The 288,358-nt window shown below is 47.5% G+C and overlaps 1 pseudogene; it reads right to left on the bottom strand.

Annotated features, from left to right (window-relative positions):
• Positions 1-66,870: 66,870 nt before the first annotated feature.
• Positions 66,871-193,400, bottom strand: LOC138278884 (zinc finger protein 850-like; annotated as a pseudogene).
• Positions 193,401-288,358: the final 94,958 nt, after the last annotated feature.

Below are 288,358 nucleotides of genomic sequence, written 5' to 3'. Positions count from 1 at the left end.
AGTACTACCTTATGTTTGTGTACTCGGAAAAAAGGTTCCTCCAGAGTGAATGCTTGTATTTCACTAACTCTTCTTAATGAAGTAATTGCTTCTAAGAAAGCAAATTTCCAAGTTAGAAATTGAATATCACATGACTGGATGGGCTCGAATGGTGGTGCCATTAATCTTGTGAGTACAATATTCAGATTCCAAGCAGGAACTGGTGGGGTTCTTGGTGGAATAATACGCTTAAGCCCTTCCATAAAGGCCTTAATAACAGGAACTCTAAAGAGAGAAGTATGTTGTATGTTTTGTAAGTATGCTGATATAGCAGTAAGATGAATTTTAATAGAGGAGGAAGCTAAATTAGATTTTTGTAAATGAAGCAGATAGCATACAATATCCTGTTTTGATGCTTTAAGTGGGTCTATATTTGTGGGCTGACAGTAGTAAACAAAACGTTCTACTTGTTAGCATAGCATTGTCTAGTAGAAGGTTCGTGTGCCTGTTTTAGAGCTTCCATACATTCTAATGGAAGGTGTAAGTATCCAAATTCTATGACTTCAGGAGCCAAAATGCTAAGTTGAGATCACTGGGATTGGGATGTCTGATTTGTCCTTTGTTCTATGTTAACAAATCTGGTCTGTTTGGAAGTTTGCGATGAGGTACTACTGACAGATTTAGGAGTGTTGTGTACCAATGTTGTCGTGCCCACATGGGGGCTACGAGTATCATGGTGAGAGAGGTGTGACGCAGTTTGTTAACCAGAAATGGAATTAGCGGGAGAGGGGGAAAAGCATAAGCAAATATCACTGACCAGTTGATCCATAGAGCATTGCCTTTGGACAGAGGGTGTGGGTGTCTGGATGCAAAGTTTTGGCATTTTGCGTTTTCGCTTGTTGCGAAAAGGTCTATGTCTGGTGTTCCCCACATTTGCAAGTACTGATAAAATACCTGAGAGTGAATTTCCCATTTGTGTATCTGTTGTTGCGTCCTGCTTAGTAGGTTCGCTAGCTAATTGTGTATCCCTGGGATGTATTCTGCTAGCAAGTAAATGTGATTGTAAATTGCCCATTTCCATTTTGTTTGGGCTAGAAGGGACAGTTGAGATGAATGTGTTCCTCTTTGTTTCTTCAGATAATACATTGTTGTCATATTGTCTGTCTTTATCACGAATGTTTTGTGCCTGAGAAGGGGTTGAAAAGCTTTTAGGGCGAGAAACAAGCTTGTGAATTGGCAATACGCCACTGGTTAGCTGCTCGTGTAGCTACCCTTTTACCAGCTGCATCAAACTTTCTGTTTTCTTTGTCAGGGGGAGGGGTATCCCCTGAAGATTGGCTACTGGCCCTTTTCCTTGCAGCGCTGACTACAACAGAGTCTGGTGGTACCTGTTGTGTAATATAAACTGGGTCTGTTGGCACAGGCTTGAAATTCTTGTCTATTCTGCGACTTAAAATTCTAGCCTTAACAGGTTCTTTAAATATGTCGTCTACATGTCTAAGCATACCAGGCAGCATAGGCAAGCACTGGTATTGTGAGTGGGTGGAGGATAATGTATTGAAAAGAAAATCCTCCTCCAATGGCTCAGCATGCATTTGAACCCCATGGTATGCAGCTGCTCTGGAAATTACCTGTGTATAAGCTGTGCTATCCTCTGGTGGTGAAGGTTTGGACGGATAGAGGTCTGGGTCATTTAGAGGTATGGGATCTGGATCATACAAGTCCCATGGATCAACTGTATCTCCATGTGAATATGTACGGGAATGTGTTGGTGAGGGCAATGGTGGTGGGGTTGTAGGTGGTGGAGAGAAAGAAAGTTGTGGCAAATGCGGTGGAGAAAACTGTAAAGGTGATGGCATCTCCTTCCTTTTAAATATCTTTGCTGGTGGTGGCACAGTGTCAAGGGTTTCTTGAAACACCAGCTTTCTCTTGGTTTGTGTAGGAGGTGAAGCACTGATCTTCCCAGTCTCCTTTTGGATATGTATCCTTCTTTGTTTGGTGTCCATGATTTCAAGGATAGGTTTAATATTTGAGTCTTCAGAAAGATATTCTGATGTTCTAGCTGTTTTAGAGGATTGTTCATCAATTGTCTTTGAGCTGTGTTTTAATCAGCTCGAAAGTCCTTGTTCCTGTGTATAAAATGAGTTTTTTGGCTCCGAAGTGGTGGATAACTTTTTCGGTCCCGAAGATACAGCCTGTGATTTCGGCTCCAAAGCCTGATGTCGAATTTTCAACTCCGAAGAGTGTGGACGTCAACTCGGCTCGGATGTGGAGCTTTTAATAGATTTGCTCGACTCCGACATCGAAACAGGTGTGGCCTTTTTCGGCGCCGAACCTGAAGGTCGGTCACCGACGATTTTCTTTCAGGTGGAACAATGGCTGTCTGGCAGTGGTGCACCCAAGGCCTTAATAGGTCTCTGTGAAGTGAGCATAGGGGCAGGTGTACTCACATGCTGAGCAGCAGTGATCGGTTGGCTGTCTTCATCCGAGTCTGCTTCGGAGTCGGAGTTCTGGATCGAAACAGCCGTCTGTGCCTGCTCTTCTTCTATGATGTCTATGTACTCTGTATGCTTCGATGCCATTTCGAGTCTCCTCACTCTCCGGTCACGCAGTGTCTTTTTCGACCGGAACAATCGACAAGCTTCACAATCTTCTTCTCAATGTTCAGGAGAGAGACAGAGATTACATACCACGTGTTGATCTGTGTAGGGGAATTTTGCGTGGCATCGAGGACAGAATCGGAATGCAGTCTGATCCATCAGGCTCCGGCATGGAAGGCCTGAACAGGCCCGAGTAGGGGGCGAGCATCCAAAAGGAAGTTTTCTGGTTTCCGACAGTACTATTGGCTCGATTACAGATGGAAACACGATCGAAACAATACTGACGGTAGAATAAAGTTATTATAAAGTTTCCGATTTGAAAGTCTCGGGGTGAGAGGAAACACATCCGAACCCGACAGCAGAAAGAAAACAATCTAACAAAGGAGTCGATGCCCATGTTCACTATCACCGAAAGGAGGATTTATTCAATCCTGAGACTCGAAAAAAAGACTTCTTCGAACAAAAACAACTTGTAACACTCCGAGCCCAACACTAGATGGCGGGACCTATGTATAGCATGTCTATCTGCAGCTACACATGCCATCGAACACACACACACATATATATATATATATATATATATATCTTCACCTGCTCTGAAGCTACCTTCACAAGTACTACTGAAATATACACTGCTTTGTAAACCTATTTATCAGCTTCACATTTCACTTGACTGTGTTCCTTTGCAAACTAATTCTCTGTGAATTTAAATTAGATTAATTTAAACCACGCTGGAGTCCTAGTGGATTAAATCCAGCATAATAATGCTATCTGGATAGATCAGGATACATATTATTTCTGCTATTAATGGTGGGAGAAACATCCTTACTAGTTTTAACAGGTCTGGGAAGCCAAACCATTTTCTAGGAGAAGGTCTGTCTGTCATACTCCAGCATCCTTCTATGAGCCACAAATTTCTCAATGTTCACGGACAGCATTATTAGATTATCACTACTAGGAAAATGTTGATAATACCTAGACTGCTTTAAAGTTTTTACTTTCTCCTGAGCCTCACACTACTGAGAAAGAAAGTAAGGAAATGTTAACTAAAGATTTTTCCAGCAGATTCTAAAAGCACAAATTAGTGACCCCTTTTATGCACCAAGACCATGAAGTATCTTGTGTGGGTGTGAAGAGATACTATCAACTGTAAAAGGACATGCAGACTCTCAGTTGGACCATCTTATAACAGAAGGTCTGTCTGTCAACCATTTCCAAGGCATGGATTGATTCCTACTATAGCATCCCTCTATAACCCAAAAATATCTGAAAGTTCATGGACAGCATTATTAAATTATCACTGCCAGGAACATGTGGATAACATTGGACCGCTTGAAAGTCATTTGTTTCCTCCTAAGCCCTACTAAGAGAGAAACTAAAGTCATGTTCACTAAAAAGATCTTCAGTAGAATCTACAAGTGCAAATTAGTGGTCCCTTTTGTATGCCACAAGACCAGAACACCTCCTTGCTCACTTTATGTTGAGTGAGCTGTCTGGTTCCCTTGGAAAGGACTGTTCTTTGAGAGGCACCAGATTTAAACTTTCTTTGACTTTGCAGGAAAGTGTTTCCGGTACAATCAAATGCATCACTTTCTGTTCTTCTTGCAAAAACCTATTTAATACAGCAGCAGGGGAACAGGTGGGGAAGGTGGAGTAAAGTGGTCAAGTTCTAGCTTTATACCTCTGAGAGGAAGTCTAAAACTTGCTTGGTTGCTTCCATATTGTGTTCAGATTGATCCGCCTATTCAACTGTTCTCCACACACATTTTGCCAGGAGAGTGAACTGAGGTAGATGTTTGATCCTGTGCTGCATTTCTTAACCCACACTGGGCATCAACCTGACATAGCACTTGATAAGCCCGGATCAGAACACTCACTCTGTAAAGGCTGATGCTTCTCGCTGAAGCTTTTTCCACATTCTGTACACTGAAAGGGCTTCTCACCAGTATGGTTTCTCTGATATATGATTAGTGTGCTTGTCTGAGTGAAGCTTTTCTCGCATTCTGTGCACCAATAGCGTTTCTCAGTAATGTGGTTTCTTTGGTGACTTAACATATCTGTCTCATGAGTGAAGCCTTTCCCACATTCTGCAAACTGAAAGTGTTTCTCACCAGTATGGACTCTCAGGTGTCTCAACAAATTGTATGCTGCAATGAAGCTTTTCTCACACTGTACGTTGATAGGATTTCTCACCAGAATGGACTCTCTGATGTATGAGAAGATTTCTTTTCCGAGTGAACACTTTTCCACATTCAGTACACTGGTAGGGTTTCTCACCAGTATGGTCTCTTTGATGTAAGAAAAGATTTGTTTTGCGAGTGAAGATTTGCCCACATTCTGCACACTGATAGGGTTTCTCACCAATATGGACTCTCTGGTGTATCAACAAATTGTGTCTATCTATGAAGCTTTTACCACATTCTGTGCAGTTACAGGGTTTCTCACCCATATTGATTCTCTGGTGTTTCAGCAGCTTCTTTGGCTCAGTGAAGTTTTTTTTCCACATCCAATAACTGGGAGAGTTCCTTTCCAGAAAGTATTCTCTGATAATTTAATAGAAGGCTCCACAAGTCCAGCTTTCTCACACTGGTACGGTTCCCCCTAAGGATATTTTGATACAGAACACATTTTTGATTAGAAGGAAAATGAGGTCACGTTCTGTACACTTACGTGGGTTTGCCTCCTTAGAAATTATAGATCATCTGATACAACTATAGATGTGAGCTTTGAGTGAAGTTTCTCTCAGACTTTACACTAGTACAGTTTCTCGCTAGAGTAGAACATTTGAGGTACATATAGGAAACTGAGCAAAACCTTTTTCACTTTCTATAATGATACAAGTTATCACTGGGTTGGATGTTCAAAGTGCCCATAAAGATAAGCTCTGTCTGAAGCTTTATCTCACATTAGGTCAGTGTTGCTCCCCAGAATTAATTTTACAATGTGTATAGAGTTCCAACGTTCGACTGGAGGTTTACTCAAACTTTGCACAATGATACAATTTTTCTTCTGGTTACGCAGTGTAGAACCTTTCTGGTGCCAGGGTGCTGCAGGTCTCTTCACAAGGTTCTTTGAATCTGTGAATGAGAAACAAATGTCTGTAATGGTGCAAATGAAATCATGCACCTGCTTTCAGCTAAGAGGCTAAAACACAAAGAAGTTGGAGGAGGAACACAGACTTTGAAAAGGAGAGGCACAGAAGGAGAAAAGCATCAGTGGCTGCACTAGAGATACTAAAGTCAGACAGTTAAAACATAAATGTTTTGTACAGTATCCTGGTTGTATCTGGTGAACTAGTGGGTCCACTGGGCACAGCTGGCAATAGTAAATGTTGATCACACCAGCCTAGTTTTGAGATACAGCCTCTTAAAGTTTGGGGCCCTTTGACTGTGACACCTGGTTGCTAGCCCAGCACTAATAACGTCTCAAACCTGACCACTGACTATTAGGACCAGTTAAGCCTGTGAATCATCCCTCCATTGGCTTGGACCCAGACTACCAGATGCAAGGAAGCACCATTCAAAGGTTGGTAGGACCTTGTACACTTTGGGAAGAAGCTTTTTTTAATGCACTGAATATTGGATTACTTCTGTGAGCAAATTAGAGATGCTCCAAATCTATGAAAGGAGCTTTTTCACACCGTTTCTGACCTATGATACTGTAAGGCAAGTCAGTACTCTCCTACACCACCAAAGCATCTATCTGAGGATATTTATATTTTAGAGAAACATCTTTCTTCTCTTTAACTTGTTAATGATTATGCAACTGCTTCACCTACAAACACACTGTTGAAATATGAGCCAATGGGAGTCGTGCAGCTCAGTGCAACGTTTTTAGGCATTCAGACTTCTGGCTCCCCCAATCAGATCTTCCCGGCATTGACGATGAACAAAAAAAAAAGCAGAATACTTTTGTTCACTAGAGCTATTTCGACTACTGAATAGTTGCAGCATGGAACTCTACCATGGGGATGTTCAGGTTAATAAAGTTACTAAGGACAGACAATCTGAATAATTACCACCTTGTCTCACAACAGCCTCAAATTCTAGAGAGAAACTGGTCTTAGTCCTATTACAGAGGTTCATTGACAGAAATACCTTATTGCATCCTCTACAAGTGGAACTTTTCTTGGAAACACTGGGCAACGTTGGGATGTAGGGAACCTTGTGAGGATTTAAAATGTTAGGATGGGACATCATTTTAGAGCTCTTAAAAGGAAGAGGGCTGTGTCCTGCTACAGTGGTCAATGAATGGAGTAAGACTTGCAACAAGAAACAAACTTCCCTAGTATGTTACTATCTCCTATCTCCTATTTCGGGTCACTGATAACGGCTTTCTGTTGAGTTAGCAGCCTGGTTCCTCTAGAGAGAGGCACCGGATTTACACTTTCTTTTACTATGCTGGAAATTATTTCTAGCATCATCAAATGTGCTACTTTCTGTTCTTCTACCAATGCCCTTTTTAATACAGCGATTGGAGGTAAAGATGGTCCAGTTCTAGCTGTATTCTTTTGGGGGGAAGTTTGCAATTTGCTTTTTTTACTTCCTTATTGTGTTCAACTATGATGCCTATTCAATTTCCCCCTACACACATTTTGCTAAAGGAGGTTCCAGACTCTACTGAGGTAATTAAGGGAGAACAGATGTTTCATCCTGTGCTGCATTTCATCAGCCACAATGGCCATCAACCTGATTTAGCACTTGATAAGCCCAGATCAGACCACTCGCTTAATAAAGGCTGATGCAAATTCTTCCTAGTGAGCAGTCACCTCACCACCCACGGCATTCACCTCCATCCACAACCACTTACCTCATGCCACTTCCTCAGTACTAACAGTTCTTCCCTTCCTCCTGGCCCGCATGGATCAGACTATTGTTGGAAATTCTCATGGACACCAAAAGATACTAGCACCACTCCATCATGGGGGTTCTGTTGTTCAGAGGTAGTGCTATCTAGGAGCAGCTGGGTTTCTCTTAGAGGTCTGTTGAAAAGAAATGCACTTTGCAGAAGCTCTTGCCACAGCTTGGATAGGGGCAGCTGTAGGATATATTTGACTACCCAATAAGTTTTGATCCCTTTGACCACAGTTTTCCAACAGTCTCTAACTGGATTGAGGCTACTATAATTGTTTTGCAGATTGGTATGTGATTAAACCTAATCTTGCTTGCACAATGTACAGAAAGAAAGAATTTCAACTCCATAATATTTGTCGAAAAACTTAAAATGCCCAGATTTAAATGGAAAGCTACGCTGACTAGGTATAATGAAAGTCAAGAGAGGTAGGTGTTGGTGCTGAAGTCCATTTGTCCCAGGGCTTTGGAGGACAAATGGAGTGGGCCGTACGTAGTAGTCAAGATGATTTCTTTTAACTACTTGGTGGACAAAGGTACCACAAGGGAGCCAATTCGGGTGTTGTATGTGAACCAGCTGAAGCCTTACTTCTGGAAAGATTACACACCGAATGTCCTTGCTATAGCAGAGGAGGTTGAGGATGACAGAGAGCCTCTTAATCTACTGCATAGTGACATGAAGGATGACACTGTGGAAGGGGTTCTGTTGGCCTTCAACTTAACGCCTGAGTAACTGAGAGTATGCAGGAAGGTGTTGGAATAGTTTTCCAACCTGTTCTTACTGACTCCATGAATGACTCAGACATAGGAGACAGTCTGCCAGTGAAGGGCAGAAAGTAAAGAATGGCTGGCCGGGTTCTGGCATACATCAAGGAGGAAGTTGCAAATAAATTGGAGAGAGATCTTGTAGTCCATGTTCTAGTCTTGTGGAGTACCAGAGCAAGGGTCTACCCACCTGCTGTTGTGTGTCATCATTCGAGCTCTCAATGAGGTAACCAAGAGCGATGCCCATCCAATCCCGAGAGCGGATGAGCTTGTGGATCGGTTAGGTGCTGCAAAGTGCTTCAGCACCTTTGATTTGACCAGTGGGTACTGGTAGATTACCTTAGCACTAGATGCCAAGGAGAAACTGCATGTTCTATGCCTTAGGGTTTTATGGGTTCAAGGTGATGCACGTTTGGCTGAAGAGTGCTCCTGCCACTTTTTAGCACTCGGTCAACCATGCTCTGGCAGGGCTGGAGGAGTTCTCTGGGCTCTACCTGGATGATGATGCAGCCTTTAGCAATTCTTGGTAGGAGCACCTGAGATACCTAGGACAGGTGCTGGCGAAGATACAAGAGGCAAATTTGACCATCAAGACAATCAAGTGCCAGGTGGGGCAGTCCTCTGTAGTCTACCATGGACATGAGGTGGGGAACAGAAAGATTCACTCACTGGATGCCAAGATTCAGCGTGTGCTGGAGTAGGAGGTGTATACTACACAGGGACATCTTAAGGATTTTGGGGGCCCTGGGCCGAACATAGGCCCATATTTATACTTTTTAGCGCTGCATTTGCGCTGCTTTTTGACGCAAAAGCAGCGCACTTAGAAAATACAACTGTATTTTGTAAGTTTGCGCTGCTTTTGCATAAAAAAAATGACGCAAATGCGGCGCTAAAGAAGTATAAATATGGGCCATATTTTTTGCCCAGGGTTCAAAACAGCTTTAAATTTAGAATCCAGTTTCAGCTCTTTCATGCGTCTTTGGCCAGGACACCACCAGTGCACAGACACACTGGTCCAATTTTTAAGTGCTTTTCCATCTAATATTCAGGGATAGTGACGTGTATTTTCAATATTGTAACACAACAACAGCTCAATAACAATACTGCAAATAATCTCTGTGACTCCCTCCCATTTCTCATATGTGTAGTCCTGTTTTGAACTGAAATAAACTTTTTTAATGGATGTTGCATGAACATAAACTCATAATTTCTCTGCAAAATGCCTGTGATAGACTCTCACACATTAAAAATAAATTAAGGGAAAATAGCATTTAAAACAATTTACTTAAGAATCACTCAGGGTCATCAGGGCTAGACTCTGCAGAACAGAGCTGGCTTTATCATGGGGCCTGGAAGCCTGGAGCTCTGTCTCTGCTACAACCCAGAATGAAGTAAGGGCCTTTCTAGAACTCACTGAGTATTACGGGAACTTAGTGGCAAACTATGGAAGTATAGTTGCCCCATTACCTGTTTTGACCTTTCTTGGAAGCAGCCCAGACAAGTGACATGGACTGAAAAGAATCAAAAGGCATCTGAGGAACTAAAGAAGGCACTATGCAACAAATCAATACTGAAGGCTCCAGACTAAAGTCAACCTTTAATGCCTCTCATAAGGGAGGTTGAGCTGTGTTAGCTCAACTGGATGATAGAGGGAGAGGGCATCTGGTAGCCTTTATTAATCAGTAGTTACTACTCAGGGAACAGAACTCAGTGGCTACTGAAAAAGAGTGCATTACCATAGTATGGGGCTTAAGTAAGTTCTGATCTTACTTGTTTGGCACCAGGTTTGTAGCGCAAATGGATCATACGTCAGTCAAGTGGTTGATGGCTAAGAATGGAGAGAATCCCAAGATGCTGAAATAGTCTATTTTTCTGTCAGAATTAGATTTTGTAAAGGAGCACCGAGCTAGATTGAACCACGGGAATGCAGATGGACAATCCTGCCATTTTGGCTGAGTCAATGATCTAACCTCTCCAGGTTCAGGGCAGTGTGATCTAGGAGGGGCATCTGTTGGGACAGAAAAATCCCCTGCATGGTGATGGACCTGCACCTCTACCCTGAGTGCTCCAGGCGCAACTACATCTGTATCCTTGGTATCGATTTTGGTCATGGGCAAACACCATCATGTGTGTGCGCCATGGGTCTAATCGGTTGTGGATTTGTGAGTCGAAGAGTTGCGCACAAAGCATAGTGGTAAAGGGCAACTACCCTTACCAAGAGTTAAGTAGCACGGGCACAGTAGTGGCAGCATACAGTTTTTGAAATGAACCAACTGTGTAACTGGAGTGGGGCCTACTGGCCCACTCATGGAAAGTTCAGCTTTTCTTTAGCCAGCTCACTCATATCCTTCATCATGTAATATATTGCACTGTGCATCACATGTGTTTCTGTGTTGGAATATATGGGTTTCTGCCTGTGGTACAGTACATGGCGGCCTCTGGTTTCCATGTTGGAAGCCCAGGGTATGTGGATGAGCCATCCCAGACAGATGTGTGGATTTCCTGCATTCCTGAGAGCTGGGAGGGACCCACACAAGAGGAAGGGAGAGTCATGCGAAGCTGTGCAATTCAAAAGGGCCCTTTGACTCTGAAAAGGTCACTGGTCAATGGGGCCTGGGCACATCATCAGGAAGAGGATAGGGCTGATAAGGGAAACACGGCGGAGACAGGGAATCAGGATGATCAGGGCTGGGGGTCTTTGTAACCTTGTTTTGGCATATATCAGTGAGGCTGACATCCAGGTGTGATCCTCTAGTCACTTCCATGACCTGTGTTCTGGAGCTAATAAGGCTGGAGTGGCTCCTGCTGTCACAGACTGCACCCTGGACAGAGGACAGGACAGATTGGTGGGCACTTAAATGGAAGCAAAACCCCCTGGCCAAACTTCAAAGACATATGCCCTGATGTAGAACTTGGTGGACGGGTTACTCTGTCATGACAGTGACGGATATCCCGTCCGCTGAAATCTAAATCCCCTTATATTCAATAGGATTTCGATTTCGGCGGACGAGATATCCGTCACCGTTGTGATGAAGTAACCTGTCCGCTGAGTTCTAAATCAGGCCCTAAGACACTTAAAAAGATCTGTGTCTCAAACAGATTATAAAAAGGGAAGCTTGAGCCTTCCAAATGCTCAAACTTTAGCTGCACATGAGAGTGCAAAGCTCAGCAAGACTTTGGCTCACTGTGATCAGGACTGGAGACTAAGGTCTGTTAGTCTCCCTGATGGGCGAGGGGACATCACCCAGGAGAATCACGACCACTTGTCCCAAAGCTTGAAGCACCAGCATCTGCGGGCAGAGACCAGAGGATCCTGTGAGGAGGAGGAGAGCGCCTGGAGTGAGCAAGGTCCAGTGGGAATCCTGTGAAGTGGACAACAGAAGAAAAGTGTGCGATTCGTGGTCCAGTTGAGACCGCAACACCGATTGGGCCATTCGCCTATCTGCTGTGACAGTCGGCGACAACATATGTCAGGAACGGCCACCGTGAAAAGTAAGCACGGCTGTAACCAAAGAGAGCCAGTGTGCTGTGCAGCGCTGTGACCAGAGAGGACCGTGTCCTGGGTAGTGCTGCTCGCAACCCCCATACGCCAGGTGAGGCCGCAGGGGAGAGACAGGGCCGTTACCCTTCTGCAGCATGCAAAAGTGAAGCCCAGCCTGTTGTGATGCGTGTAACCAGAGCAGCTCATTTGCCATTTAAAACCAGAAGCTGGTCAAGGCCTGCCACTAGAATCAGGAGGATTTACTACAAAGCCAGAGAAGCGCTGTGGATGTCCAGACGGCTAATCATCGCCCAGCTCCCGCTCGAGTTCACTGCTGAGCCAAATTGCCGAATGCCTTCAGGCCGGTGCTACACTTACCGGCCTTACGTACGTAACACTAGTAGAAGCTGGTAAGGCTGATCACCAAGTCACAGGGCTACTCGGGTACCTGCTCTGGAGATAGTTGCTCAGTTCTGAAGCGCTTTGACTCTAAAACCATTGTGGAACATCTAAGACTTGTACTTACTAGCGAACTTCATCTACTTGTTGCTTCACGTAAGTGGGCAAAAGCCCCAGTCAGTATGAAGGGAAACAGGTCTCAGGATCTTGCATGGACACCCCAGAGTGCCAAACCTATGAAGACTCAGTATATTATTTATTGTGTGCTGTATTTCACTATTTTCAAAACAGCAAGTATCTGGCTGTGCATTACTTTATTGGGGTTACTGTGTGTATTTCAAGTCTTGTGTCTATCTAAACCTTGGCTCTAACTCCCCTTGAGAAGCCCTGGAATGTTTATCTTGTGCTACGAAAGAGTCAAACATTGAAGGGTAGTACTTGCAGAGGTAGTCAGGATCTAGGCTGGGCACCGGGACAGCAGGAGTAAAGCCCACAACACCCTCAGTTGGGCCCTGCCTGTCCAGTAGCCCTCTGAAAGGCGTTCTAACAAACACACACATATACAAAAAAACTAAATACATTTATGAACGGCTGAAGGATCTGCCAAAGATCCTTTACATATAGATGTGGGTCTTTTTATGTGAAAACTCCACCTATCTGAAGACTCCTTACCGCTCAACTCTCACCAGGTGAGGGGATCCGGAAAGGTTCTCCTTTGCCAATAGGGAGCACCAGAGCTCTGAATTGACTCTGGTACCTTCTCGGACATGAGGATAAAGAGCCACGTGGCACCGCCCTCGCGCTCTGACGTCAGTTTCCGTCCTTTTCCCCACACGCACTACAGGCAAAAAGAATCAACTTCAGATCTCACTTTTTAAACATTTTACCATTAATAGAGTCAGTACTACTGAAAGAACGAAACCCAATGTATGTTACACCCCCCCCTCCGATATCTCAAAACATTACTTAGTTTGCCCATAAAAACATGATATGATCACATCTCCATACAAGTCAATATATATGTAAGAATCAACCACCTATGCTCCTACGTTCCCTTCTGCAGATTTCATATCTTTCTTCAGCAGATCCGCAATAAATGCAGCTCATGTATCTGTAGGATGCACTTATCTCCAATGTCCTTCGAGGTCACACCACTTCGCCAAATCAAGGCTCCAGTCTGTGGAAGGAAGGGGCCAATGAACCTATAGTGGCTGCATTCAACAGAGCATCCACACGCAGAGGTAAAGAGTCGCAGCTGGAGCAGAATGCATCTTAGAATTTATAATACATTCAAAGAACATCATAAGAGGACCAATCAGACCAGAGGTAAGTACTTTTGCTAACACGGCAAACTGGATAGGCTGTTACTAATATTGTAGGTGTACTAGAACCTTAGCACACACCTCCCTTCTTCACAAAAATAAAATGTAAAACAAAAAAATAAATAACAACAAACACATATATATATTTGCATTACCACAATATTTAAAAAAGGTATGGATCATGTATATCAGTACATAATAAAATCTTTAAATCTCTTGGGTAACTTTATATTCCTTCTTAACCTTTCAGATATGCTAGAAGATACAGAAATGATGGAATTCAATAAACTGCAGCCATCAGTATTGGAACACACAGGTGACAACCTGGCGTTGATATTACACAAATCACCAGCAAAATCAGGTTCAGATACATCAACTGAATCATGACTAACCTCATTTTTGACTCTGGTCAACCTGGAACAATCCCACCAAGTACCATTACTAAGAAGAGCTAAAGTTTAACCTACTCTCACAATTTTCTAAATCTTAGAAAACTTGGAACTCCCCTTAGTGACATACCCAGTGTTAGACCTGGCAGCTCTTTGGCTGGTTTCCCTGTACGTTTTTGCTTCTGACCCCCTGTTTTTGGACCCTGTGCTCTAATTCGTTTTTGCTGGTTTTGATACCCTGGGCACTTTACCACTGCTACCCAGTGCTAAAGTGTAAGTGTTCTCCGCCAAAAAGATATTGGTAATTGATTTTCCATGATTGGCACATTTGATTTACTGGTAAGTCCCTAGTAAAGTTCTCTATGTGTGCCCAGGGCCTGTACATCAAATGCTACTAGTGGGCCTGCAGCACTGATTGTGCCACCTACATTAGTAGCCCTGTAAACATGTCTCAGTCCTGCCACTGCAGTGTCTGTGTGTGCAGTTTTAAACTGCCAATTCGACCTGTGCAGTGTATTTAAAAGATAGGACATGCACTGGTGTGCTTTACATGTTCTGATAGTGGACTACTGCCAAATTTGATTTTCACCATTACAAGGCCTAGATCCCCCATAGGTTAACATGGGATAGCCTTTAACCGCTTTGCTGCCAGGCCTTTTCCCCCTCCTGTACCGAGCCTTTTTTTGGCTATTTGGAGCAGTTCGCGCTTTCGCCCTCATAACGTTTTGTTCACATAAGCAACCCACGCCAAATTTGGGTCCTTTTTTTCCAACATCCTAGGGATTCTAGAGGTACCCAGACTTTGTGGGTTCCCCTGAAGGAGACCAAGAAATTAGCCAAAATACAGTGAACAGTTTGTTTTTTTCAAATAAATGGGGAAAAAAGGGCTGCAGAAGGCAGCTCGTGGTTTTTTCCCTGAAAACGGCATCAACAAAGGGTTTGCAGTGGCAAGATCACCATCTTCCCAGCTTTCAGGAACAGGCTGACTTGAATTCGAAAACCCAATTTTTCAATACAATTTTGACGTTTTACTGGGACATACCCCATTTTTACTATTTTTTGTGCTTTCAGCCTCCTTCCAGTTAGTGACCAAAATGGGTGAGAAACCAATGCTGGATCCCAGAAAGCTAAACATGTCTGAAAAGTAGACAAAATTCTGAATTCAGCAAGGGGTCATTTGTGTAGATCCTACAAGTGTTTCCTACAGAAAATAACTGCTGAAATAAAAAAACATTGAAATTGAGGTGAAAAAAAACAGCCATTTTCCTCCACGTTTTACTCTGTAACTTTTTCCTGCGATGTCAGAATTTTGAAAGCAATATACCGTAACGTCAGCTGGACTCTTCTGGTTGCGGGGATATATAGGGCTTGTAGGTTCATCAAGAACTCTAGGTACCCAGAGCCAAAATGAGCTGCACCTTACAATGGGTTTTTATTCTATACCGGGTATACAGCAATTCATTTGCTGAAATATAAAAAGTGAGAAATAGGTATCAAGAAAACCTTTGTATTTCCAAAATGGCCACAAGATAAGGTGTTGAGAAGCAGTAGTTATTTGCACATCTCTGAATTCTGGGGTGCCCATACTAGCATGTGAATTACAGGGCATTTCTCAAATAGACGTCTTTTTTACACTCTGCCTCACATTTGGAAGGAAAAAATGTAGAGAAAGACAAGGGGCAATAACACTTGTTTTGCTATTCTGTGTTCCCCCAAGTCTCTCGATAAAAATGGTACCTCACTTGTGTGGGTAGACCTAGCACCCACAAAAGGAAATGGCTCAAAACACAACATGGACACATCACATTTTTTCACAGAAAACAGAGGTGTTTTTTACAAGGTGCCTACCTGTGGATTTTGGCCTCTAGCTCAGCCGGCACCTGGGGAAACCTAGCAAACCAGCCAGTTTTGAAAACTAGACACCTAGGGAAATCCAAGATGGGGTGACTTGTGGGGCTCTGACCAGGTTCTGTTACCCAGAATCCTTTGCAAACCTCAAAATTTGACCAAAAAAACACTTTTTCCTCTCATTTCGGTGACAGAAAGTTCTGGAATCTGAGAGGAGCCACAAATGTCCTTCCACCCAGCCTTCCCCTAAGTCACCCGATAAAAACGGTACCTCACTTGTGTGGGTAGGCCTAGCGCCCACAAAAGGAAATGGCCCACAACACAACGTAGACACATCAAATGTTTTCACAGAAAACAGAGGTGTTTTTTACAAAGTGCCTACCTGTGGATTTTGGCCTCTAGCTCTGGGGAAACCTAGCAAACCAGTGCATTTTTGAAAACTAGACACCTAGGGGAATCCAAGATGGGGTGACTTGTGGGGCTCTGACCAAGTTCTGTTACCCAGAATCCTTTGCATACCTAAAAACGTGGCCAAAAAAACACTTTTTCCTCTCATTTCGGTGACAGAAAGTTCTGGAATCTGAGAGGAGCCACAAATTTCCATCCACCCAGCGTCCCCCCAAGTCTCCCGATACAAATGGTACCTCACTTGTGTGGGTAGGCCTAGGGCCCACGAAAGGAAATGCCCCAAAACACTATCTGGACACATCAAAATTACCAAATACAAAACTACCTGTTTTTGCAGGGGGGCACTTTTGGTGCTGGGCTCATCAGCCTTCTAGGGAAACCTACCAAACCCAGACATTTCTGAAAACTAGACACCTGAGGGAGTCTAGTGAGGTGTGACTTGCATGGATCCCCCAATGTTTTCTTACCCAGAATCCTCAGCAAACCTCAAATTTAGCTAAAAAAATCACATTTTTCCCACATTTCTGTGTGGGATCACCGCACTGGGACACATTTCATACCACCCAATGTTCCCCTCAGTCTCCCGGTAAAAATGATACCTCATTTGTGTAGGTGGGCCAAGTGCTTGTGAAAGGGAAGAGCCAAAAACATGTCGATATTGAGGGGGAACAAAGGGGGACAAAAAGGGCCGTTTGCAAAAAAAAAATTTTAGGCTGACAAGTGCAGCAGAATTTTTATCGGTATAGATGAGACAATGTTGGGTGGTGGGAATTTTGTGGATTCCTGCAGATTCCGGAAGGTTCCATCACAAAAATGTGGGAAAAATGTGTGATTTCTAGCAAAGTTGGAGGTTTGCAGGGGATTGTGGGTAGAAAAATGGTGCGGTTGCATGTGAAACACACCACCCTGGAATCACCCAGATGTTTAGTTTTCAGATGTTTCTAGGTCTTGTGGATTTTTCTACATGGCAGCGTCCCAAAGTCAATAAAGTACAGCCCTCACCATTCCAAGTGGGACGATTTTGAGAGTAAGCCAATGTAAAACTAAAACCCAAAATAATCAAATGTCTTCTTGCTTGCTGTGGGATAAGATGTTTTAGAGAGCAGGGGAGGGCTGAAAGACTGTTACCCCCTTCAGTTGAAGTGGGGGTGTAACCAGGCCCATACTGGTTGGTAGCCACCACCCCAATATATATATATACTGTATATTTTAATTCCCTGGCATCTAGTAGACTTTCTGCCCCCGGGGTAATTGCCCCACCTGCCCACTAGTGGGCAGAACAACTTTGGCCCCATTGATTTGGGGTGGGGCTATGGCCATACCCCCACCTTCTTATTTATTTATTTATTTTTTAAACTTCCCTGGCCTCTGGTGGGCTTTCTGCCCCCCCCTTGGGGGCAGATGGGACTTCCAAAAATAGGCCCATCTGCCTCCAATGGGGGGCAGATATGGCCAACAGTAATGTGACCCCATGGAGCACTGTGCCTCAGGACTTGACCATTACGTCCTGGGCACAGAAGGGGTTAAATGTCTTTGAGGTATAGTTTCCCAATGGGAGCAGATAGAGATATGGAGTTTGGGGTCTCTGAACTCGCAATTCAAAATGGCATCTTGTGATAGAGTTAGTTTTTAAATTGTCTGTTTGAGAATGCCACTTTTAGAAAAGTGGCCATTTTCTTGCTTAACGATTCTGTGCCTCTGCCTACCTGTGGAATCCACGTCTGGGTCAGACTGACAGTTGGGCTGTTTGTGAATTCCCTCTAGACAGTGACACAAAGGGAGCTGAGGTGTGTCCTGCATATCTTAATGAGTCTTTCTGGGCAAAAGTGTGGAGGGAGGAGCAGACACTTGCACCTGAAAGGGCTCTGCATGTCCTCACACAAATCAGTCTCCAACCCCCTGGATTATGTCTGGGGCCAGGCTTGGGCAAGGCAGGAGCTTAAAACAACAGACACTTCCCTTTGAAGTTTGCCTACTTCAAAGGCAGAAATGAGTATAAGTAGTGGACTCAAAACCCCAGACTTTCCGATTACTTCTCGATCAAGAGGAACCTCTGCCAAGGAGAAGAGCCTGATGCTTGAGGATGACCAGCCACTCTGCCTGCTGCTTTGCTGTACCGGCCTGCTGCTTTTGTCTTAAGAGGGAAAGGACTGGACTTTGCTTTCAGAAATCCTGCTTGTGAACTTTCTCCATGGGCTTGGACTGACCTTGCCTCCTGTTAAGAAGTCTCAGGGACATCAAAGACTTAACCTGCCAGCACCTGGGTACTCCTGCTGTGGGTCATGACTTGCCAAGTGGTGCCAATCCAGTTCCTGGGCCCTTGGAAGTGAGTTCTGGTGAGCAAACAAGAAGATACAGGCACCCCGACTCTGGACGACTTCAGAGATGGCGCGCTGCATGACCCCGTGCTGCTGCCTGCAACCCGAGGCCGTGGTCCCCGCTGGAGTGCGATGACTCCGACCAACACCGCAGGCTTGAAGTCGCTGCAGCCTCACAGAAGTTCCATGACCCTGTGAGTCCCGAGGTGCAGTGTCACAGATGTCCAGGACATCCGACTCCCCCACGGCTCCTTCAGCGCTGTGGCGTGACCACGCCCTGTGAGGTTGCCCATCCCAACTTGACCCACCGGATTCATTGACCCTGCTAGATTGTCAGGAACCAACGCCTTGCACCAACGCCTTATCAACTCCCTTGCCCGGCAGTAGGGAACTGACGCCACACCGGATCCAGCGACGCCTCACCTCCCCAACTCCGTGCACCAGCTTGTTTCATCATTTACCAAAGGTACTTTACCTGGGGGTCTGTGCGACTCCAAGTCCGATGCTGCCCTCCTCGAGAGTGACGTTGGATTATTGGGAATGACTCCATAAACAACGTCATAATACACAATGGAGCTATTGTGTTCCTAAACACTGTTTTGAAGTTTGTATCTTTGCTTGTGCATGTTGGATTTTTATTGTTTTGGCCTTGTTTTACTCAGATAAATATTGGCTATTTTTCCAAACTGGTGATGAGTGCTTTTGTGGTATTTTCACAGTGTTCCTGTGTGTGTTTGTACAAATACTTTACACATTTTCTCTGAGATAAGCCTGATTGCTCGTGCCAAGCTACCAAGAGGGTGAGCAGGGGTTATCCTAGGTGTGTATATCCCTTACCCTGACTAGAGTGAGGGACCCTACTTGGACAGAGTGTAAACTGACTGCCAACTAGACACCCCATTTCTAACACCCGGGCAAACTGATTTCAAACAATTCACCAGCACATAGCATTCTCCTCCCTGAATCCATTAGTTTTTGATATGTTGATTTACCACGATTAACATTTTTTTCTGACTGTGTCATAAATTTTCTCCATATCACAAACCTTATTATCTAAAAACAACAAATTAGTATTTAATTCCTTTCTATGTCTACTTCCTGCGAGCAATAAAAATGGAGAACATTTTGTAGTACAATGTGGTGCACAATGTAAGAACCACAATAACTTTGCCGCATGTTTTTTCACATCAAAGTGCTCCTTAATTGCTAACTGAATACCTCCCACAAGGGTCCTATTGAATATTTCCACCAAACCATTCAGGTTTGGTGAATACAATGTATTCCTCATGGGTTTAATACCTACATTCCATAAGTAATCTTGCAATTTTCAGGAAATAAATTGTACTCTATTGCCTGCAGTGAAAGAATCAGGGAAATCATCTCTTCTAAAACATTCTTGAAGAAAAATAATAACATCCTCTGTGTTGGGTTGAGAAATCTACTCAAGTTCCACCTGTTTGGACTGGTGATGATTACTTTTCTAAACACTTTACCACATTCAATACCTCCATAAGGTCCTAACAGATCAATGGCTACATTTTCCATGGTTTCCCTGGTAAACTTTTTTTCACTTAAACAGTTTGTTTAGTTTTCAACTTTTTATCAGAAATGAGACACAAAGGACAATCTTCCACACACATTTAACAAAACCTTTTATTGATTTGCAAAAGTTATAGCAATATATAGGACTCACAAGTGTCCATGCAAAACAAATCCACAGCCATTATGGAACAACCAAAGTCCGGTTACCCCCTACCCTATTCCCTTCTTACCGGCATATAATTGGCACACCCCTACGTCCAACCCCCCCCAACCTATGTCCTGAGCTCCTCCTGCGCCTCAGTCTACCCCCAGCCAATCCATGCCCAGTCCTGCACCAAACTTCATCCCCTCCCAGGCTCCCCGGGTTTTCTCATATTTGAATATACAACCCTGACCCTCATATACCATCCTTTCCTTCAACCTGCACAGTTACGTCCCCTCCTGCCACTCCGCCAACCTTGGCCAGTGCGGGCTGCCCCAGTGTCTTGCAATGTCCCTCTTAGCCACGATGTAGCCCAAATTAATCAGGAGCCTAGTGTACGATAATCTTCCACAGACTTGACAATATCAATATCCAAATATGGCCACAATTTCTCTAACTTTCTTGGTGGTACCTGAATGTCCAATGTGGCCAAGATTAGCAATAGAAATTAGTTTCTTCCTGGCACCAAGTGGAGTAGCATACTATTCACCCTTCACAACTAAATCATAAATGCTTTTCCAAGGCCATCCATTAACAATATACTCTTTCAGAGATTTGAAAGCATCATCTTCCTTTGCTAGAACATGACCAACAGAAAGCACCACATCCTCTAAACTTCCTACCACTTAGTCTTCATGGATATCAACATCCTTTGAACACTCTACTTCACCAGAGACGTTAGACAAACAGACCGTCCTGCATTTTGCACACCAGGAGTGTAAGTAACCTTATCAATGTGGAACCATGCCAGGTTTGGAAAACTAAGAAATCAAAGGTTTACGATCTGTTTTCAAGTGAAAAGAGTTTCCCTATATATACATTTCAAAACGCTCCACAGACCAAGCACGAGCTAGAGCTTTCCGTTCAATGATGGAGTATCCGCATTAGATAAATCAGGAAAAGGTCTGGGTGCAAAAGCAATAGTAAGTTGAATACCACCTTTGGCTTGAATCAGTAGAGCTCCTAAACCAATAGCACTGGCATCAACCGTGACCACATTCAACGCATTACGAGAAAAAGAAGACAAGGGTTGAGGCTTAATAACTGACTCCTTTAAAAAATTGAAAGCCAGTGTACACCAAGGGAACTCCACAAACTACTAGATAGGTTCAATGAATATTGCATGGCAAAGGGGCTAGAAATTAATACCAGTAAGACCATGTATATGAGCATTAACCCCCACTGGACTTTCAAGAAAACGCTTTTCAGTCCAAGAGCAAAAACTTGAGCATGTATCTAATTTCAGCGACGTGAGAATAATGCTCAACGCTTGGCTGTCATGGTCCCCCCACATGACCAAAGTAAATGCGAAAATGCGTCCGTCATGCGTGGCTTAATGGCTATTGGTACCAAACATCAAGGATCGATCTCCAAAATGATCAACCCTGCACTTGAGATCTACAGATACAAGGCTCAAGCTGCAGCTCTCTATGAGGCCAAGCTATGGGTCATAGGAGACTCAAAACAGCTTGCATTCAGCAAAAATGAGTTTATGAGGGAGTGCTGAGGCTTCCCGTGTCACCACCATTGATACCCATATACCAGGACCTAAACCTTAAACAAATAGAGCATGCAGTAGTTCTGAGACCTATGCTCTACAGGGTAAGATTGTGGACAACCCAAGAATTGGCACACTATAAAGAAGTTCTTAGAGAATTGTTGGAGCTTGATTGATTTGTAACTCTGACTTGGCTCTGACATGTCCAGACTTGGTTTGTTGAACTCGGCCAACCCGTGTATTGGAACGAGCCGCAAACATTAATATCACACTCAATGGAGCACCTGAAACAAATGTTTTGGGATTATGTTTTGAATACTCTTCACCAAAATTCCAGTCAAGGGAGGCTGACAGTATAATTTCTCATCCTTAAGCGAAACCCTTGCTTTGAGTAGTTTTTAAATACTATACAACCCTGTTTAGCTAAAACACCATACATGAAATTTCGCTTTGAGACCCTACAAAACAAAGCCTTCACCCCAAAACGGCAGTTGCACAACAGTCCTGGTGAAGACCCCACCTGCACTTTACACACTTTGGGCATAACTGGAAACATTGCACATATGTTGTTTATTTGCACGGCTTACACAAAGCCCAGGTGGAAATGGATTCACCAGATCTGCAGAAACATGGGGTTTAGAAAACATCTAAAAGCTTTAAGAGTCTTAAAATATGACACAACCACTCATGTAGTCTGGTTTAAGCAGATATCTACTTGAGGTTGGACTCGCACGAGGGAAGCAGGGGTTTGAAATTTTAATCTCTTACGATTTCAAATGAATTGTTTATTTTTGTTTTTGTTCTGTTTTGTATAAGCTTTATTATCATGTGGATAGAATTATGTACAAAACTGTTAGCATGTATCTATCTTCTAGCTGATCTTTGTGCATTGTATATATGATTTTAATGTTTTATAGCTGAAATAAAAGTAGCTGTAAAACGGAGAGCCAATGTGTGTTCCTCTGACCAGTGGAATCGAACACCCTTTTTAAGTAATGACCTCAAAGGCAGTTCAACGTCACAATACATTTGCATGAATCTGGAGTAACATTCACAAATACCTTGGAATTATCTTAGTTGGTCTTTATTAAAGGGGTTCTGTATGTTATGGATAGATCCTTACAAATCCTTCTTAGGAGATATTGAAATCTCTGAAATAGTATGTTTCTTCCCTTGGCTTTTTCCTCTTTGATGGTTTCCTTAAAAGGCATTGTTCTAGCGCTGTGTTTCACATTACTGGCTGGCTGGCAAGGTAGCTTGTGCACAAGATCACCCCATCCTTCAAGCCGAGAAGGATAGCATGATGCCCAGCTCTTGAAACGGTCATGAAAGTAAAATCTCCTGTAATGATGGGCAGGCCTCTGTTTTTGTAATGGAGAACCGTACCCAATCTCTGACATTAACAGTTCACCCAGCATATGAGTAACTGTTCCTTTGGTAAGTGTACAGTCATCTCCTTGTTGATGCCTGGTGTCAGAACCCTGTTCACAGGGCCACAGAGAACGCAGGGGCTACTGGGCCCAACTGCATGGTTTAAGGCCTTTAACTCCTGATGGCCGGCACCCAGCCTACTATGGATCTTGAGCAATTAGGCCAAGTACCCCTTCAGCTTTTGACTCTCAGTGGTAGCACAGGTCGAGCAGTACAAGTAGTGCTTAATTTGAGCCTGTGGTTTCTGGTGCTGGGCACCAGCACTTATATTTGAGGACTGGCAATTATTTTTCTGCATCAGGCATTTACTGTGAACAAAAGGCATATATAGGAAAGATGGAGGAAGAGAAAAACGAAAAAGCGTCACAAAAGGAGAAAGCAGAAAGCTGCAAGAGTGAGCTGAGGTGGTAGGGAGTGGTTGAAAATGGATTAAACAGGCCCAAGATGGCTTTAGCATTACGCCACCTCAGTATTCCGTGCTCGCACATTTAATTGCAGCAGCTGCATATTTCGGAGAAGAGCTTTGGGCACCTGCATGTTTTTATATACAAATTGACCAGTGAGTACAAGGCTTCTCAGGAGAGGGGTGTGGAGTTAGACACAGGGGTGTTGACACAGGCTCACAACCCAAAATATGTTTAGTAGCAGCAATAAATTATTGTCCAATCAAATAGTTGCTTTTATAAAAAAAAAAATATATATATATATATATATATATATATATATAAATATATATATATATATATATATATATATATATATATATATATATATATATATATATATATCAAAACAAATTATAATACTACATTCACAAACAATAAGCTCAGAGCCCTGAGGTCAGGGCTCTTATGTTTCTACAGGTGGATTTCCACTCCCCTGTCGCTAGCAGTAGAAATGATTCCTTATTTACTATAGGTGACATTCAGGTTATGCTCCACAAGTAGTCTGAGTCTCAGGAGTCCCACTCCTACTCTAAAAGTCAAAGGTGTTTCAGCACTGAAGTGCTGTACAGCAGGCAAGCTCTCCCAGGGCCTTCTGGCCAATAAATCAATCTTACTGCCACCAGCAGGACCTGCATGGCCGGAGTCACCAAATGCGCCTGAAAATTCTCTGGCGCTGAAACTGCAGCAGCTGTCTCCCAAGAGTTTCTCACACACAGCTGTGCAGGGATAGTGGTCAGGTGTCCTTGAGTTCCTCAAACGCGGTCCTTTGGGGGCAGAGGTCATGTGTCCTAGACATTCCACCAATGCTGGTAATCTTCCTTGGGTCCTCCCCACAGTTGGGTGGAGGGGTGGCAGGTGGAGAGAGGCTATGCAGTCAGGCACTCCTGGTGCTGATCCTCAGCAGGGACTTTGGCCCGTATGGCTTACCATATAGGCCTTTTCATGTCATGTTCCTGGTGGCCCCACCTGGCCCCAGGGTCACCATCCTCACTCTGCACACTGGCTACAGCCCGATCAGCATGGTAGTCATTCTCATGGCTCTTCCACCTGGCATACAGGGTCACCAACTTCCGTTTGCACACGGGCCATGACCAGATCAGTGCAGAAGTTGTTCTCACACTTTACATTAGAGATCTCCAAGCCAAGATCTTCCATTCAACCTCGCTCCTTCCAGCGCTCTCTTTTTTCTCACAGGGCACACTGGTTTTGGAAAGCAGGCAGGTACTGGTACTCCAGGATCTAGGGGCAGGTGGTTTTAAATTCCCTGGGTGATGTTCCCTCACCCAGCTGGGAGACTGGCAGGCATTAGACCCAAGCCCAGGTCAAAGGCAGAAGACTTGCAGAGTTTCTCTTCCTCGCACAGCCCACCTGGCTGGTTGACATTTGACATTTTAGGTGGGGGGCTCGAGCACCCCTTCTTATAGTCCATTCTAGACACCAACTGTGATGTAGAGTTTAAGTCTTTGAAGGTTATGTTGGGGGTCTGCTTCCTTTCGAAGTGCCCTGTCCTCTGCCCTGTCCTTCCTTCAGGCAGCAGCCTGTCACAGCAGGAGCCCCTCCACATCTGATAGTCCCACAACACAGGCCATGGCAGTGACTAGAGGGCAGGGGCTCACCAACCCCCTGCTTCAGCAGCTACAACAGGGATAGATTTCTTCATGGGCTTCCTTTGTCAGCAACTCAGCAGACAAGGACTCATAACTAACATGAAAGGGTTGAATGAGTGAAAGGATGGATGGATGGGTGTGTGAGTAAAAATGTGGGTGGGTGAGTGAAATGGTGGATGGGTAGATGGAGGGATGGATGAATGAGTGAAAGGATGGTTGAGTGAAAGAATGAACAGATTATTGCAAGGAAAGGTGGATGGAATAAAAGGGTGGATAGTGGATAAGGATGGATGAATGAAAGGGAGGGTGGGTGGATGAAAGGGTGAATGGATGGACGAGTTAAAGGGTGGATGGCTGGATGGAATAAAAGGGTGGGTAGATGGATGAATAAAAGGATGGAGCTGGGGCATCGTGAACCACCAACTTTGGCAGCTACAGCTGGGCTGGAGTTTGTGAAAGGCCTGTTCTGTCTACATCTTGGCAGATAAAGGTGAATGAGTGAATGAAAGGACTGATGGATGGCTGTGTGAGTGAAAGGATGAATGGGTGAGGCAAAAGATGGATGATGAGTGGATGGATGAATGAGTTAAAGAGTGGATGTCAGGATGGATCAGTGAAAGAATGGATAAATAAGTGGGAGGAGTGGTGGATGGATGGATGAGTGAAAGAATGAATGGTTGAGTGAAGGGAAGCATGTGGATGGAGGGATGAAAGAATGGACGGATGAGTAAAAGGGTGGATGGATGATGGGAGGATGAGTGAATCAAAGGATGGCTTGCTGAGTGAAAGGGAGGGAGGATCGATGGATTGATTAGTGAAAGGGAGGATGGACGGAATGGATGAAGTGAGAGGATGGTTGAGTGAAAGAGTAAATGGATGGATGAGTGAAAGATGGATAAATGAGTGAAAGAAGGGATGAGCAAAAGAATGGATGAATGAAAAGATAGATGGCTCGATGAATGAGTAGAAGGATGGATGTGTGGAAGGATGGATGAGTGAAAGGGAGGGTGGATGGACAGATGGACGAAAGGGTGTATGGATGGATGAGTGAAAGAATGGATGCATGAGTAAAAGAGAGGGTGAATGGATAGACAGATGAGTGAAAGCGCGGATGGATGATTGAGTGGATGGATGAATGAAAGGGTAGTTGGATGATTGGCTGGGTGGAAGAGTGGATGGATGAATGAGTGAAAGGGAGGATGGATGAAAGGGTAGAGGGAAGGATGACAGAAAGGATGAACAGATGAATGACAGGGTGGATGGAGAGCTGACCCCAAATGAAAAGGGGCCATCCACCTCACGACAGCCTCCAGCCCATGCACCTTCACCCAAAGTCAGCAAACGTTCACCTCCTACAACCACTACCTCTTCCTCCACTCCCAAACCCCCTCCATCTACCCGTCCCAGTGTGTCTAAAAAACTTTTCCTGTCCAACCTTGACCTCTTCCCCTTACCTCCCCCACCCCTTCAGTCCCCTAGGGCCCGCCTTTCCAGGCCCCAACCCAGCACCTCAGCCACAACATCAGCGGGAACAGTGGTGCCAGCAGTAACCGGCTTCTGGAGTGCGCCAAGCAGCAGGGCAGCCAGTGTGCCAAGGAGCCAGACCACGGACAGTCCCCCACCTCAAAAGCATAAAAAGTTGGCCAGTGCCCGGCGGGAGAAAGGCAAAACATCTACCATCAAAGCCTCTCCCAGGAGTACAGTTGGGAGTCGGAAGACAGCTGCGCCACCATCCAAGGTGGGGAAGGGGCACAGAAAGACAGGCAAGTCGCTGAAAACCTGCACGGCGGACAAGACCGCCACCAGCACCGCTGCCAAGAACACCGCCGCCACAAGCACCACTGCCAAGGACACCGCCGCCACAAGCACCGCTGGCAAGGACACCGCCGCCACCAGCACCGCTGCCAAGGACACCGCCGCCACAAGCACCGCTGGCAAGGACATCGCCGCCACCAGCACTGCTGGCAAAGACACCGCTGCCTCAAGCACCACTTCACAGGACACCGCCGCCACCAGCACCGCAGGCCATCAAAAGCTCTGATGCTACTGGGGCCGCCACGAGCAGGATGAAGCACTCTGGGCACCAAGCCCCCTCCAGAACCAGTGGAGTATCCCATCCACTACCTCAGTCCTTGGCAGGATGAAGCACTCTGGGCACCAACCCCCTCCAGAACCAGTGGAGTATCCCATCCACTACCTCGGTCCTTGGCAGGATGAAGCACTCTGGGCACCAGGCCCCCTCCAGAACCAGTGGAGAAAGGCATCCACTACCTCAGACCTTGGCAGGATGAAGCACTCTGGGCACCAAGCCCCTTCCAGAACCAGTGGAGTATCCCATCCACTACCTCAGTCCTTGGCAGGATGAAGCACTCTGGGCACCAAGCCCCCTCCAGAACCAGGGGAGAAAGGCATCCACTACCTCAGTCCTTGGCAGGATTAAGCACTCTTTGCACCAAGCCCCCTCCAGAACCAGTGGATAAAGGCATCCACTACCTCAGTCCTTGGCAGGATGAAGCACTCTGGGCACCAAGCCCCCTCTAGAACCAGTGGAGAAAGGCATCCACTACCTCAGTCCTTGGCAGGATGAAGCACTCTGGGCACCAATGTAGGAGGCTGGACTGGCTTGTAGTGGGTAACAAGAGGTACTTACACCTTGCACCAGGCCCAGGTATCCCTTATTAGTGTAGAGGGGTGTCTAGCAGCTTAGGCTGATAGAAAAGGTAGCTTAGCAGAGCAGCTTAGGCTGAACTAGGAGACGAGTGAAGCTCCTACAGTACCACTAGTGTCACATGCACAATATCATAAGAAAACACAATACACAGATATACTAAAAATAAAGGTGCTTTATTTTTATGACAATATGCCAAAAGTATCTCAGTGACTACCCTCAGTATGAGGATAGCAAATATACACAAGATATATGTACACAATACCAAAATATGCAGTAATAGCAATAGAAAACAGTGCAAACAATGTATAGTCACAATAGAATGCAATGGGAACACATAGGTACAGGGGCAACACAAACCATATACTCTAGAAGTGGAATGCGAACCACGAATGGACCCCAAACCTATGTGACCTTGTAGAGGGTCGCTGGGACTGTAAGAAAACAGTGAGGGTTAGAAAAATAGCCCACCCCAAGACCCTGAAAAGTGGGTGCAAAGTGCACCTAGGTTCCCCAAAGAGCACAGAAGTCGTGATAGGGGAATTCTGCAAGGAAGACCAACACCAGCAATGCCACAACAATGGATTTCCTGACGAGAGTACCAGTGGAACAAGGGGACCAAGTCCAAGAGTCACGAACAAGTCAGGAGTGGGCAGATGCCCAGGAAATGCCAGCTGTGGGTGCAAAGAAGCTGCCACCGGATGGTAGAAGCTGTGGATTCTGCAAGGACGACAAGGGCTAGAAACTTCCCCTTTGGAGGATGGATGTCCCACGTCGTGAAGAGTCATGCAGAGGTGTTTCCGTGCAGAAAGACCGCAAACAAGCCTTGCTAGCTGCAAGGGTCGCGGTTAGGGTTTTTGGATGCTGCTGTGGCCCAGGAGGGACCAGGATGTCGCCAATTGCGTGAGGGGACAGAGGGGGCGCCCAGCAAGACAAGGAGCTCTCTCAGAAGCAAGCAGCACCCGCAGAAGTGCCGGAACAGGCACTACGAAGTGGAGTGAACCGGAGCTCACCCGAAGTCACAAAAGAGGGTCCCACGACGCCGGAGGACAACTCAGGAGGTCGTGCACTGCAGGTTAGAGTGCCAGGGACCCAGGCTTGGCTGTGCACAAAGGAAATCCTGGAAGAGTGCACAGGAGCCGGAGTAGCTGCAAAACACACGGTTCCCAGCAATGCAGTCTAGCGTGGGGAGGCAAGGACTTACCTCCACCAAACTTGGACTGAAGAGTCACTGGACTGTGGGAGTCACTTGGACAGAGTTGCTGAGTTCAAGGGACCTCGCTTGTCGTGCTGAAAGGAGACCCAGAGGACCGGTGATGCAGTTCTTTGGTGCCTTCGGTTGCAGGGGGAAGATTCAGTCGACCCACAGGAGATTTCGTCAGAGCTTCTAGTGCAGAGAGGAGGCAGACTACCCCCGCAGCATGCACCACCAGGAAAACAGTCGAGAATCCGGCAGGATCAGCGTTACAAGGTCGCAGTAGTCGTCTTTGCTACTTTGTTGCAGTTTTTCAGGCTTCCAGCGCAGTCAGCAGTCGATTCCTTGGCAGAAGGTGAAGAGAGAGATGCAGAGGAACTCTGATGAGCTCTTGCATTCGTTATCTAAAGAATTCCCCAAAGCAGAGACCCTAAATAGCCAGAAAAGGAGGTTTGGCTACCTAGGAGAGAGTATAGGCTAGCAACACCTGAAGGAGCCTATCAGAAGGAGTCTCTGACGTCACCTGCTGGCACTGGCCACTCAGAGCAGTCCAGTGTGCCAGCAGCACCTCTGTTTCCAAGATGGCAGAGGTCTGGAGCACACTGGAGGAGCTCTGGGCACCTCCCAGGGGAGGTGCAGGTCAGGGGAGTGGTCACTTCCCTTTCCTTTGTCCAGTTTGGCGCCAGAGCAGGGCTGGGGGATCCCTGAACCGGTGCAGACTGGCTTATGCAGAAATGGGCACCATTTGTGCCCATCAAAGCATTTCCAGATGCTTGGGGAGGCTACTCCTCCCCTGCCCTGACACCTTTTTCCAAAGGGAGAAGGTGTAACACCCTCTCTCTAAAGGAAGTCCTTTGTTCTGCCTTCCTGGGCCAAGCCTGGCTGGACCCCAGGGGGGCAGAAACCTGTCTGAGGGGTTGGCAGCAGCAGCAGCTGCAGTGAAACCCCGGGAAAGGTAGTTTGGCAGTACCCGGGTCTGAGCTAGAGACTCGGGGGATCATGGAATTGTCTCCCCAATGCCAGAATGGCATTGGGGTGACAATTCCATGATCTTAGACATGTTACATGGCCATGTTCGGAGTTACCATTGTGATGCTATACATATGTCGTGACACATGTATAGTGCACGCGTGTAATGGTGTCTCCGCACTCACAAAGTCCGGGGAATTTGCCCTGAACAATGTGGGAGCACCTTGGCTAGTGCCAGGGTGCCCACACACTAAGTAACTTAGCACCCAACCGTTACCAGGTAAAGGTTAGACATATAGGTGACTTATAAGTTACTTAAGTGCAGTGGTAAATGGCTGTGAAATAATGTGGACGTTATTTCACTCAGGCTGCACTGGCAGACCTGTGTAAGAATTGTCAGATCTCCCTATGGGTGGCACTAGAAATGCTGCAGCCCACAGGGGTCTCCTGGAACCCCAATACCCTGGGTACCTCAGTACCATATACTAGGGAGTTATAAGGGTGTTCCAGTATGCCACTGTAAATTGGTGAAATTGGTCACTAGCCTGTTAGTGACAATTTGGAAAGAAAATGAGAGAGCATAACCACTGAGGTTCTGGATAGCAGAGCCTCAGTGAGACGGTTAGTCATAACACAGGTAACACATACAGGGCACACTTATGAGCACTGGGGTCCTGGCTAGCAGGGTCCCAGTGACATATACAACAAAAACAACATATATACAGTGAAATATGGGGGTAATATGCCAGGCAAGATGGTACTTTCCTACACCCCCCCCCCCCCCAAACGAAGGACAATAAGACTAGCCATGACCTGATGAGTCTTCATTGTCTAAGTGGAAATATCTGGAGAGTCCATCTGCATTGGAGTGGGTACTCCCAGGTCTATGTTCCACTGTATAGTCCATTCCCTGTAGGGATATGGACCACCTCAACAATTTAGGATTTTCACCTTTCATTTGTTATAGCCAAAGTAGAGGTTTGTGGTCTGTCTGAACAATGAAGTGAGTGCCAAACAGGTATGGCCTCAACTTCTTCAGTGCCCAGACCACAGCAAAGGCCTCCCTCTCTATGGCAGACCAACGCTTTTCTCTAGGGGTCAACCTCCTGCTGATAAAAGCAACAGGTTGATCCTGGCCCTCAGAATTAAGTTGTGATAAGACTGCCCCTACCCCTAATTCAGATGCATCAGTTTGGACAATTAATTTTGTGGAGTAACAGGGGCCTTTCAGGACAGGTGCAGAGCACATGGCCTGCTTCAGCTCCTCAAAAGCTTTCTGACAGTTTGCTGTCCGTAATACCATTTTAGGCATTTTCTTAGATGTGAGGTCATTAAGAGGGGCTGCAATGGAGCCATAGTTCTTTATCAACCTCCTGTAGTACCCAGTGAGGCCTAGGAAGGCTCTCACCTGAGTCTGAGTTGTAGGGGGAACCCAATCTATAATAGTTTGGATTTTCCCCTGAAGTGGTGCAATCTGTTCTCCACCTACCAGGTGTCCCAGATAAACCACTTTGCCCTGCCCTATCTGGCACTTTGAAGCCTTGATAGTGAGGCCTGCCTTTTGCAGGGCCTCCAAAACTTTCCATAAGTGGACCAGGTGATCATCCCACCTGGAGCTAAAGACAGCTATTTCATCTAGATATGCTGCACTAAAAGCTTCCAGCCCTTGCAGGACTGTATTCACCAACCTCTGAAAAGTGGCAGGTGCATTCTTCAGCCCAAAAGGCATTACTGTGAATTGGTAGTGCCCTCCAATGGTTGAAAATGCAGTTTTTGCTTTTGCATCATCTGATAACTTGATCTGCCAATACCCTGCAGTCAAATCAATGGTGCTTAGATACTTGCCAGATGCCAGTGTATCTATTAGCTCATCTGCCCTGGGTATAGGGTGAGCATCAGTTTTGGTTACTTGGTTGAGACCTCTATAGTCTACACAAAATCTCATTTCCTTCTTTCCATCATTGGAATGAGGTTTTGGTACAAGTACCACAGGAGAGGCCCATGTACTTTCAGAGTGCTCAACCACTCCCAGTTCAAGCATTTTCTGAACCTCTTGTTTTATGCAGTCCCTGACATGGTCAGGTTGCCTATAGATCTTACTTTTGACAGGCAAGCTGTCTCCAGTATCTATAGTGTGCTCACACCAAGAGGTGGTGCCTGGCACAGTAGAAAAGAGTTCAGAAAACTGACCCAGGAGATTTATGCAGTGGTCTTTCTGCTCAGCAGTAAGACAATCTGCCAGAACCACACCTTCCACTAGAGCATCTTGTTCTGTGGAAGAGAAGAGATCAGGGAGAGGGTCACTCTCTTCTTCCTGTCCCTCATCTGTTGCCATGAGCAGGGTGAGATCAGCCCTGTCATAGTAGGGTTTCAGGCGATTGACATGGAGCACCCTAAGGAGACTCCTGGCAGTGCCTAAGTCAACTAAGTAGGTGACTTCACCCTTTTTCTCAACAATAATGTGGGGTCTACTCCATTTGTCTTGGAGTGCCCTTGGGGCCACAGGCTCCAAGACCCACACTTTCTGCCCTGGTTGGTACTGAACCAGCACAGCCTTCTGGTCATGCCATTGCTTTTGGAGCTCTTGGCTGGCCTGAAGGTTTTTACTGGCCTTTTTCATGTACTCAGCCATCCTAGATCTTAGGCCAAGTACATAGTCCACTATGTCTTGCTTAGGAGCTTTTAAAGGTTGTTCCCAACCCTCCTTTACAAGTGCTAGAGGACCTCTTACAGGGTGTCCAAATAGGAGTTCAAAGGGGCTGAAGCCCACTCCTTTTTGGGGTACCTCCCGGTAAGCAAAAAGGAGGCAAGGTAACAGGATATCCCATCTCCTGCGGAGTTTTTCAGGGAGTCCCATTATCATTCCTTTGAGAGTTTTATTAAACCTCTCAACCAGTCCATTTGTTTGTGGATGATAGGGTGTAGTGAACTTGTATGTCACACCACATTCCTTCCACATGGCCTTTAAGTAAGCAGACATGAAATTGCTTCCCCTGTCTGATACCACCTCTTTTGGGAAGCCCACTGTAAGGAAATGCCTCCTTGGCATGGTTGCCCCCTGACTTTTTGCCTTTGCTGATGCTATGTTTACAATTGAAAGTGTGCTGAGGCCTGCTAACCAGGCCCCAGCACCAGTGTTCTTTCCCTAACCTGTACTTTTGTATCCACAATTGGCAGACCCTGGCATCCAGATAAGTCCCTTGTAACTGGTACTTCTAGTACCAAGGGCCCTGATGCCAAGGAAGGTCTCTAAGGGCTGCAGCATGTCTTATGCCACCCTGGAGACCTCTCACTCAGCACAGACACACTGCTTGCCAGCTTGTGTGTGCTAGTGAGGACAAAACGAGTAAGTCGACATGGCACTCCCCTCAGGGTGCCATGCCAGCCTCTCACTGCCTATGCAGTATAGGTAAGACACCCCTCTAGCAGGCCTTACAGCCCTAAGGCAGGGTGCACTATACCATAGGTGAGGGTACCAGTGCATGAGCATGGTACCCCTACAGTGTCTAAACAAAACCTTAGACATTGTAAGTGCAGGGTAGCCATAAGAGTATATGGTCTGGGAGTCTGTCAAACACGAACTCCACAGCACCATAATGGCTACACTGAAAACTGGGAAGTTTGGTATCAAACTTCTCAGCACAATAAATGCACACTGATGCCAGTGTACATTTTATTGTAAAATACACCACAGAGGGCACCTTAGAGGTGCCCCCTGAAACTTAACCGACTGTCTGTGTAGGCTGACTAGTTCCAGCAGCCTGCCACACCAGAGACATGTTGCTGGCCCCATGGGGAGAGTGCCTTTGTCACTCTGAGGCCAGTAACAAAGCCTGCACTGGGTGGAGATGCTAACACCTCCCCCAGGCAGGAACTGTAACACCTGGTGGTGAGCCTCAAAGGCTCACCCCTTTGTCACAGCCCAGCAGGGCACTCCAGCTTAGTGGAGTTGCCCGCCCCCTCCGGCCACGGCCCCCACTTTTGGCGGCAAGGCTGGAGGGAACAAAGAAAGCAACAAGGAGGAGTCACTGGCCAGTCAGGACAGCCCCTAAGGTGTCCTGAGCTGAGGTGACTCTGACTTTTAGAAATCCTCCATCTTGCAGATGGAGGATTCCCCCAATAGGGTTAGGATTGTGACCCCCTCCCCTTGGGAGGAGGCACAAAGAGGGTGTACCCACCCTCAGGGCTAGTAGCCATTGGCTACTAACCCCCCAGACCTAAACACGCCCTTAAATTTAGTATTTAAGGGCTACCCTGAACCCTAGAAAATTAGATTCCTGCAACTACAAGAAGAAGGACTGCCTAGCTGAAAAACCCCTGCAGAGGAAGACCAGAAGACGACAACTGCCTTGGCTCCAGAAACTCACCGGCCTGTCTCCTGCCTTCCAAAGATCCTGCTCCAGCGACGCCTTCCAAAGGGACCAGCGACCTCGACATCCTCTGAGGACTGCCCCTGCTTCGAAAAGACAAGAAACTCCCGAGGACAGCGGACCTGCTCCAAGAAAAGCTGCAACTTTGTTTCCAGCAGCTTTAAAGAACCCTGCAAGCTCCCCGCAAGAAGCGTGAGACTTACAACACTGCACCCGGCGACCCCGACTCGGCTGGTGGCGATCCAACACCTCAGGAGGGACCCCAGGACTACTCTAAGACTGTGAGTACAAAAACCTGTCCCCCCTGAGCCCCCACAGCGCCGCCTGCAGAGGGAATCCCGAGGCTTCCCCTGACCGCGACCCTTTGAATCCTAAGTCCCGACACCTGGGAGAGACCCTGCACCCGCAGCCCCCAGGACCTGAAGGACCGGACTTTCACTGGAGGAGTGACCCCCAGGAGTCCCTCTCCCTTGACCAAGTGGAGGTTTCCCCGAGGAACCCCCCCCTTGCCTGCCTGCAGCGCTGAAGAGATCCCTAGATCTCCCATTGACTTCCATTACAAACCCGACGCTTGTTTCTACACTGCACCCGGCCGCCCCCGCGCTGCTGAGGGTGAAATTTCTGTGTGGGCTTGTGTCCCCCCCGGTGCCCTACAAAACCCCCCTGGTCTGCCCTCCGAAGACGCGGGTACTTACCTGCAAGCAGACCGGAACCGGGGCACCCCCTTCTCTCCATTCTAGCCGATGTGTTTTGGGCACCACTTTGAACTCTGCACCTGACCGGCCCTGAGCTGCTGGTGTGGTGACTTTGGGGTTGCTCTGAACCCCCAACGGTGGGCTACCTTGGACCAAGAACTAAGCCCTGTAAGTGTCTTACTTACCTGGTTAACCTAACAAATACTTACCTCCCCTAGGAACTGTGAAAATTGCACTGTGTCCACTTTTAAAACAGCTATTTGTGAATAACTTGAAAAGTATACATGCAATTTTGATGATTTGAAGTTCCTAAAGTACTTACCTGCAATACCTTTCGAATGACATATTACATGTAGAATTTGAACCTGTGGTTCTTAAAATAAACTAAGAAAAGATATTTTTCTATACAAAAACCTATTGGCTGGATTTGTCTCTGAGTGTGTGTACCTCATTTATTGTCTATGTGTATGTACAACAAATGCTTAACACTACTCCTTGGATAAGCCTACTGCTCGACCACACTACCACAAAATAGAGCATTAGTATTATCTATTTTTACCACTATTTTACCTCTAAGGGGAACCCTTGGACTCTGTGCATGCTATTCCTTACTTTGAAATAGCACATACAGAGCCAACTTCCTACATTGGTGGATCAGCGGTGGGGTACAAGACTTTGCATTTGCTGGACTACTCAGCCAATACCTGATCACACGACAAATTCCAAAATTGTCATTAGAAATTGATTTTTGCAATTTGAAAAGTTTTCTAAATTCTTAAAAGACCTGCTAGGGCCTTGTGTTAGATCCTGTTTAGCATTTCTTTTAGAGTTTAAAAGTTTGTAAAAGTTTGAATTAGATTCTAGAACCAGTTGTAGATTCTTAAAAAGTATTCCAACTTTTAGAAGCAAAATGTCTAGCACAGATGTGACTGTGGTGGAACTCGACACCACACCTTACCTCCATCTTAAGATGAGGGAGCTAAGGTCACTCTGTAAACTGAAGAAAATAACAATGGGCCCCAAACCCACCAAAATACAGCTCCAGGAGCTTTTGGCAGAGTTTGAAAAGGCCAACCCCTCTGAGGGTGGCAACTCAGAGGAAGAGGATAGTGACTTGGAGGAAAATTCCCCCCTACCAATCCTATCTAGGGAGAACAGGGTCCCTCAAACCCTGACTCCAAAAATAATAGTCAGAGATGCTGGTTCCCTCACAGGAGAGACCAACACCTCTGAAATCACTGAGGATAGCCCCAGTGAAGAGGACATCCAGTTAGCCAGGATGGCCAAAAGATTGGCTTTGGAAAGACAGATCCTAGCCATAGAGAGGGAAAGACAAGAGATGGGCCTAGGACCCATCAATGGTGGCAGCAACATAAATAGGGTCAGAGATTCTCCTGACATGTTGAAAATCCCTAAAGGGATTGTAACTAAATATGAAGATGGTGATGACATCACCAAATGGTTCACAGCTTTTGAGAGGGCTTGTGTAACCAGAAAAGTGAACAGATCTCACTGGGGTGCTCTCCTTTGGGAAATGTTCACAGGAAAGTGTAGGGATAGACTCCTCACACTCTCTGGACAAGATGCAGAATCTTATGACCTCATGAAGGGTACCCTGATTGAGGGCTTTGGATTCTCCACTGAGGAGTATAGGATTAGATTCAGGGGGGCTCAAAAATCCTCGAGCCAGACCTGGGTTGACTTTGTAGACTACTCAGTGAAAACACTAGATGGTTGGATTCAAGGCAGTGGTGTAAGTAATTATGATGGGCTGTACAATTTATTTGTGAAAGAACACCTGTTAAGTAATTGTTTCAATGATAAACTGCATCAGCATCTGGTAGACCTAGGACCAATTTCTCCCCAAGAATTGGGAAAGAAGGCGGACCATTGGGTCAAGACAAGGGTGTCCAAGACTTCAACAGGGGGTGACCAAAAGAAAGGGGTCACAAAGACTCCCCAGGGGAAGAGTGATGAGACAACCAAAACTAAAAATAGTAAAGAGTCTTCTACAGGCCCCCAAAAACCTGCACAGGAGGGTGGGCCCAGAGCCTCTTCACAAAACAATGGGTACAAGGGTAAAAACTTTGATCCCAAAAAGGCCTGGTGTCATAGCTGTAAACAGCATGGACACCAAACTGGAGACAAGGCCTGTCCCAAGAAAGGTTCCACTCCAAACTCCCATCCAGGTAACACTGGTATGGCTAGTCTCCAAGTGGGATCAACAGTGTGCCCAGAGCAAATCAGGGTCCACACTGAAGCTACTCTAGTTTCTGAGGGTGGGGTGGATTTAGCCACACTAGCTGTCTGGCCGCCTAACATGCAAAAATACAGACAGCAACTCTTAATTAATGGGACTAGAATAGAGGGCCTGAGGGATACAGGTGCCAGTGTCACCATGGTGACAGAGAAACTGGTTTCCCCTGGCCAATACCTGACTGGAAAAACTTACACAGTCACCAACGCTGACAATCAGAGAAAAGTACATCCCATGGCAATGGTTACTTTAGAATGGGGAGGGGTCAATGGCCTGAAACAGGTGGTGGTCTCCTCAAATATCCCAGTGGACTGTCTGCTTGGAAATGACCTGGAGTCCTCAGCATGGGCTGAGGTAGAACTAAAAACCCATGCAGCAATGCTGGGTATCCCTGAACTGGTGTGTGTGAAAACAAGAGCACAATGCAAGGCACAGGGTGAAAAAGTAGAGCTGGAGTCTGGAAAAATGGCCCAGCCTACCAAGAGAACAGGAAAGTCAGTTGGGAAACCAACTGCAACACAGCAAAAGAAAGGGAACCTCTCTTCTCAGGAAGAAGTTCTGCCCTCTGAGGGAACTGAGCCTTTGGAGCTTGAACCTTATCAGGTTGAGCTCTTAGGCCCAGGGGGACCCTCAAGGGAGGAGCTGTGTAAGGGACAAGAAACCTGTCCCTCTCTTGAAGGCCTTAGGCAGCAAGCTGCTGAAGAGTCCAAAGGCAAGAAAAATGGAACACATAGGGTCTATTGGGAGGATGGACTCCTGTACACTGAGGCCAGAGACCCCAAACCTGGTGCCACTAGGAGAGTGGTAGTGCCTCAGCTGTTCAGAGAGTTCATCCTAACATTGGCCCATGACATTCCCCTTGCTGGACATTTGGGACAAACCAAGACGTGGGAGAGGTTAGTCAACCACTTCTACTGGCCCAATATGTCCAACATGGTTAAGGAGTTTTGCCTCTCCTGCCCCACCTGTCAAGCCAGTGGTAAGACAGGTGGGCATCCAAAGGCCCCCCTCATTCCACTTCCAGTGGTGGGGGTTCCCTTTGAAAGAGTGGGTGTGGACATAGTTGGTCCACTAGAACCTCCCACAGCCTCAGGAAATATGTATATCCTGGTAGTAGTGGATCATGCTACCAGGTATCCTGAAGCTATTCCCCTTAGGTCGACTACTGCCCCTGCAGTAGCCAAGGCCCTCATTGGTATCTTTACCAGAGTGGGTTTCCCTAAGGAGGTGGTGTCTGACAGAGGTACCAACTTCATGTCAGCATACCTGAAACATATGTGGAATGAGTGTGGAGTGACTTATAAATTCACTACACCTTACCATCCACAAACTAATGGCTTGGTTGAGAGATTCAACAAGACATTAAAAGGCATGATCATGGGGCTCCCAGAAAAACTCAAAAGGAGATGGGATGTCCTCTTGCCATGTCTGCTTTTCGCTTACAGAGAGGTGCCACAGAAGGGAGTAGGATTCTCACCCTTTGAACTTCTGTTTGGTCATCCTGTAAGGGGACCACTTGCTCTTGTTAAAGAAGGCTGGGAGAGACCTCTCCATGAGCCTAAACAAGACATAGTGGACTATGTACTTGGCCTTCGCTCTAGAATGGCAGAGTACATGGAAAAGGCAACCAAAAACCTTGAGGCCAGCCAACAGCTCCAGAAGTTTTGGTATGACCAAAAGGCTGCACTGGTTGAGTTCCAACCAGGGCAGAAAGTCTGGGTTCTGGAGCCTGTGGCTCCCAGGGCACTCCAGGACAAATGGAGTGGCCCTTACCCAGTGCTAGAAAGGAAGAGTCAGGTCACCTACCTGGTGGACCTGGGCACAAGCAGGAGCCCCAAGAGGGTGATCCATGTGAACCGCCTTAAGCTCTTCCATGACAGGGCTGATGTGAATCTGTTGATGGTAACAGATGAGGATCAGGAGGCAGAGAGTGAACCTCTCCCTGATCTTCTGTCATCAGACCCAAAAGATGGCACAGTAGATGGAGTGATCTACTCAGACACCCTCTCTGGCCAACAGCAAGCTGATTGTAGGAGAGTCCTACAACAGTTTCCTGAACTCTTCTCCTTAACCCCTGGTCAGACACACCTGTGTACCCATGATGTGGACACAGGAGACAGCATGCCTGTCAAAAACAAAATCTTTAGACAGTCTGACCATGTTAAGGAAAGCATCAAGGTGGAAGTCCACAAGATGCTGGAATTGGGAGTAATTGAGCGCTCTGACAGCCCCTGGGCTAGCCCAGTGGTCTTAGTCCCCAAACCTCACACCAAAGATGGAAAGAAAGAGATGAGGTTTTGTGTGGACTACAGAGGGCTCAATTCTGTCACCAAGACAGATGCTCATCCAATTCCAAGAGCTGATGAGCTCATAGACAAATTAGGTGCTGCCAAATTCTTAAGTACCTTTGACTTGACAGCAGGGTACTGGCAAATAAAAATGGCACCTGGAGCAAAAGAGAAAACAGCATTCTCCACACCTGATGGGCATTATCAGTTTACTGTTATGCCCTTTGGTTTAAAGAATGCCCCTGCCACCTTCCAAAGGTTGGTGAATCAAGTCCTTGCTGGCTTGGAGTCCTTTAGCACAGCTTATCTTGATGATATTGCTGTCTTTAGCTCCACCTGGCAGGATCACCTGGTCCACCTGAAGAAGGTTTTGAAGGCTCTGCAATCTGCAGGCCTCTCTATCAAGGCATCCAAATGCCAGATAGGGCAGGGAACTGTGGTTTACTTGGGCCACCTTGTAGGTGGAGGCCAAGTTCAGCCACTCCAACCCAAGATCCAGACTATTCTGGACTGGGTAGCTCCAAAAACCCAGACTCAAGTCAGGGCATTCCTTGGCTTGACTGGGTATTACAGGAGGTTTGTGAAGGGATATGGATCCATTGTGACAGCCCTCACTGAACTCACCTCCAAGAAAATGCCCAAGAAAGTGAACTGGACTGTGGAATGCCAACAGGCCTTTGACACCCTGAAACAAGCAATGTGCTCAGCACCAGTTCTAAAAGCTCCAGATTATTCTAAGCAGTTCATTGTGCAGACTGATGCCTCTGAACATGGGATAGGGGCAGTTTTGTCCCAAACAAATGATGATGGCCTTGACCAGCCTGTTGCTTTCATTAGCAGGAGGTTACTCCCCAGGGAGCAGCGTTGGAGTGCCATTGAGAGGGAGGCCTTTGCTGTGGTTTGGTCCCTGAAGAAGCTGAGACCATACCTCTTTGGGACTCACTTCCTAGTTCAAACTGACCACAGACCTCTCAAATGGCTGATGCAAATGAAAGGTGAAAATCCTAAACTGTTGAGGTGGTCCATCTCCCTACAGGGAATGGACTTTATAGTGGAACACAGACCTGGGACTGCCCATGCCAATGCAGATGGCCTTTCCAGGTTCTTCCACTTAGAAAATGAAGACTCTCTTGGGAAAGGTTAGTCTCATCCTCTTTCGTTTGGGGGGGGGTTGTGTAAGGAAATGCCTCCTTGGCATGGTTGCCCCCTGACTTTTTGCCTTTGCTGATGCTATGTTTACAATTGAAAGTGTGCTGAGGCCTGCTAACCAGGCCCCAGCACCAGTGTTCTTTCCCTAACCTGTACTTTTGTATCCACAATTGGCAGACCCTGGCATCCAGATAAGTCCCTTGTAACTGGTACTTCTAGTACCAAGGGCCCTGATGCCAAGGAAGGTCTCTAAGGGCTGCAGCATGTCTTATGCCACCCTGGAGACCTCTCACTCAGCACAGACACACTGCTTGCCAGCTTGTGTGTGCTAGTGAGGACAAAACGAGTAAGTCGACATGGCACTCCCCTCAGGGTGCCATGCCAGCCTCTCACTGCCTATGCAGTATAGGTAAGACACCCCTCTAGCAGGCCTTACAGCCCTAAGGCAGGGTGCACTATACCATAGGTGAGGGTACCAGTGCATGAGCATGGTACCCCTACAGTGTCTAAACAAAACCTTAGACATTGTAAGTGCAGGGTAGCCATAAGAGTATATGGTCTGGGAGTCTGTCAAACACGAACTCCACAGCACCATAATGGCTACACTGAAAACTGGGAAGTTTGGTATCAAACTTCTCAGCACAATAAATGCACACTGATGCCAGTGTACATTTTATTGTAAAATACACCACAGAGGGCACCTTAGAGGTGCCCCCTGAAACTTAACCGACTGTCTGTGTAGGCTGACTAGTTCCAGCAGCCTGCCACACCAGAGACATGTTGCTGGCCCCATGGGGAGAGTGCCTTTGTCACTCTGAGGCCAGTAACAAAGCCTGCACTGGGTGGAGATGCTAACACCTCCCCCAGGCAGGAACTGTAACACCTGGCGGTGAGCCTCAAAGGCTCACCCCTTTGTCACAGCCCAGCAGGGCACTCCAGCTTAGTGGAGTTGCCCGCCCCCTCCGGCCACGGCCCCCACTTTTGGCGGCAAGGCTGGAGGGAACAAAGAAAGCAACAAGGAGGAGTCACTGGCCAGTCAGGACAGCCCCTAAGGTGTCCTGAGCTGAGGTGACTCTGACTTTTAGAAATCCTCCATCTTGCAGATGGAGGATTCCCCCAATAGGGTTAGGATTGTGGCCCCCTCCCCTTGGGAGGAGGCACAAAGAGGGTGTACCCACCCTCAGGGCTAGTAGCCATTGGCTACTAACCCCCCAGACCTAAACACGCCCTTAAATTTAGTATTTAAGGGCTACCCTGAACCCTAGAAAATTAGATTCCTGCAACTACAAGAAGAAGGACTGCCTAGCTGAAAAACCCCTGCAGAGGAAGACCAGAAGACGACAACTGCCTTGGCTCCAGAAACTCACCGGCCTGTCTCCTGCCTTCCAAAGATCCTGCTCCAGCGACGCCTTCCAAAGGGACCAGCGACCTCGACATCCTCTGAGGACTGCCCCTGCTTCGAAAAGACAAGAAACTCCCGAGGACAGCGGACCTGCTCCAAGAAAAGCTGCAACTTTGTTTCCAGCAGCTTTAAAGAACCCTGCAAGCTCCCGCAAGAAGCGTGAGACTTACAACACTGCACCCGGCGACCCCGACTCGGCTGGTGGCGATCCAACACCTCAGGAGGGACCCCAGGACTACTCTAAGACTGTGAGTACAAAAACCTGTCCTCCCTGAGCCCCCACAGCGCCGCCTGCAGAGGGAATCCCGAGGCTTCCCCTGACCGCGACCCTTTGAATCCTAAGTCCCGACACCTGGGAGAGACCCTGCACCCGCAGCCCCCAGGACCTGAAGGACCGGACTTTCACTGGAGGAGTGACCCCCAGGAGTCCCTCTCCCTTGACCAAGTGGAGGTTTCCCCGAGGAACCCCCCCCTTGCCTGCCTGCAGCGCTGAAGAGATCCCTAGATCTCCCATTGACTTCCATTACAAACCCGACGCTTGTTTCTACACTGCACCCGGCCGCCCCCGCGCTGCTGAGGGTGAAATTTCTGTGTGGGCTTGTGTCCCCCCCGGTGCCCTACAAAACCCCCCTGGTCTGCCCTCCGAAGACGCGGGTACTTACCTGCAAGCAGACCGGAACCGGGGCACCCCCTTCTCTCCATTCTAGCCGATGTGTTTTGGGCACCACTTTGAACTCTGCACCTGACCGGCCCTGAGCTGCTGGTGTGGTGACTTTGGGGTTGCTCTGAACCCCCAACGGTGGGCTACCTTGGACCAAGAACTAAGCCCTGTAAGTGTCTTACTTACCTGGTTAACCTAACAAATACTTACCTCCCCTAGGAACTGTGAAAATTGCACTAAGTGTCCACTTTTAAAACAGCTATTTGTGAATAACTTGAAAAGTATACATGCAATTTTGATGATTTGAAGTTCCTAAAGTACTTACCTGCAATACCTTTCGAATGAGATATTACATGTAGAATTTGAACCTGTGGTTCTTAAAATAAACTAAGAAAAGATATTTTTCTATACAAAAACCTATTGGCTGGATTTGTCTCTGAGTGTGTGTACCTCATTTATTGTCTATGTGTATGTACAACAAATGCTTAACACTACTCCTTGGATAAGCCTACTGCTCGACCACACTACCACAAAATAGAGCATTAGTATTATCTATTTTTACCACTATTTTACCTCTAAGGGGAACCCTTGGACTCTGTGCATGCTATTCCTTACTTTGAAATAGCACATACAGAGCCAACTTCCTACACCCACCCTGGAAAAGATTCCCAGGAGGGCCTTTGCCACTGCAGGAGCTGTAGTTGTCCTTAGAGGAATTGCTTCAGGCTATGTGTAGGAAAGTACCATCTTGCCTGGCATGTTACCCCCATTTTTCACTGTATATATGTTGTTTTAGTTGTATGTGTCACTGGGACCCTGGTAACCAGGGCCCCAGTGCTCATAAGTGTGCCTGAATGTGTTACCTGTGTAGTGACTAACTGTCTCACTGAGGCTCTGCTAATCAGAACCTCAGTGGTTATGCTCTCTCATTTCTTTCCAAATTGTCACTAACAGGCTAGTGACCAATTTTACCAATTTACATTGGCTTACTGGAACACCCTTATAATTCCCTAGTATATGGTACTGAGGTACCCAGGGTATTGGGGTTCCAGGAGATCCCTATGGGCTGCAGCATTTCTTTTGCCACCCATAGGGAGCTCTGACAATTCTTACACAGGCCTGCCACTGCAGCCTGAGTGAAATAACGTCCACGTTATTTCACAGCCATTTTACACTGCACTTAAGTAACTTATAAGTCACCTATATGTCTAACCTTTACCTGGTAAGGGTTAGGTGCAAAGTTACTTAGTGTGAGGGCACCCTGGCACTAGCCAAGGTGCCCCCACATTGTTCAGAGCCAATTCACTGAACTTTGTGAGTGCGGGGACACCATTACACGCGTGCACTACATATAGGTCACTACCTATATGTAGCTTCACCATGGTAACTCCGAATATGGCCATGTAACATGTCTATGATCATGGAATTGCCCCCTCTATGCCATCCTGGCATTGTTGGTACAATTCCATGATCCCAGTGGTCTGTAGCACAGACCCTGGTACTGCCAGACTGCCCTTCCTGGGGTTTCACTGCAGCTGCTGCTGCTGCCAACCCCTCAGACAGGCAGCTGCCCTCCTGGGGTCCAGCCAGGCCTGGCCCAGGATGGCAGAACAAAGAACTTTCTCTGAGAGAGGGTGTGACACCCTCTCCCTTTGGAAAATGGTGTGAAGGCAGGGGAGGAGTAGCCTCCCCCAGCCTCTGGAAATGCTTTGTTGGGCACAGATGTGCCCAATTCTGCATAAGCCAGTCTACACCGGTTCAGGGACCCCTTAGCCCCTGCTCTGGCGCGAAACTGGACAAAGGAAAGGGGAGTGACCACTCCCCTGACCTGCACCTCCCCTGGGAGGTGTCCAGAGCTCCTCCAGTGTGCTCCAGACCTCTGCCATCTTGGAAACAGAGGTGCTGCTGGCACACTGGACTGCTCTGAGTGGCCAGTGCCACCAGGTGACGTCAGAGACTCCTGCTGATAGGCTCCTTCAGGTGTTAGTAGCCTTTCCTCTCTCCTAGGTAGCCAAACCCTCTTTTCTGGCTATTTAGGGTCTCTGTCTCTGGGGAAACTTTAGATAACGAATGCATGAGCTCAGCCGATTTCCTCTGCATCTCCCTCTTCACCTTCTGATAAGGAATCGACCGCTGACCGCGCTGGAAGCCTGCAAACCTGCAACATAGTAGCAAAGACGACTACTGCAACTCTGTAACGCTGATCCTGCCGCCTTCTCGACTGTTTTCCTGCTTGTGCATGCTGTGGGGGTAGTCTGCCTCCTCTCTGCACCAGAAGCTCCGAAGAAATCTCCCGTGGGTCGACGGAATCTTCCCCCTGCAACCGCAGGCACCAAAAAGCTGCATTACCGGTCCCTTGGGTCTCCTCTCAGCACGACAAGCGAGGTCCCTCGAATCCAGCGACGCTGTCCAAGTGACCCCCACAGTCCAGTGACTCTTCAGCCCAAGTTTGGTGGAGGTAAGTCCTTGCCTCACCTCGCTGGGCTGCATTGCTGGGAACCGCGACTTTGCAGCTACTCCGGCCCCTGTGCACTTCCGGCGGAAATCCTTTGTGCACAGCCAAGCCTGGGTCCACGGCCCTCTAACCTGCATTGCACGACTTTCTAAGTTGGTCTCCGGCGACGTGGGACTCCTTTGTGCAACTTCGGCGAGCACCGTTTCACGCATCCTCGTAGTGCCTGTTTCTGGCACTTCTCCGGGTGCTACCTGCTTCAGTGAGGGCTCTTTGTCTTGCTCGACATCCCCTCTCTCTGCAGGTCCAATTTGCGACCTCCTGGTCCCTCCTGGGCCCCAGCAGCGTCCAAAAACGCCAAACGTACGATTTGCGTGTAGCAAGGCTTGTTGGCGTCCTTCCGGCGGGAAAACACTTCTGCACGACTCTCCAAGGCGAGAGGGATCCGTCCACCAAAGGGGAAGTCTCTAGCCCTTTTCTTTCCTGCAGAAACCTCAGCTTCTTCTGTCCAGTCGAAGCTTCTTTGCACCCGCAGCTGGCATTTCCTGGGCATCTGCCCATCTCCGACTTGCTTGTGACTTTTGGACTTGGTCCCCTTGTTCCACAGGTACCCTAGATTGGAAATCCACAGTTGTTGCATTGCTGGTTTGTGTCTTTCCTGCATTATTCCTCTAACACGACTCTTTTGTCCTTAGGGGAACTTTAGTGCACTTTGCACTCACTTTTCAGGGTCTTGGGGAGGGTTATTTTTCTAACTCTCACTATTTTCTAATAGTCCCAGCGACCCTCTACAAGGTCACATAGGTTTGGGGTCCATTCGTGGTTCGCATTCCACTTTTGGAGTATATGGTTTGTGTTGCCCCTATCCCTATGTTTCCCCATTGCATCCTATTGTAACTATACATTGTTTGCACTGTTTTCTAAGACTATACTGCATATTTTTGCTATTGTGTATATATATCTTGTGTATATTTCCTATCCTCTCACTGAGGGTACACTCTAAGATACTTTGGCATATTGTCATAAAAATAAAGTACCTTTATTTTTAGTATAACTGTGTATTGTGTTTTCTTATGATATTGTGCATATGACACTGAGTGGTACTGTAGTAGCTTCACACGTCTCCTAGTTCAGCCTAAGCTGCTCTGCTAAGCTACCATTATCTATCAGCCTAAGCTGCTAGACACCCTATACACTAATAAGGGATAACTGGGCCTGGTGCAAGGTGCAAGTACCCCTTGGTACTCACTACAAACCAGTCCAGCCTCCTACATTGGTTGTGCAGTGGTGGGATAAGTGCTTGAGACTACTTACCACTCTTGTCATTGTACTTTTCATAAGAGAAAAATATACAAAACAAGGTCAGTGTATATACACATAGCCAAAAAGTTTTGCATTTCCTCTTTTCACTCTTTTCTAAGTGCTGAAAAGTACTTCTAAACTTTCAAAAAGTTCTTAAAAGTTTTTTAAAAAAAATTCTGTCTTTCCAAAAAGTTCTGAAAACTTTTTTCTCTTTTTCTATCACTTTAACTCTCTCTAAAAAATGTCTGGCACAGGAAAAAATGTTGAACTGTCCAAACTTGCATATGATCACCTTAGCTGGAAAGGAGCAAGGAGTCTCTGCATAGAGAGAGGTTTGAGTGTAGGGAAGAATCCTTCTTTAGAACTGTTAATTAATATGCTTAGAGTACAGGATAAGGCCATAAGTGCCCAATCTGTAGAAAAAGTAGCTAATGGTTCTCAATCTGATACAGGGACTCCCCCAGGAAAAGGTTCAGGAAAGAAACTTCTCAGCCTGCCCATTACTAGACAGTCTAGCATAGTTGGTACAGAGGTTGAATCACACCATACTAATGGTGTGCTCTCACATTATACTGGTAGCCAAGCTGTTAGGGTGCCCTCTGTAAGGGACAGGTCTCCTTCTGTTCATTCCCATCATACCTCTGTATCTAGAAATGTCCCTCCCACCCACCCTGATGACAGATTGTTAGAAAGGGAGCTCAATAGATTGAGAGTGGAACAAACCAGACTGAAGCTCAAGAAGCAACAGCTGGATTTGGATAGACAGTCTTTAGAAGTAGAGAGGGAAAGACAGAAGTTGGGTTTAGAAACCCATGGTGGCAGCAGCAGTATTCCCCATAGTCATCCTGCAAAAGAGCATGATTCCAGGAATCTGCACAAGATAGTTCCCCCTTATAAGGAGGGGGATGACATTAACAAGTGGTTTGCTGCACTTGAGAGGGCCTGTGCTGTACAGGATGTCCCTCAAAAGCAGTGGGCTGCTATCCTATGGCTATCATTTACTGGAAAAGGTAGGGATAGGCTCCTTACTGTAAAAGAAAATGATGCTAATAATTTCCAAGTTCTTAAGAATGCACTCCTGGATGGTTATGGCTTAACCACTGAACAGTACAGGATAAAGTTCAGAGAGACCAAAAAGGAGTCTTCACAAGACTGGGTTGATTTCATTGACCAGGCAGTGAAGGCCTTGGAGGGGTGGTTACATGGCAGTAAAGTTACTGATTATGACAGCCTGTATAACTTAATCCTGAGAGAGCATATTCTTAATAATTGTGTGTCTGATTTGTTGCACCAGTACTTGGTGGACTCTGATCTGACCTCTCCCCAAGAATTGGGAAAGAAGGCAGACAAATGGGTCAGAACAAGAGTGAACAGAAAAGTTCATACAGGGGGTGACAAAGATGGCAACAAAAAGAAGGATGGTAAGTCTTCTGACAAGGGTGGGGACAAATCTAAAAATGAGTCTTCATCAGGCCCACAAAAACACTCTGGTGGGGGTGGTGGGTCCAAATCCTCCTTTAATCAGAACAAGGAAAAGAAACCATGGTGCTATTTATGTAAAATAAAAGGCCATTGGACAACAGATCCCAGTTGTCCAAAGAAAGGCACCACAGCTCCTACCACTACAACCCCTACTGCTACACCTAGTGTCCCTACTAATAGCAGTGGTGGTGGGAGCAAACCTACTAATAGCCAATCCAAGGGAGTAGCTGGGCTCACTTTTGGTAATTTAGTTGGGGTTGGTCTGATTAGGGAGACCACAGAGGCTACTTTAGTCTCTGAAGGGGCTATTGATTTAGCCACTCTGGTTGCTTGCCCCCATAACTTGGAGAAGTACAAGCAACTAACCCTAATAAATGGTGTTGAGGTCCAGGCCTACAGGGACACAGGTGCCAGTGTCACAATGGTGATTGAGAAACTGGTGCACCCTGAACAACACATACTTGGACACCAGTACCAAGTAACCGATGCTCACAACATAACACAAAGCCACCCCATGGCTGTTGTAAATCTCAACTGGGGGGGGGTAACTGGTCCAAAGAAAGTTGTGGTAGCTTCAGATTTACCTGTAGACTGTCTATTAGGGAATGATTTGGAGACATCAGCTTGGTCAGATGTGGAGTTGGAGGCCCATGCAGCAATGCTGGGCATCCCAGGGCATTTTTTTGCTTTGACAAGGGCTCAGGCCAAAAAGCAAAAAGGACAGGGAAGCTTGGATCCTGGAACAATGGACCAAGTGCTCCCTAAAGCAAGGGCTAGTAGAAGCAAACCACTTCCTACTATCCCTCCCTCTACAGTGGATTCTACTTCTGAGGAAGAAGAATTCCCTCCCTGTGCAGAACCTACACCAGAGGAGCTGGAAGCAGACACTGCTGAGCTTTTGGGTGAAGGGGGGCCTGCCAGGGAGGAGCTGAGTGTGGCACAGCAAACCTGTCCCACATTAGAGGGTCTCAGACAGCAAGCTGTCAAACAGGCTAATGGGGATGTCAGTGACTCTCACAGAGTTTACTGGGAGGACAACCTCTTGTACACTGAGCATAGGGATCCTAAACCTGGAGCTGCCAGGAGATTAGTGATTCCTCAGGAGTACAGAAAGTTCCTCCTAACACTGGCACATGACATTCCCTTAGCTGGGCACCTGGGTCAAATGAAAACTTGGGACAGATTGGTACCATTGTTTCATTGGCCTAGGATGTCTGAGGACACAAAAGAATTTTGTAAGTCCTGTGAAACCTGTCAAGCCAGTGGCAAGACAGGTGGCACTCCAAAGGCACCCCTTATCCCACTGCCTGTAGTTGGGGTTCCCTTTGAAAGGGTAGGGGTTGACATAGTTGGCCCCCTTGACCCTCCTACTGCTTCAGGCAATAGGTTTATCTTGGTGGTAGTGGACCATGCCACAAGATATCCTGAAGCTATTCCTTTAAGGACCACTACAGCACCTGCAGTGGCAAAGGCCCTCCTGGGAATATTTTCCAGGGTGGGCTTCCCAAAGGAAGTAGTATCAGACAGGGGAAGCAATTTCATGTCTGCATACTTAAAGGCCATGTGGAAGGAGTGTGGTGTAACTTACAAGTTCACAACACCCTATCATCCACAAACAAATGGACTGGTGGAGAGATTTAATAAAACTCTCAAAGGCATGATTATGGGTCTCCCTGAAAAACTCCGCAGGAGATGGGATATCCTTCTACCATGCCTCCTTTTTGCCTACAGGGAGGTACCCCAGAAAGGAGTGGGCTTCAGCCCCTTTGAACTTCTTTTTGGACACCCTGTTAGGGGTCCACTCACACTTGTAAAGGAGGGTTGGGAACAACCTTTAAAAGCTCCTAAGCAGGATATTGTGGACTATGTACTTGGCCTCAGATCAAGGATGGCTGAGTACATGAAAAAGGCCAGTAAAAACCTTTAGGCCAGCCAAGAGCTCCAGAAGCAATGGCATGATCAGAAGGCTGTTTTGGTTCAGTACCAACCAGGGCAGAAAGTGTGGGTCTTGGAGCCTGTGGCCCCAAGAGCACTCCAAGATAAATGGAGTGGATCCCACACAATTGTTGAAAAGAAGGGTGAAGTCACCTACTTGGTTGACTTAGGCACTGCCAGGAGTCCCCTTAGGGTGCTCCATGTCAACCGCCTGAAACCCTACTATGACAGGGCTGATCTCAACCTGCTCATGGCAACAGATGAGGGACAGGAAGAAGACAGTGATCCTCTACCTGATCTCTTCTCTTCCACAGAACAAGATGCTCTTGTGGAAGGTGTAGTTTTGGCTGATTGTCTTACTGCTGAGCAGAAAGATAATTGCATAAATCTCCTAGGACAATTTTCAGAACTCTTCTCTACTGTGCCAGGCACCACTTCTTGGTGTGAGCACACTATAGATACTGGAGACAGTTTACCTGTCAAAAGTAAGATCTATAGGCAGCCTGACCATGTCAGGGACTGCATAAAGCAAGAAGTTCAGAAAATGTTGGAACTAGGAGTGGTTGAGCACTCTGACAGTCCATGGGCTTCTCCTGTGGTACTGGTACCAAAACCCAATTCTAAAGAAGGAAAGAAGGAAATGCGGTTTTGTGTAGACTATAGAGGTCTCAACTTGGTAACCAAAACTGATGCTCACCCTATACCCAGGGCAGATGAGCTCATAGATACACTGGCATCTGCCAAGTATCTAAGCACTTTTGATTTGACTGCAGGGTATTGGCAGATCAAATTGTCAGAAGATGCTAAACCTAAGACTGCATTTTCTACCATTGGAGGACATTACCAGTTTACTGTAATGCCTTTTGGTTTGAAAAATGCACCTGCCACTTTTCAGAGGTTGGTGAACACAGTCCTGCAAGGGCTGGAAGCTTTCAGTGCAGCATATTTGGATGATATAGCTGTCTTTAGCTCCAGCTGGGATGATCACCTGGTCCACCTTTGGAAAGTTTTGGAGGCTCTGCAAAAGGCAGGCCTCACTATCAAGGCTTCAAAGTGCCAGATAGGGCAGGGTAAGGTGGTTTATCTGGGACACCTTGTTGGTGGGGAACAGATTGCACCACTTCAGGGGAAAATCCAAACTATTATTGATTGGGTTCCCCCTACCACTCAGACTCAGGTGAGAGCCTTCCTAGGCCTCACTGGGTATTACAGGAGGTTCATTAAGAACTATGGCTCCATTGCAGCCCCTCTTAATGACCTCACATCCAAGAAAATGCCTAAAAAGGTATTATGGACAGCAAGCTGTCAGAAAGCTTTTGAGGAGCTGAAGCAGGCCATGTGCTCTGCACCTGTCCTGAAAAGCCCTTGTTACTCTAAAAAATTCTATGTCCAAACTGATGCATCTGAATTAGGAGTAGGGGCAGTCCTATCACAACTTAATTCTGAGGGCCAGGATCAACCTGTTGCTTTTATTAGTAGAAGGTTGACCCCTAGAGAAAAGCGTTGGTCTGCCATTGAGAGGGAGGCCTTTGCTGTGGTCTGGGCTCTGAAGAAGTTGAGGCCATACCTGTTTGGCACTCACTTCATTGTTCAGACAGACCACAAACCTCTACTTTGGCTAAAACAAATGAAAGGTGAAAATCCTAAATTGTTGAGGTGGTCCATATCCCTACAGGGAATGGACTATACAGTGGAACATAGACCTGGGAGTAGCCACTCCAATGCAGATGGACTCTCCAGATATTTCCACTTAGACAATGAAGACTCATCAGGTAATGGCTAGTCTTATTGTCCTTCGTTTGGGGGGGGGTTGTGTAGGAAAGTACCATCTTGCCTGGCATGTTACCCCCATTTTTCACTGTATATATGTTGTTTTAGTTGTATGTGTCACTGGGACCCTGGTAACCCAGGGCCCCAGTGCTCATAAGTGTGCCTGAATGTGTTACCTGTGTAGTGACTAACTGTCTCACTGAGGCTCTGCTAATCAGAACCTCAGTGGTTATGCTCTCTCATTTCTTTCCAAATTGTCACTAACAGGCTAGTGACCAATTTTACCAATTTACATTGGCTTACTGGAACACCCTTATAATTCCCTAGTATATGGTACTGAGGTACCCAGGGTATTGGGGTTCCAGGAGATCCCTATGGGCTGCAGCATTTCTTTTGCCACCCATAGGGAGCTCTGACAATTCTTACACAGGCCTGCCACTGCAGCCTGAGTGAAATAACGTCCACGTTATTTCACAGCCATTTTACACTGCACTTAAGTAACTTATAAGTCACCTATATGTCTAACCTTTACCTGGTAAGGGTTAGGTGCAAAGTTACTTAGTGTGAGGGCACTCTGGCACTAGCCAAGGTGCCCCCACATTGTTCAGAGCCAATTCACTGAACTTTGTGAGTGCGGGGACACCATTACACGCGTGCACTACATATAGGTCACTACCTATATGTAGCTTCACCATGGTAACTCCGAATATGGCCATGTAACATGTCTATGATCATGGAATTGCCCCCTCTATGCCATCCTGGCATTGTTGGTACAATTCCATGATCCCAGTGGTCTGTAGCACAGACCCTGGTACTGCCAGACTGCCCTTCCTGGGGTTTCACTGCAGCTGCTGCTGCTGCCAACCCCTCAGACAGGCAGCTGCCCTCCTGGGGTCCAGCCAGGCCTGGCCCAGGATGGCAGAACAAAGAACTTCCTCTGAGAGAGGGTGTGACACCCTCTCCCTTTGGAAAATGGTGTGAAGGCAGGGGAGGAGTAGCCTCCCCCAGCCTCTGGAAATGCTTTGTTGGGCACAGATGTGCCCAATTCTGCATAAGCCAGTCTACACCGGTTCAGGGACCCCTTAGCCCCTGCTCTGGCGCGAAACTGGACAAAGGAAAGGGGAGTGACCACTCCCCTGACCTGCACCTCCCCTGGGAGGTGTCCAGAGCTCCTCCAGTGTGCTCCAGACCTCTGCCATCTTGGAAACAGAGGTGCTGCTGGCACACTGGACTGCTCTGAGTGGCCAGTGCCACCAGGTGATGTCAGAGACTCCTGCTGATAGGCTCCTTCAGGTGTTAGTAGCCTTTCCTCTCTCCTAGGTAGCCAAACCCTCTTTTCTGGCTATTTAGGGTCTCTGTCTCTGGGGAAACTTTAGATAACGAATGCATGAGCTCAGCCGAGTTCCTCTGCATCTCCCTCTTCACCTTCTGATAAGGAATCGACCGCTGACCGCGCTGGAAGCCTGCAAACCTGCAACATAGTAGCAAAGACGACTACTGCAACTCTGTAACGCTGATCCTGCCGCCTTCTCGACTGTTTTCCTGCTTGTGCATGCTGTGGGGGTAGTCTGCCTCCTCTCTGCACCAGAAGCTCCGAAGAAATCTCCCGTGGGTCGACGGAATCTTCCCCCTGCAACCGCAGGCACCAAAAAGCTGCATTACCGGTCCCTTGGGTCTCCTCTCAGCACGACGAGCGAGGTCCCTCGAATCCAGCGACGCTGTCCAAGTGACCCCCACAGTCCAGTGACTCTTCAGCCCAAGTTTGGTGGAGGTAAGTCCTTGCCTCACCTCGCTGGGCTGCATTGCTGGGAACCGCGACTTTGCAGCTACTCCGGCCCCTGTGCACTTCCGGCGGAAATCCTTTGTGCACAGCCAAGCCTGGGTCCACGGCCCTCTAACCTGCATTGCACGACTTTCTAAGTTGGTCTCCGGCGACGTGGGACTCCTTTGTGCAACTTCGGCGAGCACCGTTTCACGCATCCTCGTAGTGCCTGTTTCTGGCTCTTCTCCGGGTGCTACCTGCTTCAGTGAGGGCTCTTTGTCTTGCTCGACGTCCCCTCTCTCTGCAGGTCCAATTTGCGACCTCCTGGTCCCTCCTGGGCCCCAGCAGCGTCCAAAAACGCCAAACGCACGATTTGCGTGTAGCAAGGCTTGTTGGCGTCCTTCCGGCGGGAAAACACTTCTGCACGACTCTCCAAGGCGAGAGGGATCCGTCCACCAAAGGGGAAGTCTCTAGCCCTTTTCTTTCCTGCAGAAACCTCAGCTTCTTCTGTCCAGTCGAAGCTTCTTTGCACCCGCAGCTGGCATTTCCTGGGCATCTGCCCATCTCCGACTTGCTTGTGACTTTTGGACTTGGTCCCCTTGTTCCACAGGTACCCTAGATTGGAAATCCACAGTTGTTGCATTGCTGGTTTGTGTCTTTCCTGCATTATTCCTCTAACACGACTCTTTTGTCCTTAGGGGAACTTTAGTGCACTTTGCACTCACTTTTCAGGGTCTTGGGGAGGGTTATTTTTCTAACTCTCACTATTTTCTAATAGTCCCAGCGACCCTCTACAAGGTCACATAGGTTTGGGGTCCATTCGTGGTTCGCATTCCACTTTTGGAGTATATGGTTTGTGTTGCCCCTATCCCTATGTTTCCCCATTGCATCCTATTGTAACTATACATTGTTTGCACTGTTTTCTAAGACTATACTGCATATTTTTGCTATTGTGTATATATATCTTGTGTATATTTCCTATCCTCTCACTGAGGGTACACTCTAAGATACTTTGGCATATTGTCATAAAAATAAAGTACCTTTATTTTTAGTATAACTGTGTATTGTGTTTTCTTATGATATTGTGCATATGACACTGAGTGGTACTGTAGTAGCTTCACACGTCTCCTAGTTCAGCCTAAGCTGCTCTGCTAAGCTACCATTATCTATCAGCCTAAGCTGCTAGACACCCTATACACTAATAAGGGATAACTGGGCCTGGTGCAAGTACCCCTTGGTACTCACTACAAACCAGTCCAGCCTCCTACACTATCTGGTGGCATGGTCCACTACCACCAAGATAAACCTATTGCCTGAAGCAGTAGGAGGGTCAAGGGGGCCAACTATGTCAACCCTAAGGGGTGCCTTTGGAGTGCCACCTGTCTTGCCACTGGCTTGACAGGTTTCACAGGACTTACAAAATTCCTTTGTGTCCTCTGAAATTCTAGGCCAATGAAACAAGGGGACAAGCCTGTCCCATGTTTTCATTTGCCCCAAATGTCCAGCTAAGGGAATGTCGTGGGCTAGAGTTAGGAGGAACTTTCTGTATTCCTGAGGAATCACCAATCTCCTGGCAGCTCCAGGTTTTTGATCCCTTGCTTCAGTATACAAAAGGTTGTCCTCCCAGTAAACTCTGTGAGAGTCACTGACATCCCCATTTGCTTGTTTGACAGCTTGCTGCCTTAGACCCTCTAGTGTGGGACAGGTATGCTGTGCCACACTCAGCTCCTCCCTGGCAGGCCCCCCTTCACCCAAAAGCTCAGCGGTGTCTGCTTCCAGCTCCTCTGGTGTAGGTTCTGCACAGGGTGGAAATTCTTCCTCAGAAGTTGAATCCACTGTAGAGGGAGGGATAGTAGGTAGTGTTTTACCTTTACTAACCCTAGCTTTAGGGAACACTTGGTCCATTCTTCCAGGATCCAAGTCACCCTGTCCTTTTTGCTTTTTGGCATGAGCCCTGGTTAAAGCAAAAATATGCCCTGGAATGCCCAGCATTGCTGCATGAGCCTCCAACTCCACTTCTGCCCAAGCTGATGTCTCTAAATTGTTCCCAAGTAGACAGTCTACAGGTAAATCTGAGGCAACCACAACTTTCTTTGGACCAGTACCCCCCCCCCCCCCTGTTGAGATTCACAACAGCCATGGGGTGGCTAAGAGTGTTGTTATGAGCATCGGTTACTTGGTACTGGTGACCAAGTAGGTGTTGTTTAGGGTGGACCAGTTTCTCTATTACCATTGTAACACTGGCACCTGTGTCCCTGTAGGCCTGAACCTCAATACCATTTATTAGAGGAAGTTGCTTGTACTTATCCATATTAAGGGGACAAGCAACCAAGGTGGCTAAATCAATAGCCCCCTCAGAGACTAGCATAGCCTCTGTGGTCTCCCTAACAAGACCAACCCCAACTAAATTACCAATAGTGAGCCCAGCTACTCCCTTTGTTTAGCTATTAGTAGGTTTGCTCCCACCGCCACTGCTATTACTAGGGGCACTAGGTGTAGCAGCAGGGGTTGTAGTGGTAGGAGGCTTGGTGCTTTTCTTTGGACAACTGGGATCTGTTGTCCAATGGCCTTTTATTTTACATAAATAGCACCATGGTTTCTTTTCTTTGTTTTGATTTGAAGAGGATTTGGACCCACCACCCCCACCAGAGTGTTTTTGTGGGCCTGATGAAGACTCATTGTTAGATTTGTCCCCACCCTTGTCAGAAGACTTACCATCCTTCTTCTTATTGCCATCTTTGTCACCCCCTGTATGAACTTTTCTGTTCACCCTTGTTCTGACCCATTTGTCTGCCTTCTTTCCCAATTCTTGGGGAGAGGTCAGATCAGAGTCTACCAGGTACTGGTGTAACAAATCAGACACACAATTATTAAGAATATGCTCTCTCAGGATTAAGTTATACAGGCTTTCATAGTCAGAAACTTTACTGCCATGTAACCACCCCTCCAAGGCCTTCACTGAATGGTCAACAAAGTCTGCCCAGTCTTGTGAAGACTCCTTTTTGGTTTCTCTGAACTTCATCCTGTACTGTTCAGTGGTTAAGCCATAACCATCTAGGAGTGCATTCTTAAGAACTGAAAAATTATTGGCATCCCTTTCTTTAACAGTAAGGAGCCTATCCCTACCCTTTCCACTGAAAGATAGCCATAGGATAGCAGCCCACTGCCTTTGAGGGACTTCCTGTACAACGCAGGCCCACTCAGGTGCAGCAAACCACTTGTTAATGTCATCCCCCTCCTTGTAAGGGGGAACTATCTAGTGCAGATTCCTAGAATCATGCTCTTTTGCAGGATGACTATTTGGAATACTGCTGCTGCCACAATGGGGTCCTAATCCCAACCTCTGTCTTTCTTTTTCTAAATCAAAGGCTTGCCTATCTAAATCCAGCTGTTGCTTCTTGAGCTTCAGCCTGGATTCTTCCACTCTCATTTTATTGAGCTCCCTTTCTAACACTCTGTCATCAGGGTGGGTGGGTTGGGCATGCCTTGACACATAAGAATGGTGAGAATGAACAGAGGGAGACCTTTCCCTAACAGATGGCACTCTAACATTCTGGCTTACAGAAGTAACACTCCTACTATGATGAGAAGTAACACTCTCACATGTGATGTGAATTTACATCAGTACCAGCTATGCTAGGTGGCCTGCTAAGGGTCAGGTTGGGAAGGTTTCCTCCCACATCTTTCACTGGGGGTGCCCCAGAATCAGAGTGGGAACCATCAGCTAATTTCTCACCAGAAGTGCCAACTAAGGTCTTATCTTGTTCAATGAGCATATTAACTAATAGTTGTCTTGAGGGATTCTTCCCTACCCCTAAACCTCTATCTAAGCAGAGACTCCTTGCTTCCTTCCTTCCAGCTAAGGTTGTCATAAGCTATGCTGGCCAGATCAAGAGTTTGGCCTGTACCAGACATGATAGACAAGAGTTTAAGGGACAGAAAAAGAAGGAAAAACTTTTTAGAACTTTTCAAGGAACAGAAAAAAAACTTTTAAATAACTTTTTGAAAGTTTAGAGGTACTTTTCAGCATTTAGAAAAGGAGTAAGAGAAGAAAAGCAAAACTTTTTGGTTAGGTGTACATACACTGAACTTGTTTTGTATATTTTTCTCTTATGAAAAGTACAATATGACAAAGTGGTAAGTAGTTGCAAGTACTTATCCCACCGCTGCACAACCAATGTAGGAGGCTGGACTGGCTTGTAGTGGGTAACAAGGGGTACTTACACCTTACACCAGGCCCAGGTATCCCTTATTAGTGTAGAGGGGTGTCTAGCAGCTTAGGCTGATAGAAAAGGTAGCTTAGCAGAGCAGCTTAGGCTGAACTAGGAGACGAGTGAAGCTCCTACAGTACCACTAGTGTCACATGCACAATATCATAAGAAAACACAATACACAGATATACTAAAAATAAAGGTACTTTATTTTTATGACAATATGCCAAACGTATCTCAGTGAGTACCCTCAGTATGAGGATAGCAAATATACACAAGTTATATGTACACAATACCAAAATATGCAGTAATAGCAATAGAAAACAGTGCAAACAATGTATAGTCACAATAGAATGCAATGGGGGCACATAGGGATAGGGGCAACACAAACCATATACTCTAGAAGTGGAATGCGAACCACAAATGGACCCCAAACCTATGTGACCTTGTAGAGGGTCACTGGGACTGTAAGAAAACAGTGAGGGTTAGAAAAATAGCCCACCCCAAGACCCTGAAAAGTGGGTGCAAAGTGCACCTAAGTTCCCCAAAGAGCACAGAAGTCGTAATAGGGGAATTCTGCAAGGAAGACCAACACCAGCAATGCAACAACGATGGATTTCCTGACGAGAGTACCAGTGGAACAAGGGGACAAGTCCAAGAGTCACGAACAAGTCGGGAGTGGGCAGATGCCCAGGAAATGCCAGCTGTGGGTGCAAAGAAGCTGCCACCGGATGGTAGAAGCTGTGGATTCTGCAAGAACGACAAGGGCTAGAAACTTCCCCTTTGGAGGATGGATGTCCCTTGTCGTGAAGAGTCATGCAGCGGTGTTTCCGTGCAGAAAGACCGCAAACAAGCCTTGCTAGCTGCAAGGGTCGCGATTAGGGTTTTTGGATGCTGCTGTGGCCCAGGAGGGACCAGGATGTCGCCAATTGCGTGAGGGGACAGAGGGGGCGCCCAGCAAGACAAGGAGCCCTCTCAGAAGCAAGCAGCACCCGCAGAAGTGCCGGAACAGGCACTACGAAGTGGAGTGAACCGGAGCTCACCCAAAGTCACAAAAGAGGGTCCCACGACGCCAGAGGACAACTCAGAAGGTCGTGCACTGCAGGTTAGAGTGCCGGGGACCCAGGCTTGGCTGTACACAAAGGAAATCCTGGAAGAGTGCACAGGAGCCGGAGTAGCTGCAAAACACGCAGTTCCCAGCAATGCAGTCTAGCGTGGGGAGGCAAGGACTTACCTCCACCAAACTTGGACTGAAGAGTCACTGGACTGTGGGAGTCACTTGGACAGAGTTGCTGAGTTCAAGGGACCTCGCTCGTCGTGCTGAGAGGAGACCCAGAGGACCGGTGATGCAGTTCTTTGGTGCCTGCGGTTGCAGGGGGAAGATTCAGTCGACCCACAGGAGATTTCTTCGGAGATTCTAGTGCAGAGAGGAGGCAGACTACCCCCACAGCATGCACCACCAGGAAAACAGTTGAGAAGGCGGCAGGATCAGCGTTACAAGGTCGCAGTAGTCGTCTTTGCTACTTTGTTGCAGTTTTGCAGGCTTCCAGCGCGGTCAGCAGTCGATTCCTTGGCAGAAGGTGAAGAGAGAGATGCAGAGGAACTCTGATGAGCTCTTGCATTCGTTATCTAAAGAATTCCCCAAAGCAGAGACCCTAAATAGCCAGAAAAGGAGGGTTGGCTACCAAGGAGAGAAGATAGGCTAGCAACACCTGAAGGAGCCTATCAGAAGGAGTCTCTGACGTCACCTGCTGGCACTGGCCACTCAGAGCAGTCCAGTGTGCCAGCAGCACCTCTGTTTCCAAGATGGCAGAGGTCTGGAGCACACTGGAGGAGCTCTGGGCACCTCCCTGGGGAGGTGCAGGTCAGGGGAGTGGTCACTCCCCTTTCCTTTGTCCAGTTTGGCGCCAGAGCAGGGCTGGGGGATCCCTGAACCGGTGCAGACTGGCTTATGCAGAGATGGGCACCATCTGTGCCCATCAAAGCATTTCCAGAGGCTGGGGGAGGCTACTCCTCCCCAGCCCTGACACCTTTTTCCAAAGGGAGAGGGTGTAACACCCTCTCTCTGAGGAAGTCCTTTGTTCTGCCTTCCTGGGCCAAGCCTGGCTGGACCCCAGGAGGGCAGAAACCTGTCTGAGGGGTTGGCAGCAGCTGCAGTGAAACCCCGGGAAAGGTAGTTTGGCAGTACCCGGGTCTGAGCTAGAGACTCGGGGGATCATGGAATTGTCTCCCCAATGCCATCTGGCATTGGGGTGACAATTCCATGATCTTAGACATGTTACATGGCCATGTTTGGAGTTACCATTGTGATGCTATACATATGTCGTGACATATGTATAGTGCACACGTGTAATGGTGTCCCTGCACTCACAAAGTCTGTGGAATTTGCCCTGAACAATGTGGGAGCACCTTGGCTAGTGCCAGGGTGCCCACACACTAAGTAACTTAGCACCCAACCTTTACCAGGTAAAGGTTAGACATATAGGTGTCTTATAAGTTACTTAAGTGCAGTGGTAAATGGCTGTGAAATAACGTGGACGTTATTTCACTCAGGCTGCACTGGCAGACCTGTGTAAGAATTGTCAGATCTCCCTATGGGTGGCACAAGAAATGCTGCAGCCCATAGGGGTCTCCTGGAACCCCAATACCCTGGGTACCTCAGTATCATATACTAGGGAGTTATAAGGATGTTCCAGTATGCCAATGTAAATTGGTGAAATTGGTCACTAGCCTGTTAGTGACAATGTGGAAAGAAAATGAGAGAGCATAACCACTGAGGTTCTGGATAGCAGAGCCTCAGTGAGACAGTTAGTCATAACAAAGGTAACACATACAGGGCACACTTATGAGCACTGGGGTCCTGGCTGGCAGGGTCCCAGTGACACATACAACTAAAACAACATATATACAGTGAAATATGGGGGTAACATGCCAGGCAAGATGGTACTTTCCTACAACCAAGCCCCCTCCAGAACCAGTGGAGACTGTTATCCACTTGTGAGACTGTGGCTTTGCACTCTCCAGGATAAAGCAGTGGGCAACCAACCCACTTGAGAGACTTGTGAGACTGTGGCTTTGCACTCCCCAGGATGCAGCAGTGGGCAAACCACCCACTGGAGAGACTTGTGAGACTGTGGCTTTGCACTCCCCAGGATAAAGCAGTGGGCAACCCACCCACTTGAGAGACTTGTGAGACTGTGGCTTTGCACTCCCCAGGATAAAGCAGTGGGCAAACCACCCACTTGAGAGACTTGTGAGACTGTGGCTTTGCACTCCCCAGGATAAAGCGGTGGGCAACCCACCCACTTGAGAGACTTGTGAGACTGTCGCTTTGCACTCCCCAGGATAAAGCAGTGGGCAACCCACCCACTTGAGAGACTTGTGAGACTGTGGCTTTGCACTCCCCAGGATAAAGCAGTGGGCAAACCACCCACTTGAGAGACTTGCGAGACTGTGGCTTTGCACTCCCCAGGATACATCAATGGGCATGGAGCCCCCTCGTGGATCTGGCGTTGTGCACTCATCCGGCTGAGGTGCCCCCTCTTCCCTTCCCTCTGAGGTGCCTGTTGTATTTCGAACTGATGCCCCAGCAGTGTTCTCTCCGTTTTGATCGGGTATCTTGTGTGGACCTCGCCTATGCATTTTGGGCCCAGTGGTCCACAGACTTTAATGGTGGAATACCATGGACTTGTATTATTTCTGTATATATTTGTTTATAGTGTATATATATATATATATATATATATATATAGTTTTGAGTACTGGATTTTAATAGATTACAAACGTTCAAATAATTTCCTTTTGTCTTTCCATTCTTCAGAGGGGTTTGGGGGGTGTAACTGTAATGTATCATGATGTATTAGTGTGTGTGTTGTTGTGGGTGGGGGTGGGGGTGTTGCGTGTGTGTGTCACTCTTTTTTCCCTCCCCCCTCCCCTGTGTCGTAGGTGCAGTACTCACCGTGGTCTTCGCCGCCGGCGTTTGTGCTCCTAGTAGAGGAGCAGGAAGACAAAGGCAGGGAGTATGTGTAGTTCCGTTTCCATGGCGTCCTGGTTCCTCGTGGGGTGTGTAGTGGTGAGTGTTTTCCCTTCCAAGTCCTGTTTCCGACGTGTTTTTGTTCGTGATGAATCTGCCCCGGAAAAGGTGGCGGATTGGACTGTTGTAATAGTGTGGGTGGTACATAGTGTTCCGCCTGTCTGTTGGCGGTTACCGCCGCGGTGTTTGTTTGTACCGCTGTGGCGGTCGGAGTGTTAAAGTGGCTGTCTATGTTGGCGGTTTCCGCCACGGTCGTGATTCCATTTTTATTTTACCGCCGGCCTGTTGGCGGTTTTACCGCAGCTTTAACACTGACCGACAGGGTTGTAATGACCACCTATATCCTTATGGAGAGATACATCAGCTAAGATCAACATTTCAGTTTGATTTTGTTTTACCTGAATTTCAACGATTGATATATGTGCCCACATACTTACAGTTTCTTAACTTTCTTATTATTCTTGTGTACATCAACATTAAAAGGCTTCCACATAATCAAATGCCTTTATTCTGTCTCTGTCCTTCTGTTTTTGCCTTTTTTTCATTTTTCTTTGTCTTCTTTGTGGCCTGTTTTCCTCTTTTCTCTGTCCCTCTCACTCTCTTGCCATTTTCCCCTGCCACTGCTGCCCCTGCTGCCCTGCACCCCTCCCTGCAAAGCACTTTCCCACCTTCCCTCCTTCCAGATGACCAGACCCTCCTTCCCCTTCTTAAGGGTGGCTGCTGCGCAGCCGTGCATAGCTGGCATCCCAAAGGCAAGCCTGTCTGCTCATGGACCTCACCCAGCACCACGGACCCTGGTTCCCGTGTCACCCGACATTACAATGCAAAGACCCTCCAGGCACTGAACACAGAACGCTCCACCACCTGCCATCTCGCATCCCCCAGAGACACCCATGGACCGTTCTCCCACTTCAACTGACACCGAACTCTCACCTTTAGACCAAACGCCAGACCCTCCCGCCACAGGACCATCAGACATCCACCCTGAGCACCTCAACTGCATCCTCCTCAACATACGCTCCCTCCACAAACGCTGTAGAACTCTGAGACCTGCGAGACTACACCTGTCCGGACTTCGCCTTTCTCGCCAAAACATGGACAAACCCAGTGTCAGAACCGGATATCGCCATCCCCATCCCCAGCGACTACAAGCTGCTCCACAAAAACCAGCCCTCTCGAGCAGGCACCGGACTGGCCATCCCACACAAAGCCACCCTCCGCCTGACAACCAATGCAGAGGAACACTCATCCTACATGCAGCACCTCCACTTCCAGATCCATGCCACCACTAAGTCCACCTTTCGCGTCACCCTCATCTAAAGGCCACCCGGCACCACCCCCTTCAGCAACTCCATTGTCGACATTATAGCCCCCCAGGCACTCTCTTCCACGAACTACCTTCTCCTCTGCGACCTCAACTAACACATCCACAACCCCAACGATCACAACACCGTCTCCCTGCTCGAGAACCTCGACACAATGGGCCTCAAGCAACTCGCCACCTTGCCAACAAATTTAGATGGACACACACTGAACCCACTTTTCTCCTTCAGCAGTAACACCTCCAGGCTACACTGGACCGACCACCACTGCATTCGTTTCTCCATCACCACACCTACAGTCCACCTCCGCACACTCCGCTCGCCACACAGGAAATGGAACCAGACTACAGAGGAACAGCTCACCAACACCCTCAGCAAGTCACCAACCCCCACGCCACAGACGCAAACATCTCAGCACGGAACGTCCACCAATGGATCTCCGATTGCAACAACACACAAGTGCCAATCCAAATGATCTCAGGCGAACACAACATCAAGCAGGCCAGCTGGTTCTCCCCTGCACTCCAGGACTCCAGGCGCACCCGCAGATAGCTAGAAAAAGATGGAGAAACAGCAAGTACCCGGAGGACCTTGCAGCCTTCAAATCCACCACCAGATACCACCACCACCTCATCAGATCCACTAGGAAAGCCACCCTGCAGGATCGTAGCACACAACACCAAAGAACTCTTTGCCATGGTCAAAGAGTTTGGCAAACCCCAATCGAAAGCGGTGAACATCCCTCCATCTCAGGGCCTCTGCGATAGACTAGCCACCTTCTTCCATCGAAAAATCACATCTACAATCAGCTCGGATCCTCTGAACCTTCACAGATACTACCCTGCTGGACCCCTCTCCATCTAGGAGACACGCTCCATTATGAGCAGAATCCACTCAAGAGCCCCTACCGATCCCTGCCCCCACCACACCTTCAACAAAGCCAACACCTCCATCGCACTCGAGCCCCGCAACACTCTCAACTGCTCCATGGAGACAGCTAGCTTCCCCGAGGACTAGAAGCACGCCGAGATCTGCCCGCTCCTGAAAAAACCCACAGCTGACCCCCTGGACCTCAAGAACTACCGCCCCATCTCTCTGCTGCCTTTCCCAGCCAGTCTCCGAAAAAGCCATCAACGCACAGCTGCGCAAATACAAACATCCTGGACATCTCCCAATCAGGTGTCAGGAGCAACAACAGCACGGACACAGCCCTCCTCGCCGCACAGATGACATCCGCGTGCTCCTTGACCGTGGCCAAACAGCGCCCTCATCCTACTAGACCTATCGGCTGCCTTCGACACAGTCTCCCATCACACCCTCTGTTCCAGACTCCAGGCAGCCGGCATCCGCGGCAAGGCCCTACAGTGGATACGCTCCTTCCTGACCGGCAAAACACACAAAGTCAGACTCCCGCCATACCTGTCAGAACCTAAGGAGATCAGCTGCGGAGTACGCCAGGGCTCCTTCTTTAGCCCCACACTCTTCAACATCTTCATGGCCTCACTAGCAACCATCGTCAGAAGCCACGAACTGAACATCGTCTCCTATGCCGACGACACCCAGCTGGACATCTCACTGTCTGAAAACCCTACAACTGCCAAGAAAAACTTTCACAACAGGATGGAAGCCATCGCCGCCTGGATGACGGAGAGCTGCCTCAAGCTCAACTCAAACAAGACCGAGATCCTCATCCTGGGACCCTCTCATCAGCCAGGGACGACTCCTGGTGGCCTACTACACTCAGTAGCCTACTACACTCGGCAGGCCCCCCACCCCTACAAACCACGCATGAAACCTCAGCTTCATCCTGGATTCATCTCTCGCCATGATCACCTCCTCCTGTTTCCACACTCTTCGACTTTTCCAGAAGATTTTCAGATGGATCCCAAACAATTGTTGCAAAACCGTAATCCACGACCTGGTCACCAGCAGACTCGATTATGGCAAAGCCCTCTTTGCCGCCACAACCCAGAAGAATTTGAAAAAACTACAGCAAAAAAAAAAAAACACACAAATTTCCTAATGAAATCTGATAAATGAGATCAAATATTTTAATCTTTTAGAAGTAAACCATTTTTTCCAGACACATCTCCACTATTCACCTGAAGGACTTGTAAATCCCTTATAGATAGCATGTGAATTTTTCCATTTCCCTTAGACTCAATACAAACCTTATTAGGGTTTAATGTTTGTGTGGTTACTTGTGGTTTCTCTATTTCCATTTCTCAGACACCTGTTTAGGGGGTCAATAATAAGCTACTCTGATAACACTGATTAGAAGCACCTGACAATGGAAGAATTATTGTTACTGGAGTGCGGCCAGGGGTAGGTTATCCGTCGGAGGACCAGGAGCGTGCAAAACATTTGGGCCCGTCCGTAGGCCTACGTTGTCCCGTGAAGCCTGTTCCTCAATAGGGAGGGTTGACTTTTAGAAATAACAAGTTTGAGACATACCGGACTAATGTAAGTGACTGGAGACATTAAAACTGACAGTGTCAGGTTATAGGAGTCTATTCGTTGTATAAAAGGAGAAGTATTTATCCACTTGGTCCTGAAGAAGCATCACTGGATCCTGTTGGACCACAGAGACGCGAAACATGTTGACCCTTTTCAAGGGATGGTCTGGTAGTTCCTTGCCTCCCATTTTCATATAAATTTGGTAGAGAGTGAGTCATCATTACCTCATTCTCACTCTCCGTATTATTGTTTAATCTTGGCCATTACCCACCGTGGATTAATAAAATTGTTACCCTGAGGACTGGGTTTTGAGCCAATTTTAGTTTCTTTTGTGTTTCTCTCCTTACTTCTTTCTTACAACCCACCCTTGGGGTCTTGGCATCATCGAAAAAAGATCTCCGGCAAAGAGCCCCCCTTCGGGGGTGCCCGTCAGACATTGCAGCGCCGGTCTGACGAGGAGCATACCCGATGATGAAGCAGGACACCCAGTTGGGTGTGTGAGGACTCTTGCTCCTAAAATTAGGACTTCTCTTTGTCTACTCTCTTTTTTCCTTCTTTGGAACAGTGTATCAATATTTTTTGTCTTACAATGTAAGGATTATGCCAGACCTTTCACAGGGCCACAAGCCACATCGGAGCCACCTCCACTAGATTGTTTGCCCCCAACCCTCCAACTACCCCTGCTTTGAAGCCAATAAAGGTGGCCACCCAACCTAAACAGCTAATGCAGGGAATGACTGACTGCAAAGTAGGGGATGTGGAAGACTACACAACAGGGGTACGAGCACACCAGCCTCTTTTGAGGCCCTATTGTTTCATATAAAACTTAACTAATGATCATCTCTCTGCTGAATACAGGTTACTGTCCTCCACTGGATCTCCACAAAGGTATGACAGATGGATGTATCACCACACTAAATATTCACCTCAGGATATTTTCCCTTAAGTGAAGTATAGCACTGTGAGCCAAAACGACAGTCACCAAATCTCTATCTCAGGTGGCTTTTCTTCATATGCAACAGTGAGGCAGGCTATGTAAAAATAGAGAGGACCCGAATCCCTTCTCATGCTCCACAACAGATGTCGGGTTGCCTGGGCCACTGACAAGTGAAGGGCTGAGAAACTTTCAGATCATGGCAAACAGCACAGTGAGCCTCTAGGCACCTCTGTCAGGAACCACTTCAAAAATAACAAGAACCAGGTTAACAATAATGGGCAATGCACTTGCACTCGCATAAGGACAGCCCACGCATCCCAAAAAACAACACACTACCTCTCCGGCAGTCTGCTTCAAAGTTTGTAACTTTATGTCTCTGCCACTCAGTAGCTGGACCAATGCCACCCTTACAGCAGACAAGGGATTAGAACAGTACAGATGGATGGGTGAGAATGGTGTTTTTCCCCTCCTTGGAGGTCACCACATCTAGGGTCTTTGTCCCCACGGGCCTCCAGACCCCGGCACAGCACCAGCCCAATCTCTAGCCACAATACCCAGCATCTTCTGGTCCTGTCATGTGACTTCGAGTCCTACGGCAGTGCAATTGATTCAGTGCAGTGCAGTGGCCTTACGATGAACTTTAACTGAATCAAGAGATCATCTCATCTCATATTAAAAATAAATATTTGCATTTCATTTAAAAATTTCATGACAATTTTCAGCCTTTATTAGTTGTAATTATTGATATTCTTTTAGGAGGCCACTCTCAATTTCCAAGAATTTCAAGTTACATCACTTTATTACGGCTGATTATTTTTATACAACTCCTGTTTGTAAGATTTCCAATCATGATCTGAGACTGGACAAGAAGCACATTTCCTGACTGCATACGTTCTTAGAGAGATTACTTTCTAAAATGAGCTTAATGCATTATGTTGTAATACTTCAGTCAGGGAATACCACAGACTGTCATCATTGTATCTCCTCGATGTTAAATCTAGTTTAAACAGCCTTTTTCTTTAAAATCACCAGGTTGCATTTCTAGTTGAAGCTTTTTCCACATTCTGCACAGTGGTAGCGTTTCTCACCAGTATGGATCACCTGATGCATGAACAGTTTGCTAGTCCGAGTGAAGGTTTCCCCAAATTCTGTCCCCAAACAAGGTTTCTCAGCAGTGTGCATTTTTCTCACATTTCCCCCAAAGCTGGATCAGACCTTGCTTTGAGTAAAGCTTTTCTCACATTCTGGACATTTACATAGTTTCTCCTTTGGATGGATTATTGATATTTTAACAGTGTGCTGTTCAGATTGAAGCATTTTCTACATTCTGTTCACCGATAGGGTTTTTCACCAGTGTGGATTCTTTGATGTCTTATCAAAATTGTCTTACGAATGAAGCTTTTCTCGCATTTTGTACAGTGATAAGGTTTCTCGCCAGTATGGATTCTATGATGCTTCAGTAGGTGATTCTTTTCAGTAAAGCTTTTCCCACATTCTGTACACTTATAAGGTTTCACACTATTATGGATGCTATGATGTAAGAGCAGTTTAGTTCTCTGAGCGAAACTTTTCCCACATTCAGTACACCAATAGGGTTTCTCGCTGGTGTGGATTCTTTGATGTCTTAACAAACCTGATTTATAAGTAAAGCATTTCCCACATTCAGTACACTGATGGTGTTTCTCACCAGTATGGGCTCTCTGATGCTTTACCAGTTCTCCCCTCTCAATAAATCTTTTTCCACATTTTGTACAGTCGTAGGGTGTCTCACCAGTATGGATTCTCTGGTGTAACAAAAGCCTGCTCTTCTGAGTGAAGCTTTTTTTACATTCTGTACATTGATATGGTTTCTCACCAGTATGGACTCTCTGATGTAGCAAAAGGCAACTCTTCTGAGTGAAGCTTTTCTCACATTCTGTACATGGATATGGTTTCTCACCAGTATGGATTCTCTGATGTACCAACAAATTGCAGGTATTAACAAAGCTTTTCCCACATTCTGTACAATGATAAGGTTTCTCACCAGTGTGGATTCTCAGATGCACCAACAAAGTGTACCTATTTACAAAGCTTTTCCCACATTCTGTACACTGATAGGGATTCTCACCGGTATGGATTCTCTGGTGTGACAACAGTGTGCTCTTTATACTGAAGCCTTCTCCACATTCTGTACACGGAAAGGGCTTTTCACCAGTATGGATTCTCTGATGCTGCACCAGGTTGTATTTCACACTGTAGCTTTTGCCACATTCAGTACAGCGGTAGGGTTTCTTACCAGTGTGGATTCTCTGATGTACGAGCAGTGTGCTTGTCTGAGTGAAGCTTTTCCCACATTCTGTACACTGAAAGGGTTTTTCACCAGTATGGATTCTCTGATGCTGCACCAGGTTGGGTTTCACACTGTAGCTTTTCCCACATTCAGCACAGTGGAAGGGTTTCTCACCAGTATGGATTCTCTGATGTACGAGCAGTGCGCTTGTATTAGTGAAGCTTCTCTCACATTCTGTACACTGAAAGGGTTTCTCGCCAGTATGGATTGTCTTGTGTCTCAACAAATAGGACTCTGCAGCAAAGCTTTTCCCACATTCTGTACATTGAAATGGTTTCTCACCAGTATGACATTTCTGATGCTTCACCAGCTTGCGCAGCTCACTGAAGCTTTTTCCACATTCACCGCAGTTGTAGGGGTTCTCACCCGTGTGGATTCTTTGATGTATGATTAGTGTGCTTGTCCGAGTGAAGTTTTTCCCACATTCTGTGCACCAGTAGTGTTTCTCACCAGCGAGGATTCTGTGGTGACTTAACATATTTGTCTTACGAGTGAAGCCTGTTCACATTCAGTACAGATAGGGTTTCTCATCAGTATGGATTCTCTAATGTAACAGTGTGCTCTTTGCAACAAAGCTCTTCTTACTGATAAGGTTTCTCACCAATATGGATTCTATGGTGCCTAATCAGTCTCTTTGACTCAGTGAAACGTTTCCCACATTCCAAACACTGGTATGAAATATCCTCAGAACAAACATTTTAATGCCTCTGCAGCAAAGAGCCTGTAGTGAAGTTTTTCTCACGTTATGTACACTATTATGATGTCTCCCATATATGCATTCTCTGGTAATTCAACAGATTTCTTTGGCGAGTCAAGCTTTTCTAATCCTCCTAGCAATGGTATGGTTTCTCCAGAGTATAGATATTCAGATGCTTGCCTTAATTTGACATTAGAAGGAAAATGATGTCACAATCTGGGCACCGATGTGCTTCAGTCTCATATGGTTCATATGATGCATTACAGATAGGACTTCTGAGTGAGGCTTTTCTCGAACTCTGTAAACAAATATGGTTTCTTGCCAGACCACAACCTTTGAGGTACATATAGATGCAAACTCTAAGCAAAATGCTTCTTACTCCGTGGACTGATAAAGATTACTCATGGTATGGAGCTTCAAACTGTCCATAAAGATGAGCTCTGTATGACATTCTTGCTAAAGCTAGTTCACTGTTTTTCCCCAGAATGCACTGTAGAGTGTGTATACAGATCAAGCTCTGAAATGGATGTTTTCTCAAACTCTTCACACTGAGACAATTGTTTCTTCTGGTAATACTGCACAGGACTTTTTTGGTGCTGGGGAACTGCAGGTCTGTTCATCAGCTCCTTTGATTCTGTGAATGAGAAACAAATGTCTGTTAGGTTTTCAGAACCAGGTAGCTAAAAGACAGAAATGTGGGACGAGGAAGGAGCTACTGTGAAGAGGGGAGAGGCAATGAGAGAAGAAAACTGTACAACATATACTGAGGTCTGAAGTCACAGTTAGAGCCTAAAAGTACAATAGTGTCCTAATTGCAAATGGTGAATTAGCCGGTTAGGTGGGCGCTGCCGCGAATCATAAATCCTGATCACAACAGCTCAGTTTTGAGACACAGCCTCTTGAAGTCTGGTGCCCCTTAAACATGATACTTAATTGGTTTCCAGATCAACTCCAGCACCAAAAATCTCCCCTAACATGACATTAGACCATAAGGACCAGTTGACCCTGTGAAGGGTCCCTCCAGTCACTCAGACCTCAAGTAGGAGATAACAGGAAGCACAATTCGACTTTGGTCTGGTCGACTTTATGAACTACTATTCCATAAAGGAATGAGAATTTGATTAATTCTCTGAGCACATTATCAGTGCTTGAAGTCCAGCTGTCTCATATCATTCCCAAACTACAATATACTAAGGAAAGTCAGTCCTCTACTATGCCACCAGAGCTGCTATGTGAGAATTTTTTATTCCATTCCGAAAACAAATTTTCAAAAACCCAGATAGACATTTCTCTCCTTGTAATCCTGCATCCGCAGCTCCCAATCTGTGTACTGCGACACCTTGGTGTGACGTCAAAACTAGCCAGGAGCACTGTGAACAGAAGCGCAAAAGCACATAGCATGCCAGGTACACCAATATTGATCATGCTTTACAGTGCACCTGAATCCCGACCTGCATCATACATTAGAGAACAATGGCCTGGACCATGTGAGTCCATCCGGCCCTCAGACACTCTGTAAGATCCGCAGGCTGCACGTCAAGGGCTTCCAGAGGAAAAGCCTCAGCTTCCTGTGATTGAAAAGGGCCCCTGTGCTGGGTCTGATAAGGAGACCTCAGCTGCTTGGTGCAGTATCTACTGGACCCGCCGGCCATGAGAAGGGTGGGGCTGGTATGCTACACACCGTGACTTGGACTCACCACTGAACGAACCATGGTAAGCTGCGTGGACACGGCTGACGACAGCGTCCAAAATGTCAGCTCATGCACCTTATGTTTGTGTAGTAGCCAAGGAGAGATTAAAATTCACACCTAAGATGGGCTGCTGCTATCCGGTACTGAGTACCTGCACTTCATTAATTTGAAAGGGAGAGTACCTGCACTTGTCTGCATTGCTGCAGTACATTTAATGGGAGAGTACCAGCACTTCCAGAGAGAGGGGAACGAGGCGAGTAAAAACTATGGATGGCTGTGGATGGCTGTGTAATAGGAGGAGAAGACATGATGTGTTTTTGAAGAAGGAGAAAGGAAAAGAAGTGGGGGTGAGAGAGCGAAAGTACAGCTAGAAGTCGAGAAAGGGACTTGGAGAGAGGAGGGCATTAAGAGAGAGGGTGCTGTGTTCATGATGTAGGGAGTCATGGAGAGCAAAGGGGTTTTCATTTGACTCCCTAATGTCATCTAAGGGTTGTGGCCGTTGTTTACTTCACTGGAGTCAATTGGATTAACACATCAGATTACAATTATTTGTAATAGAAAAAAACCCACAATGGAAAGCATAGTATTGTGCTTGCATCGAATTGTTACTTTGGAAGTATCCCTGCAGCAGTGCTGTTTATTTGGTTTACTGTACTGTGATGTTACTTTTTCAATTTTTAATGCAGCTTGGAAATGCTGTAAATTTAGAAGATGGTGGGGTCCACTCCTTGCTGTGCCCTACTTGGTGCAAAGTTGACACACATCTTCAGTGCCAAACTGTAGAATTATCTCTGCTTGACTATTCGTGCACCTGCACATCACACGGGATGTGAAAACTGCCACATTTCCACTGAAAGGCCATCACCCTATCAGGGGTTGCTGGTTATTAACTTAAAACATTTCTGTGGTGCTCTGAGGTCTGTGTGGTGGTGTCATGGTGCTATAAATTATCTTTTAACCTAATTATACCTAGCCAATGCAGACAGGAATAATGCTGTAGTTGTATGTATGAATCACCCAGTAACACAGAGTTCAATGGACAATAGTCTTAAAGGCTGAGACTTGGCTCTCAGATTCTTGTAGGAAACTGGCGCCCTGTTGCAGTACCCCCCTTGCCCTCCCCCCCACTTTTTGCATGGTACCAGCTGCAACTTGGACCGGAGTGCTCTGGGATCCTGCTAACCAGGTCACAAGTACAAGTGTTCCTTCCCTAAAATTGCAAAGGTATTGATACAATTGGCAACACCTTTATCAGCCACTATAAGTCCCTAGTAAATGGTACTTATGTACTCAGGGCATGGTGTACTAAGGGTAGGCCCCTGAGAGCAGCAGAATATATTGAGCCATACTCAAGGGCCATGCATTCAGATGCACCCAGCCCTGCCACTACAGGCTGAGTGTCCTGGTGCAATCCTAAAATGCAAACTTGACATGGCACACATAAGAGTATGTCTAGTAGTCCGAGAACCTTGGCCATTCTGTCCCAAACATGTGAAGTTCATCATCCATCAGTTGTCGAATATTGTGGACAGGTTCCAACACAATGCCCCGGGAATCTGCCAAAGTCTGCCATATCTTTGGATGCTTATGTGGACATCCCTGGGCCTTATACACCACCACCCCCAAGTCCATACAATGATCCATGCCAGTTTTCCACACCAACATGAACGGGGGGTGGTGTTCCACTCCCTTGCTATGTCCTGTTTTGCCAGAGTCAGGCCCAGGAATAACAAGGGCAGTCTATAGCAGCAATTCCCACCCTGTGGTCCGTGGCCCCCAAGGGTCCGTGACACATTCCCAGGGGTCCGCAGAAAGGCACTTCTCCAGCTGGGACCTCTGACAGAAACACGTTTGTGTTTTTATATTTATTACTTCCTTTGTGCAGAGGTTTTAAAAGCTAAAGTTCCTTGTACATCCAGCATCTTTCCGGCAAAAATAAAAGCATCAAGATAACTTTGGTGATTAACGTATCTGCTGGAGAGAGATTGGAGTTTTGTCTACTTGCAGATTTAACTCATCTTGAGTAGTGCAGATGGTTAATGTGCTTGCTGCAAAGGACTTGTATCATGCAAAGAACAGTATTTTATGTGTATTGCACAGTGGGCTACTGCTTTTGTCACAGAGATTCTTTTGTTATTGTGCACTTCATAAGTTACAATCGCAATCTAGCACAGTGAGCTATAAATTGCCATCAAAGAGCTGCATGCAAACTGCATGGCACAAATAACAAAGTTATGTTTTTTCCCCCAGTCTTTCATTTTCCTTATGATGCTAAAAAAGGTTAGCTGTATAGAAATACATTCTTATTATTAAAATCAACGCTAACCTCTGTGTTATGTTCTGAATCCAGAGTTTGTGCTTCTCTAAACCAAGCACTCTGTCTACCAGTGTAGATGGCATGTGAATCCTACACCTTGTAATACCTTGTAAAGTACTCGGATTCCCTACACTGGTATGAGAGGTGCTAAAAAACAAATGAATTATATGCGACAGAGAGGCTATGGAGAGATGGTTTTACTTCCTTTCCTCACCACATATTTATGTGAATAAAGTATCTCAGATCTTATCTACCTAAACAATAAAAACAGAAATCTCTTGGGAAATAAAGAATCTGACCTGAAGATTCAACTTTACTAAATAAAACTAAACATTGAAAAGTTATTCGCCGAGATGCAGCGCCAACCTTCCCATTAAAATGTTTTGATTTTTGGCATATTTAAAAAATAAATAAAAAAAAAGTATATCTTCAGTAATTTGAGTGTTTGGTGTGTACTTGTTTGTGTATTTTTTGTGCATTACTTTTTTAGTGTTTGAAATTTAAATCGTACAAATTGCTTGGGGGTCCCTGGCTTCCAGTAGTGATTCATTGGGGGGTCGTCAGGAGTCAAAAGGTTGGGAATCACTGGCCTATGGCAATTACCCACAAGTACATTTGTGATGTGTAGGAGGATGAGTTTCGGGTCCATCAAGATTGTCAAGTGCAGGGCCTCACCCAAACAGTATGTGACCCTGCGCCAGAACCGGTCCAATGCAGCACAGCCCCACACCGAATGCAAAAATGTTGCACTCTCTGCCAAAACGAAGACATGTTGGGGAGGTGATCACCCCCACCCGCCACAACTGTTGATGGGTAAAATATACACTATAGAGATACTTAAGTTGGATCAGCCAGAGTCTGGGTGCGATGGCTGCTGCCCTGGGAGCCCTAGAGCCTCGGTCAAATCCTTGTCCCCCAACGCCCTCACATCAGCCTCACACACCCGTCAGAGGTCTGAGCCTCCCACACCCCACCGCCTTTTTTTTGGGTCTCATAAGAGGGATCACCCTGGATATCATACCACCGCTCATTGATAATCAGGAGCTGCAACGCCTGATAATACGACTCGATATCCGCTGCACCAACATCACCGCCGTAGGTGGATTGAAAACATTTACTGAGGGCAGAGAGTGGAGTCCAACCATCCCAGGGAGAATCACTGAGAACCAAGTTTAGAGTACAGAACCATTGTCGCGGAATGGCATGTGGGAAATTTGCAATTGGTATAAAAACCAGGGCGGCAACACCATTTTAAAGATCGTGGACGGACCAGTGAGGGACAGAGGTAACACCGACCAGATCCAAACATTATCTCTCAATCTAGCAAGTACAGGTTCTAAGTTAAGGGCCCACGCCAATCCAGTGTCGGGGGACACAAAAACTCCTAAGAACTGAAATCCAACTAGGGTAATCCACAATCCTAATGACCAACCAAGGTCATAAAGTGACGGCTGACCAAAATAAAGTAGATTTGGATGTGTTAAGATACAGGCCCGAGGATTCACCAAAGATGGGCATGATCTGTAAAATGCGAGGCCCGAGGATGCAGAGGCGGTCAGAAAGAAGAGGACATTGTCTGCGTCTAATGCAATCCGAATAGCCCACACTCCCACTCAAAACCATGCACCTAAGCATCCATCCTCACCCACACCGCCAAAGGCTGTATGGCAAGAGCAAACAGAAAGGGAGAATGGTGGCATCTCTGCTTCATCCCTTGCTGGACTATGAAAAAGTTGGAACTAGCCCCAGCCCACCGCACCATAGCCATCAGATCAGTATATAGTAACACTGAAATCTAAGGCCGAAGTTCAGGCGGTGAAGAAGTGTGAATAAGTATACACCACTCATGGAGCTGAAGGCCTTATCTATATTGGCAAGAAGAACCGGGTCTCTCCAACCTGTTGGCCAACGCCAAGGCATTATAAAGACGCTGAATATTATGCCGGGTAGCACAACGAGGCATAAAACCGCTTGGTTGGGATAAACCAAGTCAGGAACGCAGGAACCTGCTTTCCAACGCATTTGCTAGTATCTTCACTTCGAGATCTAAAAGGGAAATTGGGCGATAAGATGAATAATCATATGTGGACTATCCAGTCTTAGGGAACACCACTATCTCAGCATGTCGCCAGTCGGGGGGGAAGAGTGGCACCCTCGACTGCAGACTGAATCACCTCGAACATGTGTTCCTGGAGTTTAGGCAGAAAGGCCTTGAAAAACTCACACGTGAACCTATTAGGCCCCGGGTCCTTCCCAGGGTGCAGCCCACCAGGGCCAAAGAGAGCACCTCCCTAGGCAGCGCAGGTCAAGCAGGTCACGATCAGTGGAAGAAAGGCTTCTGAGGGGAAGCGCTGTCACAAATTCCTCGATCGGGTCTTGGTTCAAGACTTCCCGTCGTGTGTACACTGTTTTGAATAGGAGCAGCAAAACTGCAGGCCACCTCCCGAGGATCAGTGATCAAATTGCTCATCGGGTCATGTACAAGAGGAACAGAGGGAGGACAATGTGGACACTGACACAACCTATGGAGCATTTTGCTCGACTTATCACCCCATTGGTATATGCGGCTCTGGGCCTCCTGCCAAGATTGCCTGGCCTCCCCCAATAGAAGCTGTTGGTATTGTTGTTGCAACAGAGTTGTCAACGTGCCAACTGCCCACCTCTATAAGGCCCGGCATACCCATGTCCACCATCTGGGCCTCAAGAACGACTGTGTCTCCCTCTGACATCACTGTTCCCCAGTAGAAAAGGTGATATCTGCCCGCCGCAGCGTTTGTTTCGTAGCCTCCCAGAGCGTAGCCTGGGACGGCACCAAACCTATATTCAGTGGAAGATATTCCTCTATGGAACACTGGATATGGGACTATACTCCAGGTTCTGTAAGTGCCAAGGCAACAAGCGCCAAAGGTACACTAGACATCGATGGCCCATGCGGGGGCAGACAGCCACTTGGGAGTGATGGAGAGCCCTGTGATAGGACAGACACATCTGTAGCTCTATGTAAACAGGAATGTGGGCAAAGAAAATAATCAAGGCAGGAAATGGAGTTGTGCGCCGAGGAGAAAAAGGTGCAGCCCCCCCTGAAATGGATGATGCGCCCTCGAAACATCGACCAACCATAGGTCAGAGATGAAAGAAGGCAGATGGGTTCTGCCAGGGTCAGAGGATGGTCCATGCAGACGCCACAGATCCCTCGAGTGGTCCATAACACCATTCCAGTTGCCACCCGACACTGTGAGACCCCTCAGGAAGTTCACCCCAAACTAAGGTTATCATGCCTATGAAGAACTGACTGAGAGGGAGGAGTGGTGTTTATACAGAGAAACGCGATGGACTTCCCATACAACATACCCGTCACAGCTGTAAAGCCGCCCTGATAGTCTAACCACGTCTGACCATGCTGATACGGAACATGATTTCTGATCAAAATGCTGGTGCCTCTCGACCCCCTCATGAACCCTGAGTGGTAAACTTGTGTGTAACCATACTGCGCCAGACAAGGGACCTTGCTGCCCAATAAATGGGTCTCCTGAAGCAACAAGACATCCACCCCTACGCTCTTAGTGTGCTTCAAGACTGCCCCCCATTTGACTTTCTCTTTTTTTTTTTTGTGTTGTAATTTTTTATTATTAAGAATAGAAATAAAAATACATTGCAATACAGCGTTAATAAGCAAAGGGTAACAGGTAACAACAGTTCCTGCACATTGTGGTCCGGAAATCGTATGAACATCGTCTCATGATAAACTGGGGACACAAAACATGTGCATGTTCAACGGTGTATTTAAACAGTGACGCAAAAGATGCAAAAAAAGGGTAGCGGGAGTGAGGGCGATTAACAATAGTAATAGAAAAAACCAGCGCCGTGGGGGGGGGGGGGGGGGGAGGAGGGGGCAGATAGGGGGCACAGGCCTCAGAACAATATGTTTCAGAGGGAATATCAAACTGTATGTTTGGGTCACAGTCCGAGATGGGCCCACCTCACGTGGTTATTGAACCCCTGTGCGTTGCCTCCCCCGCCATTGAGGATCAGCATGGTTAGAGGTTCTGCAGTACTTTCGCAAACCTAACGTGTCCTGCAGCAGAACCTGTCGGTACAGGGCAGATTTGAAGGCAAGGGAAAACAGTACCTTGGCTCTCGGTCGTCCCTAAAGGGAAATCTATGAAGGTCTTTGTGGGGAAAAGGTGGGATAGCCACATCTTGTTCAGTGCTTGCCGGAAAAAAAAGAAAAGAGAGAAGGGGAAAGGGGGGGGACTAGAGGCGATAGAGAGAAACAGGAAGAAAAGGAAAGACGGGGCTGGTGTCGAAGAAACAGATGAAGGTAAAGTATGTGGGGAGGATAAGGAGGGGGGAGAGGAGGGGTAGGAGACCAGGTGAATGGGAGTGTGGGGGAAGACAGGAGAAGCGGGAGAGGACTCTAGGACAGAGAAAGAATAAGAAAAGGAGGGAGAGCAAAAGAGAAAAAGGAGAGAGGGGGTATGAAAGAAGAAAGGAGGGGAGCCGGATGGGGGGGGGGTGTAAGGTGTTGGGGGGTTAACTGAAGGTCGTAATGGCAACTGTGCGTCCGAGACGTCCAAAAGGAAGGGAGCCCAAACTTGAACAAAGATGGCAGCCTGATCTTGGAGGTTATAAATGATTCTCTCGTGTGTAGCTATGCTAGTCATCGCCACTATCCATTCCTCAGGTGTAGGGGGAGTAATAGATCTCCAGTGTCGTAAGATACATATTTTCGCAGTTGCCAGGGCTGTATGTTGTAGTCTTTTTTGCGGCCGTGATAAGACCAGAAGGGAGTTTGTGTTGTGCAACATGATAAGAGAGGGGGATAAGGGGGTTGGGAGCGACATGGATTCCGTCAGGGTGCGTTCAACAGCCCTCCATAGAGGCCGGTCCGACAGGCAGCCACTGAGGACATGAAGTAAATCACAGTGTGGTTCTGTGCAGCGCCAGCATTCTGCATGCGGAAGGAGGCTGGTCTTGTGCAATTTCACCAGGGTCCAGTACCAATTGTGAAGTATCTTGAAGAGACAGAATTTTAAGCGGGCTTCGTGCGTGCCTCTGTCCAGCACGTCCACCACGTCTGCCCAATCTTCCACATCAAAGACCCGCTGGAGGCGGGTTTGCCATTGTAGGCGCAATTTGTCTAGGACGGGTTGTGAGTATAGGTGACTTGTAATAACCTTGTAAAGGCCAGCCATTACACCTTTGTGTTTCCCCCATGTCTTCGGGTAAGCTATTATGGGTGAGGGCTGTAGCCCCCATCGGGTAATGTCAGTGTGCTGGCGCATACAATGCTGGAGTTGTAGGTATCTCCACTCTTGTTTGGGATGGAGGTGGAATTCCTCCTGCAACCTGGCGAAGGGTTTAAGCTTGCCGTCCTCCAGCACCTGGGCTAGACGGTCAATTCCAGCTTCCCTCCACTGTGGCCAGTTAAGAGCCGTTCCACCTATGCTCAGACTATCATTGTGCCACAAGGGGCCTGGGCGTGGAGGAAGGGGTGAACCCCCAGGAGAAGATGGGCCCTCTGCCATGCCACATGTGTCCCCTTCAGGATCAGATTCAAATCCCTAGGGGATGCGGGAGTCATACGGTAGAGCCAGTCAAAGCCTGCATTGTGGGAAAGCAGTTCCTTCTCTACTGTTACCCACTGCAGTGATTCTGCGGGTTCGGACAGGGTAGAGGCCATTGGTGACAGGTCAAGGGCTAGGGCGTAAGCTCCACCGAGGGAAGCCCCATTCCTCCATGGGATCTGCGTGCTATTAGCTTGGCTGGTGCCAGTCGTGGGCGCATAGAGCCCCACACAAAGGACCTGATTGCTACGTCAATCGATCTCAACGTGGAGAGAGGTGTCTGAAGGGGCAGAAGACCCAAAACGTAGGTGAAGCGCAGCACCGTGACCATCCGTACCGCCTGTAGCCTGCCCCACATGGAAAGACCTAGGTGTGCCCATTTGTCAAAGTCAAGTCTCATGCGTGCAATGAGGGGATCCAGATTGTCTACCGCCATACGTTCTAGGTCACGATTGACTTAAGACTTCTAGATATTTGAGGTGCTTCAGGGTCCAGCGAAATGGGGAGCCCAGGAGTACTGATTTCGTCATCACTCATGAAAGGGGAGGGCCTCACTTTTGTCCCAATTCACCCGATAACCGGAGAGGGTTGCAAAGTCATCAATAATCTCCATTAGGGCAGGCAATGAGAGCTCAAGGTCGGTTAGTGTTAGCAGGACGTCGTCAGCGTATAAAGTTTGGAGGTGCCGCCCGGCAGAGGAAGACCCGCTATCAGCCGCCAGCGGCTCCAACGCCAACAGGAACAAAAGCGGGGATAGAGTACACCCCTGCTGGGTTCCTCTGCAGACAGGAAAGGGATCCGAAAGGAAACCCCCGCAGTTGACCCACGTCGTAAGGTGCTCGTACAGCAATCGGACTTTGGAAATAAATTGGTCACCTAATCCGAATTTCGTCAATGTTGCAAATAAGTACGGCCATTCTATGCGATTAAATGCCTTTTCAGCATCTAGGGACAATGCCAGTGCAGCCTCCGGCATGTCCCTAGTACCCCAGAGGGCATGGCAAAGGGTACGAAGATGATTTCTTGAGTTTCGGCCCGGTACAAAAGCTACTTGCGTCTGGTGGATGAGAGACGGTATGACCCTGCGCAGTCGATTCGCCAGGACACTAGCCAGTATCTTAATATCGCCGTTCAAGAGGGATATGGGTCGGTAGCTGCTACAAAGCAATGGATCTCAACCTGGTTTTGGTATAACAGCAATTATGGCGGTGTTGGAGATCGCACCCAAGGAGTCCATCTGTCACACCTCTATTAGCGCTTCGTGCAGGACATCTAGTGTTTCTTCCCCCGCTCATTTATAGAATTCCTCAGGGAATACATCTTCTCCGGGCGACTTGTGATAGGGGAGATCGGAGACAACCTGCAGAAGTTCCCAAAAGTCCTAAACCGTAATCTGCGGGTCTATGCCTAAACCCAAAGAGCTCCAGCGCCTGGCCAGCGGAACCCCAGCCGGGAGAGTGGACACAGCACGGAGTCGTTTCTGCCCAGTGACGTAACCATTCCTTGACCGTGGAACCAGAGTCACTCAGTATGGTAGCACCTGATAGGGACCAGAGCAGCACGGCGCCGCGAGAGGGCCAGCATGTAGAGGAACGCCGCGGCAAGGGCAGCAGGTCTCCCAGAGGTGGGATGGGGGGGGAGGGAGGGGATATCAGAAGCCGTTATAGTGACAACGCTACTGCATGCGTACCGCGGGAGGGGAGCGGAGCGCGGGCGGAGAGAGGAGGTGAAAGATTTACAAAGTATGACCAAGTAAATATTATAACAATATCACTAAGATGCATGAAGGTATCAAACACATAACCAATTATCATTATAATATAAGCTGACAAACTAACTGTGGGGTTACCAAGGTCAAAAGGTACTCAAGGTCCAGAGTACCAACAGTCCCGATGGGGACTGGATAACCCTATGAACTTATTTGGTACCCCTATTAAGCCTGTAGGAGAGCATTGTGGTATAATAACGAAACAACCAACACTATTCAGTAATATGGGTCAATACTCATCTAGCCAATGGAGCGGCGAGAGGTCGGTCGGTTCAAGTCTGGGGGTCCAGGGCCACCGGCCTCTCGACATCTTGTAACCCAGTGGAAAACAGCGAGTTCAAGTGGGTTCTGTGGTGGGCTTCAGGGGGGGAGCAAGACTTGTCCCTGTCTGCCACTTGTGTGTGGAGCGCCACCGCATGGAGCACCTGCCCTCTGTCATCATGGCTGTTCATGAGTCTTTCCAAATCTTGTACCCTGGGATGGAAGTCTGTAGGGTGGTGATCTGACCCCGACCCTCCTGGGACGAGGCCTTGGGGAGGAGCATTCTGGCCTGTTGCAGGTGGGTCCCGAGGTGGAATCGAGGTGGAAGTGTCCATAGGTAGAAGGCCATCCAGAAAAGAGCGTAGGTCCTCCGGGTCATAGAAGTCTTTAGACACACCATTTTTCGTAAATCCACATTCTCGCGGGTTCGAACAGTCCATATTTCACCTCCATCTGGCGTAACCTGGGTCGGAGGGCCAGGAATGCCGTCCTGCGCTCACTGGTTTCTTGGGGGAAGTCGGCTGATATCCGGATCTCCTGCCCGTCTATCTGGCAAGTTCCGTGTGTGCGGGCTCTTTGTATGAGTTGGCGGGCTTGCGTATGGCGGAGGAGGCAGGCTATGAATGGTCAGGGATGGGTGGTCACGTCAGATCTCTTGGGGCCTAGCCTGTGTGCTCTTTGGAACTCCAGGGGAGGGTCGAAGGTTATGTCAGTGAGTTTTGGCAACGTCTCCTGCAAGAACGAATGGATATCCTCGCCCTCAATATTTTCAGGGATCCCTAGGAATCGGACGTTGTCTCTCTTGTCTTCTAGATCTGTCGTCTTGCTGCGAGGATACAGGAGTTCCTGGTCCCAATCCTAGGAGGAAGCGATGCGGGCTTCTACAGTTTTCACCCATTGTTCCAGTCCCATCACACGGGACTGGAAGCCTGCAATATCCAGACGGATGGATTTTGTTTCCGCAGTCAATGAGGCCATTGCATTGTCCATCCCCTCCAGCCTGCGACCCACCGCTGAAATCTCCTGGAGGATACGGTCCATGGTGGACTCCTGAGCTAAGTCTGTCATGGTGTGGTGCCGAGCAGGTTGCTGTGCCACCGGGTGGGGAGTGGCACCTTTGAGTGAAGTAAGGCCTCAGAAAAGAGCAGCTGTCTCACCGGTTTGCCTGAGTTTTTGGACGACGACCTACCGCCTGGCATCTCTGGACCCGCCGCACAGCCTAGTTGCGGTGTTGCAAGGAGTTAGGAGCTCGGGTTTTCTTCTCTTAAAGTTAGAGTTGATCAAAGTCTGCATACCAAGATGAAGGGGGGGAGGTGGGGGTCTCAGCCCTCTCAGCAGAGTATCTAGTGTCTAGCGTGGCCCAGGCGAAGCCCGCGGCACAGCACGTGTCAAAGAGAGAAAGAAGGTTGCAGCCTGGAGATAAGTAAGCATCCGTCTGCTGGGCAGGGGGTGTGCCGGTAAGGGCAGCCCCCTTCTCTGTACTCGGGGGCGTGAACGTCCTGTACGGCAGAGAGCACTCGTTGCCCAATACGTTGTGGGCTGATTCCTGGCAGTTGTTGTTCCCCTCTCTGCCCGTTATGCTCGGTGAGGGGAGGAGGGAGGGAGGGAAGGAGGGGGGCATGGGTGAAGTACGCTGTCCCAGCGTTGTGGTGTAGGGCCTCCGATAAGGCCGGTGTGCCCCCGAAGTATCTGTGCAGCAAATGGGAGGGCAAGAGGTTAGCGAACCGAAGTCCAGTGTCGCTACAGCAGTCGTACCAGTCTCCGCATGTGCTTGCCGGAAAGTAATATCAAGGAGGGCGACCCAGAGTAGGGCTCTGCTCGGGCTATGATGGCGGTCCTCCTCCTCCACCCTTTTTCTCTGTGTCCTGCTCTTTTGGGGACTGCTCAATTGAGGCCTCTTGGTCGTCACGAGCAGCATGTGAGGGCGCCCCATGCGGTCAATGCGCAGACCCTGGTGGGGCGGGTGTCTCCCAATTGAAAAATGTCCAGGGTGCTCGGCCACCACCTCCCCTCTTTGCCCCCAGTTGGGCTGACGTGGTACAGGTTAGTCCAGGAACCCCCGTTGTAGCAGGAAGAGCCCCTTCAGAGGGGGAGGGGGAGGTGACACCCCAGGCGGAGGAGCAACTCACCTCCAAACTCCCGGTGCAGCGTTTGCCGGTTGTGGGGGTATGTTGTTGCCCGGCGCCAGCTCCGCTTCAACTACTCCAAGGGCGGAGCCAGGCCAAAGAGAACAGCCAACACGGGAGGTCGCCGCCGCAGGCCGCACACGAGCAGTAGGCTAGCAAGTTAGTGGGGGTGGGGGGCTACAGGTGGGCCAACGCTGGCTCCGTCCGGACCTCGCTCGAGGGCAACGCCAGGCTCAAAAAATACGGGAAGCCGCGGCTTGGGGCTCCAACGTAGGCCATACTCCTGCGGCATCGATATTCATGGGGCCGCAAGCTCACGTCACCTGCAGGGATCGTCCCCCCAGAGCGGCGCCCCCCAGTCACCTTCCTGACGACATATGAGAGGCTCCGTGCCCCCGCGGCACCCCCACCCCCGGCCCGAGTCCGTTCACCCTGCGGAGCTCTTCTCTCAAGCGGCCATCAGCGTCCGTGGCCAGACCACGCCCCCTCCTATTTGACTTTCTCAAGTAAATCATTCACATTCCACAAGACCTCTCAAAGCTGATCATGGGAGTCATCTACTGTAAGGCCAATGAAGGGAACAATGTGCAGCAGGCATGCAACAAGTAATAAGAATTAATAACAATGAACAAAACATAGATAGGTCCCAAACTTCCCCACCCCCATACTTTGAAAACAGGAAGTATCTGTTGTAGGGTAGACTGCAGCCAGGCCCCAACAAGGGACCTCGCTAGACCCACCCCAAAGGGTTCCCAAACCCAACCTTTCATTTAGTCAGGTAAACTAATAAACCACTCTTTGGTGGTCGCTAATCTCCAGTGCGACATCAGGATTTGTTGCAGATACTGGTAGGATTTGTGGTGTACACCAATGTCAGACAGACGGCAGCGAGGTAGCCTGCTGAGTCCCCAAATGCTCCCCACCACTCACCAAGGCACCACCATCCCGCCGGGATCTCCTCCACAAGGAGTGGGATCTGGTGTGGTTCTTTTTCGGGGCCTTAGCAGGTCAATTTCATCTGTCGCCTGGAGACGAGTTGGAGTCCATACGTGGGGTGTATGCGGCTTCAGACAAACATGTTCATCAATCCATTTAAAGACCTCCTCCGGTGTCTTGAAGAAGAGTGTCTATGAACGGTATATGACCTTTAGCTTTGCAGGATATAGTAGTATATACTGGATACTGAGGTCACAAAGCTGTTGTTTCGCTGCCAAAAAGGAGTGCAGATGCACCATCCTGGTGTAATAGGGAAGGATCATAATGATGTGAGATTGGAAGGGGAGCCTATCTTGTAGCCTGCATGTTTGAGAATAGCATCTCTGTCCAGATACTTTAGCGATGACAGGACTAGACTGAGACACGGGCTGAGGGCATCTCACCAAGGCCCTGTGAGCCCGTTCAGCAACAAAGCAGGAGGACAAGTCCTCTGAAGGCAATAACAAGTGGAGCCCTAGTCAAAAACGTGGTCCATTGAGGGACCCTCACACCCTTCAGGAAAGCCCACGAACAGCATATTATTAGGATGAGCCCTGCCCTCAGTGTTCTCCATCCTCGCTGCTAGCTCCTTGGTAACAGCAGTTAGTTTAGTCACTGTATGGTGTTAACTGAATCCTCCACCCCAGCTAGCCTAGTTTCAGCCTCTGCAATCCACTCAATGACTTTCCTGAGGTCCTGGCAGAGTAGAGTTAAGTCTGTGCCCACTGCTTCGATTTTAGCATCCAACATGTCCCGTGGCTGCATGAAGCTGCCAAGAAGGCACCATTGTCCGGAACTGAACCATCCTGTCCATATTCCCCCATAGGAGAAGAGGATCCTCCAAGCTGCACATACTTGTCCAGCGTCTGGAGGGGCTTTATCCTTGGCCATGATGGCATACAGGACAGGGGACACAAACACTCAGATTCCATAGTTCGCAGGTCCTATGTTGACCCACCAGACCACAGTAGAATACCGGGATACCTTTCGTCGTCATCCAAAAAATGACAGGTGCACCGCCCTAGAAGTGACGTCACCAATGACTGGATTGGGTCTGGAGAAGGAGGGGGGTGGAGGGGAAATCTGGGGAGGGGGAGGTGGGTGGGGAAGTCCTCTCTCAGTGACAGGGAAGGAATTCCCTGTCACTGATAGTGCCTACTGCCATGGTTTTCGTGGTGGTAAGGAGGCCACGAAAAACCATGGCAGTAGGCAGGGTCATATTCCCGCGGACGGGCTAGTGACGGCTGTTACCGCCATTGCGGACAGAGTGGTAAATTGGCGGTTTGGCTAGAGCCAAACCGCCAATGTTATATTATGAGGAGAAGTACTGACAGCCTGTTGGCAGTACTTTTCTCCATAATACTGCCGTCCGCCAGGGTCATAATGAGGGCCTTTGTGTTTTGTGCTGCAACAGAAGAAAAACTACTGCTCCGCTGCCAACGATGCCGCTGACTGCATCATGACCTGATGGGGGAACACTGAGCTGTGCCCCACGTCACACCACAACCCTGAATTCACTGACACCGCCACCTGATGCCAACACCGAGCCGCTGCTTGCACCGTGACCTGTAAGCCCCTCACTCGCATTGGCTTGCTTGCGCCGCAGCCTTGGCATCCCCGACAAAGACGCTCCACACAGACACCGCTGCGCTGCCTGCAGCCTGGCCTGAGGACACTGCTCGTGAGGTACACTGAGCACCGTCCTGTCCTGCACCGCAGCCCCGGTCCACAGACACCACCGCCATCAGTTCCAGTGTCATCTGCACCAAGACCCATGCGCTGCACGAAGTCTGCCCCGCCCCGCGCCGCACCGTCGCCTTGGGCCTACCGACAACAGCGCTTCAGCAACAACGATGCTACTGCCTGCACCGTGACCTGGAGACACTGCCGTCGCACCACCCCGCTTCACACCGCAGCCCTGGTCTCAATGATGCCGCAAGACGCAGTCACCGAGCTGCTGCCTGCACCGTGACCTGTGGGCACCCCACGTCGCATAGTCCCGCTTCACAGCACAGCCCCAACACCATCCACACCAGCACTCCTGACTTTGTCAGCAGCCCAGAGTTCGATCTGCAACGCGTGTGACTTTAAAGGCCCGACAAACCCGGCACCAACCTCCAGAACCGACACCTGTGACGCCAGCGACTCCGCACTCTGGATCTCATAGTGAGGATCACGACGCCCTGCTTTTCCAAGGTACTGTTTGCAGGTCTTTCCGCAACCGTAGCTGGCCCGTGACGCCGTGCCAGCCTGAACTGTTGGATATGTTATTCATGCCACCGTGATAGCCCCAGACGGAGCTTTTGACTTCAAGGAACTGTATTTTTAATTAATTCTTGCAAAATTAATATCTTTATTACTGTGTGTTGGATTTTTTTCGTTTTGGTCTTGTTTTACATAGATACATATTGGCTATTTTTCTAAAACTGGTGTGGTGTCCTTTTGTAGTGTTTTCACTGTATTACTGTGTGTATTTGTGCAAATGCTTTACACATTGCTTCGGAGATAAGCCTGACTGCTCGTGCCAAGCTACCAAGGGGGTAAGCAGCTGAGCTCCCTTATCCTGACTCGAGTGAGGGTTCCTAATTGGACAGGGTGCAAACCGACTGCCAACTGGAGACCCCATTTCTGACAACTCATTTTTCTATGACTGGCTTAATTCCTTCTTCTGCTTCTTTTGAAAGTCTATGCTCACTAATTTTGGGATAAATTACAATAAATTTGACTTGAATTTTAACTCGCTTTGCACTTTTCTTTTTAATCAATCCTATCTCTTTTCCTGTGAAATCCCATATGTCTCAGTTGACTGTTATGTCTTAAATCCAGAAGCAGGTAATCTTTTGTTAAAACTATACACAGCTCAACTGTTGAGTCTGGTGATTTTAACTTAAACACTGAGGCCCTCATTCTGACCTTGGCGGGCGGCGGAGGCCGCCCGCCAAAGTCCCGCCGTCAGATTACCGTTCCGCGGTCGAAAGACCGCGGCGGTAATTCTGACTTTCCCGCTGGGCTGGCGGGCGGTCGCCTTCAGACCGCCCGCCAGCCCAGCGGGAAAGAGGCTTCCACGATGAAGCCGGCTCGGAATCGAGCCGGCGGAGTGGAAGCTGTGCGACGGGTGCAGTTGCACCCGTCGCGTATTTCACTGTCTGCGCAGCAGACAGTGAAATACATGTAGGGGCCCTCTTACGGGGGCCCCTGCAATGCCCATGCCAGTGGCATGGGCACTGCAGGGGCCCCCAGGGGCCCCGCGACCCCCCCTACCGCCATCCGGATCCCGGCGGTCGGACCGCCGGGATCTGGATGGCGGTAGGGGGGGTCGGAATCCCCGCGGCGGTGCAGCAAGCTGCGCCGCCGTGGAGGATTCAATGGGGCGGCGGTACACTGGCGGGAGCCCGCCAGTGGTGCCGGTCCGACCGCGGCTTTACCGCCGCGGTCGGAATCCCCATTGGAGCACCGCCGGCCTGTCGGCGGTGCTCCCGCGGTCCTCCGCCCTGGCGGTCAAAGACCGCCAGGGTCAGAATGAGGGCCTGAATCTTTATCTTGAGTTTCAATTGAACAACATTCGGTGTGCAGTAAATCACACAGTTCATCTTGAAAAGCAAGTCCTTAACAAGTAAAGCAGCAGAGATTGAATCACATATTATGAACCGCTGTTTGTTTTCCATTGATCCTATTTTAACTGGCATATCTGCCATAACTTCATTAATAATCTTTTTATAGCTACTGCCAACAACTTGGACATCTTTTCCCGAGAGGGGTAGACTGGGGACCTCCGCAGAATGAACTATAGAGTGGGTAGTACTAGTATTGATCAAGAATGATATAGAGTGGCCATTCACCTCACCATCTACATGTGGGCCACTCTGCTCTACCTCTCGGATTGCATCACGCATGCAATCCTCCTCCCCTTTCAGGCAATATCATAGAGCATTCATCTCTGATGAAAATGGAGAAATATCATTCAGAATCAATTAATTCTGTTGGTACCCTGGACTGTATGGAATCTTGTTTCTCATGTTTGCTGCATCACTGGAGCTACAGACATATTTGTATAGAATCACCCTTGATTTTGCACAGTCTGCATAGAGGTTTGTTGGACTGAAGCAACAAACCTCTATGCAGTGTTATTCTGCATCTGAGGAACAAATTCATTTGGGGTCATTCTGCAATGTCCTTCAGTTTGCACCTTCACATTTCTCACTCCTGCATTTTCACTGAATGTACTCCATTGATTCCAAAATCCTCAGGCTGAATCAGAATCCACCATCTGATTTCCTCTGAATCTGCTTTGTTTGTGCAATCATCAATTTCTCCATATTCTTTTTCTGCTTTGCGTCAAAACATTCACTGCTATATCTGGCATACTCCAAGATTTTGTTAATACTCTGCCGACACATCATACTCTGATGAATATGAAAACTAAGACACAAACCTAAAATGAAAGGCAATATGAATTTGCTCCCCCCTTTGTTACTGAACTTGCTATACATCCGCATAACCCTTTCATAATAAGCTTGCACTGACTCTTTTGGCTCTTTCGTGGCCTTCTTTATCTTTGCCCAGTTCACTTCTTTCTCCAGCACTTTCTTTTTCAAATGCTCTATCACTGGTTTGTATTTTTCAGCAACCACCTGAGCTGGAGCATCGTTATATGCACTTCTAGATGCTCTTTAATCATCACAGCAACACCAGCATTAAACTATGTCCCTAAATACCTAGAAACAGCAACCTCAAATAACGTATCCAAATCAATATCATGAGTTATCAAAGACCGCAATTTATGAACTTTTGCGCCACTTGTCAGGATCCTCTCTCAGTTTAGAGGGGACTTTGTTGTAAAGGCATAAAGATCCTCATCCAAGGTATTTGCAGCAGTCTCTTTCGGCTCTTGCATATCTCTCATTATCTTTACCCAGTTTACTTCTCTCTCCAGCACTTTCATTTTGAAATGCTCTATCACTGATCTGTATTTTTCAGCAACCACCTCAGCCGGGGCATTATTGCAAAAATTTTAACTGGTTCTTCAAATAGCCAAGCAACAGCAGCCTTACACTCAGTCTGCTTCCCTTATCAGATTTATTTTTATCTGTTGTTTTATTAACTATTGCGGGAAAAACTCTGATTCCTTCTACCATATCCTCTCTCCAAAGTCTCTTCTGACTATTGTAGGAGGCTGGCCTGGCTTATTGTGGGTACCTTGTGGTACTAACACCCTGTGCCAAGTCCAGTTATCCCTTATTAGTAGAATAGAGGTGTTTGTAGCAGCTTAGGCTGATAGAAGGTAGCTATGGCAAAGCAGCTTAGGCTGAACTAGGAGACATGCAAAGCTCCTACTATACCACTTATATCATATGCACAATATCATAAGAAAACACAATACACAGATATACTAAAAATAAAGGTACTTTATTTTTATGACAATATGCCACAAGTATCTCAGTGAGTACCCTCAGTTAGAAGGGAAGTAATATACACAAGTTATATGTACACAAACCCAAAACAGGTAAGTAAGAGTATGAAAAGTAATGCAAACAGTGTAGAATTACAATAGGATGCAATAGGTGAACATAGGTCTAGGGGCAACACAAACCATATACTCCAAAAGTGGAATGCGAACCACGAATGGACCCCAGACCTATGGGAGCTTGTAGAGGGTCGCTAGGATTGTAAGAAAATAGTCAGGGTGTCCAAGATACCCCACCCCAAGACCCTGAAAAGTAGGAGTAAAGTACACCTACTACCCCAAAAGGACACAATAGTTGTGATAGGGGGATTCTGCAAGAACCACAAACAACAGCAAAGCACTGAAGATGGATTCCTGGACCTGAGGACCTGCAAGGCAAGGGGACCAAGTCCAAGAGTCGCGATAGTGTCCAGGGGGGGGGGCAGAAGCCCAGGAAACCCCGGATGAAGGTGCAAGGAAGCTGCCTCCGGATGGAAGAAGCTTAGGATTCTTCAACAACGAAGAGAGCTAGGAACTTCTCCTTATAATGGAAGATGTCCCATGGCGTGCTGAAGGTTGCAGAAGCGTTCCCACGCAGACATACTGCAAACAAGCCTTGCTAGCTACAAGGGTCGCAGTAGTTTTTTGGGTACTGCTGGGGACCAGGAAGGACCAGGATGTCGCCCCTTGGAGGAGGAGACAGAGGGGGCGCTCAGCAACCCAGAGAGCCCCCACAGAAGCAGGCAGCACCCGCAGAAGTACCGGAGCAGGCACTTAGAAGATTTGTGAACTGGAGCTGGCTCAGAGTCACAAAGGAGGGTCCCACGACGTCGGAGTCCAACTCAGGGGGTTGAGCACTGCAGGATGGAGTGCTGGGGACCCAGGCTAGGCTGTGCACGAAGTAATCCTTGGAGGAGTGCACCGAAGCCGGAGCAGCTGCAAATCACGCAGTACACAGGTCTGCAGTCTAGTGTGGGGAGGCAAAGACTTACCTCTACCAAACTTGGACTGAAGGATCACTGGACTGTGGGAGTCACTTGGATCGAGTTCCTGTGTTCCATGGACCACACTCGTCAGGATGAGAGGGGACCCAGAGGACCGGTGATGCAGTCTTTTGGTGCCTGCGTTAGCAGGGGGAAGATTCCGTTGACCCACAGGAGATTTCTTCTTGGCTTCCAGTGCAGGGTGAAGACAGATGACCCCCAGAGCATGCACCACCAGGAAACAGTCGAGAAAGCCGGCAGGATTAGGTGCTACAATGTTGCTGGTAGTCATCTTGCTACTTTGATGGGGTTTTTCAGGCGTCCTGGAGCAGTCAGCGGTCGATCCTTGGCAGAAGTCGAAGAGGGAAGTGCAGAGGAACTCTGGTGAGCTCTTGCATTTGTTATCTGAAGAATACCCCAGAGGAGAGACCCTAAATAGCCAGAAAAGGAGGTTTGGCTACCAAGAAAGGAGGATTGGCTACCAAGAAAGGTAAGAGCCTATCAGAGGCGGTCTCTGACGTCACCTGCTGGCACTGGTCACTCTGAGCAGTCCAGTGTGCCCCCAACACCTCTGTTTCCAAGATGGCAGAGGACTGGGACACACTGGAGGAGCTCTGGGCACCTCCCCTGGGAGGTACTGGTCAGGGGAGTGGTCACTCCCCTTTCCTTTGTCCAGTTTAGCAACAGAGCAGGGCTGGGGGATCCCTGAACCGGTGTATACTGGCTTATGCAGAGATGGGCACCATCTGTGCCGATCAAAGCATTTCCAGAGGCTGGGGGAGGCTACTCCTCCCCAGCCCTTCACACCTATTTCCAAAGGGAGAGGGTGTAACACCCTCTCTCAGAGGAAATCCTTTGTTCTGCCTTCCTGGGCCAGGGCTGCCCGGACCCCAGGGGGGCAGAAACCTGTCCGAGGGGTTGGCAGCAGCAGCAGCTGCAGTGGAAACCCCGGAAAGGCAGTTTGGCAGTACCCCGGGTTCTGTGCTAGAGATCCGGGGGATCATGCTGCAGCCCATAGGGATCTCCTGGAACCCCAATACCCTGGGTACCTAAGTACCATATACAAGGGAATTATATGGGTGTACCAGTGTGCCAGTGAGAATTGGTAAATTTAGTCACTAGCCTGCAGTGACAAATTTAGAAAGCAGAGAGAGCATGAACACTGAGGTTCTGATTAGCAGAGCCTCAGTGATACAGTTAGGCACTGTAGGAAGCTGGACTGGCTTGTAGTGAGTACCAAGGGGTACTTGCACCTTGCACCAGACCCAGTTATCCCTTATTAGTGTATAGGGTGTCTGGCAGCATAGGCTGATAGATAATGGTAGCTTAGCAGAGCAGCTTAGGCTGAACTAGGAGACGAGTGAAGCTCCTACAGTACCACTAGTGTCACTTACACAATATCATAAGAAAACACAATACATAGTTATACTAAAAATAAAGGTACTTGATTTTTATGACAATATGCCAAAGTATCTCAGAGTATACCCTCAGTATGAGGATAGCAAATATACACAAGTTATATGTACACAATACCAAAAATATGCAGTATAGTCTTAGAAAACAGTGCAAACAATGTATAGTTACAATAGGATGCAATGGGGACACATAGGGATAGGGGCAACACAAACCATATACTCCAAAAGTGGAATGCGAACCACGAATGGACCCCAAACCTATGTGACCTTGTAGAGGGTCACTGGGACTATTAGAAAATAGTTAGGGTTAGAAAAATAGCCCACCCCAAGACCCTGAAAAGTGAGTGCAAAGTGCACTGAAGTTCCCCAAAGGACAAAGGAGTCGTGATAGGGGAATACCACAGGAAAGACACAAACCAGCAATGCAACAACGATGGATTTCCAGTCGAGGGTACCTATGGAAGAAGGGGACCAAGTCCAAAAGTCACAAGCAAGTCGGAGATGGGCAGAGGCCCAGGAAATGCCAGCTGTGGGTGCAAAGAAGCTTCTACTGGACAGAAGAAGCTGATGATTCTGCAGGAACGAAAAGGGCTAGAGACTTCCCCTTTGGAGGACGGATCCCTCTCGCCGTGGAGAGTCGTGCAGAAGTATTTTCCCGCCGAAAGACCGCCAACAAGCCTTGCTGGCTGCAAATCGTGCGGTAAGCGTTTTTGGATGCTGCTGTGGCCCAGGAGGGACCAGGATGTCGCAAATTGCGTCAGGAGAGAGAGGGGACGTCGAGCAAGACAAGGAGCCCTCTCAGCAGCAGGTAGCACCCGGAGAAGTGCCAGAAACAGGCACTACGAGGATGCGTGAAACGGTGCTCACCCGAAGTTACACAAAGGAGTCCCACGTCGCCGAAGACCAACTTAGAAAGTCGTGCAATGCAGGTTAGAGTGCTGTGGACCCAGGCTTGGCTGTGCACAAAGGATTTCCGCCGCAAGTGCACAGGGGCCGGAGTAGCTGCAAAAGTCGCGGTTCCCAGCAATGCAGTCTGGCATGGGAAGGCAAGGACTTACCTCCACCAAACTTGGACTGAAGAGTCACTGGACTGTGGGAGTCACTTGGACAGAGTTGCTGGATTCAAGGGACCTCGCTCGTCGTGCTGAGAGGAGACCCAAGGGACCGGTAATGCAGTTCTTTGGTGCCTGCGGTTGCAGGGGGAAGATTCCGTCGACCCACGGGAGATTTCTTCGGAGCTTCTAGTGCAGAGAGGAGGCAGACTACCCCCACAGCATGCATCACCAGGAAAACAGTCGAGAAGGCGCCAGGATCAACGTTACAGAGTTGCAGTAGTCATCTTAGCTACTTTGTTGCAGTTTTGCAGGCTTCCAGCGCGGTCAGCAGTCGATTCCTTGGCAGAAGGTGAAGAGAGAGATGCAGAGGAACTCTGATGAGCTCTTGCATTCGTTATCTAAAGTTTCCCCAGAGACAGAGACCCTAAATAGCCAGAAAAGAGGGTTTGGCTACTTAGGAGAGAGGATAGGCTAGCATCACCTGAAGGAGCCTATCAGAAGGAGTCTCTGACGTCACCTGGTGGCACTGGCCACTCAGAGCAGTCCAGTGTGCCAGCAGCACCTCTGTTTCCAAGATGGCAGAGGTCTGGAGCACACTGGAGGAGCTCTGGACACCTCCCAGGGGAGGTGCAGGTCAGGGGAGTGGCCACTCCCCTTTCCTTTGTCCAGTTTCGCGCCAGAGCAGGGCTAAGGGGTCCCTGAACCGGTGTAGACTGGCTTATGCAGAAATGGGCACAGATGTGCCCATGAAAGCATTTCCAGAGGCTGGGGGAGGCTACTCCTCCCCTGCCTTCACACCATTTCCAAAGGGAGAGGGTGTAACACCCTCTCTCAGAGGAAGTCCTTTGTTCTGCCATCCTGGGACAAGCCTGGCTTGACCCCAGGGGGGCAGAAACCTGTCTGAGGGGTTGGCAGCAGCAGCAGCTGCAGTGAAACCCCTGAAAAGGCAGTTTGGCAGTACCAGGGTCTGTGCTACAGACCACTGGGATCATGGGATTGTGCCAACAATGCCAGGATGGCATAGAGGGGGCAATTCCATGATCTTAGACATGTTACATGGCCATATTCGGAGTTACCATTGTGAAGCTACACATAGGTATTGACCTATGTGTAGTGCACGCGTGTAATGGTGTCCCCGCACTCACAAAGTCCGGGGAATTGGCCCTGAACAATGTGGGGGCACCTTGGCTAGTGCCAGGGTGCCCTCACACTAAGTAACTTTGCACCTAACCTTTACCAGGTAAAGGTTAGACATATAGGTGACTTATAAGTTACTTAAGTGCAGTGAAAAATGGCTGTGAAATAATGTGTGCATTATTTCACTCAGGCTGCAGTGGCAGGCCTGTGTAAGAATTGTCAGAGCTCCCTATGGGTGGCAAAAGAAATGCTGCAGCCCATAGGGATCTCCTGGAACCCCAATACCCTGGGTACCTCAGTACCATATACTAGGGAATTATAAGGGTGTTCCAGTATGCCAATGTGAATTAGTGAAATTGGTCACTAGCCTGTTAGTGACAATTTGTACAGAGAGAGCATAACCACTGAGGTTCTGGTTAGCAGAGCCTCAGTGAGACAGGCACCACACAGGGAACACATACATATAGGCCACAAACTTATGAGCAATGGGGTCCTGGCTAGCAGGGTCCCAGTGACACATAACAAACATACTGAAAACATAAGGTTTTCACTATGATCACTGGGCCCTGGCTAGCAGGATCCCAGTGAGACAGTGAAAACACCCTGACATACACTCACAAACAGGCCAAAAGTGGGGGTAACAAGGCTAGAAAGAGGCTACTTTCTCACACAACCCCCCCCCCCCCCAAACGAAGGACAATAAGGCTAACCTTGGCCAGTTGAGACTTTATTGTCTAAGTGGTGATAAGTAGAGAGTAGCTCTGCAATAGACTGGTTACTCCCTTTATCATCCACTATATGGTTACTTCCCTGTGGGGATGTAAACCACCCTGTTTGAAGTTTTTTTAGCTAAGCAACAATGTGAAGATGTATTTTTAGAGTTTCTATCAGTAAGTTTTAGTTTAGAGCAGTGGGAATTGTCCACTTAACCCATTTGTAGTGATGGAAATGCCAGACAGGGATGCTGTCTCAGAAAAGCCATAGCTGGGCAAAAACTTTGTCCATATGGCTGGAAGAGAGAACAGGGATGCTGTTTCTCTTGAGTTGGAGCAGGGCAGGGATGCTGTCCTATGAGCTCCACACTAGGGCAGGGATGCTGTCCTAAGTGTTGTGAGGCAGTGCAGGGTTTCTGCACTAACGTTTCTCTGGGAGGGTTGGAGGGATGCTCCATGTTAACTAAAATGGTGCTCTTTTTCTCACCAATGTTAGTTATCCCACAGAGAGGTACTTCTACCTCAGGGAGTCCAGCTTTGCCAGCTGATGATTCCCTTGGAACAGGTGCCACCCCAGGAGAGGTTTCTCCCACCACAGGAATGGTATCCTGAATGGTAGGGTGGTTAGGGGATACTGTGATACCCTTTTTAACCTGTTGATGGAGAGGGATCCTGAGTTTTCAGGCCTTCTCTCCTTTGCTTTTTCATTTCAGTAGAAATGAGAGGGAACAATTCCTCTGGGATGCCCAGCATGGCTGCATGGGCATAAAAATCTACATCAGCCCAACCTGAGGCCTCTAGGTCATTACCTAAGAGACAATCTACAGGTAAGCTAGGTGATACTACCACCTGCTTAGGGCCAGTAACTCCACCCCAACTAAACTGAATTATAGCTAAGGGAAGAAACTTTGTGGAGTTATGGACATCAATAATCTTATACTGTTGTCCAATGATGTGTTGATCAGGATGCACTAGGTTTTCAGTCACCAAAGTGATACTGGCACCTGTGTCCCTGTAGGCCAAGGCCTCAACACTATTTATTGAAACTGTCTGCCTGTACTTATCCATTGTAAGGGGACAAGCAGCCAGTGTGGCAAGGCCATTGCCACTAGGTGTGACAGAAACTGTCTTGGGACTGACTACCCCAGTTTCTACTATGGACCCATAAGTGAACCCAACTACACCCTTAACTTGACTGTTGCCAGCAGTCCCACCACTAGTACCACTACTGCTAGGGGCACTAGAGCTTGATGTATTAGTGGTGGTAGGCTCAGGGGGTTTACCTGGACAGGACTTATCCCCTGGCCTATGGCCTCTGTTTTTACACACAAAGCACCAAGGCTTTTTAAATTGTGTAGGTTGAGAAGAAGAGGAAGGATTTGTTTTATCTCCACCCCCTGAAGAGTGTTTAAGATTTGAAGTGGAATCTTTGGTTTTACCCTTATCCCCATGCTTATCTTGAGATTTTTCACCATCTTTCTTCTTATTGTTCTCTTTGTCACCCCCTGTATGAACTTTTCTGTTCACCCTTGTTCTGACCCATTTGTCTGCCTTCTTTCCCAATTCTTGGGGAGAGGTCAGATCAGAGTCCACCAAGTACTGGTGCAACAAATCAGACACACAATTATTAAGAATATGCTCTATCAGGATCAAGTTATACAGGCTGTCATAATCAGTAACTTTACTGCCATGTAACCACCCCTCCAAGGCCTTCACTGAATGGTCAATGAAATCAACCCAGTCTTGTGAAGACTCCTTTTGGTCTCTCTGAACTTTATCCTGTATTGTTCAGTGGTTAAGCCATAACCATCCAGGAGTGCATTCTTAAGAACTGTAAAATTATTGGCATCACTTTCTTTCACAGTAAGGAGCCTATCCCTACCTTTTCCACTAAATGATAGCCATAGGATAGCAGCCCACTGCCTTTGAGGGACATCCTGTACAACACAGGCCCTCTCAAGTGCAGCAAACCACGTGTTAATGTCATCCCCCTCCTTATAAGGGGGAACTATCTTATGCAGATTCCTGGAATCATGCTCTTTTGCAGGATGACTATGGGGAATACTGCTGCTGCCACCATGGGTTTCAAAACCCAACTTCTGTCTTTCCTTCTCTAATTCTAAAGACTGTCTATCCAAATCCAGCTGTTGCTTCTTAAGCTTCAGTCTGGTTTGTTCCACCCTCAACTTATTGAGTTCCCTTTCTAACAATCTGTCATCAGGGTTGGTGGGAGGGACATTCCTAGACACAGAAGTATGATGAGAATGAACAGAAGGAGACCTGTCCCTTACAGAGGGCACCCTAACAGCTTGGCTGACAGTGTAATGTGAGAACACATCATCTGTATGTAGTGACTCCACCTCAGTACCAACTATGCTAGACTGTCTAGTAATGGGCAGGCTAAGACGTTTCTTACCTGAATCTTTTCCTGGGGGAGTCCCTGGATCAGATTGGGAACCATTAGCTACTTTTTCAACAGATGGGGCACTTTTAGCCTTATCTTGTTCTCTAAGCATGTTAAGTAACAATTCCAAGGAAGGATTCTTCCCTACACTCAAACCTCTCTCTATGCAGAGACTCCTTGCTCCTTTCCAGCTAAGGTGATCATATGCAATTTTGGACAGATCAACATTTTGGCCTGTGCCAGACATTTTTAGAGAGAGTTAAAGTGATAGAAAAAGAGAAAAAAGTTTTCAGAACTTTTTAGAAAGACAGAAAAAAAACTTTTAAAACTTTTTAGAACTTTTTAGAAAGTTTAGAAGTACTTTTCAGCACTTTAGAAAAGAGTGAAAAGAGGAAATGCAAAACTTTTTAGTTATGTGTACACACACTGAACTTGTTTTGTATATTTTTCTCTTATGAAAAGTACAATGACAAGAGTGGTAAGTAGTCTCAAAGCACTTATCCCACCGCTGCACAACCAATGTAGGAGGCTGGACTGGCTTGTAGTGAGTACCAAGGGGTACTTGCACCTTGCACCAGGCCCAGTTATCCCTTATTAGTGTATAGGGTGTCTAGCAGCATAGGCTGATAGATAATGGTAGCTTAGCAGAGCAGCTTAGGCTGAACTAGGAGACGAGTGAAGCTCCTACAGTACCACTAGTGTCACTTGCACAATATCATAAGAAAACACAATACACAGTTATACTAAAAATAAAGGTACTTTATTTTTATGACAATATGCCAAAGTATCTCAGAGTGTACCCTCAGTATGAGGATAGCAAATATACACAAGTTATATGTACACAATACCAAAAATATGCAGTATAGTCTTAGAAAACAGTGCAAACAATGTATAGTTACAATAGGATGCAATGGGGACACATAGGGATAGGGGCAACACAAACCATATACTCCAAAAGTGGAATGCGAACCACGAATGGACCCCAAACCTATGTGACCTTGTAGAGGGTCACTGGGACTATTAGAAAATAGTTAGGGTTAGAAAAATAGCCCACCCCAAGACCCTGAAAAGTGAGTGCAAAGTGCACTGAAGTTCCCCAAAGGACAAAGAAGTCGTGATAGGGGAATACCGCAGGAAAGACACAAACCAGCAATGCAACAACGATGGATTTCCAGTCGAGGGTACCTGTGGAACAAGAGGACCAAGTCCAAAAGTCACAAGCAATTCGGAGATGGGCAGAGGCCCAGGAAATGCCAGCTGTGGGTGCAAAGAAGCTTCTACTGGACAGAAGAAGCTGATGATTCTGCAGGAACGAAAGGGCTAGAGACTTCCCCTTTGGAGGACGGATCCCTCTCGCCGTGGAGAGTCGTGCAGAAGTATTTTCCCGCCGAAAGACCGCCAACAAGCCTTGCTAGCTGCAAATCGTGCTGTAAGCGTTTTTGGATGCTGCTGTGGCCCAGGAGGGACCAGGATGTCGCAAATTGCGTCAGGAGAGAGAGGGGACGTCGAGCAAGACAAGGAGCCCTCTCAGCAGCAGGTAGCACCCGGAGAAGTGCCAGAAACAGGCACTACGAGGATGCGTGAAACGGTGCTCACCCGAAGTTACACAAAGGAGTCCCACGTCGCCGGAAACCAACTTAGAAAGTCATGCAATGCAGGTTAGAGTGCCGTGGACCCAGGCTTGGCTGTGCACAAAGGATTTCCGCCGGAAGTGCACAGGGGCCGGAGTAGCTGCAAAAGTTGCGGTTCCCAGCAATGCAGTCTGGCGTGGGGAGGCAAGGACTTACCTCCACCAAACTTGGACTGAAGAGTCACTGGACTGTGGGAGTCACTTGGACAGAGTTGCTGGATTCAAGGGACCTCGCTCGTCGTGCTGAGAGGAGACCCAAGGGACCGGTAATGCAGTTCTTTGGTGCCTGCGGTTGCAGGGGGAAGATTCCGTCGACCCACTGGAGATTTCTTCGGAGCTTCTAGTGCAGAGAGGAGGCAGACTACCCCCACAGCATGCACCACCAGGAAAACAGTCGAGAAGGCGGCAGGATCAGCGTTACAGAGTTGCAGTAGTCGTCTTAGCTACTTTGTTGCAGTTTTGCAGGCTTCCAGCGCGGTCAGCAGTCGATTCCTTGGCAGAAGGTGAAGAGAGAGATGCAGAGGAACTCTGATGAGCTCTTGCATTCGTTATCTAAAGTTTCCCCAGAGACAGAGACCCTAAATAGCCAGAAAAGAGGGTTTGGCTACCTAGGAGAGAGGATAGGCTAGCAACACCTGAAGGAGCCTATCAGAAGGAGTCTCTGACGTCACCTGGTGGCACTGGCTACTCAGAGCAGTCCAGTGTGCCAGCAGCACCTCTGTTTCCAAGATGGCAGAGGTCTGGAGCACACTGGAGGAGCTCTGGACACCTCCCAGGGGAGGTGCAGGTCAGGGGAGTGGTCACTCCCCTTTCCTTTGTCCAGTTTCGCGCCAGAGCAGGGCTAAGGGGTCCCTGAACCGGTGTATACTGGCTTATGCAGAAATGGGCACAGATGTGCCCATGAAAGCATTTCCAGAGGCTGGGGGAGGCTACTCCTCCCCTGCCTTCACACCATTTTCCAAAGGGAGAGGGTGTAACACCCTCTCTCAGAGAAAGTCCTTTGTTCTGCCATCCTGGGACAAGCCTGGCTTGACCCCAGGGGGGCAGAAACCTGTCTGAGGGGTTGGCAGCAGCAGCCGCTGCAGTGAAACCCCTGAAAAGGCAGTTTGGCAGTACCAGGGTCTGTGCTACAGACCACTGGGATCATGGGATTGTGCCAACAATGCCAGGATGGCATAGAGGGGGCAATTCCATGATCATAGACATGTTACATGGCCATATTCGGAGTTACCATTGTGAAGCTACACATAGGTATTGACCTATGTGTAGTGCACGCGTGTAATGGTGTCCCCGCACTCACAAAGTCCTGGGAATTGGCCCTGAACAATGTGGGGGCACCTTGGCTAGTGCCAGGGTGCCCTCACACTAAGTAACTTTGCACCTAACCTTTACCAGGTAAAGGTTAGACATATAGGTGACTTATAAGTTACTTAAGTGCAGTGAAAAATGGCTGTGAAATAATGTGTGCATTATTTCACTCAGGCTGCAGTGGCAGGCCTGTGTAAGAATTGTCAGAGCTCCCTATGGGTGGCAAAAGAAATGCTGCAGCCCATAGGGATCTCCTGGAACCCCAATACCCTGGGTACCTCAGTACCATATACTAGGGAATTATAAGGGTGTTCCAGTATGCCAATGTGAATTGGTGAAATTGGTCACTAGCCTGTTAGTGACAATTTGTACAGAGAGAGCATAACCACTGAGGTTCTGGTTAGCAGAGCCTCAGTGAGACAGTTAGGCACCACACAGGGAACACATACATATAGGCCACAAACTTATGAGCACTGGGGTCCTGGCTAGCAGGGTCCCAGTGACACATAACAAACATACTGAAAACATAAGGTTTTCACTATGATCACTGGGCCCTGGCTAGCAGGATCCCAGTGAGACAGTGAAAACACCCTGACATACACTCACAAACAGGCCAAAAGTGGGGGTAACAAGGCTAGAAAGAGGCTACTTTCTCACAGGCACCACACAGGGAACACATACAGGGCACATACTATTAGCACTGGGGTCCTGCCAAGCAGGATCCCAGTGACACAAGGGCTAAAACAAGATACATACAGTGAAAATTGGGGGCAACATGCCATGCAAGATGGTACTTTCCTACAACCATACCACTTGTTCTCTAACCACTGTCTCGGCAAGCTCTTGTATTATTACTTAATTTTCTTTGCATGTGGCCATGTGATCCCACTTATTCAATGCCTCACATAGGGTACAGGTCTAGGTAGTGGCTATCTCTCATTCATTGTCTCAAAAAGAAGAGTTTTCTAATATTAAAATGAATATTAAAAGTACCCTCTAAAGGAAAACTTCTGTGTCCCCAGAGGTATGTTCATGCCAATCTCTAATCTATGTACACATAAAAAGGCCTAGGCTCATCAACATCTCATACGTGGATGAGCCCACTGAAGGAATCTTATGTCCTCTTTAGCAGGTACTGTAGGGGCTTTTCTATAACAGCACCCACTATTCTCACTGAAAAGGATCCAAAACTTGCAAAAAATAAATGAACAAGCTACTAACCGCAGTGCTGCTGTGCCAAACATCAACCATTCACAGTGGAACTCCAGCGGCAACCAACCAATGATGTCTCACCAATCATCTACATCAGCAACCAATTGCAGCAGGACTTCTCTGTGAACCTTTCTCTGTCACTGAACACACACAAAACAAATAAACAAACCTTGTCTGATCAACCTAGACCTGAGAAAATCACGAGGAGCAAATTACACCAACCCCAATTAGTCACATAAAATCTAGAAATAAACTAGTTAATTCAGAATAGTCCTTATCCATCTCAGTGTGTGACTGTACACATCACACTACCAAACCGCAGACAGGTTTGACAATTCAACAATAATATCTTGAGATTTTGGATTACATAAAATCTGATTACCTTTTTCAACAATTAATAAAAACAGAAAACTTTTCAACACAACTTAGACAGATACCTCAGAATTACAGAAATCAACCCTCAGAATGACCCAATAATGACCAGCACATAACGATGCAGTGCAACAATCCATCAGTCAGTGCAAACCGAGCTCACAACTAAGACCACAATACATCTGGAGCACATCAAACACTCTCAATCTAAAGAATTACTACACTATAATAATCTGTTTACTCAGGAACATAACTAAGGCATCAGGAGCTCAACAAATAAGCCAAAAGAACATTCACAAAGTAAAATTAACAGTGCATTTAGGAATGCACACTCCAAGGGGCAAGGAATCACTAAAAGCAGGTACTTCGGGAATGCCTTATCTTGGAAGCCATCCCTTATTTCTTAAGCATCCTCTGCTATAAACAGTTTGTGGGTGCAGGGTACCCCTAAACTCTTACACCCCAAAAGCCACCTCAATAGCACCCCCATTGAAGGGTGGATTGGGATGATGTTAAACCCCAGCTGCATGAGGCAATGTGTCCCAATATAAGCAGATACAGTCAATTAAGTAAGCTCAGATTAAATAAGTGAATACAAGGGCGGAATGAAAGATTTTAAAAGATTTATTACAAAAATTCAATTCAAGGGACACAATGAAGAAATTGTAAAGTGTGGGTCCATAAATCACTGCCATAAAGGCTCTCAGTGAAAAGGCAATCCATTCTGTATTATACTAAATCAAAAATATTCTAAGCCCAAAATAAGCACCAAAGTCAAAGAGAAATCAGACAGCATCCCTAGTAGCATGGGAAAGTCATCATGGCTCGCCCCCCCACCCCCAAATTTAAAGGTAGAGTTTCTTGCATAGACAAGTATTAATTTCTGAGCAAATGGAACACACTTACAACAAATCAGAACACAAGAAATAATAAATGTCACATATCCCTGTCCCTTAGTAGTAGCCTACTACATGATTATTGATTCAGCTAGAAGGGCTGATATCATCCAGAGGTGTCAGAACAAACTAGTCTTAAAAGGAGAAGTGGGCCAAGGTGAAGGATTTTAATAGTGCGTTCAAGCCGAAGAAACCTTGAACATAAGTAACAATACTGAGCCAAGTTAGAAACCCTTGTTCAAGAACAACACCAATCGGTAATTGACTTGATTGCCTACATGCAGCAGAAATAATAAATTGTGAATGTGGAGGATGAGGAGGAAGAGACATTCATTTTGAATAAGATGTTGAGACCTAGCTGATCCCTAGTTAGCATAAACCCAGAAAACATACTTCAATAGTCGTGGGAAATAATTTCAAAGTACAATAGCACAATACAAATGTAAATTCTAGTGTAATTCTATAGTCTGCATATTTGTTAATGATGCACAAGATATAATCCAGAAAATCTTCTTCACGTGCTACTTATCGTAAAGCACTTCAACTCACGGGTAGTAAATGGAATATAAATGCAAATACAATGACCTGACCTTCAGTAATGCGCTGCGTTGCTCCTGTGTACCTCCATGCACCTCTATAATCACATTCATTGAAATCCACACACCCTCACTCAGTGTCTCGTGAGGCATATTCCAGGTCTCATCTCTCTAGACTTCAGTGAAACCAATACTCAAGTAGTCATTCAGCTCCTCCTTGATCCACTAGCATTCACAGTACTGATGGTCACTGAGGCTGCACAGGGAGAGTGGAGGGAGGTCAGAGGAGCAGTGTGGCTGCAAGGAACTTAGAGGAGCACTGAGGCTGCAGGGGGCTCAGATGAGTGTTGAGGCTGCAGGGGGCTTAGAGGAGCGCTGGGGCTGCAAGGGGCTTAGATAAGCGCTGAGGCTGCAGGGCTCCTAGGAAGCACCAAGGCTACAGGGGTGTCAGGGAGGCTGCAGGGGTGCCCTAAGGCTGCAGAGGGCTCAGAGATGCCCTAAGGCTGCATGGAGCTCAGAGGAGCACTGAGGCTGTAAGGGGCTCAAAGGAGCACTGAGGCTGCACAGGGAGAGTGGAGGGAGTTCAGAGGAGCAGTGCTCCACTTAGTGGTCCTGATACACCACAGGAGAATAAATTGACACTTCTACGAATTTGTGATGTGCCGTGGTTTTTCCTCTTTCTACAAACCAACTGAGGCCCTTCCTAGGTGACAGTTTATGTACCCTGTGGCAGGGTGTTAAACCGCTTGGGCACTCTTTTCTTCAATTGAGACTCTATGGTTTACGGACTCTGTACTTTTGCTTGAGCTTAATTTCCGGAAGTGCGCACCACCTTTACACAGCCACAATTTTTGTTGTCATTCAAGTATAGGGGTAGTATTTTCTCAGTTGCGTGGTAAGAGTGAGAAATCTGTAGCCTTTGCATCTCGCACTTTGATGAGTGCTGAAAGAACCTATTCAGTGACTGAACGTTAAGTGTTGCTGCATGGGGTGCTGAGTATTTTCGGGGTGTATTTTTTGGGGTTACCTTTTGTCATAAGAACTGGTCATAAGCCATTTATTATTCATCTTAGCTTCAGGAGGGGCAGGGGAAGGATCGGCCAGGCTGGCTAGGTTAGCAGCCAGACTTCAAGAATACACATACACTGTTGAGTTCCTTCAAGGTTGAAAAAATGTACAAACTGATTGTTTGTCCAGATTGTTATTGGACAGGTAGTGGATGGTTCAGCAGTAAAGGATTCAGATGCTGGATGAGCAGTGGCGTCCATTCAGGATGTGGTGTATTGTAGTTTGAGGTAATTTACTGAGGAACAATGGAAAGAAGAAAGGGAAAGTGATGTGACAATGAAAAGTGTTATAAAAATGGCACATTGTGGAGGAGTGATAGAGAGTGCTCCTTCAATGCGGTTAAGAGACCTTATCTTAAGGTACTAGATGAGTTATCTTTGTATGGTGAAAATGTGTTCATGAGGGGGGATCGATTTACCCACCGGGAGGGGTGAGACACAAGTTGTTTCAATTGGCTCACGAAGGACATTTGGGTCAGTGTAGTGAAAATAGGTAGGTTTGACCACTGACTTTGTGTTTCACCACTGTGCATATTAGTTGTTCAGTGTTCACCAGCTGCAGATTACATTTTGTATTCAGTTTACCTGCCTATTGGCTTTATCGTGGCGTTAGACATTGCAGTTGAGAAACTGGAGATGAGCTGAGTTTTTCCACATGGTAAACCAAGCTTGTGTTTTTCGTATTTCTCTCACCGAACACAAACAGTTCTTGATAAGAGAGCACATATTTTTTGTTTTTCTTCAGCGCAGGGAACAGGTCGGCCTTGGAAGAGGAGCCTTGAAAGGTTGGCCAATTTTCAACGTTTTTCTTCCAACTCTGACCTACAGTAGCCAGCATGTTTGAATATTTCCATCTGAGAGGTGAGGGCCTTTCAGAAGGCTTTTTCCATGATTGTTTAAGCTATAAAAGAGGTGGCCTTGCTCAGTAGCGAGGGAATTTCCGAGACCTCAGTCAGGATTAGACGTCAAATGCCTGACACTTTCCCGTGAGGGTGGATATCTCTTTCTCGCAGTTGAACAGGGGTCATCAACTTGCTGGCATGAGAAAGTTGAAGAGCTTGGCAGGCCCTACAGTGATGAATTTGTACTTTATCATTTGCTTTGCAATTATGCTATAATATAATCACATATATTTGCTGTGTACATTGCAGTTGAGAATCATATTGATATATTTTCCTTTTAGTACTGTGACTATTTTAAACGTGTACTTTCGACCTACTAATCTCCTTCGTTGTTTTTAGGAACCTTGTGGTGGAATAATAATAAATGTCTTCTTTAAACTAAGAAGTGCATTCCAGAGATTTGTGTCAGCTCGGTCATTAGTGAAAGCAAAACAGTCAGGGATTAACAATTAAGAGAACAAAGGGGGAATTCTGGTGGCCTGGCATGGATAACCAAATCAGAGAACAGGTGGAGAGGTGTAAAATGTGTAGAGAGAGGGGAAAAAAGGTTACTAATAACTAATAAGAAGATGGAAGGTCATTTAGAGGATCCAGGTAAACCTTGGCACACAGTATGTCTAGATTTCGTTGGCCCCTTGGTGGAACTGCCGAGCAACATGAAATAGGCAGTAGTATTCATAGATGATGATTACAAGTAGTTGACTGTAGAGTTTAAGAAGGATGTTACAACAAGAACCATGATTGAGATACTGGAGAAAAATGTTAACGAGGAAGGTGTTCCTGTGGTTCTTGTAATGGACAACAGTACACAGTTAACCTCACATGAAATGGTGAAATTCTTCGTTATATAATCCTCAGGGAAATACTGTAGCAGAGAGGGTCAATTGGCAGTCATAAATTAGTGTAATGTCAAGAAAACAATAACTGATATGGTGTGGGCATATTGCACCACTACTCATAGTGTGACACAGGAAATACCCTTTCTATCTATGCGAGGGCGGTTACCGGTACAAAATATGGTTCCGGTTTGGCTAAAGGAATAGGTTGTAAAGGGTGGCAGGGTTCAAGCAAGTACAAAACTTATAGAAAGGCAAACCAAACATAAATTGAAGGCAGGAGACTGGGTCAAAATTAAGTTTGGCTGAGTTTTGAAAAGACTCTCCAAGTTCAGAGGTCCTTTTCGTGTACAGCGGGTAGAAACATTTTTTGTGATTCTAGAAAATGGTGAGAGATAGAATTTGAGGAATGTGGCATTATATCAAAAGGGAGGAGAGTGTGTGAGAAATGGAAGAAGGCTGTTCAGGTTTGATGTTTATGAAAGAGAAGGAACTGAATAAAGATAGTGAGTTCGGTACCAATGTTTCAGAACATAATGTTGGCGAGTTGGGAGGATTGACATATAGTAAAAGAATCCATAGATCACCAATTCATCTGAAAGATTATGTGAGACAATAATAAAGGATAGCATTATCGTAGTTTTTTTTGTTTTGTTTATATGTTAGTTGTTTTTATAATTTATACTGCAGAGGGGCAAATGTGTTTTGATGTACTTTATTCTAGAGTGCAAGGGGTCGAGTGTTCCAAGGATGTCAGTTTACCCTGGCGTCTTGAAGGGGACAAATGCCAGGTTGTGCTCTCCAATAAATCTTATGTACCAAAGGAACTTGAGAGAAAGCGATCCATTTCTTAACAGGCTGCAGGGGGCTAACGATGGACTGAGGCTGCAGGGGTCTCAGAGGAGCACTGAGGCTGCAGGAGCTCAGAGGAGCACTGAGGCTGCAGGGGGCTCAGAGGAGCACTGAGGCTGCAGGGGGCTCAGAGGAGCACTGAGGCTGTGTTAAGTAACCTCTCCAGACTAGACACAAGTTTCTTCTTTTATTTGAAGTAAATCTCCAGTAAGGCCAATACATCTGCTTGCTATCTGTCAACGCTCCGTTTCGCTTTCAACATTCCAGACTCCTCACATTCTCTCCTACCTCATTCCTTTCCATCAGTACCTAGCTTTTATTATTAAACTTTATAGTTGAAGACATCACAGGCAGCAGTGAGCTCAGATAAACACTGAAGATGCAAGGCACTCAAAGAAGCACTGAAGCTCTAAGGGGCTAAGAGGAGTACTGGAGGGCATGGGGCTCAGAGGAGAGAGGATGTGTGGAGCCAGTATTGATTCTTAGCGTCAGCTCAACATATTGTGATTCAAGGCAAATCACTTAACCCCTTCCCCGCCACGGACGTAATGGTTACGTCCATGGCAGCGCCCATGTGGCGCCATGGACGTAACCATTACGTCCTGAATGCTGCCCTCGGGAGAAGCGCTAGCGCTCCTCCCGAGGGCCGCCCCCCCACCCCCCTAGGTCAGGGCTGACAGGGGAATCCCTTCCCCTTCAACCCCCGACCCCCCCCCCCCTGTGACGTCAGCGCGCGAGCTGACAATCACACAACCTCCCCCATCGCGCTGGAAGCATAGCATCCAGCGCGATCGAAAGAGAAATGCTCAGCATTTCTCTTTCGATCACGTGGGGGAGGCCCGGAGGGGCTTCAAAGGGAAGGAAATGTATTTCCTTCCCTTTGAAGTCTCTCCGAGGGTTTCAAAAGCCGGATTGCTTGCAATCCGGCTTTTGAAACCCCACTAGACACCAGGGATTTTTTTTTTTTTAGATGTAATTGACAGAAGGGAGCGACCCCTTGGGCAAGGGTCGCTCCCAGGGGGTCATTTTTTTTTAAGGCCTTTTCTGCTAATAATAGGCCGATCTGCCCCCAGGGGGGGCAGAAACCTCTAGACACCAGGGATACTTATTATTTTTTTTTTTTTGATTTGTTTTCTTTTGTGTTTTAGGTGTGGGATGCGACCCCTTAGGCAAGGGTCGCTCCCATAGGGGGGAAATTATATTTAGGCCATTTCTGCCCCCTTTGGGGGCAGATTGGCTTATTTTTATGAGGCCAATCTGCCCCCAAGGGGGGCAGAAACCACTAGACACCAGGGAGTTTTTTTTGTTTGTTTGTTTTTCACGTAAGGGGAGCGACCCCTTAGGCAAGGGTCGTTCCCATGGGGGGCAAATTTATTTTAGGCCATTTCTGCCCCCCCTGGGGGCAGATCGGCCTATTGGTATTAGGCCGATCTGCCCACAGGGGGGGCAGAAACCTCTAGGCGCCTGGGCAAATAGTTTTTTTGTGTTTTTTTTTTTGTTTGTTTGTTTTTTTAGAGATGGGGAGCGACGCATTAGGCAAGGGTCGCTCCCCTGGGGGGCAAATTGTATTTAGACCATTTCTGCCCCCTTTGGGGGCAGATTGGCCGATTGTAGGTCAATCTGCCCCCAATGGGGGCAGAAACCACTAGGCACCAGGGATCTTTTTTTTGCGCCGTCACGCAAGGGGAGCGACCTTGCAGGCAAGGGTCGCTCCCCGGGGGGGGGTGGGGGGGCAAATTTATTTTAGGCCATTTCAGCCCCCCTGGGGGCAGATCGGCCTATTGGTATTAGGCCGATCTGCCACCGGGGGGGGCAGAAACCTTTAGGCGCCAGGGCACATTTTTTTTTGTGTGGGTTTTTTTTTTGTTTGTTTGTTTTTTTAGAGATGGGGAGCGACGCATTAGGCAAGGGTCGCTCCCCTGGGGGGCAAATTGTATTTAGACCATTTCTGCCCCCCTTGGAGGCAGATTGGCCGATTGTAGGTCAATCTGCCCCCAAGGGGGGCAGAAACCACTAGGCACCAGGGATCTTTTTTTTGCGCCGTCACGCAAGGGGAGCGACCTTGCAGGCAAGGGTCACTCCCCGGGGGGGTTGGGGGGGGGCAAATTTATTTTAGGCCATTTCTGCCCCCCCTGGGGGCAGATCGGCCTATTGGTATTAGGCCGATCTGCCCACAGGGGGGGCAGAAACCTCTAGGCACCTGGGCAAATAGTTTTTTTGTGTTTTTTTTTTTGTTTGTTTGTTTTTTTAGAGATGGGGAGCGACGCATTAGGCAAGGGTCGCTCCCCTGGGGGGCAAATTGTATTTAGACCATTTCTGCCCCCTTTGGGGGCAGATTGGCCGATTGTAGGTCAATCTGCCCCCAATGGGGGCAGAAACCACTAGGCACCAGGGATCTTTTTTTTGCGCCGTCACGCAAGGGGAGCGACCTTGCAGGCAAGGGTCGCTCCCCGGGAGGGGTGGGGGGGCAAATTTATTTTAGGCCATTTCTGCCCCCCTGGGGGCAGATCGGCCTATTGGTATTAGGCCGATCTGCCCCCGGGGGGGCAGAAACCTTTAGGCGCCAGGGCAAATAGTTTTTTTGTGTGGGTTTTGTTTTTGTTTGTTTGTTTTTTTAGAGATGGGGAGCGACGCATTAGGCAAGGGTCGCTCCCCTGGGGGGCAAATTGTATTTAGACCATTTCTGCCCCCTTTGGGGGCAGATTGGCCGATTGTAGGTCAATCTGCCCCCAATGGGGGCAGAAACCACTAGGCACCAGGGATCTTTTTTTTGCGCCGTCACGCAAGGGGAGCGACCTTGCAGGCAAGGGTCGCTCCCCGGGAGGGGTGGGGGGGCAAATTTATTTTAGGCCATTTCTGCCCCCCTGGGGGCAGATCGGCCTATTGGTATTAGGCCGATCTGCCCCCGGGGGGGCAGAAACCTTCAGGCGCCAGGGCAAATAGTTTTTTTGTGTGGGTTTTGTTTTTGTTTGTTTGTTTTTTTAGAGATGGGGAGCGACGCATTAGGCAAGGGTCGCTCCCCTGGGGGGCAAATTGTATTTAGACCATTTCTGCCCCCTTTGGGGGCAGATTGGCCGATTGTAGGTCAATCTGCCCCCAATGGGGGCAGAAACCACTAGGCACCAGGGATCTTTTTTTTGCGCCGTCACGCAAGGGGAGCGACCTTGCAGGCAAGGGTCGCTCCCCGGGGGGGGGGGGTGGGGGGGCAAATTTATTTTAGGCCATTTCTGCCCCCTTGGGGGGGCAGAAACCTCTAGGCGCCAGGGCAAATTGTTTTTTTTGTGGTTTTTTTTTGTTTGTTTGTTTGTTTTTGTAGAGATGGGGAGCGACCCATTAGGCAAGGGTCGCTCCCCTTGGGGGCAAATTGTATTTAGACCATTTCTGCCCCCCTTGGGGGCAGATTGGCCGATTGTAGGTCAATCTGCCCCCAAGGGGGGCAGAAACCACTAGGCACCGGGTTTTTTTTTTGGCACCAATGTCACGCAAGGGGGGGCGACCCCATAGGCAAGGGTCGCTCCCGGGGGGGCAGGGGGGTTGAGGGGTGGGGGACAAATTTATTTTAGGCCATTTCTGCCCCCCCTGGGCCCGGCTGAGCTAGAGGCCAAAATCCACAGGTAGGCACTGTTTTCTATGAAAAAATGTGATGTGTCCACGTTGTGTTTTGGGCCATTTCCTGTCGCGGGCGCTAGGCCTACCCACACCAGTGAGGTATCATTTTTATCGGGAGACTTGGGGGAACGCTAGGTGGAAGGAAATTTGTGGCTCCTCTCAGATTCCAGAACTTTCTGTCACTGAAATGTGAGGAAAACATGTTTTTTTTGCCAAAATTTGAGGTTTGCAAAGGATTCTGGGTAACAGAACCTGGTCAGAGCCCCACAATTCACCCCATCTTGGATTCCCCTGGGTTTCTAGTTTTCAAAAATGCGCTGGTTTGCTAGGTTTCCCCAGGTGCCGGCTGAGCTAGAGGCCAAAATCCACAGGTAGGCCCTGTTTTCTATGAAAAAATGTGATGTGTCCAGGTTGTGTTTTGGGCCATTTCCTGTCGCGGGCGCTAGGCCTACCCACACAAGTGAGGTATCATTTTTATCGGGAGACTTGGGGGAACGCTGGGTGGAAGGAAATTTGTGGCTCCTCTTAGATTCCAGAACTTTCTGTCACCGAAATGTGAGGAACATGTGTTTTATTAGCCAAATTTTGAGGTTTGCAAAGGATTCTGGGTAATAGAACCTGGTCCGAGCCCCGCAAGTCACCCCTCCTTGGATTCCCCTAGGTCTCTAGTTTTCAGAAATGCACAGGTTTGGTAGGTTTCCCTAGGTGCCGGCTGAGCTAGAGGCCAAACTCTACAGGTAGGCCACTTCGCAAAAAACACCTCTGTTTTTTTCCAAAATTTAGGATGTGTCCACGTTGCGCTTTGGGGTGTTTCCTGTCGCCGGCACTAGGCCTACCCACACAAGTGAGGTATCATTTTTATCGGGAGACTTGGGGGAACGCTGGGTGGAAGGAAATTTGTAGCTCCTCTCAGATTCCAGAACTTTCTGACACAGAAATGTGAGGAACATGTGTTTTTTTAGCCAAATTTTGAGGTTTGCAAAGGATTCTGGGTAACAGAACCTGGTCCGAGCCCCGCAAGTCACCCCTCGTTGGATTCCCGTAGGTCTCTAGTTTTCAGAAATGCACAGGTTTGGTAGGTTTCCCTAGGTGCCGGCTGAGCTAAAGGCCAAAATCTACAGGTAGGCACTTCGCAAAAAACACCTCTGTTTTTTTCCAAAATTTAGGATGTGTCCACGTTGCACTTTGGGGTGTTTCCTGACGCCGGCGCTAGGCCTACCCACGCAAGTGAGGTATCATTTTTATCGGGAGACTTGGGGGAACGCTGGGTGGAAGGAAATTTGTAGCTCCTCTCAGATTCCAGAACTTTCTGCCACAGAAATGTGAGGAACATGTGTTTTTTTAGCCAAATTTTGAGGTTTGCAAAGGATTCTGGGTAACAGAACCTGGTCCGAGCCCCGCAAGTCACCCCTCCTTGGATTCCCCTAGGTCTCTAGTTTTCAGAAATGCACAGGTTTGGTAGGTTTCCCTAGGTGCCGGCTGAGCTAGAGGCCAAAATCTACAGGTAGGCACTTCGCAAAAAACACCTCTGTTTTTTCCCAAAATTTAGGATGTGTCCACGTTGCGCTTTGGGGTGTTTCCTGTCGCCGGCGCTAGGCCTACCCACGCAAGTGAGGTATCATTTTTATCGGGAGACTTGGGGGAACGCTGGGTGGAAGGAAATTTGTAGCTCCTCTCAGATTCCAGAACTTTCTGCCACAGAAATGTGAGGAACATGTGTTTTTTTAGCCAAATTTTGAGGTTTGCAAAGGATTCTGGGTAACAGAACCTGGTCCGAGCCCCGCAAGTCACCCCTCCTTGGATTCCCCTAGGTCTCTAGTTTTCAGAAATGCACAGGTTTGGTAGGTTTCCCTAGGTGCCGGCTGAGCTAGAGGCCAAAATCTACAGGTAGGCACTTCGCAAAAAACACCTCTGTTTTTTTCCAAAATTTAGGATGTGTCCACGTTGCGCTTTGGGGTGTTTCCTGTCGCCGGCGCTAGGCCTACCCACGCAAGTGAGGTATCATTTTTATCGGGAGACTTGGGGGAACGCTGGGTGGAAGGAAATTTGTAGCTCCTCTCAGATTCCAGAACTTTCTGCCACAGAAATGTGAGGAACATGTGTTTTTTTAGCCAAATTTTGAGGTTTGCAAAGGATTCTGGGTAACAGAACCTGGTCCGAGCCCCGCAAGTCACCCCTCCTTGGATTCCCCTAGGTCTCTAGTTTTCAGAAATGCACAGGTTTGGTAGGTTTCCCTAGGTGCCGGCTGAGCTAGAGGCCAAAATCTACAGGTAGGCACTTCGCAAAAAACACCTCTGTTTTTTTCAAAAATTTAGGATATGTCCACGTTGCGCTTTGGGGTGTTTCCTGTCGCCGGCACTAGGCCTACCCACACAAGTGAGGTATCATTTTTATCGGGAGACTTGGGGCAACGCTGGGTGGAAGGAAATTTGTGGCTCCTCTCAGATTCCAGAACTTTCAGACACAGAAATGTGAGGAACATGTGTTTTTTTAGCCAAATTTTGAGGTTTGCAAAGGATTCTGGGTAACAGAACCTGGTCCGAGCCCCGCAAGTCACCCCTCCTTGAATTCCCCTAGGTCTCTAGTTTTCAGAAATGCACAGGTTTGGTAGGTATCCCTAGGTGCCGGCTGAGCTAGAGGCCAAAATCTACAGGTAGGCACTTCGCAAAAATCACCTCTGTTGTCTTCCAAAAATTTGGATGTGTCCACGTTGCGCTTTGGGGCGTTTCCTGTTGCGGGCGCTAGGCCTACCCACACAAGTGAGGTATCATTTTTATCGGGAGACTTGGGGGAACGCTGGGTGAAAGGAAATTTGTGGCTCCTCTCAGATTCCAGATCTTTCTGCCACAGAAATGTGAGGAACATGTGTTTTTTTTAGCCAAATTTTGAGGTTTGCAAAGGATTCTGGGTAACAGAACCTGGTCCGAGCCCCGCAAGTCACCCCTCCTTGGATTCCCCTAGGTCTCTAGTTTTCAGAAATGCACAGGTTTGGTAGGTTTCCCTAGGTGCCGGCTGAGCTAGAGGCCAAAATCTACAGGTAGGCACTTCGCAAAAAACACCTCTGTTGTCTTCCAAAAATTTGGATGTGTCCACGTTGCGCTTTGGGGCGTTTCCTGTCGCGGGCGCTAGGCCTACCCACACAAGTGAGGTATCATTTTTATCGGGAGACTTGGGGGAACATAGATTAGCAAAACAAGTGTTATTGCCCCTTGTCTTTCTCTACATTTTTTCCTTCCAAATATAGGAGTGTGTAAAAAAGACATCTATTTGAGAAAAGCCCTGTAATTCACATGCTAGTATGGTCACCCCGGAATTCAGAGATGTGCAAATAACCACTGCTCCTCAACACCTTATCTTGTGCCCTTTTTGGAAATACAAAGGTTTTCTTGATAGCAATTTTTTACTCTTTATATTTCAGCAAATGAATGGCTGTATACCCGTTATAGAATGAAAACGCACGTCAAGGTGCAGCTCATTTATTGGCTCTGGGTTCCTCGGGTTCTTGATGAACCTACAAGCCCTATATATCCCCGCAACCAGAGGAGTCCAGCAGACGTAACGGTATATTGCTTTCGATAATCTGACATTGCAGGGAAAAGTTACAGAGTAAAACGTAGAGAAACATTTATGTTTTTTTTCACCTAAATTTCAATATTTTTCTTTTTCAGTTGTTATTTTCTGTAGGAAACCCTTGTAGGATCTACACAAATGACCCCTTGCTGAATTCAGAATTTTGTCTAGGTTTCAGAAATGTTTAGGTTTCTGGGATCCAGCATTGGTTTCATGCCCATTTCTGTCACTGACTGGAAGGAGGCTGAAAGCACAAAAAAGTGCAAAAATGGGGTATGTCCCAGAAAAATGCCAAAATTGTGTTGAAAAATTGGGTTTTCTGATTCAAGTCTGCCTGTTCCTGAAAGCTGGGAAGCTGCTGAGTTTAGCACCGCAAACCCTTTGTTGATGCCGTTTTCAGGGGAAAAACCACAAGCCTTCTTCTGCAGCCACTTTTTCCAATTTTTTTGAAAAAAACAAAATGTTCCCTGTATTTTGCCCAATTTCTTGGCCTCTTTCAGGGGAACCCACAAAGTCTGGGTACCTCCAGAATCCCTAGGATGTTGGAAAAAAAGGACGCAAATTTGGCTTGGTTAGCTTATGTGGACAAAAAGTTATGCGGGCCTAAGCGCGAACTGCCCCAAATAGGCAAAAAAAGGCCTGGCACAGGAGGGGGAAAAGGCCTGGCAGCGAAGGGGTTAATATCTCTGTGCCTAAAAAAATATGAATTAAAGTAACCTTGTGTAATGTAACTGGTACTCATGTTAAGTGCCCCAATACCTCGAGCCCGCTTCACGCTATATGAAACTGCAAAAAATATATGTAAAAAAAAAAAGGTAAAATCATAGACTGATCAGAGGTGCACTGAAACTACACAAGTGCTTAGAAACTGTGTATATGAAGCAAGTGAACGCTATCAGCAGGATGACTGGGACACAGGCAGTCCTGCCAAGTGCCGAGCATCTCGGGTTAGACTGACGCATTTCAGTGCAGATCCTGCCTCATTTCATTGCAGATCCTGTCATGCTAATTTTGTAGCTTTCACGTTGCTGCAGGAGCTCGCAGAACAGCAGTGTAACAGCCAGTGAGGGGGTCTGCTGTCTGGGGGGGAGAGATGAGGTGCTAACAGTGTGCTCCCTGCCCTCTCCTGCAGTACTGAAGTCACTGGATGTGAGTTTATCACTCTGTTTTTATTGATTCTTTTTTTTTATAAAACATACACATTGCTGATTGTGTTGTGATGGGTATTTTTCTCAATCTGTACCATACTGTTCTTCGAGTTTTGACAGTTTTGTTTTGTTTTTTAGATAAAGCGAATGCTGCACTGCTGAAAGCATTTTATTTGCATATGGACAGGAATCTAAACACAGCCATGTGAGTGGCGCTATTCTGGTAGGGTTCATTTTAATGTGAATCACAGTCAACAACACATTTGATTATGCCTGCTGAAACAGCTATAGCCACCTAGAAGAGGGAAGTGTTATATAATAAGAGCACTATTCTTTTCCTGTCCGCTGCCCTGTCCTGTAAACTACAAATCCCAGAATGCAACTTTGCTACTGGCAAAAAAATAGACGAAAGCGCTCCCTAATACTTCCTGAAGTGTATTCCATTCTCATTAAATGGGTGCAACCAATTTATTTGTGGTAAAGTATCACTCAGCGTGACACGGGGAGGAATTTTTCACACACAAACGCATGCAAAACATGGCAACCACACACACACACACACACAAGCAGTCAGAAAACGTGCCAGCCATGCGCAGGCTGCTACGGGATCAGTAGCAGAGCACTAACCGGAGGGGCGACAGGATCATGAGATACCGAGCAGAAGCTCTGAAACCCAGGCCGGTCCGTTCTTCTCTGAACTTCCTGACTCTCGAGCGAAGAGCATATAAGGTACTGCACGAATTATCCCGTTTAAAGATGGCCACCCCACAGGTCACGGTATATGATGATGCCGTTGAAAGCTTCTCCCGCCGACATCTTGGAACGGGACAATTCACCCTGTCAGAGAAAGATGCTGAGCCTTTGAAAGCTTCTTCCTGCGCCATCTTGGAACGGTACATGCCACCCTTACAGTGGAAAACGCTGAACCATTTGGAACTACTCCCGGCGCCATCTTGGAACGGGACAGGCGCCCCTGACAGTGAAAGACGCTGACACCTGCAGATAAATAGACCCAGCGCGGCCTCTGTACCTCTGCTGCCTGCTCAGAGCTCCCCTTCCACATCCAGCAGCAGCAGCACCGCTTCCCCGGGCCCTTGCCTCCTCCCACGGGCCCCAGTGTCCCCCCACAGAGCAGGCAACTGTAGAGCACCAAGGAGCTGTAAACTCCGGACACCAGTCTCAAGCACAAAAGTTCAGCTCAGTTCAGTTTTGAAATGTAAGAAGCAAAGAACAAAACATGCGATACGCAGACACCATATTGAGCCCCCTAAACAAAAGCCCAATTTAAAATATTAACTTGCATGCAGTCGAAATGATCCAAATGCTTATATGGCATTTGGTTTTGGCCTCTAAAAAGGAAGCTCTCGTCTTTGTGCCACGAGGACGAGGGTGTGCTATTTTAAATGGGAATTTACACTAATGCAAATAACATACATGCGAACATTTGTAAACCTTTAAAGTGAGAGATTTTGAAAACAAATTCAGGAGAATGCTTTTTCCCCCTTGACTTCTACTGGAGCAGACACAATGTTAAGCGGGAGACAGCTAAAAAATGGCTTTAAAAATCGGGAGTCTCCCTTATGACTCGGGTCTGTTCCCATGTATGAAATGAAGATACTGCTGCTGGCACCAAAGCAAACAAGCAAGACTGCTAACAATGGAGATTCAGTGAATCCAGCCTCAGCGTCACCAGGGAAAGGAAAATAAAGTGCTTGCTTCCCACAGAGGAAAATTGTGCAAAGACAATTAAAAAGCCATTTAGTCAGGGTGTGTTACTTGTTTTCTAGTCGAATGAGGCAGTTGTCTCCAAACCTTTTAATGCCACGCCCCCCCCCAGTTGAAAAATAAAGATCTTTGGGCCCCCCTCAGAATTTTTCACAATTATTTTCTAAAGATGGCAATGGTCAATGCAAGGGGGAAGTAACCTAGACTTCCATGGTAATCCAATCACTAAAAGACACTTTCACTGTTTTTATTTGGAGCACCTATTTAGACAAATATAACTCTGTGTCTACAATAACATGTCAAAAAGATGCATAATGCAATAAAATACTATTGATGTTACATTGGTTGTATACTTAGAATCTTTTAGTGACTGGATTACCGTGGAAGTCTAGGTTACTTCCCCCTTGCATTGACCATTAACTTACTTGCTTTTACTACCCTGGTCATAAGGGTTAGAGGGTACCTGCCTCATTAATATTACTCTGAAAAAATACAAAGCAGCAAATGACTTTCACTGTGACCAAAGCGGGGCGAACAGGCGCAGCCAGCTGACTAAAATTGCCTCAAGTGGCAGGTTGAGGAAGCAACACACCACACTGCTATTTTGACTTTCATTTTTGTTCTTGTGTCACACTAATCTCAATTTTTTCAACAAATATATCAAATAAATGGAACAAAATGGTTAATAACTGATATTCCTTATGTTATTTCTTCGTGATCTCTGTTTGCTCAATTGGATTACCTCTATGGTTACAGCAAAATATTAGTTTAACAACTTGACCAATAGTAATTGATTTCTAGTGTGCTCCACTATTATTTTCGTTTTGACATTAACTGGTTTAGGTTTACTGATTCCAGTCTACACATCATGGCAACAGATGTGTAATAGTGTTAGAGCACCTTGATTATGTTGAAAATGATCTGATAAAATTGGAGTGATGGTCAGCTAAGTGGGGTCACTGTTGCCTTCATTAATTTGATGTACTAAGGTGGAAGTGGTAAAGCTCCAGTCCACTCAGACAATGTTGGGTCAATGGCCTGGGCTACCCAGGTCCAGTCACCCGAAGCAGCAATTCAGTCTGCTTTGGCCACATCGCCTACATCCAGAAGTCTGTACGCTTTAGGCACAACAGGTCACAGTCTGCTTGAGCACGTCAGGTCTGTTCCACGGGCTAGCTGCATTCAGGGCCACAGGTTTGAAGTCCATTCAGGCACACTTCAGGTCTACGTTTTAGCTGCTTCAGCAAGAGAGACAACATGCTGGAGCGTGCCAGTCATTCTCTGGTGAGCCTCAGGCGTATGGACCCTCGGGTCAGCTGTTTCTGTTCATCCTGGCAGTCAGCCCCTCTTGCATGACTGACTCATGTCTTTCCCCTTCTTCTCAGACAGTTCAGCTTCCAGGCACCAGGCGAGGGGGAGAGCTCATACTTCCAGTTCAGGCTCCATATAATGTCGCCTAACCCCAGGGAAGATGTCAGTCAGGAGACACCAGTTCTAGTTGCACAGTAGTCCTCTGGGTACTCTGCGGAGCACCCCATTCCTTAGAGAACTGTAACAGGTGACAGGGGCGTATCTTCAGGAAGGGTGTATGGGTGAAACATCTCCCTCTATCACAGTCGGGCTGTGACAGCTGTAGTCAGCCGTATGATGATCAGGTTTATTGCTTATCGCCAGGTTGAGAGGTTTGAGAGGGAGGGGCCGGTTCTGGTTTGTGTGCCAGGAAAGTAACTCAGCCTCCTGCAGCACCTGGGGTGCAGGGGGGCCCAACCCTTCAGAGGCCCCCCATCCTTCAGGGAGCCCCAGTAAATGACATGCGACTTATGCATTTGAAACTATTAGGAGTTTTTCATAAGGTTGTTCTGAGAGTTTGCATGGGTTGGACCCCGATTCCCTAACACCACCCCTATTCTGAACATATTTTGAGGATTTGTAAATAGTGGGAACACCCCACTTCGAGGCATAGCATTGCATACTGGACATGCCTGCAGAGCGCACACATATTACAAAGCTTGAGAAAGCCAGAAAACGCAAACACTTTCAGTCCGTTGTTACTTGTACAATTACACACTGAATGCATATCTTTTCCCTTTTATGAGCTGCTGAGCCTTAAGGCAGGATGTGAGTGTCCAGCCGGGCCTCCCTTTGCTCTCCAAATGCTCCAGAATCCAACTCAGACAGAAGGAATTACTTATTTTGCATGAGATGAGACGTGTAGTCTGGTTGCACTAAAGAGCAACATAAAAGGCATCTATCCCCTTGCACACTGCTGCATATAGTACACAAACAGTGAGTGGGCAATGCTGTTGCTGTGTCAGCACATAGCCAGTGCTTAATTTGTAAAAAGTTAGGCACCAGGGCCCAAGGCATTACTCAACAGTCTACTACAACTGGCATAACAAACATCACTTTATACTGCAGTTTTAAGTTAAAAATTTGTTAATTATTAAGTAAATATTAAATAGCTTTAATGCTTTACACATGCATGTTGCTTAAATATATACACAAAGCGTCGCCAAGTGGTGGTTTTTCATAAATATGTGCTAGTGTTTACAAATAGATGCTGTTGCCAAGCACCGGAAAACACTGGCACAAGTTAAGCACTGCACACCACACTTGTACACAGTGAGAACAATCGTCAGATACCACCTGCATCAGGAATAGCAGAACCAGAAGGCGAGGAGCTAAATCCATGCATAGATAGAAATTCACCCTGGATATGTATCCAAACTATTGACAGAGCTGTGACCCTCTGTGTAGGAGACATTCAACGAGAGAGGAAGCATTGTTTTCCCATCTCCTTTGAGCTTTGTCCTTTGCACAATATTAAAAAATATGCAAATGTGTTTATTACTAAACATACTAACTAACATGTTAATGTGGCACGTTTATTTTAGATGTCATGACATGTATAGTATATATAATATAATGAGTCACTTGATAAAATGTCCCAGTAAATATGGTGGGTTACAGCACTTTACACTAGGTACGATCACTGATGTGTTATTATACAACTGCTATTGCAAACATTAGAACAACATTCAGGTGATACTTGAGTGTTTCATGAGTAGTCAAGCGCCATTGTTTCATTCAGCCATAGCAGCCAACTGGCCCCATGACGTGTCACTGTGAACAAGAAGGGGCTTTTTAGCCAACAGCACTCCCAATCTCGCAGCTTGTAATCTAGTTTTTACCATTACATGTATGTACTTAAAAACACAACATGCAAAGTACACCTGGCTAAAATCAGCCTTAATGTAGGGTGTTGTACATGCCACGTGGATATTTGTCATATATGTCCATTCTCTTTTATACTTGTCACTGCAATCAATGACATGATGATGAGCCATGCAGCTGAGCTGTTAGAGGCTATGTAGGATTAATGCCGCTGAGAAGAAAAATTTAGTGTAAGACCTAATATACTCCAGTATAACAATACCTCTTTGTATAGATTAATGCTACGGAGATTGTCCTTCCTTTTCAATATATCCTACCTGCAGCTTCAGGAATGTCAGGGATAAACTTCCACTTTCTGGGAAAACAACCTCCCCTCTATCTCATGCACATGAGGAGGGCAGGCGATTCCAAAATGGAACCCACAGGCCTCCATTACTCTGGTTCATTCCTGAATGTTATGTATGTACCATGCACACCACACACATACATACACACAAACGTACTAGGTGTTAGCACTTGCACCTGGGTTTGTTTTCTAGCTGCGGGACTGTGCACAAGTGTTCTGGCAGGCTTCGACTCCTATGACAGATAAAAAGGTCTAGTCACAACTACTGAGCCGCAAAACATATGGGGCCAGATGTATCAAACAATTTTGCATTCGCAAACAGTCGGAATCGCAAAATTCGATTGTTTGCGAATGCAAAAATGGCTTTCAAGATTTATGAAAGGCACTCGCTGTGCAATTTCAAGGAATCACTAAAATAGCGATTCCCTGAAATTGCGACTCCATTTAGGGAATTCCTATTTGCGATTTCCAAAGCACATGGATCATGCATTTCCTAAATGCGGATTGGGCATTTAGGAAATGTAATGCATTATAAATGCATTTTAAAAAATGACATGTAGCGCACGCATGTCCACAAATATTTTTTGGGGGTGCATCAAAGGCGGCCTTAGAACCCCAGCACCCTGGGCTTTGCATTACCTAATTTACGAATTCCTACAGGCACATAGGGATGAATGGAGTCCCATTCCCTTACAGCGATTCGGTAATAGCAATTGCGACTGTTAAGAAATCGTTATTACCGAATCGCAATTATCATACATCCCATTTGCATTTCTTAAATAGCTATTTCTTAAAATTCGCTATTTAGGAAATGCAAACCGGGATGGTGATACATCTGGCCCATGGTACGCTGCCACCACCACACTGCATGCTAAACCCACGATAGACTGTAGTCCACTGTCAAACAAAACACTTTGTGTGATTTTTAGGCTCAGGGCAGGCTCACTATTACTCATATCAAGAGACAGACTTAGGACTTCAAATACACACAAGATTAGCGTGAGGCTGGGGCCAAAATAAAAAAATAGGATATTAGCTAGTCGTAGTTGGGCACTCGGGACAGGGGATAATGTTTGTACACCTAGTAGGGGACATTTCATCCAAAACAGTTCTCACCATCACCTAATCTATCCTTGTGCAAAAGCAGCCAGCGAAATTGGCAGAGGTTAAAAGCAGGAGGCAAATATGTGGAGAAGGTGCATAGGACAGATACAATGAGTTAAAGGAGAGTCCTTGAATGTGGGCAGCGCACAGAGGACAGGTGCAGAGAGCGATAGCAGGCTGCAGATATGTGAGCAGTGAGCAGAGGACAGGTGCAGAGAGTGATGGCAGGCTACATATATGTGAGCAGAGAATAGGTGCAGAGAGTGATGTCAGGCTACATATATGTGGGCAGTGAGCAGAGGACAGGTGCAGAGAGTGATGGCAGGCTGCAGATATGTGAACAGAGAATAGGTGCAGAGAGTGATGGCAGGCTACAGATATGTGAGCAGAGGACAGGTGCAGAGAGTGATGGCAGGCTGCAGATATGTGAGCAGAGAATAGGTGCAGAGAGTGATGTCAGGCTACATATATGTGGGCAGTGAGCAGAGGACAGGTGCAGAGAGTGATGGCAGGCTGCAGATATGTGAACAGAGAATAGGTGCAGAGAGTGATGGCAGGCTACAGATATGTGAGCAGAGGACAGGTGCAGAGAGTGATGGCAGGCTACATATATGTGAGCAGAGAATAGGTGCAGAGAGTGATGTCAGGCTACATATATGTGGGCAGTGAGTAGAGGACAGGTGCAGAGAGTGATGGCAGGCTGCAGATATGTGAACAGAGAATAGGTGCAGAGAGTGATGGCAGGCTACAGATATGTGAGCAGAGGACAGGTGCAGAGAGTGATGGCAGGCTACAGATATGTGAGCAGAGGACAGGTGCAGAGAGTGATGGCAGACTGCAGATATGTGAGCAGAGGACAGGTGCAGAGAGTGATGGCAGGCTGCAGATATGTGAACAGAGAATAGGTGCAGAGAGTGATGGCAGGCTACAGATATGTGAGCAGAGGACAGGTGCAGAGAGTGATGGCAGGCTGCAGATATGTGAGCAGAGAATAGGTGCAGAGAGTGATGGCAGGCTGCAGATATGTGAGCAGAGGACAGGTGCAGAGAGTGATGGCAGGCTACATATATGTGAGCAGAGAATAGGTGCAGAGAGTGATGTCAGGCTACATATATGTGGGCAGTGAGTAGAGGACAGGTGCAGAGAGTGATGGCAGGCTGCAGATATGTGAACAGAGAATAGGTGCAGAGAGTGATGGCAGGCTACAGATATGTGAGCAGAGGACAGGTGCAGAGAGTGATGGCAGGCTACAGATATGTGAGCAGAGGACAGGTGCAGAGAGTGATGGCAGACTGCAGATATGTGAGCAGAGGACAGGTGCAGAGAGTGATGGCAGGCTGCGGATATGTGAGCAGAGGACAGGTGCAAAGAGTGATAGCCGGCTGCAGATATGTGAGCAGAGAATAGGTGCAAAGAGTGATAGCCGGCTTCAGATATGTGAGCAGAGAATAGGTGCAAAGAATGATGGCCAGCTGCAGATATGTGAGCAGAGAATAGGTGCAAAGAGTGATAGCCGGCTGTAGATATGTGAGCAGAGAATAGGTGCAAAGAGTGATAGCCGGCTGCAGATATGTGAGCAGAGAATAGGTGCAGAGAGTGATGGCAGGTTGCAGATATGTGAGCAGAGGACAGGTGCAGAGAATGATGGCAGGCTGCAGATATGTGAGCAGGGGACAGGTGCAAAGAGTGATGGCAGGCTACAGATATGTGCACAGAGGACAGGTGCAGAGAGTGATGGCAGGCTGCAATATGTGAGCAGAGGACAGGTGCAAAGAGTGATAGCAGGGTGCAGATATGTGGGCAGTTAGCAGAGGACAGGTGCAAAGAGTTATGGCAGGCTGCGGATATGTGAGCAGAGGACAGGTGCAAAGAGTGATAGCCGGCTGCAGATATGTGAGCAGAGAATAGGTGCAAAGAGTGATAGCCGGCTGCAGATATGTGAGCAGAGAATAGGTGCAAAGAGTGATCGCCGGCTGCAGATATGTGAGCAGAGAATAGGTGCAGAGAGTGATGGCAGGCTGCAGATATGTGAGCAGAGGACAGGTGCAGAGAATGATGGCAGGATGCAGATATGTGAGCAGAGGAAAGGTGCAAAGAGTGATAGCAGGCTGCAGATATGTGAGCAAAAGACAAGTGCAAGAGAGTGATGGCAGGCTACAGATATGTGAGCAGAGGACAGGTGCAGAGAAGGATGGCAGGCTGCAGATATGTGAGCAGAGGACAGGTGCAAAGAGTGATAGCAGGCTGCAGATATGTGAGCAGAGGACTGGTGCAAAGAGTGATAGCCGGCTGCAGATATGTGAGCAGAGAATAGGTGCAAAGAGTGATAGCCGGCTGCAGATATGTGAGCAGAGAATAGGTGCAGAGAGTGATGGCAGGCTGCAAATATGTGAGCAGAGGAAAGGTGCAAAGAGTGATAGCAGGCTGCAGATATGTGAGCAAAAGACAGGTGCAAGAGAGTGATGGCAGGCTACAGATATGTGAGCAGAGGACAGGTGCAGAGAAGGATGGCAGGCTGCAGATATGTGAGCAGAGGACAGGTGCAAAGAGTGATAGCAGGCTGCAGATATGTGCGCAGAGATTAGGTGCAGAGAGTGATGGCAGGCTGCAGATATGTGAGCAGAGGACAGGTGCAAAGAGTGATAGCAGGCTGCAGATATGTGAGCAGAGGATAAGTGCAGAGAGTGATGGCAAGCTGCAGATATGTGGGCAGTGAGCAGAGGATAGGTGCAGAGAGTGATGGCAGGCTGCAGATACGTGAGGAGTGAGCAGAGGATAGGAGCAGAGAGTGATAGCAGGCTGCAGATATATGAGCAGAGGATAAGTGCAGAGAGTGATGGCAGGCTACATATATGTGGGCATTGAGCAGAGGATAGATGCAGAGAGTGATGACAGGCTGCAGATATGTGGGCAGTGAGCAGAGGATAGGTGGAGAGTGAGATCAGGATACATGTAGGTTGCCTAGGACAGGTGCAGATGTAGAACGCAGTGTAAAGGTATGTGAGCAGGGAGCAAAGGCTAGGTACATGGTGTGAAATGAAGATGCAGAAACGCAGACAGGGAGTAGAGGATAAATTCAGTGTTGAAAACGGTGCAGGTGTGTGGATATGGAGCAGTGGATAGGCTAAGGGGCTCAAAGAACTGTGGGCATGTGGGCAGGAAGTAGAGCGCAAGTAAAGGGGGATAAAAGGTGGGTGCATAAAGGTGAACAGGGAGCAGAGGATAGGCGCAAGAGTGAACGTAGTACAGGTATGTGGATAGGGAGCAGAGGATAGGTGCAAGCGGTGCAAACAATTCAGGTATTGGGACAAGAAGTAGAGAATAGGTGCAGGGCTGAAAGCAGGGCACAGGTAGGGGCTGGGTCTGCCACCAACACTGGAGAGAAGAGTGGCACCACCAACACTAGAGAGAAGAGTGGCACCACCAACACTGGAGAGAGGAGTGGCACCACCAATACTGGAGAGAGGAGTGGCACCACCAACACTGGAGAGAGGAGTGGCACCACCAAAACTGGATAGAAGAGTGGCACCACCAACACTGGAGAGAAGAGTGGCACTACCAACACTGGAGAGAGGAGTGGCATCACCAACACTGGAGAGAGGAGTGGCACCACCAACACTGGAGAGAGAAGTGGCACCACCAACACTGGAGAGAAGAGTGGCACCACCAACACTGGAGAGAAGAGTTGTGAGAGGCACAGGGGTGCGGCAGCCCTCCTCTCAAAGGATTTAAAATGTGGCCCTAAGTTTCTAGGGCCAAGGAATTTATGAACCTCCCCCCTCAGGATGTTCCTCAACCTTTCAAGCAGTTCTAAGACTGGCACATTTGTTGTACAGCCTGGGAGTGCAGGGCCTCTACTGTTTGGTACTATGGCTGCTTGTTTTGTGGCCTAACGTGGTTTAAGAAAGACAGAGACACATGTTATGGTTTTGACAATACTTTATTTAAAAGATGTTTGGCGGACAATGATTTTTCATAAATGTTGCAATGCTTTATTGATAAAAATGGCTGTAAATGTAATATGTTAAAGCTGCCAGTGATGGTGAGATGATATACTTAACATGTGATTCTGGTCTTTTAATGTGGTAAGCCTGACAATTACAACCCGCTACCCGAGAATCGCCTGCAAGCCACCCATGACTTCCTAAATGAGTTTGACCTATCCTCACTCGACCCCAGAGACAGGGAGGAAATCAATACACCTATTGAGCTACAGGAACTACACATAGCAATATGCAGCACTGCCCCCCAGAAGACTCTGTTGGGGCTTCCAGTCACGTTCTATAAGGCATACAAATCTCTGCTGCCCCCCAAACTGCTAGCACTATATCAGACTGCTGTGACAAAGGGCCACCTACTGCCCTCACTCAGAGAATCTCTGTTGATGTCCCTCCCAAAACCTGACAGGTATCCCCTAGAATTAACCTTGTATCACCCTCCCATCCCTAGAATTAACCTTGTATCATCTGCTATCAATGCTGGGCACTGATTACAAAATTCAGGTTAAAGTCATAGTAGGTCATCTTTATGAACCTTTGCCATGCTTGCTCCATACTATCCAGAATGGTTTCATACCTGTGCCACCAACCACCCTCAGTATTTGCTGTTTACATAGGGTGATGGAGCTTGCTCTCGTTCAGTGGCCATATGCGGCGTGTATGGTGCTGGACTTGGAGAAAGCCTTTGATACCCTAGACTGTGATTGTCTGTTCTCTGTACTGACTAAATTGAGTATCGCAGGCAGACTGCACAGGCTTATCTGATTATTGTATTTAGAACCTACCAATAGGGTTAAAATCGGCCGTTGTATATCACAACCCTTTCCAATAAATAGGGGTACGCACCAAGGCTGTCGAACTGTCTCCGTTGCTGTTTGCCCTGGCAATGGAACCACTTTCACAACAGCTCCGCCAGTGCAGCCAAACTTGGGGGATCCCATTAAATGGAGAGGTGCATGTAGGTTCATTATATGGGGACGACATCCTGATCTACATTTGTGACATCCTAGAGGGTATAACCGACATTCAGAACATATTACAAGCCTGCCGTGATGCCTCAGGATTAAGGGTAAATTGGGAGAAATCCTGCTTGTATCCCCCTCACCCACAATGCCCCCCCACATCAGTTCATAGTGGATCAACAACACGTATGATGGGAACAGCAAACATTTAGATAGTTAGGGATACACATCTACCATGAGACACAAGACCTGATAGACGGTAACCTCACTAAGGCCAATGCATCGCTGCACCCCAGATGACATTTTGGAGTAGGTTACAGTGACAGCACAAGGCAAGGTGTCCCTATCAAAGATGGTGATGCTCCCTTGCCCATTGTACTACTTCCATAACCTGCCAGTGCACATCCCCAGATCCACATTTCGTATGCTACATTCTGCTCGAGGCACCTTTATCTGGAAAAAGAGGAGATGGCGGGTGGTGTTCTCCAAACTACAAGTACTAGTAGATAAAGGAGGCTTAGGAGCTCCAAACTTTGAGAACTATTATTTAGTGGTGCAATTACAGTGGCCGGTATGTTGGCTAGCGGGACACCTTCCTGAGGAATTAGGATTGCCCACCCCCGGGCTCGCAGGGGGTTCGGTTCTCCAAACTTTTCGTCCCCATGCATGACTCCAGCGTGACACCAATAGACTACTGAAAATCCCATACATTAATTTCCATCACAGTCTCAGATTAATGCCACAAGTTCCTTCCTCCGTACCCTCTTGAGATACGTCTATGCTCCATTACCCTCTTCATGGACATGGCGGCATGGGAAGAAGCAGGAGTAGACACTAGGGAAGGAGCGCTCCTGACATATGATAGCCAACAGGATGAGTATGGATTACGGGCAGGTCACTTCCTGGCTACGGTCGCCTAGTGCTGAATTAGGTAGGCTGTGGCATGTTACAGACACAGAATGCAACCAACACCCACTTGTACATGCTCTGTATATTATGGGCAGCAGCCACCACGTCATAACGTGGTTTGTCCGACCCTAAACATACACAACAAGAGATCCGTTGGCTGCAGTGTACTCTGCTTGGGAAAATGACATAGGCTGGGAATATTACACAGAAAGGGTGGGACAGAACACTCTTGTACCATAGGAAAGTGTCTATAAATGCCAAATTTCAATATGTACAACACAATATTTTCTCCAGAGCATATCTCATGCCTAAAACACGACACCAGATATTGGGCTCTGCTGATAACCGCCTGCATTGCCACCAAGCAGAAGCAGACATGATGCACATGTTTTGGCGCTGTCCAGCAGCCACCGACCTGTGGAACTGTGTCTAGGAAGCACTGGTGGAGGCATCTGGTCGCCCAGACCTCTGCACGGTAGAGGGCTTGATGTTAGGATTGTTCAAACGCTCACCGACTGCAATAGCAACGAACTGGTTCATTGACCTGGCGCTACTAATGGGTCGCAGACTCATCGCCATGAACTGGAAAGCTCAGGCATTGCCGGATGTAAGGCACTGGTGTGCGGTGACGGCGAAGTGGGGCAGGGCAGGAGCCGGGGCTCTTCGGCACGAGGAGATTTGCTTCCCATAGCAGGTGATTGGGAAACATTATTGCAGGCCCCCCACACATACAAAGAAGGGTTAACTGACTAACCATGGACACGTTTTATCAGACTTAGATCCCTGAAAAAGTAAGCTCACTACTCCTTTTCTCCCTCCCTTTCTGTTTTTCCTCGACCCAGGTAAATAAGCGGGAAACTGCATACACAGCGGCATTTCCCGACAGCCATGGCATTCCACTGCTCACTGTATTGTCTCTGCAGTGTGTGCCACAACATGCCGCACGCCGACAAGAGATCAGTGGTCACCTTGACACAGGCCTAATGCTGGAGCTATACGTAATGTGTTAATATCACAACATGACTAGTTAATATACAGTTTATTAATGCTGGGTTGTGTGATTTGAACCAAATGACTTCTGTTGTAATGGCAACCAGTAATCATAGCAGTAGAGACACACACGTACGTTATCTCTTACATGTATGTGACACCGTGGGGCGGGGTGAAGATGGCGCCTGTGTGCAACACACAAGTTCAGCACAACCTGCAGTGCAGGGGGCCGGCGGAGCCACTGGAGCAACACGCGGCTGCGATGGAGACCCAGTTGCACCACGGGCCAGCTCCAGCTGATCTACCCCAGAGTGATGGATATGGGAGCCGGAGGGGTGCCACCTCATAAGCCACAATTCTGACCTGCGCGAAGCTTTGGGGTCTCAACGGGGAACCCTGGAGCACATCGTGGCAGCAACGAGGGGTCCTCCCAGCAGCCTCCAGTGAGTCTGACAGGCAATGTTCACGCGAAAGTAGCAGTGAGGCCACTCTGCACATAAAAGGTGAGGGGGCCTAAATGACTAACCGCCCACTGGCAGTGACTTACCAAATGATGACGGGGCGGGGAGAGGGCCCTATGTCAATGGCTTGCCCCCGCCTGCCTGATGGGATTGGACTAAACCCCCCTGCGGATTGCTTCCCAGTGAAGGGGGGATTCTGTCCATTGAGTTTCATTCTCCACTACAGTGGAGACAGAGGTCGCACTAGTGGGTGGGTCCTGGACAGAACTTTGGTGACATACCCCCCTCACGGCCTCCAGCAGCCCTCTCTGTGCTCCTGACCACCATCTAGAGCAAATTATATGTTAGTATCTATGTGCTTGGCTTCATGGTGGTGTGTTACATTCCTGTGTGTGAGGGTGCTCCCCTGGTGACAGACGGCCCTCCTCCCTCTCATTTGCGCTGCAAAGAAGGGTAAGACTAAAGGCACCAAAAACATGGGGCAAGACCCACATCAACTCCTGAGAGACGGTGGTGCGATGGAGACCCATACTCAATTGGACACAACGCCTAAATTGCACTCTGCTCAGTTTGATAAAGTCCTCCAAGCTAATCTAGACACGAAAACTTCGCTGGAGGCTAGGATCAATGCAATAGCTGTGGAGGTTAATCTACTCAGGGTAGATCATCGTAACTTGACGGAGCGGGTGGAAGGAGTGGAATCCTCGCCTGCCACCCTTCGCCCTACAGTACAGGAACTTCAGGTCCAGATGACGCAGGTGAAGCTGGAGATGACTGCTCTTCACAAGCAGGTGGAGGATGCAGAGGGGAGATTGAGCCGCAACATCAGGCTAGTGGGATTCCCTGAACGAACGGAAGGCCCCAGTGTGGGACTATTTGTGGAACAATGGTTGATTGACACAGTTCTAGGTGGTGACCCCTTTAAGTTTTTCTCAGTTGAAAGGGCCCACAGAGTACCCGGTAGACTCCCTTGCCCGGGTGCACCTCCACGACACATAGTGGCACGCCTCCTTAATTTTAGAGACCGAGATTTAATTCTGCGACTCTCGAATGGACCGCGGCGCCATGAAAATGCAGAGAACTGAGCTTATCCGGACTTTACTTCTGAGGGGCAGAAACAGTGCAACTCCTTTGTTAAAGTGAAGCAACATCTGGGAGAACTGAATTACAAATATGTGCTTTTATTTCCAGCAAAACTTTGGGTTGTTGATGGTGAGGCAACACAAGTGTTTACCTCACCAGAAGATGCATGGACCTGGTTACACGCCAAAGGACTAATGCACCCCCCACAGGAGTCTCGGAACGAGGACACCTGGCTGACCCCCGGGATAATGGGCACAAATGAAAATCCAGCAGAGCGAGACCATCCAATGCCCAGGCAGCCAGAGAACGAGAGGGGGCAATAAAGAAAGCCTTAGAGCAACCGTTACAGTTAGTTGAAATACGATTAGCGATTCAACAGATGGCCAGAGCGAAGACCCCCGGACTGGATGGGTGTCTGGTTGAATTTTATGCTGCCTACAGGGACACTCTTGCGCCTTGGTTGCTAGATATGTATAGGACGTCATGTCAACAAGGGGAACTCCCACCTTCACTGTGCGAAGCACTTATAGTAGTGTTACCAAAACCGTGTAAAGACCCGCTTGAAGTGGGCTCATATCAACCATTATCAATGCTAAACATTGATTATAAAATACTAAGCAAAACCCTGGCAAACAGACTGCTCCTGGTGATCTCTACCTTGATACACCCCGATCAGTGCGGATTTGTGCCACGCAGGGCCACATATCCCAATACCAGACGGCTATGCCACATCATAGATGCAGTCTCCAGGAGTACGGACCACATGGTGGCTGTATCCCTGGACTTTGAAAAGGCATTCAACACGCTTAGCTGGGCCTACTTGATGCGGTTCCTGGAACGATTTGGACTGGGCCCTCATTTTATACAGTGGGTACAGCTGCTATACACCGCCCCTCTGGCGAGAGTCCGCACTGGCAGCCAGGTATTTTGCTCCTATTCCATCCAGATAGGGACACAACAGGGTTGTTCACTTTCCCCGGTGCTTTTCACGCTGGCTATGGAACCGCTGGCAGCACGATTACGGGTGAGGGAACTATAGTGGGGACTATGGGTGGGCGGACAGTGGCATATCGCATCTCTGTATGCAGATGATGTCTTAATTTATTTGCGTGAGGTTGCCAGTGCCCTCACAGATTTATTTGCTTTATTAGACCAATTTGGTGAAGTGGTGGGCCTTATGATAAATTTGGGTAAATCATGTGCATTCCCCCTACGTAAGGCTAGTGATGTAGCGAGGCTGCCGACAAGCGGGGAACGACTTATGTGGGCCACTGGGACCTTTTGTTATTTAGGGATCAGTGTGTATCACTCTGAGCTGGACCTAGTGGAAGGTAACTATGGCAAGGCCCTGGCCTCCACCGAAAATCTTTGTCCTTCTGGATGCGCCTGCCCTTCCCCCATATGGGTAGAGCGGCCATTGCCAAAATGTTGGTTCTCCCAAATTGCTCTACTTGTTCATGGCATTACCGGTTCCGCTTGGGAAGGCCTTTTTTTAAGACTGCGCGCAGTCTGTTAATAGCACTTATATAGGGATGCAGGAGGATGTCCCTGGATGCACCCCTTGATCGAAGGTGGCATGGCGGTACCAGATATAGAACGATATTATGCAGCAGCCCAACTACAGTGGCTGATGCTCTGGTTGACTGGTGATCAGACAATAGCAGGGGATATGGTGCGAGCCGGTGTGGGGGAGAGAGGGATGCTGAGATGGCTCCTCACATCGGACAGATGCTGGGCGGATTTAGATCTACATCTGTGGACAGCAAGGACGGCCTGGACTCAATATGTCCATCCACGGCGATGGTTGTTCCCCTACTCACCTCGACTCCCAATATGGGATACACCTCAATTGCAAAAACTCACTCAAATATACAACTTTAACACATGGAGGGAGAGTGGACTTGCATATTTAGGCGACCTTTATGAGGAGGGACAGATGCGTCCCTTTTCGAATCTAAGCGAAATATATGGTTTGGACACAGAGCAGTTACTTGCTCACACAGCACTGCAAGCAGTGCTAGGGAAAATCTGGCAGTTGGGCCCACTAGAACCCACAACACATCATGGGTTGCATTATATAATAACACGAGGCTCAGAGTGGAGGGCGGTCTCCAACCTCTACTCAGCACTAAGGGGGACACAGGGTGTACAACATCCCCGTAGCAAGGCTCGATGGGACGACTCTTTGGACATTAACTTGACCGAAAAGCAATAGAGAATGACGCTGGAGTGTGTGAGATATGTTGGACAGAATGCCAGACTGAAATATTCACAATTCAATTATGTTAATCAAACTTACCTGACATCACTTCGCCTACATAGTATGTTCCCAGGAGCTTCCCCTTCATGCCCGAGGTGTGGCCATGAAGATGCCACTTTTTTACATATGACGTGGGAATGCCCGGTTTTGCGCAACACATGGTCACGTATAGTACAACACGTATCAGACATTATAGATGTATGCCTCCCGCTGGACCCACTTTTCTGTCTACTGGGGATAGCCAAGAGAAACAAACAGACTAAACATTATCTAAAATTTGTAGACCTTGCATTTGTACTGTTCAGACGACTTATTGCTATATCTTGGAAAGCACCCCAACACCCCAATGTGAAGGACTGGCTGCACGCAGTATCCTAGGCTACAGCAGAGGCTAGAGCATTAGAGCAGGATCGACGTGCGCAGGGTAGAGATGGGGGTACGACACTCTGAGACACCTATATGATGAAACTGGCTGACAAAATGGCCCCTTGGGGGAATGAGGAAATCAAGCCCACTAGGATCGCCCCAGCCAGCAATGAGACCTTCCACTGCGCAACCAGCCATTATGTGATAGACCTCCGTGCCCGTTAGAACCCCGGCTCTCCCCTTTGTCTCTACCCCCCACCCCCCGCCCGGATACCGCATACTTACCCGACCTCTAAGGTCCTTGAAGGGTGGGGAGGGGAGTGCACCCCATATGCGCACTGGGTGGACACTTTCAACATCGCTTGGGGAGAATTAGTCCCCGATTGCTCGCCCCTAACCCCCGACTCCAGTGGTTCCCCTCCAGGACCAAGAGTCCCTGTTGGGTGAATTGTCGTGGATACCCTCTAACCCTGAACCACACATACCAGCCATGTTATATAGTTCTCATCTTCACCAAGTTGTGCTCCCTTTCCCCCGTATTACTTATATAAGGGCCTTATGGCCGGTCACAATATGAAGTGAGATTTATATTATGGGTTTGTGACACATGGCAGAGACAATTTACTTAAAAGATTACTGTATCCCTAATTTTAGCATTGATATGTCACCCTATTGAGTATGGGAGAGGTGACGGCGTATGATTATGATGTCAGATTACCAGCCGATGTATGATGTTATGTATCCTCTCACTACTAAGGGACTGTGGGACTGTGTTGTAATTAGCATTACTATTACTGGCTATTTACCCCGTACTGTTGAAAATTAATAAAATATATATATATATATATATATGTATATATTAAAAAAATATATATGTTACATCAATGCTTTTACAGTTACTGTTAGAACTTTCCTAAGGCGAAACCCAGTAAACTTGGTTAAAAAAATAATGTGGTAAAGGCCTGTTTTAGTTAAAGTGACACCCTCCTATGTGGAAGTGTATTATCTGATGTAGATGGGGGGCACTGTGATGTTTGGGACCCTGACCCTTTAGTGGTCAAAAGTGATTTCCGAGTGTCACCAAGGTATTTCCACCTACTTTATATGTATATTTGTAAATGACTGATACTGTGTGTGTAATAAATGTACTTTTATTTTTCTGAACAAAAAGCACAAACTGGACAATCATTTATTAAGCGTCTACTTGTATGCTGTACAAGCAGTAGCCCACCGAAGTGCAACCAGCAGCATTCTTGCTGAGGAGAAATGCCATCAAGTATCGGGGGCATCGTATGAAACGTGTGAGTACAGATGAAAGATTGGACGAAGATCTTCGAGCACGGGATGATATGCTACACGCTATAAGTATACAGATGGAAAGTCCCCCTACCAGCATGACCTCCGTTGACTCATGATTGCACTGTACTACTCGAAGAGGGCCTTGCTGACGGTGGCCCTCCACATGTTGCCCCCTAAAACACATGAGTTGCTATCAGATCACATGTACACATAAGCAGTACCACAGATGCACAGATGGGAGAGGGAGGAGGGGGGTATTTCTCCATATCCGGTTACGAACTTTGCATAACAACCTACATCCATGGAGATGTATTAAGTATGAGAATCTCTACTGTTAACCTAAGAATGTGTGCCACATGGAGTTGTTCCTCTGAAATTCAATAAAAATGTGTTTTTTTTTAAAGTATCGGGGGATCAACCAAAGATGCAAAGTAGACACACATGGAGACTGAAGCAAGACCAAACTGAAAGGGTGAACACAGGTCCAGGAAAAAGGCGTTATAGAGCCCAATGGTAGGGAGAGGTAATGCCACCTGCAGCCACGTTCTAGCTGGACACCATTTTTACCTCTCTGAATCACCAAACAGCAAACCTTTTAAGGAGCTGAAACATGGCGATTCAGAAGCCGGTACTAGGAACCTTGGATGTAAACCAAATTTTGAGGAGGGGCAAAAGCTTCATAAGCTGCAGCCCAAGAACTAGATCAGTCTGTTTTATCTCCTGGTGAATTGTCGGAAAGTGACACCAATGCAAATTACAGTGTCTCTACTACAAAATCAGACTATGGGGGTGATTTTGAGTTTGGCGGGTGGAAAAGCCTGCCTGCCAAACTCCTGCGGTCAGGTTGCCACCAGGGCAACTGCCTTCCCGCAGGCCCCATTACAAGTTCCCCATTGAGTCAGTGGGCGGAAATAGTGTTTACACCGGCTGGCCCAGCAGGGAACAGCACACGACATTGACGCCGGCTCATAATGGAGCTGACGGTAATGTTGCTGTGCGTAGGGTGCAACCGCACCTGTCGTGCTTTTCACTGTCACATTGCAGACAGTGAAAAGCGCGACAGGGTTGTCCATGGGGGGCCCTGCACTGCCCATGTCAAGTACATGGGCAGTGCAGGGGCCCCCATGGTGCCCCCCTGCACCAGGTCTCCGCCAGCTTTTACATGGCAGTGCAACTGCTGTGCAAAAGCTGTTGGAGAGGGGGCTAGTAATCCCCATGGCGGTACTGCATGTAGTACTGCCCTGGCGGATTAGGACCGCCAGCACCGCCAGTCCCTCCAGTGGAGGGAAACTAGCAGTACTGGTGGTACGACCGTGGCCGAACCTCCACGGTCATAATGTGGCAGTCTGACTGCCGCCAAAGCGGTCAGACCACTGCTTTGGCGGCGGTCAGACCGCCACCACGGCCCTGGTGGTCTGTAGACCGTCATGGTCATAATGACGGCCTATATGTGTGTTCCTGAGCATACTATTAAAAGTGAAGATAAATCTTGCAACTTTGCAGTTTTAGCTGAATATCAAGAGGCAGAAGAAACTCACTTAAAGAATCTTATAAATATTCATCTTTGATGCTAATGAAATGCTGAAAACAAACTTGTAGGCAGTGGGATGTACTGAGGTTTGGGTTATGCGTACATTTTTTTGGGGGCAATTTGATTTTGATCTGTCCACTGGGATGTGACGAGGGGAACTTTTACAGTGCTGAATCACTGGTAGATGATATCCACCGTACAGCAGGGGCGGTTGGTAACCTTTGAAAGTGGTATGGCGAGTGAAGTGCCCCACTACTCCCCCACACAAAAAAACACCCCCTCACTCCAAAACCCCAAACTAAACCACCCCTCCCCACAAAAGCCCAAAATAGAATACTCCCTCCCTCCAAAAACCCAAATAAACACTAACAAAAAAATAAACACAACCACTACACATACATGCATTACACACTTACATGCATTACACATTTGAAATAAAATAAAACAACACTTTCCCACAGGCTGCGTGTCCTCCTCAGAGTTATTCTGCTGTCTGATAGAGGAAGAGCCCCCCTAACCAATCCAGACTCTGATCCAATGCTGTTAACCAGCATGAGAGAAGCGCCTGGATTGGATGGGGCAGGCTGGCTGGACGCTCCTTCAGGCCTTGGAGGCCTCTGCTTGGTCTCCACCCAGCTGTCTTAAAACAGATCAGTGGAATGCTTCAAAATGCCCATGTCACTTGGGCCGGCGCAAAACAGCCAGCTAAGGTGACATGCGCACTTTGGAGTGCTCGTCATCCCTTGCAGCAGAGGACACGCCCTCCATGTTTCTCGGCATGGGGCTGCTGCAGTGCGCACTGCGCACATCGGTAAAAATAAAATTGCAATTACATTTTTTAATTGGAATTTTATTTTTGCCTGCGTGGCTTACACTAGGTTTGGGGGAGAGGAGCAACTTTCCCCCACCCCGAGAAGATACCGCCACTGACTTACAGGTAATTTTCCTGAAGGATGCTGCTGTGATGATGGGGCTGTGATGAGGTGGCAGAGTGTGGGTGAGGGTACAGTGATGTATGTGGCACTGGGAGGATGGCTGGAGGGAAGAAGGCAGCAAAAAAAGGAAAATAATTGTGAAACAACTTTAAAAATATTAAGACACATATAAAAAAATAGCTTTTATGCTCTCAGACACAATTCTATGATTAATGGCTGACTTGTGAATTATTTTTTCTGTTTCACAATTCTTTATTGAAATATCAGTATAAAACAGGAGGTAAAGGCGTGGGGCGGAAAACGTAAGGCTCAATACAGGAAATAAACATACGTTGTAAAATACACAGTGTACAATTGGACATAATATTTGATACATAAAATGTAACATCCCCACAAAGTGGGGGCCCTCGGGGGTCAAAAGAGAGTGGTACCAGGGACGATGCGTGGGTCCACATTTGTACACATGACGGTCAGAGGGGTAGGAGAAGGTGTGAGAAAAACATAATTAAATTATATGATAAAAGACGAAAGGAGGGAAAGGCAAACGGGGACCACACACATACACACACGCACCCGGGGGTAGGGGTGGGGGGGATTACAGATGGGTGAAGAATGGGAAGAGGGAAGTGGACAGATAAGTGAGAGGTGTAGGGTGAGGTAGGGGTGAAGAAATTGGCATCAAAGAATAAAAAGTGGGTGAGTACCCTCAAGGGTCGTGGCCAGGGCAGGGTGTCGGGCGGCGGAAGTGCAGTACAATATCTCGTCCCCCATGACGAGTCAAGAGCATTTTCAACTAGGGGCTAGGGGCTAGCCAGCCTGAATCATCCCGGAGAAAAGACGCCAAGGTAAGGAGAAAGGTCCCTGCCTTGTCCTGCAGGTTGTAGATGGTCCGCTCATAGGAGGCTGCCTGGTACATCACTGAGAGCCATTCGTCATGGGGGGGGGGCGGGGTGGATGAACACCAGTGATGCAGATCTTTGCTGTGGCGAGCGCCGTATGTAATAGATGGCTCTAAAGGCAGGAGAGGTCTGAGGAGGCTTCGAGATCATGTAGAAGAAGCAAGGGACGGGACAAGGGAGTCGTGACTGGTAGGGTCTCACTCAGCGCCGCACTAACTGCCTCCCAAAAAGGTCGTACTGTGGGATACTCGCAGGTGATATGAATCAGGTCATAATGGTCAGTGGGGCAACGCAAGCAATTTGCCTGAGGCCCGTAGCAAGTCATGTAAAGACTTAAAGAGACAAAACTTAAATCGTGCTGCCCAGGTCCCAAGGCCAATCGCCTCCAAGAGATCTGCCAAGTCCTCAGTCTCATATTCTGTCTGTAGTTGAGTTTGCCATCTATTACAGAGGTTATTTATTAGGGGCAAGGAGAAAAGATGTTGACTCAAGAGGCTATAGAAGGCAGTCACCATCCCGTGAAAACAATCCCACACCCTCAGGTAGGAGACTACAGGAGAGGGTTGGAGGACCCAGGGCCGCACGCCTAGGCCACGGGTGAGGTAATGTCATAACTGCAAATACCGCCAAGCCTGATGAGATGGGAGACCATTTTCCTCGCAGAGTACTGTGAAGGATTTAAAAGCACCCTGCTCGAGGACTTGTTGGAGGCTGTGGATGCCCACAGAATGCCACACCTCCCAGGACAACGTCTTGCCTCCTTTGTGGATGGCAGAATAATAATAATCCCATGACAGTGCATGCTCGTGAAGAAGAGTATCCACCCCAAAGAGTCAGTGAGCCTGCCTCCACTGTTTGATCATGGCTTGGAGCATTGGATTGTTGGAACCCTGCGAGGTAGCACTACTCTTGTAGAGGGGGTACAGTCCCTGTGGGCAGCCCCTTAGGGTGCACTCCGTCAGCACCCAAAGTGGTGGGTTTGGATTCTGGGTAGCATGCAAGCGAGTTGTGCCAGTTGCAAGGCCAGAGCGTGGTGCTCAACTGAGGGGAGTTCCAGCCCCCTACAAGAGCAGTGAGCCAAGAGTTTGCTACTGGCTAACCGGGGGTGGGAGGACCTCCAAATGAAAGACCATATGCTCCTGTGCACGGACCACAGCACTGAGAAGGGTACCAGCAGGGATAACATGCGGAGGACATAGGTGAACCGCGGTAATGTCACCATCTGGACCATCTGTCCCCTGCCTCATTAAGAGAGTCATGGGTCCACTTTTCAAAGTCCAACTTCATGCGTGACAGAGGGGATCAAGGTTATCTGCCACTATGGTGTCAAACCCACGGTTTATATAGATCCCCAGGTACTTAAGGTGGGAAGACTTCTACTGCAAGGGGTAAGCGGAGACCGCTGCACTGGTGGTCACCTGTGACATGGTCAGTACCTCGCTTTTGTCCCAGTTGGCCCTGTAATCTGACAGTGCAGAAAAGTCAGACTTCCAGGAGGGCTGGTTGGAAGTGAGGGAGGTCTGAGAGGGTAACCAAGATGCCATTGGCATAAAGGTGGATGATGGATGTCTCTCTGGGGATGGGAATACTGGTGGGGTGCAGGGATTGTCAGAGAGAGGCCGCAACGGGGTCCAGGGCCGGGAGGAACAACGGGTGAGAGCAGACAAACCCTGATGGGTCCCTCTCCGTACTGCAAACGGGTCAGAGAGAAACCCCCCACAGTTAACCAGTGCAGTTGGTGAGTCGTAGAGCCATCTGACATTGGCCCTGAAGTCCTCCCCCAGACCAAACCATCGGAGGGTTGCAAATAGGTATCTCTACTCAATTCTATCAAATGCCTTTTCGGCATCCAGAGAGAGGGTAAAAGTGTCATCTTGCAAGTCCCTGGCTGACCACAGGGCATGAGCAAGGGTGCTGGAGGTGATTCCCGGAGGAGAGACCTGTGTATGATGGAACAATGACAGAATCACTGCCCAAAGGCGGGCCACAAGGACCCTGGGTAGGGTCTTGATATCCCCATTAAGCAGGGAGATGGCTCTATAGCTCCCGGAGAGTAGAGGGTCCTTCCCTGGCTTTGAAAGGACCGCTATTACTACCCTGTTGGAGATGGAACAGTGGGAGCCCAGTTGATTGGCCTCACGAAAAGCCTCATAGAGGGAGTCCACCATGTACTCGCCTGTCCACTTGTAAAACTCTGCAGGGAAGCTGTGTTCCCCAGGGGCCTTGTGGTACTGGAGCTTGGATATGGCCTGTACAATCTCCGTCTTGGTGATTTCCCCTGTGAGTAAGTCCCTGCCTGACTTGTTGAGGCTAGGGAGGTGCACGCTGTCAAAAAAGACCTGCAGACAGGCAGGGTCGTCCATCAACTCAGGGGTGTATAGGGCCAGGTAAAAGGCTGCAAACTTGTCGACATTGTCTTGCGGACGAGTGAGGATACTACCATCCCCAGATTCAATGGCTGGAATGGCCAGGACCGCCTCCTGTTGTCACAGCTGGGCTGCCAGCAGCTGTCCTACCTTCTCGCCCTGCTCATAACGGCGACCTTTGAGTCATTGAATCACATATTAGTCTTTAGAGGTGAACAGGGCGTTGAGGTCAATGCGGGCCTTCTCCAGGTGACAATGGAGAGGGGGCAAGGGGTTGTCAGTATAGAGGCGCATGAGGGATGGAATCTCAACCTCTATGGTCTTGTGCTGCGTCACCCTCTGTACATGGGAAAGGGCCAGGTCTGTCATCAACTGGCCATGGATAGTTGCTTTGGTGGCTGCCCACAGAACTCTGGGAAGTGATTAAATCCCCTATTATTTTCTAGGTAAGAGGAAACATGTGACCGCAGATGGGATTTGCCCTGGGGGTAATGTATTGCAAGATATTTAAACGCCATGATTTACGACAAGGGGAGGAAAGGCCCCCGTTCAGAGAAAGCAATATCGGAGAATGATCAGAAAGTGTGCCCTCCAGGATCCAAGAGTCCAGAGAGTGAGCAACAACTGGTTGTGAGACCAGGAGGTAGTCCAAGCAACACTGCGTGCCATGCACCAGTGATAAAAAAGTGTATTCCCCGTCTTCCGGGTGGGAGAGGCGGCAGTAATCTACAATGCCATGGTCCGAGGCAATGTCCCCTAGGAGGGCCCGATCCGCATTGTTACCGATGTCCATGGGACTGGTGCCACCTAAGACCACATCCCGGGCTTGGTTCCAATCTCCTCTTATGAGATAGTGAGAGGCCCCTATTTCCGTGAGGAGAAGGTTGAGCCAGAGAAGAAACTGGAGCATGGGGACCATCAGCGCGTACACTGAGCTGATGCATAGTGTCTGCTTGCCAAGCTGAAGTTTAAGAAAGACATAGCGACCATCTTGGTCCATCCATGTCTTGAGGGTGGTGAGGGGCAGGGTTCAGCACCAAGAAATTGCAACGCCACACTTCCTAGGCTGCCCAAGGCTGTTTAGCTGGCTCTGCCGGACAGCTGCTATGGACCACCCGTCCCACCCAATTGCAACACATTCTTCAGACTCTGCATGTGAGTGGTAAGTTTCCTGTAATAAGGCCATGTAAACAAGTTTAGACTGCAGACGGGACAACATTTCTCTTGCTTGATAAAGTGTGTCAGGTCATTAACATTCCAGGACATACAGGGGCGAGAGGACAGTGGGGCACCGGCAGACATCATGGTGAAGGGATGGCTGGGGGATGAGGGGAGCAGAAAGAGAGGACATAAGAGGAGGAAGATAGGAATAAAAGAGAGAGAATAAAAGAGAGGAGAAGATAAGGAGGGAAAGGAAAGAGGGAAGAGGAAGGAAGCTAAGAAGGGAGGACCCCTCAAGAGCACGGGGCAGACAACCAGAAGTAAGGGTGCGTGACAAGCACAAATGTAACGGGGGAAGAAAAAAGAAGCGGGGTGTGGGAGAAAGATAAAGAAAGGAGGAGAAGAAAGAAAGAAAGAAATCAAAATCTGGCACTGAACTGAAGATAGAATCCTCTGGAGCCAGCAACTGTGAACCGTAGGTCTAAGCCTGGGGGTTCAGGTGCGCCAGAGGTCCCACGGAGAGGGACAGAGAGTGCACAGGGTAACAAACCAAATCAGAGATCGAGCTGTGGGGCTGGAGAGGGAAAGCGCCTAGGGACAGTAATCCAAGGGCCACCGAAGGGGGGAGGAGAGAGGAGAAGGAAAAGGTGGCATGGATAACAACTGCTGAGTTGGTGAATAAGGGTATAGAGCAAAGGGGGGCCTGCCCGGGCGGGAGGAGACTACGTAAGGGGCACTAGTGTGAGACTCAGGGGGGCAACACCGGGGCACAGTAGAGGAGCAACAGCAGCAGTACTTGGACCGACAGCAAGCTGCTCAGTGAGACGAGACATTGCAAAACATAGCCAAACATACTAATGCACAGCAAAACAATGAGTGCTAAAACATTTATATCCAAATGTGGCTATATTAGTGTTAGTATTAATCTTTGAAGGTGTTATGTTTATCATCCCATTCCAAACTTAGGGCCTGATTTAGAGTTTGGCGGAGATTGATGATATCCCCATCTTGAGGGACCAAATTTAGAGTTGTCCATCATAGCAGTGTGAGAGGAGGCTTCTTTTTGCATGGTTACCCCCCCACTTTTTGCCTGATGTTGATATGTTCTAGAAGTTGGTAGTGCCCAGGGCTCCTGCTAACCAGGTTCCCCGGGCCAGAGTTCTTTCCCTAAATCTGTTGTGATGCTTGGCACAATTGGATATACTCTTAAATATCACTGTAAGTCCCTAGTAAATGGGTACTTGTACTCAGGGCATGGAATATTAGGGGTAGGCCCCCGAGTGCAGCAGCACTGATTGTGCCACCCTCTGGGGCCCTGCACCCAGATGCACCCAGCACTGCCAGTGTGGGTTGAGTATACTGGGGCAAACCTAAAAAGGCAAACTCGATATGGCACACTCCCTGTGTGCCCTGTCCACCCTACACTGCATATGTTATGGATAAGTCACCCCTCTAGTAGGTCTTACAGCCCTAAGGCAGGGTGCACCATACTGTATGTGAGGGCATAATTGCATGAGCAATATGCACCCACTGTGCTCTTGCCAAACCTGGGACATCGTGAGTGAACAGAGCAGCCATTTTAAGTACATGTACTGGACACTGGTCAAACATGAGTTCCCCAGTTACATGATGGCCACTCTCTATCCTGGACTGTATGGTATCAAACAACTCAGAATATTAAATCAAAACTGGTACCAGTATTGGATTGAACCCTAAATGTACCCAGGGAACACCTTAGAGGTGCACCCTGCAAAAGCTAACCCTAACTGGCAGAGTTGCTGGCTGGTTCCATCCAGCCTGCCACTTCCAGATGGCCAATATACAAACCTGGGGGAGAGCCATGGCTCTCTGACTTGTAAGGCAATGCCCTTCCTGGGTGGAGGAGCTAACTCCCCCTCCCTCAGGAATGTGCATCACCCTGGCAGTGAGCTTCAAAGGGCTACTGCTCCTGAAACTCAAGCCTCCAGGCCTGCTGCTAGCAGCAGAGGGCTTCCCCCTTGCAAACTCCCACTTTTGGCGGGAGCAAAAGTGGGAAACCAGACAAAGGGTAGGAGGAGTGGCCTCACTGAGCATGCACCACCCCTAGGGGCTTGCATTCGAAGTGGATCCTCCATCTAATTTTCCTCCATGTTGGATGGCATGAAAATATCCAATAGGGTTTAGGGTAGTGACCCTTCCCACAGGAAGTGGTCACTGTAGTGGGTGTAGCCACCCAAAGGTAAGTGTCCCATTGTACACTACCAAGTTCCCCCTATAACGCCCACTAAATTCAGTATTTAGTGGGCTCCACTAGACCAAGATTTTAGATTGATCTGGAAGAAAAGAAGACAGCATAAAAAGAACACGCCAAGACGAGAACAGAGGACCAGCTGCACCAGAAGAGGCTCCAAGACAACTACTTGCTGCACCAGTGTCCAGACAATCGCTGATGCAGAGGAGATGACCACTGGACCAACCTCAAGAGACCCCGAGGACCTCCAGGCTTCGCGATAACTCCCTTCTGAGTGGGGACACCACTCAATAAACTACAGGACCCTGCAAGGAACCTGCAAACCGGTGAGGGACACTTCACCAACCGGACAATAACGCTGCAACCGGAAGTCACAGCCGGACCCGACGACACACCAACGACAGCCCAGACGAGACCTGCAAATGTGCCCAGCTTGGTGGTACAGTGCCCTCCCGTGGCCAAGTTGTGGCAATACCCCAGGTACTGACCTGTGCACATCAGACATCACCAACAAGAGCTCCCCCAGAGCTGCAACTGGACTAGGAGGACGCCCCAGTCAAGGGACTTCAGTGACGCCCTGGATCTCCCGCCAGAGCACCCGCGATGTCCTGCACGACCTCAAGAAGAAGACTTACCTTCAGCTCCAAAGGGTCCCTTTGCGCACTGCATCTAAGGCCTCCTAAACGCCCTGCACCTGGCCACACTGAGCCTTACATTGCAAGATCTGCTGTGTGCTCCGGGTCACCAACCCCTTGCAACCTCAACAGCCCAATGGGACCCTCAGGCACAAACTTTAAATTTGCAAACCAGCTCCTTTTCCAAGTGGCCCATCCATGTTACCCTGTGCCTGTGCCAAGAGGTTTTCCAACGCTGCTCCCGACAGAACCAGGAGCCGCCAGAGAATCTCCAGCTGGCACACGGTGCCCATCCACTACCTCGACCACCCAGCAAAAGAAGAGCCTGGTAACCCAACTGTATGATTTTTAATGCATTTTTAAAAGTGACTGCCTATTGAACCCTATGGTGCGTAATTACGCTCAGAAAGAAAAACTTTATTAAAACTTTAAAAAGTCATAACTAAAAATGTACTTAACGTATTCTAAAGATTTTGGTCTTAAAATGTATATAAAAGTCTGAAGTATTTTTGTAAAATCTGGCACTAGTTATTCATTGAATATGTGTGGTGCATGATTGGATTTGTGAGTACAGCAAATACTTTGCACATCTCCTGGATTAGCCTAACTGCTCGACCAGCTACCATAAAATTTTTAGCATTAGGTTGTCTAATTTTTACCTCTGGAAACCAACGTGTGATTGCCTGGACCTGTACTCCATTGATGTAGTCACTGGGGGCTCTGTCAACAGAATACTTATGGTCTGCTGGATTCTTAATAAGGCAGGCAGGCCATCAGTTTGGCGGATTGAGTGCTTGTCCTATGTCCACCAATCTCTAAATCAGGCCCTTAGCCACATTAGAGAAACAGTTGGAATCTGGGATGTTAGAACTACTACATCTTCTCCAAACCTAGCTTCACTAGGAAAGTATTGGACACTGGGTGGGTTACTTTTACTATTCCCACTCCTAACGCAGCCACACTGGGGAAGGTGTTGGGGTTTGGGTGATTCAGATTTACTATCCCAACTCGAAATGATTTAACATTCCTTTTCCAAGCATAGCCAAATTAAGGAAGGATATAGACTTTGGGACTGTCAGATTTACTATTCCCAACCACCTTGGGAAACATGTTAAATTTTGAAGGGTGGGGTGTGGGGGTCAGATTTACTATTCCCACTACAGACACAGCCACATTGGAGAAAGTGCTGTACTTTGGGGGATTGGAATAACTATTCCCTCAAAACTCATCCACACTCAGGAAAGTGTTGAACTCTGTGGGAGTCAAATTCATTATATGCTCTCCAAGACGAGCCACACCGGGGAAAGTGTTGAGATTCAGGTGATTCAGGTTTACTATTCCCACTCCAAATGTAGCCACACTGGGGAAAGTGCTAGACTTTGAGGAAGTTAGAGTTACTATTCCCAACTCAAACATAGCCATGCTGTGGAAAGTGTTAGATTTTGGGGGCATCAGATTTTTCATTCTCACTCCAAAGTTAGCCACAATCGAGAAAGTATCAAACAGTGTGGAATTTGGGGTATATTTGGCATTTCAACTCCAAACATACCTACACTGTAGAAAGTAGTGGGCATGGGGGAGGTACATTAAATATTCCTACTCCAAATATAGTCATATTGAGAAAAGTGTTGGACTTCAAAGGGTTAACGTGTAATACTGCATCTCCAAAATTCACCAAATGCTAAACTCTGGGGCAATTTAATTAAGTCAACCTATTAAATCCAACCCAATTAATAAAAAGTATAATTTAACTTCAGGCAGTGAAAGAAATCTTACTACAAAGAAAAATGGAAATTAATCTACAAGTATTAAACATATAAATAACAATTCAAAATGAGAAATTATACTACTTTATAAAGACACTTTAAACTTAAATGAATACAAAAATGTAACATTTAAAAACAATAACACAGTAATAAATAATTTTCTCAAAATTATAATAAAATTTAATACAACAATATTTAAAATATAAAACAACCTACCTAAATAGAGAAACAAAATATAGATAAAACATGGCTACCACACACTCAAACATTTTTGTTCTCGAAAATAATAAAAATTAACAAACAAGTATAAAAATTAAAGTATTATAAATGTATAAAAATGTGCAATGAATAGTTGTTAACTAAAACTACAAATACAAAGTATTCTAAAGATTATTTGAAACATAAATTACATAAAATAATGAAAACAAAACATCCCAAGGCCTCTAAAACAATCTTTATTAAACTGAATTTGTATTTTCCATATACTAACAATTAAAAAAGTAAACATTTTAAACTGTAAAATGATTATAAATTAATCACTAATAATAAATACATTTCATTAAACAATTTGTAGAATAAACAATTAGTTTGTAATCCATTTAACAAAATAAAACATCTAAAGCAACATCCCACTGAAAGACTCAAAAAATAAAATGAAAAACATTTCTAAAAACAAAACTCTTCAACAAATATATAAAGATGCCATAAACAAATGTGAAAATGTTACCTTAAATTAATTTAAAAATTAAAACATTTTAAATAAAAAATGTGCAGATTAAAATATAATAAAAACAATACATTCTTTTTAAACCCATCCCACAATACCCCTCTACAAATCCTGCAATCTGTTCCTATGAGGAATATACAGATTTCAATGAGAGAGTGCATGGCTCTGAACTGTTAAGAATTTCCAAGTCTGGAAAAGCGATAGAGGGGCAAAGAAGTAAGAGAAGGCAAGAGAAAGAGAATATTCCATGCCAGCAAGGATACATCACAGAAGAATGCTTCTACGTACTGGGAGATGATGATGTTGAAATGAGCAATTTCAAAGTCAGGCAAGAGGACTGAGTACCTGGAGGTGATGTCAATAACAAGCCCCGAAGGCACCAGGAAACGCCTGGGGCCCTATTAGACATAGGGTGCACTTCCTCTGTTTGTGCCACAGTGCACCTTAAAACAGGTGCGCCATGAGTAAACAGAGAAAGTGCCCACTATTACCTTGCATGTGCTGCCCCAGGGCAGACACGAACTTGTGCTGCCCTGGGGGCAGCGCATTCAAGTGAAATACGGTGCAGCTTTGGAGAACCCGCTCCATGTTTCACTGTGCAGGCGGCAACCTACCAGCACTTTTAAGGGGAAGTAGACATCTCCTTGCAGGCAGGTGCAGTGAGTGACCCCATAGGACCCTATTTCCCCCCTCTAGAGGGCTGGCATTAGGGGGCGCACTGTCACTGAGTCTCCAGACAGCTTCTTTGTCTCTGCTATAATGTCTTGCCTATAATACGGTGCAGGTGCAGAGGTAAATTGATCACCTCATTTGCATGGGGCCACGCCCCCATACAAATGAGGAAACACACTCTGGTGATAGCGCAGGCAGTATATGTGCGCCAGCACTATTTGCATTACAGAAGGGGCTGCACACACGTCTGTGGCCCTTTCCGTAGTACCAAAGTGCCCCGGGGGTGCACAGAGTGGGCGCACATGCCCGCTGCACCCCCAGGGCACTTTCTATAATATGGCCCCTGGAGCACAAAAGAAACTAGAAAGAGGTCAGGCAAAAGCAGTTTTGTAATGGAAAATACATTCTTGTGAAATTAAAAATAAAGGGGCATATTTATACTCCGTTTGCGCCGAATTTGCGTCGTTTTTTTCGACGCAAATTCGACGCAAAACTAACGCCATATTTATACTTTGGCGTTAGACGCGTCTAGCGCCAAAGTGCACGGAGTTAGCGTCATTTTTTTGCGTGAACGCCTTCCTTGCGTTAATGAGATGCAAGGTAGGCGTTCCCGTCTAAAAAAATGACTCCGACGCATATGCGTCGTATTTATACTCCCGGGCAAAAATCACGCCCGGGAGTGGGCGAGTCAAAAAACCCCGCATTTGCGCCTCTTTTTAACGCCTGGGTTAGGGCAGGCGTTAAGGGACCTGTGGGCTCAGAATGAGCCCACAGGTGCCCTCCCCTGCCCCCAGGGACCCCCCCTGCCACCCTTGCCCACCCCAGGAGGACACCCAAGGATGGAGGGACCCACCCCAGGGACATTCAGGTAAGTTCAGGTAAGTATTTTTTTTTTTTTTTTTTTTTTGGCATGGGGGGCCTGATTAGTGCCCCCCTACATGCCACTATGCCCAATGGCCATGCCCAGGGGACAGATGTCCCCTGGGCATGGCCATTGGGCAAGGGGGCATGACTCCTGTCTTTACTAAGACAGGAGTCATGTTAATGGCGCCAGGGCGTCGTAAAAAATGGCGCAAATCGGGTTGAGGCGATTTTTTTGCCTCAACCTGACTTGCCCCATTTTAAGACGCCCTAACGCCATTTTCCCCTACGCCGGTGCTGCCTGGTGTACGTGGTTTTTTTTCGCGCACACCAGGCAGCGCCGGTCTGCTAGCGCCGGCTAACGCCATTCAATAAATACGGCGCCTGCATGGCGCTTCAGAATGGCGTTAGCCGGCGCTAATTTTTTTTACGCTAAACTGCGTTAGCGCAGTTTAGCATCAAAAAGTATAAATACGGGCCAAATTGTCTATAAAAAATGTACAAAGCACAATGATTTTTTAATCTCTTTTACGCTGCTGGGTACAGCCTAATACAAAATCCCTTGACCTTACAGGGATCCATTTGAATGCCCTGTTCCGAGATACAACATCACATTTCTCTAATTTTCATAAACCAAATGCTTCATGAGTTGAGACGAAATTTCCTTGATGTGCCTTTAATGTCCTTCCATAGAATTAGAAAAAAATCAAGATGTCATTGAATTTATTTTCTACGTACTGATAATTCTTAAAGATGTAATTTGCTAAATGTTTGAATATAGTGGGGTGTTACATATACTGATAGGTATGATCAAATACTCAAAATAGCCATACTGTCTTAAAAGTGATCTTCCATTCATCGCTTTATCTGATCCTCACCAGATTATATACTCCACGCAAATCCACCCTAGAGAAGATCCTAGCTGATCTGATCCATTAAGAATGACATAAAAGGGAAAGAATATTGGTTATGAACAGCAATATTCTTGAGGTCAATGTTGTCCATACAGGGCCTGTAAACCCCATCTGATTTAGGAATTAAAAAGAGGGGAGCCCCCACTAGGAGATGATGAATGCCTGGTGAACCCTTTCTTTAGGTTTTCGTCATGATATCAGGTTAGTACTGCACCTTCCTTGATAGTGAAAGAATAAATCATTTGGTTAAGAACCGCTGCCTCAGAAACAGGATCAATAGGACTCATATGAGACGGCAGTGAGTCAACTTGTCAATAAAGTCTTGATACACCTAGAACGGCAGATACCAATAGATGTTTGTAAAGAATTGGGTTATTAGTTGAGGGGTGAAAATGCCAACCTCAAGTAATAATCACAGAGTTTGTCAGGATGAATCACTAGAGTCACTAAACCTGAGCTCAACCCTCATAGGAGCTATGGTACAGAGCAGACAGGCTTACATCAGAGGCAATGTGTAAAGGATTTATGCAGTATCAAAACAGTAATAAACTCAAAACACAACACAAGAAAAAAATAGTACCAAAGTGAGTTACGTGCCAATCACTGGCATCTAGTTGCGCTTGACTTATAGGTAGGAGCATGCTAATGTCAACGGCAATAGAAAGCAGGTCAGATACAGAAACCAGGTTCTCAAAAGGGTACTGGTGATTCCTGGTACCTGTCTGTGGGTGAGGGTAACTCCTGGCCACGCCCTAACCAATGAGGTAAAAGTTCTCAGGGGAACTTACCCACACTTGCAGCATTTTCTGTGTGCCCTACTTTACAAAACCCTACAGTGCGATTCTCTCCCGATAACCGACATAGCAAAATCTTTATGTTCATGTGCAGAGCTCCTGTGCCCACGCAGAGGCGTGGCCATGAAAATGAGCAGCACCTCCTCTGTGGTGCCTCAAAACTATTTTTGGCAGCTGCTCCCTTCCCACATTAGGATTCGCGCTAGCCTTACTATGAGGAAAAAATAAGGGATCAGGCCCACATGGTTGCTACATTTGCTTGTGTCAGGGTAGGCCTCTTTGAAGCTAATCAAGTGCGTAGGTAGAGCCCCCAGGCCATCCTGTCAAGGTAAGGACAACACTACCCCACACCCAAGGCCTTTTTTCCCTCTCCTTGGAGTACTTCATACCTCATCAGAGCTGTCAGGTAAGATTTAGAATTCAATCAGATGAGCCTCGGGAGGCTTAAAGCTGGGAAAAGTAACTCCCTAAAAGTACTTTTTCCTTAATGGTTACTACGAATCTGCTTTTACCATTATATTGAATCTGAAATACGTTTTAAAAAGAGTCTTTAAATTATATTTCTAGCTGCTTCCAAAATGAAATTAGCATTATTAAATGTAAAAATACAACCCAGTGCTTTCCTATGGAGCAGCCATCCTACATACAGTAAAAATAGCTTTTTGGCTTTTTTAGATAGGACATGTTAAACAATAACCGGTTCTGTGCCGCGGACGTAATGGTTATGTCCTGCGGCACAGTGCTCATGTGCCCAGGACGTAACCATTACGTTCTGGGCATAGAGCCCAGAGGGAGCGCTAGCGCTCCCTCTGTGTTCCTCCCTCCCACCCCCCAAAGGCAGGGATGGAAGGGGAAAACGACATTAGGACCATGCTCGACGAAGGAGAAACAGCAACACTCATCCTCCTGGACCTCTCCGCAGCTTTCGACACAGTATGTCATCACACTCTCCGCACACGCCTCCACAATGCTGGAATCCGCGACAAGGCACTCGACTGGATCTCGTCATTTCTCTCAGACAGAACCCAGAGAGTCCGCCTCCCACCGTTCCTGTTAGAAGCCTCCAGAATCAACTGTGGCGTTCCCCAAGGATCTTCGCCCAGCCCCACGCTCTTCAACATTTACATGGCCCCCCTCGCCAACATCGCACAAACCCACCACATCAACATAGTTTCCGACGCAGACGACACTCAGCTCATCCTCTCCCTCACGAAAGACCCTACAACTGCAAAGAACAACCTCCACAACAGACTTCACGCCATCGCCAGCTGGATGGAATCAAGCCATCTCAAGTTAAACACAGACAAGACAGAAATCCTCATCTTTGGCACCAACCCCTCAGCTTGGAATGACTCCTGGTGGCCCACCTCCCTAGGAACCGCGCCCTCACCTTCCACCCACGCACGCAACCTAGACTTCATCTTGGACTCCACACTCAGCATGACTCAGCAGGTCAATGCCATCTCCTCTTCCTGCTACAACACTCTCCGCATGCTCTGCAAAATCTTCAAGTGGATTCCCGTCGAAACCAGGAAAACTGTCACCCACGCCCTGGTCAGCAGCCGATTGGACTACGGAAATGCCCTATATGCAGGAATAACAACCAAACTCCTAACAAAGCTGCAAAGAATCCAGTATGACCAGTAGCTCCCCCCCCCCCAGCGCCTTGAGACCCTAACGGGTGATTAGTGTGCTCTATAAATCCTTGATTGATTGATTGATTGACCATCACAGAGGCCTCCTCCCATCGCGCTGGAAGCTCAGCTTCCATCGCTCGGAAGAGAAATGCTGAGCGTTTCTCTTCCGATCACGTGGAGGAGGCCTGAGAGGCTTCAAAGGGAAGGAAATGAATTTCCTTCCCTTTGAAGTCTCTCTGAGCATTTTAGCAGCCGGATTGCAAAGCGATCCGGCTGCTAAAATGCCCACTAGACACCAGGGATTTATTTTATATAAGAAATTGGCATAAGGGGAGCAATCCCTTGGGCAAGGGTCGCTTCCCAGGGGGGCATTTTTTTAAAGGCGTTTTCTGCCCCCCAGGGGGCAGATCGGCCTATTATTAGGGGCAAAAACCTCTAGGCACCAGGGATAATTTTTCTTTTTTTATGAGGTGGGGAGCGACCCCTTAGGCAAGGGTCGCTCCCCTCAGTGGCAAATTATATTTAGGCCATTTCTGCCCCCCTGGGGGGCAGATTGGCCTATTTTTATGAGGCCAATCTGCCCCCAAGGGGGACAGAAACCACTAGACACCAGGGAGTTTTTTTTTTTTCTGTGAATTTCACTCAAGGGGAGCGACCCCTTAGTCAAGGGTCGCTCCCCTGGGTGGCAAATTTATTTTAGGCCATTTCTGCCCCCCTGGGGGGCAGATCGCCTATTTTAATTACCACTAGGCTCCGAGGATCTTTTTTTTGCGCCAATGTCACGCAAGGGGAGCGACCCCGTAGGCAAGGGTCGCTCCCCGGGCGTGGGGGGATTCGGGGGCAAATTTATTTTAGGCCATTTAGGCAGATCGGCCTATTGTTATCAGGCCGATCTGCCGCTAGGGGGGCAGAAACCTCTAGGTGCCATGGCTAATTTTTTTTGTGTTTTTTTTTTGTTTGTATTTTTAGAGATGGGGAGCGACCCATTGGGCAAGGGTCGCACCCCTGGGGGGCAAATTGTAGTTAGACCATCGGCCGCTTTTTGTTAGGCCAATCTGCCCCCGGGTGCAGAAACCACTTAGGCACCAGGGATAGGTGTGTGTGTATGCGTGTGTTTTCTTTTGGGGGGCAGCCCCTTGGGTATGGGTCGCTTCCCATGGGGGCACATTACTGTTGGCCATATCTGCCCCCCATTGGGGGCATATGGGCCTATTTTTGGAAGGCCCATCTGCCCCCAGGGAAGTTTTTTTTAAAAAAATAAGAGGGTGGTGGTATGGCCAAATCCCCACCCCAAATAAATGGGCAGATGGGGCAATTACCCCTGATCCACACCCCAGGGGGCAGAAAGTCTACTAGATGCCAGGGAATTTAAAAAGAAACAAAAAAATATTGGGGTGGTGGCTACCAACCAGTATGGGCCTGGTTACACCCCCACATCAACTGAAGGGGGTGACAGTCTTTCAGCTCTCCCCCACACTCTTATCCCACAGCAAGCAAGAAGACATTGGATTATTTTGGGTTTTAGTTTTACATTTGGGCCATGAGACCTTGGCTTACTCTCAAAATCGTCCCACTTGGAGAAAAATCCACAAGACCTAGACACATCTGAAAACTAAACATTTGGGTGAATCCAGGGTGGTGTGTTTCAAATGCACTGCACCATTTTTGTACCCACAATCCCTTGCAAACCTCCAACTTTGCTGGAAATCACACATTTTTCCCACGTTTTTGTGATGGAACCTTCCAGAATCTGCAGGAATCCACAAAATTCCTACCACCCAGCATTGTCTCTTCTATACCGATAAAAATTCTGCTGCACTTGTCAGCCTAAAAATGTTTTTTTGCAAACTGCCCTTTTGGACCCTCTTTGGTTCCCCTCAATATCGACATGTTTTTGGCTCTTCCCTTTCACAAGCACTTGGCCCACCTACACAAATGAGGTATCATTTTTACCGGGAGACTGAGGGGAACATTGGGTGGTATGAAATGTGTCCCAGTGCGGTGATCCCACACAGAAATGTGGGAAAAAGTGATTTTGTAGCTAAATTTGAGGTTTGCTGAGGATTCTGGGTAAGAAAACATTGGGGGATCCACGCAAGTCACACCTCGCTGGACTCCGTCGGGTGTCTAGTTTTCAGAAATGTCTGGGTTTGGTAGGTTTCCCTAGAAGGCTGCTGAGCCCGGGACCAAAAACGCAGGAGCCCCCCGCAAAAACAGGTAGTTTTGTATTTGATCATTTTGATGTGTCCAGATAGTGTTTTGGGGCATTTCCATTTGCGGGCAGTAGGACCACCCACAAAAGTGAGGTACCATTTTTATCGGGAGACTTGGGGGAACGCTGGGTGGAAGGAAATTTGTGGCTCCTCTCTTCCAGAACTTTCTGTCACCGAAATGAGAGGAAAAGGTGTTTTTTTGGCCAGATTTTGAGGTTTGCAAAGGATTCCGGGTAACAGAACCTGGTCAGAGCCCCACATGCTCTGGTTTGCTAGGTTTCCCCAGGTGCCGGCTGAGCTAGATGCCAAAATCCACAGGTAGGCAGTTTGTAAAAAACACCTCTGTTTTCTGTGGAAGAATTTGATGTGTTCACGTTGCGTTTTGGGCCATTTCCTTTCGCGGGCGCTAGGCCTACCCACACAAGTGACATACCATTTTTATCGGGAGCCATGGGGGAACGCTGGGTGGAAGGAAATTTGTGGCTTTCTTTCAGATTCCAGAACTTTCTGTCACCGGAATGAGAGGAAAAAGTGTTTTTTTGGCCTAATTTTGAGGTTTGCAAAGGATTCTGGTAACAGAACCTGGTCAGAGCCCCATAAGTCACTCCATCTTGGATTCCCCTAGGCCCTATGTGTGTAGTTTTCAAAACTGCGCAGGTTTTCTAGGTTTCCCTAGGTGCCGGCTGAGCTAGAGGCCAAAATTTTCTTTGTGAAAATGTGATGTGTCCACGTTGTGTTTTGGGGCATTTCCTGTCGCGGGTGCTAGGCCTATCCATGCAAGTGAGGTACCATTTTTACCGGGAGACGTGGGGGAACACAGAAAAGCAAAACAAGTGTTATTGCCCCTTGTCTTTCTCTACATTTTTTCCTTCCAAATGTAAGACAGTGTGTAAAAAAGACATCTATTTGAGAAATGCCCTGTAATTCACATGCTAGTATGGGCACTCCAGAATTCAGAGATGTGCAAATAACCACTGCTTCTCAACACCTTATCTTGTGGCCATTTTGAAAATACAAAGGTTTTCTTGATACCTATTTTTCACTTTTTATATTTCAGCAAATGAATTGCTGTATACCCGGTATAGAATAAAAACCAATTGCAAGGTGCAGCTCATTTATTGGCTCTGGGTACCTAGGGTTCTTCATGAACCTACAAGCCCTATATATCCCCGCAACCAGAAGAGTCCAGCTGACGTAACGGTATATTGCTTTCAAAAATCTGTCATCGCAGGAAAAAGTAACAGAGTAAAACGTGGAGAAAAATGGCTGTTTTTTTCACCTCAATTTCAATATTTTTTTATTTCAGCTGTTATTTTCTGTAGGAAACACTTGTAGGATCTACACAAATGACCCCTTGCTGAATTCAGATTTTTGTCTACGTTTCAGAACTTTCTGTGATCCAGCATTGGTTTCTCACCCATTACGGTCACTAACTGGAAGGAGGCTGAAAGCACAAAAAATAGTAAAAATGGGGTATGTCCCAGTAAAATGTCAAAATTGTATTGAAAAATAGGGTTTTCTAATTCAAGTCTGCCTGTTCCTGAAAGCTGGGAAGATGGTGATCTTGCCACCGCAAACCCTTTGTTGATGCCATTTTCAGGGAATAAACCACGAGCTGCCTCCTGTAGCCCTTTTTTCCCATTCTTTTGAAAAAAACAAAATTTTCACTGTATTTTGGCTAATTTCTTTGTCTCCTTCAGGGGAACCCACAAAGTCTGGGTACCTCTAGAATCCCTAGGATGTTGGAAAAAGGGACGCAAATATGGCGTGGGTAGCTTATGTGAACAAAAAGTTATGAGGGCCTAAGCGCGAACTGCTCCAAATAGCCAAAAAAAGGCTCGGCACAAGAGGGGGAAAGGCCTGGCAGAGAAGGGGTTAAACTTTTACATATCCTACTTTTAATTAACATGCACCCTTCCTATGGACAATACATCCTACTTAGGAGTGGCTTATACATGTATCAAAGGAAGGTTTTGACCTGTCAGCTAGAATTTGGAGTTTTAACCTGCCAGTCAGGCTACAATAGTAGGCCTGCAGTCAGGTTTGCAGTGTCACTGCATTGGGTGGCACTAGTAACATTTAATTTACAGTCCTCGGGACACTTTACACCATACACACAGGACTTACAGGTCTATACCAATTTCATCATGAGCTATTTCCAAATCACTAGGGGTGTGCAAAATTAGCTTATGTTGGTTTTTCGTAATTATGTGCAATTTGGGCAAAATTATGTGAAATCACGCATAATTATGTAAAATGCGATACCATCATTTAGTTGTATATTTTACAACAAAATTCATCCTTGCGTCAATTTTTGACACCAGGATTTATTTTGCACTAAAAAAGTGCAAGAAAAACCCACAAAGCACTGCAAAAACAACCACTATTGTTTTGTTGTTTCTGAGCAATTGCAGTAAACATTTACTGCGAATGGAGTGTTTGCAGTAAATTTTCACTATGAACCACCAGCCTCCCCAAGGGGCTTCCTAACAGGTTGCATGGTTAGAGCAAACTTTCTGGTCTGTCTAGACGAGTGAATGAGGAGTAGTTGGGTAAGGGAAGGCGAGAGAGAGATCACACCGCACTACTGAGATTTCTTCGCAGGAGAATGTTTCTGTACACCCAGCGTGGATGGTGTTGGAATGAGTAATTTCAGACTTGCGGTGAAACTTCAAAGGCGGTGGCAATGACGAAAACCAAGGGAACCAGGAAAGATCCAAAGGCCTAGAATCCCCCGGAAGCCAGTCAGGCAACAGCAGCAGTACTAATGGAACCAAACTGCCCAATGATTGTGCAGAGAAGGAACCCTACTGAGGAAGGAGGTAAGACAAGAAGAGACCAGAGAAAAAGTAAACCATGGTAAGGAATAAAGCAACAAGTGTGAAAGAATTAATTCAATTATCAACTAATAGCGGGAGTCATACAACAAGCGCAAAGTTGCCAGGTGCTATTTTGATTATTCACAGCCCTTATTATATGAATAGGGGAGGGTAGTGGCAGGTCCTGTGCTTTCTCTATTGCAGGGGCCTCCAACAGGTCAATCGTGAGCTACCAGTAGCTCACAGGCTGTCACAGAGTAGCTCACAGATGATAAATGCCTTTCAGCAGGCTTGAGAATATACAGATGCCCATTTGATAATGCAGCTGTTTAGAGCACTGAACGAGTTTCTGTGAGGGCTTGATAGCTGACACTGCGGGATAATGCAGCTTAGCCTCTTGTGAAAAAATCTTTATTTTCCTCCTTTCTTTCTTGCCTCTCTTTCCTACTCTTTCCCTTTTCTCTCTCTCACGTTCTATCTTTTTACACTGCTTTCCCAAATTTTCTTTCCCTCCTTTGTTTTTCCACTCTTTTTATATTCTTTCTCATTGTCTTTATTTTACTCTTGCTATTCGTACTACCTTTTTTCTATGTTTCTCATTTCTACCTTTACTTTTCTCATTTTCCTGCATTTTCCCCTTGTTTGTTTGTTTGTTTCTTCTCCTCTTCCGGTCTCTTTATTTCTCCTCTTTTTTCTATACTTCTTTCTTTTCTTCACATCTCTTTCTCTCCTCCTTTCTCTCAATAATAATTATAGGTTATTTGACCTCTGTGCACATCTATGATATTCCTTTGTCAGGCAGTAGTTCACAATGGTTTTCAATGATCAGAAGTAGTTTTCACTATAGGAAAGGTTGGAGGCCCCTGCTGTACTGGCTCTCACCCGCACTTTCTGTTCCTCACCCCCTGTGTCTTTGCTTGAGCCAGCCGCCTGAAGCCCATTTATTTACACACTCCACCCTACCTATTGCCTGTTTCTCAGATAGAATTGCACAGTCTTGCACGTGTCTCTTTCCCTGTAGATCCCTTGATTAAATTCTAACAGCTCCTAAAATATGATCATAAAAAAAATAACATAAATACCTTAAACATTTAAAAAAAAATCTGAACCAAAAATGCAACCATATTATGTAAAAAACAGCAAACTATATAATATTTTGCATTTTAGTATTACAGCGATATTGAAAGCAAGGTTTAAAAAACATTCTTACCTGCCATATAAAGTCCCAAAGTGTGCTTGACATCATGATATTTCAGCTGTGATATGAAGAGCTATCTCTTTAATAGTAAAACTAAAATGTACTCAAATGTTTTGGCTATTCCCATGAGCTGGATCACTGCGTATGTAGCCCCCCTTGGGAACATAACTTTGTTCTTATATGTGGTGTTACCTGTTATTACTGTGCAACAGGGTGGCCCCTTGGCAATGATCTTGCTTGATACCAGCAAACGATTTGATACGGTGGCATGGTAATACTTATGTCTAGCCATGCAAACCCTAGAGTTTGGTGCTTGGTTTATTAAACCAATACAAGCTCTGAATCAACAACTGAAGACAAAAATCATAAAGATGGGGAAATCTCATCAGATAGACAGATTAGCTCAGGAACTCTTCAGGGCTGTCCCTGTTCACTTTTGTTTACTCTATATTTGGGGCATTTCTACTAATATTCACAACAAGGCTATCTAGCCAAGTATTGTGCATGCGGACGATACTGCAGTTTTCTCAGGTGAAAGATCGGACAATGAAATAATTTTAAACCAGAATTAGGGCCTGCCTTACAGTTTGTCGAGGGGGTTACTCTGTCACAAATGTGAAGGACATCTCGTCCGCCGTATTACAATTCCATCATAGTCCATGAAAACTGTAATACTGCCTCCAGAATATCGCCAATCAGCGGATCACCGTGACTGCCACCCAGGGAACTGGGATCAGCTCCGGCACACACCCCAAACAAAGCACAATATACAGGATTTTGGAAAGGGGAAATCACACTCTTGACATTGTGTAAACAGAAATGTTACATCTCTAAACCAATTAATGAACAGAAAACAGCATCATCTGGAATAATAATAAGCTCAACGTTTCCCCTCCCCCGAAACCTAATGAATGACTGTAATATTGAGCACACCGAAAACAATAAGAAATTGAATTATACAACGGAGAAAGTGTACTGTATTCAGAAATACATATATTGGAATATACATACATTGGAGTTCATTTTGTATAAAAGTCTCCATCTTATGAGCTGTCAAGTTTTGGCTTGCTATGCTACACCATTGCCTGTCTTTGAGTTTCTTGGAAAACTTTATTTCTTATTCTTCTGTTTTTCTATGTGTGACTCATGTGCTTTCAGCCAGGCGTTGTAACTGACGTCCCAGGTTGAGTATTTTTGTGCATGTTGGTGCTGATAAGACTGAACCTTGCGCGCACCGTCTGGGTTTGGTGATGAGATGCTTGTATAATATGAATTTATTTAATCAAAAATGTATAAATAACACCAGTCTGTCTGTAAATGGCAGAGTTACTTGGGAACCAGTTGTTCCCTGAATGTGCTGGTGCCCAAAGCTCTCCTCTTAAACAGGCGGCTGCTGCAATTAAATGTGCGAGCACGGAATACTGAGGTGGAGTAATCCTGAAGCCATCGCGGGCCTCTTCAATCCATTTACAGACACTCCCTGCCCCTTCAGCTCACTCTTTCAGCTTTCTGTTTTTGCCCCTTTGTGACACTTTTTAACTTTTCTCTTCCTCTGTCTTTCCCATATGTGTCTTTTGCTTGCAGCAAATGCTTGAGGCAGAAGAATAAGCCCCGCCCTAAAAAATAAGTGGGTGCTCCGCACCAGAAACAACAAGCACAAATTAAGCACTGCACAATTGTACCTTGAACCCGTGCACGTTTCCTTTCTTTAGGAAGGAAATTATTCTTTTACAAATGGAGGTCTGAGTTGTTCACGATGGCCAGTCCACCCGGACAGAAGTGCCACGGTTGAGGGGACCGACTGGGTCCCTCTGAGGTCCTGAGGTGTCCATCTCTCTAGGGGACTGCGTTTCCTGGGGTCAGTACACGAGGGGGACGTGTCGGCTGGACCCTGAGACACCCGACTGACCAGGCTGGGTACACAATTGACTGAGTGGCATTAACCACCTCAAGGTACAGCCGTCGAGACCTTGCAGGGTAAAATGTGAAATGTCCTCTAAGACAGATGGAGGATGAGTACAAATGATGTGATATAGAGGTTAAACACAGATAATGATGTAATAATGAGGATGATGATGCTTCATTAATTTACCTCTTGGAGTTCAGTGCTAGAAACAAGATGGGGAAGTTGCTGTTGAAACCGAAAAGACCTGACCCGGGTGGACCGGCGCCTGCCTGCCTATCAAATAATGACAAAAACACAGGTTTGAAAGGAGAATGGTTCGGATTTATTGAAGTATTACTGTAACCACACAAAGCCGTGCTCCTACATTAGGGTGAAGATGTTTGTGACGTGGCCACATAGTTGCTATTGCCTGTATTTTCATATTCTAGGTTGTCCACTGCATACAGGTTGCTGCCACATGGGGGGAGACTTCCCGTACCGTCACCCTTTCCCTGGCGGTTCAAACCGCCAGCCCGGGCGGATTATCACCGCCAGGGCAAATGTGGCGGGAAACCGCCGGCCCCGGCGGTGCGACCGCAGCGGTTCTGCCGCGGTCATAATGACCTTGGAAGCACCGCCAGCCTGTTGGCGGTGCTTCCGTCAAAACAGCCCTGGAGGTCTTGGACCGCTAGGGTTGAATGACCCCCTTAGTGTTGTGTAGTGTCTGGCTGGTAACACTGTGCAGCCTTTCCTTATCCCTGAACCTTTACCATGTCTATTTTCTGTATCTTACCTTTCCCTGTGGTTGATCTCACACTTTGCTGGGAGTGTAAGTGATTGTTTAGGCTGCGGGGTGTGTTAGCTGCTGATCCATTAACATTGGCTCATTTTCTTAAAACACTGCACACTGTTCATGCGATCAGTCCAGAATTTCAAAACTGTAATGAAATGTGGCAAAAATAGGAAATTGCTACACAGATCTGTTCTTCTCTCATTCTTCACGTGCACAGAATTTGGAAGACAAGAGCAGAGGGGATTTGGAGGTACCAAATAGACCCCCACCCTATGATAAGCAGCCAGAATTCATTCCAGAAAATGTGTTTTCTCAGTTAGCACATGAAGAGCTTGAAAAGTGTGACTTGCAGCTTGTAATGCACAAGGGTATATTGTACAACATACTTCAGGCTGCTCATCGCGATTTAGTAAATGCTCATCAGAGTCTATTATTATTCATCAGGGTCCCCAAGAAAGTGTAGGGGTTCCCTCCCACGTGCCACGTGGTCTTGTATGGCCTCAGAGATATGACGATTCTTTCTTCCTATCCACCATGGTGACATCTGCACTTAATTGTCTCATTTATTTTCGATATGGCTACTAAAGTACGAGAGTGGCGTTCTCCTCGGGATCACTTTATTTTGCAGCCACGAGTGAGCCCCGAAACCCTCCCTGTTTCCTTTTCTCACAATATGCAAGAGTCTGACCAAATGGAACCACAGACTCTGGGGTTAGAGCCAAGACCACTTCCCATGCCCCCACCCCCGCCCATATCTTTGGTAAAAGAGCATCTGAGTTTCACAAGGTTACGCTGGCGGAAAAGGGGGGGTGGCTTCCGGTGCTAGCGATGCCTGACCCGCCCCAGCCCCGCCAGCCTTGTTGCCACTTTCAGTCTGTGGAACATTCAGCGGTGGTGCACAGAAGAAAGTATATGAGAGGGAACAAACTTTATTAAACGGCAGGGTGAGAGGATGGCACGATAATGTCCCTAAGCAAGTACACACTACAAATTACGCCTCTAGGCACCCTATGTAAACTTGCTCATATGTAATACTCTTAACCCTGCCACGCTGCTACCACTGCCAATATCTGACTGTGAAATACTCCACGACTGTGTACTGATAACAGAGGGAGAAACCAGAGTGTAGATGGCTCGAGCTCCATTGCCCTTGAAACTGTGGTGGAGACATGTAAAATATCACAGTTTGCTGCACAAGCTGCTGAGAGTATTGCATTGACTAGTGCATGTGAACGAAGTAAGGGACTAATGGGGAACATTCACACTGGTAGCCAGTGGGCCTTTGGCCTGGGTCACAGTTTCAGAAACTGCAGAAGGAGAGAGGATTCCTCATCTCTCAAGGAAAATAAAATACAACCTGGAATCTTAATTGTAAAATTGCTGAATACTTTATCCTTACCCAAGCAAGTGCCATTATCAACTGCAGGGCTCAGAAGAAGATTATGGATGATATGGGGGATGGGGATGCTTTGAGGATGCAGTGGCAAAGGAAAGCGCCCAGAGGGACTCACCTATGTGTCTGTGTGTTGCGGGCAGATGAAGCGACTATAACCAGGCTCAGTGCTCGGACCCTGCAAACACTGGCCGCCCAGGGGCAACTGGCTACATGGGCAGAAACTGGGAAACAGGCGGGTAGAATGTGGAAGGACTAGGATTGCCAGACTCTGGTCCATCAAATGGCCCCATCCATACACGGCCCAGCGCGTGCAGGGAGGGAGGCCATGTGTTCGTATTTCAGTAAATGGTGGAGTAACACCAGGTTTGGAAACCCTGCAGCAAGTAAGATGCTGAAGTGAATCCATATATCAAGTGATGTGCTCCAGTAATTCTTTTCATACACACATATCACATTTGTGTTCCTTTAACCTCCAGACTTACCGTTTGTTTAATGACAGATTTTTGTATGTTTCAGTAATGGGGTTCACTAATGATATATGGAACAGAATATCACCATTATTTTGGTAGGGCAAAAAGGTACCTTTGATTATGGTATGCTTGGTTAATTCACTATTGTATTCACACAAACATTTCAAAATAGTTTCTCTTTACTTCCTACTCATTAAAGGGATATATAACACATTAAGGACTATCTTAAAGAAAGGCACACAGGGTAAACACATGCTTGATATGATTCACAGCATTGACTCGTAAGACAAAAAGGCTTGTATTTATTTCTCTAATACTTTCTCAAATTAAGAGATTGAAGTAGTTGTGCTCAATTTTGAAGGACATTTCACTAAATTCATGATGCTAGTTCCCTTTTCGAATGGTTCTAGTCCACGTGATTAGCACGGCCATCTAATTGCACCTTTGATATGTGCTTGTTCCAGGAAAACGCTCAGAAGAGGGTTTAAAGCCCAGTCTAGACGCAGCGCAACAATGCTGCGCTTTAGGGGAGCCTCAACAGTGCTCTCATGAAGTCTCAAAGGTTTTCACTCCAGAGTGTCCCCACACCTCAGTGCCATACAGGGCAGCTAAGGGTCTGGGCTCGGTAGATTTCTAGAGGTAGCACCACGTGTGCGAGACCGCACGTCTGGACCCACTTTCCCTGTTTGCACCACCGCGCACCTTCAAACAGGTGCACTGTGTGCAAACAGGACAAGAGCACCCTATTGTGTTGAATGTGCTACCATCAGGGCAGCCGCAAACTCATGCTTTCTGGAGGCATGTGGAGGACACACATTCAAGTGAAATACGGAGTGGCTGCTTCAAAACTGATCTGTGTTTCACTGGGTAGGTGGTAATCAGCCTGCACTGTCAAAAGTGACTGCACCTGCCTGCAAAAGGATGTCTTGGGGTGGGGGGTGGGAGTCTAAGGGACACTTCTAATATCCCTCGAGAGAGCTGCCATCAGGGAACGTACTGACAGTGCACCACCTTTTTTGTGGCTCACTGTGTACTTCCTGATGACAGCTTCTTGCCTTTGTGCAGGTGTCTATAATATGGTGCGACAAAAGCAAACAAAACACAAATAATGGACGGAATGTGGTCCAATCAAATATTCATCCCCAGTCACAGATCTGGGTTTAAGCCATCAATTCTTATGCTCACCATCCACCCCAGTTTGGACCCTGCCATTTGCAAATCAGTCTTGACCCTGTTCCCCATGGGAACAGTCCAGCCCAAACTGCTAGGCCAGACCCTCTCTGAACCAGAAACAAGCATCCTGGGACCGGGCTCAGGGTGTCACCCTTCATCAGCCACTGGATTCAAGCTAGCCTGGCTAATTGATGAAAGGTGATACCCTGAAACCGGGCCCAGTATGCTTGTGCCAGAAAGTCATTAGATCATTAGCTTTGGTCGCTTCTAGTAGGTTATTTCAGTTTCCCATTCCCCAGACTATTTTGGCTTCCCTAAGAGTTTTTTTTCTAAAAGCTGTCCTCATAGTTTTTGTTTTCTGTCTGTCTCCCAGTTTAATAGCGTTTATAAGGTGTGCGTTTTTTGCCTGCGATCTAGGTTAAACCATTCCTGAGCTCCCTGGAATCTATCTTGCAGCACAGTGCTCTTCACACAACCCATTAAGGTGTTTAAACAAATTTCTGTATTTTTTCCAACAATCCAGAGGGATGATCTAGGTTACTCGCAAAAAAGCTCAAAAGTGGGAATGCAACTTCATAAATTGATTTTGTGACCAATGAACATTAAATTACATTTCCCCATTTTATATTTTTCCTAATATTTGTGGTTAATAAGTTGTTAATTCTGGTGCTCCTTTTAGAAAATAAGCTGTTTGTCATGCACCCAGACATGTATAGGTGAGGGGACTGGGATCGCTTTCAAGTCTTGGGATCACCATCTTGTCCACCATCTTAGCCCACAAACTAATCTCAAGGAGTATGAAATCAAGGGTGTTTCTAGATGTTCCCTTCTTAAAGGTTGGTGCTGCTTTACTGTCTGAGAGAAAGCGGCCTTTGGATGCTCGTAAACCATTTGATAAAGTAATGCCAACAAGTTGTAATGCTGGCTTTGTGATGTGTGGCTTAGAATTCCAGAATGCCCCAATGAACATCCTCCTCTTTTGCTAGTTAGCCCAGAAGGCTCACAAGCAGTATTAAAATCACCCCCAATAATGGTAATACAGTCATGGTTATATGAATTTAACAAGTTGTTAAGATGATGAAGATGATGTAGAGTTACAGATTCTGTTGATGTGGCATCACGCTAAGTATGGCAAAGAAGTGCATCTATTTTTATGCACACATCTATTTAAACTCATAAATCACACATTAAACATTGTAAATCAAAATGTGTTTGACTACTAGCAGTTACTCTCATGCTTAAGATATGCTGTGGCATCATTTAAGTCTGGTTAGAACATTGTTAAATCAAGTGGGCACATTTGTGACTGATACAAAGATGAAAATATATGCACTTTTAAAATGCGTGCCAGTGCATCTTTCTACGTTAGGCTTTTAAAGGATGAATATAAATGTCACCTAATGCTGATGTCTGGGTCACTAAAAGCATTACCAAAACTTGTGCTCGAACAGTACTCATGTTACATACAGTGATTAAAACACGGGCCATGCTTGCTTGAACAATCTTAACAGAAGTGTATCCGGAGAACCAATATGGATTTGTTTTATAGTACAAGCTAAGGAGGTTTTTGCCCATGTGCACAAGCCTCCAGAAGGTCGACCGGCACAGGAGTTCTAGTCCAAGGCTTGGAAGCTTCTGAAGACAGAGCTGGTTGCCCAAGACTCTTGAAATAGGCACGCATCAAAAGCATGAATGAAAAGGCCACAGTTCTTGCCTGATATGTTTGGTGTTAAACCTGAGCTGGTCTGGCTAACCACTGAAACGTTTCTAGAAATCAGGCGTTGTGGCTCGTTGCTTAGCTCCCCAAAATTGCCCCTTTAGATGTGGCTATAAAAGTATTATTCAAGTTCAGATGGACTTCCAGATTGCTAACATTGGTGAAAGTGTTAATTATTTCTCCCATCCTGGTGTAATGCTAATTTGTTGCCAAGCAACTATCACATAGAGGAACTTTTGGCATCCCAAGATAATTTAAGTTGAAAAGGGGCATAACTACATCCAGCCACAAACCTTCTACCAAAATAGAGAATGGCCTTATTGCCGAAGGGACATTGTAATGTAATGTATCATGGATTTGTAGGGTGCAAACCTGTCAACCTTGGGGGCATGCAGGTGCTGAGTAGGTGCGAGCTATACAAGCAGGTTCAGTTGAAGAGCCAGGTTTTCAGTTTCTTGCGGAACTCCATAAGACTTGACTGTCCTAATGTGCTGCGGGAGGTTGCTCCAGGATTTGGCTGCCGAGTAAGAGAACGCCCTGCCTTCTGTCTTGCTTCCATGGATATGTGCGGTGCGAGCTAGAGCGAGTGAGGCTGAGCAGAGGTTCCTAGTTGGTTGGTGCAAGTGTAGCCCGTGGTTGAGGTAGGTGGGGCCCAGGTTGTGTACTGCCTTGTAGGCGTGGGTGAGTATCTTGAACTGTTTCTGAATGGGGAGCCAGTGAAGTTGTCAGAGGTGAGGATTGATGTGCAGTATCTCACTGTCCTTGAGCTAGCAGTCTCCTCTAGAAGCATGTTCCTAGCAGCTTTCTACTATGTCCGAGCTCGTTGTGTGATATCAGTTGTAGTGGAACTTAGGCATTCATGGACACTTTTAGTCAGTGTGTAAAGGAATGGTTGACTTAAATTAGATTTCCGAACCCTTATGGGGATCTGATCTAAGACAAAGCACGAGTAGATCCGTGGCTAAAGCAGCATCTGCTATCATGATTTTACTGTAGTCCCGACCTTGATTCCGCTCAGCATAATGCTTTGCATCGATCATGTCACTATGGATGATAGAATAGCATTGGCAAGCGGTTCTCATCCGGCGAGTGAGTTTGGGCATAATTTAGAGTTTGGCAGATGGGATTCTCCGTCACAAACGTGATGGATATCCTGTCCGCCGCATTTCTCTTCCCACTGGATATAATACACTGGTAATATGGCAGGCGGCATAGCCGTCACACGTTTGTGATGGAGTAACCCATCTGCCAAACTCTAAATGAAGTCCTTTATACTTCAATGATGCTACGTCCTCGTGCACCCCTGGTGAGAGCTTAGGGACTATAGTCATGTAAACCTCATTCTTGGTGAATGGATCAAGCCTGTTTCCAGAGCAATGGGTTTTGAGATTATGAGAGTTTGTAGGGTTGGACTTTTATCATGCGTCATAGTACCAAAAGGAAAATGACCTAGATTTGTCCTACTAGAATAAATGCCCAAATATGTATATGTAGTTTAGATCTGCCAATAGCTGGGCATCTTGAACCTCATCCATGGTGCTGTCCGGAGTACTCAAGTTACAGACCTACTGTGGTGTTCAGGCTGTTAACCTTGTAAGATCCCCCCTTCTTCGGTATCTCTCTGCTAGAGTCACGCTGCAGATACTCATTATATTATGTCTACAAGCGGGAATGATACTGGGACATCTGCTAATGCTGGTGCTTGTTGCAGACATGGCCTGCGGGATAGGATAAACCTGGAGTACAGCAGCAGAATAAATAAGTTAAAGAGACATTTTCTTTCAATTCCCAACTCTCGGTTCTCATAATCTCTCCTGTGAGGATGCAACCACAGCTGCAGGGGCTGGGGACGATGCTTCGCGGTCGCCCTAGTAGTCAAGTATACAAAGTAGTGATGGATGGAATCCGTAAATTAATACCAGGCATGGTTAATCAATTTGCACAGCATCCATCATTATTGTGCACACTGTGGCACCTCACCTTGGGACCAGTTATATGCAAATCAATCTTGACCCTGCTCCAATGAGAAGCCCAGCCTGACCTGCCGGGCCGAGTGATGGGTAAGAGTAGACATTCCGTGGGCTACAGAGCAATGGGGCGCAGGGCTGGCAGCAACTATGCCCTGGTAGGAGCGGGTGCAGTGGGGAAACAGTGTTGTTTAGTGACAGGTATTGCTGGTGTAACTCACTGGAGAGCAGCACAGGCGCACTGTGGCTGCAGAGAATGGTGGCATTTCAGTGTCTAATGACTGTGTAAGTGACTGGCAAGCAGTTGTAGAAAACACATTGAGGCAAGTTGTGTGGCGACTGCTGTGTTGTGGTTGTGCTGTGATACTTTGGGATCAGTGGTGCGACACCAAGTGACCTGTAGGTGGTGAGGTATGTGCTTGCCTGGCTGTGAGCTGTGTACTGTGCTGTGCTGACCGTCGGCAACATGCTGTTGTGATCATGCATTGCTGCCACCTATATCAAGTTAATGTGAAAAGTGAAACTACAACTCCCAACAGCCATTGCTCTACTGGTGAAAATACAACTATTAGCAGCTGCTGCACTACTGGTTTAAAAATTATAGACTTGTCTTACAATCACCATCAAGACTGAAGGAAAGTTAATAGATATGTGTAAGGGTCCCTTCTTTTGTCTTACTTCAGGTAGCTCTGCTGTGTTAACCCACATTACACTGCACACACACAGCACATTCATTGCACTGTGCAGTAGCTGTGCTGACTATGCATAGACTCGCTGCCATGTAGCCTGCTGTCCCATGTGTCACCTTCAGACCGTCCCATGTTTTTAGCCAGTTGAGGGACCTAGGAGAACCGACAGTCTCTGACAATTTTTTCCCTGGGGAGCTTTGCGAGGGAGCAGGCCGGACAGGGATAGTTAGGGTTTAGGGGAAGGGGCAGGTGTTCGGTGTAGTACAAAGTGGTCAGGGGAGGCGGGTCCAGCCTCTTCCTTACTCCTAAGCGCCACCGGAGATAGGGTGAGAAGGCGTGGGTGGGGATGAGCCGCCTGACACGCTCCGTGGTTGGTGGCGTGGCAGCCACTATAGTGGGCCCTGGAGGCGGCGACAGAACAGGGCCCCCTCTGCCATAAGGCAAAAGGTGCAGGGGTGAAGCGATTGGGGGATAGGCTTGAGGGGCAAGGGGAGAGAGGACTCTGACTGTGGGTGCGAGAACGGCAGGGACCACGGGAGCTGGTGCGCCTCGAGGGCCCAGTGGTGCAATGGTCCCCTCAGGTTGGTGCAGCTAATGGGTGATGGAGCTATGACACCAGCAGGTGGCAATGCCCACTGGGCACACAACGGCCCCTGGATGTAGGCCTGAAGAGGTGGGGTGGTCTGAAGCGGCCCTCCCTACACCGTGGGCTCGGTCACGTGGCACCAACCTGGAATTATATCCATGTTGGTGAGAGCCATGCCTGAGAGAAAGAGTGGCGCTTTTCGAGTAGTCTGTGAGGAGGGCGCCGGTGAGGATCATTTGATGTTGGACTGTGATGAAGACAGCGAAAAGTGGAAGGAAGTTGAGCAGCGTGATGAGGAAGAAGTCGGTGTGCCGGAGATGCGACAACCAGGGAGAGGGGAAGCAGTTGGTGTCTTTCAAAGGTCAAGTGCGGACAATGGAAACACCACTGGAAAGCAGGCTCGGGCAAGCAGCGGACGTCACAAGGACAGAGGGATGTACCGAGGGTCACTCTAGGGAGCGAAGGAGGATGGAAATGGGGCACAGGCCTATAAGTCGGCGGGGTTGGGAATGGGGTCATTGAAGGTGTGGGGGTGAATGTTAAGGAGGCAATGCAGGTAAAGATGACAGCTGACGAGCAAGGGATCGCTAAGGAAGGGAAAAGAGTTTAGACAGATGTCCTGAAGGGGACAGACAACACATGGAGTGACAAGACCAAGGAGGATGGGACACATCAGAAAAGGCTTCCTCGCATGGGTTTAGCAATGCCCCTGGGGTCCCATGTTTCCGATAAGACTAAGAACAGGATTTGAAAGCATGAGTATGTGGATGTGTTTGAACTATTACACAGAGACATCCAAGCTAAAGAAGGGTCCAAGGGGGAAGAGTAGGAACTGACAAGGAGACCTCGAGTGCCCATTAATATGAACTGGACGCCGGCCTTCTTAATTTAAGCCAGCGTTTATTGTGAGAAACACATGGACAGGGCCATTATGCTGTTTAAGTACATGGATCTCATCAGGAAGGCACATGTGCATTTTGGGGCTATGCGTGGCTCATCTGCGATGACGATTTCAGGATGCGACTGAGTCTCAATCCAGACATGCCCTGGGGGAGGTTGACCTACGATAAAATACCGGCCCTTTCAACCCCATCCCATCCAGCAGCAGGCAGGATATGTGCCAAAGCCAGCAGGTACCAATGTTGGGGCGTGTTGGAATTTCAACAAGGGTTTTTTTCTCCAGACCCCATGCGAGTTTAAGCAGGAGTATTCTAAATGTAGGGGGAGGCACCCCATTACCTGACACTTCACCATGGCCAGCCCTGCTGAACAGTGGAAGGCAGCCAGAGGAAGGGGACATGAGGGTCCGGCTGGGCCAAAGGGCTCCTACGCTTCATTAAGGTGGCGGGTCTACTCCCAGGGACACATGGCTTGCTGTCTACCAGGTGGGTTTTTGGGTTGGTTACCAGGGTCCTAGAGGACGTAGCTGGGCAGACTATTTACAATCAGCAAAGGAAGCTCCGGAGGTGATGGCTGCGAAGTTAAGGAAGGATGCTGCAGAAGGGAGAATTGTAGGCCCATTTTCTGATTGGCCCTTAAGTGACTTGATAGAATCCTCGCCGGGGGTGGTGCCTAAAAGGGGGAGTTCAGAATTATTCACCATTTGTTGTGGCCAGAGGGAGTTTCAGTCAATGATTTCATTTCTGCGTAAGACACTAAAGTGGTATATCTGTCAGTAGATGACTCCATTTGATTGGTGAGGCAGTCAGCAGCGGCTCACGGCGCATGGCGGGGCGGAGCAGCGCGCCGGTTAGGGGTGGCAGTGAAAACAAATTAACAATTCAAAAAATAAAAACCATACCTGAATGCGCCTTCGCCGCCACCACCATCGTGCAGCTCCCCCTTCCTTTGCTGCAGGCACAGACCCTCAGCCTTCCCTGCGGCCAATCTGAACGCTGCTGTCATGCTGCTGGCAACATGACAGCAGTGTTCAGATTGGTCGGAGTGCCCAGCCAGGGCGCTCCTAGGCAGACTGGGAGAGGCTGACTGCTCTCTCCAACTCGGCAATGCTTAGTGCACATGTAAGTTTAGCCGGACTGAGACGGCCGGCCGAACATACATGCATACAGAGGGGGAATGCTGAGCACTCCCTCCTTTGCTCGTCACAGCCTGTGGCCCTGCCCCTTCTACAATAAACACAGTTTATTATTGTTGTATTGTAGAAGTTTGGCAGCAGCTGCTGCTGCGGGTGGGGGGGAGGGTGACGCTCCTCCGCCCAAATGGAGGAGCCGCCCCTTGAGGCAGTGTGGTGAAAGGGTAGAGTCAGTGAAATGTGACATCAAATCTGCTTTTTGTCCATTGCCTATACACCCAGATGAGTTTCCATTGTTAGGCATGCAATTTGGAGGTGCCAACTATATGGGCAGGGTTTTGCCCATGGGCTGTGGCATTTTGTATGCTTTGAGGCCTTCAGCACCCTTTTGCAGTATATGTTTATGAAGAGGAGTGGGCATTGTGTGGTATCCCATTACTTGGATGATTTTTTGTTTCTGGGCAGTGCGGACTCCGGATATTGCCTCAGGACTCTGTGACAATTTGAGGTGATTGGGGAACTGAGAACTGAGTTAAGGACGGTGCAGAAGTTGTTACGGTTCTTTTGCGTGCAGAGTGGTGAGGGAGGGTCCTATGTTTTGCAGACAATTGGGAATGACGATATCAGGGGCAGTTTTGCCACAGCACAGACCTTTAATGGCAGTGAGAGCTGACTTATCTATTTGGAAGACTGTTTTGTATGACGGGGGTGTCAATGCTGTTTCTATATGGAGAATACGGTGTGGCAGGTACAAATGGTTTCGGATGTGGCAGGGGCACATGGTCTTGGTCTTTTCTGGGACAGAAGGTGGTGTGCTGAGAAGTGGCTGCCTCACTGGTTGCATCAGGAACAGAGAATTGCCTTTCTGGATTTTTTCCTGTTGTTGGTGGCCTTGAAAGTGTAGGATGGTGCGAAAAGGACAATGATGTTCAATGTGGGCCACATGACGGTGGTGGACTTGGTGAAAAGACAGAGGGCAAGGGATCTCAGAGTTCATTGATTGTTGAGACAGTTTATGCTGGGTTCTTTGCATTTCAACATTGTTTTCCGGGCTAAACGTGCCAGGGTTAACAATGATATAGGAGACTCATTATCTTGTTCTCAGCTGCACCGGTCCTGCAGATTGGCTCCAGGAGCAGAGGACAACAAGACACCCTTGCCTGCAGACATTTGGGAATGGGAGGGAGTGGGAGTGATTGGGCTGGTTGAGAGGTCTTTAGCTGAGTCTACCCGGAGGAGCTAACGGCTGTCATTTACAGAATTTGGGGAATCGGATGGTCCCCCTCAGAGTACGATGACCACAGTGAGATTGAAGGGAGACTCTTACGTTTTGTATGGCGTTAACTGACACTTGTGGGAAAGCTGACTGGCGTTTCTTTTTATTGGACATAGCAATGGCGTTCTAACCCAACCAGGGATGGGGTTTTGTGGAGGGTCCTGAAAGTGCGGGACAGGGAGCGGGTGTAGGGAGGCCCACATTACTCAAGGCTATTACGTTTATACTGCTGTGGGGCCTTCTCACGATGTCATCTGATTGTTATTCGGATGGTTTTGAAGTGGCTGTTTTCCGGGTATGCATGATTTGGATGCTTTCTGGTGTGTTTTGAGTGTCTGAATAGTTGTGGTCTGCACGGGGCAGAGGGGTACTGCATGGAGAGATCTGTTTAAAATAGGGCTGAATAGGAATTTGGCTAAGAAGATACAAGACGGATCAGACAGGGAGGGGCAAGTGGGTATGGTTCCAGGAAAGGGGGGGAGCAGTTTTGAGGCGTGCTCAAAGATTGAGTGGCATAGGTTAATGGTGTTGCCAGGGCATAGGCAGGAGGCCATATTCTGTCATGAACAGGGAGTTAGGGTTACTGGAGTTAGGGTTTCGGCTGTGACTGTGTTGTGCATGGCTTCACGTAAGGTGGGGAGGAATATGGCCAGCTTTGGAACACATTAACTTAGGATTAGGGCAGCAACTGCAGCGCCATGTTTGGGGTAGAAATGGAGCCATGTCTAATAGATAGGCAGGTGGAGATCAATGTGCTGTGAGCACTACATGTGAAAATTAGAGATTTCTGTGCAAAAGGCGAGGTATGGTCAACATTAACGCCTTCTTTATCGCAGCACGAGTTATTGGTCCTGGGAGGAGTAAGATGGTCACATGGATAGTTGGATACTCTTTTGCTCATTGGGCAGTGAAGTATGGGGACAAGCAAATTTATGGACCGAGCTGGGTCTGCTCAGCAGCAAGCATGAGGTGCTATGGTGGTGAAACGTTGGCGTGCGCTGGGACAATTTATTGCCGTTGTTGACGTAGCTGGTCCCATAGAGAGGTTGCCCGGGTATGCTCCTAGTGCACTTGGGGCAGAAAGATTTAGTCCAGTTGTCGGGGTTGATTTTGCTGCAACATGTGGATCAAAAGGAATTTTTCGGGGACATGTTTGGAATGGACAGAATATGTGCCTCACAGACAATGGAGTGGTGTGATGGAACCCGCAGCCACTGACAAGGCTCGGAAAAAGCTCAACAGAGCGATGAGGTTGTTTTGCAAGACCAGAGACATTAGGTGATATCCCACAGAAGCATAAAGGAGGAAGAGTGGTGTCTTTTCAGGAACGATGGGGTACATCTTTCACAGATGGGCGATGCTTATTATATGATGGAGATGAGGGATGTGGTGACTAAGATGTGGAACAGGAAGATCTGGTGTAGTGGAGCTAATCACTGAAGGCCTTGGATTGCGGCAGGCAGAGGATGGGGGCCAGTAAAATGGGTTTTTCCTGAATGGAGAGTCACAAGGGGCAAATCCACCCCGCAGGGCGATGAAGGGAGCACAGGCGAAGGAACACAGTGTGCAGGATTCTTGGAACAGGACAAAGAGGTCTCATTAGAGGATATTTGGTACGGGAAGTGAGAGACAGAGAGAGATTGGGGAATGGAAAGAGGTCAGGGAGTGGCAGGGGGAAGAATGAAGCAAGGAATGGGGAGTTGGGGTGAAATGTTGTAGGAAAGTACCATCTTGCCTGGCATGTTACCCCCATTTTTCACTGTATATATGTTGTTTTAGTTGTATGTGTCACTGGGACCCTGCCAGCCAGGGCCCCAGTGCTCATAAGTGTGCCTGACTGTGTTACCTGTGTATATGACTAACTGTCTCACTGAGGCTCTGCTATCCAGAACCTCAGTGGTTATGCTCTCTCATTTCTTTCCAAATTGTCACTAACAGGCTAGTGACCAATTTTACCAATTCACATTGGCATACTGGAACACCCTTATAATTCTCTAGTATATGGTACTGAGGTACCCAGGGTATTGGGGTTCCAGGAGATCCCTATGGGCTGCAGAATTTCTTTTGCCACCCATAGGGAGCTCTGACAATTCTTACACAGGCCTGCCACTGCAGCCTGAGTGAAATAATGCACACATTATTTCACAGCCATTTTCACTGCACTTATGTAACTTATAAGTCACCTATATGTCTAACCTTTACTTAGTAAAGGTGGGGTGCTAAGTTACTTAGTGTGTGGGCACCCTGGCACTAGCCAGAGTGCTCCCACATCGTTCAGGGCAAATTCCCCGGACTTTGTGAGTGCGGGAACACCATTACACGCGTGCACTACACATAGGTCACTACCTATGTGTAGCTTCACAATGGTAACTCCGAATATGGCCATGTAACATGTCTAAGATCATGGAATTGCCCCCTCTATGCCATCCTGGCATTGTTGGTACAATCCCATGACCCCACGGGTCTGTAGCTCAGACCCGGGTACTGCCAAACTGCCTTTTCAGGGGTTTCACTGCAGCTGCTGCTGCTGCCAACCCCTCAGACAGGTTTCTGCCCTCCTGGGGTCCAGCCAGGCTTGTCCCAGGATGGCAGACACAAAGGACTTCCTCTGAGAGAGGGTGTTACACCCTCTCCCTTTGGAAAATGGTGTGAAGGCAGGGGAGGAGTAGCCTCCCCCAGCCTCTGGAAATGCTTTCATGGGCACATTTGGTGCCCATTTCTGCATAAGCCAGTCTACACCGGTTCAGGGACCCCTTAGCCCTGCTCTGGCGCGAAACTGGACAAAGGAAAGGGGAGTGACCACTCCCCTGACCTGCACCTCCCCTGGGAGGTGTCCAGAGCTCCTCCAGTGTGCTCCAGACCTCTGCCATCTTGGAAACAGAGGTGCTGCTGATACACTGGACTGCTCTGAGTGGCCAGTGCCACCAGGTGACGTCAGAGACTCCTTCTGATAGGCTCCTTCAGGTGTTGCTAGCCTATCCTCTCTCCTAGGTAGCCAAACCCTCTTTTCTGGCTATTTAGGGTCTCTGTCTCTTGGGATTCCTTAGATAACGAATGCAAGAGCTCATCAGAGTTCCTCTGCAAATCTCTCTTCACCTTCTGCCAGGGAATCGACTGCTGACCGCGCTGGAAGCCTGCAAAACTGCAACAAAGTAGCAAAGACGACTACTGCAACTCTGTAACGCTGATCCTGCCGCCTTCTCGACTGTTTTCCTGGTGGTGCATGCTGTGGGGGTAGTCTGCCTCCTCTCTGCACTAGAAGCTCTGAAGAAATCTCCAGTGGGTCGACTGAATCTTCCCCTTGCAACCGCAGGCACCAAAGAACTGCATTACCGGTACTCTGGGTCTCCTCTCAGCACGACGAGCGAGGTCCCTTGATTCCAGCAACTCTGTCCAAGTGACTCCCACAGTCCAGTGACTCTTCAGTCCAAGTTTGGTGGAGGTAAGTCCTTGCCTCCCCACGCCAGACTGCATTGCTGGGAACCACGACTTTTGCAGCTACTCCAGCTTCCGTGCACTTCCGGCGGCAATCCTTTGTGCACAGCCCAGCCTGGGTCCACGGCACTCTAACCTGCATTGCACGACTTTCTAAGTTGTCCTCCGGCGGCGTGGGACTCTTTTGTGCAACTTCGGGTGAGCACCGTTTCACGCATCCTCGTAGTGCCTGTTTTTGGCACTTCTGCGGGTGCTACCTGCTGCTGAGAGGGCTCCTTTTCTTGCTCGACGTCCCCTCTGTCCCCAGACGCAATTGGCGACATCCTGGTCCCTCCTGGGCCACAGCAGCATCCAAAAATCCTTACCGCACGATTTGCAGCTAGCAAGGCTTGTTGGCTGTATTTCCACAGGAAAATACTTCTGCACGACTCTCCACGGCGTGGTGGATCCATCCTCCAAAGGGGAAGTCTCTAGCCCTTGTCGTTCCTGCAGAATCCTAAGCTTCTACTGTCCAGTAGCAGCTTCTTTGCACCCACCATTGGCATTTCTTCGGCATCTGCCCATCTCCGACTTGCTTGTGACTTTTGGACATGGTCCCCTTGTTCCACAGGTACCCTCGACTGGAAATCCATCGTTGTTGCATTGCTGGTTTGTGTCTTTCCTGCAGAATTCCTCTATCACAACTTCTTTGTCCTTTGGGCAACTTTAGTGCACTTTGCACTCACTTTTCAGGTTCTTTGGGTTGGCTATTTTTCTAACCCTTACTATTTTATAATAGTCCCAGCGACCCTCTACAAGGTCACATAGGTTTGGGGTCCATTCGTGGTTCGCATTCCACTTTTGGAGTATATGGTTTGTGTTGCCCCTATCCCTATGTGTCCCCATTGCATCCTATTGTAACTATACATTGTTTGCACTGTTTTCTAAGACTATACTGCATATTTTTGGTATTGTGTACATATATCTTGTGTATATTTGCTATCCTCATACTGAGGGTACACTCTGAGATACTTTGGCATATTGTCATAAAAATAAAGTACCTTTATTTTTAGTATATCTGTGTATTGTGTTTTCTTATGATATTGTGCAAGTGACACTTGTGGTACTGTAGGAGCTTCACTCGTCTCCTAGTTCAGCCTAAGATGCTCTGCTAAGCTACCATTATCTATTAGCCTATGCTGCTAGACACCCTATAAACTAATAAGGGATAACTGGGCCTGGTGCAAGTACCCCTTGGTACTCACTACAAGCCAGTCCAGCCTCCTACAAACGTTTGGTGAGAAGTGAGAATGGTTCGGTGAAGAACGTAATTATGTACTAAAGAAGTTTTTGCATCATGTTAATGCTGTGCTAAGGTTGATTAACTGTTTTGCAACCCTGTCCTAATAATTGGCCTTTTACGCTAAGTGATGGTATGACAAATTATTATTTCATGAAACCATTTTGCTCTCTGGAATAATATTTAATTTTCAACAAATGAGTATTGGTCTAATTATTCCAGCGTGCAGTGCGCTGCAGGTAAAGAAACCACTGCAGATATTATAAATGACTAGTTGCCAGCTGTGCACTGTATTGGTCAGTTAACAATAACAGTGCTGTGCAGAGGCGTGCACTGCACTGACCTTCACAGTGACACAAGGCAGTGTGCAGTGCACCAGCTATGCAGTGCACTGGCAGGCAGTGAGCGGAGCCACACTGGGTTCTCCGCCTCTGGTTGTTCCAGATGTGTGTTCTCACCAGGCTGTACCAGGACACCAGCTCCCAGCACCCACCTGCTCCCCACACGAGGACGTGCAACCCCCCCCCTCCCCAAACAGTACCCCATCATAATGCTCCCATCTTTATCATGACAGTCTAAAGTGCAGATCAGGGGGGGGAAACTGGCACAACAGAGGGGCACTCCTCTGACTAAATAAAGTTATGTGCTTCAAGGCACTCGAGGATACCGATGATAGACAACTGTGCCTCTGCAACAGTGGAAGGTCACTTATGTCTCTGCCCTAGAGAGAGGCTACCTACCTCCCTCTGCCACAAGCCCAGGGTACCTCTCTCCACCAGTGACATGCCATCTCCCTATCCCAGTGACATCCCACCCCTCACTCTGCTCAAGTGGCAGGCCACCTCACTCTCCAGAAGTTACAGAACAGGTCTCTCTGCCCCAGTGACAGATCACTTCTCTGCGTATCAGTGAGAGGCCACCTCTCTCACTGCCCCAATGACAGGGCACCTCTCACTGTCCCATTGACAGGTCACCTATCTGCCTTCACCAGTGACAGGCCACATCCCGCTCTCCACTAGCGACAGGCCACCTCTCACTGCCCCACTGACAGGTCACCTATCTGCCTTCACCAGTGACAGGCCACATCGCGCTCTGCCCCCTCTGTCCTCAGCACATCCTTAAGATGTGAGCTCGCTGCAGTAATACAGATACATGCTGGACATTGTAGAATGGGATTTACATGAAGTTTGTTTAAAAACTTGGGGCCATATTTATACTTTTTGACGCAAAGCTGCGCCGGCGCAGTTTTGCGTCAAAAAATTTAATGCCGGCTAACGCCATTTCGATGCGCTGTGCGGGCATCAAATTTATACCTTGACGCACGGCGGCGCAACCAACAGGTGGGAGTCATTTTTTTTTTACGCACAGCGGCGTCAAGTCGTAAAGGAAAACAACGTTAACGCAACGTAAATGACTGTGGGTCGATTTACGACAGCGCAACCCGGAAAGCGCAGTTTTTTTTGACGCAATAGCGTCAAATTTACCCGCGAACACTGCCCTTTCAGCAGAGGAGAGCCAAAATGGATCCCAGATGCCACTACAGACCCCAGGAAGATGACAGCAGACCAGGAACCAGCCAGGATGATCCATACAGGAACCAGGACATTTATAGAAAAAAAAGAAAGTGTCGCTTCAGTGCAGAGGAGCAGGAAATCCTGGTTAAAGAGGTGACGGAACACCAGCACCAACTGTTCATCACCTCTAAGTTGCCAATCAGCAGGAGAGAGGCCATATGGCAACAAATTGTTGACAAGATCAACAGTGTGGCTGAAGTACGCAGGACAGTCACCGAGTGTAAGAAACGCTGGCATGACTGCAAACGTAGGACAAAGGAAAAAATGGCCAGGAACAGGAAGGCAGCACTGCAGACTGGAGGTGGGAGTCCAGCACACCAGGAGGCCCTGGACCACATGGAGGAGATGGTCGCAGCCGTCATCCCTGAGGAGATCATCACAGGGATTCAAGAACAGGACAGCGCAGACTACCACGAGACAACGCACATGCAGGGTAAGTTGCATGGGGAATTAAAATGCAATAATGGGGACAGTAAGCAGGGGGGGGAATACCTACTACACAATGCATGTAAGTCAGCATATATAAGGAGTGGCATGGGTAAAGGGGCACAGCAGGGGGGCATGCCCAGCACAGACAGAAGCTGGGGCACGACATAACACTACACCAACAACAGTCCCATGGGGGCATGCTGTCATGACAACAATGGAGCTAAGGGAAAGCTGCGACAGGTGGGAAGGCCACTACGTCAAACTTACATCATGGCACTTGTCAGTCAAAATATATCCTACATCAACTAGGTCCCTATCAGTAATCCAGTAGCCAAAACAACAACTGCAATGTAACTGCAACAACAGTTGACACTAACACCTCTGATCTCTGTGCAGCTATAGTAGCCAATAGCAGTAACCTCCCCATGGAACATACATACCTAAATTAGGGGGTGAGGATGACATCTGCAACTATTTCCAGAAATGAGAAAAAGGCACCAGTACACTCAAATGTCAGTGCCCATAGTGGACACATACATCAGCCAAAGTAACCAGCAATAGGAGCCACACAGCACTAAGGACACACACATGCTGCATACGTCAGGGTCCCTCACGTGCCTGGCTAACAAGGCAACATCACTAATGTCATACTGCTCTGACAACAACATTGAGGAGGGGACACATGCAACTGGTCACTGAAACACACCTGCACAGTCAGAGGACCAAATAGGACATTGATACGTTAAACAGGGCAATCCAATTAAACACACATTACCCAACATCAGCTGGAAACATTAACAATGTCAACATCCATATCACATCGTAACATAGCCATGCATAGGATATGCCACAGAACAATTACAAATAGGTCAATGTGAATAAAAAGATTTAGGGGCAGGTCTTGAGAGGCAAGTGTGCTGCCAGGGCAATCACAACACCCACAGCCAGTGAAAGGTCTCACCATAAGAATAGTTATACACGGAGGGTCGAGTAGGACAAAAAGATGGCTATTCCCTAATTGGTACAAAGTAACATCTCGAGGCCATTAGGCAGACAAGTCTGATAACTCTATATAATAAATGTGACACACAGGTGGGCCATAGGCCTATTACAATGCCCATATGAAGGACAGCAGATACCAACAACAAACCAGGGCACTGTGAAGTCATCAAAAGGCTTGCATGTTATGGCAAATTTGTCACAACACAGACACACTAATTGTACACTGTTTCATTGCAGAGGAACATGGATCTCCTGCCGATATGCCTGTCCCTGATTTCCCTGATGACATGGATGACGAGCCCATAAACATTACCCAGGAGACCATCCAAAAGGTCCTTGAAACCCTCCAGACCCAACCTTCAGTCACAAGGAGGAGCACACAAGAAGCAGCCATCACAGAAGAACCACCCACCACCCCAATTGTAAGACCTGCCAGCTCCAATACAGCTGAGGACTCTGACGACACTGGCACCAGCTTTGAAAGAACCGTAGTTGGTGTACAGTGGGAGCTGGCCAAGGAGGTGCGGGTGGGGATGCAAACTTTGGCAGCCAGCCTTGATGGGGTGCGTTCGTGCATGACGTCATTTGCAGATCAGGCAGCTGCTATGCAAGCCCTAACATCTATCTTGCAGGAACTGCAGAAAACACAGAAGGAAATCAGCACAGCTGTAATACAGTTGACCCAACACCTACAACTGCAATCCTGTCAACGCGTGCACGAATGCAACATTGAACCCCTCAGGGCCGACCTGGCTGCCTACCATCGTGATGTGGCTGCTATTCTCAAAAACCAGCAGGCCCTCCTTGCAGCAGTACTGCCCTTAAGAACTTCACAGGGAGCAGCCCCCGGGATGTCTGACTCCATGTCTTCTAACACTGAGGTGTGTGTTGCCTCTTCACAACCAACAACAACAAGGACAAACCAGGCAACACACACATCAGAAGAAGAAGACATGGAACAGATCACATTCTCACGGAAGAGTACTCGGAAGCACTAGTCCCTGCACCATGGCCTACTTTGACCAAGGTCCTACGTTTTGTCAAATGCCAGTCTCACTACAACTACACTCAATGACTGTTCTGCTAACCACTATATGACTTGTCACCATTGCCAGTGAATGTCTCTCCTACTATTCGGCAAATCCTGTCCCTCTGCACTGTCTGTGACATCACCCCATCATGTCAGGAGCATCATCCACACACCTTCTGTAGAATCACCATGTAAGAATGCACCAGAACGGACTCAGCAAACATGGACAATGGACATTTAGCACTACAGCACCTATCAATAAATAGCACTTGCACACCTAATATGTCTCTGTGTTATTTGACACATCAACTGTGCAGTAGATAACTCCTGTGTGACAACCATGTAGCTTGTCAATACAACTGTCCTGACATCATGTAGTCTGATACATCTGTGCAGTGTCCAGGTTTGCATCATAGCCTTACCATCCTGAGGAAAATAACTGATGAAGGGACAAACCACACACAATCATGCTGTGTTGGACAGAATAATGCTCCATCTATAGGAATTCAAGTCAACTAATGGTGGCTGAGAAATGTAAGCACCATGCAATACTAAAACATAAAATTATGCAGCATTATCTAAGCAAACACAAATAAACACTGCATCACTCTCCCTTTCTGAGTATACTCCCATGAAGGGAAGTCATGCTGAATTTTTACACACTTGATCTATGTCAGCAATGAAGGCAACAAGACCAGAGTGTTAACAACACCTCATCTACAAAGATGTCCCTGAACATCACACTGCAGTCCGACCTAATAAATTACCCACAATACCAAGTATGGAAACACACTTTGTGATGTAGAATACCTACTCATCAACACAAATCCTTGGTGATTGATGTAAACGACCAATGGTGGGTCTCCCAAATGGTGGATACTTACCAAGTTAGCACAGGGGAAGCTGCCATGTTAAAGCTCCATGTTCTGTGGTGTGCAGCATAGGACACAAATGTCATAGAAAAACATTCACCTACACTGATGTCAAGGCCATGATCAAGTAGCAGTTAACGCATAATGCAAAGGGTTAACTATATGTTTATTACTAAGTATTCACACTAGAGGCAACTAAGGGAAAAGTCATACCTACACTAATCTAACCTGCCTACTCCTAACCCACAACTGTCCCTAACTAACCTAAGCTAAACTTACTCTACACATATAACGAATCGATCTAAACATCAACCCCCCACCCACCATTATGAGACAGGACACATGCAGGACAACACTTACTAACCTACACACATACTATACTATCCTAAACAATCATATATTTTTTTGTATTTTTTTGTATTATTTTTTATTTTTTTTTAAACAAACAGGAATCCCAACATTGACCCCCACCCACCCACACAAAAAAGAAAAATAGAAAGAATAAGGACCCCTCCTCCCTAACACTAACTAAGCTAACAACTTACACTAACCTAACACTAATCCCCAAAACCCAACTATCAGTTCAAAAAGGAAAGAGGAGAGAGGGGAGGGGTAAATGTCAGATATGCGAAAATTCCTAGAGGTTGGCCCTCCGTAGGGTCCGCCTGATGGACCGCACCCTTTTTTTGATATATGCCACATCCTGGCTTAGCTTGTCCACCTTGGAAATCACTTTGTCCATTTTACGACTTAATGCCAGGAATGCCGCTGGGTCTACAGGAGGGGCTGCTGCAGTCTGGGTGCTGGCCGAGGTGGACGGTGTGGCAGTCGGTGTATGCCCACTGGACTGTCCTGCGTGTTGGACATGGCTGGGTCCAGGTCGTGTTGACGAGGCAGGGTCAACTGTCCCCGCCGTTGCTGGGGCCACTTGGGGAGACCTGGTGGATGTGGTGGTGGTGGCTGTTGTGGGCAATGTAGGGCCACCCTGTGGTGAGGCCCACCATGCCCCGGAGGCCCGATCGGCTTGGTATTTGTGGACCATCCTCCTGAACCCCGACTGCACCTGCAGGATGTGCTGGTATCGCATTGCACGACGTTCAAACTGGTGTCTCTCTGCGGCACTCATGTTTGCAGCTGTGAAGAGATATGGCAACTATTTACCATTGGAAATGCATTGGGTGGAATAGCACAATGGGTCAATTGCACATTACTTGTACTGTACTTGTTACAGCGATTGTCACAACATAGTTCATTGAAAGTATCAGAGGAAGTACATGTGAAGCCTGCATACAAAAGGGCATCTCACACCTAGCATATCCATGTCTCTACATGATGGTTGACATCTGCCTAAACTTCTAATCCAAATAATGGCTAATGCAGCTGACATTATGGCTGAACCTCTTCCGCATACTGACTTCGTCTACATATGTCACTCTATGTGATAACTATCACAACCCTCACTCAATGCCATTTGTAAATTGCTGTTTGCAAATATTGTACTCATGTGCCATAACCGAATGTGTACACTAGGTTCTAAACAAAGTTGCAAAAGGTCACAAGTATGTGTAACATACTGGTTGCTACAATCCTAGGTACCCTATTCCCAATCACTTGGCAGTCTTTGAGGGTGGGGTGGGAAGAACAACCAACAATCCCAGATTCAATGCACACCCAGGAGTGTATAGAAAGGTCAACAAATTTTGCCTCCACACACAACACCAATGAAGGGCTAGCAGCAATTTGGAGTCAGCCAAAAATTGTCCTATCCAAGGTCCACACATGTCAAAATGCACTGACTTAGGCCAACATCACATACTACCAGTGAGGCATAATTTGACACACACACACAGAGGAGCAAGAACACCCATGATCATGAGTAGAATGAACACCTAGGCCATTGCACTCTATTCCCACACACTTCTAGTTCAACTTGTGGAAGTACATGCCCCCGGAAGATCCAACCTACAGTGTACTCAGTCCATCCTCAAGTAGGGAAGCTGCATATTTAAGACAAGCCTTTTGCAGAAGCTATCTGGGAGAATGTCAGTCTGAAATGCAGACTCAGTCCAAGCCAAGTCCCAGAGCAACTCTTACATTAACCGGTGTATTCCACATGACTCATCCCACTCCCCATAGCGGGCCGACTGGAATGACCTACAGCCCCTAAATCTGAGAGATGGATAAGCATTGGTCTACTGAAACTGAAGTCATATTTGAAATCCCACTAATGCAACAATACCAATTAACAGGCAGCGCATCAAACCTTGAATTCAGTTGAACACACAGTAGTCCATCATGCATCACTAGCAAACAATAAAAATAGCACACATGCAACACTCACTGTAGGTGTCGGGGGCCTCAAAATGAGCCACCTCTCCCACGGTGTACGGTGCAGGTCCACCTGTAAAGCATGGAAGGAAGAATATACTCAGACTCCATGCACTGACAAACAATTGCAGTTACAATGACAATGTGAGAATATGACATGCGTAATGAAACACTTTCACACATGCTCATACTGCATGGAAGATTTCAAAATCAACATTTACATTGGATGAGTCTCCTGCTACAGTTACACACCCCACTACACACATGCAGTGGCCAGGACAGTCATGTGGTGTCAAAGATACACCTCCATTAGTATGGCCCAACAATATCGGGGTGCATTCATCTCATCATGTGCATCCCAGAGAGACATCCAAAAGCTGGTTACTTGAGGACTGCATTACCCCTCAAACTCAAACAGGCTATGTGGTCATTTTCAACACACACCAACCAGACACACATGTGACATATGTGTGGACAACATAGCTAACTTCATTTGACGTGAAGGCACCACTCATTTATAGCATCATGATGGTTTTACATATTTCTGTCTAGCTATGGCGTCTACATATGTAGGTATGATGTTTCAACATCCATTTTACACTGGCATTTATGACCTGTAGAGTTCAATTAGAGGCATTAACGTGTCGCTTGTCTGACACAAAGGCAACACTACATTACATACAGCTACAGGCATCCGGTATGTGTAGAAAACATGAGCTATCTGACTGCTAGCATTTGTCTTCCTACACATTGTGCAACAGTTACCCAGTAGGTTTCCCTAGCATTACACACAGTCAGCTACTTATCTAGCAGATTGGGTAACAATCATCACATGTCCCCACACAGCTTTCAATTATTCACATGTAATTGATTTGTACTCACCAACATGGCCACCAATCCTGATTCCCAGGTGGTCCAGCAGATCCTGCTCCCTGGATATCAAATCAGCCCAGCGGTGCTTGAGTTGATGGTCATTCCTCAGGCTACCGTAGACCCGGACCAAGTGATGGCGCACCTTCCCCCACCGGACTTTACGTGCCTCTGTGTGATAACCCTGTATCACACGGCCCCCAGCCTCCAGCATGAGTGGGAGGAAATGGCAAACAAGCCAAATAAATCCCCCCAATTCCTCCTCACCCATCCTGGCAAGCCGTGGCCTACCTGACATCTTAACAATAACAGAGGTGGAAATTTGAGACAAAAAGGAAAAGGGGGAAATGGGGAAAGGTAGAGTAGTGAAGAAAAAAGAAAACTTAAGAAAAATAGCCCAACTAACCCCAAATTTAAACTACCCAGAACAGACTCCCACAGACAAAAAGAGAAACACTGGATTTGACAAAAGTACACAAAACAGACTCAGACAATATTAGACAACAAGACAATGATCACAAAAGCACAATATAGAAGGTACACTGGATACAAAAGCACTAAAACACAGGACAACACTTTCCACACAGCCACAAAGTCTAGAATAATCTGAGACTGCAAAGTGAAAGTGAAAGTAAACTCACAGTACAGAATCTGTAAACAGGATATCCTATTACATCACTTCCTGCATAAAATGGCTGCCGTTTTTATTTTTCCGTTATGCGTCATATTTTCACGCATACAGATTGTGCGTCATATTTTTTGACGCATAACAGTGCACATAATGCAGAGTCAAAATTATATTCGACATTGTTCCCCCACATTTGTGTGAGGCTGAGTTTACAGTTCTACAGTTGAAATGTAATTGGCTGGCAAATATGAGAAGCAAATATGAAAATTAATTTTGACTCTGCATTCTGTGCACTCCTGTACGTCAAAAAATTATGACGCCCATGCTGTATGCTTGGAAATATGACGCTCCATAGAAAATATGGTGGCCATGTAATGCAGTTTATTAATTTATTATTTTTAATATAATTTTATTTGACTCTGCATTCTGTGCACTCCTGTGCGTCAAAAAATTATTACGCCCATGCTTTATGCGTGGAAATATGACGCATTTTGAAAAATATGTCTTATATTTGTCAAATTGTGAAAGGAATTTTGTCATGACCAAACGGTGCTAAGTGATACACATTTGGGGTTAGCTATGACACATGTCCCTTATTGGATGTATAGAAGGCATTCACAGTGTAATAGTTATGATTGCTCAAAATGGTCATTACCCATATTTGTACACATACTTTGGGTAATTGCTGATGGCTAATTTCATATGATGAATGGGATACCAGGATGTATTCCTTATCAACAATGTGTCCACATTTATCACGGTAATCCAATTATCTATAGTCCAAACAGGTAGTGCAATTGTCACTTACACTTTTTATGGGTCTGGTTCGAGGAGGGGAATGTTCCTTTTTACACATATATTGTGCAATATGGCACAAGTGAGTATGATCCTACAGACCATCTCTGGGGAATATAGTAGGCTACCGCCAGTGATGTCAAGGCAGCGGAACCTTGACTTGAGGATCCCAAAGGTCCGCTCAACAATGCTGCGTGTCCTCTTATGGGCGTCGTATGCCCGCTCTGCAGCTGTAGTCGGGTTCCCAAATGGTGTCATTAGCCAAGGCTGGATGCCATAACCCTGATCAGCTGAAAGAAAAACACAGAATGGGATCATGTAGATGTAGGAGGCACTCTTGTACAGACCTTTGATCGCAGTAGTTGTCTTGTGTTGTCTGTGACTCTTTTGTGTACTAATGTGACAACCTATACTTGTAGGCTAAAACTTTTGCATTGAGTTTTTTCCTTGGCTGAGCAAGTGTTTGTTAGCTAACCGTTTGTCAGCAGTATGTTTTGTGAATTGCAATAGAGTGTGCCCTCCCTAGCATTGTGACTTGTGATACAGGTGTCCGTGTGTCTTCACTGGGGGTGAGATGATAGTTCCATGCAGAGTTAAAAATGAAAGTGTAGTTAACACGTTCATATGAAAGTACCCTGGACATCCCATACCTTAAGACTTATGCAATGTATTAATGTACAGGTTATTGTGACACTTACAATTTGCAAGGTGACATTTAGGCTACCACACTCATTAATGTCTTCACATTAAGCTGTACAGTAAATTCCAATGTGTGACAGGTTCAATGGTGACTTAAGAAAAATGGCTAGTGATGTGAGGACCTCAGTGTGTTCCTGGCTAGGTGTTGCTATTGTGGTGTATGTGTTGTGTGCCCTAGAGGGTTGCTGTGCAGTGTGTATATAAGTTGGATTTTTGTACTTACCAACAAGTAGTCCATTGCCATACCGTCCATCCTGGAAGTGTTGGTTGATGGTAGAGTGACGGAAGATGAATGCGTCATGTACACTCCCAGGATATTTAGCCACAATGTTGCTGATCAATCCTTGGTGATCGACTATGGCCGACTATGGCCTGCACGTTGATTGAATGTGTGTGCTTCATGTTGCGGTAGAGGTGTTCTGTTGCAGCAGGTGGCACAAGGCGTACGTGTGTGCAGTCGATTGCACCAAGGACGTGTGGGAAACCACTGATGGCGTAGAACCCCTGTTTAGTTTCCTGCTGCTTCTGCAGTGTGTTAGGGAAGCAGATGTGGAGGGGTGTCAGCGAATGATGGCATCCAGTACTTTTGGCAGAAATGCGGAGAAGGATGGTTGTGATATTCCACCAACCAGGGCACCAGTTTTCTGAAACGAGCCACTTGCCAGCAGGTAAAGTACGGCAAGCAGCTTTGTTTCTGTTGGGATGGTGCGGGGTGTCACTAAAGTTGGGGCCAACTGCTGTTCAATATTTCTCAGCAGCAGCAGTTCAACCGGTACCTCTGGATGATGTCGTGTTCCTTGAGGCCATGCAGGGTTGTTCTTGGGCGGAATATCCTCTCCTGCCTTCTGCACTGCCTTTGGGGTCCCTGCTGTTGTTGTTGTAGCTGCTGTTGTTGCTGCAGGGCTCTGCGTCTATGTGCACGCTGGATACAAATCACCTCCATGTCTCCCTGTTGCTGCTCTGCTGCTCTGTTGTTTGTTCTGTGTGTTCTGATTAAATACAGGTGTGTTTGCCCCATTTTAACTCCTGCCCTGACCCAGGCGTTAAATTTTGACGCACATCGGGCTTTGCGTCATTTTTTGCTCCGCCTACCGGCCGGGAGTCATTTTTGCCCGGGAACGCCTACCCTGCATATCATTAACGCAGGGCGGGTTGCCGCTTCCAGAAAATGACGCACACTGCGAATTTTTATCGTGCGCGGCCTCGGGCGTCAGGGTTTAAATATGGGGCAACATTTGCGCTGATTGTGCGTCAAAATGTTTGACGCACATTCGGCGCAAACGGAGTATAAATATGCCCCTTGGTAGTTTTTTCACTGTTCACTGCATGTTTGAAACACACTGGTCACGAGTTAGGACTACTAAAAGTAACTTTACGTTTCTTCTTTTACATCCATACAAGAGTTGTCACATGAATTCTGCACTTGTATACAGAAGCTAAAGGCGTGACTGCACTAGTCAAAGACACATTACATTACCAATGAATGATATTACCCATTCCCAGACCAAAGAGACCTCTTATATTTCTTTAAATTCTATTTTACAGCCCTTGACGCCCCTTCCTAATACCGAATCACTAACCCTTTTTGCGATTTTGTAATAGGTTATCAAATCGCAAAATAGGATTTGGAACATCCAAAAATACTTTTTGTGGTCTCCAACTGCCCCATTCTGCAAATAGGACCATTTGCAACCAGAAAAATGCTTTGTACATCTGGCCCACAGATCACTAAATGCAAATTTCAGATTTTCATTGGGAGTATAATTTGATCCACTTCCTTTCAATGGCTCCTTCCGAAAGGTCACCTGTTGTGTACAGTGAATTAACATCAGAATTGCCACGGACACTTTATTTTAGTGACTGCAGGTGCCACCTTCCCATCACTTTATTAAAGAATACATCCCCACCATGGGAGATTGCCTGAGCTATCTATTGGTTAACATGAGATGTTACAAGAGTCATACTCTTACAAATGTCCAAAAGAACCAGGTGGTTCAGTTCAGGAAAGGGTGAGAGGAAAACTGATACTGCAAACGAGGCTTGTAGGACACGGCCTCCCTAGTCGGATCAGTCACACCAAAGGTATCCTACTACCTTACCACAATCTGACCTAGATGGTAGGGATCGAGATTGCACATGCTACGTCTCCTTGTGACAATAAACCAGCAATCCTACTTGTTTTTATTGGTGAGCCTCACCCACTCTGGTAGAGATGTGCTTCATCATTGGGTCACATCCTAGTGCCTAAAAACCAGGATGGGCTCAACAGTATCCCATCGAGCACTTTTGAGACTTCTTGTGAGATAAAGAGAACTGGGCAGTAGTTGTGCTGGGTACCGTGAAGTCGGAAAGGAAAAGTTGTAAAATGCGCTACAACACCATGCTTCAATAATATTTTTGCGACTTTACGGACTTCTTTGTTTGGTTTTACGCATGAGAAAGTGTCACTTCGAGTGCCACATATTTAGCAATAGAATGTCACTCATAAGCACCTTGAAACCATGCAAATGTCACAAAAGAGGACACTGTAAAAGTGGCAGCTATACACACCCAAATCAATACAACCAAGTACCTTCAAAACTACCAATTTAATGTACACTTCTTTGTAAACCTATGTATCAGCTTCACGTTTGATTTGACTGTGTTCATTTGCAAAAGAATTCTCAGTGACTATAGATCCAGTTAATTTAAACCAGGCTGGATACTTACTGGATTAAACCCAGAACAATAATGTAATCTGTACAGATTAGGATTCAAATGATGTCTGCCACCAATGATGGGAGAAACATCCTCCATACTTTTAAGGGGTCCAGAAGCCAAACGTATCTTGAAAATGGAAGGGAGCCCACTACCCATCCCAGTGGTATAACGTCTTTAGACACTTCGCGTGTGAAGGATCTCTTCGCACCAACACCCATGGGTCAGTGTCAAGGGATACGATCAACTGTAGAAGGACATGCAGTTCCCACTTTCATCTTTGCGATGGTTTACCCTCTCTGCCAAGTTCGAAATCTAGGCACTGGTCTTACTTGCACAATGGACTGGAAGGAAGACTTTCAACTCTCTAATATTTGATGAAAAAACAAAAATGCACAGAATTAAATATAAAGACTTTGCTTTTTTTTAAATCCCTCCCATTATCTATAAAAGTTTTGCAGTTTCCCACATCAGGCTCTCCTCCTCTTTGTCCCAGAGTATTTACCTGTCCATTTGAGTATCCTGGACTCTGTGGCCCTCATTCCAACCATGGCGGTCTGTGACCGCCAGGGTGGAGTTTGCCGGAAGCACCGCCAACAGGCTGGCGGTGCTTCATAAGGCATTCTGACAGCTGCGGTCTCCCAGCCGGGTCCGGCGGTTTCCCGCTGGATTTCCTCCGGCTAGGGGAATCCTCAGCGCCGCCATGGGGATTCCGACCCCCTTCCCGCCAGCCTGTTTCTGGCGGTTTTCACCGCCAGAAACAGGATGGCGGGAACGGGTGTCGTGGGGCCTCTGGGGGCCCCTGCACTGCCCCCTAACTGGGCCCCATAAAGATTTTCACTGTCTGCTTAGCAGACAGTGAAAATCGCGACGGGTGCCACTGCACCCGTCGCACCCCTGCAACTCCGCCGGCTCCATTCGGAGCCGGCTTCATTGTTGCAGGGCCTTTCCCGCTGGGCCGGCGGGCGATCTTTTGGCGGTCGCCCGCCGGCCCAGCGGGAAAGTCGAAATGACCCCGCGGTCTTTCGACGGGGTAACTTTGGCGGGCGGCGGTCAGAATTACCCCCCGTATGTCTTCCTCCATCTCCCCTTCTACATGCACCAGTTCTACCCTTGAATACTGCATCATTTATACTATGCGAAATTATACTCTTCATAACAACACTTATTACATCTTACACAACATAATTTGTCATAACAGTGCATGGTAAAGTGGCAAGTTAAACCTATTGTAGTGTGGCACGTGAGGCAACAAGACTGTGTACGGAGGTGCATGACTCATATTAAATTTAAGGTGTTGCGTAAATTAGAAATGTAAGTTATACCTGGTGGTGCACAAATTCTAAATTTACACTAAATTTTGAATTTCGAATGTTTGTAGAGTTTAATCTGAGTTTGTATAGAAAGAATAAATAAAGATTTACCAAATATAACTTAGCTTTAACCTTGTTTTAATGGAATCTGTCTATCTAGCTATCTATCTACACACATATACACAGACACATGCATTCATATACAATTCTCTGTGTGTGTTTATAGCTCGCTCAATGTTTTTAGTTGAAGGGTCAGCCAATGATCCATTATTGTTAGATGTGGGCATGTTTCTCATCTTATGTGCACGTCGTTATGCACATACGCAGTTTGTGCTCCGGTAATTCTCTTTTTTAAGCATTGTGCATCGTGGAAAAACAAAGCAAAGAGAGCTGAAAGTTGAGAACCATAGGAAATTATAAGGGAGTAGAATAACTTACTTTTTAACATTTTATTTAACATTTCAGGGTATACATACATTTGCTACACTAAATCAGCATTTACTGAGGATTAATCCTCCAATGCTGGAACAGACATTTCTACGCGAGAAGCTTTCACCACATTCAGTCCATTTTATAGTTTCTCCCTTGAATGGATTATTTGAGGTCTTAACTCTGTGCTACTCAGACTGAAACACTTCCCAAATTCTGTTCACCACTTAATTGTGTCATCAGTATGAGTTCTCTGATGTCTTATCAGGGTGCACGTTAGAGTGAAGCTTTTTCCACATTTAGTACACTGATAGGGTTTCTCACCAGTATGGATTCTCTGATGTACCAACAAACTGCATCTCCTAACAAAGCTTTTCCCACATTCACTACACTGATACAGTCTCTCACCCGTATGGATTCTCTGATGTACCACTAGGCTGTACTTCAAACTGAAGTTTTTTCCACATTCTTCACAGTGGAAGGGTTTTTCGGCAGTGTGGATTCTTTGGTGCCTTAACATAACTAAATTAGAAGTGAAACTTCTCCCACATTCAGTACACTGATACGGTTTCTCGCCAGTATGGATTCTCTGATGCACCATCAGCTCACGCTTCTCACGGAAGGTTTTTTCACATTCTGAACAGAGGTAGGGTTTCTCAGCAGTGTGGGTTCTTTGGTGCCTTAATATACATGCCTTAAGAGCGAAACTTTTCCCACATTCTGTACACTGATAGGGTTTCACACCTGTATGGATACTCTGGTGTGACAACAGTGCACGCTTTACAGTGTAACTTTTCCCACATTCAGTACACTGATACGGTTTCTCGCCAGTATGGATTCTCTGATGCACCATCAGCTCACGCTTCTCACGGAAGGTTTTTTCACATTCTGAGCAGAGGTAGGGTTTCTCAGCAGTGTGGGTTCTTTGGTGCCTTAATATACATGCCTTAAGAGCGAAACTTTTCCCACATTCTGCACACTGATAGGGTTTCACACCTGTATGCATACTCTGGTGTGACAAAAGTGAATGCTTTACAGTGTAACTTTTCCCACATTCTGTACACTGATAGGGTTTCTCACCACTATGGATACTCTGGTGCGACAACAGTGCACACTTATCAGTGTAACTTTTCCCACATTCTGTACACTGATAGGGTTTATCACCACTATGGATACGCTGGTGTGACAACAATGTGTTCTTTGTAGTGAAACCTTTACCACATTCTGTACACTGATAGGGTTTCACACCTGTATGGATACTCTGGTGTGACAACAGTGCACGCTTTACAGTGTAACTTTTCCCACATTCTGTACACTGATAGGGTTTCTCACCACTATGGATACTCTGGTGCGACAACAGTGCACACTTATCAGTGTAACTTTTCCCACATTCTGTACACTGATAGGGTTTCTCACCACTATGGATACGCTGGTGTGACAACAATGTGTTCTTTGTAGTGAAACCTTTCCCACATTCTGTACACTGATAGGGTTTCTCACCACTATGGATACGCTGGTGTGACAACAATGTGTTCTTTGTAATGAAACCTTTCCCACATTCTGTACACTGATAGGGTTTCTCACCACTATGGATACGCTGGTGTGACAACAATGTGTTCTTTGTAGTGAAACCTTTACCACATTCTGTACACTGATAGGGTTTCTCACCAGTATGGATACCCTGGTGTGACAACAATGTGTTCTTTGTAGTGAAACCTTTCCCACATTCTGTACACTGATAGGGTTTCTCACCACTATGGATACGCTGGTGTGACAACAATGTGTTCTTTGTAGTGAAACCTTTACCACATTCTGTACACTGATAGGGTTTCTCACCAGTATGGATACCCTGGTGTGACAACAATGTGTTCTTTGTAGTGAAACTGTTCCCACATTCTGTACACTGATAGGGTTTCTCACCAGTATGGATTCTGTGATGGACCAAAAGGTTTGCTTTCTGAGAAAAGCTTTTCACACATTCTGTACACTGATAGGGTTTCTCACCAGTATGGACTCTGTGATGTACCAAAAGGCCAGTTTTCAAAGAAAAGCTTTTCACACATTCTGTGCAATGATAGCGTTTCTCACAAGTATGGATTCTCTGATGTGTCAACAGCTTCTTTGGCTCAGTAAAGCTTTTCCCACATTCTGTACACTGGTGTGACCTAGCCTCACATTTAAGTATCTCATGCCTGTCCAGCGAAGATCCCTCAGTGCAACTTTCCCCATAATCTGCATATTGGTAGAGCTTCTCTCTTGAAAACATTCTCTGATAATTCAACAGAAAGTTCTGCGAGTCAAGCTATTTGTACATTGGTATTGTGTCCCTTGAAGATACTTTCATGTTTGAACTGATTTTACATTAGAATGAACAAAGGGGCCCACTTTGTACACCTGCGTAAGGCTGTTTCCTTATGGATCAACTGATACGAGTAGAGATGTGAGCTCTGAAATGAACTTTTCTCAGACTCTGTACACTATTATGGTTTCTCACCAGATACATATAGAAATACATTAGCAAAACATTTTCACTTTGTATAATGGTACAGGTTATCTCTGGTACGCATCTTCAAACTGTCCATAAAGATGTGCTCTGTATGAAGCTTTATCTCACACCAGGTCAGTGTTTCTCCCCAGAATAAATTGCACAATTTGTATACTGGGCCAGCCTTCGAGTCGACGTTTGCTCAGGCTCTGCACACTGACACAATAATTTTTCTTGTGATGCAGCACAGGACTTTTCTGGTGCTGAGGTGCTGAAGGTCTGTTCCTCAGGTCCTTTTGATTCTGTGAATGAGAAACACATTTCTGTAATGTTACAAATGAAAGGAAGTAACTGTATTCAGCCAGGTGACTATAAAACAGAGAAGATAGATGAGAAAGAGTGATTTTGGATTGGAGAGGCACAGAAGAAGGAAAGAATTGGTGGCTTCCCTCAAGACATTAAGCTCTGAAGCCCTGATTAGGGGATAAATGTACAGTACAGTTTCTTGTTTTTAATTAGTGAACAAGTTCGTTCAGTGCCTCTCCTCTATTCATACAGTATGTCTCCGCTATTCATAAATCCTAATTACAGCAGCCCAGTTTCCAGATACGGCTTCAGTTTCTGTATGTCTTTCTCTGCCCGTCTTATTCTCTTGTTGATTCTTTCACTCCGTTAATTTTTGTGTCTATGATTCTCTCTCTCTCTCTCTCTCTCTCTCTCTCTCTCTCTCTGTTTTGGTCTCTTTAATGACAATGATCTCAGTGACTGCTCCTGTTGTTGCGAAACAACTTCTATAGAGATTCAGGGATATGTCATCTGGTGTCAAGTGACAAGAGGAGACAACAGAGGGAAGTAATCAAAGTATCCAATAGCTTGTTCTTATCTTTGTTTTTGAAAATTCAGAAGCAGATAGACGTCTGTTTTTCTTTTTTCTGAAGCAGGTGTATCACTACTAAAATTGTAAGGAAACAAGGGGTGAAATTTAGACTCTCATGCTACTCTAGCTAACTCCTTAATTGTGAGGTCTATAACAAGTGTTCCTTAGAGCCCTTTGCAGCCTCAAGAGCCCTTCTGACCTTCGTGCAGCCCCAGTGCTCCTCTGAGCTCCCTGCAGCCTCAGTGCTCCTGCAAGCTCCTTGCAGCCTCAGTGTTCCTCTGAACTCCCTGAAGCTGTCATGAGGCCTTCCTGGGCCTACTGTGGTTCTCAACTTTAGTTCACATTTTACACATACACTGAAGCAGTCATAACAGGCCGATATAGAGCTTCCAATTACTTAGAAATACCATTAACATTTCTGGAACACCAAAATTTGTTCCAAGGCTTCCTACCATTCATTTTAGAAAAGTCAGACTGGGCCCCCTCAGCAATGAAGGGGCTACATAACAGTCCTAGCCAGCTAAACACCATATCCTAATGTACAGCAATTGACTGGGTGATTTATGTCAAGTATACAATGATCTAGTCAGACTGTATAGACGTTGAAAACAGTTTGTTATGTGAACCATAACAACTGCCCTAGCAAGCGCTGTTGAAGCTGTCCAGCTACAATTAGCTACACCTGGGATTGGCCCAGTAACTAAGGGGGCGATCCTGGGTAAAATACCCACCCAACGGGAGGACATTCTGTTCTAGAATGCACAGAAAACAAATCCGCTTGAAGCAATGTTTCCCCATACAGGACCCCCGATAAACATAGAATTCTCCACCATAACTCATGGTGCACCATCAGTTGCTGTTTTACCAGATGTGCTAAAGCAGATTCAAAAGAATACGGGGCTTCCTCTGCCCTGATTTTGGAGGTGAAAATAATTGGCAATATTCACACTGTATCCTCAATAACTGTAGAAAATATTAAAGGGGAAGTAGCAGCATTGGCTACATGTCACAAACTCACACAGATCGTAGTAGCAGACCAGGAGTGCGAGCTACCAAAAATTATTGCAGACAGCTATACACCTATAGCTCGGGATAATTTGGCACCAGACCAACTAAGCCACAGCTTGACGGGAGTCCCAAAAAGTACACTACCAAGCAAGCATCTGAGTTTTCTAAAAATGCTGGTAATAACAAAAAAAAAAAGATAAAGTAAAATGATAGGGAGGGGTTGCACCACTAGGAAACATTATAATTTACATAGCTGTGATACATTAAAGCAGCCTGATAGGTATTAGTACACTGTTACTCATCCTTCTTGTTCTTTTAAGGATTCATCGGACAAATGATCTGAGAGATGGGGAACTTTCACAGCATAGACAATAAAAGTTTGTGAAACCGAAAAAGGACTCACAATGCTGACATCATCATAACAAAGGAAAAGAATCTTCCACAACAAAAACCCCACTTTAAAAAGTAGACAGTTGTCGGAATTTCAGATAAATACGCCACACATATTGAGTTCTCTCCTTCAGAACAGGAGGTGGGCAGTGACTCTGCTAAACAGCGCAGCAGAGGTCACAATCGTTCGTCAGAAGTCTTCAAGAGTTTCTGAATGCAAAAACAACGAATTACTTTATAGAAGTCAAAACACCAGATCAGTGTGTGTGCCTCCAGATAGACTACACAAATTAAATATACAATTTGAGGGTGATAAAGCTGACAATTAAAGTAATATTTGGGGAAAATTTAACACTTAGCTATGAAATTCTCTTCGGCCACCGAAGTTTGTTAGAACACTCCCCACAAGGAGAAGATGTAATATTACAATCCTTTTCTGTCCTTGTTCCTGAAGAGGCTAGACAAGTGTATGCCGCACATTGGGCTCTTGCACAAGCCCCGGCACCATACCGCAACCATGTCGGCTGGGATAAGGATTCGCTTATCACATTACATCCATAAGGTCCAGCCCACAAGTGCAACCACAATATCAAATTTAAAATGATCCTGAAGTTCCAGTGAGAGACAATTTCTCACAGCTTGAGTACCAGGGAGCAATTGAACCCTGTGTCTCTCCTATGAATAATCATTTGTTTCTGATAGCTAAACTGGATAACTCCCATTGAATAGTCTTAGACTATAGATATTTAAACAGTCAGACGTGCACATTTGCAATACGTAATACACACAGTACGGCTTTAATGTCTGGCTTTAATATTGTTTGTAAAAAATACAAAACAACCTTGGACATTTACAATGGTTTCTTGTGCCAAAATATAGCGCCTGAAAGCAGAGATTTAACCGTATTGTCCGCGTTAGGCTCACAACACCGTTTTTATCGGATCCCTCAGGAGTATAAGGACAGTTCTGAATTGCTTACAACCTGAGTTAGGTCAATTCTACATTACATTAAACCTGAAGCATTTTCCTATGTTGATAATATATATCTGACGGTCAATGACTTAAACACATATCTAGGCAGAGTAGACGAGCCACATCGTGTTGGGATTTGCTGAACATGGTTACAAATTTAATTTAAAACAAATTGCTTTTCTCATTGTCCTGAATTTAGAACACAAGTTACCAAATGAGGGAAACAGCCTAGCACCACATTTTCTAGAGAAAGGCGCACTTCTACAACCACCAAAAACAATTAAAAAATTGCAATCCTTGTTAGGATTTTACAACTTTGGCAGAACATACATACCAGATGAAGCACAATGCATAAAACCCTTATATGATTTCATTTGTCCTGATTTTTACAGTACATATTGGTAATCAGAACATACATAAATACTCAGATTACTGCAGACTGAAATGCTTGCAGTACAACACTTACATACATGTGTCAACAAATCAAATTTGGTCATCCGTATAATTGTGTATGCCATATGTCACATTCAATGAAGGTGACACAGTGCCGCTTGCATATAAATTGTATCTATATTCAAATGCTGAAATGCGTTTTACATCCACTGAAAAAATACTGACTGTAGATCAAATGTCAATCATAAAGGGAAGACCGATAGCTAAAGGGAACGCATAATTGTGGTTACTCCCATCTCAGCATTGGAGGCTGTTACAAAGGCCAGTGTCCCGAGCGCGAAAGCCTTACATCCTAGATGAATACAATGGGCAACTTCCTTGACAGCTACTGATGTACACCATGGGCCCCTATTTATACTTTTTGACGCAAAACTGCGGCGACTCAGTTTTACATAAAAAATATTACCGCCGGCTAACACCATTTCTGTGCGGGCGTCAAATTTATACTTTGACGAACGGCGGCGCAAACCACAGGTGTGAGTCATTTTCTTTGACGCACACCACAGCGTCTCGTCATAAAGGAAAACGACGTTAACGCAGCGGAAATTACTGTGAGCCGAGTTACAACACTGCAAACCGGATATGCGACATTTTTTTACGCAATAGCGTCAAACCTCGCCGCAAACACAGCCATTTGTGCAGAGGAGAGCCAAAATGGATCCCAGATGCCTGTACAGACCCCAGGAAGATGACAACAGACCAGGAACCAGCCAGGAGGACCCACACAAGACCCAGGACAGGGAGAAGAAGAAAAGAAAGTGTTGCTTCAGTGCAGAGGAGCAGGAAATTCTAGTGAAAGAGGTGACGGAACACCAGCACCAACTTTTTGTCACCTCAAAGTTGCCAATCAGCAGGAGAGAGGCAATATGGCAACAAATTGTTGACAAGATTAATAGTGTGACAGAAGTACGCAGAACAGTCATCAAGTGCAAGAAACACTGGCATGACTGCAAGCGCAGGACCAAGGAAAAGATGGCCAGGAACAGGAAGGCAGCACTGCAGAATGGAGGTGGGAGTCCAGCACCACAGGAGGCCCTGGACCACATGGAGGAGATGGTGACAGCCGTCATCCCTGAGGAGATCGTCACAGGGATTTAAGGACAGGACAGTGCAGACTACCAGGAGACAACGCACATGCAGGGTAGGTCGCATGGGAAATTAAAATGCACTAATATTAACTGCAACCGAGGGGGGGGGAATACCTACTACACAATGCATGTAAGTCATCATATACATGGAGTGGCATGGGTAAAGGGGCACGGCACGGGGGCATGGCCCGTTCTGAAAAAACCTGGGGCACACCATTACACAACACCAACAACCTTTCCATGGGGGTATGCTGCCATGCCAACGATGTTGCAAAGGTAAAGCCACGCCAGGAGGGACGGGCACAACGTCAAACTAGCATCCCATCACACGTCAGCCACTATACTCCCTACATTAACTAGGGCCCAATTAACAACCTCTAGCTATACTGACAACTGGAAAGTAACATTGACAACAGTTGCCACTACCACCTCCGCCGTGTGTGCTGGTCAAGTAGCTAATGGCAGTAACGTCCCCATGGATCATACACACCCAAATTAGAGGGTTTAGGATGACAACATCAACAATGCCCTGAAACAAGACAAATGTTCCAGTCCTGTCAAATGTGAATGCCCATAGTTGCCGCAAACATCAGCCAATGTCATCAACATTAGGAGGTACACAGCACTAATGTCACACCCATGCTGCATATGTCAGGGTCCATCCTGTGCCTGGGTCACAATGCAACATCCCAAATGGCATACTGCTCAGACAACAGCATTGAGGGGGAGGACACATGTAACTCGTCACTGAAATACACCTGCACAGTCAGAGGAAGAAATGGGACACTGCTACGACTATCAGGGCAATCCAATGTACCACACATTCCCCAACATCAGCAGTACACATTACCAATGCTGACATCCATATCGTGCCATAACAATGCTATACATAGTATATGCTACATTTCAACTACATATAGGTGGATGTGAAAGATCAGAGACTGGGGCAGGTCCAAATTGTTAAGTGTGCTGCTAGTGCCATCAGAGCACCCACAGCCAGTGAAAGGCCTCACCATGAGAATGGAAGTAGGGGAGGGTTGAGTGGGACAAGAAGGTGGCAATTCACTATTTGGCCAGAACCAACACCTAGAGGAGATGATGCTGACAAGTCCACAAACTGACCACAATACATGTGACATGCAGGTGGGGCATAGGCCTGGGAAAATGCCCAACTGAAAGACTGGAGCAATGAACAGGAACCAAGATCACAATGTGAAAAGAATCACAAGGCAGGCATGTCACATCACAAATGCCACAACACAGACACAATTGTACCGTATTTCATTGAAGAGGACGATGGATCTCCTGCGGATATGCCTGTCCAGGACTACCCTGATGACATGGATGACGAGCTGACAAACATCAGCCACCAGACCCTCCAAGAGGTCCTTGGAACCCTCCAGACCCCACCTTCAGTCACAAGGAGGAGCACACATACAGCAGCCATCACAGAGGAACCACCCACCCCCCCAATAGTACAACCTGCCAGCTCCAATACAGCTGAGGACTCTGACGACACTGGCACCAGCTTTGAGAGAACTGTAGTTGGAGTACAGCGGGAGCTGGCCAAGGAGGTGCGGGTGGGGATGCAAACTATGGCAGCCAGCCTAGAGGGGGTGCGTTCGTGCATGATGTCAACTGAAGAACAGGCAGCAGCTATGCAAGGGCGAACAACTATCTTGCAGGAAGTAGAAAAAAGGCTGAAGGAAATCAGCACAGCTGTAATACAGTTGAACCAACACCTACAACAGCAATCCTGTCAACGCGTGCACAAATGCAACATTGAACCCCTCAGGGCTGACCTGGCTGCCTACCATCATGATGTGGCTGCTATTTTTAAGAACCAGCAGATCCTCCTTGCAGCAGTACTGCCCTTAAGACCCCCACACTTGAGAAGCTACCGGGATGTCTGACTCCACGTCTACACACATTGAGGTGTGTGTTGCCCCTTCACAACCAGCACCACCAAGGGCAGAGGAGGCAACACACACATCAGAAGATGAAGACCATGAACAGATCACCTTGACACGTAAAAGTACCCGGAAGCACAAGTCCCTGCCACATGGTCACCTATTACCAAGGTCCTGCGCTTTGTAACATGCCAGTCTTGCAACAACTGTACTCAAGCACTGTTCTGCAAACCACTGTCTATCTTGTTAGCCTGCCCAGTGATTGTCTCTCACTAACTCATTGGCAAATCCTGTCCCTCTGCACTGTCTGACACTTCACACCAGCATGTCCAATGACATGTCCTTTTGCACTTGTGTAGGATCACAATGGAAGATGTCACTCTCACAATCATGGCCAATGTACATATAGCACTACAGCACGTTTTAATAAATAGCACTTACACAACCACTTTGTCTCTGTGTAATGTGACACATCAACCGTGCAGTAGATCACAGAATTTTGCCTCCTGACAAATATCATTGATTGTCAATACAACTGTCCTGAAATAATGTGGGCTGATAACTATGCACAGTGGCCTGGATTCTATTCTACCATACTCTGCCCTTCCTGAGGGTAATTTCTGAGGAAAAGAGAAACTATACACCATAATGCTGTGTTGGACAGATTAACGCTTCCTCAAGGGATGTCAAAACCAGAAAATAATGCCTTCAAAATGTTGCTTCAATGCAAAACTAACATATGTAACATTGCCCACAAATATAAGCGAACACTCATCAAACTGCATGAATGGAGGTGTATGAGTTTACATCCAAATAAGTAATCATGCTGAACAGTGTAACAAATGATCTATGTGAGTTATGTACACTAAACTACAAGAGAGCTTACTACCACTCAACTTATAAGGGTTTCCTTGGACATGAGACTGCAGTCAGACTTAACACAGTGTCCCCAATCCTAAATCTGGAAGCACAGTATGTGACATTGAAAACATACATTACGAAAAAAAAAACACTTTGGGATCCATAGTAACTGTGATTGGTGGTTGCAATGAATGGCCGAATCTTAGCTAAGTAGCTTTGGGATAGCTGCCAATGTTACAGCTCGGTTGTGATTTGTTTGCAGCATAGGACACAAAATGTAATACAAAAGAAACACTGTACACTCATGCCAAGGCCCTGATCTACAAGCATGTGACACATACTGTAAAGGGTTACCTACATATTTATTAAACAGTAAAAACAGAAGTAAAAACTCAGGGAAAAGCCTAACCTACCCTAATCTACTCTAACTACTCATTACCCACAACTGTCCCTAACTAACCTAAGCTAAACTTACTTATCACATTTAACGAAACGTTCTAAACATCAACCCCCGCCCCCTTATGAGACGGGACACATGGAGGACGACATATACTAACCTAAACACATACTATCCTATACTAAACAAATATATATATATATATTTTTTTTTTGGTTTTATTTTTTATATTTTTGTTTTTGTAAAAACACAAGAACCCCAACATTGCCAAACACACTTAAAAATAAACAGTAGAAATATTCAGGACCCCCAGCCCCCACCCACTAACACCAACTAAACTAACAGCCTATACTAACCTAACACTAAGCCCCCTAAACCCACAAAGTATAAGAACCAGGAAAGATGAGGGAGGGGAGGAAATCATGTCCGTCTCATAGTCTACAGGTTGGCCCTCTGGAGGGTCCTCTTGATGGAACGCACCAGCCGGTTGACCTGTCGCACCTCCTGCCGCAGTCTGCTCATCTTCCTAAGGACACGGTCCAATTTCCGTTCCATTTGTCCAAAAGCAGCAGGCTCAATGGCTGCAGCTGGGGTAGTCTGAGTTCCAGCCGAGGAAGTATGGGCCCGTGTTGTGTCCATGGCTGTGGGCTGCCCTGCAGGTGGTGCTGTGCTTGGGCCAGGAGCTGTTGCTGTGGATGGTCCCGCAACGGTCCCAGCTGCTGGTGATGCCACCTGGGTGGTAGTGGTGGTGGTGCTGGTGGTAGTTGTGGTAGGCAAAGAAGGGCCGCCTTGTGCAAATGCCCTCCAGGCTCCAGAGGCTCATTCATGGCGATATCTTTGGGCCATGTTGCAGTGCCCAGACTCGACATCTAGTATGTGGCGGTATCTCATGCCCGCCGTTGAAACTCCCTGACATGGATGGGAGTCATATTTGCAGCTGTTAAGACAAATAGAAGATCTAACATTAGGTACTGCATTGTGTGAAATGGCACAAGAAGTAAATCAGACAATACATCTATTGTACTTGTAACAGCCCATATCATCATACAGATCATTGATTGTCCCTGAGGAAGTACATGGCAAGCCAGCCTACAAAGGTCCTATCACACATAGCACATCCAAACCCTACAAGATGGGTAACAACAGCCATGATTTTGGAATCATTGTTCTGCCAGTTGTCAGCTAACAATCATGCTGCACATCCTCCACCACTTCCAGGGCTACAAATGTCGTTGTACGTGATGGAAATCTAGGGCCACATGATCTGCGAGTTGTAAATGGACTTGCCAGTATAGTAAGCATGTGCTAAACATGAGTGTGTATACTAGGTTCAGACAAGTGATTCACTGATTTACATGTCTGTGTACCAAACTTGTATCATCAATCCTAGGTACACTATTCACAAACCTATGCCTGTGTCTGAGGGGGGGGTGGACTAACAACTTATAATTTCTAACAACAAGGACACGCAGGAAGCTTAGGAAAGCTGGACATGTGTTTGGCTCAGCACACAAACCACAGGTAAGGCACAGGCAAGGAGGATCTCCAAATAGGAGACGTCCAACTCTTGACCAATCCCATTGCCACTCATGTTTGGAAATGTAGACCTTTGTCCACATCATTTACTACCAGTAACCCATGACTTACAACAAACACAGAGATGCAAGAACACCCCTGGCCATGAGTTGCATGCACACCTAGGCCATTGCACTCAAGTGCCACATACTAGTAGCACTACACGTGGAGCTACATGCTGCTAGGAAGTTTAACCTACAGTTTAATAAGTAAATTAGTGAATTGGGAAGCAGAAGTCTGTGGGTAAGCATTTGGCAGCCCATTCTGGGAGAATTTGGGTCTGACTGGCTGACTAATTCACTAATTTGGTCCAGTGCGATTCAAGTTTTATCCACATGACTCATCCCTATTCACATTGCCGTGCCTACAGGACTGACCTAGAATACCAAAATAAGACAATAGGATAAGGATTGGCCTACTCAAAGATGGTGATAAAATGGTATTCCACTCATGGAACAAAACAAATGATTGCCCAGCGCATCACACCTTGCTATGTGTCCAACACACAGAAGTCCATCACACATCACCAGCAAACACAACAGACACATCAACACTTACTGGAGTTGTCTGGGTCCTCGAATCGAGCCACCTCGCCAACAGTGTAGGGTGCCGGTCCACCTGTAAGGCATGGAAGGGAGAAATGTGCTCAAGGCCTGTGCACTGTACAACAATTCCAAAGACAAATACTATGTGTAAGATCACATCAGAAAGTAAATCCTCTCAGACATGATGATACTGCATCCTACATAGCACGGCAAACATGTACATACCATGGGTCTCCAGTGAGTGATACACACATATCTGCACACATGCAGTGGCCCTAACTATCATGTGTTGGCAAACATGCTTCTTCATTAGTGAGCAGACATAATAATGGAGTGTATTTGTCTCATCATGTGTATCCATGAGAGACATCCAAAGCCACTTTCCGTGAGGACTGCATTATCAGTCAACCAGCCATTGTGACCATAACAAATTTATGACACACAGGTACAATGTACAGAGGGGCAGGGACAGTTGTTAGCCCTCATGTCGTTACAGTTTCTTCATTTGATGTGGCCCAGCTATGATGAGTTGCACCAACCATAGAGATATGAACCCATGTGCATACCTTTGGGCAGCCATCCCTAATCGAAATGTGGCACTACAAACTCCAGATACCAGTCTAAGATGTTAGCTGAGCGCAACTAGAACTTGTTCCCTATGTGTCCAAATCCAGATCAGACATGTATCCGAAATGAAGGAGGGGCACAATAATCCCTAAGATTTTTGGAATTTCCATGATTGGTTTCCTTACACACTTACCAGACACACGAGACAGATGTTCGGGCCACATTGCTATCATCAATTGACGTGAAGCCTGCACTCATTTTCAGCCTCATGTTGTGTTTTGAAAGTCAGTCTAGCTGTTGTGTCAACAAATGATGGTAATGATTTGAAATTTCTATACCTCACAGGCAACTGTGGCCTATATCTATACATAATTGGCTCCTGATTTGTGTTGCTGTTTGACACAAAGGTGGCACTAACTTACATATTGCAAATGTATTCCCATAAGTTTGCGGAGCTCTTGCTTCCTAACAGCTAGCAATTGTGGTCCTTAACAAAGTAGATATATGACCCTGTATGTTTCAGAAGCATTCCACACACTCAACAACATTGCCGGCAGATATTGTCAAAATCAGCTGATGTCATTGCAGAGCATTTAAACGTGCACATTAACATGATTTGTACTCACCAACAGGGCCACCAATCACAATCCCCAGGTAGTCCAGCAGATCTTGCTCCCTGGAGAAAAGGTCAGCCCAGCGGTGCTTTAGCTGGTGGTCGTTTCTGGGTGTGTTGTAAATCCGTTGCAGGTGATGCAACACCTTTGCCCACCGGAGCCTCCGTGCCTCAGTGTGATACCCCTGTATCACACGCCCACCTGCCTCAATCATTAGGGTTAGGAAATGGCACACCAGCCATATGAATCCACCCAGCTCCTCCTCTCCCATCCTGCCAAGACGAGGCCTACCCAACATATTTGTAGCAAAAGAGAAGTAGGGGATAAAGGAGAACAAAGGAGAATAGGGGGAAAGTAGAACAGGAAAAAATCAAATAAACAACTAACACAGCCCAACTATACCCAAACTAACACTACCCACAACAGACTCCCAACAAAACAAAGACAATACTTTACAACACAAATGAGCACAAAAAACACTCAGACAGGATACTACAACAAGTTTTTAATCACAAAAAGACAATAAAAAGACCACACAGGAGACAAATTCACTAAATATACAGAGACAAATTGAGACACAGCCACACAGTCAGGAAATATCACAGACTGCAAAGTGAAAGTGAAAGTACACCAACTGTACATATTCTGTAAACAGGAAATTCTATCACATCACTTCTTGGCTAAAATGGCAGGCGTTTTTATCGTCATGCGTAAAAATATTTTGACGCATACAGTCTGCATGTCATTTTTTTCGACGCACAGGTGTAGATTTGAGCCCGCATCCATATGTTTGGAAATAGTTTTACATTTAACCAATTTTCTGAGGTACAGCGTGGAAGATACAGCTCAGGGGCAATGGTTATTTCAGGGCATTATACGTTGTTTTTCGGCCATAAGCGTCATTTTTTGACGCATATGCAGCAAACTTTCAGGCATTAACTGGGTTTGGGTCATTTTACCATTTTTATGTAATATTACAGTTGTGACAAAACTGAGATAGGCTGATTGCACCCACTTTGGTCATGACGGTGTATGAGCACATGTGACACATCATACTACTGCGGACCATGATCATGTACAGGATTTTCACTCTTGACCGACGCAATAGCTGGCTAAACGTGTGACCTACATATATGTATTGCACAAATTGGGCATGTTTGGCGTCAGGAGAGGATAGCAAGGTGACGCACATAAGTACAATATCTTAATGCCTATGGCTCAATGTGTGTGCATTGGCTACTAATATTGTTGTTGACCCACTGTGTGAGCATCACAAGATGCATTATTGCAAATATGCTTGTATGAATGTGGAGTCAATATGTCCAACCCACAGATGCAGGTCAGTGTGGAAATGAGAGAGGACATGTGTTAATCATACATGTAGCAACATCTGCTGTGTGCACTTTCTAGTTTTTGGGTAACGTGAACACCACAAATGACAAAGCATGCACCGGCTAGATAGCAGACTGTTGTTCATGTCAATGGTCCAAAACTTGGCCATCACATGTCCTGGAATTTCGGATACTTATTCCTAGGCACTTGTTGGTGAACCCACCATGAGTCAGGCACATGTACAGACAAAGTGGGTACCGTGTTATTGACACGGAGAGCCAAAGGTGAACCACATTTGTAATATCACGCCACAGTTGTGGTCATATGACAGAGCCACAACTCTCCTGTGGCAGTGGTGGACCAGGAGACCAAGCAGCAAGTGGCCACATATTTCCAGTGGTCTATGTAGTCACAGTTACGTCCAGGTCTAGTCCTGAGTCAGTGGCGGCCATTCCTGTATCTACTGAGTATCCTTCTGAGATCAATGGAAGTAAAGCCAATGAGGATTTGAGAACCCACATAGGGATGGTCCCACCCTGTCACTGCAGACGTGTTATGAGACTGTCAACAGGGCAACCTTGGTGTGCTGAGTGAGATCATATCTCAGGAGTCTTGTACCGGCAGGTGTCATTACAACATTTGTACACAGGTTGGCATGTAAAGTTCCCACTGCATCTGGGAACATCATAGCCTCTGTGTTGATTAATCTTGCAGCTATTCACCATGCACGGCCCATCAATATGTTGTGAGCAATGTGATTCAGCGTGTGAACTGTCAGGGTCCTAACATGTGTGGACTTTTCATGCACATTATCAGAGGTTGCTGGTTCTGCTGGAGGCACCATACTCAATCCCTGCATACGGCCATGGTACACAGTCACACTTTGTCGCTCATGCATACATGAGACCCAGACAAGGGATAGGCCATGATTTGGGTATTTGGAGACAAGTTCCCAATTATGGTACGATAAATAAGCAGATTATGCTAAATAACTTATTTGAGTATGCATTGAAGAACCACCTGACAAAATAACCCCGGAGGAATGTGAGTTTTGGGAAAGCAAGTATGATACATTTGTAGCCACAAGGAACCTTTAGGGTATTGCACAGACAGGTGCCAGTCAGGCTGACAGGATGCAGGGTCAATCTGGATCCAGCAATTTCACAAGGTACATACTCCGTGGGCTGACTAAGACTGGTCGGAGGAAGAAGAAGACAGTTGACATGGAAAACTGTGTTTGTCCTGTGTTTTGGAAGGTGACACATAAACCCAAGGGCTGTGTTGCACAGCTTATTTGTCTAGCAATGCATAACAGTGTAATCGAAAAAATGGCAGCTTCTATGCTGTTCCAAGCATCTGCATGGGCAGTGCATGTTCAAATGGCTGGTCTGCATGGAGGTGCTCAGAGGTGTGTGCTGCATCAGTTTCTCCCAAGTCCTGTAGGTGAGATTTGAGTTCAAATGGCCAACAGTACCTTTCACATGGGAAGCAAACTACAGGTGAGAACAGGGTTTAGAGACTACAAGCCAGTGCATTATTTAACCTGACGTGCATGCAGACAGATGTACAATGACTATGGCATACCATACTAAAGGGTGAAGTACAGTGGAGTAATATTGTTAGTCTGTGTGTGTGTAGAAGAGGGAATATCTGGGTACACATATTACCATTCCAGGGACCTCTTAAGACGGGTGGGGTGAGACCAGGAGCATGGGTGTGTCAGGACTTAGGACATGGGCTGACGTACATGGAATGTCATGTGCGCAATGGTTGTCACAGGTGTGGCACTTGTGCTCTCTATGTTCTGCTTATATGGAATTCTAGTCACACATGGTCCTTGCAAAGATAGGTGATGTAACAGTTACTGCTGTCAAGGGTGTGGCCATACATTAATGTTACTGTTGCAATTGCACATCCCCTACCTCATGTATTTTGCATTTTGTTCCATCATTGACTGATGGTGTCTTAGTTTTGTGCCATATGCTGCAATGAATCATGTTGCCAACATGTATGTGTGAAATAGGCGTGGTCCTCTGCTATTGCCATTCAAAGGTGAAGTGTACAGGATATATGTAATTTACAGTGTGTGCGAATGTGACTGTTGAATAATACGCATCACAATTGCTTTAGAAATTTCTGTGTCCTGATCGGTATATCAGCAATGCTCCATGAGGCTACACTCTTATTCTGATAGTTAGAGATAAAGGTAAGCAAAAATGATTACCCAGACCATGATATGGTGATTATTATAGGTGTTTATTTATACATGTTGATACAGTGGTGATGGTGAGTTGATTCAAAAGAAACTGTTGACAATATGTTGGCGCCTACGAAATCCTGCATCTGTGTTTGGTTGGTCCCCCTCATGTTGATGGCCAGCATCCTCCTCTTCCTCCTCTTCAGGCATTTGTGGCTCTGGTTCTAATAGGGGAATGTCCCTTCGTACACAAATGTTGTGCAGGATGGCACATGTTAGAATGATCTTGCAGACCATTTCTGGTGAGTATAGGAGGCTGCCACCAGTGATGTCGAGGCACCTGAATCTTGACTTCAGGATGCCAAAGGTCCTCTCGACTATGGTGTGTGTCCTCCTATGTGCCTCATTGTAGGCACGCTCTGCTGCAGTGCTTGGGTTGCCAAATGGTGTCATAATCCATGTCTGGATCCCATACCCCTGATCAGATGAAAGAGAAAATGATTGAGATCATGTTGATGTAGCTTGCGCCATAAATATCACCGTGCATGGCTGTAGTTGTCTTGTGTTGTATGTGACTCTTTTGTGTTATTGTGTTGATTCCTAGGCTTCTAGGATGTACCATCAGCATTGGGTTGTTTCCTTGGCTGAACGAGTGTTTGGCTGCTGACCGGTTGTCAGCATTATATTTTGTGAGTTGCAGTACAGTGTGTACTCCCTAGCATTGTGACTTGTGATACAGGTGTCCCTGTGTCTTCACTGGGGGTGAGATGATAGTTCCATACACAGATTTAATTTGACAGTGGTGGTAACACGTTTGCATCTATGTACCCTGGACATCCCATACCTTTAGACATATGCAATGGATTAATTTAAACATCAGTGAGACGCTTACATTTTGCAAGGTGACAATTAGCCAAACTTCTCAATACGTTGTGATCATTGACGTCTTAACATTTCACTGTACACTAATTTCACATGTCTGACAAGTTCACTGCAGACCTATTTCTCTGCCCTTGGCAATTTGACTCAGGTTGTAACGTCTACCTAGACTACTGCACATGGGCTAGTTCAGCTGGCTAACTTGGTTGTGAGGTTGTCGGTTTGAGTTTCAGAAGGTCCGTATGGCAGTACATCTGTTGTGTGTGTGTTAATTTGTCACAATGTGTATGTGTAGGAATGTGCACCTTCCATATAGTAGCATCAAGATGTGTTCTTCGCACAGTCCACTTGCCTGTTGGTAGTGGGCAGTGTGAGAGCAGGAGTGATGTGAGATATTGGAATGGCCTCAATGATTGCATGTGACCTTTATTGTAGTCATCATAATGCTATGTGAGTCACGGTGTTTGACCTGCATCAAATTACATTCCACACCCCTTACACAGTACGTATTGGCTGGAAGGGTGTTTGTTTGGGTGTTATTGATGTGTTATTGGAGTTTTATCTTCACAGATGGCATGCCAGTTGGCACCATGTGTTTGTCATTGTGTTGTTTTACATTTTTCCCCTGTGTCTGTGGAGTGGCATCAGTTTTTATTTGGAACGGTACTTTGTCCCTAGGTGTGTCTCCCATTGGGTGAGGATATCAAACATGCCTAGCGGTGTCACAACCTCAGTGTGTTCCTGTTCACATGTTGCTGTCGTGGTGTATGTGTTGTTTGTCCTAGAGGGTTGCTGTGCAGTGTGTGTATAACTAGGTTTCTGTACTTACCAACAAGTAGTCCATTGCCATATCGTCCATCCTGGAAGTGTTGATTGATGGTACAGTGACGGAAGATGAATGAACCATGTACACTCCCAGGATACTTTGCCACGATGTTGGTGATCAATCCCTGGTGATCCACAATGGCCTGCACATTGATAGAGTGTTTGTGCTTCCTGTTGCGGTATAGATGTTCAGTTGCAGCAGGTGGCACAAGGCGTACATGTGTGCAGTCAATGGCACCAAGGACGTGTGGAAATCCATTAATGAGGTAAAACCCCTCTTTGGTCTCCTGCTGCTTCTGCTGTGTGTTTGGGAAGCAGATGTTGCGGGTGTGAGTCTGATGATGTCATATAGTACCTTGGGCAGGAAGGTGGAGAATGATGGCTGTGAGATCCCAGCAACCAGGGCGCCAGTGGTTTGAAAGGAGCCACTTGCCAACATGTGTAGTACAGCTAGCAGCTTGGTTTCTGGTGGGATGGTGTGGGGTGTCTGCAAGCTGGGTGCCAACTGTGGCTCAATGTTGCACAGCAGCTGCTGAATGGCTTGCCAGTTCAACCTGTACCTCTGGATGATGTCATGTTCCCTGAGGCCATGAAGGGTTGTCCTGTGGCGGAATATCCTCTCCTGCCTGCTGCGTTGCCTTTGGGGTCCCTGCTGGTGTTGTGGACGCTGCTGTTGTTGGTCCTGTGCTCTGCGTCTGCGTGCACGCTGGATGAGAAGCACCTCCATCTCTTCCTTTTGCTGCTCTGCTGTTTCTTCTGTGTGGTTTCATTAAATACAGGTGTGATTGCCCCATTTTAACGCCTGCCCTGACCCAGGTGTTAATTTTTGACGCAAATCGGGCTGTGCGTAATTTTCTGACTCCGCCTCCCGGCCGTGCAGGATTTTTGCGCAGTAGCATAAATACGGCGCAAGGGTGTTTGTGTCATTTTTTGGAAAGGAACGCCTATCTTGTATATCATTAACGCAAGGCAGTTTCCCGCATCCAGAAAATGACGCACATGGCGGGATTTTGAGCTCCACGGGCTCGGGCGTCAAAGTTTAAATATGGGGCAAGGTTTGCACCGAATGTGCGTCAAAATTTTTAACGCACATTCGGCGCAGACGGAGTATAAATATGCCCCCATGTTTTTGACCCCACTTTACATATTCAAGAATTTCTCCAATATGAACAAGAATACCATATGCCACGTAATATAATGCCTCTTGACCAGTATAAATATGTAATTTATACTGATGGTTTGGCCCAGCATGCTATAGGCACAAGACAGTACTGCTCAGGGGCTTGGAGTAGTAAAGGATGGACAATTCCATCCTAAAAAAAAACATTCACACAGTCCCCAGAGGATTGTATTGCACAACTGACTGAACTGAAAGCCTTAATTCTGGCACTAGAAAATACGGATCCAGAATTCCTCAGACATGTTGGCCCTCATTACAACCCTGGAAGTCGGTGGAATAGTAGAGGTAGTACCGCCAACAGGCTGGCGTTACCTACCAATCAATCAATCAATCAATCCAAAAATTTATTAAGCACACTACTCACCCGTTAGGGTCTCAAGGCGCTGAGGGGTGAGTGGGAGGGTTGCCGTTTACTGCTCAAAAAGCCATGTCTTGAGGTGCTTTCTGAAAGTTAGGAGGTCCTGGGTCTTGCGTAGGTTGGTGGGGAGAGAGTTCCAGGGCTTGGCGGTGAGGTGGGAGAAGGATCTGCCACCGGAGATGGTGCGTTGGATGCGGGGGACTGTGGGGAGGGCGAGGTCAGCAGAGAAGTCGAGTAGGTGTGTGAAAGTTTACCTGTTCGTTATGGTAGGCTGGTCCAGTGTCATGGAGGGATTTGTGAGCGTGGATAAGGACTTTGGAGATGATCCTTTTGCTGATGGGTAGCCAGTGTTGGGATCTCAGGTGAGTGGAAATGTGTTCATGGCGGGGGAGGTTGAGGATGAGACGTGCGGCTGCGTCCTGGACTCGCTGGAGTTTTTTCTGAAGCTTGGCTGTGGTACCAGCGTAGAGGGCATTGCCGTAGTCCAGTCTGCTGCTAAGGAGGGCATGGGTGACCGTTTTTCTTGTTTCTAAAAGAATCCATTTGAAAGTCTTCCGTAGCATGCGAAGGGTGTTGAAGCAGGAGGACAATATGGTGTTGATTTGCTGGGTCATGGAGAGAGATGAGTCTAGAACAATGCCAAGGTTGCGTGCGTGGAGGGTGGGTTTTGGGGGTGGTCCGAGGGTGGTGGGCCACCAGGAGTCGTCCCATACTTGTTGGGGCCGAAGATGATGATTTCTGTTTTGTTGGAGTTGAGTTTGAGGTGGCTTGCTGTCATCCATTTGGCGATGTCGAGGAGTCCGGCGTGCCGGTTTGTCTTGGCGGTGGAAGGGTTCCTGGTGAGGGAGATGATGAGCTGTGTGTCGTCTGCGTAAGAGATGATGGCGAGGGGGGCCATGTATATGTTGAAGAGGGTGGGGCTGAGGGAGGATCCTTGGGGGACCCCGCAGATGATCTTGGTAGCTGGAGACCAGAAGGGAGAGAGGCAAACTCTTTGGGTTCTTTCGGCGAGGAAGGATGTGAGCCAGTCAAGGGATTCCTGTGTCAAAAAGGTGTGCGCAGAGGGTTTGGTGGCATGCAGTGTCAAACGCTGCAGAGAGGTCCAAAAGGATGAGAGTGACGGTCTCACCCTTGTCCACTTTGGTTCTGATGTCGTCTGTGTAGGCTATGAGGGCGGTTTCGGTGCTGTGGTTCTTGCGGAATCCAGACTGGGAGGCATTGAGTGTGTTGTTTTCCTCTAGGAAGTGAGACAGTTGGGCTTTCACTATCTTCTCAGCGACCTTGGCGAGGAAGGGGAGGAAGGAGATGGGACGGTAGTTTGTGAGGTCTTCCGGGTTTGCTTTGGGTTTTTTGATGAGCGCGTTGATTTCGGCGTGCTTCCAGATGTCTGGGAAGGTTGCGGTGTCGAAGGAGCTGTTGATTACGCCGCGGAGCTGGGGAGCCATGGTTTGGCTGGCCTTGTTGAACATGTGGTGGGGGCAGGGGTCTGTGGGGGAGCCTGAGTGGATGGACTTTATGTTTTTTTCGGTTTCTTCGTCGTTGGTTGGGGTCCAGGTGTGTAGTTGGTTGGTGTGGGGGGGCGTTGTGCTGTCGGTCGTGCCGGTGGTGGTGACGGTGGGTGCTGATGCTGTGAAACTGTTGTGCATGTCTAGGTTTTGGGTGTGAGGGGGTCGATGGTGCGGGATTTGGGTTTGGTGAGCTCTTTGACAATGGCAAAGAGTTCCTTGCTGTTGTGTGAGTTATTGTCTATGCGTTCTTTGTAGAATGACTGTTTGGTGGTCTGGATGAGTTGGTGGTGTTTGTGTATGGTTGTTTTGAGGGCGGAGAAATTGCTCATTGACGGTTCTTGGCGCCATGCTTTCTCAATTTTGCGGCATTCACGTTTGGAGGCGTGGAGTTCTGTGGTGAACCAGGGGGCGGTCTTGATGGTGCGGGTGTTGTTGTTTCTTTTCAATGGGGCGAGGGAGTCTGCGCAAGTTGTTAGCCATTGTGTGAGGTTGTGGGCGGCAATGTTGGGGTCGTTGGTGATGGGGGTGGAGCTTGTGCGAGTTTGGCGCTCAGGTGTTCTATGGAGACCTTGTCCCACTTTCCGTAGGGTGTGGTGTGTTGTCAGTGGTAGGTGGGGAGTTTCATGAAGTAGAAGTGGACGCAGCAGTGGTCAGTCCAGTGGAGTTCGGTGTTGTGGGTAAAGGTGACGTGGTTGCTGGAGGTGAAAATTGCGTCAAGCGTGTGTCCTGCGAGAGTGAGTGGGTGAGGTGACCAGCTGCTTGAGTCCAAGGTGCGTGAGGTTGTCTAGCAGGGTTGTGGAGTTGCGGTCGTGGGTGCTTTCCAGGTGAAAGTTGAGGTCACCAAGGAGTATGTAGTCTGTGGAGGTGAGGGCGTGGGAGCTGATAGTATCAGCGATGGCGTCGCAAAATGGGGGGGTGAGGTCCTGGTGGTCTGTAAATGAGGGTTCCTCTAAGGGTGGTGTTGGCGTTGATGTGAATTACAAAGTGTAGGTGTTCTGTGCTGTCTAGGGTGTCGTTGGTGTTGGAGGAGATTTTGATGGTGTTTTTGTGTATGATGGCGATACCTCCTCCTGGCTTGTTTATGCGGTCTCTACGGGAGATTTTGTAGCCTTCTGGGATGGCTATGGCTATGTCGGGTTCTGATGAGTAGTTCATCCATGTTTCCGTGAGGAAGGCAATGTCAGGGGAGTATGTTGTGATCAGGTCCCAGAGCTAGATGGCGTGCTTATGGACGGAGTGGGTGTTAAGGAGTATGCAATTATGGTGGTTGCAGGGGTTGTTGTTGTGGTGCGTGTTGGTGTTGTTGTGGTGCGTGTTGGTGTTGTTGGAGTTTGTGTGAGTGCTGGAAAAACGGCATGAGTGGCATGTGTGTGCTTGGGGTTGGCCTGGGCACAGGCGGGGTGCTGTCATGGGTTGAGGGCGTGGAGTTTGGTGGAGGAGTAGTGCTGCCTTGGGGGGTCGGAGCAGCGAGGGCCAGGGGGACCGGCGCTAGGCGCGGTCCAGGCGCAGACGGGCACAGACGAGCTTGCCTCTGGCGATGGGGGCGCGAGGGGGGTGGGGCCGCAGGGGACGCGGTGACAGGGATCGGGCGGGAGACCGGCAAGAGCCGGCTGGGAAACGGGTGGTGCAAACAACAAGGGTAAAACGAAAAGGAATTCAAAAAGGGCACAGAAGCAATTTAAAACAGTGCAGAAAATGTAAAACTATTTACAAATAACGAAATACACGCAATACAAAAACAGAGCACAACTTGATATGCCTACCACTAGGCACCAGGGATGAGGTGCAGACGGGTGCCTGCGGGTGGTGTAGGGCCTCGAACTCTTCCTGGCAGCAGACAGCGGGGTCAGGGGCACGGAGGCAGGTTGGTGGAGCCAAGTGGACTCCTGGCCAGAAACAGGTCAGGGGGTCACCTCCACTATTATGACATTGGCGGTTTGGCTCACACTGACTGCCATGGTGGTAACGACCCTCCAGCCCGGGCGCTGTCAGTAGGCCACCCATGGCATTATGACCCCACCCCCTGCCATGGTTTCAGTGGTTTCGGTACCGCCACTGAAACCATGGCGGTAGGCACTATCAGTGCCAGGGAATTCCTTCCCTGGCACTGATAGGGGTCTCAACTGCCCCCCTCCCCCTCCTCCACACTCCCCCTCCCGACCCCCGGCACATTTAGACATACACGCACATACATACACACCTATACACACACGCATACACAAATTCACCCACGCATTCATACATTCATACACACTCACAGCAACACTCACGAACATACATATAGGCACACACGCAATCTCGCGACACAACATGCACGTACACTCACACCCACTCATGCACACACGCATTACACACGCATGCACGCATTCACACACAGTCACACACACCCTCACTCACGCACACAATACCCCCCACCCCCTCTCCTGTCAGAGAACCCGACTTACCTGCTTGCAGGGGGTCCTCCGGCAGGAGACAGGACGCGGCGCTGCTGCCAGCAGCAGCGTCCACCAGCAAAACACCGTCCGCCGCCATGACCATTGACGGAATTCCGCTAGCCTTCTGGCGGTATTCCGTCTACGGTCATAATGCCATGGATGGTCGTTAGCCACGGCGACGGTATGTTGGCGGCCGTCGACGTAGGCGGCATTTGCCGCCAAAGTCATAATGAGGGCCATAATGTGCGAATCGTACTATTGTGTCCAGCCTTTTAATTAAAATTTACATCATTGGTGCCTGAATGGATTCTGAGACGCCAAAGGTAATACTATAGCATAAACTGCTTATGTAAATGTGACAAAACTCAAAGACAGTTTGCCACGGCCTCATGTAATTCATACATTGAGTCATCAACGTGTTGGAATATATGTTGTTTGGAATTCACTGGCTGATGAAGCTGCCATATTTGCAGTCAAGACTGCAACTGTAGCTGCGATTACTCATTCTCATACGACCGTAGATGAAGATAGCATGGCTACGTTTAATGCTTCGACCAATGGAGCCTCTTACCAGAAGCTTGTCCAGAAAAATATTCCTACCACTTAAGTGTCAAAAACATAACTTTTGTTATCATCCCTGGGCTGGGTCATCGTGTGATACACAACCAAGACCGTAGGCTAAACTTATTAATAGTTGTTCATGAGGTGGTAGCATCTGCCCATGCTGGTGGGGTGGCCACAAGAACACTATTGATGGCATGGTCTATACAAGCACACAAAAACAATATGTCTTTAGCTGTAATATTTGCCACAAGATTAAAGCTTTTACCATTGCACGCCCACAGCAGACACCACTTTTTGTTTCAAATTAACCGCTTCAATGCATGTGTGTTGACCAGTGCTGTCCCTTAAATTGGGATGGTGCATTTAAATGTATTCTACTTGCTGTAGATTCTTGCTCCATATTCCTCTGGAAGTGGCCTCAGTGATTGGCTAACAATCGCACAGTTATTAAAAATTTGTAAGTCTTCATCAGGACATATGCAGTAGCTGCATTCCACTTGGACCAGTGCCCTGCTTTTGCCTCTAAGGCTTACAGGGACACCATGGGAGCCCTGGGTGTAGCAGTACATTATTCCTCACCATATCAACCTTAGGGAAATTTGATTGTGGAGAGGAAAAACCATGACTTAAAACAATCCTTAACAGCTAGAGTACTAGGTTCAGGTTGTAGTTGGATCCAACACCTGCATCGTGTCCAAGAGCATTAAAGAATATGCCTAGATGATCTTTGGGTGGCCGGACCCCCTAAGGGGTCCTGTTTGGCATCTAGATGTATGTTCCAGATCTTGACAGTCCTGGAGCAGTGGCGGCAGACACACCTTTTGTCAACATCAGGACAGTGCGCGCTCTATGGGCGACATAAATGCAAAATCGCAGTCCTTATGCAAAGGCATATTTCATGCATTGTGTACCTATGCAGTATGTTAACTTTTTGCATTGCAGAGCTTCTACCTTGAAAAGTCATTAATGCTGTTTGTAATTCATTGTTCATTTGCAAGGCTTGTTTGCAGGACTACAGGGTGTGGTCCTTTATTCTAAGACCTTCTAGAAGTCTTTCTTGCAGCATGGTTGGGTGTGGCTCGTGGGCGGGCTTGGCTCTATATAAGGGAGCCAGCCTAGCTCCACGTGCTCACTATTCAGAGGTCCCGGTGCATAGCAGCAGCATTTTCCAGAGTTCCTGTCCCGGAGGCCTATCCAGTCATTTCCAGGCCTGCCCTCGTTTATTTGGTGGTCTTCCAGCAGGGCGGTAAGGCGGAGGTCGGGTTAGGACCCCGACTCCGTTTCCAGTGACACTCGAGTTTTGGGCCTAAACTTGACATCGCGTGTGCGATTGTTTTCCTGGCATTTAATTCTTGATTTTCAGATCAGCAGTGAGCGCGATCATTTCATGGCATTTGTATAGTCAATTCCGAATCGGCAACAGTGTGCGCAATTCATTCCTGGCATTTATCTCTTGGCATTCAGATCGGCAGTGCGCGCGATCATTTCATGGCATTTGTATTGTGAATTCCGAATCAGCAACAGTGTGCGCGATTCATTCCTGGCATTTACTTCTTGGCATTCAGATCGGCAGTGCGCGTGATCATTTCATGGCATTTGTATCGTGAATTCCGAATGGGCAACAGTATGTGCGATTCATTCCTAACATTTACTTCTTGGCATTCAGATCGGCAGTGGCGCGATCATTTCATGGCATTTGTATTGTGAAGTCCGAATCGGCAACAGTGTGCGCGATTCAATCCTGGCATTTACTTCTTGGCATTCAGATCGGCAGAGTGTGCGATCACTTCAATGCATTTGGTTCTTGATAATCGAATTGGCAACAGTGTAAGCGATTCATTCCAGGCATTTAACCTTTGAAATACAGATCAGCAGAGTGCGCGATCATTTCTAGACATTGAAATCTAGAAGTGCAAGTCTGATTAAGCTGCATAATATTTCCTGAACATTTGAGTCTTCGAACTCTTAATCAGAGAGTGACGTAGCCGTGTTATTCATGAATCTAGTACAGTTCATTCATGCAGAGAAATAACCATGTGCTCTTTGATTCTTGTTACAATGCAGTGACTATTCTAAGAACATTTTGGAGAGCGTTTATTGTTCAAAAATATAATATGTTAATTCTGGAATGTTCATATGAAAACCTTGTATAACCTTTTCTTGATTTGAAGGTACCTAGATTCTTGAGGCCGAGTTATAGTGAAGCCTTAGGCCCATTCATGTTTTCAGTATAAGTGTTTATTTGAAACAAAACTTATTGAAAGTTATTGTGATTAATCTTGCAATTGTGTTGTTTAACTCTTGCTTCCACAGGTCTCCTTCCCCGCTGTTCCCAACCCAAAACCCATTCCCCCACTTGGCCATTCTTTAACTATGTGCTATATTACTAGTGGAGTTTGGAGCTGCCAAGAGGTGGACATGTTGGGAACATGCGCAAGCCCCGAGGATCTGGTCTCCTTGACACCTTTTGACATAAATGAGCATTTCGCTGTCTTACAGGAACTCCTGAACTTTCATGATGAGCATGCCAATGAATGTTTTGCCACTGATCTAGTGAGGACGTGGGTCTCTTGCTCACTGTGCCACTGGAATCAAGCTAGCCTGGCTGAAGAAGGGTGATACCCTGAAACCGGTCCCAAGATGCTTGTTTCCGGTCCAGGGAGGACCTGGCCTGGCAGTTCGGGCTGGACTGTTCCCATGAGGAACAGGGTCAAGACTGATTTGCATATGGCTGGGTCCAAACTGGGGTGGCATGGTGAGCAAAAGAACGATGGATTAAACCCAGATTTGTGACTAGGGGTGAGTGTTTGCATTGTCAGCACTCCGTCCATCATCCTTTTGTGTTGCTAGTGAGGAAGCAAACAGCACCTTCCAGCTTGATTGTAAAGGTTTGGGGTCTAGTTTAAGAGAAGATTGCAGTAAAGAAGGAATTTGACCCATCATACTGTGCACTGGTAGCAGTCCTTGCTATTCAAGGGGCAAGAACAGTAATTTTTCCACCGCTTGCTTGTTTTAAAGACAAATGTTTTGTCTCCATTGATCAAGTAAAATTGCATCATGTGGCCGATTCTTCACAGTAGGCCACGAGTACTCCTGGGTAGTTCCCTATCTCCTCTCACTGCCCTACAGGAAATACTGCTACAAATATTAAGCAACACCAATGTTGTTTTAGCCCGGCTGGGGAGGGCAGAGAAAACAATTTCTGATTCCAGTTACCACTGCTAATAGAAGCTAAACATCAGATGTGACTGTACAATTTTCTACTGCTGCTCCTAGCAACAGAGTTGTTCAAGATGAACCACTTTTGGAGGCGTCTACTAGTTCTGTTTTCGCCAACTGAGGCCCTTGTTTTTGCACAGACTGCTTCTAATTATTTTGTCGATGTTCATGAGTTTTCTTCTGTTTCACAACAGTTTGCTGTTTGCATTGTAACTTTTCCCACATTCTGTACACTGATAGGGTTTTCTCACCACTATGGGTACTCTGGTATGACAACAGTGCACTCTTTGCAGTGTAATTTTTCTCACATTCTGTACACTGATAGGGCGTTACCCTTATTCCAGCAACCAAAAGTTTGCTTACTTAAACTAAATTAATTTATTTGGATTCCTTGCTCTTACAACTGGCTTTAAAAGGCTATGAATATTGCAAAGACATTATTGATTTGAAGTCAGTTTGAGGAATAAAACATTGGCAAGTGCAGGATGCAGATGCTTTATTTAGAGTATGCTTGATACCACTACAAGTGATTTTCTTGAATAAAACAGTACAGCAGACTACTTGCTTGGGTCTAGCTAAAGTTAAAGAAATAAACGTGCCCAGCATTCCCTCCATTGCCCGTTTTGAGAATTGGCAACACTTAGGGCCAGATGTAGCAAAGACATTGCGACTCGCAAACGACGAAAATCGCCGTTTGCGAGTCGCAAATGCGTCTTTGCTATGTTGAAATGCATTTTGCGAGTCGGAACCGACTCGCAAAATGCATTTCCGAGTCGCAAATAGGAAGGGGTGTTCCCTTCCTATTTGCGAGTCGCAATGGTATGCATTTTCATTTGCGACCGCGATTGCGGTCGCAAATGAAAGCGCAGTTACCATCCACTTGAAGTGGATGGTAACCCAGGTGCAAACGGGAAGGGGTCCCCACGGGACCCCTTCCCCTTTGTGTCTGGCACAAAAAATAATTTTTCAGAGCAGGCAGTGGTCCAATGGACCACTACCTGCCCTGAAAAATACCGAAACAAAAAGTTTCGGTTTTTTTTTCAAAGTGCAGCTCGTTTTCCTTTAAGGAAAACGGGTTGCACTTTGAAAAAAAAAACCTGCCTTATTTAAAAGCAGTCACGGACATGGTGGTCTGCTGTTCCCAGCAGGCCACCATCCCCATGAGTGCCCTGAATCGCTATGGGGTCGCAAATTGCGACCCACCTCATTAATATTAATGAGGTGGGTCTTTGCGACCCCATAGCGACTCGCAGAAGGTGTCTGAGACACCTTTCTGCATTCCAAATTGCGAGTTGCAATTTGCGAGTCGCTGGGACTCGCAAATTGCAAGTCGCAATTTGGAAGTTTGCTACATCTGGCCCTTAGTAAATTACTCTGAAGGACAGCTCAATAGTATGGTGCAAAACTGTACATACAATTATACACTTTCAGGTCCTAACAGGTGGTTATCAAATGGGTGTCATGCTTGTTTTTAGGTTTCACCTGCACAGTGCTTGAGCTGTGGCATAATCTTTTGTATCTGTAAAAAAAATCTGAAAAGGAGTTTACAGCCCACCTTACAGGCAGCTCACAGGCTCATAACCCACTCACAGCCTTCCCATTGCTTAAGTTGGTTGTCTTCTTTGGTCACTTTCCTTTTCTTGCTTTTCATTGCTCAGTAGAAATCCAAATGTCATCATGTTGCACTTCTTTTCTTCTCCTTTGGCTTTGGCTGTTCTCTGGCGCTTGGAGCAAGTATTCTTTCCGGCTGGTGATTACTGGCTGGCAGTCAGTATCCTTCCACTGGCTGCACGCTTCTGAGGTACTTCTTTTTTTACTTTCTTTCTGGCCATCAGTGCATTTGCGACACCATTTGCTCTCTCCCTGCCCTCCTTTAGCTTTCTTGTGCTGCTCTACCCACCCCACCCTCTTCCACTTGCATTACGCTGTTGCAAGAATATGTGCAAGTTCCTCCTTGTTTTTTCCTCGGAAGGTTCCCTTTTCTCACGCTTCTTTTCTTGCCTGAAATGTGACCTTCCACTACCTTTGTCACAGTTCCTCCTACCATCTGTCATGCTCCTTTATTTGCTTTTTCTTTTATTGCAGTTTTTTTTATATAGCACAGAGTACCAGTTATGTTACACATGGACACATTGATTTCTTGGTAGGCAGGGAGAGTAAGTGATCAGTCCAGAATCACAGGACATAACATAATGTGTATTTGTAAAGCACACGCTCACCCGTAGGCATCGTGGCGCTGAATAACAGATGTTTATTGTTATCCAACTCAATGGTACTCATTTTATCGACCTCAGAACTTGGATGAAAGGCTGAGTGGACCCACCGGGATTTGAACCTGTGACCATGAGGTCAAACACAGGCTCCTACAGTGGATGGATTAGTCCACTAAGCCACCAGACACTGAGCCGACGCCGAGACTCGAAATCGGCTTCCCGGCTCCAAGGTTGCCAGCTCCGGTTGCCACACCACACCCTCGCTCGCTTTGTTTAGCAAATTATTGGTGACTTTCAATATCTTGAATATGTGCAACTGGGGTTATTTCACCCCTTATGATACACCTGCTGTATTAAATTCTGAACCAGATAATGTTGGGCAAGGTGTTTGTACACTAAAATCAATAACACACGTGCAGATACCATTCTCTGATGGCACCGTTCAAAATCATCAACCTAGAAAGTACAAGATTATTGTTAACAGGCCAGGGAGTTATTTGGTAAAGAAAGGAATATAAAATGCCTGTTCCCTACTGGAAGAGCTGCCTGGGGAGCTCAGTCCATTCATCACAAGCTGTCTACTCTGCAGTAGCCACAGCAACAAGAACTTGGCTCCAGGACAGCCCCCAGACTTGCTGAGTCAACACAACTGCACACACAGCCCATGCAACACACCGCCGTCTCCCAAAGCACTCAATGGGAGAAGTTTAATTGATTAAAAAAAATTGGGAGAACAATGAACTACTAAAAATACAGCAGTTTAATTGGTATTAGAGGGAAATGCCATCCTTTTTAAGGAATTAAACCAATAGTTGCCACAAGCCTTCCTTGTGTCACAGAACATTTCTGAGGGTTTTGCTAGGCTGAACTATGGCCAGATATTAGTGAACATGAAGAGGTCAGTAAGACCTGGGTCTAAGTAACATCTTATTTAACATCAGAGCCCACTGAGAAAAAGTGCAATTAAGAGAAGGTGCAAACTGTTTTCACTCCTGTGTTTCCACAGGCATTTTCACTAAATTGTATCTGGGCAAAATAGTGTTTAAGGGTGTAATAACAGATGCAAAATGAGTGTCATTTGACTCTGCTGTTCCTCGTTTATCTGCACGCTTCTTTCTTTCATCCATTTTTAGGTTTCATCTGCTTTTTATCTAACCATCTTCCAGGGTGCTTTCACACAGCGCAAACTCGACGCAAAGGCACCGGACCGCATCTCACGAATACCACTCCCACCATGCAGGAACACTTTTGCCTCTAAAAAGAGGCACCACAGCAGCGCGAGTTTCCTCGGCCCAAAGTCAAGATTTAAAAAAAAAGCAAAACAAAGCGGTCACCGCCAGCCGCTCAAATTACCCTTTTGTTCACACCTTAAGACATGTTCTACCGCAGCTCACTCTGCTGTGCAACGTGTCTACCTAAACATTGACGAAAACAACAGAATTCGCAAAGGCTAAACCTGTTGGCTTTGCCAATGCTTGTTTTGACTTTTCACAGGGTTTAAAAGCTAACAGACAGGACCCTTGTTACATTCAGTCTCACCACTTACCTGTAGCGTGGGGAAGTTATGTCAGCAATGTTTGCAGCATTCTTCCTTATCTGCAGTAAAAGAACATCTTTCGCTCCTTTCGGACATGGATTTACAAGATTTCTTGTTATTGTAATTTATGCTGTGTAAACTGAAATTTGGACGCTATCACAAATGGGAGCTGCTGTATGTTTTAAGGAAATATACCAGGCTAATTTAGAAAAGGCCTTAGCTGACATTGATAATGTTATGAGTATGCTGTAAACTCGTATTCGAATAACATTGTATTGCCTACAATTGATATTATACAGGATGACATGTCTTAATTACACCATGGGCAAAGTCAGTTTAGATCAATCACACAGTTAAGTTGGGCATTGCAGGTTTTACAATCCCACTGTGTTGTGAATAAAAGCATGGACTTTGCTTAAGTGAAATGAGAATAAGGTTTCTTGGAAGCAAAGCAGTGCTTAATTTGTGCTTGTTGTAACCGGTGCTAAGCACCGGCACTTATTTTTGAGGGCCGGGGCTTATTTTTCTGCCTCAAGCATTTACTGCGAGCAAAAGACACATATGGGAAAGAAGGAGGAAGAGAAACACGAAAAACCTTCACAATGGGAGAAAGCAGAAAGCTGCAAGAGTGAGCTGAAGGGGCAGGGAGGGGCTTTAAATGGATTGAAAAGGCCCAAGATGGCTTCAGGATTACGTTGCCTCAGTATTCCGTGTTCGCATATTTTATTGCAGCAGCCGCATGTTTATGAGGAGGGCTCTGAGCACCGGCATGTTTTTATTTACAAATTAAGCACTGAAGCGAAGTATGAGGCACCTCGTCAGATGGTCACGATCTCATCGACTGCCGTTTACATCACCGGGCAGCGCTCTCCTAGAACATTGGTCAGCACAGCGCATTCTTAATTCTAACTCGACTAACTACAACACACTGCTTGCCATGGAGATACCTGAACTCAACTAAATTGTTCTTGCCTTTACATTTAATATGTAGGCAACAATCAATGGCAAAGAAAGACCTCATATACAATGTCAAACATCGAGAAATTAGAAAATTTGCCTTTCAGAGTAGCTGGAACACCTTCAGCAGTATGGTTAATACACAAGTGATCTCATTACCATTTTCAACTTTCATTTTACATCCTGTTTGACACATTTTCCTGTAGGCGGACATGGGTTTTTGGGGAGAGTTTGGTCCATGAACTGTGGTCATGGCGCTTCGATTAGAAATGTGTCACTCGGGAAAGAGAGGTGTTCCTTAGTAGAACTAAATGTGAATATTCACTTGGCCACTTACTCATTTGTAAAGAAAAAGCACTTCACCGGCATGTACTGCTTTAATAGCCAATCTGGAGTGTTATTTGCAGGGAGTTTCAGTGTCCTCGATTCGTCCAGTCATTAGAACTTTCAAATGGAAGCTATTTGATGCTGATTGATCTAGGCTGCTGTGGGATGAGAGCCAGTGTCCTATATGTGGTTTTGGGGTTTCAGATTGAGACTTGTTGCAGTTCTGTGCTACGTCCTCAGGCGAGAGAGTTAGCATATGGTTAAGGTTGACTTTGACAAGCTGAGCAGACTAAAAGGTCCTATTCTGTCAGAAGGATGTGACACTTACATATGCACGCAAAATTCATTCACTTCTGTGCGCAAACTTACCTTGTCATTTTGGGGAACTAGTGCTTCGCATGCTTAATGCTTCTAGCACCGTGGGTGTGGTGCACTTTTTAAAATGCGGTTGGATCTGGCTTTGTTAGCACATTTCATACCATCCAGTGATACTGTTCTTTATTCATTCTATGCTTTCAAGTGTTTTTGGAGGCATACCACTTGTGTTATTTCTCACTTGTGGTATTTTCATTCTATATTTGCTGCTCCGCAATATATGTTCCACCTTGAAGCCAAATGGTGATGGATGAACCACACGCCCAGATTTGTCGTGAATGTATTATACCAATTTATGGAGTGTCTTTCCTTCCAGAAATGAACAATGACTGTTTCCTGTCCATTAAACCTGTGTGCTTTACCTGTGTGCAGCCTGTGTTCCACTGTCTGTTGTTACCTTTCAAGTGTACACTCAACATTAGGACGAGCATTGAGGCTGCAGGAGCCTCAAAGGAGCACTGAGGCTACAGGGAGCTCAGAAGAGCACTGACGCTGCAGGGAGCTCAGAGAAGCACTGGGGCTGCAGGGAGGTCAGAGGTGCACTGAGGCTGCAGGGAGCTCAGAGGAGCACTCAGGCTACAGGGGACTCAAAGGTGCAGTGAGGCTGCAGGCAGAGCTCAAAGGAGCACTGATGCTACAGGGGGCTCAAAGTAGCACTGAGGCTGCAGGGGGTCAGAGGAGCACTGAGGCTACCAGGGGGCTCAGAGGAGCACTGAGGCTGATGGGGGAGCTCAGAAGAGCACTGAGGCTGCAGGGGGAGCTCAGGCAAGCACTGAGGCTGCAGGGGGCTCAGAGGAGCACTGAGGGAGCAGGAGTCTCAGAGGAGCACTGAGGCTGCAGGGGGCTCAGAGGAGCACTGAGGAAACAGGGAGCTCAGAGAAGCACTGGGGCTGCAGGGAGCTCAGAGGAGCACTGAGGATGCAGGGGCTCAGATGAGCACTGAAGCTGCAGGGAGCTCAGAGAAGCACTGACTTTGCAGGGGAGCTCACAGGAGCACTGAGGCTGCAGGAGATCAGACAACCACTGAGGCTGCAGGGGGAACGTAAAGGATCACTGAGGCTGCAGGGCGTCCGTGCAGCACTGAGGCTGCAAGGAGCTCAGAGGAGCACTGAGGCTGCTGGGAGCTCAGAGGTGCACTGAGGCTGCAGGGAGCTCAGAGGAGCACTCAGGCTACAGGGGACTCAGAGGTGCAGTGAGGCTGAGGCAGAGCTCAAAGAAGCACTGATGCTGCAGGGGGCTCAAAGTAGCACTGAGGCTGCAGGGGTTCAAAGGAGCACTGATGCTGCATGGGGCTCAAAGTAGCACTGAGGCTGCAGGGAACTCACAGGAACACTGAGGCTCTAGGAGCTCACAGGAGCACGGAAGCTGCTAGGAGGTCACAGGAGCACAGAGGCTGCAGGGGGCTCAGAGGAGCACTGAGGCTGCAGGGGGCTCAGAGGAGCACAGAGGCTGCAGGGAGCTCAGAGGATCACTGAGGCTGCAGGGGCTCAGAGGAGCACTGAGGCTGCAGGGAGCTCAGAGGAGCACAGAGGCTGCAGGGAGCTCAGAGGAGCACTGAGGCTGCAGGGGCTCAGAGGAGCAATGAGGCTACAAGGAGCACAGAGTAGCACTGAGGGTGCACGGGGGGCTGAGAGGAGCCTGATGCTGCAGGAGCTCAGAGGAGCACTGAGGCTGCAGGGGGTCAGAGGAGTACTGGGGATGCAGGGGGCTCAGAGGAGCAGTGAGGCTGCAGGGAGCTCTGGCAAGGAGCACAGAGGAGCACTGAGGCTGCAGGGGGCTCAGAGAGCACTGAGGCTGCAGGGGGTCAGAGGAGCACTGAGGCTGCAGGGAGCTCAGAGGAGCACCGAGGCTGCAGGGAGTAAAGAGGAGCACTGAGGCTGCAGGGAGCTCAGAGGATCACTGAGGCTGCAGGGAGCTCAGAGGAGCAATGAGGCTGCAAGGAGCACAGAGGAGCACTGAGGCTGCAGGGGCTCAGAGGAGCACTGAGGCTGCAGGGAGCTCAGAGGAGCAATGAGGCTGCAAGGAGCACTGAGGGTGCAGGGGGAACAGAGGAGCACTGGGGCTGCGTGGCTCAGAGGAGCACTGAGGCTGCAGATGGAGCTCAGAGGAGCACTGAGGCTGGAGGGAGCTCAGATGAGCGCTGAGGCTGCAGGAGCACAGAGGAGCGCTGAGGCTGAAGGGAGCTCAGAGGAGCGCTGAGGCTGCAGGGGGCTCAGAGAGCACTGAGGCTGCAGGGGGCTCAGAGAAGCACTGAGGCTGCAGATGGAGCTCAGAGGAGCACTGAGGCTGCAGGGAGCTCAGAGGAGCGCTTAGGCTGCAGGAGCACAGAGGAGCACTGAGGCTGCAGGGGGTTCAGAGGAGCGCTGAGGCTGCAGATGGAGCTTAGAGGAGCACTGAGGCTGAAGGGAGCTCAGAGGAGCGCTGAGGCTGCAGGGGGCTCAGAGAGCACTGAGGCTGCAGGGGGTCAGAGGAGCACTGAGGCTGCAGGAGCTCAGAGAAGCACTGGGGCTGCAGGGGGCTCAGAGGAGCACTGAGGCTGCAGGGGGGCACAGAGGAGCATTGAGGCCGCAAGGAGCACAGAGGAGCACTGAGGCTGCAGGGGGCTCAGAGAGCACTGAGGCTGCAAGGGGCTCAGAGGAGCACTGAGGCTGCAAGGGGCTCAGAGGAGCACTGAGGCTGCAGGGGGGCACAGAGGAGCACTGAGGCTGCAGGGGGCTCAGAGGAGCACTGAGGCTGCAGGGGGGCTCAGAGGAGCACTGAGGCTGCAGGGGGTCAGAGGAGCACTGGGGCTGCAGGGGGCTCAGAGGAGCACTGAGGCTGCAGATGGAGCTCAGAGGAGCACTGAGGCTGCAGGGAGCTCAGAGGAGCGCTGAGGCTGCAGGGGGCTCAGAGAGCACTGAGGCTGCAGGGGCTCAGAGGAGCACCGAGGCTGCAGGGAGCACAGAGGAGCACTGAGGCTGCAGGAGCACAGATGAGCACTGACTGGGGTGAAATAAATAACACTACACCAGTTAACTTTAACCACATGGCAAAGGGTGGCTTGCAGCGGTTACTTCATTAGCACCAATCTTGTGCCTCGCTTCATCTCCCGCCTGTGCTCACCTCCAACCACGGCCTTTATTTTATATCCACACCTACGACCTCAGGGCAAACCAATAACAAAGCAATTAGCAGGGGTACAAAACATTTGCATACAGGTGTATGAGGATACTCCCTCTCACCACACCTTCTCACCAGTGGTATTTTCCGGTGACCAGTTGCGTCACTGGCACGCAACACTACATGAGCCCGCAGGGGGCTCAGAGGAGCACTGAGGCTGCAGGGAGCTCAGAGAAGCACTGAGGATTCAGGGAGCTCAGAGGAGCACTGAGGCTGCAGGGGGCTCAGAGGAGCACTGAGGTTGCAAGTGGCTCAGAGACGCACCGAGGCTGCAGGGGTCTCAGAGGAGCACTGAGGCTGCAGGAGGCTCAGAGGAGCCCTGACTCTGCAGGGAGCTCAGAGAACCACTGAGGCTGCAGGGCACTCTTAGGTAACAGCACAGACTGCTCAGCGGTGCACTGAGGCTGCACAGGTGCTTAGAAGTCTTGTATTAAAAATGTGAACCCTGTCTGCAGGATGACAGATACAGGCAGCCCTGCCAAGTGCCATGCATCTTCGGTTAATGTAACGTAAATCAGTAATATCTCTGAATCCCCACAAGGATTGGATATTATCAAGAATACTTACAATTAGCAGGGCTAAACTGAGCAAATAATGTTGTCCCTGTAAAGTAGTTTCTTCAGCAGCTGCTTGCAAGTGACAGTGCAACGTTGTTTGGTTACACACTGATGAATCAGACTGGCTCTCTGCCCTATGAGAGAGCATTGTATAGGAAGGGAGGGTAGATAACCCAGTTTCCAGAGCATCAATTAAGTAACTCGTCTTGCTTCCTCCCTCCTTCCAATGCCTACCACTTCCCTGGACTACTTATGAAGGCCATAGTGTGGCCTCAGTGAGCAGCCTTTCAACTTCTAGGTCAGTGTGCCGCTCAAGGTCACTTACTTGGCATTTAGGACTCTGCAATACTTCTCCATTGTATTACTTGTGCTCTGTTGGTCCCTGCCAGTTGTCCAACAACTCCCGCAATTTTTTTTCCTGCTACCTCCCGCTTCCAGCCTCCTTCTAGCCCCTCTCACCTCCCAGGACTACTTATGGAAGCCGCAGCGTGGACAAGCTGCAGGTGCGCCAAAGGCAAGACCACCTGTGCCAATCCGCTCCTGGACCGCGTCCAGCTCCAGGAACCCTGGCCCTTCCACTCCATGCAGCTACACTGCTGATGACCTCCAAGCCCCAGCTTCAGATCCATCACCACTGATGCCGCACATTTCCATGCACTACAAGAGGGCCATTCTTCTGTCGGCATGGCAGCTTCACCTGCCGAAACAAAGAAACTAACAACCCACCGAGACACCCCATAAACGACCATGTCCACCATGCCAACCAACACTGCCATGCCAAAACTCCAGTGCATTCTACTTGATGCATGATCTTTCAGCAAACATGCCATAGAGATCTGGGACATGATCTCATCCCTCAACGCAGATATCATCTTCCTCACGGAGACCTGGCTGAACCTCGCCTCCGTGCCGGACATCGCCATCCCCAAAGGCTGTAAGAGAATACACCGGGACCAACAAACAAACACGGAGGTGGAATTCCCATCTTCTACAAGGACACCACTCGCTGCAGAACCTCCCCGAACAAATAAACCCTTATAACCGAAGACCTCGACTTCCAGAAAGAAAAAGCACAATCAGAGGCGCCCTCTTCTACAGACCATCAGGACCACACATGAGCTTCTGCAAAGCCATCCCAGACCTCATCGTCCCAATCTCCATCGACTCCGAGCACTACAGCTTCCTAGCGGATCTCAACTTCCAACTTGGTGACCCAAACACACACTCAAAGGAATAACTCGAGATCAATTTATAAAAATACTTCAGATTTGTATATACATTTTAAAACCAAGATCATTAGAAATGATTACATACTTTTTGAGATCTGAATTTTTAAAGTTTAATATAAATAGTCTTTGTATGCGTAATTATGCACCATAGGAATCAATGGAGGATAACCTCTAAAAATACATATAAAATCCTAGTTAGTTTACCACGTTTTTCTTTTGCAGGTTGGTCGAGGTCGTCGGTAGGCACACTGTGCCAGCTGGAGGAGTTCAGGTGGCTCCCCGTTTCAGTGGGAGAAAGTCTCTGGAGCTGGATTAGGGCCACTGCGAGGGACCACTTAGAAAAGTACTGCACAGGTAAGTTTAAAGATGAATCTTTGGGGTCCCCTTGGAGTGTTGAGGTCGCAATGGATGGGGGACCCTTAGGGCGCAGCAGTTTCTTTGGTGCAGGGCACACGGTGGCCGGGTGCAGAGCGAATCGGTGAGCCAGAAGCTGTGAGCAAAGATGTCCCATGGAGAAGGAGGTAGATTGGTTCAAGGATCATTTACAAGACAACGGGGGTACCCTGGCAGGGGGTCCAGGTTGCTTCTGACGTCCCTCGACTGGGGCTTTCTCCTGGCCCTGTTGTAGCCCAGCGCGGGCTTTTTTTCTCGATGTCCGACGTGGGCTGACCAACACCCCTGGTATTAGCACGGTTTGGCTGCTGGAGGCCACAGTGCCACTAAACTTGGTACACTACCAGGCTTTGTCCTTGTGGTTGTCAGAATGGAGTTTGGTCCAGCTGCAGTGTCCGGCTCGGGAGTTAGTGGCTGGTCAGTGAGGTGACCCTCACTGGCTTGCTGGTTCTTCTTTGGTTTTGGAGTGGTACCTCCACTCTGGAGGGAGTTCTCTGGCAATTTGCAAAGCATTGCAGTCCTCTGGGGTTTTTGTAGAGTTGTCCAGTTGTCCAGCAGCTTTTCAGCACGATTGTCGGGTCCTGGGTGCAGCAGGCAGGGTTTGGTGCCTTTTCTTTGATGCAGCAGGTCCACAGTTCTCGTGCTTCAGTTCTTCCTGCTGGTCTTCTTTTTGTCCATTGAATCCAAGTTCTTGGTCTAGAGATTCCCAGTAAATACTGTATTTAGTGGGTGTTTTACAGGGAACCTGGCAGTGACCAATGGGTCATCTACCTTATGGTGGCCACACCCACTAAGTGGCACTTCACGTGGGCAGTGGTCACATCCTTACACCTGATTGGCTATTTTCCTTACATTCTGGATGGACGAAAATGAAATGGAGTGTCCACCTCATAGGCAACACTTTATGGGTGGTGCATGTTAGGTAGGGCCACTCCCCTGTCCTAAGTCTGAATTTCCCGCCGTTGCTCCCGCCAAAAGTGGGGGTTTGCAATATGCCGGCCCTCTGCTGCTAGCAGCAGGCATGGAGGTCGAGTTTCAAAGGCGGTAGGCTCTTTGAAGGTCGCCACCAGGACAGTGCACATTCCTGAGGGAGGGAGTGTTAGTACCTCTGTGAGAAGGTAGCCTCTTTCTAGCCTTGTTACCCCCACTTTTGGCCTGTTTGTGAGTGTATGTCAGGGTTTTGTCACTGTTTTCACTGTCTCACTGGGATCCTGATAGCCAGGCCTCAGTGCTCATAGTGAAAACACTATGTTTTCAGTATGGTTGTTATGTGTCACTGGGATCCTGCTGGTCAGGACCCCAGTGCTCATAGGTTTGTGGCCTATATGTATGTGTCACTGGGACCCTGTCACACAGGGCCCCAGTGCTCATAGGTGTGCATGTATATGTTCCCTGTGTGGTGCCTAACTGTCTCACTGAGGCTCTGCTAACCAGAACCTCAGTGGTTATGCTCTCTCATTACTTTCAAATTGTCACTAACAGGCTAGTGACCAATTTTACCAATTTACATTGGCTTACTGGAACACCCTTATAATTCCCTAGTATATGGTACTGAGGTACCCAGGGTATTGGGGTTCCAGGAGATCCCTATGGGCTGCAGCATTTCTTTTGCCACCCATAGGGAGCTCTGACAATTCTTACACAGGCCTGCCACTGCAGCCTGAGTGAAATAACGTCCACGTTATTTCACAGCCATTTTACACTGCACTTAAGTAACTTATAAGTCACCTATATGTCTAACCTTTACCTGGTAAAGGTTGGGTGCAAAGTTACTTAGTGTGAGGGCACCCTGGCACTAGCCAAGGTGCCCCCACATTGTTCAGAGCCAATTCACTGAACTTTGTGAGTGCGGGGACACCATTACACGCGTGCACTACATATAGGTCACTACCTATATGTAGCTTCACCATGGTAACTCCGAATATGGCCATGTAACATGTCTATGATCATGGAATTGCCCCCTCTATGCCATCCTGGCATTGTTGGTACAATTCCATGATCCCAGTGGTCTGTAGCACAGACCCTGGTACTGCCAGACTGCCCTTCCTGGGGTTTCCCTGCAGCTGCTGCTGCTGCCAACCCCTCAGACAGGCAGCTGCCCTCCTGGGGTCCAGCCAGGCCTGGCCCAGGATGGCAGAACAAAGAACTTCCTCTGAGAGAGGGTGTGACACCCTCTCCCTTTGGAAAATGGTGTGAAGGCAGGGGAAGAGTAGCCTCCCCCAGCCTCTGGAAATGCTTTGTTGGGCACAGATGTGCCCAATTCTGCATAAGCCAGTCTACACCGGTTCAGGGACCCCTTAGCCCCTGCTCTGGCGCGAAACTGGACAAAGGAAAGGGGAGTGACCACTCCCCTGACCTGCACCTCCCCTGGGAGGTGTCCAGAGCTCCTCCAGTGTGCTCCAGACCTCTGCCATCTTGGAAACAGAGGTGCTGCTGGCACACTGGACTGCTCTGAGTGGCCAGTGCCACCAGGTGACGTCAGAGACTCCTTGTGATAGGCTCCTTCAGGTGTTAGTAGCCTTTCCTCTCTCCTAGGTAGCCAAACCCTCTTTTCTGGCTATTTAGGGTCTCTGTCTCTGGGGAAATTTTAGATAACGAATGCATGAGCTCAGCCGAGTTCCTCTGCATCTCCCTCTTCACCTTCTGATAAGGAATCGACCGCTGACCGCGCTGGAAGCCTGCAAACCTGCAACATAGTAGCAAAGACGACTACTGCAACTCTGTAACGCTGATCCTGCCGCCTTCTCGACTGTTTTCCTGCTTGTGCATGCTGTGGGGGTAGTCTGCCTCCTCTCTGCACCAGAAGCTCCGAAGAAATCTCCCGTGGGTCGACGGAATCTTCCCCCTGCAACCGCAGGTACCAAAAAGCTGCATTACCGGTCCCTTGGGTCTCCTCTCAGCACGACAAGCGAGGTCCCTCGAATCCAGCGACACCGTCCAAGTGACCCCCACAGTCCAGTGACTCTTCAGCCCAAGTTTGGTGGAGGTAAGTCCTTGCCTCACCTCGCTGGGCTGCATTGCTGGGAACCGCGACTTTGCAAGCTTCTCCGGCCCCTGTGCACTTCCGGCGGAAATCCTTCGTGCACAGCCAAGCCTGGGTCCACGGCACTCTAACCTGCATTGCACGACTTTCTAAGTTGGTCTCCGGCGACGTGGGACTCCTTTGTGCAACTTCGGCGAGCACCGTTTCACGCATCCTCGTAGTGCCTGTTTCTGGCACTTCTCAGGGTGCTACCTGCTTCAGTGAGGGCTCTTTGTCTTGCTCGACGTCCCCTCTCTCTGCAGGTCCAATTTGCGACCTTCTGGTCCCTCCTGGGCCCCAGCAGCGTCCAAAAACGCCAAACGCACGATTTGCGTGTAGCAAGGCTTGTTGGCGTCCATCCGGCGGGAAAACACTTCTGCACGACTCTCCAAGGCGTGGGGGATCCATCCTCCAAAGGGGAAGTCTCTAGCCCTTGTCGTTCCTGCAGTATTCACAGTTCTTCAGCCTAGTAAGAGCTTCTTTGCACCAACCGCTGGCATTTCTTGGGCATCTGCCCATCTCCGAGCTGCTTGTGACTTTTGGACTTGGTCCCCTTGTTCCACAGGTACCCTCAGACAGGAATCCATCGTTGTTGCATTGCTGATTTGTGTTTTCCTTGCATTCTCCCTCTAACACGACTATTTTGTCCTTAGGGGAACTTTGGTGCACTTTGCACTCACTTTTCAGGGTCTTGGGGACGGTTATTTTTCTAACTCTCACTATTTTCTAATAGTCCCAGCGACCCTCTACAAGGTCACATAGGTTTGGGGTCCATTCGTGGTTCGCATTCCACTTCTGGAGTATATGGTTTGTGTTGCCCCTATCCCTATGTTTCCCCATTGCATCCTATTGTAACTATACATTGTTTGCACTGTTTTCTAAGACTATACTGCATATTTTTGCTATTGTGTGTATATATCTTGTGTATATTTCCTATCCTCTCACTGAGGGTACACTCTAAGATACTTTGGCATATTGTCATAAAAATAAAGTACCTTTATTTTTAGTATAACTGTGTATTGTGTTTTCTTATGATATTGTGCATATGACACTAAGTGGTACTGTAGTAGCTTCACACGTCTCCTAGTTCAGCCTGAGCTGCTTTGCTAAGCTACCATTATCTATCAGCCTAAGCTGCTAGACACCCTATACACTAATAAGGGATAACTGGGCCTGGTGCAAGGTGCAAGTACCCCTTGGTACTCACTACAAGCCAGTCCAGCCTCCTACAACCTCCACCCAGGAAGGGCTTTGTCTGCAAGTATCTCTCACCCCAAAGTTGTAAATTGGCTGTCTGGAAGTGGCAGGCTGGTTAGAACCAGTCAGCAACTATGCTAGGGCAGTTATCTTTTTCAGGGGGCACCTCTAAAGTGATCCCTGGGTACATATTATAATACATCCAGTACTGGTACCAGGTTGGGTTTATCATTCTGAGTTGTTTGATACCAAACAACCCAGGGTTCAGAGCGGCCATCATGTAGCTGGGAAACTCATGTTGACCAGTGTCCAGCACATGTTTTGAAATGGCTGCTCTCTTTGCTCACTATGTCCAAGAATTGGCAAGGAGAGAGTGGGGGCATATTGCTCATGCATCTATGCCCTCACATACAGTATAGTGCACCCTACCTTAGGGCTGAAAGGCCTGTCACAGGGGTGACTTACCCGTAGTGTATGCAGTGTTTAGTGGTCAGGGCAGGTTTGCGTGGTAGGATTGGGTGCACTTGAATGCAGGGGCCTAGAGAGTGCCAAAATTAGTGCTGCAGCCTTCAAGGGCCTACCCGTAGTAGCTCCTGCCCTGGGTACCTGAGTACCATTTACTAGGGACTTATGATGGCAGCCAAATGTGTTTCTAATTGTGCCAAGGCGTCACAACAGTTTTAGGGAAAGAGCTCTGGCGTATGGAACCTGGTTACCAGGGGCGCTCGGCACTACAATTTCAATGCTACATTAAACATCAGGAAAAAAGTGGGGGCTAACCATGGCAAAAAGAGACCTCACCTCACATCCGATCACTGGCTTCAGTACCAGAAACTTGTTCCTGTCCTGGGCCAATGCAAAAAAGACAACTGGTTTCTCAGCCGGCGCCAGAGAAATACTGTTTTCTGGTGGTTTAGAGTAATCAGCACATACCAGACAGGTGATAAGTCAATGTGCTTATAAAGCAAGTGATGAAACAAAGAGCTCTAATAATAAACCTTTATAAAATCGAGAGCTCGTTGATTAGGTGTGTGAGCCTCATATGCAGACAGAGAAGCTTCTATACCACAATAGTGTTTATTTATAAGCACATGTAAATGATAAACATTCTGGAGACATTAAACTTTTTTTCATCAGCCTTTTCTCTTGCTGATGTCACTTTACAGGAAGAAGGGACAGACAAGTGCAGCCTGTAGGCGTTAGGCGAGGAATGCACTTTTTAAGGAGTGAGGGAGGGGACAAGTAAAAGGCAGCATTGACCAGAATAACTCGGGTAATCTCAAAATTGCAACGCAAACCCTGTTATAATTATTTGTCTCCCATTCCCACCAGACTTTGAAAAAACATAATATTTTGGGGATAATTTGGCTTCTGGATTCTGTCCATCACTATTAAGTGTGAGTGGGGGGGGGGGGGGAGTTGTAAGTGCAAGCTATAACAGGTTGTATTAGTACTTAAGGGACGTTTCAGCTATTTTAACACCATCAATATAGCAAAAATGGGTAATTTCTGACATTCGTACTGTGTTTTACTAATAAAAAAGCATATCACACATAATACATTAAAATGCCAAACACACCCGTACTGAATACCAGGAAAAGTCACTCGTAAAGAAACTGAAAACCTGGCAGCCATGCACAGGCTGCTACAGGGTAAACCGGCCACTGACCTTAGGAGCTACAGGATCAGCAGCAGAACACTGACCTCAGGGGCTACAGGATCAGCAGCAGAGCACTGACCTCAGGGCTACAGGATCATCAGCAGAGCACTGACCTGAGGGGCTACAGAAGCAGCAACAGAGAACTGACCAGAGGGCTACAGGATCAGCAGCAGAGCACTGACCTCAGGAGCTACAGGATCAGCAGAAGAGCACTGACCTCAGGGGCTACAGAAGCAGCAGCAGAGCACTGACCATAGGAGCTACAGGATCAGCAGAAGAGCACTGACCTCAGGGGCTACAGGATCAGGAGCAGAGCACTGACCAGAGGGCTACGGGATCAGCAGCAGAGCACTGACCTTAGGGGCTACAGGATCAGGAGCAGAGCACTGACCTCAGGGGCTACAGGATCAGCAGCAGAGCACTGACCTCAGGGGCTACAGGATCATCAAGCAGAGCACTGACCTTAGGAGCTACAGGATCAGCAGCAGAGCACTGACCTCAGGGGCTACAGGATCAGCAGCAGAGCACTGGCCTTAGGAGCTACAGGATCAGCAGCAGAGCAATGGCCAGAAGGCTACAGGATCAGCAGCAGAGCACGAGCCAGAGGGCTACAGTATCAGGAGCAGAGCACTGACCTTAGGAGCTACAGGATCAGACCTGAGCTGGGATCGGAGGAGCTACAGAATCAGCAGACACCGACCAGAAAGTTCTTCTTCTAACACGAGACCGGCCACTCCTTCATCTGAACTTCCTTCCTTAAGGGCCTCCAGGAAACAGATGCTGCCATTGAAAGCTTGGTCCGGGCCATCTTGGAACGGGACAGGTGCCCCTGACAGAGAAGAAGGCTGAGCCCTGCAGATAAACAAACACAGCGCGGCCTCTGTACCTCTGCTGCCTGCTCAGAGCTCCCCTTCCACATCCAGCAGCAGCAACACCGCATCCCTCGGGCCCCCGCCTCCTCCTCCCAAGGGCCCCAGTGTCCCCTGCACCTCAGGGGCCGCTGCTGGCGCTTGTCCCCCCCTCACTGCACACGGACAGTGGCGGGGACAGTTTTATGATCCGAGGGACAGGTACACCAGGGGGCCACGCAGACCCCAGGAGGCAGAAAGAAATAATATCAATGTGCTCTTGACTTCAGATACATTGTGTGACGTTTCCATGACTTCCCAGAGGGTGGGAGAGCCGAGCCGGAGCTGAGCCGAGGGTCGAGCTTGGCTCTAAGAGCCAGTGCTCGAGCCGAGCCCTGAACACGTCCGCTATGGAAATCATACCACAAACACCATTTAAAATACAGAAACTCTCTTCAAAATTCACAAAAGTGTCTTTGTTTAACACGTGAAGCCTTGACATTAACATGTTCCATTATAGCGCTGCAGTGAGAAGTACTTATTAAGAGGGATGGTTTTTAAACAGCAACCATCAGTGAACCAAGAGGCAAGACGGTTGTCTGTAAACACTTTACGTGGTCCCGATTACTAAAGAGCAACCTCAAATCAAACACAATAGGCTTTTGTACAACTGGTATCTGAACTCACACATTTGGAAGTGTTTTCATTTGCAATAATGAAGAACAAGCTTTGGCAGAGCCAATGGTTCGCGCCAATGCGATTGTGCTTCAGCCATGTTGTACACAAGCGTGGCTTCTGTTCAGCATGGCTAAAAGTTAGTGGTGTGGAGTGGTATAGGGTGGGGTAGTCTGGGGATGGGTGGAATAAGGTAGACTGGGGTAGAGTGGAGTGTGGCACATTGGTGTAGAGTGGAGACGGGGTAGAGTGGGGTAGAATGGAGCAGGACGAATTGGGTAGATTGGAGAGAGGGAGTTAGTTAGATCAGCATGGTAGATTGGAGAGGAGTAGATTGAATTGGGGTGGATTGGGGTGGAATGGGATATTTTAGGGTAGATTGGAGTGGAGTAGGGTAGTTTGGAGAAGAGTGGAGCGCAGTGGAATGGGGTAGATTGGAGTGGGGTAATCTAGAGTAGACTGGGGTAGATTAGACTGGAGTAGGGTAGACTGGAGTGGGGTAGATTGGAGTGGGGCAGAGTGGAGTGGAGAGGGGTAGACTGAAGTTGAGTGGAGTCCATTGGAGTGGGGTACATTGGAGTGGGGTAGATCGGGATAGAGTGGAGTGAGATACACTGGGGTGGATTGGATCAGAGTGAGTTAGATTAGGAAGAGTGGAGTGCAGTGGATTGGGGGAGATAGGAATGGGGTAGACTGAAGTGAGGAAGATTGGACTGGAGTGAGGTAGATTAGAGTGGAGTGGGGTAGACTGGAGTGGTGTGGGGTAGATTGGAGTGAGATATGACTGGGATAATTTGGAGTGGGGTAGATCAGAGTGGAGAGGGGTATATTGGAGTGGAGTAGATCAGAGTGGAGTGGGGTAGATCAGAGTGGAGAGGGGTAGATTGGTGTGGAGTAGGGTAAATTGGAGTGGAGTAGATTAGATTGGAGTGGGGTAGATTAGAGTGGAGTTTGGCAGATTGGATTAGGATAGATGAGGTGGATTATGTTGGGGTAGATTGGAGTGAAGTGGGGTAGTCTGGAGTGGAGTGGGATAGATAGGAGCAGGATAGTTTGGAGTTCGGTAGATTGGGGTCGGATAGTTTGGAGTGTGATAGATTGAGTGGATTAAGGTGGGGTAGACTGGAGTGAAGTGGGTAGACTGGGATGGAGTGGAGTGAGATACACTGGGGTGGATTGGATCAGAGTGAGTTAGATTAGGAAGAGTGGAGTGCAGTGGATTGGGGGAGATAGGAATGGGGTAGACTGAAGTGGGGAAGATTGGACTGGAGTGAGGTAGATTAGAGTGGAGTGGGGTAGACTGGAGTGGTGTGGGGTAGATTGGAGTGAGAAATGACTGGGATAATTTGGAGTGGGGTAGATCAGAGTGGAGTGGGGTAGATTGGAGTGGGGTAGATCAGAGTGGAGTGGGGGTAGATCAGGGTGGAGTGGGGTAGATTGGAGTGGAGAGGGGTAGATTGGAGTGGAGAGGGGTAGATTGGAGTGGAGTAGATTAGAGTGGAGTTTGGCAGATTGGATTAGGATAGATGAGGTGGATTATGTTGTGGTAGATTGGAGTGAAGTGGGGTAGTCTGGAGTGTAGTGGGATCGATAGGAGCAGGATAGTTTGGAGTTCGGTAGATTGGGGTCGGATATATTGGAGTGGGATAGATTGTGTAGATTAAGGTGGGGTAGACTGGAGTGAAGTGGGTAGACTGGGATGGAGTGGGGTAGGTTGGAGTAAAATAGCTAGGAGTGGGATAATTTGGAGTGGGGTAGATTATAGTGGAGTGGGGTAGATTGGAGTGGAAAGGAGCAGATTGGAGTGGAGCGGGCTATTTTAGAGTGGAGTGGGGTAGACTGGAGTGGAGATGAGTAGATTGTAGTAGGGTGAGCTAGATTAGAGTGGGTAGATTAGAGTGGGTAGATTAGACCGGAGTAGATTGGAATGGGCTATGGTGGGGTAGATTGGAGAGAAGTGGGGTAGGCTGGAGTGGGGTAGATTGGACTGAGATAGATAGGAGCGGGATAGATTGGAGTGGGGTAGATTGCAGTGGGTAGATTGAAGCGGGGAGAGATTTGAGTGGGTGGATTGGGTAGATTGGATTTGGGTAGTTTGTGGTGGTTGGAATGCCGCAAATGTATTCCATTATGAGGAGAAACAGGCCTATCAGACCAGGAGGTGGGATTGCCATTCTGTTAAAAGATAACTATAAATGCAACATACAGGACCCTCCAATACCTGCCTGCGAAGCGGTGTCCTTTTCGCTTGGACACACGCATACATTTTACAGCATCAGGCGCATTAATCTATCGCCCACGTGGACATGCTGGAAACTGGTGTACGCTGCTTCCTGATTTACTCGCCCCTCACATCGTTAAATGTACTAATTTTATATTGGTGGGGGATCTAAATATCCATCTAGAGGACAGCCTATGTAGCCCTGGCCAGACCTTAATAGAGGATCACAGAGCACTGAACATGGATTCAATCAACACCGCACCAACCCATAAAGAAGTTCACCTTTTAGATCCAATCTTTCCTAATATGACATCCTTAGACTGCACACCCCCTTGCCGTTACTGAGGTCTGATCACTATGCAGTACCTATTTCGCTCCAGACCCCTCCCACCCCAGCAGTAGTGGGGAGTGGATCTCAGGTCAAGACCAGGATCTGGTCGAAACTGGACCTCCCAGCCCTCACTAGCCATCTGAGGAACACGATGCCTAGTTTAGAACAAGTGGCCGAGCTTGATCAGCCTAGGATTGACAAACGGTTGCGGACTCTGGACATAATCCTGCCAGCTAATCTGAGCCATTCAATCAGATCCCACCCCTCTCTCCATGGTTTACAGAGGCACTATGGGGGGAGAAAAAAAAATGCAAGGGCCTGGAGAGGTTCTGGAGACCTTCCTATGATGAGTACAGTAAGCTCAAATATAAAACAGCATGGAGAAATGATAATCGACTGTGCAGTAATGCTCGGGGTATCTTTCATCCTGACTAAATCACTTCAGTCTTAAATGGACCCAGAACTCTTTTCAGAGTTGTTAAGGAACTCTCCAACCCCAACAACCCTCAACAGCGCTGGCGCTGTCCCAGCCACGATGCGAGGAATTGGCGTTTTTCTTTGTTAAAAAGATGCTGGATATCCAACACTTGCTGAAGGCTGGCCGGGTAGAAGCCTCCCTTCCGAGCACCAGTCGGATGTCTCCTTTCACCAAGGACATAAGCGCCTTAGTCCCCTCCATGCTAGAAACTGAACTCCAGGGCCACACTGGACCTCCCTTTGTTTCTGTTGGTGCTTCAATCAATAAAGTCTGTTTCACTGAGAGATCCTCTTCCCCCTGCCAAGCTCAGCACCCTGGACCGTGATATCTGGTTGCTTTTGGTGGGACTCCTAAATCCTTCTGTACAAGAGGGGCACATACCACAGGCATGGAAGCCAGCCATGGTCTTGCCCCTCCTGAAGAAATCAAATTTGGGCCCCTGCAATTAGTCTAATTCTAGACCAATCTCAATGCTCCCATCATGTTCAAAATCTTGGAGAAACATGTCAATAGACAACTTTCCACTTTTATGCAATCCTAACATTTTTTACATCACTCTCAATCAGGGTTCAGAGCAGGACACAAGTCTGAATCCACCCTTCTTGGAGTCACAGAACACCTCAGACAGGTCCTTGATGAAGGTGATGCCGCCATGCTGATTTTATTCGATCTGAGCACAGCCTTCGATACTATGTCACATGCCATGCTCTGAGAGGCTGGCAAATCTGGGTTTCCAAGGGACAGCCCTATCCTGGATGATATCCTTTAAAAAGACCACACTTTCCAGGTTTTCTCAGCCAGTGCCTCTTCCAAACTGCATGTTCTCACCTCTGGAGTTCCCCAAGGCTCAGCCCTAAGTCCGAAGCTATTCAACATCTATGTCCATCCACTTGCTAACTTGGTGGACAGTTGTGGCCCCACGGTATTCTCATACACAGATGACACACAAATCATCTTATTGTCATCTTCTCGGGACTACAACTCTGAGGCCTTGAACGCCTGCTTGGGTTTGGTTGCTTTGTGGATGAAGAACAATTCGGTCAAATTCAATGGCGACAAGACCGCGGTATTGGTGCTGGAAAAGAACCCCTCACTTTGGGGCCCACAGCACTGGCCAGAAACCTTGGGTGATTCCCGGATCCAGCCCGCAGGTAAAGAACCTAGCTTTTCTGCTGGACGAAAAACTGTCCATGAAGCCTCAGGTGGCAAAGGTGGCTGCTGCTGCCATTCCCAGCTCAAAGGACGGTTATTCAGGCACTGCTTCTGTTGAAACTGGACTACGTCAACGTTCTTTATCCTGGGGCGGGTAAAGCTTTCATCAAACTGTTGCAAGTAGTCCAGAAGTCAGCTGCTAGGTTGTTATACAGACTTCCTAAAGGTACTTTGGCCTCAATCCTCCTCTGGGAGCTTCACTGGCTCATGGAAGAGAAGCGGATTCAATTCAAATCCTTGTGCTATGTGCACAGAGAGAGGTCAGGTGTTGGCCCTCGATAATTTCAAGAACTGGTGAGACCATATCAACCTGCTCGCCCTCTATGCTCAAGCAGGTCGTCCCTGTGCACAGTACTCAGAGTCAAACGGGCACGCATAGGAGGCTGGTTCTTTGCAGATCTGGGTCCCAAGTTGTGGAATGCATTGCCTGGACACTTGAGAAGCTGCACCTCCTTGTCTATTTTTTTAAAACAGTTCAAGCCCTGGATGTTTTGAGTCAGTGGTGCCTTGCTAGACCCGATCTGCCACTAAAGCATTGGGAAATGCATGTGGGTAGAACTATATAAGACTCTAATGGGGTAGATTTGAATGGCATGTAATAGATTACAGTGGGGTAGACTGGGATAGAGTGGAGTGGGATAGATTGGGTGGATTGGAGTGGGCTAGACTGTGGCAAAATGGAGCTGGCAGATTGGAGTGCAGTGGAGGGAGATAGATGGGGGAAGAGTGGAGTGGAGTAGAGTGGAGTGTATTGGGTAGATTAGGATGGGGTACAGTGAGAAAGATTGGGTGGATTAAAAAAGTGTAAATTGGAATGGAGTGTGGTAGGATGGAGGGCAGTAGATTTCACTGGGATCATTGGAGCGGGGTAGTTTGGAGTGGGGTAGATTGGATTGGAGTAGATAGAGTAGACTGGGGTGGGGTAGACTGGGTTGAATTGGAGTGGCGTGCGGTAGACTGGAGTGGGGTAGATTGGAAATAATTGGAGTGGGGTGGATTTGGGTAGAGTGGAATGTGGCAGATGAGTGAGGTAGATTGGAGTGGGGTAGATTGTGGTAGGCTGTAGTGTGATAGATTGGAGTGGGGTAGATTGTGGGGGACTTGCGTAGACTGGAGTGAAGTGGGGAAGAATAGAGTGGGGAGGAGTGGGTAAATGGGAATGACGTGGAGTAAAATGAAGTGGGGTAGATTGTAATGGAGTGAAGCAGATTGGACTGGGGTAGATTGGAGTGGATTCGGGTAGATTAGAGTGGAGTGAGTTGTATTGAGGTACATTGGAGTGGGGTGGACGGGGGCAGATTGGGGTGTGGCAGTTTGAAGTGTATTGAAGTGGAGTGGGGCAGACTGGGGTAGATAAGAGCATGGTGGGGTAGATTTGAGTGGTGTGCAGTAGATTGTGGCAGAGTGGGGTAGATTGAAGTGGGGTGGGATTAATTGGTTTAGATTGAGTGGAGTGGCGTAGCATCGCATATGCATGGTGTGGTCTCACACTGCCATTACAGAAACACATTTCAACTGAAATGACCATTACATTTGCACCAAAACACGGTTTTACTGCACATAAACGATAATGTGTGCAAATGTCATCACCTAGTGTTTTTATGTACTTTCATCGTATTCAAATATTTGTTTCCACCACACTTCGGATTTACAAAGTAAATGTGCTTCATTCGTACTAATTCAGATATATTCTGAAACATCTGCACAGTTCATTTTTTTGTAGTGTGCTAGAAAAAAAGACATCATCCCTTCTTGGTTTTCATGGGTACTCAGCAGTAGTGTCACATAAACGTTTGACCCCTGTCTCTGAATACACAGCAAATGTAACTAGATAAGAACATGATTTAAATGCCTATTTACAGAAGGTGAGTTTGTGGAACAATACAGTAAACGTGGTTTAGGGAACAGGAGGGACGAACTGAACCTGGACAGCCTAAAGCAAATAAAGCCAGCAAATATAAAGCCAGGAAGTGTGAGTTACAAGCCACAAAGCTAATGGTAATCAACGAGCGAAGTGCATGTCTAGGTAAACTTCCTGAAAGCCCTCAAGATGGCTCTAGTAAACCAGACAGCTGTGCTGCGTGGAAGGTGGCGACCTAAAAAGGAGTTTTGGTGAAAGAAAATCTTTGCCTAAGAGCACACAATTTAAGTGGGGAAGACACAATTTATTCAGGTTTTCTGGTTCTACAGTGTATTTATTTTAAATTCTTTATCTATTTTCTGGAGTTTTATATAGTGCAAACTGAACTCTACGGTATTGAGGCCTTTACCTAAGCCCTCGTTACATTACGCAGGGTCACATTCAGGGGCATATTTATACTCTGTTTGTGCCAGATTTGCGTCATTTGTTTTGGTGCAAATCCTGTACAAACCTAACTCCATATTTATACTTTTTAGACCCGTCTAGTGCCAAAATTATGGAGTTAGAGTCATTTGTTTACCGTGGAAACCCACCTTGTGTTAGTGAGATGCAAGGTAGGCGTTCCTGGGCAAAAAATGACTCTAAGGCATTTGCACCCTATTTACACTCTAGTGCAAAAATGACGCAAGGGAGGAGAAGGGTCTTAAAAAATGGCTCTAAGCCTGTTCAGAGTCATTTTTTAATGCCTGGGTCAGGGAAGGCGTTAGGGGACCATGGAACCAGTCCACAGGTGCTCTTCCCTGCACCCAGGGACACCCCCTGCCACCCTCGCCCAACCCTGGAGGCCACCCATGGATGGGGGGACCCATCTATGGTAAGTCCAGGTAAGTTTTGGTAAGTATTTTTATTTTATTTTAAAGTGGCACAGGGGGGCCTAACGTTGGCCCTACTACATGCCACTGTGCCCAATGGCCATGCCCAGGGGACACAAGTGCCCTGGGCATGGCCATTGGGCAGGGGGGCATGACTCCTGTATTTGCTAAGACAGGAGTCATTTCCATGGGGGATGTGCGTCAGAAAATGACGCTAGTCAGGTTAGAGTCAATATTTTTTACTCTAACCTGACTTGCACCATTCTTTGATGCACAACCCCCAGGCTTCCCTACGGCTCCGCTGCCTGGTTAGCGTAATTTATTTTGACACTAAGCAACCCGCAGCAACTGCTACCGTCATTCCTTAAATATGACGCCCGCCTGGATCGTTGAAATGTCGGTAGCCGACGTTAAACTTTTTGACGCAAACCTGCGCTGGCGCAGGTTTTTCCATCAAAAAGTATAAATATGGCCCTCAATGTTTATATGCACTGGCAGCTTAAGTGATTTACCCAGCCACACATGATTTTGAGCGATGCCGAGACTTGAACCTCACTTCCCAGTTCCAGAGCTGGCCGCTCTGGCTGTAACGCCCCATCCCGAGTAGCGGGAAGGGGGCAGAAGCCACATGAAATCTCAGCTTGTTATGGGCTTGAGGTTCTAACAAAACCTCCAGCTGAGCCAGGGCCAGGATTCACCATCACAATGATTGCTGTGTGTAAATGGGTGACATTCCACTGCTAATGCAGAGATGACATACATTTCATGAGAAGAATATCACAAATTACACCCTTTTGAGTGATGAAAGGTTCTAAAAAACCCTGAAAACAGATAGAAAGGGCAATAATAAAACACCTGAAATAGTCACAAACCTGGTGGTGAGAGGCTAGCTGTCTCTCCTGTCTCTTTTGGGCTGGTCTGTCTTTCTGGTGCTGCCCACTAATGATGGTTCAGATGTCGCGAGGAAGAAGTGTGATCCAATGATGAAAACACGCCGGGCCCAGGCTCGTGACGGCGGTATCCATAGGAACCGCATCCCCCTCTCCTGGGCCCCAGGCCCCGCCCTCTGACAGACTGCCCTGGGCCCCTGGACACTACTGCAGACCTCGTGCAGCTTACAGGGACCTCCTGGTAGCACTACACACAGCAGCTCCAGCAGTGCACAGGGGAGGCATGGCAAAGCCTGACTTCACATTTAGTTATTATGAGGCTTTTCATCTGCAGTGCGTTCATCAGGGCTTGTGAGGTCAGGGTGCAATGCTGTGGGTGTAATGGGTGATGTACAGGGATTCTAGGGGGTGCGGTGATAGAACTGGGTGGTGGTTGGAGAAGGAGGTTGTTAATGGTGTCTGGTCTTTCAGGCACAGGTTCCCCCTCCAGTCAATCTAAGAAGAAGATATCAAAGTGTTGTGTTGTGATCACAACACATTTCAATGCAGGGTGAGGCATTAAAATGAGTTACTCTTTCCCATGATGCGTGTGGCTTGGCAGGGCTGAAGGGTACATGGCCCAGTCAGGGCTGAATTTAAGGCGGTGCGAGTGGTGCGGCCACACCAGGTGCTGGCCTGGATTGGGGGGCACTGACCTAAATAACTTACCTGCTGAAATGTTCCTTGTGCGTCCAGCCTTCAGGAAACAATTAAAATATCAGGATACCTCTTGTGAATAATGTTAATGCTAGGGAGAGAGATGGGAGTTTTGTCTAGCAGCAGATTTGACTCGCCATAAAGTAGCACAGAGGGTTAAATATGCTGTTGCATAGAACAGAGCTATATTTTATGAGCATAGCTGAGTGGATTAGTAAAGCAGAACTTTTCAAGCACTTTAAAACAAATGAATGTATGTGGACGGGGGCTATTGAGAGATGAGGGGCACATTTGCTGGGTGGTAGTGAATGAATCCAAGGAGGTGGTCATGGGGTGGAGGGGTGCCAAAAAAGACTGTTGCACAGGGCGAGACCATTGCTAAAGCCGGACCTGGGCCGGGTTGCTCAGAATCCATAGTAGGTCCGCCCCAGGACATCATGAGTAAAAGGCCTCAACCCCCCACAGCTGGGACCAGCAACCTGTGCTTGCACTCTGAACGGGGTTCTGGCGTTTAATATTCCTGAACCGAGACTTCCTGAACCAGAGATTTGCTGTCTCCTCTTCCCTTTTGCTTGAGCGTGTCTGTGCAGAATTCAATCATAAAGTTTATCTTTCAAGGTCATTTCGATTTTCTGTATTAGTGCAAAACTTTCCATTTGCACGGAGACAAGGAAGTAGGACTAAAGAGCAGGGTGAGGTTCGACGACCAAGAGTATTCAAAGTAGCTAAAACCCTGGCTGAAAAGGTAGAAGTGAAGATTTTCACGTAAACATATTAACGTCTATTTGGCATACTATACTGCAAGACTCCCTGAAGGTGTCCAAGTATCCTATGAACAAGCTGCAACAAAATAAGAATGCCGCCGACAGACTCGTCTTAAACATCCCACATTGAGAAAACATCACGGAACACTTGAAAAACCTTCACTGGCTCACAGTCAAGAAGAGGATCAACTTCAAACTCCTTGTACGCGCCTACAGAGCCCTCCATAACAGCGGACACAGCGACCTCAACCACCGCATCACCTGGTACTCCCCTTCCAGACCTCTCCGTTCGTCCCAGTAGTCACTCACCAGTGTATCCCGCATAAAGAAGTCCTCGGCTGGAGGAAGATCTTTCACAGACCTGGCAGCAAAAGGTTGGAACACCTTACCTCTCCTCCTCACCTCGGACAGTCGTCATTGCTGCCTCAGTTCAGGAAGAACCTCAAGACTTGGATCTTCAACTGATCTCTGAGGACACACCCCTCAGTGCCTTGAGACCCTGTGGGTGAGTAGTGCACTCTAAAAATATTGGATTGATTGATGGGTTATTTTCTATGCCAGTGGTTCCCAACCTTTTGACTTCTGTGGATCCCTACTTTATCTTTACTGGAACCCTGGACCCCCACTGAATCATTATTGGAATTCGGGGATCCCCTACTGAGTCATTACTGAAAGCTGGAGACCTAATATGTTAATATTATTGAATTTTCTAAGCAGTCACTGACCCCCGGAGGAGGCTTTGCGGACCCCCCGGGATCCTCAGACCACAGGTTGGAAACCACTGTCCTATGCCATTGAGCATGTCAAATCGTTGATTAATGGAACATGCGGGGTGTGCACTCTGTCATTTCGTTTTTGAAAATAACCCTTTGCCAGACCCAAACCTTCCCTTTTTATACATATGTCACACCTATGGTAGGTCCTGGACAACCCAGATGGCAGGGTGCCACATATTTAAAAGGTACAACATGTACTTTTAAGTTTTCCATGTCCTAGTAGTGAAAAACTCCCAAAGTCGTTTTCACTACTGCAAGGCCTTTTTCTCCGATATGGTAACATTGGGATTACCTTATTACAGATTATGGCCCTCATTACAACCCTGGCGGTCTTTTTGGAGGTTGCACCTTGCATATTACATCCGCGGCGGAAGCGCCGCGGTCGCACCGCCGGGACCGGTGGTTTTCCGCCACGTTGGTCCCGGCGGATTTAATCCTCCAGGGCAGAGCTGCTTGCAGCGCTGCCCAAGGGATTACGAGTCCCCTTCCCACCATGGCGGTAGGAACCGCCATGGAAAGGCTGGCGGAAAGGGGAGTCGTGGGCCCCCTGGCACAGCCCCATAAAGCTTTTCACTGTCTGCACAAAGGTGTTTGCTGCAGAGAAACCAACATATCCTCTGCTGAACGATGCATCTCTGAGCCGAACCAATGCATCGCCATGGCTGAGCGGTGTATCTTCGAGCAGAACCGGCGCATCGCCACTGCTGCATGGATTGGACCTGTCACAAAAGACTTGCATCACCGCTGCATCCTTGATCTTGGGACTGATGCATGGGCTTTGGAACTGCCACTGCGCAAACCTTTTCCTGGCACAAGCTCCACGCATCCCTGACAACAGTAGTCTCTGCGACATCGCAGAAACTCCATATCGCAGCCTCACCACTCATCGGAACCGACGCATCGCTTTGACTGCACAATGCATTCTCCACACCAGCCTTCACATCATAAGCTCTGGCGACAAGATCCTTGACATTGACGCATCTGGATCTCGCCCCGCAGCCTTGCCGCATCTCAGATCCAGCACGTGGCCTCTGCTGTGCAACACTGCTTTGACCCAAATCCGGCCAATACTCCACAACCTCGGATAATGGTACTTTTGTTCAGCTGGCCTAACTGAGTCCCTGTATCTGGCCTGTGCTCCTTCGTGGTTGGTCTGAACTTTTGACTTTGTCCTCGTCTGGAATGACCAGATAGCCCCTTTTTGCACTTTACGCTTCGTAGCACTATTTTTACTTAAAACCTTTAAAAATCAATATCTCAAGTTCCACTCTGGTTTTTTGTTGTTTTGTTTTATTTATTAAATTCAGATCTATTTTTCTAACTTTGAGTGATATTTTTTGTGCGGTGTTTCCACTGGTTTATTGTTTGAAGTGTTGCACAGATACTTTACACACTGCCTCTAAGTTTTAGCCTGACTGATCTGTGCAAAGGTACTAGAGGGGGAGCAAAGATTAGTTTAGGGTTTACTTCTACCCTAAACTGTGTGTGGTTGCTGTTTGACTAAGATTTATACCCCAATCACCCAACAACCCAATTTCCAAAAGTTATCTTTTCCTATTTGTTACCATCTGATTCATCTAAGTTCTTTTCACACAATCTTGGTTTACTCATGAATTTCAGTCAGTTTTCTTCCTAAGCAAGCAACCAAAGGAACAGATGATCCTGCACTGCACAGTAGACATTGTCCTATTTATCACCCGGAGAACTGTCTAAAAGTGAAACCAACAAAAATAACTGTGCCTCAGCTACAGATTTAGACTAGATGTGTGTTCCTGAACATACAATTAAATGTAAAGATAAGCTTGCAACTATAGATTTTCAGCTATATGTCAAGAGGCGGAAGAGGCTCACTTAAATGGGATTAAAGAGCCTCATGAATGGTCACCAATACAGCCTGATGCCAAGGACTATACCATTTGTTAAAGGCTCTGTACCCAAGTTGTAAACTCAAGCCGCAGACGAGGGCCTATAATGAGGGAGGCGACCTTTAACAACTGGTACAGCCCAAGGTAAAAGGCTATCAGGCCACTGAGGGTAGAATATTCTAAGTTAGAAAGGGAAAAACAGAAAAATAAATATTAGAATGTTGGAGCAGAAGGCATATTCCAGTCATTATAAGCTTGTTGCTAATTTGTTGCCTTCAACACTCCAATTTTCCTATAATGTTAATAACATGCTTAAACCATTTAGGTAGAGTGGTGCATTGAGGTTGAGGTTATGTGTGTATTTTTGGTCGATTTGATTTTGATCTGTCTGCTGGTGCACCCTCTATGCTCACCTGAGCCCTATCCAGCCTCTGTGCTTCTCTGACTCCCCCCGTAGCCTCAGAGTTCCCTTGACCCTCTGCATCTCACAGCTCCTCTGAATCCCCTTCTGGTCAAACTAAACAAACAGACTATCAACAGATTCTACAGCTAGTTTTGGCATTAATAATCCTGGGGACAGACAACTTCCCCCGCATGGTGATGGACGCACACCCCAGCTAAATGTATATCTGGATCCCTGGTACTGATGTTTGGTCATGGGTGAACTCTGATCATGCGTGTGCACCATGACCTAAGCCTACTTCATGGTAAGGAGTGCCCCAAGCACTACCCTCATAATGGTAAAGGACTACTGCCCTTGCTAGGAGTCAAGTGACTCAAGCACTGCGGTGGCAGCATATTCATTGTGTGTTGAATAAGGATCGATAGTGTGGCCAGGCCTTTATGCCTATGTCACTGGAGTGGTGCCTACCTACACACATGTAAAGTTCTGCTGCTGTGTACTTAACTCACACGTGGCATGCATTCTCGATGCTTCTCTGTCCCCTGCAGCCTCAGTGCTCCTCTGAGCATCCTTCAGCCTCAGTTCTCCTCCCATCCCCCAGCAACCTCAGTACTCCTCTAAGTGAATGTAGCACTGGGCAGCATGTTATACTTGCATGTGCGTGGTGAGATGTATGTGCCCCTGTGCATGGTACATAACATGGAGGTCTTTGGGTTACATTTTGGAAGCCAGGGGCCTGGAAAGGCTAGTGGAGGTGAGGACATGCAACCCTCAGACAGGAGCTGTGGATTGCTGTCACACACACACACGCACCCTGGAGGAAGGGGAGCAGAGCATCTTCTGTGCACATTAAAGAACTCTTTGATTCCGGGAAGAGTTACTGATCAGTGTGGCCTGGGCCTATTGCAAAGCACGTTGGTGGGTCTGCTAAAGTTCACACTGTAGGACCAGAGATTCATCTTAGAGAGGAAGGCCTAGGTCTTTGAAGCTTTCTGGGGCATTGTTAGACCTGTCAGCCTTATGATGGTCTTCCCCCAGACTTTTTGCTTACTCCTCCATCTTTTTGCTGATCTCGTTTTTGTTGGCCTTAGGACTCTGCACATCTTACCACTGCTGACTAGTACTAAAGTGCTTGTGCTCTCCTTTAAACACTGTGAAATTGGCTTGCAGCTAATTGGCATATTTAATTTACGTGTACAAGCCTAGTAAAGTGGTGCCACACGTACCCAGGACTTGTAAATGAAATGCTACTAGTGGGCCTGCAGCACGTATTGTGCCACCCACTTCAGCAGCCCTTTGCACATGTCTAAGGACTGCCATTGCAGCCTGTTATAATCTGACATTTCGACCTGGCAAAATAAGCCTCTTGCCAGACCCAAACCACTCTTTTTAATATATATATATATATATATATGTAATAGTGAATTTAGATTTTAGAATCTTGTGAATGGAACGTTTTCTGTCGGCTTACGATCAGAAGCGTTTTGTTCGTTAGGAGCGTGTGTGAGTGCTCCAATAAAGGTTACTTGCTTAAGGACATCGTTGTTCCTGGTGTCATTTGATTACAACATTTTGGCGACGATTTAAAAACCAGGAGCACTCACCACAGACTCGAGGATTTTCACAATATTCAGCACTTTGTAGATGGCAGACGGAGACGGTTTAGGAGTGTTTAGGAGTGTTCCTGCATTCCGGTGATGTTGGATTTCTAGGAGGATAGATTCAAAACTTTCAGGAACTGGAAGTGGTGAGGCAGAACATTACTTTTTTTTTTTGACTGAACTGCATACTATTTCTCAGAATTGGCAGTTGTTTGGCAGCCATCTTAGAGACAGTGTTGTTCGTATGAAAGATTAGTAAGAGAACAACGTCATGAATCGGCGGGCATCTTAGGTTAACAAGTTTTTTTTTTTTGTTTTTTTTTGCAATTTCAAAGTGAATTTAAAGGCACATTATTGCAGTTTAAAAATAAAACAAGAAGAAAAACTCTCATTTATATTTTCTATCCTTGACTATTCAGTCATAATGAATAACATTTGTGGTAATCCTCCTCCGCCATTTTTAAACTCTGCTAATGAGGCTACTATGAAATGGGAAAAATGGTTCAGACATTTTAAAAACTACATGTTGGCAATTAATGGAGATTCATTTGAATCACACAGAAAAAAAGCGTTACTACTCAACTTAATTGGCTTGGAAGCTGAAGACATCTTTGAGCATTTACCTCCAGTTTTACCACCATCTGGCACAGACGCTAGAGATTATGACTGTTTTTCAGAAGCTGTAGATAGGTTTAAAAAAAGGTTTTCAGAGGAACCACACATTGTTATGGAAAGGTATAAGTTTTTCACACGTCATCAACAACTTAATGAGTCAGTTGACTCATATATTTCTGCTTTACGAATTTTGGCTGCAGACTGTGAATTTGGAGAAACAGCGGATATTTATATTAGAGATCAGTTAATTATTTTCTGTTCGAATAAAAAGATTCAGGAACAATTGCTTAGACAACGCAATCCCACTTTGAGAGAAGCAATTGACACGGCTAAGAGTGTTGAATGTACAATAAAATTTTTCAAAGCCATTAATGTGGATGACATTAACAAAGAGATTGCAGCTGTAGCTGTAGCTTTAAATGATACAGAGAAATATGAGGCTAGTAACAAAGGAAAATTTTCTAAAGGAAAACAAGTCAGTATTAACAAACAAATTTCAGGATACAATGTTAGTAAGACATTTTGTGATAAGTGTGGTTCCAAAACACATGCATCTCAATTCAAGTTTTGCCCAGCCAAAGGCAAAGAATGTTTCAAGTGCAAGAAGATTGGTCATTTTGGCAATGTTTGCAGATCGGTAGCCAACAGAAGAATATCTACGCTGGAGGAATCAAAGTGTGATAACGAGATGGAAGATCATTTCGTTCTCAGTCTTAAGGAAAAGGTTTCATGCACAAATAAGTTTGATACAGAAAAGACCAGGAAGGGTATTAACTGCACTGAAATTGACAAAGAACCCTATATTCCACCTGATTGTGAAATCGTCATTGATGGATTGAATGTGAAAGTTTTGGCAGATTCTGGATCACCATATACTATCTTATCAGATCAGTTTTTTAATGAAAACTGGGATGATAAAAAGTTAGAACCAAATGATGTCAAAGTATATGGTTTTGGGGGCAAAGAGATTGATATGCTTGGATTTTTCATAGCGGATATCAAATTTTTAAACAGGTCAATTATTGGAAAAGTATATGTTGCCATTGATGGGTTACATGTTATTGGTTGGCGTCATCAAAAGAAAATGGGAATGGTGCTCAATCCAAATGCCAAGAACCCAGTGTATCTGTCTGATAATATACAGTCTGTCCAAGTTTTGAACACAAGTACAGATAAGTTGGAGTTGTTATTAGACAAATTTAAAAATTTGTTTAGCAAAGAGTTAGGTAAGGTGACAGGATTTTCACATCACATTCAATTTAAGAAAAACGCTGTTCCTATCAAACACAAATTAAGGCATGTTCCACTTTCGGTCAGTAAGGAGTTATCTGAGATGTTAGTCAGAATGTGTAAGGAGGATATTATTGAGCCTGTTGATGCTGCAGAATGGGTTTCCCCAATTGTTCTGGTGCGGAAAAAATCAGGAGATTTGCGTTTGTGTGCTGATTTAAGATCTGTGAACAAGCAAATTTTGGTGGATTGTTTTCCACTTCCACGCATTCAAGAGCTTTTCACAAACTCTAAATTTAGAGGGTTCTAAATTTTTTTCAAAGATTGATCTGAAGGCAGCATACCACCAAGTAGAGTTAACTCCCGAATCTCGTTGCATTACCACTTTTATTACTCCAGATGGTGCTTTTCAATATAAACGCATGCCTTTTGGTTTGGCATCAGCTGCTTCTGTTTTTCAAAAATTGATGCATTGTGTATTTAAGGATGTTGGGAATGTCATTGCTTTTCAGGATGATATTTTGATCTACACATCTACAAAAGAGGAACACTATACGAAGTTGGACAAGGTGTTGTCAATCCTTAGTGATAGGGGTATGACGATTCAATTCGACAAGTGTACATTGTTAACTAATGAAATAGACTATTTAGGTCATTCTATTTCAGGAAAAGGTATCACACCTATTAAGAATTCTCTACAGGTGATACAAAACATTGAGGAACCCAGAAACAAAGACCAGGTTCATTCCTTTTTAGGCCTATGCTAAATTTGTCAAAAATTTTAGCGATTTAGCTATGCCTTTACGTGTATTACTTAAGAAAAATGAAACATTTAGGTGGTCTAATGATCAGGTTGATGCTTTCAACAAGTTAAAGAAGTCTATTGTAAATTCGAAACCACTTTCTCCATATTCTGGTGATGCAGTAAATGTTATTACTGTGGATGCAAGTTCAACAGGATTAGGAGCAGTATTAACTCAAGTCAAAGGGAATGTTGAACAAACCATTGCTTTTGGTTCTAGGGCATTGTCTGAAGCTGAGTGTAGGTATTCAACTATTGAACGTGAGGCACTTGCCTGTGCGTGGTCCGTTGAACACTTTAGAATATATATATGGGGGAAAAATTTCAAATTGAGAACTGATCATAAACCACTGATTTCTTTATTATCTAAAAATGGCATGGGTAGAGCGTCTTCAAGACTCATACGTATTTTAGCAAAATTGTATGAATACAATTTTACAGTGTCTTATTTGCCAAGTACAAGGAATACCAGAGCGGATTGTTTTTCGAGATTATCTGGCAGTAAGGAAATGTCTACAGATTCTGAAGTGATTGAAGAATGTGTTGTTGCAAGTGTGAGAGATGCAGTATTGTCAATTTGTGAAGTCATTTCAGAAAAAGAATGGGTTTCAGCATATGACAAAGATGAAGTTCTTGGAATTGTGAAGGGTTTTATCATAAAAGGTTGGCCACAAGAGAAATCTTTAACAAAGGATTTACAAGTTTTCTGGAAAGTTAGAAATGAATTGTCCATAGAAAATGATTTGTTACTTAAGGGTGAATGTTTTGTACCTCCTACAGAAATAAGAAGAAAGTTGATTTCTATAGCTCATATTGGACATTTAGGGCAATCTGGAACTATTAAAAAATTGAGAGATCAGTTTTGGTGGCCGTACATGGATTCAGAGGTAGTTGTTTTCATTAAGAATTGTTTGTTGTGTCAGGATTCTGATAAAGTTTTGAAGACACAGAAAACTGAGGTTAATGTATTACCGTTTCCAGAACAACCATGGAAGGATTTAGCTATGGATTTACTTGGTCCTTATGAAGGTATTAGTTTGGAAAAAGTATATATATTGGTTATTATTGATTATTTCTCCAAATGGCTTGAGTATAAGTGGATTGAGCGACCCAGTACTGATGATGTAATTGAGTTTCTAAACAATTGTTTCAGAAAAGAAGGTTATCCTGATAGTATCACTACTGACAATGGTATACAGTTTACTTCTTCTAAATTACAAGATTTCTTGTCTAATTTAGGGGTTAAACATAAACGAACTGCTTTATATGCACCCAATATGAACGGTTTAGTTGAAAGATTCAATAGAACTTTAGTAGAGGCAGTACAACTGGCTCTAAATGCTAAGATTAATGTTAAGGAACATGTTGCACAAATGATTTGGTCTTATCACTGTACACCTCATTCTTTAACTAAATTTTCACAGTTTTTGATGTTGAAAGGAAGGAAACCAAGACTAGGTCTAAATCCATCTTGGTTGCAAAACAATGTACAGATTTATGATATGAATAGGATATACAATGAGGCCAAGGTGAATGTTGAGTTTAGGAACAAAAATAATTGCAAGGAAAATGGACAAAGGAGTCTAAGTTTAAATGTTGATGATTGGGTTAAGATCAAGCTTCCCACACATGTCAGAAAGGGAGAATCAAAGTATTCAAAACCTTGGAAAGTTATTAGCGTTGGGAGGTCTTCAGCTATGTTGAGTAATGGTTCATGGTGGCATTGTTCCAGATTAGCACGTGTAAACTTTGAAGGCTGTCACAAGTTAAGTCATCTATCTGATCCTGATTTTGGGTGTGAATCATTCAAGGCTTATTCAAACAGTAGAACAGGTTATACCGACAATACTTTGTTGGGTCATCGTGAAGAATATAGTTCTTCAAATGTTAATATGAATGAGTTTGGTGTCAGGGCCAGCAGACATAAAAAATTGCCAAACAAATACAATGATTACTTAATGTATTAGACAACTTTTATTTAGGGTTTAAAAAAAAAAAAAAAAATTATATTACGAGGTTTTAAGAACGTATATTACAAAGTTTATGGCAGTTTTTATTTTTTATTTGTTTGGTTTTATTCACTTGTTTATTTCATCTTGTTTGTTTGAAAAGAAGGAGATGTGTAATAGTGAATTTAGATTTTAGAATCTTGTGAATGGAACGTTTTCTGTCGGCTTACGATCAGAAGCGTTTTGTTCGTTAGGAGCGTGTGTGAGTGCTCCAATAAAGGTTATTTGCTTAAGGACATCGTTGTTCCTGGTGTCATTTGATTACAACAATATATCACCACTGGTGTAGGTCATAAACATCCAAGAAGGCAGAGTGCAGTGTATTTAAAAAGTTGGACATGTACTTTAAAATTTTACATGTCCTGGTAGTGAAAAACTCCTAAATTGTTTTTTCACTATGGTGAGGTCTACCTCTCCCATAGGATAACATATACTCTCAAACCCAACTCTTCAGTACACCTCTGCACCTGTGTTAGACTCAGAAAGACTGGTGTGCTGTTCTGCAAGAAGGGCTTCTACTCAGCTGCCTGAGGAGATGGACTGGACCTGCATCTTGACCCCAGGAGCACCAGAGTGACTCCAAGGGCTGGTTGGCTGGCCTCCTGTGATTCTTTCCCCCAAGTGGTGCCACCTGCAGTCCTGGACCACTGGAAGTAAGCCTAAAGGTGCTCTGCCAGCCCAGTTGTAGTCCTAGCAGAACAGATGACCTGTTGTCCCACAGCTCCTTGGAACAGGCGATGTGTGACGCATCTCAATAGAGGACCTCGCATCGCTGTCCCACAGCTCCTTGGAAACACTGTTGCGCAACATATCTCGATGCAGGATCTCGCATCACAGCACTGCAGCTCCTAAGAACTGCTGCTGCGCAACATATCCCAATGTAGAAACTCGCAACGCTGCCCCACAGCCCATGTGAACCGCCGCTGTGCCACATGTCCTCTGCACTGGATCTTCCAACGCTTCGCAACCCAGTCTTGAGGAACTTTGTTCAGCAGGCATAACTGGGTCCCTGAATCCAGCCCGTGCTCTATCGCAGATAGCCTGAAATTGTGACTTTGTACCTGTTGGAAAGTGGATTATTGGTAAGGGCACGTAGGTACCTAGACTTAGCCATAGGCCACTAACCCCCACAAGGTCCAGTTAGGTCTCTATAAATTAACCCCAGCTCAACCCATATGTAGCTTGGCAATGAGCAACAAGGCTTAACTTAGGAGACAAAGGTGGTCATTATGAGTCTGGCAGTCGCATGACCGCCAGACACGCGGTGACAGTCCCACCGCCAACAGGCTGGTGGTGGGACCGCCACATTATGACCGTGGTGGAGCCGCCATGTCAGACCACTGACACCGCCAGGCTGCTGAAAGCCAGCAGCCTGTTGGTCCCGGTGGTTTCACATCCTCCAGGGCAGCGCTGCTTGCAGCACAGCCCTAGGGTTTAGGAGTCCCCATCTGCCAGCCTTTCCATTGTGGTTCACACTGCCATGGAATGGCTGGCGGAATGGGGGATTCGGGGGTCCCCCGGGGGGCCCCTGCACTGCCCATGCACTTGGCATGGGCAGTGCAGGGGCCCCCATGCACAGCCCCATTACGCATTTCACTGCCCGAATTATGGGCAGTGGAATGCGTGGCAGGTGCTGCTGCATCCGCTGCACCGCCTCATTGGCAATGTTAAGGCCCTGTTCACCGCGGGGGGCAGAAACAGTGTTTCCGCCCGCTGGCCCTGCGGTGAAGTCCTATTAGGGCCGGCGGGGTTCAAGCCCCACAGGCAGTTTGAGGGTGGGAAGAGTTTGGCGGCGGCCTCCGCTGCCCGCAAAACTCTTAATGACCACCAAAGTGTGTAAAGCATTCAAATATCACAAAACAGTAATAAAATGAAACATAGGAAAAATTCAAAACCAATGTATAAAAATAGGAAATATTTGTATCTTTAATTTGACACCAAAACGAATAAAATCGTATAAGGGGAACCGGATATATGAATTTTCAAAGAATTAATGTTTTTTAGCATATAGAAACTAAAAGCGCAACTCGACCGGGGAAAAGTCAAAGTTTGAGGCCGACTGCGATGGAGCCCTGCTTGGCTACAGCAAGCGGGAAGCAGGGGTCAAAAGTTTACCTTCGTCTTTTTCTTGAAGATTTTCTTCTCCGATAAGACCTCCCTGGAGCCCCCCTCCGATATGGTTAGCAGGAGACTTCGGTGAGTAATTCTACCTTCGGACTTAGTTGATTTTTCAGGATGGAAATCTTTGTCCAGGCCGAAATTGAATCTGGATCCGAGGTCCCTGAGGCTGAACTTGGATACGCTGCGCAGGAAGTCACGGTCAACTTTTTACTTTCAGACTTTGGGGGTCATTATGAACTTGGTACAGACCGCCATGCCGGCAGTGGTGGAAAATACCACCACCGGCATGGCGGTCTGAACCGCCATATAATTAACACAGGGAGGGCTGCCTGTGGCGGGCCACCGCCAGGCTACCGCCAACAGGCAGCCTGACGATGGCAGAATACTTTATCCGACAGGGCAGCGCTGCAAGCAGCACCGCCCTGCGGATAAAGAACCCTTGTTCCACAAGCCTTTAAGGCTGTTGGATGGGGTGCTTCGGGGCCCCCCTGGACCGCCGACAATGTTAAGGCCCTGTTCCCTGCTGGGCCGGCAGACGGAGACAATATATGGCCCGTGGGGGGGCTGTCGCACTGGTGGTCTTCTGTTGACCACCAGCGCTGATCTCAGCAGTTTTTACCCCCGAGATCATAATTAGGGCCTTCGCCACTTTTTTGGAGCTTTTTCCTTCTGACAACAGTCAGCCCTCCACAGCAAGCCGATTTAGATGCAAGGTCATCGGATTGCCTTTCCAGGAGCCCCCGGTGAAATCCTGGAAGTCTGGGGCTCCAAAGCTTTTTAGCGGGACGAACCTGCAAGTCAGGCCGGGTCATGGTTGAGGTAAGCTGATGTGACTCACCACGGCGGGTCAGTCCCTTTATGGAACTTTTTACCAAAAGTTCTCCAAACTTCTGGATCTTTTTCCAGAAGGTCTTTGAAGGTTCTTTAGGAGTCCACAAGACACTGCAAACACAACGGCTCTTTTTCCAGAAGCTCTGATTTGCTCCTTGAGGGCTAGGACTCAAGCTCCCAGAATGCACGTGGCTCAAACGCCAAAATGACCACTGGACAGTGGTCAGCTGGTCAGTTCCTCCAGGATTTGATGCAAGGGACTCTAGTTAGCTATTTTCCACCTGTAGCAAGCAGGGAGTCCCTTCTTGAACCAGTTGAAGCCAGGAAAACGCCCCTTTTGTGGTGAAGCCCAAGTGTGCAGCTGCAGTCCTTCAGAGTGCAGTGTCCAGGTGCAGGTCAGGGGTCCAGCAGGGCAGTCCTTCTTTCTTGTCTTGTTCCTTGTAGGGATCTGATGTGTGGGTGCAGTTCTGAAATATGTATCCTTGCTCCTGGGGTAGAAAGCAAGGGGGAAGTGTAACTGTCCAAAACAGGCAGGCTACCACCCTCTTGGATGACCACTTCCTGGGAGGTGTGGCAACAATCAATCCCCGGGAGCAACATCCTTTAAAAATCCAAAATGGCAGAATCAGAATTTTGAAGGTTAGGTCTGGCTGAGTCCACCTATTGGTGTGGTTAAGTTCCCTTAACACACCCCTCTCCAGCCCTCTCCTAATCTAATCAGGGGTGGGTGGGGGCACCTGGCTGTCTGGGTTTGCAGGAAATGGTAGAGGTCCTGAGCTGCTCCAAATGTCATTCCCTCCTATGAAGACCGGTTTAACTGCTCTCTCCCATCCTGTTTCACCATCTGCTGAGGCAGACCTCCTCCCCCAGGCACTGCCTCTGTCTTCAGCCCAGGCCACTTCAAACCTCATCAAGGCAGCTGGGAAAGCTGTCAGCGGCTGGCCAATAAGAGAAGGGCACTACAGAGTTGGCAACTTTCAGGTAGAGTTCTAAAACTCTTTCCCTCAACTAATTATATTAAATTCAACAATGGCGAGTTGTTGGATTTATTATAACAATAACTTTGATACCAAACTTGATCTAGTTTTTTTGGGACTTTATTAATTAAAATAAACTCTCCCTGTTTAGCCTATGGAGCCCTTTCACTGCAGTGAGGAAAAAACAAATTTAGCTATTTTTCCTCACCAGCGTTTATAAAACAATTTGATAGGTCCCTGCTTATAGTTACATAGCACCCAGCCCTAGGGCAACTTAGGGCACACCTTAGGGTGACGTATATGTACAAATAAAGTAGTTTAAGACTTTGTAGGTACTTTTAATTCCAAAGTCGAATTTGCATGTAACTTTAGTTTAAAAGCAGCCAGCAAGGCAGGCCTGCCATTAAAATGACACTGTGCAGCTCAGCAGTGCACCCATGGGTGTACTACCTATGCTGAGGTCCTTAAACCTTCATGCCCTGCCAGATACTAGGGACTTATAGGTAGGTTAACTTAGACAATTATAATTAGCCAAATTTGCATATCCACTTTACACAGAGCACTGGCCCTGGGACCGGTAAGCAGCACTCGGGGAAAAGCCAAGAGTCAATAACCACCAGTATTTGTTCAAAACGTTTAGGGTGACTAGAGCAAAAATTAGGACTTTCCTACAGTACCGGTCTGGCGCGACCAGATAACCGCAGTGGCGGTTTTTGCTTCTAAGCACTGTTTTACTAAAAGCCTTAAAGTTGCATATCTCCGGTTCTACTGAATTAGTTTTTGTTGTTTGAGTCTCATATCATTTATTGCATTTTACTCTATTTTCCTAAATTGGTGTGGGATTTTTCTTGTGTTGTGTTTTCCCTTTATTACCATTTGAAGTGCTGCATAAATACTTTACACATTGCCTCTAAGTTAAGCCTGATTGCTTTTGTGCCAAACTACCAGAGCGTTGAGCGAATGTTAATTCAGGGTTTGTTTCTGCTTCACCCTGACAGGAATTGGGGTTGCTGCATGAGTAGGGTTTCACTCCCCCTCACCGGTAAGCCAATTATCTACATTGGTGTTCAGCAGTGCGATAAGTACTTGTGTTTGTGCAGTGCCATACAGAGATTTTGTGTTGCACTAAAATCCCAGATAAATAATTTGAGACCATTTAGAGTTTCTTTTAAATTATCCTTGATTGACCTTTTTGGATTTAACAAATCAATTCATATTCTACCTGACTGTCTGAGACCATACCTGCAGTAATGAAATTTAATCTCATGAACCTGCTACACATTGTCTGAGCTCAAGGATTTCTGCAAAGAAAGGGGACTTACAGCCACTAAAGTACCACAATGTTGGACCTTCAGAAAGCACTGAATGCCTTGGTAGAGGTTCACTAGTTGTTGACAGCATCAGAAGACCAGGATGAGGAAGATGATATTCAGGGGCAAGGAAAGGACCTGGATGAGGGTCCTTAGATGCAGCACCTGGGGGGGGGGGTGACTTGTTTCCTGAATTGGAATTCTCTTCTAGAGCGAAGTGTGTGTCTTCTCAAGGCCTGTCCTCAGAGGAGCTGGCAGACAGGAAGACAGAGATGGAGTTCCAGTGACACAATGAGTACAGGACCCGCATCTGATCATACCCGTTGCACTAAGGGTATCACAAAAATTGATGGGTGGAATGTTTTATCTTAATCTCAGCCATATACTTTGCCCTGGTAGTCAGCGCCACCTGCACTGTAGGTTCACTTCTTCCCTTTTCTTTTTAAGCAGGTTAGATTCCAGGGACTTCAGAAGAGGGAAACTGTACTTCCTTTCAGATCAGATTCCAGGAGCTGGCTGTCAGGCATACACCATCTCTGGCTGTACAGATGTCCTTTGGGTAAAAGCACTCCTTTCCTTAATCAAAACGAACTCTCTGCAGAAACAAAACATGTCAGCAGGCCTCACTTTTATACAGAAAGAGCAGAGAGGAGATGTGTATTCTCTTTGTGTATTTTCAGAAGTTCTAACTTCGCATATCCTTTCCAGGCTATCTTCCTGATTCAGTCTTTGTGTAGAGTGATGCTCGAGGAACCTTTAACCCATTGCTATGGAGGAGCCAGCAGTCACATCCACCCACTAGCTAGTGCCAGCTATAAATGTGGCACCCCAAGATACTTTCTTTGGAACACGTTCTAGACCTGCGGATGATCAGAATAGGACAGGACCAGCTGCTTGAGAGGCGCCCTGAAGGACTGGACTAGCTCCTTCTCATACCCAGGACAAAGAAGAGGACTCCAAGGGTAGGCGTGGCTACAAGGACAGAGCAAGGAGCAAGATGTCTTTTTTCCTGAAGTGACCAGTTGATAAGCACACCTGGACCTGAACTGGACTTTGCTGGAACCCTTTGCCTACATGTTATTACTGATGTCCTGGAAGCATTAGAAGTGGCCCAGAGGAGGTGCTCCAGAATGCTGGAAAGGTTGGAAATTTTTGGATGTCCAAGGCCTCCAAAGCTGTCAGGGGACCTTGCGTCAAAGGTGCCCAGTTTCTATGCAACCTCATTATATACAGCTTCAGGCTTGCCCCACTGGAGGATTTTGAGCTCCATTAAAAAGTTAGAAGGTCAAATCTTTGACTGGGACAAACCAGCCCTGGTTATCCGACCTGCCCTCCTTAATGGTCAGCCTAAAATCACACCCAGATCCCGGTAAATCAATTCCACAGACTATCAGCGTTTGCTGCTTTTTATATCTCTGGTCCCATCCATTGATTATTTTTGTTGTTTTGGTGTATGTTTCTTCAATAAAAATGTACTGCTGTTTCTAATTCAACGTTTTATTGTTTAGTGTTTTGACTTTATTATTCTTTGGTAGTGCACAAATACTCTACACCCTGCCCTAGGTTATGCCTCCCTGCTCTTTAGGATTCACTCTGATAAGCTAGTGTTATTATTGCTTGAGGTGGGCAGCCTCCCTCCCACCCACCAAAGAATAATCCACTTTCTTAAGTATACAGATAACATATCTGGATTAGTTTACATGTGTCTATTTCCACAGAAGCATGCTAGTGACCAGTGATATCTGCTGGTATCTGTAATATGAGAGCTATTATACATATCAATATACAGAATAAATATAGTGGAATCAGATTACCGCAGACAGCACATACAGGATAACAGGAAGACAGGACACACGAGAAGAACAAATGGTAGAATGAGGAGGTTAAAGTCCTAGTGAGAAATTCACCAGTTGTGGAATCAATGGTGTTCATATTTCTTACATAGTTAGTTCTGTCACCTCAGACCAAACACACCCTTGTGGTCTTTGAGACTAAAAGTTACCGTTTCCATTTGTGGTACTATACGCACACCCATTACCGTGCATCCAGAAGCGGGTGGAGATGGAGGGTTCCTGTAGTTCAGAATAATGTCCTTCACCCACATAATCCCTCGCAGAAACCAGAGACTTTCACCTTACCTTAAATCAGACCAGATCTTGATCCCATTAGAAATACATTCCTTGGATGATGGTGTTATATCAGAGTCCTTGTTTACATTTAATCCATCCCCAGTAATCCTCAGTGCATGTTCAGATGTTTAGCCATTAACCTAGAATGCATGTCCAAAGGTACACTCGCCTTAAGGACCAGTCCAGGTTTAAAGCATCACTCGGAAATATTGACTGGATGTCCAGATTTGTTGTTTATGTCTTTATAGGAACTTATGGTATAAAGAACCACATAGTTGTACACGAAACAAAGATCAACAGGGTCAAAGGGTGAAAATGCACCTACATCTGTCAACATTTCAACATCAATATCCATGAAGCAGCAGGTCATTTGTTAACCCGAGCGGGATAGCACCGGGTAATGAGAGTCAGATGCATCAGATGTATAATTGGAGCAACATAATGTGACCAGTTTTACTGAAGGGTGGCTATTGTGTATACTGCAAAATAAAACTCATGAAAACAGTAACTTTGAACTCTCCTGACTGTAAAATTGTAAGTATATACAGGCAGATGGTGCTGCAGTTATAGACCTGGGACAGTAGATCTATATACAGGGGAGGGGACAGGGAAAGGGGGGACACTGCATATGTGTGGTCCTAAGTGTTGTTAAGTCATTCATTCTTGGCCCATGCTCAATTCTGTGTGGGTGAGGGATTCACAGAGTGACCTTCTCTTACCAGGTGACAAGTTCTTATGAGAAATTTCACCGTCTAGGGGGAGGGGAGGTTCATTTTATCACATAATTTCAAAATATAGGAGTCCCACAGTGTATTTGTCCCACTGTCCCCATGTAGCCTACAATCATACATTAAGGCGTCCGCCCCTGCTAGAGCCCTTTTATAAGTCACCCAAAGCCAGCATTCAATCACGGGTGGTTCAGCGGCTTACCAAGCCACAGCAATTAGGTGTTTACGTAAGACCAGCGCCAGATCAACAAACTCTAGGAAAATGTTTGTTGCTCCTAGTTGTAATCCCTAGTAGGCAGAGGAGCGGATCTGAGGGTGGTTGAATGTCGATCACTGTTGACACGTGTTCCATCACATGGGTCCAGATGTCCCTCAATGGCAGACATACCCATACCACGCGGATGAAGGTGGCAACTATGTGTCCACAATTAGCGCATGCCGGTGATACTCCTGGGAACATCTGGTGTAAGCGGTGTGGTGGGAGGTAGGTTTGATGTATGAAGTTGAATTTGTAAATTTGAAGCGAGCATTGTATGGAATTCACTTCACTCGTTCTATGGCAATGGTCCATTGCTTGGTGGTTAATTCTGCGCCCAAATCTGGGCTTGCTTGTATTAGTGATGGATCGGGAGCCCTTGGTAAGTTTTTCAGGGCAGGTATACTCCATAGGGGTAACTGCGGTGCATGAGGACTCGGTGTGTACCTAGTCCAAATGAGTTTGGCTACTCGTGTGAGTTTGCCTAAGCTCTTGGATGTTTTTTTCTGGAGAGAAAAGCCACTCTAGTATGTCTTTGTCCCACAGATCTGCTCAGGTCAGGCTACCTTCTGGTGTCTTATCTCCCGCAAGCCAGCGCGGTGGCCATTGTGGTTGGGCTGCGGCAAAGTATAACTCCAGGTCTGGGACTCCGAGTCGAGCAGGTCCCCAAACAAGTTGAGCTTCCAAACTCCGCAGGGTCTTAAAAAAGGATCTAGAGGGTATTACCGGCAAGGCCGCAAAAAAGTATGAGAGCCTTGGAAGAACTAACATTTTAGCCACCCAAGCTCAGCCTATAGGTGAGAGGGGTAGTTGGGTCCAGAAGTGCATAGATTGGCGGATCGAGGTTATGGCTTTGCTGTGGCTGCCATCAGGCGAAGCCACGTCTGCATGGTATATGCAGGGCTCCCGGTTTTATTATATATTTTTTTTTACATTTCTGTCTGTATTTATCCATTTTTATTTTTTGTTAGTTTTATCTGTATTTATCCTTATGTTTTTGGGGTTCTGTGTAAAAACTAAGCAGGAACGAGAACATTTCTACATTTATTTAACTGAACAAAGTACACATATGCCTGGACGCCTAACAGGTTTGAGTGGCGTAAGCACACTCAGATGATAAAATTTGCACTAATGAGAAAACATTCAGCTATTAGCAGCAAGGTGGTGCATATCCATTGTTGCTTAAGGTGCTTTACTAAGATTTTTTTTTTTTTTCTCCCCTTTACCTGTCAATCCCCACAGCTATAGGCCTGGCAGTCATGACTGACGGCATTTAAAAACACTAAAAAAACAACCCAATTTCCGTTTTTATCCACATTTAATAATAGATACAGACAGGAAAATAAATGTTTTTCTGTCTGTATTTATCTGTATAAATCAGTAAAAACAGAAAACAGGGAGCCTTAGGTATACGTTTACACCAAGATAACAGAAGGACTCAAAGGTCCAGGAGAGGCCCCCTCCCTGTGGTGCCATTCGGTGTTCCGGTTCGATCTTAGGTAAAGGGAAGATACAGGATTTACACCAATTCACTTTGAGACAGGCTATTTCCCTAAAGCGGTCGAATAGGTCATATAGGGCTGGCAGTGTGGACACACGACCTAGAAGGTAGATCAACACATTGTCAGCACATAGGGACACTGTATGCCAATCTGATCTCACGCGAATAGCCCCGTCAGGTCCCCTAAAGCGTAGTATGGCTTCTAGAGGCTCCATGGCTAAAACAAAGAGCACTAGTGATAGGGACCACCCCTGGCGGGTTCCTCTGCCAACGGGGAAAGAGCGTGATTCCTGATGGCCAGTGCGTACCTGCGCCTGTGGGGCGGCATAAAAGCTTAACCCAGTTTAAGAAATTAGGACCTATCCCAAATTTCTCTAGGACCTGTAATAAGTAGGAACAACTCAAAGTATCTAATGCTTTCTCAAAATCTAGGGAGACTGCTATTGGTGTGTCGGCTCTTGTGGACATTGCATCTATTATTTGGCACAGACGTTGGATATTATAGTGCGTTGCTTTCTCGGGCACAAACCCACAGTGTTCTGGATGAACAAGTGAGCCAAGTGTCGGGAGCAATCTGTTTTTTAGGACCTTACTCAAGATTTTGTAATCAATGATCAGCATTGACAATGGTCGATAGGAGCTTACCTCAAGGGGCCTCTACCTGGTTTCGGGAGCACTACTATGAGGGCCTTGTGCATAGAGCGCGGCAATATACCTTGGTGGTGCGCTTCTCGGTATAACTCTAGTACGCGAGGTGCAAGGGGCGTCTTAAAGGTGGAGTAGTACACTACAGGAACCCCGTCTGTACCTGGGGTCTTGCACGAGCCATCTGACAGATTGCCAGATTGCTCTCCTCCATCTGTAGGGGTTGCTCCAGGTCGTACAGTTGCAGCAGAGTCAGTTGAAGTGCCACCCCCTGCAGACACTCTTGCAACTGTGTCATGGAGGGCTCGTTGGGGGAAGCGTACAATTGCTCAAAGAACTGACCGAGTAACTCATTCATCTCTGCCTGTTTCTCACCTGCCCTGCGCTGTCATATATGGCACCCATCAGGGCCTTGGGGGTTTCCAATCACAACAACCATGCCAGTGTGTGTCCAGGTTTAACGCCATCTGCATGCTGGGGGGCTAGAAAGGGCTTATAGTCCAGGTCACAGAACCGCTCCATCTCCTCCCGGTACTGGAGCCGCAGGTTTTCCAGATAAGGACGCACCACGGGAGACGACACTGCCTCTTGTTCCAGGGTTCGTATACGTGTCTTTAGCACCAATACACTGCGTGTAAAGGATGATTTGACTCCCCATGTTGTGGCGATGCAGTGACCGCTCATAACTACTTTCATGGTGTCCCATTTAACCACACAAGACCCCACCAACCTTGTGTTTTCTTCGAAGTATGCAGAGATTTGTGTGGTCAGCGTGTCTTTATATGCCATGTCTTGTAGGGCCTCCAGTCATAGCTGCCAAGTCGGGATGGGGGCCCTTGTTCCCCCCACTGGCACGTGAACCTTGAGTGGGCTGTAATCTGATAGGGTGCGGCCAAGGTACTCAGAGCCACGAATAAGGCGCCAGCACACTGTCACGCAGAAGAAATAGTCTAGTCATGGATGGACCTGATGTCCTGGTGCATCATAGGAGTATTCCCTCTCCCAGGGTGCACCAAGCGCCAGACATCATGAAGATCGGATGAGCTGGACCACAACTGAAAGTGTTTAGTTGCTTGTATACCTGGTGTTCCGGGAAGTGGGGGTACCAAGCGATCCAAGTCCATGTTGTGTATGCAGTTTAAATTGCCTCCCCACATTCCAGTGCCTCCAGAAACACGGTCAGGAAAAGCGAGTCCAGGAATGCGCCCTGAGCAGTGTTGGAGCCAGGCCTTTAGCGTGCAACCATGTCCATGCATCTTCTGGTGTAGCAAACATGTGGACCACCTCACCATCGATCACTTGCAGCTTTGCTGGGGACAGTAGTGCATATTTGTAATCTAGCTCCCAAAGTTGCTGCTTGACCTTACCATAAAAGCTGCAAGGCCTCTGTACTTCTGCTGTAACGTCGAGATAAGCAGTAATCTTTGCGGCTTCATATTGCCAGGGACCTTCCGCTCTGAATTCTTGGAGTGCCAAATCACATTTTCAGTAATTAAGGAGGCAGGAAATTATTGGACGTAATGGGGCGCCCGATATGGGGGGTTTCCAGGGCACCCTATGCGCCCTTGCTACAGAAAAGAACTTCGTTGAATTAGCTGATAATGCAGTGTTTATCAGCCAATTCTCAATGAATAGTTCTGTGCTGGGAGCTTCTGCTCAATCGGGAAAGCCCAGTAAGCGAAGCTTGTTGTGTCTGGACCTCCATTCAGCGTCGGCCGCCCTGCGATGCAGGAAGACTGGATGGATCAGGCAAACCATATTCAGGGCAAGAGGTGCCTGGGCCTGGTCTTGTCACTGAAGCGACAGGGACTGTATCTGGGTCTGCACAGGGTCGGCGGGCATCAGAAGAAGTCCAGTGAGAAGGGAGAGCAGAGTCACCATGGGGACGGAGCTCCCAGGTGACTCTGGGGGGAGTCTGCAGCCGGCGTTGGAGTGGTGGCGTGGAGTCTGCTAGGTGAGGCGAGGGGCTCGTGAGAAGGAGCGCAGCACCAAGGAATGAAGGCAGGCTGGAACCAGACGCCTCTGATGCCGGAATGAAGTTCCCTGTTGTGCGCTGTGCCTCCCTCAGGCCACATGTCAGTCTCTTCCTGATCACGGCTCCATGTTTCAGTTACTGTTGCACTCGGGGGAAACAGGCTGGGCCGATCTGTAGTTCAGTGTTGCGTTGGGGTCCCTCTAGCTTTGAGCAAATTTAGGGCTCGGAGGGGCAGGATTATTCAAGGATACTGGCAGGCCAGTGCAGAACTCAGGGTTATGCGTCTAGCTCAGCCGCCATCTTGGCCTCACCCCTTGGATGTCCAGACTTGCACCATCACTCATTCATTATTAGTGAAATTGCAGAGCTGTCTTAATATGAACTATCTCTAGTGATTGTCACCAATGGGCTGCTGGTCACTGCTGGCCCTGGCACATACCATTACCATACTGGTCACTGCTGGCTCCGGCACATAACATTACCATACTGCTCACTGCTGGCCCTGGCGCAGACCATTACCATACTGCTCACTGCTGGCCCCGGCACATACCATTACCATACTGCTCACTGCTGGCCCTGGCGCAGACCATTACCATACTGCTCACTGCTGGCCCTGGCGCAGACCATTACCATACTGCTCACTGCTGGCCCCGGCGCAGACCATTACCATACTGCTCACTGCTGGCTCCGGCACATACCATTACCATACTGCTCACTGCTGGCCCTGGCGCATACCATTACCATACTGCTCACTGCTGGCCCCGGCACATACCATTACCATACTCACTGCTGGCCCCGGCACATACCATTACCATACTGCTCACTGCTGGCCCCGGCACATACCATTACCATACTGCTCACTGCTGGCCCCGGCACATACCATTACCATACTGCTCACTGCTGGCCCTGGCGCAGACCATTACCATACTGGTCACTGCTGGCCCCGGCACATACCATTACCATACTGCTCACTGCTGGCTCCGGCACATAACATTACCATACTGCTCACTGCTGGCCCTGGCGCAGACCATTACCATACTGGTCACTGCTGGCCCCGGCACATACCATTACCATACTGCTCACTGCTGGCCCTGGCGCAGACCATTACCATACTGCTCACTGCTGGCCCTGGCGCAGACCATTACCATACTGCTCACTGCTGGCCCCGGCGCAGACCATTACCATACTGCTCACTGCTGGCTCCGGCACATACCATTACCATACTGCTCACTGCTGGCCCTGGCGCATACCATTACCATACTGCTCACTGCTGGCCCCGGCACATACCATTACCATACTCACTGCTGGCCCTGGCGCAGACCATTACCATACTGCTCACTGCTGGCCCTGGCGCAGACCATTACCATACTGCTCACTGCTGGCCCTGGCGCAGACCATTACCATACTGCTCACTGCTGGCTCCGGCACATACCATTACCATACTGCTCACTGCTGGCCCCGGCACATACCATTACCATACTGCTCACTGCTGGCCCTGGCGCAGACCATTACCATACTGCTCACTGCTGGCTCCGGCGCAGACCATTACCATACTGCTCACTGCTGGCCCCGGCACATACCATTACCATACTGCTCACTGCTGGCCCTGGCGCAGACCATTACCATACTGCTCACTGCTGGCCCTGGCACATACCATTACCATACTGCTCACTGCTGGCCCCGGCGCAGACCATTACCATACTGCTCACTGCTGGCCCCGGCGCAGACCATTACCATACTGCTCACTGCTGGCCCCGGCACATACCATTACCATACTGCTCACTGCTGGCCCTGGCGCAGACCATTACCATACTGCTCACTGCTGGCCCTGGCACATACCATTACCATACTGCTCACTGCTGGCCCCGGCGCAGACCATTACCATACTGCTCACTGCTGGCCCCGGCGCAGACCATTACCATACTGCTCACTGCTGGCCCTGGCACATACCATTACCATACTGCTCACTGCTGGCCCCGGCGCAGACCATTACCATACTGCTCACTGCTGGCCCTGGCGCAGACCATTACCATACTGCTCACTGCTGGCCCCGGCACATACCATTACCATACTGCTCACTGCTGGCCCCGGCGCAGACCATTACCATACTGCTCACTGCTGGCCCCGGCGCAGACCATTACCATACTGCTCACTGCTGGCCCTGGCACATACCATTACCATACTGCTCACTGCTGGCCCTGGCACATACCATTACCATACTGGTCACTGCTGGCCCTGGCACATACCATTACCATACTGCTCACTGCTGGCCCTGGCACAGACCATTACCATACTGCTCACTGCTGGCCCTGGCACATACCATTACCATACTGCTCACTGCTGGCCCCGGCGCAGACCATTACCATACTGCTCACTGCTGGCCCCGGCGCATACCATTACCATACTGCTCACTGCTGGCCCTGGCGCAGACCATTACCATACTGGTCACTGCTGGCCCCGGCACATACCATTACCATACTGCTCACTGCTGGCCCTGGCGCAGACCATTACCATACTGCTCACTGCTGGCCCTGGCGCAGACCATTACCATACTGCTCACTGCTGGCCCTGGCGCAGACCATTACCATACTGCTCACTGCTGGCCCCGGCGCATACCATTACCATACTGCTCACTGCTGGCCCTGGCGCAGACCATTACCATACTGGTCACTGCTGGCCCTGGCGCAGACCATTACCATACTGCTCACTGCTGGCCCTGGCGCAGACCATTACCATACTGCTCACTGCTGGCCCCGGCACATACCATTACCATACTGCTCACTGCTGGCCCCGGCACATACCATTACCATACTGCTCACTGCTGGCCCCGGCACATACCATTACCATACTGCTCACTGCTGGCCCTGGCGCAGACCATTACCATACTGCTCACTGCTGGCTCCGGCACATACCATTACCATACTGCTCACTGCTGGCTCCGGCACATACCATTACCATACTGCTCACTGCTGGCCCTGGCACATACCATTACCATACTGCTCACTGCTGGCCCCGGCACATACCATTACCATACTGCTCACTGCTGGCCCCGGCACATACCATTACCATACTGCTCACCCTGGCACATACCATTACCATACTGCTCACTGCTGGCCCCGGCACATACCATTACCATACTGCTCACTGCTGGCCCTGGCACACCATTACCATACTGCTCACTGCTGGCCCTGGCGCAGACCATTACCATACTGCTCACTGCTGGCCCCGGCGCATACCATTACCATACTGCTCACTGCTGGCCCTGGCGCAGACCATTACCATACTGGTCACTGCTGGCCCCGGCACATAACATTACCATACTGCTCACTGCTGGCCCCGGCACATACCATTACCATACTGCTCACTGCTGGCCCTGGCACATACCATTACCATACTGCTCACTGCTGGCCCTGGCGCAGACCATTACCATACTGCTCACTGCTGGCCCCGGCGCAGACCATTACCATACTGCTCACTGCTGGCTCCGGCACATACCATTACCATACTGCTCACTGCTGGCCCTGGCACATACCATTACCATACTGCTCACTGCTGGCCCTGGCACATACCATTACCATACTGGTCACTGCTGGCCCTGGCACATACCATTACCATACTGCTCACTGCTGGCCCTGGCGCAGACCATTACCATACTGCTCACTGCTGGCCCCGGCGCATACCATTACCATACTGCTCACTGCTGGCCCTGGCGCAGACCATTACCATACTGGTCACTGCTGGCCCCGGCACATAACATTACCATACTGCTCACTGCTGGCCCCGGCACATACCATTACCATACTGCTCACTGCTGGCCCTGGCACATACCATTACCATACTGCTCACTGCTGGCCCTGGCGCAGACCATTACCATACTGCTCACTGCTGGCCCCGGCGCAGACCATTACCATACTGCTCACTGCTGGCTCCGGCACATACCATTACCATACTGCTCACTGCTGGCCCCGGCGCAGACCATTACCATGCTGCTCACTGCTGGCCCCGGCGCAGACCATTACCATGCTGCTCACTGCTGGCCCATGCACATACCATTACCATACTGCTCACTGCTGGCCCCGGCACATACCATTACCATACTGCTCACTGCTGGCCCCGGCGCAGACCATTACCATACTGCTCACTGCTGGCCCTGGCACATACCATTACCATACTGGTCACTGCTGGCTCCGGCACATACCATTACCATACTGCTCACTGCTGGCCCTGGCGCAGACCATTACCATACTGCTCACTGCTGGCTCCGGCACATAACATTACCATACTGCTCACTGCTGGCCCTGGCGCAGACCATTACCATACTGCTCACTGCTGGCCCTGGCGCAGACCATTACCATGCTGCTCACTGCTGGCCCCGGCGCAGACCATTACCATGCTGCTCACTGCTGGCCCATGCACATACCATTACCATACTGCTCACTGCTGGCCCCGGCACATACCATTACCATACTGCTCACTGCTGGCCCTGGCGCAGACCATTACCATACTGCTCACTGCTGGCCCCGGCGCAGACCATTACCATACTGCTCACTGCTGGCCCCGGCACATACCATTACCATACTGCTCACTGCTGGCCCTGGCGCAGACCATTACCATACTGCTCACTGCTGGCCCCGGCGCAGACCATTACCATACTGCTCACTGCTGGCCCTGGCGCAGACCATTACCATACTGCTCACTGCTGGCTCCGGCACATAACATTACCATACTGCTCACTGCTGGCCCCGGCGCATACCATTACCATACTGCTCACTGCTGGCCCTGGCGCAGACCATTACCATACTGCTCACTGCTGGCCCTGGCGCAGACCATTACCATACTGCTCACTGCTGGCCCTGGCGCAGACCATTACCATACTGCTCACTGCTGGCCCCGGCGCAGACCATTACCATACTGCTCACTGCTGGCCCTGGCGCAGACCATTACCATACTGCTCACTGCTGGCCCCGGCGCAGACCATTACCATACTGCTCACTGCTGGCCCTGGCGCAGACCATTACCATACTGCTCACTGCTGGCTCCGGCACATAACATTACCATACTGGTCACTGCTGGCCCCGGCACATACCATTACCATACTGCTCACTGCTGGCCCTGGCGCAGACCATTACCATACTGCTCACTGCTGGCCCCGGCGCAGACCATTACCATACTGCTCACTGCTGGCCCTGGCGCAGACCATTACCATACTGCTCACTGCTGGCCCTGGCGCAGACCATTACCATACTGCTCACTGCTGGCCCTGGCGCAGACCATTACCATACTGCTCACTGCTGGCCCTGGCGCAGACCATTACCATACTGCTCACTGCTGGCTCCGGCACATAACATTACCATACTGCTCACTGCTGGCCCCGGCGCATACCATTACCATACTGCTCACTGCTGGCCCTGGCGCAGACCATTACCATACTGGTCACTGCTGGCCCTGGCGCAGACCATTACCATACTCACTGCTGGCCCCGGCACATACCATTACCATACTGCTCACTGCTGGCCCTGGCGCAGACCATTACCATACTGCTCACTGCTGGCTCCGGCACATAACATTACCATACTGCTCACTGCTGGCCCTGGCGCAGACCATTACCATACTGCTCACTGCTGGCTCCGGCACATAACATTACCATACTGCTCACTGCTGGCTCCGGCACATAACATTACCATACTGCTCACTGCTGGCCCTGGCGCAGACCATTACCATACTGCTCACTGCTGGCTCCGGCACATAACATTACCATACTGCTCACTGCTGGCCCTGGCGCAGACCATTACCATACTGCTCACTGCTGGCCCTGGCGCAGACCATTACCATACTGCTCACTGCTGGCCCCGGCGCAGACCATTACCATACTGCTCACTGCTGGCCCTGGCGCAGACCATTACCATACTGCTCACTGCTGGCCCTGGCGCAGACCATTACCATACTGCTCACTGCTGGCCCCGGCGCAGACCATTACCATACTGCTCACTGCTGGCCCTGGCGCAGACCATTACCATACTGCTCACTGCTGGCTCCGGCACATAACATTACCATACTGCTCACTGCTGGCCCCGGCGCATACCATTACCATACTGCTCACTGCTGGCCCTGGCGCAGACCATTACCATACTGGTCACTGCTGGCCCCGGCACATACCATTACCATACTGCTCACTGCTGGCCCTGGCGCAGACCATTACCATACTGCTCACTGCTGGCCCTGGCGCAGACCATTACCATACTGCTCACTGCTGGCCCCGGCGCAGACCATTACCATACTGCTCACTGCTGGCCCTGGCGCAGACCATTACCATACTGCTCACTGCTGGCTCCGGCACATAACATTACCATACTGCTCACTGCTGGCCCCGGCGCATACCATTACCATACTGCTCACTGCTGGCCCTGGCGCAGACCATTACCATACTGGTCACTGCTGGCCCCGGCACATACCATTACCATACTGCTCACTGCTGGCCCTGGCGCAGACCATTACCATACTGCTCACTGCTGGCCCCGGCACATACCATTACCATACTGCTCACTGCTGGCCCTGGCGCAGACCATTACCATACTGCTCACTGCTGGCCCTGGCGCAGACCATTACCATACTGCTCACTGCTGGCCCCGGCGCAGACCATTACCATACTGCTCACTGCTGGCCCTGGCGCAGAAAATTACCATACTGCTCACTGCTGGCCCTGGCGCAGACCATTACCATACTGCTCACTGCTGGCCCCGGCGCAGACCATTACCATACTGGTCACTGCTGGCCCCGGCGCAGACCATTACCATACTCACTGCTGGCCCCGGCACATACCATTACCATACTGCTCACTGCTGGCCCTGGCGCAGACCATTACCATACTGCTCACTGCTGGCCCTGGCGCAGACCATTACCATACTGCTCACTGCTGGCCCTGGCAGAGACCATTACCATACTGCTCACTGCTGGCCCTGGCGCAGACCATTACCATACTGCTCACTGCTGGCCCCGGCGCAGACCATTACCATACTGCTCACTGCTGGCCTTGGCGAATATAATTACCATACTGCTCACTGCTGGCCCTGGCACATACCATTACCATACTGCTCACTGCAGGCCCCGGCACATACCATTACCATACTGCTCACTGCTGGCCCTGGCGCAGACCATTACCATACTGCTCACTGCTGGCGCAGACCATTACCATACTGCTCACTGCTGGCCCCGGCGCATAACATTACCATACTGCTCACTGCTGGCCCCGGCGCATACCATTACCATACTGCTCACTGCAGGCCCAAGCATGTACCAATACTTACTGCTCACTGCTGGCCCGACGCATAGCATTAGCATACTGCTGGCCCTAACACATACCCTTACATACTGCTAACTGCTGGCCCGGGCGCATACCCTTACATACCTCTTACTGCTGGCCCTGGCATGTGCCATTACATATTGCTCACTGCTGCCCTCCGCACATATCATTAGAGATCGCTCACTGATGACTTTAGCATGTACCATTACCATACTGCTGGCCCCGGCACATACAATTGCATACCTCTCACTGCTGGCCCCGGCATCTGCAGTTACATATCGCTCACTGCTGGGCTTGGCACATACTATATCGCTCACTTTGGCCCCGGTGCATACCATTTCATACCGCTCACTTTGGCCCCGGCACATACCATTACACATTGCTCACTGCTCGGTCCAGCACATACAATTACATATGGCTCGCTTCTAGCCCTGGCACATACCATTACATATCGCTCACTGCTGGCCCCTGCATATACCATTTTATATTGGTCACTGCTGGCCCCGGCACGTACCATTGTGTATTGCTCACTGCTGGCCCCGGCACGTACCACTGTGTATTGCTCACTGCTGGCTTTGGCATGTACCACTGTGCATGGCTCACTGTTGGCCCCGGCATGGACCTTTTTGTATCGCTTTCTGCTGGCCCCGGCACGTACCATTGTGTATTGCTCACTGATGGTTCTGGCACGTACCATTGTGTATTGCTCACTGATGGTTCTGGCACGTACCACTGTGTATCACTCACTGCTGGCCCGGGCACCTACTACTGTGTGTCGCTCACTGCTGGCCCCGGCACGTACCATTACATATCGCTCACTGCTGGCCCCTGCATATACCATTTTATATTGGTCACTGCTGTCTCCGGCACGTACCATTGTACATCACTTACTGCTGATCCCAGCACTTACCATTACAGAGCCCTAACTCTTCCCAGCATGCAGCATTACAAATGCTAACTAGTGGCTCAGACCATTATAGTTGTTACCTGCTAACCCGACTGTGCCAGTGGGCATCACTCGCTGCAACCCACATCTTCCACCGATGCACGACTCCCTGAGTTATAGTAACTAACCTTAGAGTATACGTCATGCACTCTGACCCCTGGAGGCTATCGCCTTTCTCCTGATCATTGATCTTCGACACTGTTTTTTCACTGTGAATTCTGAATCCTGTGTAAGGATCAGAGTGACAGGTAAATCTACAGAGCAATGGGGTGCAGGGCTGGCAGCAACTATGCCCTGGCAGGAGCGGGTGCAGTGGGGAAACAGTGTTGTTTAGTGACAGGTATTGCTGGTGTAACTCACTGGAGAGCAGCACAGGCGCACTGAGGCTGCAGAGAATGGGGCCGTTGCAGGGTGCAATGAAGTGATCACTTGTAGAAGGCGCTGTGAGGCACGTTCTGCGGTGAGTGCTGTCTCGTGGTTGTGCTGTGATGCTGTGGGAACCAGTGGTGCAGCACCAAGTGACCTGTAGGTGGTGAGGTGTGTGCTTGTCTGGCAGTGAGCTGTGTACTGTGCTGAAAGTCGGCAACGTGTTGCGATTGTGCAATGTTGCCACCTATATCAGCAGCCATTGTACTACTGGTGAAACTACATCCCCCAGCAGCCATTGCAGACCTGATCAAATTACTACCACCGCCAGCTGTTGCACTACTGGTAAAACTACAACTCCCAGCAACCATTGCACTACAGAGAAAACTACAATCCCCATCAGCCATTGCAATACTGAGAAAAGTACAACCTCCAGCAACCGTTGCACTACGAATGAAACTACAACCCCATTGGCCCTTGCACCAGTGAGAAAACTACAACCCCCAGCAACCGTTGCACTACAGATGAAACTACAACCCCCATTAGCCCTTGCACCAGTGAGAAAACTACAACCCCCAGCAACCGTTGCACTACAGATGAAACTACAATCCCCATCAGCCATTGCACCAGTGAGAAAACTACAACCCCCAGCAACCGTTGCACTACGAATGAAACTACAACCCCCATTAGCCCTTGCACCAGTGAGAAAACTACAACCCCCAGCAACCGTTGCACTACAGATGAAACTACAACCCCTATCAGCCATTGCACCAGTGAGAAAACTACAACCCCCAGCAACCGTTGCACTACGAATGAAACTACAACCCCCATTAGCCCTTGCACCAGTGAGAAAACTACAACCCCCAGCAACCGTTGCACTACAGATGAAACTACAACCCCTATCAGCCATTGCACCAGTGAGAAAACTACAACCCCCAGCAACCGTTGCACTACGAATGAAACTACAACCCCCATTAGCCCTTGCACCAGTGAGAAAACTACAACCCCCAGCAACCGTTGCACTACAGATGAAACTACAACCCCTATCAGCCATTGCACCAGTGAGAAAACTACAAACCCCCGGCAACCGTTGCACTACGGATGAAACTACAACCCCTATCAGCCATTGCACCGTTGAGAAAACTACAACCCCCAGCAACCGTTGCACTACAGATGAAACTACAACCCCCATTAGCCCTTGCACCAGTGAGAAAACTACTACCCCCAGCAACCGTTGCACTACAGATGAAACTACAATCCCCATCAGCCATTGCACCAGTGCGAAAACTACAACCCCCAGCAACCGTTGCACTACGAATGAAACTACAACCCCCATTAGCCCTTGCACCAGTGAGAAAACTACAACCCCCAGCAACCGTTGCACTACAGATGAAACTACAACCCCTATCAGCCATTGCACCAGTGAGAAAACTACAAACCCCCGGCAACCGTTGCACTACGGATGAAACTACAACCCCTATCAGCCATTGCACCGTTGAGAAAACTACAAACCCCGGCAACCGTTGCACTACTGAGAGAACCTCACCCCAGCAACTGATGCACTACGGATGAAACTACAACCCCCATCAGCCATTGCACTACTGAGAAAACTACAATCCCCAGCTGCTGCTGCACTACTGATGAAACTACAACCTCAGCAGCCGCTGGAATATCGACGAAAACCACAACCCCCAGCAGCCATGGAAAAACGGGTGCAACTACAACAATTGCAATTGCAGCTGTTGCAATAATGACTTAAAAACTGAAAGCTGTATTTTGTGACAATCACCATCACCAGGGCTCGGGGCAGTCTGAGAGATGCATGCAAGGCAGGCGCGCAAAGCATCTTGGGCTAAAAGGGCTTGAGCCCTCCCCGTCTCCGAGGCTGCAGCTTCGAGGCGCCTGTCAGAGAGTAAAGTATGTGCAGAGGAAAGCAAACTTTTTCTTTTCTTAGCAGAGACACGTTTGGCTTCTGGTTTTGCTGTAAAGTGTCTTTAAAGGAAGAGGTGGAGGTCCCAGGATGCTTGTTCACAGATCCACGGAGGAGCGCTCCGTGTCCAGGGCAGTTTAGTTCAGCAGTCTGCACTGTGTAATTGCAAGGCAGCGGTTCCATTAACACTGCAAAGGCCATATCCGCTTCTGCACTTGAAGGTGAGCTCTGACCTTTTGGTAACCTCATGGTTAACCTAACTCCTTCCAAGCAAAGAAGGCATAAAACGACACATTATATGTAATTTTATTTAGATAGCGCTTACAGCCCACGAGGAGGGGTAGCAAGCGCTATATAAAGGCAAAAAAAAGGGATAAAGATTTGTTTTATTGGCTTTGCAGTGAGTCAGTATCCATAAGGTGTTCCAGAATGTGTTATCGGTAATATCCTGCACTCCCGGGGAGTGCTCGTGGTTTTGCTTCTATAATTTCACATTTGTCCCTGAAGGAAGGGCAGCTAAGGGCCAAGCTTTCCGGCAGCATTGGGTGATTGCTTGGCAATAACCTCATGCTATGCAGCTACTTTAACAGTCAGACAGTTAGTCTAACAGCCGTCAGAAAGGTTGCAGCAGAGGGCAGACTGTTTCCCCAAATCCAAGACACACACATTTCAAAAGGGTCAGTTGAAATACACCCCGACTGCACAACCTGTGGCCCTTGCTCTCCCTTGAGATGACCCTCTTTTGAAATGATCAGTTGCCCACCCTGCCTTCTGCTACCCTATGCCAACTTTAACCTGGCAAGTGTAGGCCTATGGGTTAATGCACCTGCTGCTTAGACATAGTACAGATGCCGCAACTCTTTTCAATGTCTGCCTGAAGAGTGGATTTTAGAAGCTCGAACTTGCAACCAGAGCCAAGAATTCACATTTTACACAGGTGAGGAATCAATCATCATTCCTAGATTCCCATTAGGACCCCCCTTAGTACCTGACAAGGCAAACAGAGACACTCCCCCATGCCAGGGGAGCCCCCTTTGGCCATACATTAAATTGGACCCTGAATCACACCAGAGAAAGCTAAAACTGGATCCCCCTTGCACCCTTTGAACGATAGACCTGCACATCCAGGCTATGTCAGTCTCCTGTCACTAGTACCATCTGCCAGTTCACCCCCAGTGTCAGGTAAGCACCCATGGGCAATAAAAATATAGTCACACTTGGGTCCAAATCCAGCCCCCCTGTACACCAGTGCTCCGCTACCCTTCCTTGGGGAAGTAATTATAGATTAATCTGCAATGCACGTGACCCTATAGGGTTTGATGGTAAAATGTTTACTCACAAATACAACAAAACAGTGCAGACAACTGCCAAAACACTTGGTTGCACACTCCTGCAATAGAAAGGTGGCTAAGGAGAAGGGTCATTGTCACCCTACATCTGTCTGTGCTTCTCTGATCTTTCTCAAATGAGATAAAAGCCTTGATACCCTTGACCCAAGGGTAGGTCGCTCCCCCTGCCGCTGCAGCTCCACCAGCCCAGGCTCCTGAAACCTCCAAGCAAGTCCTGCGACAATACAGTAAGTACTCCCCCCCCCCCCCCGCCCAGCCCCTCGCCCTGCCCCGTGCTTCTCACCTTTTCTCCTGTGCCTCTGTCTTCTGCCTTCCGCTCTCCCCTCCTACCTCTCTCCGCTCCTCCGCCGCTCTCTGCTCCTCTTCTGCAGCCCTCTTGCTGCGTGTTCTGCTCTTCCTCTGCCCCGCTCCTCTTCCTCACCGCGTTCTCTTCCCGCTTCTTTCCACCTCTTTGGTCTTCTTCTGTGTTCTTCATCTGTATTCTTCATCTGTGTTCTTCTTTCTTCCCTGCATCCCGTCCTGCGTGTTCTTTCTTCTTTCTTCATCTGTGTTCTTCATCTGTGTTCTTCTTTCTTCCCTGCACCCCGTCCTGCGTGTTCTCTCTTCTTCTGTGTACTTCATCTGTGTACTTCATCTGTGTTTCTTCCTTCTCTTCTGCACCGCGACCTGCGTGTGCTTTCTTCTTTCTTCATCTGTGTTCTTCGTATCCTCTGCTTCTCAGGTCTCTCCTCTTCTGCCTGACTCCTCTTGCTTGACTCTTCTCTCCTCTTCTTCTTTACCCTTCTTCTGGGCTCTTCTTTCCTCTGTTCTTCTGTTCCTGACTCCTCGCTCCTCTTCTTCTTTACCTTTCTTCTTGGCTCTTCTCGCTTCTGCTCTTCTGCTCCTGACTCCTTGCTCCTCTTCTTCTTCTTTACCTTCTTCTTGGCTCATCTCTCTTCTGTTCTTCTGCTCCTGGCTCTTCTCTCTGTCCTTTCTTACTCCCCTCCACCTCTGTAACCCCCCCTCCCCTATCTTTCTTCCTTACACCCCTCCACCTTTAACCCCCCCTCCCCTATCTTTTCTCCCCTCCCGCTGACCCCCCCCCACCCTCCGCTTTCCCGCCGCCACCTCCTGCTCGCCCCCGCCCCTCCTGCTCCCATTTGTCGCCCCCCTACTGCCCCCAGCTGACCCCTCCTTCCCCCCTCCTCCGTCTTATGGCGCCCGTCCGCGCCTGGACCGCGCCCAGCGCCACGACCCCTGGCCCCCAGCACTCCCAAACCCCGCAGCACCGCTACGACCCCATCACCCTCCACGCCCTCAACCCGGGGTGCTCCAGCACCTGCTTCCAAGCCAACCCGAAACGTACCCACGGACCCTTTGCATGCCACACCTGCAAACTCACCTTCCACCGCGAAACCACCACGCCCGCCAGCCCACGCGCCATCAACCACCTCAAATGCATCCTAATGAACGTACGCTCCGTCCACAAGCACGCCGTTGAACTATGGGACCTCCTGGACTCCACCGCACCGGACGTCGCCTTCATCACTGAGACCTGTATGAACGCCTCCTCAGCCCCCGACATCGCCATAGCCATCCCCGACGGCTACAAGATTTCCAGGAGAGACCGCACCAACCAAGTAGGGGGAGGAATCGCCATCGTCTTCAAGGACTCCATCAACGTCACAACCTCCACCGAAGACACCCCCCTCGCCGCCGAACACCTGCACTTCCAGATCCACACCGACCCCAGGACCACCCTCAGAGGAACTCTCATCTACCGACCCCCTGGACCACGCGCCCTCTTCAGCGACTCGATCACTGACTTCATCTCCCCGCACGCCCTTGCCTCGCCAGACTACATCCTCATCGGTGACCTCAACTTCCACCTAGAACAGAACAACGACCCCAACACCACCGCCCTGCTCGACAACCTCGGTCTCAAGCAACTGGTGAACACCCCCACCCACATCGCCGGACACACGCTCGACCCCATCTTCTCCGCCAGCAATCACGTATCTTTCAGCCACTCCTCCGCCATACACTGGACCGACCACAGATGTGTCCACTTCACCTTCCGACGTGAGACTCGCCACCTCCGCACACAACCCATCCCACGCCGACAGTGGAACAAAATCCCCATGGATCAGCTCCTCTCCACTCTCAGCGACAACCAACCCACCTTCTCCACCGACCCCAACGACGCAGCCCTCAGCCTCACGCATTGGATCACCAACTGCGCAGACACTCTCGCTCCCTTCAGACGCCTTCCAAGACAGACCAACACCAAAAAACCTTGCTGGTTCACTGACTCCCTCAAGGAATCTGAAAAAAACTGCTGCACCCTCGAGAAAGCCTGGCGCAAGGAACACACCGCAGATAACATGACTACCCTCAAGAACGCTACCCACGAACACCACCAACTGATCTGCGCCGCCAAAAGAAATTCCTTCACTGACAGACTGGACGAAAACACTCACAACAGCAGAGAACTCTTCAACATCATCAAAGAGCTCTCCAACCCTAACGCCAACACCATCACGCCCTCACAAGACCTCTGCAACTCCCTCGCCACCTTCTTCCATCGTAAGATAACCAACCTACATGGTAGCTTCGGACACCAGACCCAGCCAACCACCTCAGAACCTACAACCCCAGCCATCACCCTCAACGCCTGGACTCACATCAAAACTGAAGAGACCAAAGCCACCATGAACTCCATCCACTCCGGGGCCCCCTCGGACCCCTGCCCACACTTCATCTTCATCAAAGCCGACGACATCATCGCCCCGCATCTCCAGACCATCATCAACAGCTCGTTTTCTTCTGCCACCTTCCCCGAGAGCTGGAAACACGCTGAAGTCAACGCCCTACTGAAGAAACCTACGGCGGACCCAAGCGACCCGAAGAACTTCCGCCCCATCTCGCTCCTCCCCTTCCCCGCCAAAGTCATAGAGAAGACCGTCAACAAGCAACTTACCAACTTCCTTGAAGACAACAACCTACACGACCCCTCTCAGTCCGGATTCCAAGCCAATCACAGCACAGAAACCGCCCTCATCTGAGTCACAGACGACATCAGAACCCTGATGGACAACGGAGAAACAGTCGCCCTCATCCTCCTCGACCTCTCGGCTGCCTTCGACACCGTCTGCCACCGCACCCTAATAACCCGCCTCCGCTCCACCGGGATCCAAGGGCAAGCCCTGGACTGGATCACCTCCTTCCTCTCCAACCGCTCCCAAAGAGTCTACCTCCCACCTTTCCTTTCAGACCCCACCGAGATCATCTGCGGCGTCCCACAAGGCTCCTCGCTCAGCCCGACTCTCTTCAATGTCTACATGAGCCCCCTCGCCGAAATCGTACGCAAGCACAGCATCATCATCACCTCCTACGCCGACGACACTCAGCTGATACTCTCCCACACCAAGGACCCCACCAGCGCCAAGACCAACCTGCAAGATGGAATGAAAGACGTCGCAGATTGGATGAAACTCAGCCGTCTGAAACTGAACTCAGACAAAACGGAAGTCCTCATCCTCGGAAACACCCCGACCGCCTGGGACGACTCCTGGTGGCCCACGGCCCTTGGCACCGCACCAACCCCCTCAGACCACGCACGCAACCTCGGCTTCATCCTGGACCCACTTCTCACCATGACCAAACAAGTCAACGCCGTATCATCCTCCTGCTTCCTCACCCTCCGCATGCTCCGAAATATCTTCCGTTGGATCCCCGCCGACACCAGAAAGACCGTGACCCACGCCCTCGTCACGAGCCGCCTGGACTACGGCAACACCCTATACGCAGGAACCACTGCTATACTCCAGAAACGTCTGCAACAAATTCAAAACGCCTCCGCCCGCCTCATCCTCAACATACCCCGCAACAGCCACATCTCTGCCCAGCTGAGACACCTGCACTGGCTTCCTGTCAACAGAAGGATCACCTTCCGTCTCCTCACCCACGCACACAAAGCCCTCCACAACAAGGGACCCGAATACCTCAACCGCGGCCTCAGCTTCTACACACCCACCCACCCGTCAACTTCGCTCCGCCAACCTCGCTCTCGCTGCCGTTCCTCGCATCCGCCGCACCACAGCAGGTGGGACGTCCTTCTCCTACCTGGCAGCCAAGACATGGAATTCCCTCCCCACCAACCTCAGGACCACCCAGGACCACTCCGCATTCCGGAGGCAACTCAAGACCTGGCTCTTCGAGCAGCAGTAACCCCCATCCCCCTAGCGCCTTGAGACCCGCACTGGTGAGTAGCGCGCTCTAAAAATATTTATGATTTGATTTGATTTGATTTGATTTAAAAGCAATTTCTGTAAAGAAGTTCACAACAAACTGTAGACAGTGAGGAATATGGGGAGGGAAGAAGGTGTCCGTGTGGGAGGGGATAAAAAGACAGTGTAAATAAAGGTGAGAGGTTTAATTGCGACTCAGAGCATGATAGGTCTAGTGCAGTGGTTCCCAACCTTTTGACTTCTGAATCACTACTGGAAGCCGGGGACCCCCAGGCAATTTGTAAGATTTAAATTGCAAACATTAAAACAGTAATCTGCAAAAAATACCCAAACAAGTACACACCAAACAAATACTTAATTTACTGCAGGTATAATTATTTTATATTGAAAAAATATGGAAAAATCAAAAGGTTTTAATGGGAAGGTTGACGCTGCATCTCGGCAACTAACTTTTCAATGTTTGGTTTTATTTAGGGAAGCTGAATCGTCAGGTCAGATTCTACATTTCCAAAGTGATTTCTGTTTTTATTTTTTAAGTACAAAGCTTTTTTCACATAAATATGTGGTGGGGAAAGGAAGTAAAACCATAAAGGCCTCTCATCGCTCCATAGCCTCTATGCCAACGTGTAATTAATTTGCCTTATAGCACCATATACCAGTGTAGGGTGTCAGAGCACTTTACAGGGAACTACAAAGTGTAGGACTCACCTGTTATCCAGACTAGTAGGCATTTTCTAAGAGAGGCTTGGACTGGAGAAGCACAAACTCAGGATTCAGATCGGAACACAGAGGTTAGCGTTGACTTTCATAATAAGAATGTACTTCTACACAAGCAAACCTTTTATAGCAGCATAAGGAAAAAAAAACTCGCGGGAAAAACATTATTTTCTAATTTGTGTCTTGCAGTTTGCATGCAGTTCTTGGATGGCAGTTCATAGCACATTGTGCTACATTACGATTGTAACTTATGAACTGCACAATAACAAAATAATCTCTGTGACAAAAGCATCAACCCACTGTGCTATGCACATAAAATACTGTTCTTTGCATGATACACGTTCTTTGCAGCAGGCATATTCACCATCTGCACTATCTTAGATGAGTCAAAATTGGCCACTAGACAAACTACCATCTCTCTCCAGCAGGTACATTAATCACCAATCAATCAATCAGGAATTTGTAAAGCACACTACTCACCCGTGAGGGTCTCAAGGTGCTGAGGAGGGGAGGTGGTAAAGAGTAGGGTCGCTGCTACTGCTCGAACAGCCAGGTCTTGAGAAGTTTCCTGAAGGTAAGGAGGTCTTTGGTCTGGCGCATGTGGGTGGGAAGAATGTTCCACGTTTTGGCGGCGAGGTGCAAGAATGATCTACCACCGGTTGTAGTTCTGCAGATGCGTGGGACGGTTGCGAGGGCAAGGTCGGCGGAGCGGAGATGCCGGGTCGGGGTGTAGAAGAAGAGTCGTCTGTTGACGTATTCTGGTCCGGTGTTGTGCAGTGCTTTGTGAGCGTGGGTGAGGAGTTTGAAGGTGATTCTCTTGTTAACTGGGAGCCAGTGCAAGTTTTTCAGGTGGTCTGTGATGTGTCAGTGGCGGGGATGTCCAGGATGAGGTGTGCGGAGGCGTTCTTGATGCGTTGCAGCCTCTTCTGGAGTTTGGCCATGGTTCCCACGTAGAGGACATTGCCGTAGTCCTGCTTACAAGGGTTTGGGTGGCTGTTCTTCTGGTTTCGGTGGGTATCCATTTGTAGATCTTTCTGAGCATGCGGAGGGTGTTGAAGCAGGAGGAGGAGATGGCGTTGACTTGCTGGGTTATGGATAGTGAGGGGTCCAAGATGAATCCTAGGTTGAGTGCGTGGTTGGTGGGAGTCAGAGGGAGTCCGAGTGGTTCCGAGAGTGGCAGGCCACCAGGAGTCATCCCATGCGGAGGAGGTGGAGCTGAAGATGAGGACTTCCGTCTTGTTGGAATTGAGTTTGAGGCAGCTGCTCTTCATCCATTCGGTGATGGCCTTCATTCCTTCGTGGAGGTAGGTCTTGGCAGAGTCCTTGGTGAGGGAGAGGATCAGCTGGGTGTCGTCGGCATACGAGAAGATGTTGAAGTGGGGCCATGTAGATGTTAAAGAGGGTCAGGATGAGGGACGGACCCTGGGGTACGCCGCAGATGATTTCGGTGGCCTCTGACTGGAATGGGGGGAGGTGGACTCTCTGTATTCTGCCGGTGAGAAAGAAGGTGACCCAGTCCAGCGCTCTGTTGCGGATTCCAGCATTGCTGAGGTGTGAGCGTAGAGTGTGGTGGTAGACGGTGTTGAACGTGGCCGAGAGGTCCAGGAGAATGAGGGCCGCGGTTTTGCCACGGGAGGCAGAGCAATGCACTGACCAGGTTAGTGGTATTGCTCAGCCTACCACGCAGCGGCTGCCATTAAGTAGGTAGGTGGGGAGGAGGAGAAGACAGCTGGGAGATGGGAGGGGCCGAAAACAGCACAAAAAAGTGGGTGGCCCGAAAAAGGGGGTGGAGCTGAAAAAGGGGGCTGGGCTGCGGGGGCAGCAGGGGTGGGGGAGCGAGAGCGGGGGAGAGCGAAAGCGAGAGAGAGTGGAGTGAGAGAGAAACGAGGAAAAGGAGCACTAAGGGACAGTAGTGAAGGAGAGCAGAGAGCAAAGCAAAAGGAGGAGAGGCGCAGAAGGTAGCCTAGAAGGAAAGCAGAGCTCTCCCACTAGACACCAGGGTGGAAGCGCAGGCAGAAGCCTGCGGGTGGAGGAGGGCCTCGAACTCCTGACAGGGATCAGGAGTTCAGAGGAGGCAAGGAAAGGGCTCTACTTACAAGGTGGAGCCACGGGAGGCAGAGCAGTGCACTGACCAGGTCAGTGGTATGGCACCAGAATTATCTTGGTGCTTTTATTTTTGCCCGAAAGATACTGGATGTAAAGTAAGTTTGCAGTGCTTTTTAAACTTCTTCACAAATTAAGCAATAAATATAAAACTACACATAAGTTTTGAGAGGCCCCAGCTGGAGAAGTGTCTTCATGCCGGCCCAGGCCTGCGGACCGCCAGGGAATGGATCACAGACCCCTGGGGGGTCACAGACAACAGGTTGGGAACCGCTGGTCTAGTGCGTTGCTGAGCAACATACGAATTGAAGAGACAAGACTGCCTAGGGATCAAAAAGCACATTTCAGTGCTTGTTTGATTAAACAGCAAAACCCAAAACTGAAGTTAGTTGTGCTTTTATAGATAAGGCTGAATACTTAGAAGACATAAATGAGTTCCTCCACAGTTGGAATTAGTTCCTGCACATGCAGAGAGAGTGGGGCTCTGTTACAAACAGACCTGTCCTCTTCTAGAGTGAAGCTCATTTACAAATAGAGTAGACCTTTAGCACAAATGCAGGTGAGTCCCTGCATACAAACTGCTGAACCCTTGCATAGATAGAGCAAAGCTCCTACAGATAGACTGTTGTTTCCTTAGGCAGCTGATTTCTTGCATTGAATCAGATCAAAGTCCCTGTATACATAGTGCTGATCTCTTGCACAGCAAGGGTCATGTTGATTCATAGATCGTGGTGAGCACGTTCACAGGCAGAGTCCAGCTCTAGTTTGTGTCTGGTCTGAGATACTGGAGATTAGCTCATAATCTGTGAGAATACCACAGGCCTCTCATCCAGGTTAGTCACTGACATCTCTATCTCTGACTGGGACACAGGAGAAGATGAGAGGTAAGGCGTTGAGGAATGAAAATCTTGAGAACGAGTGATAGAGAGAGAAGATAGAGAATAGTGACAGGAGGTAAAGTGTGAGAGAATATGGAAGGGAAAAAGAAATGAGGAGAACGTGACTGAGAAGGGAAAGAAACACAGAGTCAAAAATGTGAGATGGGAGAGGGAGTGACCTAGTTTCCATAGACAGAGCGTTTTTTTTGTTTTGACACCGTTTGACGAATCTTCACGGAATCATCAAACTTAAACTTTGGCAGTTCAGCTGCTATCTTGAAAGTTTTGGGGTGATCCGTCAAGTGGGGGCTGAGAAAAGGGGGGGGGTTCCCTAAACTCATTTTTCCCATTAATTTTTCCATAGGGTCTTTAGGCACGTCTACAGCCCAAACCGCAGAACAGAATTACACCAAGTTTGGCAGAAAGCTTGATC

Source organism: Pleurodeles waltl, chromosome 2_2 (genome assembly GCF_031143425.1).
Source record: "Pleurodeles waltl isolate 20211129_DDA chromosome 2_2, aPleWal1.hap1.20221129, whole genome shotgun sequence".
In the NCBI taxonomy this organism is placed as follows: Eukaryota; Metazoa; Chordata; class Amphibia; order Caudata; family Salamandridae; genus Pleurodeles; species Pleurodeles waltl.
Note: the sequence above shows the minus strand (reverse complement) of the source record. Positions and strands in the feature narration are given on the sequence as shown.